General features: G+C 39.7%; 9 protein-coding genes and 1 long non-coding RNA gene across 34 annotated transcripts; 5 read left to right on the forward strand and 5 right to left on the reverse strand.

Annotated features, from left to right (window-relative positions):
• The first annotated feature begins 1182 nt into the window (after positions 1–1182).
• Positions 1183–8493, forward strand: PIGZ (phosphatidylinositol glycan anchor biosynthesis class Z). The gene is given in 3 exon segments (XM_004321610.4): positions 1183–1220; positions 1222–1391; positions 3640–8493. Coding segments are annotated over 3 exon segments (1776 nt in total). The 3' UTR covers positions 5208–8493.
• Positions 8494–9075: 582 nt separating this feature from the next.
• On the reverse strand, positions 9076–9909 carry NCBP2AS2 (NCBP2 antisense 2 (head to head)). The gene has a single exon (XM_033855661.2). It carries the CDS (start codon positions 9823–9825, stop codon positions 9526–9528), a length of 300 nt encoding a protein of 99 aa, XP_033711552.1. The 5' UTR covers positions 9826–9909; the 3' UTR covers positions 9076–9525.
• A 66-nt stretch (positions 9910–9975) lies between these two features.
• On the forward strand, positions 9976–42734 carry NCBP2 (nuclear cap binding protein subunit 2). 7 transcript variants are annotated; one of them, XR_012331477.1, is made up of 6 exons: positions 9976–10133; positions 12056–12237; positions 15189–15327; positions 15935–16009; positions 33613–33726; positions 33860–34583. XR_012331477.1 is itself a non-coding variant. In XM_073804070.1 (5 exons), the coding sequence occupies exons 1-4, from the start codon at positions 10056–10058 to the stop codon at positions 16004–16006; spliced, it is 471 nt and encodes a 156-aa protein (XP_073660171.1). In that variant the 5' UTR covers positions 9976–10055; the 3' UTR covers positions 16007–16009; positions 39984–42734. The 7 variants fall into 7 exon arrangements, 6 of the variants coding, with proteins under 6 accessions (XP_073660171.1, XP_033711551.1, XP_073660170.1 ...); XM_073804070.1 differs by lacking the exons at positions 33613–33726; positions 33860–34583 and adding an exon at positions 39984–42734; XM_033855660.2 differs by lacking the exons at positions 33613–33726; positions 33860–34583 and adding an exon at positions 39984–42734 and having other exon boundaries at positions 15935–16002.
• SENP5 (SUMO specific peptidase 5) lies at positions 16894–59353 on the reverse strand. 13 transcript variants are annotated; one of them, XM_019922719.2, is made up of 10 exons: positions 59200–59352; positions 47190–48730; positions 38191–38296; positions 37882–38002; positions 37569–37616; positions 35569–35646; positions 26448–26585; positions 23719–23802; positions 22197–22247; positions 16894–21330 (listed from the first exon to the last, which is right to left on the reverse strand). In XM_019922719.2, the coding sequence occupies exons 2-10, from the start codon at positions 48697–48699 to the stop codon at positions 21220–21222; spliced, it is 2247 nt and encodes a 748-aa protein (XP_019778278.1). In that variant the 5' UTR covers positions 48700–48730; positions 59200–59352; the 3' UTR covers positions 16894–21219. The 13 variants fall into 13 exon arrangements, with proteins under 13 accessions (XP_019778278.1, XP_019778277.1, XP_019778281.2 ...); XM_019922718.3 differs by having other exon boundaries at positions 37882–38020; XM_019922722.3 differs by having other exon boundaries at positions 16894–21420; positions 37882–38020.
• LOC109547863 (short transmembrane mitochondrial protein 1-like) lies at positions 42871–45713 on the forward strand. The gene has a single exon (XM_019922732.3). The coding sequence runs from the start codon at positions 45588–45590 to the stop codon at positions 45711–45713; it is 126 nt and encodes a 41-aa protein (XP_019778291.1). The 5' UTR covers positions 42871–45587.
• Positions 59354–79400: 20047 nt separating the features above from the next.
• Positions 79401–159902, reverse strand: PAK2 (p21 (RAC1) activated kinase 2). 4 transcript variants are annotated; one of them, XR_002173827.3, is made up of 16 exons: positions 159634–159902; positions 120232–120439; positions 103760–103860; positions 103270–103417; positions 101669–101700; positions 100402–100506; positions 99208–99340; positions 94157–94220; positions 92503–92551; positions 91909–92021; positions 90476–90593; positions 88578–88677; positions 86043–86239; positions 83717–83854; positions 82085–83262; positions 79401–81241 (listed from the first exon to the last, which is right to left on the reverse strand). XR_002173827.3 is itself a non-coding variant. In XM_033855662.2 (16 exons), the coding sequence occupies exons 3-16, from the start codon at positions 120416–120418 to the stop codon at positions 83176–83178; spliced, it is 1572 nt and encodes a 523-aa protein (XP_033711553.1). In that variant the 5' UTR covers positions 120419–120439; positions 121829–121874; positions 159634–159902; the 3' UTR covers positions 79401–83175. The 4 variants fall into 4 exon arrangements, 3 of the variants coding, with proteins under 3 accessions (XP_033711553.1, XP_019778380.1, XP_073660173.1); XM_033855662.2 differs by adding an exon at positions 121829–121874 and having other exon boundaries at positions 79401–83262; XM_019922821.3 differs by having other exon boundaries at positions 79401–83262.
• A 4634-nt stretch (positions 159903–164536) lies between these two features.
• PIGX (phosphatidylinositol glycan anchor biosynthesis class X) lies at positions 164537–190910 on the reverse strand. Its single transcript, XM_019922179.2, has 7 exons — positions 190716–190910; positions 190468–190660; positions 187513–187576; positions 179320–179461; positions 169963–170176; positions 167962–168062; positions 164537–165043 (listed from the first exon to the last, which is right to left on the reverse strand). The coding sequence occupies exons 1-7, from the start codon at positions 190908–190910 to the stop codon at positions 164900–164902; spliced, it is 1053 nt and encodes a 350-aa protein (XP_019777738.1). The 3' UTR covers positions 164537–164899.
• Positions 190532–196920, forward strand: CEP19 (centrosomal protein 19). Of its 3 annotated transcripts, none has more exons than XM_019923130.3 (3): positions 190532–191179; positions 195627–195826; positions 196449–196920. In XM_019923130.3, exons 2-3 carry the CDS (start codon positions 195697–195699, stop codon positions 196808–196810), a joined length of 492 nt encoding a protein of 163 aa, XP_019778689.1. In that variant the 5' UTR covers positions 190532–191179; positions 195627–195696; the 3' UTR covers positions 196811–196920. The 3 variants fall into 3 exon arrangements, with proteins under 3 accessions (XP_019778689.1, XP_019778688.1, XP_019778690.1); XM_019923129.3 differs by having other exon boundaries at positions 190532–190979; XM_019923131.3 differs by having other exon boundaries at positions 190532–190979; positions 195630–195826.
• A 31961-nt stretch (positions 196921–228881) lies between these two features.
• LOC109547938 (uncharacterized) lies at positions 228882–239708 on the forward strand. Its single transcript, XR_002173945.3, has 3 exons — positions 228882–229042; positions 233162–236946; positions 237154–239708. It is a non-coding gene; the product is annotated as an uncharacterized lncRNA (long non-coding RNA).
• On the reverse strand, positions 230477–254473 carry NRROS (negative regulator of reactive oxygen species). 2 transcript variants are annotated; one of them, XM_019923273.3, is made up of 3 exons: positions 253864–254273; positions 236798–236918; positions 230477–232702 (listed from the first exon to the last, which is right to left on the reverse strand). In XM_019923273.3, the coding sequence occupies exons 1-3, from the start codon at positions 253869–253871 to the stop codon at positions 230732–230734; spliced, it is 2100 nt and encodes a 699-aa protein (XP_019778832.1). In that variant the 5' UTR covers positions 253872–254273; the 3' UTR covers positions 230477–230731. The 2 variants fall into 2 exon arrangements, with proteins under 2 accessions (XP_019778832.1, XP_073660175.1); XM_073804074.1 differs by lacking the exons at positions 236798–236918; positions 253864–254273 and adding an exon at positions 254346–254473.
• Between the last annotated feature and the right edge of the window lie 31948 nt (positions 254474–286421).

Genomic DNA, 286421 nt, shown 5'->3' on the forward strand with positions numbered 1-286421 from the left:
TCCTCTGTTACGACTTGATGTCATACCTGAGAACAATAGCTGTTTATGGTCAAGCTTTAAAATATCAAAGTCAGGAAGTCAGGGAACCATATGTATTTCTGGAGGAGTAACAAACACGTTGTCAGACTTGTTTTTCTATGCACCCGTGATAATTTACTGGTGTTGATAAAAAGGTCCATCATGCCGTGGACTCAGATTCCCACTGATCTTTGAGTCAAGGGAGTGAGAACCTCCACCAAGAGGAGTCTGTTTGGGCTGCTTTTACAAGATACCACAGACTGGGTGGCTTTTAAACAACATAACTTTATTTCTCACAGTTCTGGAGGCCGGAAGTCTGAGATCAGGGTGCCAGCATAATGAAGGCCTTCTTCCTGGTTCATAGCCAGCAACTTCTCGCTGTGTCCTCACATGGTGAGGACGGTTGTGTCTCTTTTATAAACGGGTTGTGTCTCTTTTATAAGGACACTAATCCCATTCACGAGGGCTCCACCCTCATGACCTAAGCAGCTCCCAAAGGCCCCACCTCCTGATACCATTAGAATTTCAGAATTAGAATTTCAACATATAAATTTGGGGAGGGGGTGGGCACAAACATTCAAACCACAGCAGTGTTTCCGTCACCTTCCAAAAGGTAGGATCCAGGATGTGTGAAAGTTGGAGGGAGTGACTGAAGACCATGGGGTCGAATGTAGTTCGTTTTTGCAAAGAAATGGATGGAATCCATTGAGGTTCCTAAGTTTTCAGAAGTGTAAGAGCCAGGCTGCCATGCTTGCTTGTGAATAGGAGCTGGTGAATAGGATGGGGCTGTGAGACCCAGATTTGGAAGGTACCCTACTCCTACCTGCAAATGTCATATTTAGACACTTAGCAAAATGTCATATTAGGAAAAATATTTAGCAAATGCCATATATAGACACTTAGCAAATATGGTTAGCAAGTAACCAGGTTACTCAACAGAGGCCTCAGTTTCCCCATCTGTAAAACGGAGATAATACGACCCACTGCCCCAGACTGTGGAAAGGATTAACTGAGATATGGATGTAAAGTTCCTGGCATTTAGCAGGTACTTAGTAAATAGCAGCTATTATTACTAACATTTTTATTGTGTGTAGACCCATATTGAGTTTGTTCAGGCAACTGAACATATAATTTATAATAACCAACAAATGTTATGCTCCTCAGATGCAGGTCTGTGGAACCAGAATAGCATCTGTAGCAGCTGAAGTCATCCTAGGCTCTTGGCCCTGTGTCCTGGCAGCAATTTGATATGAAGATGGCAGCCAGGGTGCTGTGGGGCAGCCTCAGCCTGCTCCGCCTGGTGTGGTGTCTTCTTCCGCAGACAGGCTACGTGCACCCAGATGAGTTCTTCCAGTCTCCTGAGGTCATGGCAGGTAAAGCTCCCCATGTGTGGTTACAATAAGCTGCAGCAAAGTCTGGTCAAGGAGCTGATTGGCTATTTAGTGCGGAGGGAGAAAAATGTCTGTGCAGATGAGCAGTAAATCCACAAGCCTCTTTGGCATAATAATTTGGGAGTGGGAACTTCGCATCTCCTTCCTGAGTGGTGACATTGACCTTCTAAATGATACCGATGAAATGCCAGCCTCTTTGACATCTTCCTGCTTATAACAACAGTACGGGTCATTCAGAACAAAAGCTATTTTGGGCTTCTCAGTGGAAGGATTTTAGAGTTGGGCTTCCCCAGTGATTGGGGAAACTTACACAGGGCTGTAACATAAAATAATAACGAAACTTTTCTTCTGTAGGTTCATGTGATGGCTGAGGGAACCCAGACCTAGAATGCTCACTTTTTAGAACTTAACTTCTAGGTGGTATAGGACACATCATGAAGATGGTTGCTGGAAACCTTGAGGCCTTTCAGATGCTGTGGTCACAAGGCTTCCTCCTCATGGTTCAAGATGGCTGCTTGTGCTCCAGGCATCAGGTCTGACACCAAGTCTTTCCCGCCACCAGAGGAGAGATAGGCATGCCTACTTTCTTTAAGGGCGTATATATATATATATATATTTTTTTTTGCAGTACGCGGGCCTCTCACTGTTGTGGCCTCTCCCGTTGTGGAGCCCAGGCTCCGGACGCGCAGGCTCAGTGGCCATGGCTCACGGGCCCAGCCGCTCCGCGGCATGTGGGATCTTCCCGGACCGGGGCACGAACCCGCGTCCCCTGCATCGGCAGGCGGACTCTCAACCACTGCGCCACCAGGGAAGCCCTAAGGGCATATTTTGAAAGTCACATACTTTTTGCCCATTCCATCCCATTGGTCAGAATGTATCATGTGACCACACGTACCTGCAAATGGAAGCTAAAAAATATAGTGTTTATATCTGACCAAATGCCCAGCTAAAGAGACTAAGGATGAAGGAAGGAATGGATATTGATTGGGGAGATATCAGCTATCTCTGCCACAGGGCTCAACAGGTGGATTTGTTTTTAAAGTTGAAAGGTCCAGTTTATTTTTCCACAACCCCCCCCCCCCCCGTTTTTTTATAACCTGAGCCAGTAAAAAGCAGCCAGATTGATCTGATCCGAGGTTTTCTGTTTCCCTTTCACCTTCTGACAGAGAGGAAAAAACTGCCAAAAGGCCGGAAGAATAAGGAGAAGCAAAGAGCCTTAGACAACCAGCAGTGTTATCAAATAAATGTGAGATGTTGTAGAGCTTGGAGCTAAGATGCAGAAATTAAGAGTTCATTTTCCTCACCCCCACCCCTTAGAGCTCTGGGACAGTGGGGCACAGAGTCACAGACTAGCCCCAGGCAGCAAGTAATTTTAATTACATGAGTATATTCTTAATTTTAAACATTAAGAATCATAGACAAAACCAGTCGCTTTTGACCATAACCACAGTTGCTTATTCCCTTCCCCCATTCTCACACTGGCTGTCCTGGCTAACAGTCATAATCACGGAGATGCGTTTTTGACTCTGACTTTGGAGACTTTAGAACTCAAGGAGAGGAATGGGGCCTCCCCCTGCTCCTCCTCATACATCCTGTCCAGGACACACTGTTACCTCACTTCCCAGGTGTGAGCTGTGTAACGAACCATCACAGACCTAGCAGCTTAAAACCAGCAGCTCACAGTTCTGTAAATGAGAAGAAGTGCAGCCTGGGCTCTCTGGTCAGGGTATCATAGTATGGGCTGGGCTGAGTTCTTGTGTGGAAGCTCTGGGAGAAAATCTGCTTCCAAGACGATTCTTGCTGTTGAACACATTTAGTTCATTGAGGCTATGGAACTAAAGCCCCATTTCCTTGCTCGCTGTAAGCCACGGGCTGCTCTCAGCTCCCAGAGGCCACCCACATGCCTTGCCAACTGCCCCTTCCACCTTTCAACCAGCAAATCCTTCTCACCTCTGATGTCCTCTTCTGCCACCAGCTGGAGAAAAGTCTCTGATTTATACGGCTCATGTGATTTTTGTCACACACATCTGGGTGATCTCTGTATCTTAGGGTCAGCTGACCCCTGTGACATAACCTAATCACAGGAGTGAACTCTGTCATCTTCCCAGTCCCAGGGATTATGTCCGGCATGTACACCAGGGGGCTGGAAAATCTTGGGGGCCATCCTAGGATTTTGTCCGTAATATCCTCTGCTCTGGGACCTGGCTCACCTCTCCTTCTCTCTCTGCAGAGGACGTCCTGGGCATAAAGGCCGCGCGGCCCTGGGAGTTTCACCCCAGCAGCCCCTGCCGTACAGTGGTCTTCCCACTGCTGACCTCTGGCTCCGCCTTCTGGCTGCTCAGGCTCTGGGAAGAGTGGGGGCCGTGGCCTGGCCCGGTGAGCGGCTATGCGCTGCTTGTCGGGCCCCGCCTCCTCCTCGCTTCCCTCTCCTTTGCCCTGGACTTGGCCGTGTACCACCTGGCCCCACGCTGGGGGGCGGAGCGCTGGAACGCCCTGGTCCTGCTGTCTGGTTCCTACGTCACCTTGGTCTTCTACACAAGGACCTTCTCCAATGCCATTGAGGGGCTGCTCTTTGCGTGGCTGCTGGTACTGGTATCCCCCCGTGTAGCTGGGAGCTGCACTCCCAAGAAGCCTGCTCCAGGCCCGCCGTGGCACAGTTGGCTTCTTGGGGGTGTCATGGCTGCTGGCTTCTTCAACCGGCCCACCTTTCTGGCCTTTGCTCTGGTCCCCCTCTTCCTCTGGGGTACTTATGGAGCCACAAACCCCAGCTTCAAGTCGCTGACCAAGGAAGCCCTGGTGCTGCTCCCAGGGGCGACCCTCACAGCAGTGGGGTTTGTGGCTGTGGACAGCTGCTATTTCTCCAGTCCATGTAGACCCAGTACCCTTGTCCTTACACCTGCCAACTTCTTGTACTACAACCTGGATCCCGTAAACCTGGCGAGGCATGGCACACACATGCGGCTCACTCACCTGGCAGTCAATGGCTTCCTGCTTTTTGGGGTGCTGCATGCCCACGCCCTGCAGGCCGCGTGGCAACAGCTGCGAGCCTGCCTCCAGGCCTTCACACAGATGGGCTTCCCAAGGGCACTGGCTGCCCGGAGCCTGCAGTCCAGCCCCAGGTCTCACCTCCTGCTCCTCTACTTCATGCCCCTGGCCCTGCTGTCTGCCTTTAGCCACCAGGAGGCTCGGTTCCTAATCCCCCTCCTGGTCCCCCTCGTCCTGCTTTGTAGTCTACAGACCCAACTGGCACCCTGCAAGGGCACCCTGGTCCTCTTCAATGCCCTGGGTGCCCTCTTCTTCGGCTGCCTGCACCAGGGGGGCCTAGTGCCTGGCCTGGGGCACCTGGAGCAGGTGGTTCGTGCTCCTGTGCTCCCACAGGTACCCACCCACTACACACTCCTATTCACCCACACCTACATGCCCCCCCGGCACCTCCTGCACCTCCCGGGCCTCGGCTCGCCCGTGGAGGTGGTGGACATGGGCGGGGCTGAGGACCAGCTCCTGTGCCAAGCCCTCAGCAACCTCACCAGACGACCAGCCTGCCATGTGGCTGGTGGGCCGTGGCTCTGCCGCCTTTTTGTGGTGACCCCTGGCACCACCAGGTCTGCCATGAAGAAGTGCAGCTTCCCCCTCAAGAGTGAGACACTCATTTTTCCCCACGTGACTCTGGAGGACCCACCGGCCCTGTCCTCCCTGCTGAGTGGGGCTTGGAGGTACCATCTCAGCCTTCACATCCTGGAGCTGGGGGAGAAGCCTGACAATATGACAGAAAAGCCCCTGCCCAAGACTCAGCCATAGGTGAAGGTGCTGCTCCACCTTCTAGGTAGAGAGCTGGGCTGGGACAGAGCCCTGACTCTCTTCCTTCCCTTTCCCTTCCAGAATCCCCACCTCTCCTGTGCACAGCTTTTGACTGCTCCACCTTCTGGGTAAACTGACACCCATCTTCCCTCAAAAACCAAAGATCTGACCAGTCACAGTCCTGATGCCAAGTTCCCCAAAGAACCTGGTGAAATCAATGACGCAAAATGCCTGTTCCTGCCCTATTCCTTCCAGCCACTGTGATGTTTTTTAAACATATAAATAGCACCTGATTGTGAAAGGAGACAACAATCTCCTAATGACTTTCCTGAATGACTCGCCCCAAACCTTCCAGGATGCCTTACCTCTTGCTGTCATGACAACCCTTTGGCTTCCTAGATACCTGGAAGGAGGCAGTGTAGTGATGTAGAAAGAGCAGGTAGCTCATATTCAGAGGAGTTAGTTCTCGTCCCTGGTCTGCTACACACTGGCTATGTAATCTTAAGAGAGCCCCTTCCCCTCACCCAGCCTCAGTTTTCCAGTCTGTACAATGGATCAGAAGGTCTCTGAGGTGTCTGCCAGCTAACACTGTGTCATTCCTGGGTCTGCAGCACATGTTCCCTGGCCAGACAGGCATGTCTCTCCCAAAGCTCTGTAAGCATAGAAGTGGGTGTGGCATATTTAATGGCACTTCAGGGCCTACCTACCGTCTCAGTGCTTGGTTATTACCAAAAAAAGTAGTTCTGGAACTTTTCTGCCCACCCACTCTCTTACTCCTGTCCCTGAGAGAGGTGATGGAACGTTTCTGCATCTCACCCTTGAGGGATCAAGCCCAGATGTTCTCCCTTCTCAGTTGGCCCCAGTGGGAATGGAGATACAAGGCTCAGTCAGTATCTGGTGGCACTTGAGCACAAAACCTTAAATGTGGTCTGGTCACTCTCCAAGCTCAAAGCTTCTGTCTGGATCCCCTTCACAGGATGGAGAGCAGACCCCGGGCCAAACCCACACCTGCCGCCCTGGTGAAAGCCATCAGCCCGGGGCGTGTTGCTCCTCACAACACAGGGCGCCCCCGCCCGGTCCGCTGGCAATATGAGGGGCTGTGGCACTAAGCTTGTCCTCGTTCTCCCTCCTCACGCCCCTGCCATCTCGTGAGAACAAGAAGCACCCAGGCCACTGAGAGCAGTATGCTGGAGGAGCACAGAGCAGGCGGCCAAACCTATACAACCGAGCAAACCTGAACGCTTTTCTAGTCCCGCCTTCTGCTGGCTAAAGCCTCGGGTCATCTTAAAGCTCCACCCACCGCAGGCAAGCTGCTCTGTGGCTGCTGCTGGGTCCTAGTGCCACACTTTGCTCAGGACTCCAACCCCAAGGGAGAGGAAAGTCAGTGCCATGCTAGTAAATGTTTAGCAACCCGTTCTCTAAGGGCAAACTAGCCCCCATTTGTAGTGTTTTCTGACTTGTGTAAATACTCTTACCGTGGCTGATTTCAATCTACTAAAATGATGTTACTCAACTTGGGAGGAGATGCTAAGGATCTCTCTCCTGAGCTGGCTGTTCAGCTGGCTGTTCGGATATTTCCCTATTTAAAACTCTACAGTACCTGTTCATGACAGTTCACTGTTGTTTTGGTTGGTTTGTTACGAACTTCAGATTGGTCTTCCTACCTGTACTGCTTAGCATCATCTCTGGCACCCGACAGCACTTATTTACTTTGCAGCCAAAGATGGCTTTTCTGCCCAACAGATAAAACCAAATGCCACCTTGAGACACCCCAGATTCAAAGGTCCCAAATTCCTCTGGGCTTCTCGGGACTTCTCTTCTCTTCCCCAGTTGGGTTCACAACCTCAGAATTCCCTGGAGGAGCTGTTGGTGTAGCAGTCCGTGTAGCCTGTAGTGATATGACCTGTAACAAATTTGTCTGTAAAGTGTTGCTATCTAGATTTGTGTGGCACCAAGGGGTGATTTGGAATTGTCCTGCAGGATAGTGGAGTGAGTTACTTCCCTGCTTCACTTTCTGACAAAGCTCAGAAGAGCCTGAAAGGTATGTTGGGAGATTGTTGTCACTGGGGATGGTGGGAAGAATTTGGTCTGCTTCTTTAGTAATAGGGTACCTGGTGGGATGACAAGCCACTGACTACGAACACTGGAGGCTTCTCCAACAAAGCGGGGAGGCATCCAAATCTCCTCTAGCTGGAGCAGAAAGGACCCAGTTCTCTCTCTCTGCTCTCAGGCTCCTTTTACAAAAACGGAGGGAAATTAGTTCCTTCACACTTCTTCCGCAAAAAATAAACTGCCTTCATTTCTTGCTTTCCTTCCTTTCTTACCAAGTGGCCAGCTTGTCCAGAAGCTTCATTGCTTCCTGCACTTCCTTTTTGTCTCTGCTAGTCTAGAAAAAGACCCAACTGTGAGTGTGCTTGTTTATGTGGAGGGTAAGGGATTGGGCTGGGGACGGCTAACATTCTGCTCCTCTGATATTCAGATCCAGAGACCAAGGAGTGGGATTGAAACCAATGAGGCAAACAAGGCAGTAGAATGAACAAGCTCCTCTGGCTCCTCACTGCCAAGGTCAAAGGAGAGTCCAGTGAGTTGCCTCTGGTCTGGGAGAGGGAGGACAGGAGGGTAGGATGCCAAATTAGAACTCTGTCATTAGGAGAGTGGGACACTGGCCTCAGAGAGGATTAAATAGAAGCCCCTCTGATGGGAAGACTGGAGGACGGAATGTCAAATCAGAACTTTGACCATTAGGAAAGTGGAGGACAGGCTGCTTTTGCTTCTCCACCCTATCCAGTGACTATCAGAATGCCAGAGTACAAACTGGTCACCAGCCTAAAAGCTTCTTGGGCTTCGAGCTTTCTAGATTGCAAGATGAACTGTGTAGCCTGATTAGAGACAATCAATGCATACAATGGATTTCCTAATCGTGGGTTTGTTAGCTGGAGCATAGCCTTTAGAGTGCATCCCAGACCCTCTAAAATAGGGACAAGGAATCCAGGTAGCTTGTTCCATGGTAGGCAGTTGTCCTAACACCCAGTGATGATAGTGGTTGGTGGCAGGGAAGGGAGGCTTTGAAGGTCAGGGTAAATGTGATTAGGGACGTGGGCCCTGGAGTCAAACACCTGTATTCACATTCCACTCTGTAAGGCCTTGGGCAACTTAAGTAGCCTTATACTTCCTCATATGAAAGTTGTCTTAAGGAGTGAGATAACCCACACAGAGTGCAGTTAGCAAGTGCCCAGTACAGAGTAAGTACTCAGTATGTGCTAACTACTATTACCATAGGCCTACAAGTCCCCAGGAATCCTAAATCCACCTTGCCAGAGAAGTAGGGAGCTCACACTGAAACCATGGGTAATGAGTCAATCCATTTCACCTGCCTTCACTAATCAAGGTCATTTTAAGACTCACAAGGCCTCCAAGCAGCACAAAGCCTAAACAATAAGATGTTTGATGGAGTTGTTTTCCAGGAATTTGCAGTTGGCTGTGTCTAGTTCAAGCTCTGGGCATGCTCCTGACCTTTTGACATCAGAGGGCCGAAAACTCCACCGGCAGAGGCAGGTGGTGCTAAAGCCTCCATTTTTCAAGCTGCAGATGCATGTGGCTTAGTTACACCTGTGCAGAACTACAATTATCACACCTTTCTCCAATCACCTTTCCCCACGCTCCCCACGTCTCAGGCCGCCCTGCTTCTTTATTCTTTATCCCCAAAATACCCGAAGCCCCTTGCCTTGGGGAAGACGGATCTGAGACTAGTTCTCCTCCTCCTTTAGCTGCCTTAAGCGTTAACCCTCTCTTTGCTGCAAACCTCTGCATCTCAGCGTTTGGCTTTCTACGCATGGGGCAAAAGAACCTTGTCCAGTAACAATACCCATTTCTCAGCTCACACATTTAATCAGAGGATGTTGGCAACTGCAGGATTGTCTTTTCATCCAGGATCTCCCCTGGAAGTAGTGTCCTGCTATATCAGTGCACAGGCAGCAGCATCCATCACTAGTTTTAGTCCCATTTCAGAGGGCAGACCCTCTTTCCGGTTGTACTTTGGTCCATGGCGCTCTGCCCGCGCGGTGTATCAGGTACCAGTCTTTACTTCTGTCAGGCTTCGGGGGCTTTCCTCATACGCTGTGTCCCGACCGATCACAGGGCTCCCTTCACCAGGGGTGTCGGTATGGCCTGGGCTCTCTGATGAGCGGGACCTCTGTAGGCGGACCATCTGAGTCCGGATTCCAAGCCATGCGTAGTGTCCGGGATGACTTCATAGCGCCGAGGCCGGTGTCGAGCCCGGAAGGGAAAGCAGGCGACCTCGACTCGGCCCGGCCTGGGTTTAGGGGTTTGCTCCCGGGCCCTTCTGGCTACCTGGTGGTGGCCGCGGGCGTTCCCGGAGGCTGCGGCGTAGCTCCTGAATGAAGGTGTCTCTGAAGCGGGCAGCGCGGCAGCCCAGGGAGCCCGCGGTCCCTGCCGCGAGGGCTCGCAGGCGCCGGGCCGCGTCCTGCCCGTGTACCTGGGCCTGCAGCAGTACGAAGGCGGTGAGCTGTGCCGCACGCCGGATGGGCCGCGACTCAGAGAGACGCTCCACCAGCTGCGGGCTGTGCAACAGGGCGGCCAGCAGCCGCCGTAGAATCATCCTCGGAGCGTCCCGGAATCCAGAGCACGCCGCTCTCACTTCTGATCGGCGACGCCTGACTACGGACCACGTCTGCGCCGGCGCCGCCGGATGACGACACTGCCGCGCTGGGATTGGAGCACGGGATTAAGACTTTTCACAGCGGCCTCCGAGCGTTTCCGGTTCCGCTACCGCCGGGGCGGCTTCGTTTTTCTCGCAGTGGCGGCGTCCTCGACCGAAATCTGTGCGTTATGTCGGGTGGCCTCCTGAAGGCGCTGCGCAGCGACTCCTACGTCGAGCTGAGCCAGTACCGGGACCAGCACTTCCGGGTGAGGCAAGCGGGGCAGCGAGAAGGGGAGGCCCCGGGCCAGAAGGCTGAGAATTGGTTTGCTCTTGTCTCATTGTGTCGTCTCCCATTCCCTGGTATCCCGAAACGCGAAGGGAAGCCTCGGTGCCTGCTGTGGAATGGATTCTGAAAGGGCGTTTGGATATCACTGAATCCTCTTCTCTCGTAGGCAGGGAATTTGAGGCTCGCTCTCACATTCCCTAGCAGCCGCTGCCTGATCCCCGGGGCAGTGCAGACGGGCGGCAGTAGTACTGGCGTCTCAGGTTTTCCCGAACGGTGCGGCGGGAAGGTGACTTTATGATGAGGGAAAGCGGTGTCTTTTTGACACGTGGAGCATGTGGAGGCGCCATCCTGACCCAGATACCGGGGCTTTTAATTATTTTTAAATTTTCAGTTACATCAGCCAAACTGCGCTTTGGCGTTTCGCGTCCTCTCCTTGGGCTAGTTAAACGGCCCTCCACAAGTTGTACGTGGTGAGTGGCAGACACAGTTGAGCCCTGCCTCCACTTTTAGGGAGCCCTTGGAGTGTAGAGGGGGGACCAGCATGTTAAGTGTCTGGATGTCAAGATCGGAGAACTGCTGGGTTTCAGAAGAGGGAAATTTTCGTTTGGCCCACGTCACAGCAGATTCTGTGGAAAAGGGGGAGGCTACAGCTATTAAAGGTGGGTTCTTCAGTATCAGCAAAGGCGGGGATGGGGTGGAGGTGACTGACACTCATTAACTAGTGGTTGTTTAGTAAATTTGTATTGAGTGCTGTTGCTGAAGCCTTCTGCTAAACCTTAGAGAGGGAAGACAGTTTCCACACCCTAAGACTTCATAATCCTCTAGGGATTATGGGATTGTAAATGGAAGGACTATAAATGTACAGATTTACAATGGAGGTAAGTGATCATAATCTAGGCAGAAATGATGAGTGGAAAGGGAGGGGCTGTGAGGATTCAGAAAATTCCCTGTGACGGGGAAAGGAGGGGTCACATACAGAAGAAGGTAGGTGTGGAGAATGTTTAAAATGCATTAGTAGGGTAGGGAAATGGAAATTTGAGGTCAAATTGAGAAGGATCTTAGATTTTCACGCAGTCAACTGTTTTTAAATGCTTACTGTATGCCAGGCATGATTTTTCATTCTATCACTTTTACAGGTCTCATTACTTTAGAAAGTTCCACATCATAACCATCCTGAATTTCAAGCATCCTGCAAGATTAAAACAGTGAAAGGATTCAACTTTTGCTGTTGTTTATCTCTGCAGTCTAAAGCCTATAGCTTCATTTAGATAGTAGTAAGATACTGTCTTGTAGAATTTCTACAGTGTTTCCTGAATGGGATCCACATTATTATCGTACCTTAAATAAGTACTTATACCAGTTGTCCTAAACTGTAGGCTGTTTGGTGGGACATGACTTGTATGTGTGAGAAAAGAAGGAAAAAGGAAAATGCTTCTTGACCATAATTTTAACAAATCAGTAACAGCAGTGATAAAGTGAATCTACTTTATTTAATGTCTCATTCCAGAGTCCTGGAAAACCTATTTTTAATGTATCGTTAAAATGACTCTTGTCCTGTGAACTTTTAAGGAAGTATGGGATTGGGGATAAGACTGGGTTTGGATTCCAGCTACAACTACTGATTATATGTGTGACCCTGGACAAGCTACTTAACTGTCTTCCCTCAGGTAGAATGAGGATAATAAATTAGGACCTACTTCATTCAACTCTGAGAATTAAATGAGACTTCCATACATGGAGATCTGACTTGCAGTCCCTTGATTCTCCCTAGAGGCAGACATATTACCTGTTTCTTGTGTGTGGTATCCATGTATATTCATGCTTTTAAAAAATATAACTTGGAGCATACGCTTCACATTGTTTTGTGCCTTTCTTTTTTCACTTTGCTCTTGGAAATTCTAGGGTGACAATGAAGAACAGGAAAAATTGCTGAAGAAAAGCTGTACATTGTATGTTGGAAATCTTTCCTTTTATACAACTGAAGAACAAATCTATGAACTCTTCAGCAAAAGTGGTGACATAAAGAAAATCATCATGGGCCTGGATAAAATGAAGAAAACAGCATGTGGGTTCTGCTTTGTGGAGTATCCTTCCTGTATGTTTGATGTAGCTGTTGGCCAGAGGTGGGGCCCAGAGTGGCTGGTACCCTATTTTACAAGATGAGTGAGGATATTCGTTGATTAGCATCCCTACACTTATCTCTGCCTCTCCTTCCTTCTGTCCAGTGTGCCTATACTCTTACACTGGGAAAGCTATTAACATTAACATTCTTTCTGAAATCCATTTTTTCATAGTTGATTAAGAAAAATAATCTTTGAAAATGTATATGCTTATGGTGTTTCAAAATGTCCAGAGCATAGTGAAAATGAAAGCCCTATACCATTCTAAGTCCAGAGACAATCAGTTACGAGTCTCGTGGGTCTTTCCAGAAGTAATCCTATGTATGTGTGGTAGCGTACTGCATGCACTCATTTTTTTTTCACCTATCTTAGAAATTGCTTCATGTTAGCATATGTAGATCTACCTCTTTTTAAAACAACTGTATAGTATTTCATTATGTAGATGTATATAGCTTGATTTTATAGGTCAAAACCAAAGCTATATTTACTTGTGACCATGTATTCTCTCCCTGGAAACTCCAAATATTGGACCTTCTGGATTTATCCTTTGATGTTTTGTTTTTTAACTAATATTTTTCGGTCATTTTGTTTGAGAAATTTTCCAGACCTGATCTACTGTGTCTTGAATTTTCTTTTCTGTGCCCTGAATTGTTTCTTTTGGTTGTATTTATGCCGTAAAATTTCCTTCAGTTTCTGGTGATCCCTGGATTTCTGATCATAATTAGGGGAAAAAAGACTATGTGGATCTAGGCGGAACTACTTTTTAAAATAATTAATTAATTAATTAATTTGGCTGCGCCGGGTCTTAGTTGCAGCACACGATTCGTTGCTGCTCTAGTTCCCTGACCAGGGATCAAACCCGGGCCCCTTGCGCTCGGAGCGCAGAGTCTTAACCACTATACCATTAGGGAAGTCCCCAGGCAGAACTTCTTAAGTTGCTGCCTTGCCTTTGGGACATGTGGGTTTCTCAAATGCTAGAACGAAAAGGGATTTTATTTGGCTTGCTAATGTTAAAGACAATGCCCTAGTTCCTCCAGACAGTTCAGATCCCTATCATTTTACTTTTATTTGCCTGGGATTAAATGCCTTTCTGTTAACAGGTCTTTTCCCCACATAGACACCTTTAATTAAACCCTATATTCAGCCTCACTTGTTATTCAACTTGGAATTAAGAGCCTCCTGGGGGCTTTCCTGGTGGCGCAGTGGTTGAGAGTCCGCCTGCCAATGCAGGGGTTCGTGCCCTGGTCCGGGAGGATGCCACATGCCGCGGAGTGGCTAGGCCCGTGAGCCATGGCCGCTGAGCCTGCTCGTCCGGAGCCTGTGCTCCGCAATGGGAGAGGCAACAACAGTGAGAGGCCCGGGTACCAAAAAAAATACCAAAAAAAAAAAAAGCCTCCTGGGCTTGCTGTCTCCTTTAAGCCCTTTCAAGGGTATTTCGCACTGTGACTTTGTTTCATCCACTAGTACTCTTCACCTTCTGTTGAATCTCTAGTCTGCTTATGGTCTCTTCTCCTCTTTGTATACGTGTTTCTTTTCTGTTTTAATGGGGGCCTTGAGAAGTAAAGAAGAGAAAACGTGCTCTATCAGCTTGAACCAGAAGCCCCACTTTTTTTAAAATATGTATATTTATTTATTTATTTATTTTTTGGCTGCGTTGGGTCTTCATTGCTGTGCCCGGGCTTTCTCTAGTTGCAGCAAGCAGGGGCTACTCTTCGTTGCGGTGCGCGGGCTTCTCATTGCGGTGGCTTCTCCCGTTGCGGAGCACGGGCTCTCGGCGCATGGGATTCAGTAGTTGTGGCTCGTGGGCTCTAGGGTGCAGGCTCAGTAGTTGTGGCGCATGGGCTTAGTTACTCTGCAGCATGTGGGATCTTCTTGGACCAGGGATTGAACCCGTGTCCCCTGCATTGGCAGGCGGATTCTTAACCACTGCGCCACCAGGGAAGTCCCAGAAGCCCCACTTTTGATTTCGGTATCTGATTTCTGGATTCTGCAAGCTTTTCCCACTCTTCCTTCAGATACGAGGGACGAGTGCCTAGGTTTTACTTTTTGCCTCTGGTGGCAATACTGTAAAATAGTTCACGGGGGACAGAAAAGGCAAAGAAAATACTAGATAATAACCAGTCTCTAAGAACTGGAGTGTTTTTGCATCTGCCTTGAAGGTCAGAGATCAACAATCATGATGGCAAATACCTGAAAGGCTACCGTTCATTGTTAGTGTTTTTTTCCTCAGTTTGCCCTTTAGCATTCATTTCATTCAACAAAAAATTATTGAATGCCCACTGTGTGCTAGGCATTGTGTAGATGCTGACACTGGAATTTCAGTGTTTCCCTACCTGTGTAATTAAAGACAAGGGGAAAAAGTCCAGATCAGTATTTCCTAAACCCAGCTAATGATCGTAAGTATTACTTACAGAGATTTTTTTTTTTTAATAGCACCCCAAAGACAGATTTAGTAGATCTGATTTGGAACTACTAATGTGAGTGATATTTTGAGTGTTTCCTTCTAATGAAATGCAATGGCAATTCATATGTACCGTGACCTCTTTGTAAGGTTCTTGAATATACAGCTTCATATTCAGGGAACCCAAAGATGCTGTTTTCTTGGATAACAGTTCATGGTTAAAACCTGCACTGAACATATTTTATATTTTGCAAACCAAAATATGGAGACAGTGGAACCAGATACTTAACAGGATTATCAAAAAAATCATCAGTGTAGCCACGGATAAGTGTCATTTTTGACTGCTTCTGGACCAATCTCAAACAGGCCTGTGCAAGACAAATTATTGTCTTTGAACTCCATCTGGTTGGATTAGTTTTTGTACTTTTTCTTAACTCAGCTTCATTTAGATGTTGCTTCCTCTGTTTACAAAAATATCTGGAGAAATGCTAATTCCTTAATAATTATAATTAAGATACTATTTAAGAGCAGATGCAGAAAATGCCATGCGGTACATAAATGGAACTCGTCTGGATGACCGGATCATTCGCACAGACTGGGACGCAGGCTTTAAGGAGGGCAGGCAGTATGGCCGTGGGCGTTCTGGGGGCCAGGTATGCAGAAAGGTTCTCTGGGTTCAGCCTTTGCCTGGGATTCCAGTCCTAAATGACAAGTGTTTTGTCAATTTGTATTTGCTCTTTTGAAAATAACTTTGTGCTTATAACCTTGGCTTGAAGTGAATCTGAAAACCACCCATTGGGGTTGGTAAATTATTTTTATACTTGATCTTAGCCAAAAGGCTGAGAAGTGATGATAAATTATTTTTAAAAACCATTAAGTAGTATATTATCTACATCACAAGCAACCATTAATTGGACTTCTGCTAGGGGCTAAATGTTCTCCACCTGCCAAGAGTGTTGAACAAAAACAAAATGCAGTAAAATGACTTTTACATTGTTATTTTAAAATAGTTTATTCTTTGCAACGTGCTATCTTTGAATGCTGAGTATGAACCTGGTGTTTGGTAAAACACCATTAGGTAGTCTTAAATAATTTTGCAGGGCAGTTGAGCTATATTATCAGTTGCTTAAAATTATGTTCTGTTCTGCTTGAAATGTTCACATCATGACACCTGAAAAGGCGTAGTTATTTGACACATTTTAGGAAGCATGTTTGTTACACTCATCTTCTCTATACTGTAACATGTTCTTTTCAATTAAGGTGCGAGATGAGTATCGTCAGGACTACGATGCTGGGAGAGGAGGTTATGGAAAACTGGCCCAAAACCAGTGAGTGGTGAGAGCCCCGTCATGAAAAACTCACTCCTTTGGCCTGTTGAATTTGATGTGCATTCCCAAGGTCTGCGAACCTGCCTATTTTTACCAAGCTTTATTTAATATGTCTCTACTGAGCTGGAAGGCTCTTCATGGTTTTCCACTTAAAAACTTATTAAAGGACAGAATCCAAAAGAATGCCTTTAATTCTATAGTCTTAACATCTTGGTTGTGTGTCAGATTACCAGAATGATTTCTGTTACCAGGTCAAAAATTGTGTTCCTTAGCAACAGACTTCATGTGTTATGTTGCTCTATCAGCCAAAACACACTTCTTTTAGGAAGAATGGAAAAAAAATTTTTAAGTGTTTACCATGTTTGCATCTAAGTAGGTTTATGGTCTACCGTGGGGCCTGGAATTACTATTTTTATAATTTTAAGTTTGCATGAGATAAAGTTTAATAAGTGGAGTTTTGCTGTGTAATGTAGCTTTACTCTAAATTAGGAATAGATTTTGATAACTGAATTTTTTTCTATGTTGAATTTTAACCTCTAAAGGCAAACTTAGAGTCAAGGGAACTTCCTAAATAGTTGGGTAAGCCTTAGACAGTCGCAGGGAACACCACTTCTTATGTGCTTTTTGTATCAGGAAATTAGGTCAGGACTTGAAGGGTATTTACTAAACACATTTTTCAAAATATGTTTTCGCTAACGCTAAAAAAACCAAGGGTCTGTATTAGAGGGAACCTCAACTACTCTAAGGGCAAGGGGGGGACGCTGTCAGTAGGAAATGGGGAGGAAATATCAGGAGATGTGAGTTAAACCAGTGCCTTGACATGATGAAGGTTGTTAGAGCCAGCAGATCTATATTTTTCATTTTCAAACTGATCTTGGGAATTGAGTGGGGTTGTTTGTTTTGTTTTTTAAAAAAAGAGCTTAAAGATCAAGAGAATACTTAACAAAATCAGAAATGCTTCCCTCGGGAAATGTTTTGGCTCATTCTCATACTGAAGTCTGTCTTGTTTTTTCCCTAGCTAACTGTGCTGAGTTTCAGAGCCTGGGTAGTGAGCTGGTGGTCTCTACAGAGAAGGCAGTCTGGAGGATTTATTTTGCATTTGTAAGGCAAGAGAGAATTTCTCTAATATTATGTGAACTATTGCTCATTTTAAACTGGTAGTCTAGTATTTTCCCTGATGTAAGTGATATTTTTTCATCTAGCAACAAAGTATCTCCTAATCTCCAGTAGTTTGTGAAGTTGGGGCTGAAGTATCTCAGTTGAACATCTTTCATGTTACAGTAAGTGTATGTTTTCTCAAATTTAAACTGGCTATTTGAACTTTAAAAGAAAGATATCTCTAAATTAGTTGTATTTAGGAAAACATTTGCAAATATCTAATTTAATGAGGACAAACAATTCATTATTAATTAAAATCTTTTTTACACTGTAGTTAGAATTAATGTATTTTATATTTTGCAGTAAAACGTAACTCAGATTTCTGTAGGCATTAAAACCACAGTGGTTCCTATTTGAATTGTCTTCTGTAACAGATTTCAATAAAATTGGACCAACTTATTGTCTGTTTCCTCACCGATAATGACATTGAAGCGGTCTTTACTCTGGAATACATTTTTGGGGGGAAATCTATGAATAGTATGCAGACTTTGCATGTCCATTTTTAATTTGACAGTTACTAATATTGCTGGTCACTAGCCACATGTAGCTAATTAACTAAATTAAAACAGTTCCTCAGTCAGTCACATTAGCTACATTTCAGATGCTCAATAGCCACCCGTGGTTAATGGCTGTTGTAGATAATGGAATTTGTAGGATGCCAATACAGAACATTTCCATCATTGCAAAAAATGCTACTAATGGACAGTGTGGGCTGCTTAGAGCCCACACTGGTCACTGTTAATAGATGAGCCTTGTCGTGACTGGTATGTCACTGGGAAAAATTACCAAACAACAGTACATTTTATCCAACACAAGAGAACACACATTTATAAAGGCATTTAGTTTATTTTTCAAAAAAATATTTTTGCTAGAAGGTTTGAGTGATTTTTACATGATCACAATCTTTAAATAATTTTTTTTCTAACCAAAAGGTACCATTTAAGTGGACAGCTTGTCTAGATTTGCTTTTGTTAACACCCAAATACAATTAGCACTTCTGATGGCATTCCCTAGGTCTTCTTAATTATCTACAGGCCAGGAGGCAGAGCCTAGCACAAAACAAAGTATGTGCTTTACACCTGCTGATTAGTTCAGTTGCATAACAATTAAGCAGAGCAGGTAATCAGGATATCTAATTCACACTATTAACACACTGGTTCTCGCCTGAAGAGTCTGATTCACCCAGAGCTCCCAATTATTCCTTCTAACCCAGGGAAGTAGTATACCACAACTGCAAAGAAAAGGGGCAGCTCAACTTAGGCTAGTGCTGGCTGTGTCCCAGTTAGGTCTGTTATTTTGTTCCAACTATGAATTCAAGGTGACCAATGTTAATCATATTCAATGATAAGTAGAAAACAAACTGCAAAGCCAAAACAAATGATTTGGGGATTACTGGCAGCAACTGCTGCTTCTCCCTTCCTTAAGTGCATCCCTTCCTTAAGAGAAGGTTGGTTCTCTATGATTCTTGAGTAGAACTTAACTAAAAGTTGAACTAAATCTACATTCATTGCTATAGATTTAACAAAAGGATAAAAGCAACTACAGACTGGTAAATTTGCTGATGGAGAGGACTGAGCAGCTTGTTGAAGGCACATCATAAGCAGCTTTTAGTTTGATAAGGCCTGCCCTCAACCCCAAAAGCATAAGGTCTGCCCACCCTGAGGGCACCCAAACAACTCAGTGCCAAGCTAGTGAGAGTAAAACAATGCCTGTCTCTTCTACCAACAGCCCAGACTGTATTTCCAAAATTTCTGTTGCAAGGAAGCCATTATTGCAAACATCAGGATAAAGGCCATTCTAAACTTAGGGCTTGGGCTAAATAGAGGTTTGCACCTAATCTCAAGATGGGGGGAAGCAACTATGTGTGCTGAAGCAAGTTTCGTGAACAACAGAGAAACATTTTAACCAGACTTAAAATATTTGACATTTAAGCTAAAGCATGCTGGACGATGTACCTCAAGGTGCCCTACTAAACTGGACGTGAAAGGCACCCTGGACTTGGGACAGCTCACCTTAGATTCTCTCTGCCTCCCTGTTAAGAGCATGACCATTTCTCAGAGTGGAGGAAATGGCAACTGAAACTTTGGGCATTAAGATTTTGGCCAGAACACAATTCTGTCTCTTCTGTATGCCTCGTTCTGTCAGAGAGTGAGATACGAGATACGGAGCTCTAAAGTATAAGACATTTTAAATCAATAGTCTAGTTACCCATTACAAAAAAAAAAAAAAGGCAAATGTCTCACATACAGGTTTGAAAAATCTCATGTTTGTATAATTATGCCTGAAAACCTCAAGAAGACACCCAACCCATTTTGTCACCTTTCCTAATGCTGATACAACCCTACCTGTAGCAGCACAAAGTGCCTCTAATAGCAGTCTTTTTAATGACTTGAAGCACAATAAGAAATACTGACCTGGTTTTATATTATACTAAGGAGTTTGAGTGACTAGGAAAGTGCTGGGGCTGTTTACAATATAAACATTGGTGTTGGTGCTTGGAATGTCTGGGGATGGGAACCCTGCATGTAAACATGTTCTGACTCCACCCTCAACTGCTGGCAGTCAGCCCTACCTTATGGCCAAGTTAAACTGCACATTTTAGCTTTTTATTTTCAACACCTCACACCTAACGAGGCATAAACCAAAGCATCTTCTGCCATTTACTTGGTATTTTTCTGTACAAGCTTCTGAATTTCTTGTATACACGTTTGTTGTTTTTCCTCCCCCAGTTCAGAAAAGATGTAGTTTAACATGCATCTTTCCCTATTTCCTTTCCTTTCCAATATCACAAAACTTTGTTAGATTAAAGATGCAAGATCCATTACTTTAATCCTAATGCAGCCAAGGGTAATAAATCAGGACAGGGCCACTTCTGCCTTCCCCCAGAAGATGAGGTTCATGGAAGCAAAAAAAAGGACTCCTGTGCTAGAGTCTCAGGGTTGGTCAAGCAGAGGCAGATGAGCCCTGCATGCTGTTGAGATCACTAAAGAAATAAGAGGGAAAAAACTCATAACATTTGGTGTACTCCCCCAGTTTCATGTCTCCCTTAATACCTTTCCTGTTCTCTCCTCTCCACCCACGTGCAAAATACCTGAAGTCAGTCTTCGGTTTTGAATGTTTATATTTTAAATACCCTTGAAATAGAAAGGTATTTGGCAAATCTGAATTTCTTCCATATGGGAAACAATTGCTGTAGAAAGGCTGAATTCTCATTTGTTTGACCACTAGTTTTGACAGATACTAATTTTTTAATGGGTCAAAACCAGAAAAATCCAGGGAATCAGTGTTCCAGCAAAAGCCTTTGTAAGTTAAAGCATTTATTATAAATGCTTCTTAAAACCAAGATTGAAATCTCTCATGTGTGAAGATAAGTGGACCCTCAAGGTCGCTGTCTTTTTCTCATACCTTAATCAACTCTTCCCAAAGCAGGCACTGTGCTTACAAGTGTGCCTCCATAAATAGAACATACCAGTCAGTTTATGGCCACTTCCTTTTCACCCTTCAAAAGGAATGTGACTCACTTGGAGAGGGAAGTCAGTGTAAGGTGCTGCTGGTAAAAATAAAACAGGACTGGCTTTGTCTGAAACCCCTTCTAGCTACCCTTTATGCCCCAGGGAACATCTACTATTCTCAGAGTTACGTTGTATCAAAAACATCCTGCATTTTTATAGGTTCTGGAATTAAAATTTAAACCTGTATTCAGTTCACATCTAACTAAGTTTCAAAAGCTGCACCAAATCTACTAGGCTTTTTTTTTTTTTTAATACTCTGCACTGCATGCTCTGTCTATATGCATGCGTTTGGATAATAAATATTAAATATGGGGGGACACACACACACAGAATCCATAAAATTAAAAATGAAACCAAACTGAACATTAAAAAATAGTACATAGTAACTAGGGAAATGAGTAAGGGCAGAAAATAAATTTGAGGTAACAACAGTGGCCCAACACCACTGATCTGAAATATCTGTAAAAATTCAAATAAGTGTTTGGAGATTCAAGTAACAAACCATCTGCTCCAACTTGGTCAGACTTCCCAGAGTCCCTGCTGAGTTTCAGTCCATGAGCCGGCACTCACACAGCTCCTTGTAAATCCTCTTCCGCACTCGGGGCATGTCTTCTTGGGAAAACTGGAAAGGCTGCTCTAAGGCGAGGCACTTGCAGTACTGCAAAGGTCCCAGAAACACTTAAGTGGCACGTGGAGTTATGTACCAGCCTAATGTATTTTACTAGATGCAGACCTAATAGGATAGGGTCTAAGGCAAATGATAAAGTTTGTTTAAACTCGTAAAAATGTTTTAAAACGTTTACCTCCAAATTATAGTCAATTTTCCAGGCAAGTATATGTCTTGGGATTCTCCCTCCCTCCCCACTCAATACTGTGAAAAGCCATACCGATGAAGGGGCTCCAGTTCTTCTAAAGGTGAAATCTGCTGAGAATGCAGCCAGACCTAACATGGCCTTTAAGTGAGAACTTGAATTTGTTTACAAACGTGAGTCTCATGAGTGAGCCCATCTTCCAAGATCTTCGGATATCTCTAAATTCATGGATTATGTACTATAATTTCCTTCATAAATGTATAACAACTTTTTCAATAGCCCTTTGAGACCTAAGATCTACAGCATGAGAAAGCACAGTGTTTAAATGTGGCCCTTATTTAAAATCTAATTAGGTTTTACTCTGTGGTTAAAGACCACCTACCAATGGTTAGAAAAATATAGTTAATACTACCAATGCCAAGGGTCTATGAAACAGACAAATTCACATCAGTCTCCAATGTGGCTTACCAATAGCCTCTGATAAGACATGGATGATACCAATTATTCATCTTCAGCCTTAGAAGGTGATTCTTCCTAATGATAATATATGAAAATGCAGAACTACTGCTTCCCAACAACAAAGGAGGGTTGGGAGGAAAAGTGTTCTGTTATCTGTACCTAGTACCTGTATACATCAGAGGGATCCCACTTCTCCCTAAACCCAATAAATTTAATTTATAAATTGTAAATACTGAAAAAACTATTTCTTTACCTGGAGCACAAATACTCCACAGTCACTGTCATTTTTCTGTTGTGGAATACACTACGGGGAAAAACAAAACGATCATTAAAACCAAGTATTCCTCTTCAGATAAGAAAAGCTGTTTTTATGGAAAAATGAGCGAGACAGGAAACTTGTCTGTATCCAAGACAGCTGGTGTGTACCTCTGGTATTCAAAGTGTTTGAGTTTATGGAGGCATCTGGCCATGAAAAGAGCTATCAATCAACCACAACTTAGAACATTTTGCCTAAATATGAGAAGTGGGAAATCAAATAAAATCCTATTTTAAAACTTCCATTTGGATAATTAGTTTTGCTATCAATTCACTGACAATGGAATCAAAATGGAATTGTGGATCAGAGGACGCAGTGCATGGCCTGGACTCTGAATACGTAGTAACAATGCTGCTTGGTAGTCTTCCCTTTTCATCTCGTATTTCACAACTCTGTCCTATTCTTTTAAAGACATGGTAAAGGTAAGCAGTATGTTTTCCAAAGAACTGGTTACTGTACTCTGCCTAAAGTGTTGGAATATGAAAGATCCTGATTAAATTTAGAATACCTGCATATACTACTGGGTAAATTCAGAATATTCACAAGTTCAGTTCTGGTTTGAACTAATATACTAGGTTATTTAAAATACAAAACATAAGTTTAGAAGTTAGCATATAGTACAGTTCAAGGATAAACAAATAAGCCTTGTCCCTTTGGGTTTGGGTTAAAGGTTTATTTCAAGACCCTGCCTTTTTAACAGTGTCTTTGATCCGGATAGACCTGAGTTCAAAGACTTCACTCTGTCAATAGTTTTGATGGCCTTTGGGGAAGCTCACACCTAGGATTCAGCTTTCTCATCTACAATAAAGAGCTTCTTATCCCTAAATGACCTGCCTACCTCACAGACTGTAAGGATCAAATGAGATCATACATAGAAAAACACTATGAAAACAAAGCAGTGCCCATAAAACAGAAGACACTGATATTTGTGACAGGGTTAAAAGGCTAGGCCTGCTCACTCTGCCCCGCATACAGCTTTTATGTCTATGGCCAAACACAGTGCTGCTTCTAGACTGTTCAGACTGAAGCACTCAGGCCACTTGTCTTCCCCAAATGCCTGGAAAGCAGCCCAGTACACTTGCTCCCTTAGTGAATGCAAATAGTCATGTCAGTATTTCTCTGGGTCTACATGAGTCATCTGGAAATAAGAGCCATGAGGCAAGAGGCAGGTGCCACCAAAAAAATTTTTTTTTCCTTTTTTTCAACAGAGCAACTGTATCAGCAGCAGCTGCCCCCAGGATGAAATGACTGAATTTATTTGCCCCAGCAGGCAGTGGGAAATTGGGCAGCCAGGTGATGAATACTGAACTGAGGTTTACTCTGAGCTGCCTCCCTGCAGCCTCTAGGCTCTCTATTGGTATCTTCATGATCAGTCTTCATGTGCTTTTAAAGACACCCACCCCTTAGACAATTCCAGCCCCTTGACATGCCTGGGTTTTCATTTTTATCACTTACTTACCTTGGTAACAGCAGTCTGCCAACCCTGAAGAAATTCAGGTCTATTTTTTTCTCTGGCTTCAGTCAGCAAATACTTTCTTATATTCTGGTTAAAAAGAAACCACAACACAGATGCTGTGTTCCATCAGTTGGTGAAAAATGGAACCTGCCCGCAGCAGACAGAAGCAAAGGAGGAGGCTGTGGCCCCACCACTGGGCAGAGTATGCATTAAAGAGTTTAAAGCTGGAACTTGATTTCAGACCTTTTTCAATTTATAGAGTGAAGGACTCAGACCTTCTGTACTGTATGCACTTAGACTGTGGACACTGGTATATGCTTTAATTAGATCTTTTTATGAGATGGTCAGCCTTTTCCAGGAGTAAGTCAACTTGCTGAATTTGAAACTTAAATAAATACTGGCAAAACAAAAAGAAAGCCTTAATTACTGCCAATGCCCAACAAAGGGAAGGAACCCATGGCAGAAATCATTAATAAATGAAATTTAAACATTCTAGCCTTAGATATACTCCATGTTTTTGAGGGCTGCAGGTAAAAGTATCATTCAGCTTCTAGAAAGTGATACTTAAAACCCATCCTGGATACTAAATACAGTCAAGTCCACTGCTGAATTCTCTACCAAGATGAAGCCTACTGAAGTTCCTAATTTTCCCTTATGCCCTCCACCTCTTTGTGTATCTTTCTCTGCCTATCTTTTCTAAGGGTGAAGTCAGAGGTTACATGAATTAAATTAACCCCCTGAAGGTGGAGCAGAAGTATGTATGTACATGTAGAAATACAAATATGTGTCTGTATATACATACATACATACATACACGTATCTGCATATTCGTATTTTCTTTCCATATATAGTATCATTCTGCAACTTGCTTTTCCAAACTCAGTATGTCTTGGAGATCTTTCCACGTTAGGACACAAAGATCTACTATATTCTTTTTAACTGCTATGGTCAGTTTAATGTTGTGAATATACTACAGTGTATGTATGTATTTAGCTATTCTGTTAGTAGAGCTAAATTTAGGTTGTTTTGACTTTTCACTATTATCAGTAATGCTGCAATGAACATCCTGGTGTATGCCCCATTCTTGTGTGCATATGCAAGTATTTTTATGTAGTATATACCAAGAAACAGAACTGGTACGTAATATGATATGTGTCTTTTTAATTTATAAGGCACTTAGAATTGCAATTGTTCCCCAAGGGGCTGTATCAATTTATACACTCCACCAGAAATTGAGAGTGCCTGTTTCTTACACCCACTTTAGTAACATCAAACTTTTCCTAACATAATAGGCAAAAAATGGAACCCTGAGGTAGTTTTAATTTGCATTTCCCATATTTCTGGTGAGGCTGAGCATCTCTCCATGTGTTTAATGGCTATTTGCATTTTTCCTAAAAATCATTTATTTTATCCTTTGTCCCTTTCTATTAGATCCTTCTTTTTCTTATTCATTTGTAGTTCTTTTTATATTCTGGATAGTGACTATTATCTATGTCACAAACATTTTCTCCAAATCTATCCCTTTTAACTTTATGACAGACAGAAGTTTTAAATGATGACATGGTCAAATTTATCAATCTGTTCCTTTAGGTCTTTTGCTTTTTTTGGTTCTGTATAAGACCTTCTACACTCTTTGTGTTTTATATTTAGGTCATTATTCCATCTGGAATTTGTTCTTATAAATAGTATGAAACAGAACCTGTATTTTACTTTTCCAAATAGAGAGCTAATTTTCCCAATGGCATATATCGAATAGCCTGTCCGTCCCCAACTTTATTATATACTAAGTTCCCACATACACATGAGCTAGTTCTAGATTCTCTATGCTGTTCCACCAATCCACTTGTCTATTCCTAAACCAATATAATTAAAATAGCTTTAATTTTCAAAACTTTGTGATATGGTTTGACATCTAGTAGACCAAATATTCCTTTGTTCAGTTTTGATCTACTTCAAAACTATTTTAGCTGTTCATGCACATGAATTTTGCAATATGAATTCTAGGATGAGCTTATCAGGTTTCATTCAAAATCCTCCTGGGAAACTGATTAGGACAGAAATTAGTTTATATTAGTTTAGGGAGAATTAATCTCCTTCCGATACTGAGTGTGCCTGTCTTCCCATCTATTCAGATTTCCTTTAAATACTTTAGAGTCTTCATCTCAAAGAATGTCCCCATTTTTTGTTAGAGTATATTCCTGGGTAATTCATGTCTTTGCTACTTTTGAAAATGGAATCTTTCTGTTTTCATTTACATTTTCTAACTGTGCGGGATAATCAGGAAACAAACTGATTTTTCTTGCTTTGTATCCCACCATCTTATTGAACTCTTATTAACTGAACTCTAATATTTTGCCAGCTGATTCTCTTGGCTATAATACACTCTACAGAAGTTATTTTGAAGATACAAGCCAATTTTAGCTCTAAGAGAAACCAAGGAAAATGATTTCTATCCACATTCAAAATGTAGTTTTAAGGGAAAGACAGAAAAAAATCTGATGAAATCCAAAACAGGTCATGTATCTCAGAGAGGGATCCAGATCGTGGACAGCTACCTCTTCCCACCTGGAGATTCCTCTTGTCCTTTTCTCTGCCAACATTTTTGACATGACATGACAGAAAATGATCATCTGTGGTACTGACTTCTGTTGTTCTATCCTAGAGCTGAGATACCATCTGGTCAATCACAAAATAAATGGGGAAAAAAAGCGGGGGGCAGTATATTAACTTACCTCTACACAAAACTTAAAATGAATGCCTTGGGAATCATAAAATGAAATAATTCGATTAGAGAGTGTCACAGTAATGAGAGACCAGTGGACTTCCAGGTGAATAGGAATCAACAGAAGACTCTTTTTAAACAAATCCACCTGATCAAGAAAAGAAAAAGAAATGTAGCCATCACCACAGGCTTTCCAAACCAACAACAAACAGCAGCTTCCATTTACTGACCTTTGACCTGTCCAAGGTCATAAAACTAGGAAGTGGTGAAGCCAGAATCTGAACCCAGATCTTAGTCTAAAGCCCATGTTTGTAACTAGTAAGCTAAAACACACAACAAGAAAATTGAAGATAACAGAAAGCACTGTTTTCCATTTAACCTGCTAAACCTGTGTTTATTAACTACCTAAAATGACTTAGCCCCTTATTTTTAAGCCTAACTTATTTTCTTATATACATATTTGACCTAGAATCAATTCTTATTTAGGAAGGAATTGTGGTATTAGAAAACAACATAGCCTTGCAATATGATCACAGGCTCTGAAGTTAAGTCTGGTCAAGTTCAAATTGTAGCTCTGCCACTTATTGGCCAGATGACTTTGGCAATTTTCATAGCTTCTCTGTGCCTTGATTTCCTCAATTATAAAATACAGATAACAATAGTACCCACCTTATGAAGTTGTTGAGAGTGACAATAAATGTAAAATGCACAAAAGTGTGCTTAGCAAATTATATGTAGCCAATAAATCTTAGCTGTTATTATCACTACCTCAAATCTCTCAGATGTCGAAATTGAGAAAAAGAGCCTTGATAATTCTTCATGTCCTTTACATCCTCACTCACCCTTCATATCGTAATACATATCACTTAAAAATCTAGAAACATTCACTGTACCACTCAAAATCCCAGTTGTGGACTGGATGATAAAGTAGTAGGTACTCAATAAACATTTGTAAAAGAGTGAATGGATTTTTCTCAGGCATTTTTTGTATTTTAGTGATTCCCTGGGTTAAAACAATTACAGGACTATTTTCTTCTTTAATTACTTATTTTATTTTATTTTTGGCTGCGTTGGGTCTTCGTTGCGGTGCACATGCTTCTCATTGCCATGGCTTTTCTTGTTGCGGAGCACAGGCTCTAGGCACAAGGGCTTCAGTAGTTGTAGCATGAGGGCTCAGTAGTTGTGGCTCACAGGCTCTAGAGCACAGGCTCAGTAGTTGTGGCGCATGGGCTTAGTTGCTCTGCGGCATGTGAGACCTTCCTGGATCATGGATCGAACCCGTGTCCCCTGCACTGGCAGGTGGGTTCTCAACCACTGCGCCACCAGGGAAGTCCCTATAGGGCTACTTTAAACTAGATTCTTAGAAACTATTTCTCAAGCGTTCTTTGCTTTCTGATATTCAGATAATGTCCTGTTCTAGAAGAATCTTCTACCAGTCTACATGACCTTGTAACAAACCACTTCTGCTTTTCAGTTTCTGTATCCATAAACCTGAGAGGTGAGGTGGACAGGAAATACTAAATAGGACATACAATTGGTCCTTTCCAGCTCAAAAATTCTGAGTATCTAAAACAAGAAATCGTATTTAAAATACAGCATTAAATGAGACCAAATTTACATTTTTCTCAAAAAGAAACTTTTTTCTTAATTATAAATCAATTTTAAAATAAAAATTGCGAAATACAGATAAAAGATATATTTCAGTTTGTCTGTCCAGATCTTTTTCTTCTTTTTAATATATTAATGTTCACACACGCGCACACACAACCTTATTACATATATGTAATTAAGAATGATGTGTGTGGAGTGACTAAGATAGAAAAATAGAGGATGTGATGATGAAGAGTCTGGTTGTTAACAGGCTTTCTTGGATTGAGAGATAATGTCTAAACAAGACTGAGTTTGGAGCACATTTCTTCAACATGTGTAGGTTAAAGATTTCACTTGTCAGGTGGAGTGTGTATTGAGACTATGTATTGAGACTTGTGTATGAACAAGAAGGTAGGCACAAAGCCCTCTAGTTATCAGAGGATTTAGCTTCAGGAGAAATGGGGGGTTATCTACTCTAGATGGCAAAGAGCTGGGAGAGGCTCATGGGCTTGGCATGCTAATAAGGTAGAATTAGAAGATGAACTTTCAAAACGCATTGTTTACAAAAATCTTTCTCACTGAACTATGCCCTCTCTGTAGGTATTAAAAAAGTTGGTTTCTCATTTGCATAATAAAGTGGAGAGCTAGTAGTGGGAACTTATCTAATTCAAAGTTGGTACTTAAATTTCTAAGAAAAAAATATCTGAAACAGTAACAAGTTGTATATTGCCAAAAACTACAGGAAAAAATGAAATATAATGCCTTGATTTGGAGATGAAAAGAGCTTCAAATATATAAAGTACTTTAAAATTGTAGAAAATATAGTTCAAAATGATGAAATAAATGCTAAAATAAGAATATGCTACAGCAGGAGGGACAAAAAAAAAAAAAAAAAAGAATGATGTGTGTGGTCAATTGTATTACTGATCTCAATTACTTGGTGTCCTCCCTGTAAGGATTATACAGAACTACCTATTACCATGTGGCTTCACTGCCCCTTCCAGCGGGAAAAATGTAGTCATATGATTCACTGTAAAGAGAAATGAATTTATCTCATGACCAAGCTGAAACTTCAAGAGCCATCATGTGGCCCTGAGACTGACATGTCTGAAGATTAGGTGCTGCTCCTTCAGTTTGGGTCCCATTAAAGGAATAAAGATGAGAAAAGACAGGATCATCTCCTTAGATATAGGGAAAAGCATCTGATAAAACTCAACATCCATCTATGATTAAAAGCTCTCAGCAAACTAAGAATAGGAGGGAATTTCCTTAACCTGGTAAAGAGCGTCTACAAAAAACCTACAACTGACATCATAAACAGTAGTGAAAAACTGAATGCTTTCCTCCTAAGATTAGGAACAAGGCAAAGGTGTCCTCTCTCATTACTTTTATTCAACAACGTACTAGAAGTCCTAGCCAGTTCAATAAAGCAAGAAAAAGATGGCATACGATTTGGAAAGGAAAAAATAAAACAGTCATTACTTACAGACATGACTTTCTATGAAATTCTCACAGAATCTACAAAAAAGCTCCTAAAACCAGTGAGTCTGACAAGTCACAGGATACAAGGTAAATTTACAGAAATCAATTGTATTCCTATATACTAACTGCAAACAATTGGAAGATAACGTTTTAAAAATTCTGTTTTTAGCAGTTTCATCAATATGAAACACTTAGGGATACATTAAAAAAAATAAGAGCTCACATGCCACAATTAAGGAGCCCAGCGGCTGCAACTAAGGAGCCTGCAAGTTGCAACTAAGGAGCACATGTGCTGCAACTAAAGGAGCTGGTGAGCCACAACTAAGGATCCCGCCTGCTGCAACTAAGACCCAGCGCAACCACGTAAATAAATAAATAAATACATGCAAGACTGTACACTAAGATTTATAAAATACTGCTGAGAAAAATTAAAGACTCAAATAAATGGAAAATATACCATGTCATGGGCTAGAAGACTTAATACCGTTAAGATGTCCATTCTACCCAAATGAACATACAGATTAAACACAATCCCAATCATAATCCAGCAAGTTTTTTAAAAGTAGAGATTGACAAAATGATTCTAAAATTTATATGAAAATGCAAAAGGACCTAGAATTGCCAAAGCAATCTGGAAAAAGAAGGCTAAAGCTGGACACTTACACTGATTTTAAGACAAACTGTGAAGATAAAGTGATCAAGACAGTGTGGTATTAGCATAAAAACAAAGAGATCGATGCAAGAAAACATAAAGTCCAGAAACAGACCCATACATATGTTGTCCACTGACTTTCTACAAAGATGCCAAAGCAATTAAAGTGGGAAAGAGAAGCCTTTTCAGGAAATGCCAATGGAGGGAAAAAAAAAAAAAGAAACTTGACCCCTACTTTGTATCTTACACAAAAACTGAGATGTACCAGAGATGTAAATGTAAAACCTAAAACTATAAAGCTGTTAGAAGAAAACATATGAGGCAAGTATTTTTTAGACTGGATACAGAAAGCAGAACTATAAAAGAAAAAAGTATGGTAAATTAGATTGCATCAAAATAAAAACCTCCATTCATCAAAACACATGTTTAGGGACTTCCCTGGCGGTCCAGTGGTTAAGACTCCACACTCCCAATGCAAGGGGCACTGGTTCAATCCCTGGTCAGGGAACTAAGATCCCAAATGCCTCACGGTGTGGCCAAAAAAAAAAAAAAAAACAAAACACTTGTTTAAGAAATAAGTATAAAAGCCACAGACTGAGAGAAAGCAGTAAAAAAGTATAGATCTGACAAAGGACTTACAACCAGAACTCAATAATAAGCACTTCTTTACTAAAAAACTTTTCATTTTTTAAAAAAATTAATTTATCTATTTTTGGCTGTGTTGGGTCTTCATTGCTGCACGCGGGCTTTCTCTAGTTGCGGCGAGCAGGGGCTACTCTTCATTGCAGTGTGCGGGCTTCTCACTGCAGTGGCTTCTCTTGTTGAGTAGCACGGGTTCTAGGCACGCAGGCTTCAGTAACTGCAGCATGTGGGCTCAGTAGTTGTGGCTTGCGGGCTCTAGAGCGCAAGCTCCGTAGTTGTGGCACATGGGCATAGCTGCCCCGCAGCATGTGGGATCTTCCTGGACCAGGGATCGAACCTGTGTCCCCTGCATTGGCAGGTGGATTCTTAATCACTGCGCCACCAGGGAAGTCCCAAAACTTTTCATTCTTATCATTCACCCATTTTTCTATTGAGTTGGTGAGGTCTTTTTCTTATTGATATGTAGAAGCACTTTATATATTTAAAAAATTAGTTCTGTGATTTGAATTGCAAATATTTTTTCCCAGTTTACTGTTTGTCCTTTTAGGTAATTAATTCTTTTTTTTTTTTTTTTTTTAATGTCATCTGAGCTTTAAGTTGTACACAGAATGGACTTTGCTACTCTGAGATTATTTTTTTAAAGTTCTGCTATGGATTTCCTTTGTACTTCCACTATTTCACTGTCTTGTTGCATTCAAATCTTTGGTCGTTCTGTAATTTATCTTAATGTAGTCTAATTTAGTGAGTACTTAATTCTTCTTTCATTTTTTCTTTAATAATAATGCATTTATGGCCATTATTTTTTCCTCAAAACAGCTTTCATTATGTTCCATAGTGGTTGGTAAGATGTGTTCCCCTTTCTATCTTTTTCTAGACAGTTTGTATATAATTTCATTTTTTATTTTCTTTTAGACCCAGGGGTCATATCAAGGGTTTATATCTAGTGCAATTTTTTAATTACGTTTTTTTAGTCATCTTTTAATATTTATTTTTAATTTAACTGAACTGTGATTAAGGAATAGTGTAATAATTTTCTTTGTGGCCAAGTACATGGTCAATTTTTTACAAATGTTCCTTAGATATAGGAATAAATGTATATTCTCTTTTTGAGGGGTATAAAGATCTAGTATATATCTATTAAACCAAAAGCACTGGTTGTATTATTTTTTATTTATGATCTTATTTTTTATCTACTAGATTTGTCCAACTATGAAAGAGGTCTCCCATTATCACTATTTACCAAGGTCTCCTAGCTTTTGTAATCATTGTTATATCTCCTATGTACTGAAGTTTTATCATACAGTGTACTTTTCACCTTAAATTCTACCTCATCTGCTGTTAATACTGCTATTCCTCCTTTTTGCTTGCCACTCCTTTCTTTTGGTTTGCATTTGCCTAGTACCTCTTTACCTGTCACTTTACTTTCAAGCTTTCTTTTTCATATTATTTTATGTTTACTCCTTATACACAGCATATAGCTGGATTTTCTGATTTAACCCAATCTGAGAGGGTCCAGAGGATGGAACAATTTAATTTATTCTATTTAATGAAATGACTCACATATTTATACTTTACTTTATTCCTTCATTCTCATGTTGTTTATTATTCAGGAATTCTTCCATGAGTATATATTTTTCCATGCTATTTACAAGGCATACCTTGTTTTACTGTACTTTGCAGATATTGCATTTTTTATAAATTAAAGGTTTATGGCAACCCTGCATAGATAGTCTATTGGCACCACTTTTCCAACAACATTTGTTTACTTCATGTCTCTGTGTCACATTTTGGTAATTCTTGCAATATTTCAAATTGTTTTATTATTATTTTATTTGTTATGGTTATCTGTGATCAATGATCTTTGATATTACTGCTACAACTCACTGAAGGCTAAGGGGATGGTTAGCATTTTTTTAGCAAAAAAGTATTTTTAATTAAGGTATGCACATTATTTTTTTAGACATAATGCTATTGCAAACATAAGGGACTACAATATAGTGTAAACATAACTTTTATACGCACTGGGAAACCAAAAAATCCAGTGACTCACTTTATTGCAATACTCACTTTATTGTGGTGGTCTGGAACCAAACCTACAATATCTCCAAGGTATACCTGTCTAACCTTTCTCTAATCCATACTACATATGATCATCTTTCCTCAGCTATGTAACTTTTCCTGGTTAAGTGGCATCCTATTATATGTATGTACAGTTTTAATTTGACCAATCCCCTACTAATTAGTTGTCCTCAATTTTTCTAATATAAACACCACCACAGCCCATCCAGTGGCACAAGCCACATACTCAGAAGTCATCTTTCACACTTCCTTCTCCTTCATTCCCATAACCTACTCATCACCAAGTTCTGTTATTTTACTCCCTAGGTCACACTCATATTTGTGTACATCTTCCATCTCTACCATTCTAATTTAAAGTATCATCAATCTGCAGTGGCCTCCTGTTCTACCCACATCAACTTTGCTCCCACACTTGTCCATCTTCTTCAGTGCCACTAGAGTAGACTACAAATTGGATGTCGTCACCTACAACCCTTCAACAGATTCTTACGCATTTAGGATAAAATTCAAAACACAGACCTCAAGACCCTGATCTCTGCATCAGATCCACTTTATGTCACTCTCTTCTTTGCTCTGCATTCCAGCTACACTAGTCTTCTCCCATGCTTCTACCATCACAATATAAAAATGATGACCACTTAATGTGTGTTTATCATGTGCTTAGTGGTTTACATGCATTATCTCATTTAATCCTCACAAGATAAATAAAACTGATATTCCTATTTTATAGATGATGAAACTAAAGATTAAAGGAATTAAGTAATTCACCCAAGGTCTTACAACCAGTTAAGTGGCTGAACCAGGATCTGAACCCCAAAAATCTTATATGTTCCAGTATAATGTTGTAAGTCATAATTCTAGTTATTACTTTAAAATGTATATCTCAGAAATAACTAAATTTCCTTGTCAATTGCATTATTATGAACTTTCATAAGATCTTTAACCATGGTCATTTTTAACTCTTCTGTCATTTACAGACAGTTCTGGGTGTACTCTGATGCTTTTGCAAATATGCTCCTATAAAAGGGTTTCTTTCATCTTCAAGGAATTCATGGAAAAGACTCTGACAAGTACAGGTTTCTGGTCACTGACTATACTGCTGAACTGAATGGATAAGCATTTTCAGAACTCTAATGGAAAACTGATGAACTCATAAAACTGCTAACAAAAGATCAAGATAAAAAAAAATTAATTACATGGGACTGAGTGAACTGATGAGGATGATTATAATTTTTGTGACTTTGTTTGAATACAAAAAAAAAGTCCCGGGCTTCCCTGGTGGCGCAGTGGTTGAGAGTCCACCTGCCGATGCAGGAGACATGGGTTCGTGCCCCGGTTTGGGAAGATCCCACATGCCGCGGAGCGGCTGGGCCCATGAGCCATGGCCGCTGAGCCTGCGTGTCCGGAGCCTGTGCTCCGCAACGGGAGAGGCCACAGCAGTGAGAGGCCCGCGTACCGCAAAAAAAAAAAAAAAAAAAAGTCCCAAAGGACTCAGGGGCAAAAAATATACAAATCAATTTTCACTGCAAAGTAAAGGAGCTGTTACAGTGGAGGATTACTGGACTGAATGTCAATATTATGACATAGTATGAGTGTGTTTCGTGTTTGGTAATTGCAATCATTGTTGCTTTTGTTGTGGTCATCCATTTACAATGCTTGGTGTCTATTTATCTCTTGTAAAAATAAAATACAGTGTGTGTGTGTGTGTGTGTGTGTGAAAAAAAAAAAAAAAGGATCTGAACCCAGGTCTGAATCCTGAGTTCATTATATCTATTTCCTCAGATGTGCACTCTTCAACCAAATATAGTTTATCTTGCCACTACTGATGATGCCTTGAACATATTACCTATATAGCAATGTTCAATCAGGTGTTTGTACTTTGCAAAAAATTATTTCCACCCACAACTACGTAAGACAAGACTTACTCCTAACTTCTCTAGCCCATCCAGTATAAAAAGTGAAAAGTTGCAGTATCTCTAGACCTATGACTGTGAATTTTGAACTTGTTGGTAATTTCAAAATATCAAAAATAGTATATAAATAGGCTTTTAAAATAATGTTTCTGACAGTCAATGAATACTGAGAGAAATTAAGGTTGGAAAGTACCTTAGGGATTGCTCTAATTTATCATTTTGTTTTATAAATAAGCAATCTGAAGCCCAAATTAAGTGTCTTATCTAAGTTGTACAGCAAGCTAATAGCAATGTCAGAACCATGAACTTCCAATCCAGTGCTTTCTGTTATAGCAGATTCCAATGAACTGGATAGACTCAAGAATTTTACTAGTGTCTTGTCTTTCAAGCAAAAAGATTCCTTTGCGATGACCTAGGGGGTGGGATACGGAGGGTAGGAGGGAGGCTCAAGAGGGAGGGGATATGGGGATATATGTATGCATATGGCTGATTCACTTTGTTGTACAACAGAAACTAACACAGTATTGTGAAGCAATTATACTCCAATAAAGATCTATAAAAATAAATAAAATTAAAAACTAAACATAATCAAATGATGATGATAAAAAATAAAAAGCATTCAAAAGAAACAATAAAAAACTTACACTGAAAAGCCTGTTTCTAATTAACATCATAATTGGCAGTAAAGTTATCCTTCCACTCAAAGTGGCTTATCATCTGCATTTCAAATTTAGAATAAAAAAGAAATTAAAAAAAAGAAATAAAGAGAATACCTTTTTAGTCCATCTTTTTACTCCATTATATCCTTTGGTTACCAGCTGTCTATGAAAAAAGCTGTTGAAGAAGTGAACCTAGAAAGACATCAAATACAAGCACTCAGGTTATATTAAGCTGTGCCAAGACTTAACTTCACAAGAAAATGGAAATTTTAAAATCCCTGAATGTAAGATGGACCAAAAAATGAGGAAAAGTTTCTTCTTAAAAATAATGACCAAAACATACATTAACCAGTTCAAAGTAGACTGTTTCAAATTTTCATTAGGATGACCTCACAGATGTGGTTGGTCTATAGTCAGAACTGGAATGGGGCAGTAAATAAATTACCTGAATCCAATCAAGTAAAGAAGCAACCTGATAAATCTCATCAAATCAGGTGATAAAGTTGAAACAGGCTATGAAAGAATCAGGTAACAATTACTTTGAACTCAAGGGATGTGGAGTACAAAACTAACCCCATCTGAAGGATGTGGATTTGGAGACTCCTATAGTCATAACAACTATAAAAAGGCTTTAGCATGATCATTTCTAGCACTGAAAAAATTACCCTAGTCGTATGTAGCATCATGTCCTGCATCCTTGGCTTTTTCAAAATTCTGGCTTATAAACGAGTATGAGCTCACCTGAGACGGTAAACATACTACAGTCTTAAAGTGTTCACTCTAACTTTGACTCACTTGAGATGATAAAACTGTTCCCTTAGTGCTGAGGTTCTCAGGGTGTGGTCATCAGACCAGCAGTATCAGCATCACCTGGGAACTTGTTAAAAGGGAAATTCTCAGGCCCCACTCCAGTCCTACTAAAACAGAAACTATGAGGGCAGGGCTCAGCAATCTGGTTTCTGAGGATTCTGATGCACATTTGTTTTGAGAATCACACAGTTTAAGATATTAATAAAAAAGGCTTGTAGTAGCTATCTCTAGACAGTAATCCTCAAACTTTGAGTCCTTCAGAATCTGCAGGGCTTGTTAAAACACAGACTGCTGAGCTCCACCTCCAGTTTCTGATTTAGTAGGTGTCGGTTGGATCCAAAACTCTGCATTCCTAGTAAATTCCCAGGTGATGCTGATGCTGCTGGTTTGGGGACTATACTTTGAGAACCACGGCCTTGGTTAAGTGTCCTTTTCATCCAATGAAGGTTTAGAATTAAATGTAGTGGTAATGAAGGGAAATTATACTCTTGAAATTAATACTTTTATGTTAAAAATCATCTGGTGTTTAAATCTAAACATACAGGTGTATGTTTAGATTTCTGATGATTAAGAGAATTTGACAAAATAGAGAATCTGACAGATTAGCTTCATGATACCAATTTAAAATGTATAACAGATTTTTGATTTTAAGTGGAAAGTTATGACATTTTGTCTTTATTAATAAAGTGTTGGAATCTGAGATTCATTATATTTACCTGTTTAAATTATTAGATTTATAAAAGTTTATAAAGTACTTGGAAAGGTTTTGCTTGAAATTAAAGCCTCCCCATCAGGCAATGTGAGTACTCAGAAAGAAAATTTAATATATTAAATTTTAAAAAACAGTAACTAAGCTCTTGAGGGAATTTTAGAGTTTAAGGGGGGTTAGTTTGTATTTAAACTGAGTATCAAAGATTAATCCAAGAAAAAGTGAAGATGAATACTACTTTACTACATTTTTAAAGGGAGTAATACATTAAGTTAAAGTTTTTTAAAGTTAAATTTAAAAATTCAAAGCAAATAGTCCTTCTTGTGCATCTACCCACTAAAGAAAAAAAAAAAGCCTCTTCAAGATATCAAAAACACACCCATTCTGAAATAAATAAGCAGGAAAATACTGGCATCATGACTTTCTTATGCTGAAATGATTTTATAGACCTTATGCGCAATCCTAGCACATATCAAGACAAAAATCTCCTTTTAAAAATCTAAGAAATATCCAATAATTACATAAAGTTAAAAAAAAAAGCTTCTTCCTTTAATACACAAGGATTCTTTCTCCTAAAGAGAAAGTTTTCACTTACTTTGTCTGGGACTGCATCCATTATCAGCTCACCGTACATATTAATGACCTATAAAAAGTCAACATAAAACCAGCTTACTAATAACCCTATGCAATTCAGAACATCCACTCAGAATGAATAACATATTGCTACTGCTAAAAGTAATCAAACCTTTCCAATACTGTACTGCGTTAGTGAATGAGTCACTTCAGTAAGGAATAAAGAATCCTTGATTCCAAAAGATAATTGTGAGGCCAACCTAGAGGTTATTAATTACATTTTATTGTCCAACATCCTCTGCAACTTCCATGCTGAGAATATACAATACACTAACCTGGTCATTCAGCCAATTCTGACCATCCAGGGTTGCCAGATCATCCATATCCAGCATGTGCTTATTGTAGAAGATGCGGAAGTTGCATTTTTGATGTCTGGCCCGATAGTTTGTTATCTCCCTATTGATAAAAGGTTTTCTGAAACAGAAATATTTTTAAAGAAAAAGTAAAAAAAAAAAAAAAAAAACACGAAACAAAAGTTCAACTCAGTTTATTGCTAAGTATCCTTTTTTTTTTAAATCAAGAGAAAAGTCATATAAGCCAACAATTTTCTTTTCAATGGCTTAACTTAAGCATCATTGACAAACCTATTAGAAAAGTCTTCATTAAAGACATCTTTTAATCTTCCAAGGACATCTTTTTCACTGAGTGGGACCAAACTGCCATACTTCTTCATAACCTCATCTAGGAATCCTTAAATAAAGGAAGAAAGAAAATTTAAGATGGAAAAGGCATTTTCAGCAAAGTCACCGTCCCATTACGTAACTTACACACAACACTTAACATACATTTAACCTACATTACTAAATGCATTATAAAAAGAAATCTTTTAAAAGTTATACTTTGTAAAAAAAAATTAAATGGATCAGGCCCTCACCATTCCAATCTAGAGAGAAATGCTCTAAGCCATCATTTCACATTGGATTTTTAAGCTACTGATGCATTGTTAGAAAATGGATAGCTGAAACTAAAGACTGACATTTTTCAGTATCTTAACCTTGGAGAAGAATCCTATCTCCCAAAGGTAAAACCTAAAGGGTTTAATCACCTAGTTAATGTGTCTATCACATTTAGTAACTGAAGAAATTATCTTTTTTAAAATCACAATTAGAATTGTTGAGATCACTGTCATTGTATTTATTATTTGATAAAGGTGTGAAATTTCACATCTCATAACAAGGGACATATACTAAGGCATTTTTAATATACAATTTGATAGTTATTTTAATACTCATGATACTGCATAACCCTATGAGGTGAGCTAAACCCTTTGAAGTGAGCTTAACTGGGTAACAGCTGGTGAGGCATGTTTTAAAAGAGGAAACAGAATTAAAGAATGACTTCTTGACCAGGATACAGGCTAGTCTTTACGTCAACTTAAGTAATAGGTATATGCATTTTAATGGTTTCCAAGAGGATCCAATGAAGAAATATACCTAAAAATACGCTAGGAAATAAAACCAGGCCATTATTTCTAAGTAACTACAAAGAAGCTGAGGGAAGGCTTAGAGGCTCACAGAAGTGGAGATATGACTTAGGCTATCCACTGAGTGGGGAGTGGGGAGAACAACAGTCTGGCTAACCATCAGTCTGACAGTTAAGTCCACCGAGTTAAGATGGAAAAAATGAGGACTGTTAGCCACTTATTTTACCCAGCCCCCTTTCTAACTTCAAGAATGGCCTCTGCTAAGTATCTATATAAAATGGACAGAAATGATCACAACACAGTAACTGTCCTGGAAATGGAGTGTTTTGTATGGGGGAGGAGCAGACAAATGTGTGAAAAACCTATTTTCCTCCTGTTAGTCTCCCACCAGAGTAGCTCCCAACTTGAAAGGCTTAAGAGTACAGTAAGCAGGAAAGAGTTGCTTGCTTATGTCTGCTCCTGGTCTAGGCTTTAGGCATCCAGAAGACAAAGGGAGTCTCATGTTCCAGTTTAGTCAGAGTAGGAGATGATGACTTGGGGCTTCTACACTAGGAATCCATTCGGCCTATGTTTGCCGATAGTGTTTACTATATCATATCTTACAGTTGTCTAAGCATAGTCTTGTGTCTACATGGGAGAATGGACCCAAACAGAAGATAAGGATTCCCAACATTTGAGAAACTGAATTTAAGGAACAAATTTTATACAAAAATATTGCCCCTAATAACAAAAAATTAAACTTTAGGCCCAGCAACCTTAATTGAGACTCTTCAAATAAGAAAGCAATCTCTTCTACCAATCGAATATGGACCCAATTCCAAATTTGTAACAAGAGGTGTCCTTGTTATGTTAACAATGTTATTTCTGAACGGCAGTGTTTGGGGGATTTTAAGTTATTATGTTTAAGTTGTTATGTTTTTTTCCTCTTATCTGTATTTTTGTTTTCACTTTCAGATGATAAACATGGATTGGTAATGCAGTAGAAAAGCCCTACCTGGATCTTCAAGGACAACCCTAATGACAATGTCTCACTGATGCACACACCATTATCTCACTAGGACCAGAAGTAAACAACAGTTAAAACGCGCTCATACTGAAGCCGGCGTGCCTAGAGCCTGTGCTCCACAACAAGAGAAGCCACTGCAATGAGAAGACTGCGCACTGCAACAGAGTAGCCCCTGCTCTCCTCAACTAGAGAAAACCCGTGCACATCAACGAAGACCCAATGCAGCCAAAAATAAATACATAATTTAAAAAAAAAAAGCACTCATAAGCCAAGCACTAGCATACCTCGTTTCATCCTTATAACTATCCTATGTGTTAGACAGTATCCCTACTTTAAAAATGGAGACAGGCGGCTTAAGGAGGTTAAATAACTTCCCCAAGGACCCTTAACTAGCATATGGCAGAAATCAGGTTCTGACTGTAGGTTATGTGACAACAGAAACTGAGCCGTTAACGTCTATGCTGTGCCACCTCCAATGCAGGAAATATCTATTATCTCTTCTCTACAAAACAACTTAGTTCTTCATTTTACCTTTCCCTTCTAATACCCATGGGCCAAGAGTAACCCAAAAAACAGACTTCTTAAAATGAGAGTTACAGAATTCCCTGGAGGTCCAATAGTTAGGATTCCACGCTTCCACTGCAGGGGGCAGTGGTTCTATCCCTGGTTGGGGAACTAGATCCCACTTGCTGCAGGGCTCAGCCAAAAAATTAAAATAAAATGAGAGTTAAATTCACTATTTATCCACTTGTTTTCACCAAACCAATGAACCAACAAGGAAAATGCATTTGGAATATACAATTTCTTTTATTCCAGAAGTACTAAAATTTTAGTATGACCTAGAAGCAAAGGATAAAATATTAGGAAAAAACAAAACCATGAAAAATTGGAGTTCAAATTATATTCCATCTTGTAAGTACAAAAGGTAATAATGTGAAAAACAAAAACTGAGGTGTTTTTTAGAAGTTAAATTACTCATCATGTTAAACCAACTGTGTTAGACAGCTTTTTCTTGCAACAACTGATATGGGTCACTTGGATCACATCCCACCCTGAAAGTGGAAGGGGTTCATTGTGTTGTGCACATATGAAATGCAACCACTTGGTTCTCCAACAAGATACAATACACATGTCAGAAAGGTCCCATCAAAAATAAGAAAGGCACAAAATATCTAAGAATAAACTTAAGGAATGTGCTTAAGTTTATTAAACTTATTAAACAAGTGAAAAGCACTACCAAATTCTAGTAAGGGACACAGATCAATAAATGGAGTAATTCTTTGGTTTTTAGACAGGAAAACTCCATATTAAAATGAATGCAATTTCCCCTAAATTAGTCTATTAATGTAATGCAATACCAATCAAAAGCCACTGTTTGTTCATTGGTTTAATTGAAAAACCAAATCCAAATTCATCTTGGGACAAAAATGTGAGAAATTCTTAGAAATTTTTGAAAAAGATTAAGGAGGAGAGGTGAATAGGGGCAAAAGAGAAGAGGAGAAGGAGGGCCTAATCCCATCAAATTATAAAACCAAATAACAGTGATTGAAGCAGAATAGTGCTATCACAGAAACAGAGAAACCAACCAGATAGGAATCAGAATGGCAGGCAGCATCTCATAATCATGGGGAAAAGATGAATTAATCAATAAATAGTATTAGAACTACCAAGTAAATCTTTTGTTCACAGTTGAAATTCATTTTGGTGTAAAGAATGTAGGAATCCGGGCTTCCCTGGTGGCGCAGTGGTTGAGAGTCCGCCTGCTGACGCAAGGGACACAGGTTCGTGCCCTGGTCCAGGAAGATCCCATATGCCACAGAGCGCCTGGGCCCATGAGCCATGGCCACTGAGCCTGCGCGTCCGGAGCCTGTGCTCCGCAACGGGGAAGCCACAACAGTGAGAGGCCCGCGTACCGCAAAAAAAAAAAAAAAAAATGTAGGAAGCCATCTTTAGTTTTTTCCAAACACCTACATGTAAAAATAACACATTAATAGTCTAGAAAATAGGGCTGAATATTTTTACAAACTTGAAATGGGAACAAGCTTTAAGTATTTATGCTAGTATCAATACATGACCATAAACATTTTAAAATAAAGTGGCAGCCACCCCATAATTCCTTTAGAACTTTTATGCCCTAATGAACATGTATGTCTTAAACATGTAAGTAGCAAACTATACTCACTCTTCTGGAAGCTGCTTTTTTATATTCAATACATGGATTTTTTTTCCCTAAGTCAATTCAAAACAATCTAGTGGTCCATTAAATTGATCTGGCATATTTTAACCAATTCCGTGCTGATGGCCATTTGTTAATTTTTAGCTCTCTAAATAATGTTACAATTAAAACCCTCAATATATCCTTGTTCTAGTGTTTCCTTAGAACACACTTGCTAAAATTCAAATTTCTGAGGGAACTCCCTGGCGGTCCAGTGGTTAGGATTCCATGCTTTCACTGCCAAGGGCAAGAGTTCGATCCCTAGTCAGGGAACTATGACCCTGCAAGCCAAAAATTAAAAACTAAAAACATTTTCAAATTTCTGGGTCAAAGGACATTAAAACTTGCAGATTTTCACTTATGAATTTGGTTATCTATATTTACGAGATTTTAATGCTTATGGAGTCAAATTGGTATACTTTTATTGCTTCTGAGTTTCCTATCATGCTTTAAAATGTCTTATCAATATAAGATTATAAAAATGGTCTTGTGTTTTTTTTTTAACAGCTTAAGCTATGATTCACATACCATAATTCATCCTCTTAAAAGTCTACAATTCAGTGGGTTTTTATATATTCAGAGTTGTACAACCATTACCATTACATAATTCCAGAACATCTGCATCACTCCACAAAAAAACTTTGTATGTATTAGCAATTACTCCTTATTCCCCCCCTCCCCAACCCCTGGCAACCATTAATCTACTTTTTATCTCTATGTATTTGCCTACTCTGAACATTTCAAAACGACAGAATCATATGGTATGTAGCCTTTTGTGTCTGACTTCTTTCACTTAGCATGTTTTCAAGGTTCACCCAAACTGAAATATATCATTCCTTTTTATGGCAGAATAATATTCCATTGTATAGATATACCAAAATTTTATTCATCTATTCATCAGTTGATGGATATTTAAGTTTTTTCCACTTTTTGGCTACTATGAATAATGATGCTATGAATATTTGTGTACAAGTTTTTGTTTATCTGTATTTGTTTCTAATTAGTTAACTTTTCAATCCACCTGGAACATACTGTGATACAGGAATCTATTTCTTTTCCTTCCAAAACAGCTAATCTGAGTACAGAATCCTAGACTTTCCTACCCTCCCTGAAATTTTTTAAAGTTGTCTTGTACAAACATAACACTACTGTTGTTGCAAAGTATTCAACTTGGTTTTTAAGAGAGTAACTTTCTGAACAAATACTGCATCAGTTTATGCAATATTTGATAAAAATATGAAACACAAAAGTAAATTTTGATAAGTACCATGGGCTCTTATTAAATATATAAATACAAAATGAGCATAATGTGCAGTTATATTAGAGAAGAGCCAGCATTCAGGACACCACAGAATATTGGCTAACACTACAAAGTCAATTAAGGGAGCATATACCATGCTGATTGTCCTATACTGATTCCTATTCTGATTGCTCTATTAATCCTGATTACTTGAGTTTAGTTCAATTTGTCTCTTCCATCGTGTTGGCTTTCTCCAGATGTTTGGTGATAGATTACAGGCTCATCTCTACTCGAATAACTTGCGGGTGGAGGGAAGGCTGTGATGGGCAGTAGCTTTTGCTCTGCCTTGAACTATTTTCAATGTGAGGATGCTAAGAACCCCCAAAACAGTTCTTCTGGAAAGGGTTGTTCTTCATTCTTGCCAGGCATTATAAGTAATGGGACAGGAGTAGAGGGGAATGTCCTGCCTCTCCACACCAATCTCCTATTCTTAGAATTTCAGTGCTATATGTCAATTATATCTCAATAAAATTGGGGTGGGGGGAGAAATTTCAGCTTGATAGCAGATATCCTCCTTGCTGATATATGGCACAGGCAGGGAGAGATGCTTTTGTGGAGATTTTCCAACTACTCGGTCTTTTACCATGGGTCTCCCCTTTCCTCTCCACCTCCACCATCTCCAGAAATGGTACACCCTCAGTGTTGCACCATTTTCCTGCACTAATCTTCCTTCTGTCACTGGGGCTCCCCTCTGGATCTCCCCTCTACTTTATGCCTTGTTAGTTTCTCAGTTTTTGATCTACCAAAACTCTCTTTGTTTTTGAGTATACAGATACATATGTTTTAAATATATTTTTCATAATTTCTATGGGTTTGGTAGGAGGAAGAAGAGATTCCATGGGCTTACTTCATCCTCGTAAATCTACTATTGGTTTCTGACAGATATTCTTTACTAAGTGAAGGAAGTTTTCTTTATTCCTAGCTTTCAAAGAGATTTAAACACAAAGGAAGCTAAGCTTTATTATCAGGCTTTCAGTACTTGCTGAGATACCATGACTTTTCTCTTTTAGCCTATTAAAATAACTACATTACAGATCACTAAATGTGAATTCTGTAAAAAATTCTTGTCTTCACGTTATGCTACAGTTTTACTATAGGACACAGTCAATTTATCAACTTTTTTGGAAGTGCTACATATATATTTGTAAGTTAATTGGTATTTGTGGGTAAATGCTAACTTTTTCAGATTTATGAATCATGGTTCTGCTAACCTCATAGTAGGGAAATTTGTCTTCATTCTAGGACAGCATAAACAACAGAATTTTTTTTGAAAGATTTTCTAGGACTCTGTACTTTGTCATTTTGTGAGGAAAAGTTTTTCATACATACTTAATGGTTGAAAAAGCAAAGTGTTCAGAATTGTTTAAACCACCAAGAAGTAACTCTCCTAACTCCCCAGAAAAAGCCATTTATAACAATTTGATATATCTGTCCAGATATATCCTATACAAATGCATGTGTACACATATATACATGTACTCGTTATGTGCACATGTGTCTTTTAACAAAATGGCCTCCTTCTGTTTTGCAACTTGCTTTTTTCACTTTTCGAATTTATTCTTTAATAGCTTCATAGTATACTGCCTGGATATGCTGTAATTTATAGGTCCATAAAAACACTTGCTTTGGTTGTCCTCAGTGTTTTACTACCAAGACAATACTATAAGTAATGTCCCTGTACAAATATATTTGTACTCTTTTATATCTTGGCTAAATTGCAAGAAGGGGAATGGGTCAAAGACTGATACTGCCATATTATCTTCCATAAGTGTTTATACCAAATGACTTCATGGGGTAGATTTTGACAAGATGACTTTAAAGCACTATGTAAAAACTTGAAGCCATAATGTAAAGACAAATAAATTTTACTATGTAAGAATTGAAATTCTCTGTTAAGCAAAAATGTCATACACAAAGTCAGGGTACTGAGGGCTTTTACCAAAATTTAATTTAACATCTTTAAAACTAGGCCAGGGGAGGCAGGCTCGGACGGCCCAAGGAGCTGCAGCCGCCCTTCGAGCCCTCCTTGCCGACACTATGCTCCAGTTCCTGCTTGGATTTACTCTTGGCAATGTGGTGGGAATGTATCTGGCTCAGAACTACGACATACTTGAAGAAATTAAAAAGGACGTGGACGCCAAGAAGAAACCCCCTAGTTCATGAGGCCGACTCTAGCACTGCCTCCTGGATAAACTGATTCTACTGTTCTTGAGGGCTTCCTTTACCATCTGAACCAAAAGCTTTTGTTTTCATCTCCAGCCTCAGCAATTTTCTTCTTTGCTAGACCCTGCATTGCCTTACACCACAAATGGGGCCACAAGTTAAGAACAACCCTTACTTTTCCAACATCCTCACTTCTTCCCTTCCTCCTTCCAGCCACTTGGGAGGTCCTGAGAATGGAATTATGGTGCTAGATTAGTAAACATGACCTTTAACTAGTAGTTTCTCCCTTATTCTTTGGGATTTCTACTACCGTTTTTTTTCCGAAAGAAAAAATGATGAGTTTTGTATAGCTGATGAGATATAAATAATGCTGATTTCACAGTCTAGCAATTATACTGGGTGTTTAAACCTTTGGTACTAAATTATGTTGTTTCAAAATAGTAACTAAAATGAAAATCTAGAAGCCAGTTTCTGGTGAATTATCCACTAATTTTATATTGTTGTCAGGAAGCTCCATAGTTGCTAATTTAACCAATAAATCAATTTGCTATTCATTAACCAAGAAACTCTGTTCTGAGAACTCTATCAGGAACTCGGGAATTTAAAAGTATTTAAAGTAATGGCCTTTGTCCTCAGTAGAATTCATAGTCTCGTATGCATGTTTTTCTTAATGGTGCATTTGATCTCGCTCTATTCTCTCATAAGAATCATACTTATTTTATTATAGGCACATTTTACATTACATGGCAGATAAATGAGAAGCTGTCTATAAAGGAAATTTTATGCCTTTTTACATTTAAAAAAATGTATTTACATTATAACTTTATAGTGGTTCTCATTAAAAAAAAAACTATAATGATGCTAAGGACCTTGAGGGTAGGAATCAGTGTATCCTGTTTGTTGCCACATTCTTAGAGCCAACAATGGTACATAGGAGCTTCTCATATATTAAATAAAATATAAACAATCCAATAGAGAAAAAGGCAAAGTAAAATTATATACAAACAAAAAATGGCAAAGACAGAAAAAGATGTTCAAACTTTAAATTTAAAAAGGCAAATTAAAACAAAGAACTCTCTTGTGATCTATGAGACTAGCAAACTTTAGCAAATGCAAACGGGTTCAACTTTTTAGAGGGCAATTTAACAATTCTCTTAAAATTTTAAGTGTGATTATCCTTCCACCATCATTTCTACTACTAAGAATTTAACTTACAAAAACAACCATAGAAGTATAAAGAAGTAATTCCACTGCACCATTGTTTATAGAGGGAAACAACTAAAAGCAACACAAGTGTCCGTCAATCAAAAACTTACTAAACTATGGAACATCTATATAATACAGCAATATAAAAGAATGTCTAAATGCTTAAAGGGAAATCCATGTGGGGAAGGACCAAATAGGACTCTCCTAGAAAGGATAATGGACAGCAGGTGTGGGCCAGAGATTGAGGGAGAATAAAGGAAGAGTGCATACCAGAAAGGCAGATTGACAGCTGTTCATCATCCACTGGAGAGGCTTTTTGACTGTTCTTCCCACCTCCCACTTGATTTTCTAGTTTGAGTCCACTGCACGTCAGAGGAGCCTCCAGTGGACTTTTACAGTAAGGGTGGTCCAGCAACTTAGAACTAAGAATGTTCTGCTTGAAAGATCCATCCTCATCCATCTGGCATGAACTCTCATTCTGAACAGTCTCTTCGGACACAGGCCCATCTACACTACTCACAGATTGATCTGCCCCAGACACTGACAGTTTTACTCTGTCATCATTGACAGTACTTGTCCGATTTTCCTGACCCAGAGCCATAACTTCTCCCTCGGTTTCCGAGATAAACATGTTATTAGAATGATGTTCTGGTAAGGGGATGTCATGAATCAGCTCTGTACACTCCCACTTAGGAGAGGAACAGGGTGACTGGTCCCAGATGTATGTGGCACTGCCATTCTGTTGGTCAGGGAATGCTTCATCTAAACTAAGTTCCTTGCCCAAGAGAGGGCTTCCTTTAGTGTGGCCATCAGGCACATGAGAGTTCTCTCCCTTCACCACAGCATTGCTGTCCATATCTGGAAGGTATGGTTGATGCCGACAAGAAGGGTCTTTAGGTTCTGGGGAAGGGAATAAGCTGCAACTGCCACCCTCACTGTTCTCCCTAAGGGTCTCTTGATGGTCCCCAGTGACCTGCACCCAGCTTCGCTGGGCTTTTTTTAGCTTGCAAACTTTGCTTTTTGTTCTGAAGTGCTGGGATCTGAGAATCCTGTACCGAAATCTAATCATGGATAATTTCTCATACATCATATGAGGAGATACTTTTATTCTTCTATGTTGATTAAGTTGGAACTTTCTTGGAATCAGGGGTCCCCCATTCCTGTGGTGCTCCAGCCCTCGGCAGCAGCCATAACAAAAGCGCTTTCTCTTATGGTTGCTCAAGGTGACCACAATTGTGCCACTCTCACCTGGACTCTGGCTCTCCCCATTGAACTTCATAGGAGGATCAGAAGCTTGTGGCTCCGTCCTAGGTCTGTGACCACTGGCCTGACTTAAAACACTATTTGCTGGTATGTCAGTGGCTGCCTTCAAGAGACTTTTCTCTCCAGAGTATTCATGATCAGAGTTCTTTGCTGATGATAGCAACTTCTCTGCTTGGAGTTTCAAGAAGGTCCTTGAGGAGGAAATGAAGTGTTTAGTGTCCTTTCCTTTCACTTTAGAGGACAAAGTACTAAGATTCTGAACAGCCACATTGGACTTTGCCTTAGCAAAAAGGGGTTCATCCTGGATCCACGTTTTCTGGAATTGAAGGGCCTTCTTTCTGCACTGGAAATGCCTTAAATGCCTGCTCCAAGTAACTGGCCTTCCCAACTTGGCTTTCAGAATGCACAACTGTTGGTGAAAGTAGAACTTCTTAAAGCCTCCAAACCCAGTATTCCATTTCTCAGAAAAAGCTAAGTGGATTCCTTTCCTCCACAGAATTTTCCTCTGTTTTTTCATTTTTCTGATGCATAATGAGATCTGAATGCAGCTGTAAAGAAGAGAAAGAAAATTTACATTTCTACCCTAAAAATAAGGTCATAAAGATACATTCACTGGCTTCCCTGGTGGCGCAGTGGTTGAGAGTCCGCCTGCCAATGCAGGGGACACGGGTTCGTGCCCCGGTCCGAGAGGATCCCACATGCCACGGAGTGGCTGGGCCCGTGAGCCATGGCCGCTGAGCCTGCGCGTCCCGAGCCTGTGCTCTGTAACGGGAGAGGCCACAACAGTGAGAGGCCCACGTACCGCAAAAAAAAAAAAAAAAAAAAAAAAAAAAGATATATTCACAGCAATATACATTAGAAAATTGAAAAAAGCATATGAAGTTCAATTTATACTATCAGACATAATGAAATCCTACCTGATCAAGGTTTTCCCCACAATGAAAATGAGGGATAAGGGAAGACATGAGTGCTCCAACATGACCCCATTTTGCTGTACCTGCCTCTGATAGAAACAAGTTTCAAGAATCATTTCCCAATATTCAGCCAGTTTCTGATGAAGCAGAAAGGGCAGGGAGTCAGGAGAGAATTTCTAAGTGTTGACCTTGTTTCTCATTAGCTAAGTGACTTTAAGCAAGTCACCCAAATTCTGTGTTCTCATTTGTAAAATGAAGGATAGAGAAGGGAGAGGGGACCAGACACCATTTAAGACTGAGTTCACATCAAAACAATTTGTTCCATACAACAAATTTTCTTTTAAAGATTTTTTTTGATGTAGACCATATTTAAAGTCTTTATTGAATTTGTTACAATATTGCTTCTGTTTCATGTTTTGGTTTTTTGGCCACAAGGCATGTGGGATCTCAGCTTCCTGACCAGGGATAGAACCCACACCCCCTGCATTGGAAGGTGAAGTCTTAACCACTGGACTGCCAGGGAAGTCCCATACAACAAATTTCAGAAAGGAAAGGCAGGGACTTTTATTCTGTACAGTCATCCACAGGCGGACAGTCAATATATGCACGCAATATCAGTACCTCAAGAGGAAGACCGACCAGCCTCCTCTTTGTCAGTCAGTCAAAGACTTTCTGAGTGACTATGAGGAGACAGGACTCTATCAGGTGCTCTCAACCAGTTATGGTTCTGGCTCTCAAGTAAGTATAAGAAAAAAGAACCAATACAAGTGTGTGTGTGTGTGTGTGTGTGTGTGTGTGTGTGAACTTTAGGAACACACTTACAGGAAAGGGTAGATGAAAATGATAGTCAAAACCAAACATGGTTTGGGACTTCCCTGGTTGTCCAGTGGTTAAGACTGCACTCCCAATGCAGTGGGACCGGGTTCGTTCCCTGGTAAGGGAACTAGATCCCACATGCTGCAACTAAGAGCCCGCATGCCGCAACTGGAGATCCCGCATGCCGCAACGAAGATCCTGCGTGCTGCAACTAAGACCCAGCACAGCCAAATAAATAAATATTAAAAACAAACAAACATGATTTCCCCTCAGACTTAATAAGATCTAACATTACTGAAGGCTCTTTAGCCTAGAAAGAAAGGCACCAGCCACTGCAGGTGGAACAGAAGAATCAAAAACCAATATCCTAATTTCAGCCTACTAATAACTTACTAGGAAAAGCTGTATTACCTTTCTGTGCATCAGTTTTCTCTGGGGGCGGGGCAGAGGGGAGAAGAGGACTGAACACATGTTTACTTCTGCTTCCTTTCCAAATCCCATTAAGATGACAGAAATGCAGTTTTTAAAAAGGCAAAACCTCTCAGGGACAATGACAACAAAAAAGGAGACGAGCAATAAAACTGCTGAAAGAAGAAAGCAGATGAATGAGTGATAACAGACTTAGCCAGCCAAAAGAGCTGAAATCTAAGCCAGCAGTAGGGGAAGCCAAGCAGCAAGTTACAGGACCTCAGAAAGGCTCAGGAACCAAGAGCAACAATACCTATGAAGGTCAGGGAATGGAGGACAGCTGAAAAAGGAAGGACTGGTTGAAAGTCTGAATAAGAAGCAATTAGACTCTAAGATCCCTTCTCCTACCACGGCAGATGATCAAAGTTTCACTTACTCAAGGGAATGAACTAGAACAGTCAGGCACATCATGTACAACTGAGGGCAGGGGTACAAACAGGAGGATAAATCAGTTTACATAGGGAATTTCTCCCCAACCTCTTTCCTCACTCAGCTCCCAGAAAAGTTTATACCCCAAAGGAGGAGATCAGTTCTGGGGGTGGGCAGGGGGTTGGGTAGGGATAGATCATTCAAAAAGACCAACAGATACTGATATTTGGGGATGCCACAACTACACAGGCCCAAACAATTACCCCAAAGTTTAAGAAGCAATGAAACCCCCAAATCCCTCCCCAACTCCGCATAGCAGGTAACTGTCCCTCCCCAACCCAAGATTAGAAGTTTCTCCTTCAGAAAGGAAGTTCTGCAGACAAGGGGATCCCAGGAACAGTTTGAAGATGGAATTATATATTGAATATAAGACCCCACAACACTTTCCCACTCATCTCCCAAAACGCTGGCAGTCTGTCTTTCCCGTCCAAGCAGGAGATTGGAAGATTCTTCTTCAGAGAAACTGATTATTCCACAAGAAAATATATAAGTACAGGTATGCCCCCACAGAATGGCCCAGCATGGCCCACAGTGCACCCCACAAGTGACAAGTCCCACCACAAGCTCAGAACCTCCAACCAACTTCTTAGTGGTCAAAAGACAGCATAACTAAGAATCACCACACTTCCAGGGATAAAAAGTAGACAAAAACAAACAGATAAAAGCAAAAGCATATTTAGAGAAGTCAACTTAAAAAACCTGAGAAGGGGAGAGAAGGGAAGTTATTGTTTAATGTGAAGAGCTTCAGTTTAGGAAAATTAAAATAGGTCTCAGGATGGATGGTGGTGATGGTTGCACAGCAATATGAATGTATTTAATGCCACTGAACTGTATACCTAAAAATGATTTAAATGGTAAATTTTATGTTATGTATATTTTACAATTTTTTTTTAAAAAGAGAGAAGAAAAAAAACCCCAACGCTATCCTCAAAGAAGAAAACATTACATCCACTGGGGAAAAAAAGAATGGGATTTTTTTTTTAAAGGAACAGTTAAAAAAATAAAGGAGCTTAGGACACTTAAAATAGCAAAAATGAAAAACTCAATAGAAAGTAAAGGGCTAATATTACTAATATTTAATATCTTAAATTGAGGGATAAAGGAAAAGGCTGATGGAAAAATGGGAAAAAGACATAATGAAACAATTCACAAATAAATATTTTTAAATGGCCCTTAAACATAAGTAAAGATGTTCAACTTCATGCATTAAAAAATTGTCAAGGGGGTTTGGGAGATAGGCAAAATGGGTGAAAGGAGTCAAAGGTACAAACCTCCATAAATAAACATATAAACAAGTCATTCATGACAATGTACTGTACAGCATGGTGACTATAGTTAATAATACTGTATTGCATATTTGAAAGCCGCTAAAAGTAAAGCCCTCATCGCAAGAAAAAAAATTTGGGGGGTGGGGAGCTAAGTATGGTGATGGATTTAACTAGACTTATTGTAATTATTTTGCAATGTATACAAATGTTAAACCATTATGTTGTACACCTGAAACCAATATATGTCAATTATACCTCAAAAAAATTTGGCAAAAGTTATAGCAACATGTTTTGTTGGTGGGAGAAAAAAGACTTTCATACTTTGCTGGTTGGGAATACAAACTGATAAAATCATTTTGGAGGGGAATTTGGTAATATCTAACAAAACCATACAAGTATTCACCTTTTAATCCAACAACTCCACTTTTAGGAATTTACCCTGAAGATACATCTCCAATAATAATGAAAATACATAGTACATGGTTATTCACTGCAACACTGTCTGTAATTGCAAAATACTGGAAACAACCTAAATGCCCATACATAGGGCAGTGGTTGCATAAACTATGGTTCATCTGCACAATGAATGAAGCTGTAACAGAATAAGGATAAGGTCTATGAACTAACATGGAGTAATTTCCGGTTTAAATGAAAAAAGCAGAGTTCAAATGAGTATCAATGGTAAACCACTGCAATAGTTTAGCCAATGTACAGTTAGGGAGAACAGTCCACACAAGATCACCCTCACTTCTGACAACAACTGAAAGTTCAGGGAGTTTCCAAAACCACCCTCAGGTCTGATACTTTGTCAGAAGGACGCACAGAACTCACTAAAAACTGTTAATAGTTATGGCTTATTACAGCTGAAGAATGTGGATTAAAATCATCCAAGTGAAGAACTATATAGTGCAGAGTCCAGGGGAAGTAACAAATGAGGCGCTTCCATTTGTCCTCTCCCCATGGAGTAGAGACAGCATTACTTTCCCAGCACCAATGTGTGACAAAGTGTGACAAGAACTGCCAGCCAGTGAAGCTCACCTAAGCCTTGATGTCCAGAGTTTTTATGGGGGTTCATAGGCATAACTGATTGCCCACACGACTGAGCTCAGTCTTCAACCCCTCTGGAGATCGACTGATATCAAAGTCATTACCCTAAATCACACTGTTGGTTTTTCTGGCATGGCCAATCCCCATCCTATATCATATTGTTAGATTATCAGTGACCCAAGGCCCACAGGCAAATAAAGACACTCCAATCAGACATAACATTCCAAGGGTTTAGAGATTACCTCCTTAAAGCCAAGGATAAAGGCTTTCTTTTTGTGCAAGGTTAATTCTTTTCTATATTATATATAGCCACCTTTCATAAAAGAAAAAATAAGAAAATATACATGTATCTGCCCTTCTGTGCCTCCCAAATAAATTAATTAATAATATAAAAATCAGGGCTTCCCTGGTGGCGCAGTGGTTAAGAATCCACCTGCCAACGCAGGGGACACGGGTTCAAGCCCTGGTCTGGGAAGATCCCACATGCCGCGGGGCAACTAAGCCCGCGAGCCACAACTACTGAGCCCGCGTGCCACAACTACTGAAGCCCACACGCCTAGAGCCCGGGCTCTGCAACAAGAGAAGCCACTGCAATAAGAAGCCTGCGCACCGCAACAAAGAGTAGCCCCTGCTCGCTGCAACTAGAAAAAGCCCGCATGCAGCAACAAAGACCCAATGCAGCCAAAAATAAATTAATTAATTTAAAAAAAAAGAAAGTTAAATGTCAAGCTTGCAAGAAGGAAAGCAATCCAATTTATACAACAGTGCCTCAAAACAGGTCAGGAATTGGCAGCAGGAAGTTCTGTAAGTGGGGTGTGAACATGGTGCTAAAAACAAGAGGATAAATCAAATCATTTAGATACCCTTCTACTCGCCACAAAAACCAGCCAACTGCCCCTCCCTGATCCTTGCAGAAGCCTGGAGTGTTACTTTCTAGACTAAAACAGCACTGGCCAACAGGAGTTCTGCAATGATAGAAATATTCTGTATCTGCCCTGCCCCATATGATAGTCTCTGGAAACATGTGGTTACTGACCACTTGAAATGTGTGTAGTGCAACTGAGGAACGAAATATTTAATTTTATTTAATTTTAATCATTTAAATTTAAGTTGCTACATTTGGCTAGTGGCTACCACATTGGATAACGCAGCTCTAAAGGAAAAACAAAGGATTCCTGGACTGGAAAACATCTGGTCCAGTTGAGAATGAGGGTACCATACTGAAAATAGTTGAGTTAAATGAACATGAGTGTTTACATACTGAATGCTAAGACCTCTACCATTTCCCCCAGTTTAGCTACGAGACAGTTGACAACCCAGCTTATAAGCTCCAAGCAGGAGATCTGAAGATTCTTCTTTGGGAAATCTACCTAACCAAAGAAAAAAGACAAAGATAATACTGTTGAAGGTTCTCCAATAAGAGTCCAGCCAGAGTACCCTAAAATCAACATATCCCAAGCATGAACTCAGAGTACATGTAATTAAAATTAAAAGCAACCTCCACATGGGGTCCCTTAACATTTCTGCTCCTGTATTCTCGGCCATACTGTTATGTGTTCACCAAATACCAACATTCCTTCAAAGATAAAATAGGGAATTCCTTGGTGGTCCAGTGGTTGGGACTCCACGCTTTCACTGCTGAGGACCAAGGTTCAATCCCTGGTCGGGGAACTAAGATCCCATAAGCCATGGGGTGTGGTCAAGTCATAATAATAATAAAATAAAGAGCAAAGCAAATATGGTTTTTAAGAAAAAAGATAAAACACACACACAAGGGAAACAGAAGTGAGCTTTCAACTCTTATTAGATACTCACTGACCCTAGGACAGCCTGAAGTCTGAACAATTCTTGAGGGGTTCAATATTTATATGAGTAAAATTTTGCAGTGCAACCACTGTACAGATTAACTGAAGCATCACTATGAAAAAGTTCTTTCTCCTGTAGGTAATAAGAAGTAATGAGAATAGCTGCTGTGTAGTGAATAAACAGGGGAGAGGTTATCCGCCCCCCCCAAAAAATGAGACAGAATGAATGGTTTTTAGTAGGAAACAAGATTAAAAACAAAACAAAGGGCTTCCCTGGTGGTGCAGTGGTTGAGAGTCCGCCTGCGATGCAGGGGACACGGGTTCGTGCCCTGGTCCGGGAGGATCCCACATGCCGTGGAGCGGCTGGGCCCGTGAGCCGTGGCCACTGAGCCTGCGCGTCCGGTGCCTGTGCTCCACAACGGGAGAGGCCACAACAGTGAGAGGCCCGCGTACCGCAAAACAAAACAAAACAAAACAAAAATAAAATGTATTGCCCATTGGCATCAGAGGACATGAATGAACCATAAAAAGGTCCAGATTGAGAACTGGAGACTTGTACATTTATGGTACCTACTGGTGATAGGTACATTCAGCTAACACACATAAAGCAGATTAAGTTAAATATCCAATTTTGGTCTCAAGTCCTTACAGACAGAGAAGACTGCCTCAAGGACCAGCAAGTGACTTCTAAACTCCACTTCTCACGGGGTCTTCAAGTTGTCACTACCCTCCCCCGCCTTTATTTCTGTTAAATCCATAATATCAGTTTACATTAAAATTGTGAACCCTGGGTTCCCATTTATCCTTTCTCAATACCTCTACTTGAAAAGTGTATTCTGTCAGAATCTGAAATTCACCAATTTTTAGGCTTCAGAATTAAGGTATTTCAGACACAAAATTAAAAAATTTAGAGGGACTTCTCTGGTGGTCCAGTGGTTAAGACTCCACGCTTCCAATGCAGGGGGCTCAGGTTCAATCCCTGGTCAGGGAACTATGATCCCACATGCCACACGGCTTGGCCAAAAAAAAAAAAAAAAAAAAAAAAATTAGAGACTCAGTGACTTGGTTTTTCATCTTAAACACATACCATATGTCTCTCTAGATTCTGAATTTATAGATTACCTCTCTGTTAACATGGCTTTGTTAATCAGTGAATTCAGAATGCCCTTGTGTCATCTGGTTGTAGGAAGTTAACATGCTATAAACAGGGTCATTTTTAAAAAGAAAATAATTCAGCATCTTCCTTTAGAGGATTTGTGATGTACGGTCCATTTCTGGCTCTACTAACACAGGCTTTTCATCGTTTCAGTGATTCTTATTCAAAGAATAATTTGCTAATGAATGTATCTCCCCAAAAGAGAATGTTCAACTCTGCCTGATCTATTACCTTAAGAATGCTGAAAATATTAACCACCCCCCTAAAAAAATCACGACATTTTCACTGTAATGGGCAAGAAAAATACATATGAGGCACTGTTACTTCCTTATCAGTTCATCCTTTCTAGATATCTATCAAATTCTTTAAATCAGTGGCACGGTACAATTAACCAAAAAAGAAAAAGGGACTAAAAATTCAAGGACAAGCTTAAGGCAATACCAAGAGCCTCTGGTTAAATCAGGTGTTTATAAGGCAATTAGAGAAGTTATAGGGCTTCTCTAACAGTTCTCAAATTGAGTTCCATAGGAAGCTGGCTAGTGACACAAAATAAGAGGTCATGCATACCAGCATTGTGGGGGATGGTGGTGGAGAGAAACCTGTGGACAGTACAGTGAGTTTATGACAAGCCAGAACAAAAGTGAAAATATTCTTTAACTGGAATTCTTCCATGGTTTATGAAGGCTTGGCATAAAAGTCTACTAAGAAACTGATTTATAAAATGATATGGTCTTTATATAATTCTGCCAACAACAAAAAAACCTGAGCAACATTTAGTAAAAAATTTTACTGTAAAATCTAATACTTTCATTAAAGAGCATTAAGGAGTCTAATTGCATAGGGAACTATGAAAACAGAATTACATAGAGCTACTGACAAATGACTTTTTTCCCCTTCTGTGCTCTCAGAGATACAAAACCTGAAATAGTACTATTGATTCAAGTAAGGTTATTTGTTAAGGAAAGGAAGAAAAAGAGAAAGAAATTTAAAAAGCATAGGCAACAGGGTTTCCCTGGTGGCTCAGTGGTTAAGAATCCGCCTGCCAATGCAGAGAACATGGGTTCAAGCCCTGGTCCGGGAAGATCCCACATGCCATGGAGCAACTAAGCCCATGTGCCACAACTACTGAGCCTGTGCTCTAGAGCCCGCGAGCCACAACTACTGAGCCCAGGCACCACAACTACTGAAGCCCACGTGCCTAGAGCCCATGCTCCGCAACAAGAGAAGCCACCACAATAAGAAGCCCACGCACCGCAACGAAGACCCACTCGCTGCAACTAAAGCCCGCGCACAGCAACGAAGATGCAACGCGGTCAAAAAAATAAATACAATAAATAAATTAAAAAAAAAAAAAGCATAGGCAACAAACTAATTGACACTTCACCTCTCTGAGCCTGTTTATAAACTAAAATCTGCGTTTTCAAATGGTGAATATCACCTGAAAAGCTTTTTAAAAATCGCAAATACCCAGGTCCCATTTCAGATCTATTAAGGTAGTGTCTGGGCATCTGGGGTTTTGTTTTAATTCCCCAACTGATTCTGATGTCCCTGCAGGTTTTGGAACCACTGGATTAGATGACCCTCAAGGTCCCTTCCGTATCCATGACTTAAAATTCCAAGTTGACAATTCTGTGTCAAAGGAACTGAAGATTGCACTTCATCATGCTTCACTGAGCATCATCACACTCCAATGAGGGAAGGCAAGTACCCTTAATTTGTCTGACCAAGCAACCGTAAGAACAGGTGCTACTCACTCAAGTCACTGATTGCATCTCCCTTCTCCCCTCCCCAAACACTTCTCTTAGGGTCTACTTAAACTTCAGAGCAGGGAATGGTCTTCTCTCACCAATACAGAGAAAGGTATCTCCTCATATTAACTTAGAACTGTAATGTTCAGCCACTCAAAGGATTCAAGTCCTTATATTTATTCTCTGAACATTTTCAATTAACATGAAATGCTTTAGAAGCAGAGGGAGGAGTCCTCAGAAACGTGCAAAGAATTCCTTCTAAAGAGGGCCAAGGTGTGAATGAAGCCCCTCCCAGCTTTTCTCCTAGAAAGGGCCCACTAGACATACTGAGCAAGAAGCAAAACTGATTTAGGTCATCCCTCATACACCAATAATGTGTAATCAATAAGCATGAGACCTCTGGGTGACTAGGAGCAACTGATTTCTTTCTAATGCTGCCCGACCCAAAGCAGAGACTGCAGTTAGCTTTTAACCACAAGATCCTAGTATCTCTTCTGGCACCCTTCTCCATACCAAGCGTAGTTATTCTGGGTAAAAGACATAATTAAGAACCTACCATTAAGCGTCCTGGGTATTCTTAAACCGACTTTAACCTGATTCCCAAAATATTTCATGATTAACGTTCTGCTTTCTTCATTTCATTTAATTCTCCCAACTAATTTATATAGGTATAAGAGAGTTCCACTTCATATGGGTTAAAAATGTCTACACAAGATTAAAGCCACCAGCAAGTGGCAGGCCAGGATTTCAATTCTGCTTTTCGAACTCCAGCTTTTCGAACTCCAAGTCCAAAACCCTTATCTCCGACATCCTCTCCGCACCCCTCCTCCCCCAAAAGAGTGGTCATACACTGTAACGGGGGTTGATACTGCCTAGCATAAACAGAAGGGAAAAACAGGCTTCCCACCGCCCCAATGTTCAATTGTGCCATACCCGTTCACTAGAACAGGGTCCCAGGAGTGTGAGGATGGAACCAAAGGCAGGAAGGAAGCAGAATTGTCCGAACAAATAAAACCCAAGACGGCAGGAGCTGGAGGACCTCTACCAGCAGCTCTTCCGCTCAAAGATTCCCCCGGCTTCAGGAAGAGCGGCCGGGGGCGCTAGCCCTCTCCGCTTCTGCGTCGTACAGCTCGGACTGGCGAGAAAAAGGGGACACTGGTCCCTCGGGACGAGCTCCTTCCCCGCCCCCAGAAAGGCACAACAGCGCCCGGGGAGAAATCCGCTGCCTCTGGTTCGGCGGTGGGGGAAGAGCAGCGCTCGAGGCCTCCAGGCCAGGGTGCTGAGCTGGCGCGCACTGGCGCGAGAATGGCCAGCCAGCCTGGTCCGTCAGTCATTCGCCGTATTTGACACCCGGGCTCCCGCTTACCTACGTCCCTCGCTGCCGGCACCTGCCCCGCCGTGGGTCCAGATACTGCGGCAGTTCGGACTGCGGCCCCGCCTTCGCCAGCTTTAGGGGAAAGCCCGTCAGCCAGCAGACGTCCGGCCTGCTTACAACGGCCACAGCCGCCGAGCTTCCTCTGGAGCCACTGCCGAGAAGCCGGCGCTCACTTACAACGTCACCTTCTTCGGTGCCCTTCCGCCTCAGCCCCGCCCGCGCCGCGTGCAGGGGACGGGGGAGGGAAGCAAGGGCTCGGCGCTGGGGGCGTGGCCCCGCCTTCCCTCCACTTCCGGCGGCGAACGCTCCCCCGCCCGCCCGGGACGTCTTTCTGACGATCCGCGCCCCCGGCGTCAGGACTCCGCTTTTGGTCGCGGACTCGGCTCTTTCCTCGTGGCGCGTGAGGATTGTAGAAACTGCGATCTGAACATTGCAGAACGGGTTTGAGACTTCTTTACAGCCTGCTCTCGAGTTTTTAACCCCCATAGGGCTAAGGCAAACCGTAGCTACTATACGGCGTCTCCCTCCACTAATCCTTTTTCCCTTTGGTCAAAAGCGAAGGACCACATTCCTGCTCTGGCTGCACTTTGAGGCCTGGCCCAAGCTTTTCTTCTCTGGTTTTTCCATGGTGATCTTTCCCCTTGGCATTGCGATGTGCCTCTATATCTCTGACCCGCCTCTCCTCAACTGAGAACACTTCCCCAGGAGGGCAAGAACCTGGTCTTATTCACCATTGTAGCCCCAGCCAGCACCAAATAGTGACTGGACTACAAGTGCTTAGTAAGTCTGTGCAATAAATCTATTATTCTTTTTCTGAACAAAGAGGAAAGTGACTTCAGTCTGTTATATTAAAGCACGATTCTTTCAACAAGCATTTTTTTTTTAATGTGAACATGAAGTAATATTTCTCTTGCAAGCCCTCAGTCTAATTGTGGGGAGACATACATAATTTTAATACGATATCCTGATAGGTGGAAAATATAATAATACCAGATTTATTGTGGAAGATGAATTCAATTTTGGCCGTATTCGATTTTTGGAATAGAGTGGAGATGTATACTATGGAATACCAAGGGTAGGGTGCTGGGAGCCTTGTGCCCCAGGCACAAGCAATAAGGGTGTGCATTGACTGTAAAGAAGGTTAAAAAAATAATAAAAGCGACTACAGTGTGGTTTGCTTTTAATCATCACACGTGTCAGCAAATTCTAACCAATGCCAGTGATAAAGTAGTCCTTTACAAACAAAAGCTTTTCTTGGTCTTCCTTATAAACAACTTCTGTAGTTATTGAGTTTTAATAGTATATATGTAAGCTCAGCTTGGCACATTTCCTCAGTTTAAAAGTAAATCTTTTTGAGATTTCCACTTCCAGCCAAGATGGAATAAGAAATCAGATTTTACCCTTCCAACTGTAACAACTAAAAAACCAGACAAGAAATATGCAACATTTATTTATTTTTTAATAGCTGTTTATTTATTTATTTGGATGCACTGGGTCTTAGTTGCGGCATGCAAGATCTTCATTGGCAGCATGTAGGATCTTTTAGTTGGAGCATGCAGAATCTTAGTTGTAGTATGCGGGATCTTTAGTTGCGGCATGTGAACTCTTAGTTGTGGCATGTGGGATCTAGTTCCCTGACCAGAGATCGAACCCGGGCCCCCTGTATTGGGAGCGCGGAGTCTTAGCCACTGGACCACTAGGGAAGTCCCTGAAACAACATTTAAAAAACATTTGACATAAGGCAAAAAAGAATGGTGATCCCTGAGAGATGGACAATAAATGGGGTGAGCCCCCCCCAAATGCACCAGTTTACTGCCTGGCAAGAGTCTCCAGGACAGTCACAGGTAGGGGAAACCAAGAGGAGCCTGGTGGTCTCCTTGTGTTGAGGGGAAGACGCCAAAGCAGCTAGAGTTCAGAGGAAAGAGTCCCCAGTGTAGAGACAGCTGCACAAAGAGAAAGTTCTAGCTGCTTTTTAATATTTTCTCTTTGTTGTTGATTTTCAGCCATTTGACTATTTTGTTCCCTACTGTGGTTTTCCTTTTATTTATCTGGCCTGGGTTTCCCTGAGCTTCTCTAATTTGTGGGTTGACATCTTTCATCAGTTTGGGGAAATTCTCAGCCATTGTCTCTTCGACTATTGTTTTTGCTCCATTCTCTTATCTCTGTTCCTCTGGGAGTCCAATTACATATGTAAGATTATTTGACCTTGTTCACCATATGTTTCATACTTTGTATCATCTTTTTTTTGTCTCTTGACATTTCAGTTTGAATGTTTTCTATGGACCTGTTTTTGAGTTTACTAATTCTCTCTTCTATAATCTCCAGTCTGTTATCAAATCTGCACAGTGTTCTTAATTTTTTTTTTTTTTTTTTTTTTTTTTTGTGGTACGCGGGCCTCTCACTGTTGTGGCCTCTCCCGTTGCGGAGCACAGGCTCCAGACACACAGGCTCAGCAGCCATGGCTCACGGACCCAGCCGCTCCGCGGCATGTGGGATCTTCCTGGACCGGGGCACGAACCGGTGTCCCCCGCATCGGCAGGCGGACTCTCAACCACTGCGCCACCAGGGAAGCCCTGTTCTTAATTTTTAATATTGTATTTTCAATTTTAGAATTTGATTTGTTTTTATAATTTTTAAAATAGATTCGTTATCCATTGAAAGTCTCCATCTTTTCATCCATTTTGTTCATCTTTTCCTCTGTTTTATCTTATTCATCAGTTTTTTGTTTTTGTTTTTCATTCTTTGTCTGCTAACTTCAACATTGTAATCATCTGTTGGTCCAGTTCAATGGTTCATTTTTCTCTTGTGATTATTATGTTTTCCTGCCTCTTCACAGACTTGGTAATGTTTTCTTCTGTGCCAGACAGTGTGTATAAAAGAACTGTAGAGTGAGCCACCACATGATATCATCTCCCAGTGAGAGTTCTCCCTTCCCTCCATTAGGTTGATAGAGTGAGGGTCTGATAATCACAATCTAATTAGGGATCGAGCTGGGTCTTGGCAAGGTTTCCTTCTTACTTAGACTCATTCCACTTCTGGTTCATCCATGTTCCTCCGGGGTATATCTCCTCAGACCTGAAATACTACAGTACTATTCAGTTCAGTTCTTTAGAGACATTGAGCTTAGCTTTTTCACCTCCAGCTATTCAGCTTCAAAATATGAGAAATGTTTCGAGGGAGAGAGTAGCCATGTGTTTGAGGAGGCCATGTCCCTCTAATGGGGCATGGTTTCCTAAACACCATGACTTTTAAAAAGTTTTGGCCCAGGTCCGCAGCCTCCCAAGGAGGTCTCGAACACAGCAAATGCCCCACGCAGAAAATCAGCCATGCACTGAGGCTCTTCCGGTTTTCAAACTTCCCCAATAGTCCCACATGACCACCAAAAGTTCCTCTGGGTTTTCTTTGCCCCAGTAGACAACCTCTGCCTAGGTTAAGACTGATCCTCAGCCTGTAACTAGAACCAGCAAATGTTTCCACAAAAGAAAACAGCCACTGATTATCAATTCACCTCAGAAGGGCCCTCCCCTCTCTGGAATTTTAGTTTACGTAAAATAAGGTAAAAAGTCTTAGTCATTTCACAGTCCTCTAATATATTTTAAAATATGATGTTTTTAACTTATTCTGCATTTTTTAAGGTTGTTGTAGCAGGCACATTGTCCTGCTGCAACCTACTACATCCTATTTGGAAGCAAAAGTGACTTGTAAAACTCAGTTCTATCATGTCCACAATGCCCAGCTGTATAAATGATACCTCCTGTTTATAACTGTAATTCTGACATTTCTTTAGACTTAGATATTTATATAGATCCATTGCTCAGTGAAGAACCTTTTTTCCATACTTTATTCGGTTATCATTTGGTTGCCCTAAGTTTGTCCTCTAGAAGATTTTTTTTAAGATTTATTTATTATTTATTTTTGGCTGTGTTGTGTCTTCGTTGTGGCACACAGGATCTTCACTGAGGCATGTGGGATCTTTCGTTGCAGCACGCAGGCTCTCCGTTGTAGTGTGTGGGCTTCTTTCTAGTTGTGGCCTGCGGGTTTTCTCTTCTCTAGTTGTGGTGCACAGGCTCCAGAGCGCATGGGCTATGTAGTTTGTGGCAAGCGGGCTCTAGTTGAGGCGCATGAGCTCAGTAGTTGTGGCACACAGGCTTAGTTGCACCGTGGCATGTGGGATCTTAGTTCCCTGACCAGGGATTTAATGCGCGTCCCCTGCATTGGAAGGTGGATTCTTTACCACTGGACCACCAGGGAAGTCCCTAGAAGGTATTTTTTTTTAATTTATTTATTTTGGCTGCACCGGGTCTTTGTTGCAGCATGTGGGATCTTCGTTGCAGCACGTGGGATCTTCATTGCAGCATGCATACTCTTAGTTGTGGCATGCATGTGGGATCTAGTTCCCTGACCAGGATTCAACCCCAGACCCCCTGCATTGGGAGCATGGAGTCTTACCCACTGGACCACCAGGGAAGTTCCTCTAGAATATTTTTAAAGACGTAAATAGCTATTAATTGAGCTCTTACCATGCACTAAACATTTTATGGGCATCACAAAATTTAACTTTCACAACAAAACTCCAAGTGAGAAGAGGCTTCTAGAATTTGATGAAGTTTCTTGACTGGCAGAATGGTTAGCAGCCAATAAGGAGATGTGGCTCTCTAGGGACCAGTTCCCCCAAAGAACTGGGAATAGCAAATGGATGGGTATTGGCTGCATGGCTCATACAAACAAAAACTATCCAAAGGTGCTAGATTAGTACACAAGCCACTTCATGGCTCCTAGGAAGTGCCTCTTTATACCAAAATTCAGGGGACTATATATTTCAGATTTTGAACCAATGTTTCTCTGGGTTAAATGGAATTGTTTCATAATTTTAATTTTCTTTAAACATGCACAATTGAAACTATCCATAAAGAAATTTCCAATCCAAAAATTTAAATCTTTCAATAAAATCTTTACATTTTCTAGACATTTCTCCAAAGAAGACATACAGATGGCCAACAGGCACATGAAAAGATGGTCATCATCGCTAATTATTAGGGAAATGCAAATCAAAACAATGAGGTATCACCTCACATCAGGCAGAATGGCCATCATTAAAAAGTCTACAAATAATAAATGTTGGAGAAGCTGTGGAGAAAAGAGAACCCTTCTATGCTGTTGATGGAAATATAAGTTGGTGCAGCCACTGTGGAGAACAGTATGGAGGTCCCTCAAAAAGCTAAAAACAGAGTTACCATATGATCCAGCAATCCCACTCCTGGGCATATATCCAGACAAAACTATAATTCGAAAAGATACATGCACCCCAATGTTCATAGCAGCACTATTCACAATAGCCAAGACATGGAAACAAACTAAATGTCCATCAACAGATGAATGGATAAAGAAGATGTGATAAATATATACAATGGAACACTACTCAGCCATAAATAAGAATGAAATAATGCTATTTGCAGCAACATGGATGGACCTAGAGATTATCATACTAAGTGAAGTAAGTCAGAAAGAGAAAGACAAATATCATATGATATTACTTATGTGTGGAATCTAAAATAGAAATGAACGTATCTACAAAACAGAAACAGACTCACAGAGAACAGACTTATGGTTGCCAAGGGGGTGGGTGGGGGAGTAAAGGATTTGGAACTTGGTATTAGCAAATGCAAACTACTATATATAGGATGGATAAACAACAAGGTCCTATTGTATAAAACAGGGAACTATATTCAATATCCTGTGATAAACCATAACGGAAAAGAATATGAAAAAGTATATATGTATAACTGAATCGCTTTGCTGTACAGCAGAAATTAACACATTGTAAATCCACTTTACTTCAATAAAATTTTAAAAAATCTTCACATTTTCTTTATAAACTTCATATGCTTTTTTGGTATTAGTACTAGGTACTCTATATTTTTTATCTCTTATAAATGGTAGACTTTTAAGATTATATTTTCTAGTTGTTGCTAGTGTTTAGCAATAGAATTGACTTCTGCACATTGGTTTTGTATCCAGCAAACTTGCTAAATTTCTTATTAATTCTAATAATTCATCATGTATTCTTTTGGGTTCCCAGCATTCTCAACCTTATCTGCCAATGACAGGGTTGTTTTTAATCTTACTTTCCAGTTCTTACATCTTTTCTTTATCTTAGTACACTAACTAGGGTCTTCAACTTCAAATTTAAATCGAAGTGGTGAATATGGGTATCCTTCCCTTATTCTGATTCTCAAAAGAATGCTTTCAGTGCTTCACCACTGAGTTGATATCTTTTTTTTTTTTTTTTTTTGGCCACGTCGCACAGCATGTGGGATCTTAATTCCCTGACCAGGGATCGAACCTGGCCCCCCTTCAGTGGAAGTGTGGGGTCTTTTTTTTCTTTTTCTTGATTTAAAAAATTTTTTATACAGCAGGTTCTTATTAGTCATCCATTTTATACACATCAGTGTATACATGTCAATCCCAATCTCCCAATTCACCCCCCCACCCCACACCCCCGAGCTTGCCCCCCTTGGTGTCCATACATTTGTTCTCTACATCTGTGTCTCAAATACTGCCCTGAAAACCGGTTCATCTGTACCATTTTTCTAGGTTCCACATATATGCGTTAGTATACGATACTTGTTTTTCTCTTTCTGACTTACTTCACTCTGTATGACAGTCTCTAGATCCATCCACGTCTCAACAAATGACCCAATTTCATTCCTTTTTATGGCTGAGTAATATTCCATTGTATATATGTACCACATCTTCTTTATCCATTCATCTGTGAATGGGCATTTAGGTTGCTTCCAACCTGGCTATTGTGAATACTGCTGCAATGAACATTGGGGTGCATGTGTCTTTTTGACTTACGGTTTTCTCTGGGTATATGCCCAATAGTGGGATTGCTGGGTCATATGGTAATTCTATTTTTAGTTTTTTAAGGAACCTCCATACTGTTCTCCATAGTGGCTGTATCAGTTTACATTCCCACCAACAGTGCAAGAGGGTTCCCTTTTCTCCACACCCTCTCCAGCATTTGTTGTCTGTAGATTTTCTGATGATGCCCATTCTAACTGGTGTGAGGTGATACCTCATTGTAGTTTTGATTTGCATTCCTCTAATAATTAGTGACATTGAGCATCTTTTCATGTGCTTCTTGGCCATCTGTATGTCTTCTTTGGAGAAAGGTCTATTTAGGTCTTCTGCCCATTTTTGGACTGCGTTGTTTTTTTAATATTGAGATGCACGAGCTGTTTATATATTTTGGAGATTGATCCTTTGTCCATTGATTCGTTTGCAAATATTTTCTCCCATTCTGAGGGTTGTCTTTTCGTCTTGTTTGTGGTTTCCTTTACTGTGCAAAAGATTTTAAGTTTCATTAGGTCTCATTTGTTTATTTTTATTTCCATTACTCTAGGAGGTGGATCAAAAAAGATCTTGCTGTGATTTATATCAAAGAGTGTTCTTCCTATGTTTTCCTCTCAGAGTTTTATAGTGTCCAGTCTTACATTTAGGTCTCTAGTCCATTTTGAGTTTATTTTTGAGTATGGTGTTAGGGAGTGTTCTAATTTCATTCTTTTACATACAGCTGTCCAGTTCTCCCAGCACCACTTATTGAAGAGACTGTCTTTTCTCCATTTATATCCTTGCCTCCTTTGTCATAGATTAGTTGACTATAGGTGCGTGGGTTTATCTCTGGGCTTTCTATCTTGTTCCATTGATCTATATTTCTGTTTTTGTGCCAGTGCCATATTGTCTTGATTACTGTAGCTTTGTAGTATAGTCTGAAGTCAGGGAGTCTGATTCCTCCAGCTCTGTTTTTTTCCCTCAAGACTGCTTTGGCTATTCAGGGGCTTTTGTGTCTCCATACAAATTAAAAAATATTTTGTACTAGTTCTGTAAAAAATGCCATTGGTAATTTGATAGGGATTGCATTGAATCTGTAGATTGCTTTGGGTAGTATAGTCATTTTCACAATATTGATTCTTCCAATCCAAGAACATGGTATATCTCTCCATCTGTTGCTATCATCTTTAATTTCTTTCATCAGTGTCTTATAGTTTTCTGCATACAGATCTTTTGTCTCCCTAGGTAGGTTTATTCCTAGGTATTTTATTCTTTTTGTTGCAATGGTAAATGGCAGTGTTTCCTTAATTTCCCTTTCAGATTTTTCATCATTAGTGTATAGGAATGCAAGAGATTTCTGTGCATTAATTTTGTATCCTGCAACTTTACCACATTCATTGATTAGCTCTAGTAGTTTTCTGGTAGCATCTTTAGGATCTACTACGCATACTATCATGTCATCTGCAAACAGTGACAGTTTAACTTCTTGTTTTCCAGTCTGGATACCTTTTATTTCTTTTTCTTCTCTGACTGCTGTAGCTAGGACTTCCAAAACTATGCTGAATAATAGTGGTGAGAGTGGACATCCTTGTCTTGTTCCTTATCTTAGAGGAAATGCTTTCAGTTTTTCACCGAGAATGATGTTTGCTGTGGGTTTGTCGTATATGGCCTTTATTATGTTGAAGTAGGTTCCCTCTAAGCCCAATTTCTGGAGAGTTTTATCATAAATGGGTGTTGAATTTTGTGAAAAGCTTTTTCTGCATCTATTGAGATGATCATATAATTTTTATTCTTCAATTTGTTAATATGGTGTATCACATGGATTGATTTGCATATACTGAAGAATCCTTGCATCCCTGGGATAAATCCCACTTGATCATGGTGTGTGATCCTTTTAATGTGCTGTTGGATTCTGTTTGCTAGTATTTTGTCGAGAATTTTTGCACCTATATTCATCAGTGATATTGGTCTGTAAATTTCTTTTTTTGTAGTATCTTTGTCTGGTTTTGGTATCAGGGTGATGGTGGCCTCATAGAATGAGTTTGGAAGTGTTCCTTCCTCTGCAATTTTTTGGAAGAGTTTGAGAAGGATGGGTGTTACCTCTTCTCTAAATGTTTGGCAGAATTCACCTGTGAAGCCATCTGGTCCTGGACTTTTGTTTGTTGGTAAGATTTTTAGTCACAGTTTCAATTTCATTACTTGTGATTGGTCTGTTCATATTTTCTATTTCTTCCTGGTTGAGTCTTGGAAGGTTACACCTTTCTAAGAATTTGTCCATTTCTTCCAGGTTGTCCACTTTATTGGCATAGGATTGCTTGTAGTAGTCTCTTAGGATGCTTTGTATTTCTGCAGTGTCTGTTGTAAGTTCTCCTTTTTCATTTCTAATTTTATTGAGTCCTCTTCCTCTTTTTCTTGATGAGTCTGGCTAATGGCTTATCAATTTTGTTTATCTTCTCAAAGAACCAGCTTTTAGTTTCATTGATCTATGCTATTGTTTTCTTTGTTTCTATTTCATTTATTTCTGCTCTGGACTTTATGATTTCTTTCCTTCTGCTAAATTTGGGTTTTGTTTGTTCTTCTTTATCTAGTTCCTTTAGGTGTAAGGTTAGATTAGATTGTTTATTTGGGATGTTTGTTGTTTCCTAAGGTAGGACTGTATTGCTATAAACTTCCCTCTTAGAACTGCTTTTGCTGCATCCCATAGGTTTTGGATCATCGTGTTTTCATTGTCATTTGTCTCTAGGTATTTTCTGATTTCCTCTTTGATTTCTTCAGTGACCTCTTGGTTATTTAGTAACGTATTGTTTAGCCTCCATGTGTTGGTGTTTTCATGTTTTTTCCCCTGTAATTGATTTCTAATCTCACAGCATGTCAGAAAAGATACTTGATATGATTTCAATTTTCTTAAATTTACTGAGCTTGATATGTGACCCACGATGTGATCTATCCTGGAGAATGTTCCATGTGCACTTGAGAAGAAAGTGTAATCTGCTGTTTTTGGTTGGAATGTCCTATAAATATCAATTAAATCTATCTGGTCTATTGTATCATTTAAAGCTTGTGTTTCCTTATTAATTTTCTGTCTGGATGATGTGTCCATTGGTGTGAGGTGTTAAAAGTCCCCCACTATGATTGTGTCACTGTCAGTTTCCTCTTTTATAGCTGTTAGCAGTTGCCTTATATATTGAGGTGCTCCTATGTTGGGTGCATATATAATTGTTATATCTTCTTCTTGGATTGATCCCTTGATCATTATGTACTGTCCTTCCTTGTCTCTTGTAACATTCTTTATTTTAAAGTCTATTTTATCTGATATGAGTATTGCTACTCCAGCTTTCTTTTGATTTCCATTTGCATGGAATATCTTTTTCCATGCCGTCACTTTCAGTCTGTATATGTTCCTAGGTCTGAAGTGGGTATCTTGTACACAGCATATATATGGGTCTTGTTTTTGTATCCATTCAGCAAGCCTGTGTCTTTTGGTTGGAGCATTTAATCCATTCACATTTAAGGTAATTATCGATATGTATGTTCCTATGACCATTTTCTTAATTGTTTTGGGTTTGTTTTTGTAGGTCCTTTTCTTCTCTTGTGTTTCCCACTTAGAGAAGTTCCTTTAGCATTTGTTGTAGAGGTGGTTTGGTGGTGCTGAATTCTCTTAGCTTTTGCTTGTCTGTAGAGCTTTTGATTTCTTCTTCAAATCTGAATGAGATCCTTTCCAGGTAGAGTAATCTTGGTTGTAGGTTCTTCCCTTTCATCACTTTATCATGCCACTCCCTTCTGGCTTGTAGAGTTTCTGCTGAGAAATCAGCTGTTAACCTTATGGGAGTTCCCTTGTATGTTATTTGTCGTTTTTCCCTTGCTGCGTTCAATAATTTTTGTCTTTAATTTTTGCCAATTTGATTACTATGTGTCTCGTCGTGTTTCTCCTTGGGTTTATCCTGTATGGGACTCTCTGTGCCTCCTGGACTTGGGTGGCTATTTCCTTTCCCATGTTAGGGAAGTTTTCAACTATAATCTCTTCAAATATTTTCTCTGATCCTCTCTCTCTCTTCTCCTTCTGGACCCCTATATAATGCGAATGTTGTTGCATTTAATGTTGTCCCAGAGGTCTCTTAGGCTGTCTTCATTTCTTTTCATTCTTTGTTCTTTATTCTGTTCCACAACAGTGAATGCCACTATTCTGTCTTCCAGGTCACTTATCTATTCTTCTGCCTCAGTTATTCTGCTATTGATTCCTTCTAGTGTATTTTTCATTTCACTTATTGTATTGTTCATCTCTGTTTGTTCTTTAATTCTTCTAGATCTTTGTTAAACGTTTCTTGCATCTTCTCGATCTTTACCTCCATTCTTTTTCTTAGGTCCTGGACCATCTTCACTATCATTATTCTGAATTCTTTTTCTGGAAGGTTGCCTATGTCCACTTCATTTAGTTGTTTTCTGGGATTTTATCTTGTTCCTTCATCTGGTTCATAGCCCTCTGCCTTTTCATCTTGTGTATCTTTCTTTGAATGTTGAAGTGTGGGGTCTTTATCACTGGACCACCAGGGAAGTCCCTATGATTTCTTGCTGCAGGTTTTTTGTACATACACTTCATCAGCTTAAAGAAGTACAGTCCTACTTTGCTAAAATATATTGTTTTAAAAATTGAGTTGATATTGAATTTTACTAAATTCTTTTTCACCTTTTGAGATGCTCATTTAATATACTAATATGGTAAATTAAATTGATTTAAAATTCTACTAACTGTGCATAACTCTACGATGTACTACCTTTTTTATACATTGCCATATTTGGTTTTTCATTAATAAGCCTGCCCTGTAATTTTCCCTTTCACATGTTGTTTTGGTATCACACTTTATGCTATCCTCATAACAGGATTTGGGGAGTGTTTTCTACATACTGGAATAGTTTGTGCAGGATTGGAATTATTTTTCCTTGAATATTTATAGAACTTGCTGGTAAAACTGCCTGAGTCTTTGCTCTAAATTTCATCCAGGGAACAGGTAATAACTAGCCTCATAAAATGGATTATAAGAGAGGGAAACAAAAATACATGTTCTTTGCACACTTCAGGAACTGCCTGGTCTACATTACTGTCACTGTCTAGATGTAATACATAGAAAAAAGTCTGAAAAGACAGAAATGGGTAAGATTTCCTTCAGGAAAGGGACTTGGAGCGGAGTTGAGTAAACCTGAATTGCTGTTAGTTACGAAATGAGAATGTATTCCTGTTTTACTTATGTAGTTAAACATTTTTTAAAGAATAAAAATGATTACAGGAGTTGGGCTTTCTGGAGCACCGGGAAGTTGGGGGAGATGCCTCGCCTAGTTTTCTCCCCACAAGAACGTGGCTTTGCTGATACTGAGTTTGACTAAAGAACCAAGAGAGTCCGGGCTTCTAAACAGTCAGATTGTTACATCTATATTCTTCCAGAGTAGTGTTGTAAACCTGAGTATCACACCGCAGTGGCAAGAATCATGTTTTTTTCGTGTTCCGCAGGATCGATCTTTCAGACTGTCAGTGGCAGCAACGCCCTCTAGAGGCAAGGCAAAGCCATGAAAGACCATTTACACTGGGCAAGTGGGTCATCTCTGCTCCTGCCCTGGGTAGCTGCCTTACCTCAGCTAAGCTAAATCAATCACTCCATCAAGAATTCATAGCAGCTACTTGTAGTCTCTTCCCACTGATGGATTACTAAATGTGTAACACTCCAACAATATTGAAATTGCATTTATGTTTTCATAAGCTATGTAAACAATTACATTCCTTCAAAATCAGCTATCTATACAGCTGAGGTGAAGCCTATGGAGCTGAGTTGTTTCCAGTTAACTCTCGAGGAGTTGATGGGTAATGGAAAGGCTGAAATTCTAGCTGGGTCATTACTGAGTAAATTATTCAGCCTCTCTGACCCTTTTTCTTCTATGTAAAAATGAGCTATGTAGTATCAAAGGAGACAACAGATGTGAAAGGGGATGCCAGAGACTGAATGTTTGTCTCCCCCAAAATTCATAGGTTGAGACTTAACCCTCAATGTGATGGTATGAAGAGGTGGGGCCTTTGGGAGATGATAAGGTCATGAGGGTGCCCTTATAAGAGACCCCCAAGGAGTTCCTTTGCCTCTTCCACCATATAAGGACATAGTGAGAAGCAAAGCTATGAACTAGGAAGAGGGACCTCACCAGATACCAGATCTGCTGGCACCTTGATCTCAGACTGAGAAATGTTTCCAGAACTGTGAGAAATGTTTCTGTTGTTTATAAGCCACTCAGTGTATGATATTCTGTTACAGCAGCATGAACAGACTAAGGGGAAGAGCTATAAAAAATTGAAACTGTGCAGTTTTCACATGCAAGCTATGGTGGCCACTGCTGTATACCACATCCATTCCCCCTTCTTTACTAACAAGTCTGATTTTGTCTGGGGAGGCAATGTGCCCAGCTTTTAAAAACACTCTTCCCCAGATCTCTTGCAGCTAGGAGAAGCCAAATGAGAGTTATGGTCAATGAGACAGAAACTAAGGGTTTCTGGGAACATGTTCTTTACTGGATACATGCACTGCTCCTTCCTGCTTTCCTTGTTGTCTTTTTTTTTTTTTTTTTTTTTTGCGATACGCGGGCCTCTCACTGCTGTGGCCTCTCCCGTGCGGAGCACAGGCTCGGGACGCGCAGGCTCAGCGGCCATGGTTCACGGGCCCAGCCGCTCCGCAGCATGTGGGATCTTCCCAGACCGGGGCACAAACCTGCGTCCCCTGCATTGGCAGGCGGACTCTCAACCACTGCGCCACCAGGGAAGCCCCTCCTCATTGTCTTTTGCCCACCTTTCTTCTTGCCTGACGTGAGACTGGAGGTGGAGCAGCCATTGTGCATCTGTGTGGCAACAGGCATAAGGATATAGGCCTACGTGTGAAGAATGGTGGACTGAAAATACGAACAAAGCCCAAGTTCTTGGTGGCATCGCTGGACTCTATGACAACCCAAACTACCAGTGGACTTTTTCGGTGTGACTTAAATTCCTGCTTGTTCAGTCACTCTTGGGTACCTGTTACTTACAGTCAAACTTATTAATAATAGATATATAAACCAATTCCAAAGTATATTTTTCTTTTTATTTTTTAATCTCTTTCAGGAAAATGATTATCCAAACTATAATAGAGTGTCTCATATTGCAAGTTATGCAATACTGTAAAATGAAATATGTAATTTCATAGTATGTTACCAAACAATGATGTATTGGGGCTGTCTTCATATATTTGCAATATAATTTCCTTAAGATATATTATGCATACATTTTTTGAAAGATGAGGTGGGGGAAAGGGCAAATAGCTCTGTGTAGCATTCTCAGTTCATTAGCCCCCCTATCTGCTACTGCATTGTCATAAAAGGCTGTCCAATGAATATGGTTAAAAAAAGTGATAGGTGGGGACTCTCCTGGCAGTTCAGTGGTTAAGGCTCCGCACTTCCAATGCAGGGAGTGCTCAGGTTCAATCCCTGGTCAGGGAACTAAGATTCTGCATGGCACACGGCGTGGCCAAAAAAAAAAAAAAAAAAAAAAAAGTGATAGATCACACTCATCGAGTGCTAAGTATGTTTTAGGCACATTCCAAGCATTTTATGTGAAATTAACTCATCTGACCCTAAAAAAAAAAATCCCTATAATGTAGGCACTTTTATTATCACCCAAAACAAACAGAAAACCACCAATTCACAGCAACAATTTTCAGTGCATAGTGTACTAGAGTAATACTGTTACTAACTAAAAGCATAACTGGTTCTCCCATTGGCAGCAAAATTTAAAATTATACACTCCAATTTTATTTCTATTTAGAAGAAACTCCTAAGCACAAATAACTATATGATGAAACCAAGTTACAAAAAAAAAAGCTTTAATAAAGCTCTGCTTTACAATGCTTAGTGATGAAGAAATGTGCAGCGAGAAATACTCAAGTACTTAGACTTCTTGTGTCAAGACCATGGTCACCTGTGCACAGTCATTAAAATAAATACTGAAACAGGACACACCGTGGCACACAGTGGAGAGTATCAGCAGTAAAACATGCATAGATGAAAGGAAGTGGAAAAGTATTTGCTTGGCTGACAATGCAAGTTATATGAAAGTGGCTGATCCATGTATTGAACAGCCTATGGCCTAAACTTATTTTTCAGTGAATCCTTGGTCTTAGAACATACTCCAAAAGATCTACAGATGAACAAAAGAAAAGGCAAAACATTTAAATACTTCTTGTATCACCAAGAAGAGTGTGATCAAAATAGTGGCAATGTCTGTAGTAAAACGTCAAATGGTTTTTTTTTTTTTTTTTAGTTTATTGAAAAACAAAGCTCTTCAACAAAGTTACTAGAAGCAAAACTTATAGTATCCTGAAGTGTAAGGAATACTGAATGTGATTAAGAGGTCTCCTAGCTTCAACCACAGAACTCTTTAAATATTTTAAAGACAATATATTAAAGTAATCAGAATCAGATTGTACTGTTAGACATTCCTTAATCTTATGGCCCAGATCAAATAGTTTTTGAAAATGGTGCATTTCTGTTTTTAAATATAGAAGTCAAGTTAAAGTAATTCATTAAGAAATAGAGAAAAACATTTTTTGGCAGTGCATTCATGGCAATACTGTATATACCTACAGATCTAAAAATGAAAGACAAGAATGTATGTGGCACTGTTACTCCATTTTGATTGCTTAAAAAGAAAAAGGGCAGCACAACTAGGATGAATGTTTTCATCTGCTACAGAACACAAACTGGTATCTGTGGATAAAAAGTAATGAGTATACCAGAAGTTATATATCCACATTAGTGTTGTTCATTTCAAAATAATCAACCTTATGGCTGTCATTATATACTGAACATATTTTGTTTTCTAGAAAGGCAATATTTTTAGTCTTTTCCCCTAAACAAAAACTAAGATGCCTAGGTTAAAAAGTTATAATCAGGACTACACAGGCTATAAAAATCTCTTTATACTCATCAACTCTTAGTTTCTGACCAAGAATCTATGACTGGTTTTTAAGGCTGGGCTGGCTTTCCTCCATCACTCTGCACATTCTTAGGTAAGCCTTTCTCCTTTGGGTGCCCACATTAATATGCTCAAAGAACACACGTTTTAAGACTACTCAAATAATGTACAGTACAAATTACGTTCTGAAGAGATTTTTAAGAATTTGCTCTTTTTGTATCCTTACCACTCTTCCTTCCCGATTGCTAAGTTTACCAAGAGCTACTTGTATATTTTATATTCAGTGGTGAAAACAGAACCCTACTGATTAAAAGCTTACCAAATCCATACCTGCATCACATTCTGGACCTTAGCCCCAAATAAATATCTGGTCACAGCACTTTTAAAAAGCTAGGAATAAAAGTCCTCTATTTTGCATAAAGGAAGACTGATAACGAGTAGAATCTTAGAAATTCTCAAATACACCAGTGAGCACGCTAGTTAACAGTCAAGGGAAGTCACTTTTTTGTTTTCTTGCTTTATTTATTTATTTATTTGGATGCACTGGGTCTTAGTTGCGGGCATGCGGAATCTTAGTTGCAGCATGCTTGTGCGATCTAGTTTCCTGAGCAGGGATCGAACCCAGGCCCCCTGCATTGGGAGCACAGTGTTAACCACTGGACAACCAGGGAAGTCCCTAGGGAAGTCATCTTTTTGATGTTTTGAGAATCTCTTGGAAATTCAGTGATTTGGAGATGTTTGTAGGGACAGTTTCAAAGACATGTTGACAGTAGATGCAATATGATAATGAGAAAAACAGCAAGTATGGTCTCCTCTTTCCACAAGTTTACCTGAGGAAAGTCAAAGGAAACTGTTTTAAAAGGAAGATAGGTGAGCATGCTTGTTTTGCTGAGGGTTGGAAAGAACAGAGGCATAGGTAAAAGGAGAGTTAGGATCAGTCAAAGTGGCCTGGAGACCTGGGAGGTGGTGGAATACTGAGAACGGGTCCCCGCTGAGTCTGGCCACTGAGAGGAAGAACATCTTTCACTGAGACCAAAAGGAAGAAGGCAAAGTCAAAAACCCAGAGTAGGGGAGAAGAAAGTGTTGAGATGGTGGGATAAAGGGGTTGGAAGTCATGAGATAGTTTGGAAAAAATGAGAAAGGAAAAAAAAGACCTAGGAGCGAAATGAATGAGCAGTGGGCCCCGCTGAGAACTGAGAAAAACCAATGTGAAACGTTTAGTGCAGTTGCAGACAGTGTTATACTTTAAAAAAGAACCCAGAAAAAATAAACAAACCTGGAGATAACTAAAAAACTCTTTTAAAAAAATGACCTATTATGGCTTGAATGTCTGTGTCTGCCCCCGATTCATATATCGAAGCCCTACCCCTCACTGTATTAGAATCTGGAGATGGGGTCTTTGGGAGGTAACTAAAGTTAGATGAGGTCATGAGGGTGGGATCTTTTGATGGGATTAGTGTCCTTGTAAGAAGAGACTCCAGAGAGATTGCTCTTTCCAAGTGTACATATACAGAAGAGGGTCCAGTGAGCACACAGCTAGATGGTGACCACCCACAAGCCAAAAGGCCTCAGAATGAAACCTACTTTGCCGGCATCTTGATCTTGGACTTTTAAGACTCTGCAGCTGTGAGAAATAAATTTCTGTTGTTGAAACCACTCAGTGTACGGTATTTTGTTATGGCAACTTGAGCTAAGGAAAAACTTCAATACACCAGGGAAGATATTGAATTTATGAAATAAGAACAGAAGGCTGTAAAAAGATCAGAAAAACGAGAATGATCTTAAAAACGTGAGGGAGTTCCCTGGTGGTCCAGTGGTTAGGACTTGGCACTTTCACTGCCGTGGCCCCGGGTTCAATCCCTGGTTGGGTAACTAAGATCCCACAAGCTGCACGGCGAGGCCAAAAAAAAATAATAATAATAATAATAAGTAAATAAGTAAAACAACAAAAAAAGTGATAGTTGATATATGTTCAAAAAAGGGTCAGAGATAAAATCAAGGAAATTCTCCCAGAAAGTTAAAAACAAAAGGCAAAGAGATGGAAAGCAGGGAAGATAAGAAAAACAGGAGATTAATGCTGGAATTCCAGAAAGAAATAACAGGGAAAAAAAGTGGCAATTATTAAAGAAATAATACAAGAATTTACCAGAACTGAAGGAAATTAGTCTGTTATCATGAAGGCCTGCCGAAAGCTAAACATATAGACCCTCTCCAAGGCATTTCATGGTAAATTTTCAGAACAGAAGCTCCAGAGAGGCAGAAAAATGGGTTACATATAAAGATGTTATCAGAAATGGCAGGTTTTTAAGATAATGAAGCAGGGACTTCAAAATTCTCAAGGAAGATTATTTCCAGTCTAAAATCCTGTACTATCAATTAAATGTGAGACATTTTCAGACATGCAAGCTCTTAAAAATCTTAACCTATATGCACCCTTCCTCAGGACACTAATGAAAGATGTACTTCTCCAGGACACTAATGAAAGATGTACTTCTCCAAAATGAGGAATAAACCAACAAGCAAAAGGAAACAAAGGATCTAAAGTCAGGAGAAAAGTGAAACTGAGTTTCAGATGCCTGAGGGCAGAAGGCCTGTAGAGAAAGAGCCCAAACTGGAGCCCTAATCAAGTTCCCGGAAAGAAAAAGGAACTGTCCTTATCCAAGACATTTAATTCTACAGAAAATTGTCTTCAGAGGGCTTTTGCGGTGAGTTTGGAAAAACTTAGCGATAGGAACATAGAAACTTTCAAAGGAAACAAAAAGACAAAATTAACAATAAGAAAAGCAAAGAGTTGCACAAGAAATGACATGTGATAATAAATTACTCAACTCAAGTGAACAACAGTCCTACATAGTCATAAGGTAAAAACTGACTGCTAATCAAATAAAACTTTGCCACCTTTCTTAATTGGGAGACTAGAGGGAGTAGAAATGGGAAAATGGGATGGTATAATAGTAACTAAATCCTCAACTGTCATAACAGTAAGTTTCCAGAAAAAGAAAAATACAGAAATGTCAAGAAATACCTGTAGGACTTCGCTGGTGGCGCAGTGGTTAAGAATCCGCCTGCCAATGCAGGGGACACAGGTTTGAGCCCCGGTCCGGGAAGATCCCACATGCTGTGTGTGCCACAACTACTGAGCCTGTGTGCTGCAACTACTGAAGCCTGCACGCCTAGAGCCCGTGCTCCGCAACAAGAGAAGCCACCGCAATGAGAAGCCCACGTACTGCAACAAAGAGTAGCCTCCACTCGCCACAACTAGAGAAAGCCCGTGTTGCAACAACTAACACCAAACACAGCCAAAATAAATAAAATTAATTAAAAATAAAAAAAGTAAAAAAAAAAAAAAGAAATACCTGTATAAGTATATAATATAGAAATCTGAAAACTAATGCATGCTAAAACCAGCTCAAAGTTAAAAGCAGATGCCTCTGTGGAGGACTCTGCAGTGAGAAAGTCTGCAGCTGGGGACTGGCACTATTTATAATGACTCCTTTAAGATTATCTGACTTTTTAATCTGTGCATATTATTTTATTAAAAACCTAAAATAAAGGTCAAAAAAGACCTTTCCCTTCATTGTTCTACTCTTCCTCCTCTTCAAAAGATAAAAACTTGTTAAATGATTTGAATAAAAAATAATTCCCTAATTTAAAAAAAGTCACAAATGTCAAAGTAGTAGTAAAGCATGTGTTAAGCTCCTACAAATAGTGCTTTTCAATAAAATCAATCATCTAGGCATTTTTGAACTTTTCTTAGGCAAATGTTTTGGGCATTTGCTATAGTTTAAGAAATACAAATGTCAGAATAGCAAAAAGCAGTTTTATAGTGTAACAAATATATTTTATGCAGTCATTGCCTACACTCCCCACTCCAGGCTAAAAAATGTATAATTTTGTTTTTTCATAGTGAACTCTCTATAATGCACCCGTTCTCCATGTCAGCATATCCAACATTCAAATTAAATGCGTATAATGAAGTGAAGCCTTAATGTATGGCACTTTTAAAGATTTCTTGGTGCATTTAACACAAAAAATTCTAGTAAGATTCTTATTACTTCACCTAGGTAAGCATTAGAATTTCAGGCCAAATTACTGAAGGTATTTCAACAGATCAGAAGTGCTTCCCTGGGTCTGATAGCCAGAACATTTTGAACAAATTTATTCTGAAACTGATTTAGAAGAGCGAAGGCTCACGCTTATTACTCATTAATTTTTGAAAACCTTTCTAATTTGGAGCTCTGTAATACATTCATGGTGCCATGACACGTTTAAAAAATATTCATCCTTAAAAATACTAGAACATTCTTTGAAAACCTATTACACTTATTCTTTTAAGCTATTCTGATCTAAAGAAAGAATTAAAGTTTAGGAAAAGGGAAAATGAACATTTAAAAAAGTTTATTTCTAGCCCTGAAAGAACAAAATTATTGAACAAGGTCATCAAATACAGCAGTTAATGTCAATGTAACAATTAAATAATTGAATGGGATTAAATTAAAAATAAAAGTCAATATAAAATTTGAAGACAAAACAGAAAAGACAAGTTACTTTCACTTAGTTCCATTTCTATCTAACAAAAAAAAACCAAAACAAACAAACAAAAAACACACAAGACATTCCTACCAAAGATGTTTGACAGAATTATCATACATTTCTTTCTCTCTCATTTGGCAACATTCTAGAATGGTGAATGAGAAAGACTTCAGTTCTCTCAAGGCCAGGCCAGTGCTTGGTTCTCCTTTGTAATTCCCACAATATCTACCACAGTGTCTTTGTCAAAGTGGTCAATAAATGTGTTAGTGAGAAATAAAATCTGTGTGTGTGTGTGTGTGTGTGTATTTTTTCCCCTTCTTACACATACTCATACACACACTGTGGAAAAACTGATTTTAGTTGTTTATTGTGGGAGCAGTTGAGACAAGGAAGACAATCTGCTTTTTATATTACTATAATTTCACTAAAAAAAACCCCAAAAGAATCTTAATCTGGATTTTAGCTATATTCCATAATGATTTTTTGACATTTCACTGGATATGCATCTCAGTATATTTTAAAACTTTTAGATTAAAAAACTGATGCAAATTTAAGCACCCATTTTTTTTTTTCTAACTATAGCTACTGCCTGATCAGATCTAAAATTATTCTGGCTAGAATACAGTATACATAAACAAACATGTATTTATGTGAGCCCTACAAAGAAATCCTCATAGGTAGTTTTAAATTGCTTATTAAAGGCACAGGTCATTTAGGACTGGTGGTAACTAGATACACTTTAAGCAGCTTAATATTTATATGTTGAGGAGAAGAGAATTTGTACTGTGTGCCAGGCACTCAACACATGAAAACAGAGTTGTGTTAGCCTTAGTTTCTTATGCTAGCACAATCACTCTACTTGTTTACTATTCTATGTAGGATGAAATATTCAATATTTTCATGGTTTCTCAGTTTTAACTGTCCCTTTCAAAGCAGCAAAAGGAACAAGAGGAGAAGGAAACTTTTAGACTGCCAGAGAGTCTGAAATATAATAAATACTACAGTAATATTGTCTTAATAACAAAAGAGGACTACTAAGGTAATTTTTAGATTTAAATGGGAATTTTCATTCTAAAGTAATGACAAAAAGGTAAATACAAAAGGCAGTTATTAAAAAAAAACCATGAATCTTGATTCAGATATAATTTTTCTTGCAACAACATGTGAACATTTTAATTTAAAATTAATAAATCACAATTCTGTATTGCTTTTAAGATTAAGATTATTCAAAAATTGACACATTTCAGAATTAACCAAAGTACATTTCTATTACCAGTTAGTTTATCCAAGTAAGTAAAGAATAAACCACAGCGTAGCTCCCTTAACCTAGGAGTCAGGTTTTAATGACAAAGTCCGTTGCCAGCAATGGACATGCAGGTAACCATCAAGGAAGTTGTAAATACAAACCCCAAACTGCTTCTATAAACTGAAAAGACCTTTGTTGAGTCACAGGCATAAAAATGGGGCATTGGCACTGCATTCAGTGAATATGGCCTTTATGACTTACGCATGGAAGTGCCTTCTAGAGTGGTCATGAGGATCACAGTCTTACACCATCTAGTTGGTTTTCTATTTCATTGGTAGCATCTTCTTTATCATAATCCATCCAGACAACTGTTTACAAAGAATGTTCAAATCTGGAACTCAACAGACGCTGTAGCTTTCCACCAGAAATAAACCAGCTTATTTCTGTAAAGTAATTTAGTAATAGCTGTAGAAGGCCAATATAATCCAGAGAAAAAGGAAATCAAGAATCAAATTGAAAACAGAGACTATTAAGTGCTCTAGATACAAGTTTCACTAATTATCTTACTTATTTTTGTGAAAACCTTCCTGTATTACCAATTTAAAAAAAAAAAACCCCACCAGCCATTTCTATCCTTATACCTGTATCTTAACAGAGATATGATGGGAATGATAGGAAATAAAACTCATATTAAGTTCTCCTAATGTACTCCAAAACATCAAAATTATTTTTATTCATGATTTGTACTATTGCAGGATGGCAAGTAGGTGTGAAGTCAATTAGGAGCGAATGGTGGGAACAAAAAGCCAGAACCAAAGCACGTATTTTTCTCTTTCATGTGGCTCTTGGCATGTCAGAAGGGACAATACTGCCTCCAAAAGCCAAACAATTAAAATGATGAGAGAAGAAGAAGGGAGGAGGGGAAGGGAGAAGAGAGGGCACTCTAATAATTAATGTTACAGGTCACAGACCTTTTTTAAATCTTTAAAATAAAAAATGTATTGCTATCAACAAGCACATTTCATTACTCTTTCTTTCTCCAGTTTTTTACATGAATATTATTTACTTATTTGAAAAAAATCTAAAGTAACTCAACATCTCAAATGACCCATGAATTTACCAAGAAGTACTTTGTCACTTAAGTTCTCACAGACAGTAAAAATGTTGGTAATGGGCTGGGAACAATGTTTATAACAAATCTCTACAGTTTACTGGTCAGAAGCTGCATCTCTAAGTAACTGACATTTCTCTTTCATGAATATAATCTTATCTATTTTAGAGCTCACCAAGGTTCAAGCCTCTCACTTTGTCTCTGCTAGCTCCAAATACTTTTTACCTTTAAATGGAAAAAAAAAGGTTAACTTTTAAATTCTGAAAATTCAATGGTTATTATATTATTTACCATGGGAAGGGGGGGAGGAGTAGGGTGAGAAAGGGTTAATTAAAAAACGAACTAGCTAAAATTACAACATATACAGAAACTTATTTCCAAAATGAAGGGAAAAAAAGAGGGAAGGGGAAACTAGCGGCACAAACCAAAGTCCTGAAGCCAAATCTGAAGAGGACATAGAAAGAAAAACAAAGTGTAAGAAAGTAGAGTCAATGGGATTCTTTTTCTGTTTCAATGATTTAGTTATAAATATAGATTATTAGTCTTCTCTCTATACATGTTAACAAATGCCAAACAACTCACTATTATGAAACTTTTAAAACTGATTCTTTCACATTTGTTTAAAAAGGTAAAAATCACATTCTTTTCTTCCCTTCCTTCAGTTCAAACTCTGAACTGAAATATTACATGTAACAATAGCTGGTTCTAACTTCTATACAAAGTTAAACGATATTGAACTCCTTTGCCAATATAAGGAGCTACATAATTTCTATCACACTTGCCTCCAATTTAGGCATAAGAAACATTTCTCAAAGCAACTCAAAAGGAGCAAGTCAAGGAAAAGAAAGTTATGGAGAGAAAAGAAGACTAGCAGATAAAACACATACTCTGAAAAACCCAAATCTGCCATTCAAGTACTGAAAATACCTCAAAAGGGACAATGAATGGGATCTATTATAATGAAGTCAGCAAAATAAAATGCAAATCTCAAGCATGATAAATGGCCCTGATGGGCTTTCTGCTGAAAGATGTAAGGCTAGTGATTCAGTCCACAATTCCTTTTGGACCCTAAAGAAGGGATTCAATAAGAAAGTTGTCATTCAGTTCTGCAATTTTTTCTTGGTTGTCTTCAGGAAATAGTAGCTTGTTTTTTTCCTCCTTGTTATGTAGACCATTTCTTTAAACCCCAAAAGAATAATAATTTTCATATATTAAAAGACTTCTTTTAGAAAATGGAGAAAAGAATATGAGGCCACGGCAATGATGTTAACGGTTACTCTTCATTGCTTCTTTAGCTGCCATGATCAGTGGTGTCAAGCTGGATAATGGTTTGGCCAGTTTCAGGAAGGGATGCTGTCAGAAAGAGTGGGGGAAAATAAATGTAAATGTCACCAGTTTAGAAGCCAAATATTTCAATTAAGCCCCTAAGACTACTTTATGGATCATAATTTATTTAACAAACACATATTTCAGTACTTCTATAAAATCAACATAATCACTACATCACTTTTATGGTTGAAAGTGTAGTCTTTTTAGTTTTTCTCATATTATAAAATCTCAGTTAAATGACCCAGATACCCATGCCTGCAATGAACTGGTGTGAGAACTGGTAATATGAAAAACTTATACATTTATCCCAGTATTATGGGTATTTTATTCTCAGCAGATAAAATCCTGAACTGCAGCAGCTGCCATGCTGCTGGTAATGAATGAATAGTGAAATGTAATTATGAACTCTATGTAAACTTTCTGCCGGTTACTCAAAAAAGTCAACTTTTTCCCAAAATAGAATTATTTCCAAATTCACCTGTAACAGTTCTCTGGCTGAACCCCTTTTCTCCACATCCATCTCCAAACATCGATTTAAGAAATCCCGAAATATGGGGGAAAGTTTCTCTGGGTTTTGAAGTTCTGGAGTTCCATTAGTCGCTATCAGGTACAAGGCCTAAGAATAGAAGAACAACTCTGACATACTTAAGATAGCTCAACAAAGTTAGAGAGTACTTTAAACTTTATGGATCTCTTACGTATTTAAAGACAATTGTCATACACACTAAAGTGTGGTTATTATTTCTACCCATTTCGATTAGATATTTTTCACTTTATTTTTAGATGTTACATTTCCCTGACTTCTTTTTCAAAATTATCTTCACCTTTTTCTTTTTTTGGATTATAAATACATACTGATAAATAAAACTACCACTATAATAAAATGGTATAAAGAAAAATGACCACAATCCCACCATCCACATATAGTATCCCATTTATCTTTCTTAAGATTTTTTTTCCAAGTCATACCACATTTCAAAACAATGGGATTTGTTGAAACTGCTTTAAGAAATTTTAAATTAGCTATATCTATATAGCTATAGATGAACAGGTGGAACACATAGGATTTTTAAGGCAATGAAGATACTCTTTAAGATACTTTTATAATGGACACGTTATTCAGTATACATTTGTCCAAACCCACGACATATGACATCAAGAGTGAACCCTAATGTAAACTATAGACTCTGGATGATACTGATGTGTCAGTGTAGGTTCAATGATGGTAAGAAATGTACCCTCTGTGAGGGATGGTGATAATGGGGGAGGTTATGCATGTGTAGGGGGAGAGGGCATATGGGAAATCTCTGTACTTTTCTCTCAATATTGCTGTGAACATGAAACTGCTCTAAAAAAACAAAGTCTTAAAAAAAAAAAAAGAAACAAAACTAGCTATATCCCACCCTCATCATCACTATCAATAATAACAGATTAGATCTACAAAATTATTTTAATGGCTGAATTGAATAGTGTCTTATTATATGGGTGCTTCATAATTTAGTCAATCCCCTTTGGAAAATCCTTGTATTCTTTATGTAATTCTCTGACCATTTTCTTTGAATTCCTAGAAATGGAATTAAAAAAAAAAAAACGCTCAATAGGCTTTTTAAAAGAAGTTTTATATGTACAGAAAATTGAGCAGATAGTACAGAGCTCCCATATACCACCCCTACACACACACACACACACACACACACACACACAGAATTCCCCCATTATTAAAATCGTACATTAGTACGGTACACTTTGTTACAAGTGATGAACCAATACTGACACACTTTCACTAAACAGAAGTCTGTAGTTTACACTGGGGTTCACTCTTTGTATTGCACAGTTCTATGGGTTTTGACACACGTACATTGTCATGCAACTACCATTATAGTATCACACAGAATACTTTCACTGCCCTAAAAATTCCCTGTGTTCCACCTATTGGTTATTATGCATAATGCTGCCATGAACATTTGTGTACAAGTTCTTGGGTGGATGAATGCTTTTAATTCTCTTTGTTATTTACCTAGCAGTGGAACTGCCAAGTCACATGGTAACTCAAAGTTAATTTTTACAGGAACTGTCAAACTGTTTTCCAAAGTGCTGTACCATTTTACATTTCCACTAGCAGTGTATGAGGGTTCCAATTTCTTCACATTCTCACCAACACTTATCATTGTCTGCCTTTTCGATTACAGTCATTCTAGTAAGGGTGAAGTGATCTTGTTGAGGCTTTGATTTGCATTTCCTTATTAACTACTGATATTGAGTCATACATGATAATTTAAAAGAAGTAAAAGATAAAAGAGAAAGAAAGAAAGATGGAACTCTCCACCTCAGCTGCTGGAATATGTACATAACTGTTTAAAATCTACTGACTTCATCTGTTTCTCAGAACCCTCACTCTTTTGTTTGAATATGGGCTTTAACATTGCCATCTACACAGGCTTCTCATAGATGTGATCCTGCTTTCCTCTTTGTACCTGGGGGTACAGAGGCCAAGGTTCAAAGTCAACAACCTGAAGGATATATCTAGAGCCCCTTAATTCTGCAGAAAAGTGACCAAATTCTTACTTATGTGCAAATTTAGAAACCACACAGCTTACCAAAAATTTACAAACTCTTTACCTAACACATTCAACTCAATAAGCCAGAAGCAAATCATTTTTAGACGTAGAGTGAGGGCAGAGACTAGGTTTTATCAACTTCGTATCCTAAATTCTTGGCCAGTGCCTGGCAAAAGCAAGGTCTAAATAAATGATTTAAAGAAAATTATTTTTCTTAAAATAAGGCTGATGCTTAATTGGTCTTACCCTCAAAGGATTTTCATTGAGATATGGAGGCTCTCCTTCTACCATCTCAATAGCCATAATACCCAGAGACCAGATGTCAACCTTAGGGCCATAAGCTTTCCGTGTAACCACCTCTGGTGCCATCCAGTATGGCGTTCCAACCATAGTACTTCGCTTGCTCTGCTCAGGGGTGATCTGGGCACAGAAACCAAAGTCAGCTATAAAACAAAACAAAACACCTTGAGTTAATGGTGTCCGTGGGTTGTTTAAGAGTTTACTTAATATGATTTAACTAACTACATTTGAGTATTCAGCCTCTTAATTTTTAAGAAAGTATTAATAAAGAAAACCAGAATGGGCTTACAAATATTTTGATGATGTTATATACTCTCACTTTTTAACTTTTACTTCCCACAAGTAGAGGGTAAATTATCAGGAAGCCTTTTTTTTTTTTTTGGCGGTACGTGGGCCTCTCACTGTTGTGGCCTCTCCCGTTGCGGAGCACAGGCTCCGGACGTGCAGGCTCAGCCGCCATGGCTCACGGGCCTAGCCGCTCCGCGGCATGTGGGATCCTCCTGGACCGGGGCACGAACCCGTGTCCCCTGCATCGGCGGGCGGACTCTCAACCACTGCGCCACCAGGGAAGCCCTATCAGGAAGCCTTTTATTCTAAATAATTCTATCCTAAAAATTTTAATAAAGTTGAAAAAGGTCTAAAAGAAAAAGTCACCAAAGCTGGACACCAAAACTATGTCCACTGTGAATCAGGCAAAGGTCAGGAAGTGGAAATTACTTTTGAAGAAAATAAACAGAAGCTAGAATTAATAATAATAAGCATCCGACTCAGCAGAGAGCCTAGGAAAAGAACATGTTTAACTGCAACTGTACCTACAAGGTCTTCACCAGCATTACTCTATTCCAAGCACCTCATTTTATAACTGAAGAGCAGAATGCCTAATTTAGTACCCAGTATTAATTTAGTGGAAAAGTCAAGATGAGAATCCAGAATTTTTTCCTTCCTTCTACTGTTACACCCATTCTACTCCATATGTAAACACTGTTAACATTTAGGTTTGTAAGCTTTAGACTCTTCGTTATGCATTTCCAAATGTACAAATAATACCCGTGAACTGACTGATTTATTTTACCTAGTTAGGATATTTTGTAAACTGCTTTTTAAAACCTAATTTTTTAGATATCTTTCCATATTAGTACATTAACCCACCTCACTATTTTAACTACACAACTTCACGGAACATAAAAATACCATAATGTATTTAACCATTTCTGTACTACGAGACATTTAAGATATTGTTGGACTTTCTTTACAAGGTTGCAGAGAACATTTTTGTACTTATTGCTGTGTGTATGTTCAGTAATTCTATAGGAGAGAATCCTAAAAGAGCAATTGTTAGGTCAAATCATAACATTTACAGCTAAAATGAGTGCTTATAACTGTTCCAAGTATAATACCTCATAAGAATTAACATACCTCAGGATAACTTTATGAGACAGGCATATTTACTACTGTTATGATTTCCATTTTACAAATGGAGAAACTGAGGCATACATATTTTTAGATAACTTATCCAAGATCATTCATCTAGTAAGTGGTAGAGCCATGGTAACATATTAACCAAAAAAGTCAAATTTAGTTACCTGTGTATCCACCAAAAGTGTATGAGAATGTCAATTTCTAGTTTTCCCACTAAAATTACAATTATTAACTATATATTCTGACTATCTGACAGAACCTGGGTCCCCTTTTCTTGTGGTTGAATAACCTTTGGAGTATCTATCTTAAAAAAAGAGATGTTGAAAAAGGAGCCAAACTCTCTAGGCAAACAGAAGAAAAAGTTTTTGGTCTCCTGATGTAAGAAATGCCTTGAATTTTGCATAGTTGGAGAAACCTCAGTAGAAGGTCTTCTTGAATCCTCCAGAGGACATGGTTGGAACTGAGATTATAGCCAGCAGAGGAAAGGAGTTTTTGGGTTTTTTTTCCATGACTCTACCATGTCTGATACAGAAGTTAATTAGGGAAAGAGGTTTACACATGGTTTTTTTCAGACCTTGTCATCTCTGACATAACGGTCATACAGTCCTCCCCCAATTAGGCCACCATCTACCAAATCCAGAGAAAGATGAACAGCATAATGACAAAAACCTACCCCAACAGGTAGCAGAGATAAATCCAAGTTTATGTTTGGAAGACAGCACCAACATTATAATAGTCCCAGACACTGTTCCTCAATGCTTTACATTTTTACTACTCAGAAGAATTCTCTGAGATAGGTACTGTTATTTTCCTTATCATACAAATGAGAAAATGGACACAAAAAGAGATTACGTAACTCATCCAAAATTATTCAGCAAGTAGTAGCAGATCCGCTATTTAAACTCAAGCTGTCCAGCTGACAGTCCATATCTTTTTACTACTATTCTCCCCCACTGCATGTATTGTCATAAAAATGTTAATAGCAGAAGAGGGTTTTTACTTAAACAAAAGGCAGAAAATTATAAGTAACATATAAATGTTATTTATTCACTTGTTACTCACTAAGTTTAACAGATCCTTCCATGCCCAAAAGCACATTGTCACTTTTGATGTCTCTGTGGATCACTTGATTAGCATGTAAAAACTCCAATGCCTGTAAACACTGAACAGGAGAAAAACACCTATCAATGAAACAGTCCCTGAAAAGTCTAAGGGAAGTTCACATACACCATTTATGACCTGAGCACCACCTCTAGTAACCAGCAGAAGATACTCTAATAATATTATGAAGAAAAAAATCCTGTCACATGCAGTTGTGAAAATAAGACACCTAAAATAATTAGATCCCCCTCTTCCCACTCTCTGCTCTTATCCAGAGACAATTATTATATAATGTCTTATCTAGGCCTATTTCTGCCACAGATTATTTAATACCATAGAATATCACTTAGTGTTCAATGTTCTCATTTATGAAATGGTGGGTGGGTCTACATGATTTCTAGGCCTGCTCAGGTTTAAATGCCTAAAGGTATGCAGCACTTGGTAAATATGCACAAGGCTTTTTAGAAATCATTTCAACAGTAAAGGATAAACTTATCATTTCCATTTGAATCTGAAATATGCCAAAGTCTAATCAATGTAAGCCACTGCGGGTCTGGTTCTCTCCAGCTGTTCAATGCTATGTAAAATGTTTTCTTCATTTCTTCTATGGTAGGTTTTACATAAAGCTATACCCACACCCTAGACACCAGTGATGATCCTGGACACCACTTCCGTCTTATGCCATATTTCAGAAAGCACTGAGTCCAAAGAGCAGAAGAACTACTCTTACTTCCTTAAAAACAAGAATGAAATTCAATTTAAAAAATCTGCTTGCTATGTTTTTTTAATGTAAACTGAGTATAAATTGTAACTTGGAAAAAGTTGTTTTTATTTCTTACCCCCACTAAAGTAGAACAACAAATAAAGTCTGTACATCATTAATAACAAAAATCTCACTCAAAATAATCTACTATTCAAAGAAAAAAACCAGATTAACTGTGTATTACTGCAATACATTTACCAAGCATTTAAGCAGATTCCTGGAAAGAACAAATCCCCAGAAAAATACTTGTGTAAACAAATAGAGACAAATGTTATCACAATTAGAGGAACTACTAAAATAATTTTATATTGATTATGAAAAAAATTATTAGAAAAACAAGTTAAGTATAAATAGATAAATCCTTAAGTTTTTATCAGCTTTTAAGTGATCAAACATTCTTTGTTAAGGGATATATTATTGTTTCCCTCCTGAAAGAGTCAAGAGGGCTCCCCTTAGGTGAAGCATAATTACATTAGAATTAAAAGTTTCAAAGAATAGTTTTTAAAAAACACCTAATAAAAGCTGAAAAAGGAAAAACATCACATATACTGTTCTTACATGAACAAAGTTTATAATTTACTTATAATTCACTGTAAAAATGCTGAAAGCCAAATCACAGGAAACATAATAGTCATAAGAACTTTTACAATTTTGTCCTTTGTGACAATGATTCCTAGGGTACTCGAAGAAAGTACTGTTGCAATTTTAATGACAATAAGCAAATCATTAACCTAAGTCTCATCTGTAGGAAAAGATTACATGGAAGAAAGAAAGGCTCATTTTTGGCTTAGATCTAGGCAATGTGGCAGAATTCTACTAGCCTAAGCAAACAGTATGTCTCAAATTCATTAATGAATATCATCTCATTGGTCACCTTTAAAGAGATCGATAAGGCCACAAGTAAACATTAATTAATACTTAGGGTGAAGATGTGTACCACTTTGTCCTTGTTTCCACTGTTGAGCGGTGTATTTTTAATGGCACTCCCTCTCACCCTTCAAAGTATCCTGCTTGGATAATAACTAAAAATTTGCTTCTTTTCACATCCTGTTAACCACATTGTTACTGTAACTTTTCAAAAAGGGAGCAAACTCACCTCTCTGCATACAGCAGCAATCTGTGCTTCATCCATGCAGGTCTCTGTTACAACATCAGTAAGTGATCCCCCAGCAAGGTACTCCATTACCACAAACAATTCGTCTCCCACCAGGTAACTAAAAAAAAGAACATACAAAATGCATTCACACTTTCACTTTTTCTAAACACGTGGCACTCTATATTGAAGAATTCAAATGTTAGGAATCCTAATTAAAAAAACTAGAAAGCTGGTAGCTTTGATAGCTGGGAAGAAAACTGAAAAGTTGCTATGGAACAGCACAAAAAAAAAAATACCTGAGGGTCATTATGATTTTCCCAAATCACTTTAAAATTTTGCCTGCAATTCTAATTTGAGTGTGTACATAGATTATTCCAATTCAAATAACCTTGTATGGCAGGAATGATTTGTCCTTTTTTACAGACGAAGAGATGGAGGCTTGGAAAGGCTAAGTAACTCATCCAAGGTCACACAGCCAGTAAGTGCCAGAACAAAACCTGAAGCCAAGCACAACTGATTCCAAAGCTTATGACTTATTTTAACCACCATGCTTTACTGACTTGAAATACTATTTTAAAAAGCAGAGAAATGTACCTGGAAAGTTTCTTTCTATGAACATGGCCCCAGAGCTAGCCCTAAAGTCTAAAAATGTGTTTTCTTTTAACCCATTCAAAACAAATTTAAATATGGAAATTAAAAAAAAATCACCTATGATTCCCTATCTCCAATATAATCACTACTATAATTTTCATTTATTTTTCTACAATTCTTCTTTCATTCACATATATGTAACTGCTTTAAAAAAAAAAACAGATGTAAGGTAATTCCCTGGCGGTCCAATGGTTAGGACTCTGAGCTCTCACTGCCTAGGGCTCGGGTTCAAGCCCTGGTTGGGGAACTAAAATCCCATATGCCACATGGTGCGGCCAAAAATAAAAAAAATTTAAAAATTAAAAAAATAAAAAATGTAAGATACATAATTTTCTCTTCTACTTTTTGTTCTCCTATTTAACATCAATTCCTAAATTAAGTGAGGTTTTGATAAACATGCTATTTGCCCATGAAAGACAAAATTTGAAATCAAAATTGACTTGAAAGTTTAAAAACTGTGTGGCTGGTCACCTCTGTCAGTCAAGACATGAATCACAGCCAACGTTTCCTTAATGTTTCTGCTTCTGATCATTTGTAATTCATATGAGCACCAGCAGCAATGTCCTTCATTTAACTGCCTTCTCTCACTTGCCAAGTGACAGCTATGTAGAAAAAGGACCTTCTAAACTGTAATATGCTATTTTTACCTCTCCTCCTCCTTCAAGTTTATTTTTCAGTGTTGACACTCAACCTTAGTCTAACTAAACTGGCTAGCCCCCAAAACCATGAGACTTAAAATTTCAACATTTTTCTCCCAATGTTTAAGAAATATTTATATTTACCTGTCTAAGAAGTTAACTATGTTGGGATTCTTTAATTCTTTCATCACCAGAATCTCATTAATGATCAATTCCTTCTTTGGCTGTTTCTGTAAATTAATCTGCTTAATAGCAACCTATGATGGAAACAGGAAAAAAAAAGTCAGAACAAGTTTCCTAATACTCTTAGAAAATTACAAACACAGATCAGTTAATAATCTAATTTACTACATACATACTATACGATGAGATTATAATTTACTCATAGGCAGTACTTTAACTTCCACACTGCCTATGCACAATTCTTTGTAATACACAGAGCTTAAATATTTTTAGATTTCTCTTGAAATCTAAATGCAAGGTCAGCCCAGTGCCAGGAATTAATCCTCTTTTCATCCCAAGCTGGGAAAATAATTTTTAAAATATTTATTTATGAAACCAAACACATAATTACTTCTTTTTTCCCCTCAATAAGGAAAGTGCTATAAAATTACCTAGAGTAATTCTTTCAACATATTCAACTGCAAGAAATTCCTTACTGATTATTCACAGGCAGATCTAGTTTCTTCCCATATTAAAAGCTAATGGTAACACCCAGAAGTATGAAAAAGTAGCTACCTCTTGTCCCAATGCCACATCAGTAGCAGTGAAAACTGTGCCAGAAGCCCTAGGGAAAAGAAGACATAACCAGATTTAAGGTTTCAAAATCATTCTCATTTATAACATCCAAAGACTTTATACACAGAACAACTAAAAAGAGGTTAAAGAACGTTTAAGACTAAACATCTTTAAAAGAAGTAAAAGCAAAAACAAAGGGGGAAAAAATAAGAAAAAGAGGCAATTCTTGTGGCCAAAACTTATGTTAGAAATTTGTCATAAATTTCAGATCTACAAAAATACAGAAAAAAGATAAAGAAAAGAAAGAAAAAAGTCACATATACTCATGGATCCACTGCCCTGTTTAAGAAACAAAGAACTACAAATAAATTTGAAGGTTCTTATGTGCCCTTTCCAAAGGCATCCTACCTCCTCCCTAAAGTAATCTATATTGGGTATTTATTCTGTATTTGATGTGCATCATTTACATGTATTTCTCTATACTTTATACTCTATACTTTCTATAGCGGTCTGCACCGCTATAGAAAATGTTTCAAATAATTTTTTTTTTTTTTTTGTGGCACGCGGGCCTCTCACCGTTGTGGCCTCTCCCGTTGCGGAGCACAGGCTCTGGACGCGCAGGCTCAGCCACTCCGCAGCATGTGGGATGTTCCCAGACCAGGGCACGAACCCGTGTCCCCTGCATTGGCAAGCGGACTCTCAACCACTGCACCACCAGGGAAGCCCCAATTTTTTAACTTCATATAAATGATTTCATTTTATGTATTTTCCTATAATTTGCTTTTTTAATTCAACACTGGATTGGGGATGGTCATCCATATGGATAGGTGTTATCCTTGTTCAGTTGTAATTATTACATATATTATCCAGTATACTATTTACAATTTATCCATTCTCAGGCAGAAGAATATTAACATGATTTTCAATTTCTTGTTATTAAAACCAGTGCCGCAAGTGAATTTGGTTTTTAAAAAGAAATTCATAAGGAAGTTTTCAAAAAGACTCAAGCTCACTTTCTAAACTGACAGAACACTTTCCAGAGATTAATAACATTAAAAATTCAAGATGTTCATTTGCTCCCAAGCAACAGAAAAAAAGATTTCAGTTAGCATAGTTTAAAAATACAAATTATTGGGAATTCCCTGGAGGTGCAGTGGTTAGGACTCCACGTTTCCACTGCAGGAGGCCTGGGTTCAGTCTCTGCTCAGGGAACTAAGATCCCATGAGCCATGTGGCACAGCCAAAAAATAATAATAATAATTTTTTAAAAAATACAAATGATTGAACACAATCAGAAGATCAGTAGAATTAAATATCCATACTTAATGATGTGATTAAAATGCAGGTTTTTAAAACTATAATCCTGTAGTAAATTTTCTTACTGTCTTTTAAATATTTGCCAGGCAATTTTCCCACCCACCTAATTTCTTATCACCAACGCAAAATAACACTTAAGAAGAAACAATGCACAATCGCTGCTAAGTAGTACAGTATTTTAATAGCATCTAGAAATAAACGCATTACTTATTTACACAAATCCAAGGATACTACTCATAGAATACCAGAAGTGCTCAATGTCAGCAGGCAAAAGAGATATCATACTGGGCACCCAGGAAATAATGAATATTCTGGTAATACAGTCACAAATACTTACCCTTGCCCAATTTTTTCATATCTTGTGTATTTTTTCTTAGGGTCACCTATGCTTACAATAGTTCCTATTTTAAACAAAAACAACAAAAAGTTGGAAACTCAGTCAAGCATTTAAAAATTGTAAACTAATTCTGATAACATTATTTCTTTTAATAACCTCCACTGATTTTAGAAGTTTTCAAACATAACACTAAGTTTCAAAAATAATGTATGTTTCAAACACTAAAGAAACAATTAACAAAAATAAAAAAAGTATCAGAAGCAAGAAGACACATTATTTCCACTAGGTTAGACCTCCTAACTAATGTCTTGATTATCCCACCTTCTCAAAATGACCACGTTTTAGAATGACCAACAGTACTAGTTTTCTTGAGACTAAGGGGGTTTTAGGATGTGGCATGTTCAGTCTTAAAACTGGTAAATTCCCGGGGAAAGGAAAAGTTGGTCATCCTACTTATCATACTCCACTGAAATGTACTAAACTAATGATAAGTTATAAAACTACTTACTATGAGAAAAAATATAAATATTTATATATATATAAAATACCCAAATGAAAAACCCTAAATGGCTTTTCTGACTCTTCTCATATATCTTGTATCTTTCAATATATTTAGGAAATCACTTATTACTATAAACATTACTCTAATGTGAACTAATCATACATCTGTTTTAGGAAAGTTCACTATGTCACAACTAAGAAACAGGTTTTATTTTACTTTATTTAACTTTTAATTTTACATTGGAGTATAGCTGATTAACAATGTTGTGATAGTTTCAGGTGCACAGCAAAGGGACTCAGCCATACATATACATGTACCCATTCTCCTCCCCCAAACTCCCCTTCCATCCAGGCTGCCACGTAACATTGGGCAGAGTTCCCTGTGCTATACAGTAGGTCTTTGTTGGTTATAGTTTTTTTTTTTTTTAATTAAAAAAAATTTTTTTAATTTTTGGTTGTGTTGGGTCTTCGTTGCTACACGAGGGCTTTCTCTAGTTGCGGTGAGCGGGGGCTACTCTTTGTTGCGGTGCACAGACTTCTCATTGCTGTGGCTTCTCTTGTTGTGGAGCACGGGCTCTAGGAGTGCAGGCTTCAGTAGTTGTGGCACGCAGGCTCAGTAGTTGTGGCACATGGGCTTAGTTGTTCCGTGGCATGTGGGATCTTCCCGGACAACTGATCGAATCCATGTCCCCTGAATTGGCAGGTGGATTCTAAACCACTGTACTACCAGGGAAGTCCCTGGTTATCCATTTTAAATATAGCAGTGTCTACATGACAATTCCAAACTCCCTAACTATCCCTTCCCCCATTCTTCCCCCCTGGTAACCGTAAGTTCATTCTCTAAGTCTGTGAGTCTGTTTCTGTTTTGTAAATAAGTTCATTTGTATCATTTCTTTTTAGATTGCCCACATAAGGGATATCATACGATATTTCTCTTTCTCTGACTTACTTCACTCAATATAACAATCTCTAGGTCCATCCGTGGTGCTGCAAATGGCATTATTTCATTCTTTTTAATGGCTGAGTAATATTCCACTGTATGTACATACCACATCTTCTTTATCCATTCCTCTGTCGATGGACATTTAGGTTGCTTCCATGTCTTAGCTATCATAAACAGTGTTCCAATGAACACTGGGGTGAATGCACCCTTTCGGACCATGTTTTTCTCCAGGTATATGCCCAGGAGTGGGACTGTAGTGTCATGTGGTAGCTCTACTTCCAGGTTTTTAAGGAACTTCTATACTGTTCTCCATAGTGTTGTTCCAATTCACATTCTCACCAACAGTGTAGGAGGGTTCCCATCTCTCCGCACCCTCTCCAGCATTTATTGTTTGTGGATTTTTTGATGAAAGCCATTTTTGACTGGTGTGAGGTGATATCTCATTGTAGTTTTGACTTGCATTTCTCTAATAATTAGTGATGTTGAACATCTTTTCATGTGTCTCTCGGCCACCTGTGTCTTCTTGGAGAAATACCTATTTAGGTCTTCTGCCCATTTTTTGATTGGGTTGTTTGTTCTGATATTAAGCCTCACGAACTGTTTGTAAATTTTGGAGACTAATCCCTTGTTAGTCACATCATTTGCAAATATTTTCTCCCAATCTGTGGGTTGTCTTTTCGTTTTGTTTATGGTTTCCTTTGCTGGGCAAAAGCTTTTGAGTTTAATTAGGTCCCATTTGTTTATTTTTGTTTTTATTTCCATTATTCTGGGAGACAGATCGAAAAAGATATTGTTGCAATTTATGTCAGAGAGTGTTCTGCTTATGTTTTCCTCTAGGAATTTTAGAGTGTCCAGTCTCACATTTAGGTCTTTAATCCATTTTTGAGCTTATTTTTGTATATGGTGCTAAAGAATGATCTAATTTCATTTTTTTACATGTAGCTGTCCAGTTTTCCTGCAACCATTTAAGAGACTGTCTTTCCACCATTGTGTAGTCTTGCCTCCTTTGTTGTAGATTAATTGATCACAGGTGCATGGGTTTATTTCTGGGCTTTCTATCCTGTTCCACTGATCTATATTTCTATTTGTGTGCCAGTACCATACTGTTTTGATGACTGTAGCTTTGTAGTATAGTCTGAAGTCAGGGAGCCTGATTCCTCCAGTTCCGTTTTTCCTTCTCCAGATTGCCTTGGCTATTTGGGGTCTTTTGTGTCTCCATACAAATTTTATGATTTTCTTGTTCTAGTTCTGTGAAAAATGCCATTGGTAATTTGATAGGGATTGCAATGAATCTGTAGATTGCCTTGGGTAGTATAGTCATTTTGACAATATTGATTCTTCCAATCCACGAACATGGTGTATCTTTCCATCTGTTTGTCTTCTTTGATTTCTTTCATCAGCGTTGTATAGTTTTCGGAGTACAGGTCTTTTGTCTCCTTAGGTAGGTTTACTCCTAGGTATTTTATTCTTTTGATGCAATGGTAAATGGGATTGTTTCTTGAATTTCTCTTTCTGATCTTTCGTTGTCAGTGTATAGAAATGCAACAGATTTCTGTGTATTAATTTTGTAACCTGTAACTTTACCAAATTCATTGATTAGCTCTAGTAGTTTTCTGGTAGCATCTTTAGGATCTACTATGCATACTATCATGTCATCTGCAAACAGTGACAGTTTAACTTCTTGTTTTCCAGTCTGGATACCTTTTATTTCTTTTTCTTCTCTGACTGCTGTAGCTAGGACTTCCAAAACTACGCTGAATAATAGTGGTGAGAGTGGACATCCTTGTCTTGTTCCTGATCTTAGAGGAAATGCTTTCAGCTTTTCACCATTGAGTGTGATATTAGCTCTAGGTTTGTAGTATATGCCCTTTATTATGTTGAGCTATGTTCCCTCTATGCCCACTTTCTGGAGAGTTTTTTATCATATATGTGTGCCGAATTTTGTCAAAAGCTTTTTCTGCATCTGTTGAGATGATCATATGGTTTTTATTCTTCAATTTGTGGGTGTGGTGTATCACACTGCTTGATTTGTGGATACTGAAAAATCCTTGCAACCCTGGGATAAATACCAATTGATCATGGTGTATGATACTTTTACAGTATTATTGGATCTGGACTGCTAGTATTTTGTTGATTATTTTTGCATCAGTGATATGCTCATCAGTGATACTGGCTGTAATTTTCTTCTTTTGTGGTATCTTTCTCTGGTTTTGGTGTCAGGGTGATGGTGGCCTCACAGAATGAGTTTAAGAGTTTTCCTTCCTCTGCAATTTTTTGGAACAGTTTCAGAAGGACAGGAGTTAGCTCTTCTGTAAATGTCTGATGGAATTCGCCTGTGAAGCCATCAGGTCTTGGACTTTTGTTTGTTGGGAGTTTTTAAATCACAGTTTCAATTTCAGTGCTTGTGATTGGTCTGTTCATATTTTCTATTTCTTCCTGGTTTAGTCTTGGAAGGTTGTATTTTTCTAAGAATTTGTCCATTTCTTCCAGGTTGTCCATTTTATTGGCATATAGTTGCTTGTAGTAGTCTCTTATGATCCTTTGTATTTCTGTGGTGTCCATTGTAACTTCCCCTTTTTCTTTTCTAATTTTATTGATTTGAGTCCAGTCCCTTTTTTTCTTGATGAGTCTGGCTAAAGTTTATCAATTTTGTGTATTTTTTCAAAGAACCAGCTTTTAGTTTTATTGATCTTTGCTACTGTCTTCTTTGTCTCTATTTCATTTATTTCTGCTCTGATCTTTATGATTTCTTTCCTTCTACTAACTTTAGGTTTTGTTTGTTCTTCTTTCTCTAGTTGCTTTAGGTGTAAGGTTAGGTTGTTTGTTTGAGATTTTTCTTGAGAAACAGATTTTAAAATTAGGATATCGTACATAAAACTCTAACTTATATTCATATTAACAGTAAGTCAAAACATGAGAAAACCACACTAAATTTTCACTTAAACTTTCACTAGGTAAAAAGAGAGAGGGGCATATCAAAGAAATTCACAGATATAATCCAGTTTTACATAGGTACCCAACCTCAAGCCTACTGCCAATATATAATATTTTTCCTTGATCCCTCTAGGTCAGTATCCTTTATAACTAAAGTTGCTATAGACTTGTAGTGAGATGTTATTGCTACCCTCTCTGGCACTGTGTGTATTATTTCCAGTGCTTGATCCAGGCCAATGATAGCTGATGGATGAAAAAGAAGAAGAGAAAAAAATATATTTTATGCTTACACATATTATCTATATAGGCCATTTTGTTTAGTTATTTAGGGGCATATTTTATTCTACAGGTGTGCATAAATATATACAAACTTCCTTTGATAAAGTTTCCAACTAGGACCCATAGATTTGGCCCTTTGAGAAGAAGTATTGCTCCCCAAGGTACTGACTATTTTGCAAAGATGCTGCTCACTAGCCAGCACATAATAATAAGAAAGCAAAGAACAGTATTATTTTGGCTTTACTACATTAATTGAAGCTGTTGTTCCTAGAAGAAAACAATTTATTTTTTATGTCTTAAGCCAACATATAAGACATAAATCAAGATCCACCTGGGCCAAATGTTTCAGGGGCTGTTAACAATTTAAGAATAATGTAAAATGTAGTTAACATACTTAATTTCTCCATAATCTCTTCATCTGTCATTTTGGCCTTCTTTTTCTGTTTGTCTGAAGTCTTGGCACCACTATCAACATTAGAATCACCAACTGGTGCAGGAATAGGATCAATTACAGACCGTGTATAAATCTGCAGAGAAACAGTTAATTACCGAGACTTGAGGAAAAATATTTTTAGGTATTCTTACTGGCACACTGTTCAGTTCTTTGATTTTTGACAAAAACTAAGTTGTCCTCAGTGTTCTAAAGAATGAGAATAGTATTTTCAGACTTGTCTTATGAAAGACTGGTAACTAAGATGCAATGTGAAACATTTTTCTTTGGCACGTCATGTATATATTTTAAAAGTCTGTCTAGCAAAACAGCAGGTCTGTGAATGAAATTTAAGTGTAACCAGATTGAAAATAATATGCCAGAAATGAAGCAAAAAGAAGTACAAGTTAAAAGTCATATTTTTTCTACAAGAGAGAAATAAGGAGCAAAGAAACCCTGATGTTGAAATAACTATTATTAATTTCCACAAAATTTTTTTATACAAATATAATATCTACCATTTCATTTCAAACAGCCAGTTCTAAGTGGTAAAGAAAATAGAGCTCTCTATCATTAGATGAGGATCCATTGGCAGTCCTTGGAGCCTTACCCACCTATTGTGCCAACACTTCATCATGCTCCCTGGACTTCATTTGTATTAGTACAGGGAGAGGGACAGGACTCTTTCTGTCTCTGTCTAAGGTTTTTATTATTAAAATTCTCCCATATCTGTTAGAAACTTCACTCTCGGCAGCCTCTTGAATGATACCAAGGCTTTAAGAGAAATGTTAAATGGGAGTTAAATACGTACTTTGGATAAAAGGTAAGATCCAAGTTTTAGATACAGTACTTTTCTGCACTGAGATAAACAGAAAGAGGCAGAGAAACAGATGAGTTCTCTGGAACAGATGGTGTAATACAGAAAGAAAACAAAATGAGAAAAGTATTTTAACTTTTAAAGAATCCATTCGGTTTTAATTTTCAAAAAACTAGTTTTTTGATGAGTGGTGTTTAGGTAAAGATCTCCTAGTCAAATATCCGATAGTAAAACATTTTAAGCCTGAGGACTTTTAAAAAATTAATCACTGGAAGTTAAATACAGACTGCTTTTTAAAACACACAGACACACACAACCCAATTCACTAATCAGAAACTCACTGATTTTGTATGATCTGGTCGTGGGGCAATAACAGGAGGAGGAGTCTCTTCATCATCATCGTCTTCTTCTGTTACTACTGCTGTTTCCGAACCCTTGGTATTCAGCTGCATTTATCACAGGAGCAAAGTGAGGAAGACAAGTCAAATATGACTATCTCTCTTTTTCACCATACTTGAAAAAATATTTAATAGCTCATTTCAAAGCAATAAAACCTCACTGGTTCTAATCTAATCATTTAAAAAGTAAAGGTAGGGGCTTCCCTGGTAGCGCAGTGGTTTAGAGTCCACCTGCCGATGCAGGGGACACGGGTTCGTGCCCCGGTCCGGGAAGATCCCACATGCCGCAGAGCGGCTAGGACTGTGAGCCATGGTCGCTGAGCCTGCACGTCTGGAGCCTGTGCTCCGCAATGGGAGAGGCCACAACAGTGAGAGGCCCACATACCACAAAAAAAAAAAAAAAAAGTAAAGGTAATTCTATATGTTACAGAAAAGTTTATGAAACAAATGTATACAGTAAATACCAAGTATTCTTAAGAGGGAATTCATACCTTTTATAGAGAATTTTATACCGTTTTAACAAGCCCAAAAAGTAAACAATTTGTTAAGACCAAAAACAAAAATCCTCTGGACTTTGTATAAGTCAGAGATTTCTGGCTATTTAAAACAGCTAGATTCACCAGAAGTTGTGACTAACAAAGCAAAAGAGGAAGGCATTATCCTTTATACAGAGCTTATTATATGCTAGGTGTATGCTAAGTAGGTACTTTACATGTTATTACATATAGTCTTCAAATAACTCCCGGAGACTGTGTCCTCCTAATTGAGGAATTGAAAATAAAATAGCTACTGTTTGCAAGAGGTATTTGTGCTTACATGATAACTTAGATAAAGTTTCAGACAACTCTGAAGATTCTGACAGGCTTCTATTGTTCAGTATATTTCCATAGTCTATATTCAGTAGGATGATGCCAGAGGAAAATGCTGGCAAGTTCTTTGTGTTCATGTTTATATATGGAAACATTATCAAATGTAGCTAAACTGCTCTAAAGATCATAAGCTTTAGTTACTTTAAGCATCATCTGAGGAAATTCTATTTGCTTAATATGGCTTCCTCAAATAATCAAGTGGCTAGCTAAAAACATGTATCAATATTAAGTAGCTATTTCTGGAGGCTGTAATTTATTTCAGAAAGTAAAATAAAAACTGAGACTTGTTTGGGGTAACTTAAATTAGAACAAGAGCTATAAGAAATAACATATTAACTTACTGCTGGTGTTCCAGACGGGAAGCCATCTTTCTCTGAATACAAAACAGAAAATAATGCTAAGTTAACAATTCAAAAAATAAAACAATTTTATACAATAAAAGGAAAAAAAGATAAAGCAGAGCAAGTAAAAAGTTCTTAGACTGATTTCATTTTAAGTTGAATTAAGTCTTGAGAAAAACAATATCAGTATTCAAACAAGAATTTACACATTATAAACCTCAAATTTAATGGAACTCCGTAAATTTGCTAAAAATCATTGAATTGTATACTTCAAGTGGGTGATTTTTGCAGCATGAAATTATACCTTAATAAAAAAATTTTATTTGAAACTATACCTGCATTTCTTAAAATAAGACAGAAGTCTATTCATAATGATATTTTTCTCCAGCAAACTGCCTATCAAGGAACTTAAAGAAACCAACAGTAACTCTGCAAAGGAAAATTACTGACATAAATTTTGATCAGTATGAAAGCAAATCCCTGAAGACAAAACACAGTTCATAAAGACTAAATACCACAATATTCATTCTGGAGTTTAGAAGAGCAAGTTTTGTTTTACCTTTTAAAATGACCAGACACACACACACATGAATATACCATCTCTGTTCAAACACTGATTAAAAAAAAGATTATTCATTTACACAGACTTAGAAGTTGACAAGAAAGTTGGGGACAAATCTGACCTTTTGCTAATGTTGTACTAGACTATGTAAAAAAGGTCAAGATTTACCAAGTGGGCTCTATTTCTTCCTTCAACACAGCCCTTATTTCTACGAGAATGCAATCAAATAAGTACAATTAATTAAAACTAAATGTATGATTTTTAGCTCAATCATATTGTTTTTTACAACTACATGTATGACTTGAGAGGACAGAGAAACATATTAAATAATAACCTGTGATGTAATTAGCAAAATCTACACTGAGGTAAACAGGACAAATGATTCTGTTTCTTTAACAAATAAACTGCAATAAAAGGAGAGCACGAGAGCAATCAACGTGAGGGAGGGGAAGCCTAAATAATAAGAGATGCAAGAGATACCACAATCAACTGTAATGTATGGGTTTTATTCTAATCCTTATTTGAACAAATAAACTTAAAAAACCCCACTATTCTCCAATTCTTACCTGATGATATTCCAATTCTGAGAAAAAATACTTTTAGTTCTAACGCTCATTTTATGTTTATATATGTGATGAGTTTCAATTTTTGAGCAAACATTTTTTACTTCAAAGTCTGTGCGTTTATATATAGTAAAACAACCTGTCCCACTGACAATAAATATATTTCTAGTACAAACATGCCTATAACTCAGCCTCTTTCCCTTCTATTGCTGAACTCATTCAAAAACAGTAAAGAGAAAAAAACAAACAAAAGGCCCAAACACCCACTTTTGGCAAAACTAAGAGATTAATATAATCCCCAGACTCCAAATTATACATAAGAACTGCCACAATGAGTTTACAAAAGGCAGGATGTATGCAGGGAAAAAAGTAGCTTAGCTTTTTAATTTTTCCAGAAGCAATCTTTTTATCCAGAAGTGCTCCACAACTCTACAATCCCATTTAAGTCAGCCTTTTACCATGGTCTGATGTCTTACCAGGAGGAGTAAAGCTCAGATATTTCTGCTTCACTGTGTTGGAGTCATAGAACTTTAAGACATCCAGCACAGCCTGAGGATTCTTCTTTTGCTCTAGTTTGGTGATATTGGAGGTCTGTAATAATCGAGCCCACTGTTCTGGCATGCCCTAACAAAAAGATATTCAGAAATTAGTTGTTTTGAATTGCTCTAATTAGATCAATTTCCAGAGGAAAGTTAGAAAATATATAAAACAAATCAATCTACATAATTGTAGGTATGACTAAATTCTAAAAAATGTCTGGTTTTCTAAATCTATTTTGCAAATTATAATCAATAGGCTCAGCTCCCTAGGAAAAGAACACATCTAAACACAAACACTTTTGTAAGAAGAGAAAAGCACTAAGAATTCACAGTTAACGTGTGGATGGAAAAGTTAATTTCAAATTTAATACTGAAAGGAAAGGTTTGAGTACTGCTTTATAAATGAGTCTCAACTTGGTAAACTTACAGTGAATTCTCCAGTAACAGCATCAAAGCCAACATGGATGGTGTGCTCAAAATCCGATGGAGGAGAAATTTCTGGCCTTTCCTTCTCTTTCTTCTTACTTCCTAGAGGGCATTAAAAAAAGAGCCTCTTTAAACAAGATTAATAAAGGTACTTATAATCATGTTTATAGTTTTCCCAAAACAGACTAGGAATAAAATTATTCTAAAAAAGAAATTTTCCCTAAAAACATTGGCTGATAGGAAATTGATAAATCAAGTACAGAAACCTATTCTGTCATCAAGGGCCAGGGTTGGGGGAGGGGGGAGGAGGGGGAGGGTGTCAACCTGTGTTCTGCTTAAAGAGGCGCACAGACTGACCCAGCACCAGGCCTGAATAAAAGCCCTCAGGGCAGAAGAGAGAGCCCCTTAGATTATCAGTTCTCTCATAAATAAAGAACTACACCTCAGATGCCGAACAATCTGGAAAACAAAGTCTATCAAGTCCTATTTCCAGTGAGCTATACTCATCTAGAAAGAGCAATTTACATTACTATGACTATGGATAATATACACCATATAAACAGTTTACAAGGACCACATCACCTTTCTTGTGCAGCAACTCTTAACTCTTCCTTTTTATTGACATTAATAACTGTTACATTTTAAGATTTCCCAGTTCTTCTGTGGTTCTGCCAATTATTTTTACAACATTGCTGCCACACACCTATCAATAATATTCTCTGTAAATTCAAACACATCAGTTCCTTTTTTTCCCCCACCTAGACACCTTGCTCTCAGATCCTCTTGCTCTAATCTGCAGTGGTTTATCATGCGGAGGCTTCTGGCACAGCTATTGGTCCTAGGTCATTCCTTCACTTTTATGCTGTGCTAGAATCTATTTTCTGTATCCTGTGTTCTCCTCTTCTGGTATACACCTTTGTTTTAATTTATAGTTCTTGACTAACTATATATGATAGTTCTTGACTAACTATATATGTATTTAGGTTGAAAATACCATCCCCCTTTGAATTTCTTCTAATTTCTTCTATTTAGAAGGCCAAAGCCATTTTCTCATTCTGAACCACTGTTGAAAATCAGCTGAGCATATATATATGCACAGGTCTATTTCTGGATGTTCAACTCTCTTGCAATAATCTCTTTATCTTATGCCAATAGTGTAAGACTGCCTGGATTACTGTAGTTTTATAATAAGCATTGAAACTACACAGTATAAGCCTTGTGACCTTTTCTTTCTTTTTTTTTTAATTTATTTTTTAAAAGGAATTCACATGTTTTTCTTGTTTTATACATATATTTTTTATTTTTATTTTTTAAAATTTATTTTCTTTATTTTTTTCAGCTGCATCGGGTCTTAGTTGCAGCATGCGGGATCTTTCGATGCGGTGTGCGGGCTTCTCCCCAGCTGTGGCACTCGGGCTTCTCTCTAGTTGTGGTGTGCGGGTTTTTTCTCTCTAGTTGTGGCGTGCAGGCTCCAGGGCATGCGGGCTCCAGAGTGCGTGGGCTCTGTAGTTTGCAGCACGTGGGCTCTCTGGTTGAGGTGCACGAGCTCAGCAGTTGTGGTGCACAGGCTTAGTTGCCCTGTGGCATGTGGGATCTTAGTTCCCCAACCAGGGATCAAACCCACGTCCCTGCGTCGGAAGGCAGATTCTTTACCACTGGACCACCAGGGAAGTCCCCGACCTTTTCTTTTTTAAAAAATTGTTTGGCTGTATTCTAGGTCTTTTGCATTTCCATGTGAATTTTAGAATAATCTTGATAATTTTCAAAAAAAATCCTGCTGGGGTTTTGATTTAGACTGCACTGAATCGATAGATCATTTTAGGGAGAACTGATTTATTAGCAATATTGTGCCTTCTAATCCATGAAAATAGTGACTCTCTCCACTTATTTAGGTCTTCTTTCATTTCTCTCAGCAATGTTTTATAAGTTATCATTGTACAGATCTGTTACTGCTTTTGTCTGATTTCTGCCACAGTATTTCAAAAGGTCTGATGCTACTGCAAATGGTACATATAGCTTTTTAAATTTCAATTGTTCATTGATGGCATAGAGAAACACAATTGATTCTTAAATACTGATCTTATATCCTGAAACCTTACTATTAATATTAAGCCTTACTTTTTCTTCCAGTAGCATTTTGTAGCTATCACAGAATTTCCTATAAAATTTCGGGCTTCCCTGGTGGCGCAGTGGTTGAGAGTCCGCCTGCCGATGCAGGGGACACAGTTCATGTCCCGGTCCAGGAAGATCCCACATGCCGTGGAGCGGCTGGGCCCGTGAGCCATGGCCGCTGAGCCTGCGTATCCGGAGCCTGTGCTCTGCAACGGGAGAGGCCACAACAGTGAGAGGCCCGCGTACCACAAAAAAAAAAAAAAAAAAAAAAAAAAAATTTCAATTATGTTGCTGGTGAATAAAGACAGCTTTACTTCTTCCTTCCCACTCTGGATTCCTTTCATTTATTTTTCTTGCCTTGTTGCACTGGCTAGAACCTCTAGCACACTGTTGAATAAAAGTGGTGAAAGGGAAATCTTTGTACTTTTCCTAATCTAAGTAGCAAAAGCCATTTTTTCTCCACCAAGTTTGATACCAGAGGTAAGTTTTTCAAAGAAGTTAAAGGTATTTCCTTCTATTTCAAATTTGCTGAATGCTTTGATCAGAAATGAATATTGGATTTCATCAAATGCTTTTTCTACATCTATTGAGATGAATGTGTGGTTCACCTTTTAAATTTTGTTAATATAGTAAATTACACTGATTGATTTCCGAATGTTACACCAACCCTGCATTACTGAAATGAAATCCACTTGGTCATGATGTATTACTCTTTTTGTATACTGTTGGGTTGTAATTACTAAAATCTTGCTAAGATTTTGCATCTATGTTAATGAAGGATATTGGTGTGTAGCTTTCTTCTCTTGTAATGTCTTTGGTTGGGGTATGAGTAATGCTGGTCTCATAAAATGATTTCGGAAGTATTCCTTCCTATTCAATTTTCTAGAAGTTTGTGTAGAATTGGTAATGTTTCTACCTCAAATGCTTGGTAAAATTCACCAATGGAGCCATCTGAGTCTTTGTGGGAAGGCTAGTAACTATAAACTAAATTTTCCTAAGAAATATAGGGTTTTCAGGTTACGTTTTTTTTTTTTTTGAGTGAGTTTTGAAAAACTTGTGTCTTTCAAGAAATTTTTTCACTTTAATGTGTTGAATTTATCTGTATATTTGTTCATAATACTACCTTCTTTTTAATATCTGTAAAATGTATAGAGATACCATCTCTGTCATTCTAAATATTGATAATTTGTGTCTTTTCTGCCTCCCGACTACCCTGTCAGTCTTGCTAAAGGTTCACCTATTTTATTGATATTTTCAACGAATTCACTTTTTATTTCATTGATTTTTCTGTATTTTTTTTTTATTTCACTGATTTCTTTTCATCTACTTACTCTGGATCTCACCTGTTCTTCCCTTCTAGTTTATTAAAATGGCTTAGCTGAAATCACTGATTTGAAATCTTTCTTTTCTAATATGGATGTTTTAAATACTATAAATGTCCTCTAAGTACTGCTTTAGCAGCATCATGCAGATATAGATGTCTTGAATTTTCATTTTCATTCAGTTTAATGTATTTCCTAAATATTCTTTTAATTTCTTCATTTATTTGGAAGTGCTTTTATTTACTTTCCAAATATTTCCAGGGATCTTTCTGCTACTGATTTCTAACTTAATTACACTGTGGTCACAGAATATACTTTGTGATTTGAATCTTCCTAAATTTATAAAGACTTTAAAAAATGGCCACAGAATACATCTTTGTAGATGTTCCACGTTCACTTAAAAAGAATGGAATATTCTATAAAGGTCAATTGGTCAAGTTGGCTGATAGTTTTAGCAATTTTCTGTCTACTTGTTCTACCAATTATTGTGAAAGTGTACTGGAATTTCCAACTATAACTGTACTTGTCTATTTCTTCTTGAACTCTGTTTTTTGTTTCATGTATTTTGAAGCTCTGCTATTAAGTGCATAAATGTTTAGCTCTATTACACCATATTGATGAATAGACCCTATTATCATTATAAAATGAATTATTCCTTATCCCTTAACTAGAGGACTATTTCTTGCTCTAAAATCTACTTTGTCTGATACTAACAAAGCCCATCCAGCTTTTTTTCATTGTTAGCATACTTTATTTTTTTTTTAAAAGCACCAGTGCTCTCTTTTTTTTTTTTTTTGAAGCTGCTCACAGTCTTTAAAAAAATTATTTATTTATTTGGTTGCACCGGGTCTTAGTTGCGGCTTGCCGGCTCCTTAGATGCGGCATGTGGCCTCCTTAGTTGTGGCATGTGAACTCTTAGTTGCAGCATGCATGTGGGATCTAGTTCCCTGACCAGGGATCAAACCCTGGCCCCCTGCATTGGGAGTGTGGAGTCTTATCCACTGCACCACCAGGGAAGTCCCATTGTTAGCATACTTTAAAAAAAATTTTTTTTTTTTTTTTTTTTTACGGTACACGGGCCTCTCACTGCTATGGCCTCTCCCGTTGCGGGGCACAGGCTCTGGACGTGCAGGCTCAGCGGCCATGGCTCACGGGCCCAACCGCTCCGCGGCATGTGGGATCCTCCTGGATGGGGGCACGATCCTGCGTCCCCTGCATCGGCAGGTGGACTCTCAACCACTGCGCCACCAGGGAAGTCCTAAAAAAATTATTTTATTTTAACCTATTTTGTGGCTTTATATTTTTAAAGTGGGTTTCTTATAGGTTGCATATAAATTTAGGTCTGCTTTAGCAATCTGTTAATCTCTGTCTTTTAAACAGGGTGTCTAGATCAGTAACATTTAATGGGATTGCTATAGTTAGGTTTAAACCCACCATTCTTTCATTTGTTTTATAATCATCTCTATCTATCCTTTGTTCCCACTTCCTATTTTTCTTCTTTTGGATTAACTACGTATTTTTTTTATAATTACCTTTTTCCCCCTTCTATATGTGTCTTTTCTTTCTGACAGCGTTGTTTTTTAAACAGACTTTTTTAGAGCAGTTTTAGGTTCACAGAAAATTGAGCCTATGGACTTCCCTGATGGCGCAATGGTTAAGAATCCACCTGCCAATGCAGGGGACATGGGTTCGATCCCTGGTATGGGGAGATCCCACATGCTGCAGAGCAACTAAACCTGTGCGCCACAACTACTGACCCTGGGCTCTAGAGCCCACAAGCCACAACTACTGAGCCTGCATGCTGCAACTACTGAATACTGAAGCTCGTGGGCCTAGAGCCCATGCTCCACAAGAGAAGCCACCGCAATGAGAAGCCCGCACACCACAACGAGTAGCTCTTGCTCGCCACAAATACAGAAAGCCCGTGCACAGCAGCAAAGACCCAACACAGACAAAAATAAATAAAATAAAATAAAATAAAACTATTAAAAAAAAAGAAAATTGAGCCTAAGGTCTGGATGCTTTTAAGATTTTTCTATCACTGGTTTTAAACAATGATTATGTGCTTTTGTGCAGTTTTCATCATGTTTCCTGTGCTCAGAATCTACTGAACTTCTTGAATCTGTGGGTTTATAGTGTCCATTAAATTTTGGGGGAAAAAATCAGCCATTGTTTAAAGTTTTCTTTTTAAGTTTTTTTTAAAATAATTTTTATTGGAGTATAGCTGATTTACAATGTTATGTTAGTTTCAGGTGTACAGCAAAGTGAATCAGTTATACATATACATGTATCCACTCTTTTTTAGATTCTTTTCCCATATAGGTCATTACAGAGTACTGAGTAGAGTTCCCTGTGCTATACAGTAGGTCCTTATTGTAAGTATTGTTTTCTAAATGTCTCTCCTTCCCTCCTTTAGAGACTTCAGTTATACTTACATTAGTCTGCATGAAGTTGTCCCATGGTTGTTCACTTTTTCAGTCTTTTTTCTCCAAGTTTTATTTTGATGGTTTCTATTGCCATGGTCTTCAAATTCACTAATCTTTTAAATCTGCAATGTCTAGTCTACTGTTAGTTTTGTCCAGTGTATTTTCCAACTCTAGAATTTTGATTTGTTCTTTTTTCTCTCTTCCTTTGCTTTTCCTTAATATGCTGAATCCTTCCTTTGGGTTCTTCAACATATAGGATACAGTTATTTAAATATTTTAATGTACATGCCTACTAATTCTATCACCTGTGTTATTCTGGTATTGATTCCAATTGATGGATTTTACTTATTTACTCATATTTATTTACAAATATTGACTGGATTTTACTCATTTACTCATATTTATTTACAAATATTGATTGGATACCAAGCTGACATTTTTTCCTTGTTAGGTGCAGATATTTTTGCATTCCTATAAATATTTGTGAACTTTGTTCTGGGACATAGATAGGTGATTCTTAGCTGTCTACTCATATAGGAGAGAAACAAATTTAGAAACAGTTGATCCTTTTAGGTATTATTTTTAAAGTTTTGTTAGGCAGGGCTAGAGCAGCATTTTATCTAGGGCTAATTCTGTCCTGCTACTGAGGCAAAACTTCTATCCAATATTTTGTACTCTGAATAGCGGGAACAGGAAATATTCTGGGCCCTGTGTGAGCTTTAAAGGCTGTTCCCTTTTATAATTTCTAGTGGTTTTTTCCCTCCAGTTTTGGGTAGTTTCCTCACATGCATGTGCTACTGAAGACTCAAAGGGAACCCTCTGCAGATCTCTTTTTCTCTCTCTCCGTTCAGCTGTTTACTCTCTGATACTCTGACTACAAACTAGCAGCCTTGGTACCCCCAAATTCCCAGTTCTGTTTTTCAACTTTTTGAGACCACTTAATTGTCCCTAACTCTTCAGGCAATAAGCTGCATCAATTATAGGACTCAACTCATTTGTTTCCCATCTCTTTGGGATCACTTTCCTTTACTATTTGATGTCCAATGTCTTGAAAACTGTTGTTTTGTACATTTTTTCCCAGTGTTTTAGTTTTTTTAGATGGGGAGATAAATCTGGTCCCTGTTACTCCATCTTGAGTGGAAGTATAACAGGTTTTGCCGTCTTATCTGTGGTATAATGAAACTTCAGGATGATGTGATTTGATATGGTCTTCATTCTTTCACTGTGTTGAGCACTCAGTGAGCTGCCTCCACCCAGAAATCATATTCTTCGGATCTGGAAATTTTTTTCTATTATTTAATTATTTTCTTTGTCATTATTAGTTAGATAAGTCCATCCTGGTCTGATCTTATAACTGTTACCTTTTCTCTCATATTTTCCATCTTTGTACTTTCAACAATCTGGGAAAATTTTCTTGACTATCTTCCAATGCTTTGCCTATTGATATCTTTTGTTTGTGTTGATAATCTTAACTGTTGATATTCCAATAATTATTTCTCATTGTTCTCTGATCATTTTTTCTCTGAGAATACTTTTCCTGTTTCATGGATGCACTTTATCTTCTCTCTTTGAAGATTATATAGTTTATGTGTGTGTATATGCTGGGGTTTTTTCCCTCCCTGTTTCTTCTACATTCACATTTTGCCCCCTGTTGTTTTGGACTCTCTTATGTTAAGGGTTTTACTCAAATGTCTGGTGATGCTTTGCTGTCTACTCGTACAGAAAAGTATTAAAAAGTTAACTGGGAGATAAGTCAGGCTTTTCATTAAAGGTAAGGATGGTATGGAGTATCTGAAATATTTCTCCCCAGGACATTCTGTTTATCCAGAAAAAAAATCATTCATTCTCTTGTCTGAGGGCTTTGACTCAAGGTACAAGTGCTCTAAAAGCAGGGCAGAAGAAAGAAGTTCAGTATGTTAACTTTCCTGAATCTGCCTTTTTCATTTTGGTTCTATACCTTTTTCTGACTCCTCTACAAGAATAAGGAGACTCTCAGACTTAATTCTCCTCAAATAAATATAAATATCTTTTTGTTCTTTTGTTCTCCCAGAGCATGGAGTTATATTTGCATGCCTACGGGATAAAGGAGGGGCCCTGAGGGCCTTCAACACATCCTATATAGATATTCGACTAATTCCCCCTTTTCAGCCTATGTATTACACACAACCACACACACACACAAAATTGTGTACCTCTAAATCCTGAGCCTCTGAGGTTTTTACAAGGGAAACTGGTCACTTCTCATAAACATTCCCCTCTGCAAACACTTAGGATATGTCTTCCTCTGTTCTGCTTAGTCAGTTACCATTCTCCACCACTTCACTCTTCCAAATATGTATTGAAATCTCTTGTATACTACTGTCTCCTCTCCCATTCTCTTTGTCCTTGTGATAGAAAAAATAATTCTTTTTTTACTGTTATTTTAGTTGTGTCTGGGGAGGGAGAGTAAATAGAGGCATGTTTAACCATTAGATTCTCCTAATAGGCTATGGTAGGAGGGCAGCACACATTGGTCGTGGAAAGGAGCAGAGGGAAATGCAACTGTTAAGCCTAATATAAGCTTTGCTACCTTTACTGAAATGCACATTTACATCTCTCATAAACAATCTTTCATATTCCATTAGACCGTGAATAACCTGAAGTCACGCGTTCTACTTTCTCTATTATGTCCCTTGACTTCTAACTTGGTATCCTGCATATAGGAGGAAATATTTATTAACCAACTATAAACTAATAGTTGACGACTCTTTATACAGCTCTGAACTGCTGACAGAAAAACATACAATTTCATGCACTATATAAAAGTATTTGTTTCTTCTTTTTATAAAATCTGCTCAGTATCCACTTCTGATATGTACATAGTTGGGAAAGATGCCATTTTCTTTCTTTCTTTTTTTTTTTTTTTTTTTGCGGTACGCAGGCCTCTCACTGTTGTGGCCTCTCCCGTTGTGGAGCACAGGCTCCGGACGCGCAGGCTCAGCAGCCATGGCTCCCGGGCCCAGCCGCTCCGCGGCATGTGGGATCTTCCCAGACCGGGGCACGAACCCATGTCCCCTGCATCGGCAGGCGGACTCTCAACCACTGCGCCACCAGGGAAGCCCGCCATTTTCTTATATGACCCTGATTACAGATGACTGGTCCAAGGTAGGCATCTAATTCAAGCCATGTCAGCCACAGTTGCCCACACACTCCCGGACAGTTTGATTGGTTCAGGGGTGAATACATAAACTAAGCCAGACTTAGGACCCTTAGAATCAGTCTCTCACCAGTGAATGTAAGAAATAAAGCCCAGGAACTGTTGAGGGCTGTATTTCCCAACACACAGAGAAAAAAAATCAGTCTGATATAGGAAAGAAATATGACCAGATACACAGAAAGCAGAAAAACTAGACATATAGCAGGAGAATTCCCGGTTCCTGTTGTATCTAAGGCCAAGCCATATTTTTCAACTTGGGAATTTTGAAAAATTTACAGATATTTAATAGAAAGTTTCATATATGTTAGGAGTATAGAATAAAGAGTTAAAGAAAAGAAGTGAAAATGATTAAGCAGAACTTGAAGCACAATACCCTAAAAATCTGTTTAATTTCACTTGTTTTTATATAACACACATACACACAAATACTCCTTGCATTTTAGTAGCCCTAGTAGGAGGGGAAAGGGATATTAAAAACAGTATCTAAAACAAAAAGATACTGAGACATGTCTCAAATCAAACAATGTGCTGGAAGGATATTGCTATGTAAACAGAATCACTGCTTTGTAACTCTGGAATCCAAGAGCTATATGGACAAACAACAACAAAAAAACCCCACAATCATCTACCTACAGGATGTCCACCCAGCAACTGGATCACCTGATGGGAAGTAATGGAACAGGGAAAGAAACTTCTTTTAATAAAAATGCACAATTTTTTAGTGGGCTGGGGGAAAAAAGGATTCTTAGCATCATTTTTCAACTTCATGAGACAACAAAACAAGCAGTCAGGCAGCAACCTTCAGCTAAGAGGTGGGTACCCTGAGTGATGTGCTGCACAAAAGGTACTTGAAAGAATCCTAAATATGCCACTACCATATCCTTAAAAGCCACCACTACTTAGGCTACATTTGAGCTAGAGTCTAAGGCTAAAAAAGCCCCCATTTCTTTAAAAGGAAGACTTTTCTGTTCAACAGAATCAGTGATTACTGATTACTTTGTTCTTTTGATCCAAAACAGCTTCAAACTGGTGACCTAAACTTGTTGCATCACACAGAAGGGTATTCTCTAGGAAATAGTGGAGTATGGACTACTATTATTAATCTTAGAACTAGATTTTTAGACCAGAAAGAATATTTACAGTTCTAAGTCATCTTCATAACCAACTAGAGGTGAAGGTACATATAGGTTGAATAATTAGATACAAAAATTGCTTTAGTTTATAAATACACACCATTCAACACTAGCTAACTGAAAAGAGCTTTTAAAAATAAGCCAAGACAATGGCTCACGGACATTTTCGTTATCAAAACTACTATACTTGTTAAGCCCATTTCTCACCTGGACTACTGCAAAATCCTCCTAACTAGTTTCCGACTTCAGTCTTAGATCTCCAACAAAACCTATTTTCTAGACAGCTACTAGTCTCGCCTCTTTAAGACAGAAATGTGACCAGGTCTTCCCACTGTTTAAAATCCTGTAATGGTTCCCCAGGAAACAGGATAAAATCTGAGTTCTGTAGCATGGAATACAAGGGCCCTTTGTGAACTACTCCCTGCCTACCTCTTTAGCCTCTTCTGCTACCTGTAGTTTCCTACATACATCATGCTATTATTCTCTCTTCTTCTCCGCTTTCACACCACACTTGACCATACTCAGCTCCACGAATGTGCTATGATCCGCCCCCTGTACCTGGGCCACTGAAACTCTTTTCTAGGCACAGAACATAGTTTTTAACTGTCAAAATCCTCCTATTTTCACTTACTCATCCTTCAGTCTTCAGCTCTAATATCCCTTCTTTAGGAAGCCTTCCCAGATATTAAGGACATCTTACTCTATCCCTATTATCACTTTTCACAGTTTGTAATTATATGTTGCAGTCTTTTACTAGTGCATGAGGGCAGGGATATCATCTGCCTTGCTGATCATGGAATCTCTGATGACTCAGAGTGCAAAAGATACATAATTAGCAAGGATATTAAAAAGATTTATTCAGGCAAGTTGTTATAAAAGGTACAATTTCTTTCTAATTTTCTTAATTTTTACAGTGACATGAAAACCAATAATGAATAACTGAAGATAACTCTAGAGTCTTTTTTTTAAATGAAAATATTAGCTGTCTGTTTAGTAATAAGGACAGCAATAAGGGATGTAAATTTGAGAACAAAATTAATATCTCTAGATGAGGCTTTACATTAGAGTTGGCAAAGATCTTAGGGTCACTGTAATTTTTTAAAATAAAAATACAATTTTTCCCCTTTTATCCTTCTGTTTAAAGGTGATAGACCAAGCACATATTGTGGCTCTCCCCTTCTACACCAAACCTCTTTATTCACCGTGGAACAAAATCTGTGAGGAATGCCCAAAGATGAAAAGCAATTAGGATAAAACTAGAGAGAGAAACAGCAGCTCAGGATGTAGAAAGGAGAAAGAAATTGCAGATGGATTTCTGTATTCATACAAGCATGAACGTGCATACACATTCACATTCCTAACCCTGATTCCTAACCCTCAAGGTTCAGGCCCTGTCAGAGGTGTTAGCTCCCAGAAAGGAACTGTAAGTGTGGGAGGTTGGGTTGGAAAGGGAGAAGAGCCCCAGGAATAGGAGGAATCAAAGAGCACCCCACCCTCCAAACATCTTTTTCTCTCTCAGTCTAAGTGAAAATTATGCACTCCTAAATATCTCCCTCCAAGTAGACGACACAGAGACTCTGCAGATGTTCTGCTCTCAATTACAAAGCTGAATGCAATTCTCCCCAACTTGCCCTACAAATTCAAGGCAATTCTAATCAAAGCTTCAACAGGTTTTTTAAAAAAGTACATGATAAGCAAAGTCCAAAATTTATACAAAAGAGCAAAGGGTCAAAAGATCCTGAAGAACCACATGGTACCAGATTTGCTCTATCAGTATTAAGAATTATAAGCTATAACAATTAAGGCAGTCTGGTATTAGTGTGGGTACAGAGAAATGAGCCAATGCAATAAAACAGAAAACACAGAAACAGATTCTGGCATACATGGAAACCTGACAGATAATGGCTAATACTGTAGGTTAGTGGAGAAATGATAAAAGTTTCAATAAATGGTCTGGGACACTGGCTTAAAAAAAAAAAGTGAAAATGAATTTCTCTTTACAAATACACAAAAACCAAATCCAGATAGTTCAAAGGTTTAAATTGTAAAAGTCAAATTATAAAACTTTTAGAAAAACCTAAGAAAATATCACCTCTAGTTTGGCAAAAATTTCTTAAAACACAAAAAGCTCAAACTTTACATAAAGGAAAGGAACTGATCAATTCAACTACACCAAAATTAATAACTTCTATTCATCAAAAGATACCACTGAAAGGGTGAAAAGGCATACTGCAACCTGGAAATCTATATTTAATAACACATAGCTGACAAAGGATTAGTATATAGACTATAAGGAATGTTTAAGGAAAAAGAACTCAACAGAAAACTGGACTAAAAAACAGGTATGTCACAGAAAACACAAATGAATAGTAAATTAATATATGGAAAGACACTCAATTTCCCAAGTCATCAGGGAAATCCAAATTAAAACCACAATGAGATACCATTTCACACCTCCCAAACTGGCAAAAATTAAAATCCCATAATACAAGAATTGGCAAGGATGTTCAGCAATAGAACATTTGTGTTCTGTGGGTGAGAATGAACATTAAAAAAAAAAGAACTTTAGAAAGTAATTTGATAAACCTAGTCAAGTCAAACATGGGAATACCTTGTAACTCCAGCAATTTTACGACTAAGTACATACCTGAGAGCAACCTTTTAATCTTTGGCCAGGACCCACATCAATACATTTTACATCCTGACACACACACAAGTGAAACAAAAGTTTCATGAAACTTTTGCAATAACTCTATTTATACTGTGTGCAATAACTCTATACTCCATTTCATTTAGTGTCATCCACTATATAGATTTCATAACTCACTATTGCAGTAGTTCTTAATATTAGATGCACATTAGAATCCCCTGAGGTATTAAAAAAATTAAAAGCAAAACCAAAACTGATGCCCAGGTAAGCTCCTGAAGACTGATTCAATTGGCCTGCGATGGAGCTTGGACACAGATTTATTTAATTAAGCTTCCCAAGAGATTCTAATAAGCAATTAGAATCAAAACGACCTGATGTCTGAAAAGCACTGCCCTAGAAAAATATTTCCACATGTCCACCGAGAGATATGTTCAAAATTACCCATAGCAGCGTTGTTCATGAAAATAATCCAAAGGTCTATAGATAGGAGACCAGGTAAATAAACTGCCATCTATTTATACAGTGTACAGCAATGAAAATGTACTACAGCTTCATATATCAACATTAGCGGTAAAAAAGAACTACAGCTATATATATCAACATAAATCTCAAAAACATGAGGTTGAGTGAAAATATACATCCTGAAAATATGCATATACTGTAGTATGATTCCATTTATAAAATGTTCCCAAATAGGCAAACCCAAACCATATATTATTTGGGGATATTATGTCATAAGATTATAATAAAAAGCAAGAAATAAAAAATTGTTGGGGGAGGAGAAGGAGGAAGAGGAGGGGTAGGATGGGGTGTGGCCGATGGGGACTTCAGGGCATACTGGTAAAATTCTATGTTGGGTGGTGGGTACAAGGGTGTTGATTAAAATATATACATTACGTATATTATACTCTTTTGTGGATGATGTCACCACAAAACTAAAAACTTAAAGCAAAATTCTATTTATGTAAAGTTCTAAAACAGGCTGAACTGATCAAAGGTGAAAAATCAGACAGAAGTTTCCCAAAGGTGGGGAAGGAGTAGACTGTTTGGGACACAATGTGAAAGAGTCTTCCAGGGAGATGGATGTGGTGCATATGTGATAGGGGGATAATGATTATGGCTTACACAGGTCTGTCCATTTGTCAAAACCATAGTTAATTTTCATGCATTTCAATATATGTAATTTTAACCAAAAAAGTAAGTGGAGAAAGAATGGTAATTGTTGAAGCTGGATTACAAGGTTCATTAGACTATTACACTTTGTATAGTTTGACATTTTCTATTTTTTAGAGAAAGAAAAAAAGGAATTGGATAAGAAAGGCAAAGCTTTTTTTTTTAAAGAGCTTGTAAAGTTTTAAGATTAGCACTAAAAAGTTATTAAATCTTGAATATAATAAGCACAAGAAAACAAAAGACTTCAGAAATCACCAAAAAAATTTAATGGATGTTAATTACAGACCTCAAAAGCTGATAAACCTGAAGGCAATCAGAGCCTTCCCTAGGACCCCCAGGTACCCTCACCCTCCCTTTGTTAGCGGGGGACCTTGAATTAGTTACCACTGGTAAGTATTAATATTTCTAGGAGAAAAGAAAAGAAAGGGGAGTTAATGAAGGAGGGTAAAACTGGAAGATTCTCAGTATGATCAGAGAGACAGGCATGCTCTGCTACATTTATGTAAATGCGTGTTCAATTTGCTCACAAACCCCACCACCCTACCATTTACCCAAAGTGCGGGACTGTCCACACTTCTCCTTCAGTTAGTGCTCTTCTCTTCCCCTTTCCAAGGCTGTCCCCAAGTATATGCTCTTATCCTATCTTGAGCATTCTCCTACCCCAGTTTTGCATTCTGCTCTCCAATAGGCAAGTAGTATCAACCCTTTCATCAACTTCTTCTGGTACTAACCACCATAAATTTTTTTCTAACCTCCGCAATTATAAATACTGTGTTTACACTGCCATTTTTAGGTTTTCTTACTTTAAATACACTGATTTACAACTACGGAAGATTACAATTTAGTGCTCTCCAACACATCCACTTTTTCTGCCTTCTTCCCACGCATACTTTTTGGTTCACTTCCTAATTTCCCCCTTTATCTTTTATTTAATCCAGTCTAAGTAGATACACTTTTCATTCTCAAACATGTCAGATACACATGCTACCACTTCTGTTAAATAAACTTAAAAAATATATTTTCATGAGGCTTTTCAGTTACAACCTCATATGAAATCTTAAAAATAAGAGGAAAATTAGAAATAAGAGATATACACTAAAATGAACAGTTTTTCAACTGCTCAATGATTATATCCTGCTGGCATATCTAAATTCTCTAAGACTTGATTCTCTATTAATATTAACTATATTACCTCATTCAAATTTTCATTGATTATGTATTTTCAACTCTCAAATTAAATGTGTATTTATTATTATATACAAAGCACTGTTTTCTTCCACTAGGGTTTACCTCTCCATGTAAACTTAGACATATATAAGTGGAAAAATATCTTTACCTCTACTTATATCTATTACTAGCTGTCAGAGCCATACTGTCATGTTTAATATAATAAAACAAACTAATCCCTAACTTTTATTCTAAAATCCATTACAGTCCATAATCCCTTATCCAATTCTAAAATCCATAAAGCTCTGAAAACCAAAAGTTCTTTCTTTAGGTTTGGCACCAAAACAAATTTAGTGAATTCAACTTACGTGAGACTATTTATAGTCTTTATTCTACTTTGTGTGACTAGACCAGTGGTTCTTAACTGGAGGCAATTTTGCCCCACAGGGGAATCTGGCAATGTCTGGAGACATTTTCAGTTGTCACAACTGGGTAGGAGGTGCTACTTACTAACATCTAGCAGGTAAAAGCTAGAAATGATGCTTAACATCCTACAGTGCACAAGACAGATCCCTGCAACAAGGCATTATTTGGCCCCCAAACGTCTATCTTACTGAGGATGAGAAACACTGGACTAGACTCTTGTTTATGGAAGATCCATTTATGTGTTGACTACTGAGTGTTGCCTCAGATGAATCTGAGGGTATTACAGAATACATGACAAAAAGACAGCATTACTACTACTCAAAAGTCAGAAAAACTCTTAATTCCAAGCCACAGTTGGCTCCTGAGATTTCAGACAGGAGACTGTAGACTTTATATTTCCATTCTTCTAATGGCAAGTCTTTCTCAAATATCACAAATCTCATTAATGTTAGGAAGCCATGAACTGTGGCCCAAGCCTTAGAAAATGAAGGAGGGGAGTACAGAAATTCACTGGACGTAACAAATAGAATGAGCAACAGCTTTTGTTTTATTCTTTTCCATTACAGTTTAAAATAAACTAGCCTTCCTATTTTTTTCTTTTTTTGGCTGCACCGCGCGGCTTGCAGGATCTTAGATACCGCCAGGGATTGAATCCGCACCCTCAGCAGTGAAAGCACAGAGTCCTAACCACTGGACCACAGGGAATTTCCAAACTAGCCTTTCTAATAGTGCCTATATACCACCATCATTGTATGTTTACTGTTCTCACCATAAAAGATATCAGCTTATTATACTTTAATTAAAAAGATATCAAAACCAGTAACATAAAATAATAACTGTGACTCTTGAAATCACAGTAGCTATTTACCTTTCTCTGTGCTTGAGAATATAGAGATGATTTTATTCCTGGGCTTTTTTTCCTCTGGAACAGAGGGCAAAGGTTTTAAACTGTGATTGGCTGACAAAGGGTCTTTGCCTCCAGTGCTAAAAATGGTACTGCTCATTCGCACAGGGGGTGCTGGAGGCTTGTCTTCCAGTTCTCCGTTATCAGACATGATTCAGAATTATGATATGGCCTGAAACAGAAAGGCAAAAACATACAGTTAACAACAAGGTAAAAAATAGTATGGACAGGCACAAAACAGTATTAATTACCTCCCCAACTTCAAATTAGAAAATGTTACCCATTTAAAGCTGTAAAACTTAAGAGATGAAATTAGTTGCAATATAGGCAATCTCCCCTAACACAGTTGGTAAATGGCTAGCTGAGGGAACCTTTGAAAAGTCATATCCCATTAAGAGGACTATGACAATTTGAGGGAAGCAAGATGACACTAACATATCAGAGTATATCACCTATTCAACTGGTTCTAAGAGTAAATGTTCCAATGAACAGACAACATAGAGTCTTAAAAAAATAATAATTTGAAGAGGAAGACTATGTCCTGACCAGCCAATAATAGGATATATGTCTCTGATAGGTCTACTTCTAGAGCAGAGATAGGATGCTTGCTACTAAAAATATCAACCAATAGCCTCCAAACTGATTCCATGCTTGCTAGCTTTGTCATTACAACTTAACCTCAATATAAACTTTCGTAAAGGATAGGAACGTGCCACTGATACAATATTTGGTTTCTCTGAAAATCTGACCATCTAACTACATATGTTAGTCCCTTCAAGTCTGGGAACACTGACAAAAGTAAATCCAGAGTTTGGCCGAATCCCAAGGTTCTGTCATCCTGTGATGCCCTGTCCAGGCCATCAAGTTACCCTCCTTATCCACATGGCTAATTCAGCAGAAATGTCAATCTTGTTTACATATATGTATACACATCTATTTTATGTCTTTAAAACAAAGTAGATTACACACATTTAAAATCAGCAGTGAAGGAGAGGGGATGCCTAACTTATAGATTAGCTCTGATACAAAAATATATATGTTAGGAAATAATACCTCACTAAACAAGATTTTGATTGATAATTAGATCCTGATTTGATTTTAACATTATTTAATACATGTAAGTGAACAAAATTTTGTATATGTACAATGAAAAGAATGCAACTGTTTTTAGATAAAATTAATAATAATTTAAAAGATTTTTATTTAGTCTGAATGCTAGTACCTGAAGAACAGTAGGTATAATTTGAAAAAAACTGAGGGATGAAGAATTATACCTAATTCCACGCCAAATCTTACAGCTTTTGTTTCCCTTGATAGAGGTATGTCAAAGCACTACTGTATAATTTATATGTCATATGACAGTTATTTTTCAGCCTACAGGAGGAAGAATGAAAGAAGGTAAAGGGAAAAATAAACATTTCTGGAGGTAACGAGCTGGAGAAGAGAGAAAGAAAAGATCTATAACTGTGTATGAGAAAGACTGCCTGAAGTGAAATTAAACTACTGGTGCTCAAAGGAAGAAATGGGGGTGGGATCTAAGAAGGTGTTGTGAACAACATACAGTCAGATGATTCTTCCAAACCAGCTGGTCACATCATGTGGATTACCTGATGAATTGATAAAATCAAGACAGATATTTAGCTTTTATGTGACCAAACATTAAGGCAAAACAGATTAACCCTGGAGTAGCTTTTATCTTTTTTTAAATTTATTTATTTATTTTTTTGCTCACTTTTATCTTAATCACCAGTTACAATATAGAAACTACACGTTTAGATTTTGATTACACTGTGAATTGCTCCTATTTAAAAATCAGGGTAACAAAATTCCAAAATACATTTGCATGCATTTATAGAAGGAAATGCACCAAAACATTAACAGTGGTTATCTGTGATTAATAAGTAATTTTTAAACTTGATTATAATCAGCATAGCTGTAGTTAAAAAAAGATCAATATAAAACAGGGCACAATAATTATTTAGTGTAAACTGACTATAAATTCTATCCTTAAGGCTGGCTCATAAATGGAACATAACTAGAAATTGGCAATGCACCTTCAGCTGCATGTTGTCCAGTACTGTGTTGTGGAATCAGATTGCTTTGGCTGGAATTCTAGTTCCATCATTTACTTAAGTGTGTGACCTCAGGACTAAACTGTGCCTCAGAGTTTCTTAGAGAAATGGCTGGTTCTAGGCCTGGACAGGGAAAATACAAGATGAGTCTATAGTGTCTTATAGTGTCAGAAGATAAGGAAGTACTTATAAAGGATGAGAGCATGTCAAAAGGACACAGGAAAGAGTTCCCAAAAGCCAATAATGGAATGATTTGAGCAATAAAATTAATAAAGTAGTATATAATCCAAAGTATAAAATAAATACACATAGTTCATATCGATACAAAAAAATTGAATAAATAAAATGGGGCGGGGGGACAAATCTTCCTTACAAAAGAATTCCAAATAATATATATGTAGATACATTCCCTTCTAGGAGTTGGAACTTAACTTCCCTCCCCATTTGATTGTAGGCTAGACTTCGTGACTCATTTCCAAAGAAAAGAGTATGGAAAGGGAAAAATAACACCACAATGGAAGAATCTGGCATTAACCAAGTGATCAAGGTTAACATCACTAGTGATAAGTCACAATGACATCATTAATCTCCTGACGTAATGTGTTGAGGAGCACAGTCCACCTCTGTGGTATTCTTCCCCAAACCCATATCTAGTCATGGGGGGAAAAATGAGATAAACCCAAAATGAGGGACATCTTACAAAATTCCTGACCAAAACTTCTCAACACCGTCAAGGACATGAAAAACAAAGACAGATTGAGAAATAATTATAGAACAGAGGAGGCTAAGGAGACATGACAATGTGGTATCCTGGAATTGAAAAAAAGACATTAGTGGAAAAACAGGTGAAATCCAAATAAAATCTAGAATTTAGTTAATAATAATGTACTAGTGTTGGCGTCTTTGCTTTGAGATACATTTTATGGTTTATGTAATGTTAATATTAGGGGAAGATGGGTGATAGTTATACAGGAAATCTACTATCTTTGTAACTTCTCTGTAAGTCTAAAATTATTCAAAAATAAGAACTCTAGGGGCTTCCCTGGTGGCGCAGTGGTTGAGAGTCCGCCTGCCGATGCAGGGGACACGGGTTCGTGCCCCGGTCCAGGAAGATCCCACATGCCGTGGAGCGGCTGGGCCCGTGAGCCATAGCCGCTGAGCCTGTGAGTCCGGAGCCTGTGCTCCGCAATGGGAGAGGCCACAACAGTGAGAGGCCCGCGTACCGCAAAAAAAAAAAAAAAAAAAGAACTCTATTAAAAAAGGAATAAATTCCTCAAAAAGTTAAATATAGAGTAACCTACCATATGACCTAGCAACTTCATTTCCAGTATATGCCTAAGACAGTTGAAAACACATGTCCGCACAAAAACTTGCATATGCATGTTCACAGCAGCATTATTCGTGATAGCCGAAAGAGGAAAACAACCAAAATATCAACGGATGGACAAAATGTGTCATATCTATACAATGGAATACTGTTTGGCCACAAAAAGGAGTCAAGTATGGATACATGCTACAACATGAAATAAACCTTGAAAACATAAAGTGAAAAAAGCCTGACACAAAAAGACCACAAATTATAAGATTCCATTTACATGAAATGTCTAGAACAGGCAAATCCACAGAGACAGAGAGTAGATGAGTGGTTGCTAGACAGTGAGGGGAATGGGACGTGACTTTGGGGGAATGAAAATATTCTGGTATTAGACATTGGTAACAGTTGCACAACCTTGTGAATATATTAAAACCACTGAACTGTACACTTTAAAATGGTAAATTTCAGCTATGTGAATTACATCTCAATTTAAAATAGGAATTAATAATATTTACCTCATAAAGATTAAATGAGTTAATAACTGAAGGCTGCTACTGTTACTATCATGATATTATTATTTATAAGATTCTATGCTAGAAGTTGGAGAAAGAAAAGAAGACTTAATTCTTCTCCAAGAGTTCATAATCTACTGGGAAAGACCAGCACATACATATTTAAGTTAGGTTATGCCCCTTATCAACATTTGTTCTCAACACATGCATATTAAAAGCCACTTTGTTTCTTCAAAGCAGCAGTTCTCAAAACATTTTGGCCTCAAGACCACTTCACACTCTTAAAAATTACGGAGCATCTCAACTTTTGTTTATGTGTGTTCTATCTATATTCATAAGAAATTAAAATGAGCTACTTAAAGTATTTACTTCATTAAACCCATTACATTACAATGTTATTCATAAATAACATTTTTATGAAAAATAAAATTTTCCAAAACAGAATATAGTGACAAGAGTGGCATTAGTTTACTTTTCTGCAAATCTTTTAAATGTCTGGCTTAGTAGAAGACAGCTGGGTTCTCATATCTGCTTCTGCATTCAATTTATTGTGTTATGTTTTGGTTGAAGTATATGAAGAAAATCTGGTCTTACACAGATATGTAGCTGGAAAAGGGAGTATTTTAATAGCTTTCAGATAATTGTGGATATTCTTCTTTGATACTACAGCAAACTCAACCTTCATAAGGTTAGCTATGGACTCTGAAACCACAGCAATAAATTTTTTGTACTCTGTTACATTAAAGCCATTGAATTCTCTTGCACTTTGAATGGATCTTTTACCCATGAATGAATTTTGTAATGTCATGAATTGATTATCTGGAAAGTATTGGCTCACTCAATTATTAAGATATTCCAATGTTGACACTTCCTTATACAATAAAAATAAAATCACATTCATTAATATCACCACTGATCTCATCAGAAAAGTCCAGGTATTGGGAACCTGTCAAACTCAAGAAAGTGAATACAAGTTTTCTAAAACTCTAATTTTCATTTGAAAATTTAAATTTTATCAATTAACAACAAATTCTGTCACTTCATTCATTTTCGAGAAAATGTCTGCCAAATACCTAAGTCTGAACAACCAGAGTTGTTCAGTGGGCCAGTCGTTCTTTCAAATAAAAATGGTGTTCTAGGAAATGGGGCCTTTTTTTTTTTTTTTTAACATCTTTATTGGGGTATAATTGCTTTACAATGGTGTGTTAGTCTCTGCTTTATAACAAAGTGAATCAGTCATACATAAACATATGTTCCCATATGTCTTCCCTGTTGCGTCTCCCTCCCGGAAATGGGGCCTTTTTAAGCTCAATCATATAAGTGGTTTTCTGTAAGACAACCATTTCATACTTCATAAGTACCTTATGAGTACTTCCCATTTTGCTATACAAAATACTTTAAAAGTAAACTCAAAAGTAGAGATATAATAAGATTAGTAATTTCATTGTTTCAAGTACATTCTTAAGTTAAACTGGCTTTTAAAAAAAAACTACAAGCACATAGCTATTGCCTTGAATGAGTTGTATTAAAGTACAGTCAGTTTTACCCACCACTGCTTTTGCATCATCAATGCAAATGTCAACACAGTGTAAAAAGGCAAAGAATACCTTAGTATTATTATGAAAAATAGGTTTTGACTCACAGACCCCAAGGGTACCACAGACCACTCTTCGAGAACTGCTGCTTTAGAGTTTACCCCAGCTCCATACTTCACCCTCATAGTCCCAATTCTTTCTGATGTGCTACTAGGCAGCAGAAGACCCATATTTATTTCCTCCTATACTCTACAGAACACATTTTTGACATAAAAGGTAATCAATGGCTAGATTTCCAAACTGGGGCACAAAAACCTAATCAAATCTTGAAAATGGTTCAAAATCTATACATATGTCATAATAATTACTACAGTGTTTTTTGTAACAAAGCCCAGAAAGATGTCAGCCAGAGAGACTGTCATTTATATGAAAAATACCACCACCAAATTCTAAAGCAAACAACACTAACAAGGCAACTTTCAGAACACAGCCTTTCCTTATACTCTGGTTATTCAAAAAATTTTCTTTACTGCTTTATTTTAATATACTGTGCAGTAATTTTTAAAGTTTTCTGCACAAATTCAGTCCAATAAAACTAAAGAGGAGCTAATACGTTATTTGTTTCAGAACTTTCTTCTTTATCTACATTATAAAGTTAAACCAGCTAAGTCTCAAGGAAATCCCAATTAACACGACGTACCCTATTAGGCAACACATGTCTAAACAAAATCTAAATTTTATAGGTCACAGATGTCCCTAATGAAATTACTCAAAATGACAAATATGACGGCAATAATTCTAAGTAATATGCCTCATAAGTGATTAGATGGTAGTAAATAAAAGCATGACCCTTGATAAAACATTGATGACTCTGCCACTAGCTAAGCTGAGGACTTGATCCCTTCATCTCATGATTTCTCTAATGAATCTGTCTTCAGCTGCTATTCAGAGGAAGAGGTTAGAAGAAGCCCTAACTAGCTTCCCAAAGAGTTTCTATACATTCAGCTTTTGTTTAGAGAAAGAAGTTAAAATTGGTTGACTAAAAATAACACGTGATAACACTGGCTATACGTTCCTCAGCAGCTACTGCCATTTAGGGCCATTTACTACCAAATCAATCTGATCTCACATGAGTGCACATAAATACTATACTTCATGTTCCCCAATATACCAAAGACTTTCCTGGCCTAAATCATCTTTGGGTATACATTTCTCCATTCTTAAATTTTCTTTATCCTTTTCTCTACCCAACCAAATGCTCAGTAAAAATTATTTCCTATGTAAGGTCATGCCTGTCTGTCCCTGTTCAAAAAGACCCCTCACATCCTCTGAATGCAAGTTACACAGGAATATAAATCCAGAGAGTACTGAAGTTGGAATGGAATTCATTTGGTCCATCTTCCTTATTTTGTGAAGAATCTGACTCACCAAAATGTAAGCAGTTTGCCTGAAGTCACACAAATCTAATTATTAACAGAACTAAGACCAGAATCCAAGTTTACTAACAACCCTTCATCTCATATTTTTCTAATTATATTAACATATCAGACCATTCTTTGGCAATGAATTACAACTGTGCATCATTAATTATTATTTTAAGTGTGTTCCTGCCCAAGACTTCAAGCAATTCAAAAGCAGGGATTATACAGTCTCTTCAATAAGTGGTGCTGGGAAAACTGGACAGCTACATGTAAAAGAATGAAATTAGAACATTCTCAAACACAATACACAAAAATACACTCAAAATGGATTAAGACCTAAATGTAAGACCAGGTACTATAGAACTCTTAGAGGAAAACATAGGCAGAACACTCTTTCACATAAATTGCAGTAGTATCTTTTGGATCCACCTCCTAGAGTAATGAAAATAAAAGCAAAAATAAACAAATGGGACCTAATTAAATTTAAAAGCTTTTGCACAGCAAAGGAAACCATAAACAAAACACAAAGACAACCTACAGATGGGAGAAAATATTTGCAAATGATGCAACTGACAAGGGTTTCATCTCCTAAATGTATAAACAGCCCATGCAGCTCAATATCTAAAAAAACAAACAACCCAATCAAAAAATGGGCAGAGGAATTCCCTGGCAGTCCTGTGGTTAGGACTCTGCACTTCCAGTGCAGGGGGCACAGGTTTGATCCCTGGTTGGGGAACTAAGATCCTGCAAGCCGCATGGCACTGCCAAAAGAAAAAGAAAAAAAAAAAAAAAAGGCAGATCTAAATAGACAGTTCTCCAAAGAAGATGTACAGATGATCAAGAGGCACATGAAAAGATGCTCAAGGGACTTCCCTGGTGGTCCAGTGGCTAAGACTCCAAGCTCCGAATGCAGGGGGCCCGGGTTCTATCCCAGTTTGGGGAACTAGATCCCACATGCCTCAACTAAAGATCCCACAAGTGGCAACGAAGATCCCATGTGCCTCAAATAAGACCCAATGCAGTCAAATAAATAAATAAATATTAAAAAAGAAAAAAAGATGCTCAACATGGCTAATTATTAGAAAAATGCAAATCAAAATTACAATGAAGTATCACCTCACACCAGTCAGAATGGCCATGATCAAAAAGCCTACAAGCAATAAGTGCTGGAGACGGTGTGGAGAAAAGGGAATCCTCATACTCTTGTTAGTGGGAATGTAAATGGTACAGCCAGTATGGAGAACAGTATGGAGGTCCCTTAAACAATTAAAAATAGAACTACCATATGATCCAGCAATCCCACTCCTGGGCATATATCTGAAGAAAACCATGGTTCAAAAGGATACATATACCCCAATGTTCACTGCAGCACTGTTTACTGTAGCCAAGAAAGGGAAGCAACCGGGCTTCCCTGGTGGCGCAGTGGTTGAGAGTCCGCCTGCTGATGCAGGGGACGTGGGTTCGTGCCCCGGTCCGGGAAGATCCCACATGCTGCGGAGCGGCTGGGCCCGTGAGCCATGGCCGCTGGGCCTACACGTCCAGAGCCTGTGCTCCACAACTGGAGAGGCCACAACAGTGAGAGGCCCGCGTACCTCAAAAAAAAAAAAAAAAAAAAAAAAAAAAAAAAAGAAAGGGAAGCAACCTAAATGTCCATCAACAGATGAATAAAGAAAATGTGGTATATGTATACAATGGACTATTACTCAGCCATTGAAGGGAATGAAATAATGCCCTTTGCAGCAACATGGGTGGACTTGGAGATTATCATTACTAAGTGAAGTAAGTCAGACAAAGAAAGACAAATATCATATGATATCACTTATATTTGAATCTAAAAAATAATACAAATGAACTTTTTTACAAAACAGAAACAGACTCACAGAAATAGAAAACAAACTTATGGTTACCAATGGGGAAAGGTGAGGAAGAGTGATAAATTAAGAGTTTAGGATTAACATATACACACTATATAAAAATAGATAATGAACAAAGATCTAATGTATAGCACAGGGAACTTTACTCAATAGTCTGTAATAACTCATATGGTTAAAGAATCTGAAAAAGAATGGATATATGTATACATATAACTGTATCACTTTGCTATATACCTGAAATTAACACAACACTGTAAATCAACTATACTCCAATATAAAATAAAATTTTTTTTAAAAAGCAGGGATTATACTACTACTGCTGCTGCTACTACTACTATTACACCATATTACTATTTCCTTTAACACAAATCCTTCCATGTATCAGACAATAATGTGTACTGACTTACAGTAGTACACTCTGTACTGTTTTTCCTCAACTTTCTTGTATCAAACAGCATTTCACTAGACAACAAATAAACTACCCTATATTAACAAAAATATCTTTGGAAAGATTTATACTTTTCCCCTAATAGCCAATTCATAGCCTTAGTCTTCAACTTTTCCATAAGGCAGTGTATTTTTTTCTTTATTGCTTCTACTGACAGTGTCAAATGGCTAAGAAGCACCAAGTGAAGATGTGATAAGGTTCTCTACATCTTATATTTTAGCAGAAACAACAAAGAATATAAAAACAATTCATTATAAAATACTGATTTACCAATGTTTTGCTCCACCATTACACAAAAATGTTTTATAAAAAAGGGCAAAATGATAAGGAATGCCTCTCTCCAAATCCTTTCACTTTTTGCTACTTTTCAGTGAAAAACAAGTAGGCGAAACAAAAAGCATGCCCAAAACACACTGTACTCTTCTAACAGGACCATTGTTTAATTGTGACACAACTCAAAAACAAACAATTCCTCAATTGTCTACTGAAGAAGATGAGGGGAAGCTAAATACACAACAGAAATGAAAAAAGGAGTGGTGTCTGGAACCAGTCAGTCCAACTAGGAAAAATTACTAAATTTATTATAATTCACTCATATCATCTATGGTACTCCAAGTACAAACCACATACTACTGAAAAACATGATTTTAAAAGCACAATTTTGCTTTATATTTTTTACTTACATTTTATATAAATACCAAACAAACCTTAATTTTTTAGTACCTTATGAATATAGTAATACAACACTATAAGACATCAAACAATCTCTCAATAAGCTCTAAGATTCCCAACATCACTGACCCTGAGTCTCTCCAAAAAAGCCTCAAATGCCTTTGAGAGCAAAAGCATTAATGAAAATATCCCAAATCACCCTAAGTGGATGGACAACACACACTATGAAAGGGAATTCACAAATCAGTAAGAAAGGAGTGTTTTCATTTGGTGGCAATGGCCGTAACATCAGGTCTATCAGTAGCAAAGCCTATCAGTAGCAAAGTCTATCAACAGCAAAGTAGAAAACAACTGGGGTACTGGTAAAGAATAAAGGAAAATAAAAAGAAACTTTGCTTCAAACTCAAATAAATAAAGGATTGGATAACGTAACAAATCTTTAAATATGCATGGATAAGCTAGTTAAGATGAAAGGGATGTTTCCATATGGTGCAAAGCAAAGTGAAATCAGGAACAAGAGAGTAAGCAATTTACTAATCCAGGTATTCTCAAGGGACTTCTGACTAAAGTTCTACTATGATGGCTGCCACAGGGGACAGGTGATAAAACCCAGAGTCTGCCAAAATTGGAGTCCCTCCCACAGAAGGCTAGCTATAATCTATATAAGAGTAAATCAGGAATAAATCCCTTTGCACAGAAGGGAATGAGAAAACCTTAAGCATTTTGAGCCCAGTAATAACAACAGAAGTGCAGGCAATGGGGAATCCCTGAGAAATCCTAACAACAAAATGCACGCTTGTGGTCTGAATTCATGCCACCCATGAGGTCCCCCCACATCCCAAACAGGTTTAATTGAATGTGGCCGTGTTGGTAGCACTCCCTAGTGAATGACAGAATCAAATATAAAGCCTCCTTGGGAGAAAACAACTTCAACACAGGTCTCAAAAAATACCCAAAGATCAAATTCTAACGAAAAGGAGCAGCTCATGGGGAAAATTCAAAAAACAAACAACACACTGTGACTGAGAACTAACCAAAACAGACTGGTGAAACAGATGTGAAATAATCTGACACAGAACATGTACAAGAAGCTCAAATATAAAAGCAGAAAAAAAGCAAATGTGAAAAACAACCATATAGAACTTTCAGTAAGAAAAAACGTAATACCTGAAAATTAAAAATTGACATTTGAAGTAAAGAGCAGCATGGACTCAGTAGAAGAGAGAGTTAGTGAACTGGAAGATATATACGAAGAAAGTACCCAGAATGCAGCACAAAAGACAAAGAGATAGAAAATATAAAAGAAAAGTAAAATGAGTAGGCTAGATGATCTAAGATACATCTATTTGGAGTTCCAGAAGGAGATGACAGAATGAATGAGGGACTCACTCACCAGATAAATTCGGGCTGAGAAATTTCTAAGGCCGATGAAGGACACAAATCTGTAAGTTGAAGAAACCTAATGAATCAAAAGCAGGATAAAATGCAATCTATGCACATCAAAGTGAAGACAAAACATAGTGAAATTAAGATAAATTCTTAGTATCAGTCAAAGGAGAAAAAAGAATAAACCTCACAGAAGTGGCAGTTGGACTGTCAGCTTACTTTTTGATAATAGCAATGAAAGCAGCAAGATATTGGAATATCCTCAATGTATTGAGAGAAAAAGCGGCCAACACAAATTGCAGATTTAATAAAACTATCTTTCAAGAATACGGTTAAAATAAATACATTTTGAGAGAAAGAAAATTCCCAAAAGATTGGAATCACTATATACTTTTAACCAAAATCAATTAAGTTGGAAATCAATAACAAAAAGGTAACTAGGAAAAAACTCCATGAGTTTGTAAATATAAAACACCTCTTAAAAACTTATGGTTAAAAAAAAAAGATATCATAATGGAAATGAGAAAATACTTAGAATTGAATGAGAATGAAAAACTATGTATCAAAACTTGCAGGATTAGGATAAACAAAATGTGGTGTATATATACTGCAGAGTATTATTTACCTTTAAAAAGAGATGAAATTTGATACATGCTCTAACAAGGATGAACTATGAAAACATTAAGTAAAATAAGCCAAACAAAAGGACAAATACTGTATAATTTCACGTATATGAGGTATCCAGAGTGGTCAAATTCAACAGAGACATAAAGTAGAATAGAGGTCACCAGGGCCTGGGGTGGGGGGTTTGTGAAATAGGGAGTTATTGTTTAATTGGTAGAGTTTGTATTCGGGATGATGAAAAAGTGTTGGAAATGGATAATGGTAGGAGTTGCTCAACACCGTGAGTGTACTTAATGCCAATGAACTACACACCTAAGAGAATGGTAAATTTTATGTTATGTATATTTTACCGCACACACAAAACAACCTTGCAAGATGTGATTAAAGCACTTAATGACACCTACAGTTCTGAATTTTTACTTTAAAAAAGAACCAAAAATTAATGACTTAAGCATCCAACCTAAGAAGCAAAACAAAAAAAACCAAAAATAGCAAAATAAACCCAAAGAAAGCAGGAAGAAAAATAATAATTTAAGATAAAAGCAGAAACTGCTGAATGTAAGGCTATCATACAATAAAGAAGATCAATAAAGCTAAAAAGTTGAGTCTTAGACAAAACTAATGATACCTCTGGCAAAATTAACCAAGGAACAAAGAAATCACAAATAAACACTAACAGGAATGAAAAGGGGTTCTATCAGTAGTGAGCAGAGGTCACTAACACCAATATTCTGCAATGTGCCAACAAGTCTTCACAACTCTTGAACGTTCCACCATGCTCTGATTTATAATTAAAAAGACATATATATATATATAAAATTACCCGAACCTAGAGCACAGTTCTATTTTATACATAAAAGATACTTTTTACACAGTTTTAACACACACTGAATTTTCCAGGTATGTAACCACTATGAAATCAAGAAGCGCTTACACTTTGTTTTGCTCAGTTTTACCAAGAAGTTTATTCATCATTTGGAATATCATGTCACTGAAAGCAATGCACTCATGCTTGTTGAATCATCAAAGCAGTACACCTGCATGAGATTGCACTGTGACTGAACCTATGAGTATTAGATACAGGCCTATGATCACTTCATACTTTTGAAGTTGCTGTGATCAAGTATTTACAAATGGAAATATTATTTTATTAAAGTTTTCCTGTTAGTTCTATTTTTTCCATTATATATTAATTTTCCTCCCAAAATTGATTTAGGGAAGTAGAATAAGGCATTATATTGATTTTTCCCTGAAAAAAGGATAAAGTAAATAATCTGTGACTTTTAATTTCATAGGAGAGCAGTAAAACATAGTGTCTAAAAAGAACAGACCCATGGCAGGGGGCGGGTGTTTCCCTGGTGGCCCAGTGGTTAGGATTCTGGGCTTCACTGCCGTGGCCTGGGTTCACCCCCTGGTTGGGGAACTAAGATCCTGCAAGCTGTGTAGCGGAAAAAAAAAAAAGTACAGACCCAGACACCCCATTGCTAGCAACCTATCCCAAAGACACACCAACAAAAATACAATACAAATAAACATATACACTAGACTGTTATTGTTGTATTATCTATAACAGCAAAAGACAGGAAGCATCTCAAATGGCCAAAAATAGGGGACTGCTTGAATTAACTATGGTATATCACACACTAAAGTATTATGAAGCTGTAAAAATGAAGGAGGAAACCACTGTATACATTGCCATGGAGTAATCTCAGGATATACTACTGATGAAAATGCAAGATGAGGGAAAAATGTATGTCTGGTATGCTACCACTTACCTAAGGGGAGAAAAAAAGGTGTATCAATACAAAAACACACACACACACACGGTTATTATTACTATTTTTAATGGAAGGATAAACCATAATTTTTTTTATGGTTGCTTTGGGGGGAGGGAAGAATAAAATGGAAGGGACTGAGTTAAAAGTTAGACTTCTCTGAACATATCTTGTTTTGTACATTTGTAAATTAACAATTTATTACCCTTTATTCCTTTTCCTGCAGCATTTTGCTAAACAAGAAGAAACAAGTGTCATTAATTGCAAATAATAAGACTGTCTACAAAATGCAAACAAAACTATGATGAATTATTAGGATAAACACAAATTTAGCAAAGTTGCAGGATAAAGAGGAATACACAAAATTCAACTGCATTTGTGCACACTAAACAGAAAATGAAATGGGGGGAGGGGGAAGATACCACTTATAATACCATTAAAAAGTCTGAAGTTCCTAGGACAGAAATTTCCAAACCTGCTTAGTTCATGGTGCCCATACTATTCTCAGTAATCATTTCATAGCACCTCTAAGCCAAAAGACATTCCTAACAGTTTCATTTAGTATTTAGTAGTTAGGTCCAAACAACTTCATTAGTATTTATCATTCACTCATCCTAAAAACGTAGTAACTACTGGAAAAAGCAATTGAATTAAAAAAAAAAAACACTTTTCTTTCTTTCTCTTTCAGGTACATTAGGTAAGCATGCACAACCTCTGAAACCTCGGACCCCAAACACCCTCATTTCCTGTTCCACATTGATTTTCATACTTCTAATCTCAGCAACCATTTCACAAAGATAGACTTTACCAAATGTATCACAATCTAATGTTGAAACGTGGAACTTCCTAGAGCTAGAAGTTCACATTGTGTCCAATGGACATCCATCCATTCCCTGGTGGCGCAGTGGTTAAGAATCTACCTGCCAGTGCAGGGGACACAGGTTTGATCCCTGGTCCAGGAAGATCCCACTTGCCACGGAGCAACTAAGCCCGTGCGCCACAACTACTGAGCCTGCACTCTAGAGCCCATGAGCCACAACTACTGAGTCCGCATGCCACAACTAGTGAAGTCTGCATGCCTAGAGTCCGTGCACCACAAGAGAAGCCACCGCCATGAGAAGACCGCGCATGGCAACGAACAGTGGCCCCCACTTGCTGCAACTAGAGAAAGGCCATGGCAAGAAGACCCAACACAGCCAAATAAATAAAGTTCAAAAATAAATAAATAAATAAACATCCCATGGTGCCTTTAAGCTCAGTGGGGGTACTCCAGGACACCATGGCACAGTTTGGGAACTGTGGACCTAGAATCTTTATAGAGAGGAAAAATGAACTGAAAGACATTAAGACCTAAATAAACGGTGAGATACTAATGGTCACTAATTTAAAAACTCAATAATGTACAAATGCCACATTTCCTCAAACTAATCTATAGATTCAAAGCAATCCTAATCAAAGATCCTTGTGAAAAATTGGACAGTTAATTCTAAAATCTATATGGAAGAGCAAGAGCATAGCAAAGATATTCCTGAAGAATAATGTAGAAATACTGTGAAATGAAAAGTCTTTATTAAAAAAAAACTGGATCCTATACCAGATACCATGCCACTTATGCAACTTTTCCAATCTTTTTATTTCGCTTTACCTGTCTTTTCAAGCTACTATCCCAACAACCAGCTCTATACTGGGTGTGACCAACTTTTTCATTCAGGCACAACATGACAACACCCCTCTTCATTCTGAGCTGCACAATGCCATGGGATAGTGTGGCACCCACACACATGCAACCTGGTAGTGCAGGGGAGTTAACTGTGGAGTGAACCTATAACGAATGGTGATGAAACAGATAGATCCCATCTCCTTAGATCATTTTTCTCATCCTGTTGGATGATCCCGTGAATGACTTTATAGTGTATAGTGTTGGATGATCCCGTGAATGGTGATGAAACAGATAGATCCCATCTCCTTAGATCATTTTTCTCATCCTGTTGGATGATCCCGTGAATGACTTTATAGTGTAACTTCCTGGGGGACAATACACTGGGATTGAGCAATCAGTTGCACTGCCATTCTGGCTACCACTTCACTCCCCTTTTCCTACACTGGGGAAATACTTTCTAATAATGTAAAGATATGTAAGCCTTCAGCCTCAAGCTCTGTTTTCTGGGGAATCCAGGTGAAGAAAGATTCCTACCTTGCATCATACCAAAACAATTTTAGATGAATTAAAAATTTAATGTGAAAGGCAAAATTCTAACTTTTAGAAGATTATATACGAGAATATCTGTATACAGAAGAATATCTTTATACAACACACGACTCTAAAGGAAAAGATTGATAAATATGACTACATGGTACACCACAGAATAAAAAGACAAGCCACAAACCAGGGTGTAACTGCAACAAAAGTAACTGACAAAAACTGTATCAACAATAAATAAAGAATTCCTACAAAGAAATATGCAAAAGGCAAACAATCCAGTAAAAAAATGAGCAAATGACAAGAACAGGCATTTCATAGAAGACAACAAACAGTGAATAAACACATGAGAACAAGCCCAGTCTCATATGGAAATGTAAATTAAGGCCATTTGTAGATACCATCTAACACCTAGATTGGCAAAAATTAAGATACTTGACTGAAAACAAGGATGCAGAGCAAAGACAATTCTCATACACTGCTAGCAGGAGTATAAACCAGTAAAACGACTTCAGAAACAACTTGGTATTAGCTTATACAGTTGACTGACTGTACATTGTGCAACTCAGCAATTTTACTCCTGGATATAAATCCAAGAAACTCTTGCACATGTACAAATTATAAGAATATTCATAATAGCACTGTCATAACAGCAAAAGACTAAAAACAACCCTGTATTAGCCTGGGCTAGGCTATGCACTGGTAACAAACATATCCCCAAATCTCAATTGTTTAACACAACAAAAATTTCTAATGAACACTAAGCTTGAGGAAGTTTGTTCTTCTTAAGGTGATTTACGGATCTAGGTTGCTGCCATCTTAAAGTTCCACTCCCTCAGCAAGCCACCACCAAAATGAAAGACTGAGGGTGCATATGGGCTCATAACTGTCTCAGTCCACGAGTGACATGCCTCACTTCCCCACTCATGGTTCAACAGAACCCAGCACATGCAATGCAATGCAATCGATAAATACCTGTTGAACAAATGCATGAGTACAGAGGGGTAAGAAATTATTTCTACCATTTCAAAATGATCTGTGAAAGAGCGTGACTGTGACTTGATAAATGACATAGGACAGATAGTTTCCATACATAAAAAGTGGGTGAATGATACTCCAGGTACTATCTATAGGTCACAAACGGCAAGCAGGCTTTACCTCACAGAGCTACTCTGAATGACCCAGAGCGGCTGGCTGTCATGTCATCCGTATGCTGTGACAGGAAGAATTCTGAGGCTGCATTCCACTTATGGGAGGATATGAAATAAAATAATCCAGTGAAGACAGGGAGACAAAAACCCCTCTCTTTGATTAAAAAAAAAATGGCTTTTAAAAGGAGAGGCAAGTTTTTAAAGAAAGAATATTCTTAAGCAGTATCAAACTGCATACAGGGCTTCCCTGGTGGCACAGTGGTTGAGAGTCCGCCTGCCGATGCAGGGGACATGGGTTCGTGTCCCGGTCCGGGAAGATCCCATATGCAGCGGAGCAGCTGGGCCCGTGAGCCACGGCCGCTGAGCCTGCGCGTCCGGAGCCTGTGCTCCGCAACGGGAGAGGCCACAACAATGAGAGGCCCGCGTACCGCAAAAAAAAAACAAAAACAAAACCAAAAACTGCATACAGAGATTTTTTTAAAAAAAGGGAACACTTAAAAGTTTCCCTTTACCCCTACCTCCCTCTCCCTTAATCCCAACTTGACTAAACTGCTAATGACAGCAATTATGCCTTATTAGCTTTTATACTCCCAGCACATAGTACAGAGCTTGGCACATAGTATGTGCTCAACAAATGCTTACTACAACGAGCTGAGAGTAGTTGAATAAGTTATAGAAACAGATGTCGCCAAGGGATATGCATTTTAAAAAATGCCTTAAAAGAAGAAATGGATCTTGACCCAATTTTAGTAATCACATCAGTGATTGTAAAAAATTCAGTGATGTAAAAAATTCTTCAAAAAGTATCAAGTTAAGACAGTTTGAGAAAATGAAGTGCTAGAATGTAGACAGACCAACCCTGAATGGAAATTTTTTTCAATGAAATTTATATATTTTATTTTAAAATAAATCATCTCTATTAACCCATTTTTCTGATTTTGATGGTTACCTAGGAGCTCATGTTTGTTTCTTCGCATCGATATACTCTTTAATACACTTGTTCTAGTTCATTAATCTAGCTGTATGAGAAGTTTTGTGGAGAAACAAAATGGAAGCCGGGATTACAGGGAAGCTTTGTTACCATTTCCTAGGGAACCAGGGAGCAGTAGCTTGGGTGGTCCAGAAGTGAGAACAGATTTTTCGGAGAGCTCCTTGAAAGATGAACAAGTATTTGCCAGGTAGAGAAAAAAGAGTTCATTTATTTTACCCTCTAGGCTCCTATGGGATTTTTTTAAGTTGCACACTTTGGTCTACAAATTAAAGGATAATCCTCAGACTGAGGTCAGCATCCTGTCTAAAATTATGCCTTGCTAGGCTCTGCTAAGTTCTGCTGCTTCTTGCTTTCACCTGAATGGGAATTTGCTCTTAAAGTCATCTTCAAATTATTTATCTTTAAAACTTTTTTCCTTATGAACACACCATTCTGTAAGCTGTGCTATCCAACACGGGTAGGCCATACTAAGCCACATATGGCTATTTAAATGAATTTAAATAAAATAAAATTGTTTCTTCGTCACACTAGCCATATTGGATAGCACAGATATAGAACATTTCCATCACTGCAACAAGTTCAAATTGGACAGTTCTAAACTGTTCATATACGGTCAGAGGATGAGTGCTTACTGTATCTAAAAGGCATAAAAACTAAACTTACACTAAAGTTTTAATGTTTTCCTAATTTTATCAAAACCAGGAATGCAAACAATTCACCTTTGTACCAACTTGGTTAAAAGGCAACAAGTCAACAGGAACTAGTCTGAATTTAGCAGTATAGGATATTTCTCTGAAAACACGCCTAACATTATATGTCCTAATCATTCATGAGCCAGTTATTGGTTAATACACAAGAACTTTGTTTCATTCTCTACAATTACTGTCTAACTTTTAAAAAATAAATGCCAATAAACACTGATATGGTATTATAAAGTCTTTCTCTTTCAGAATGGATATACTATGTATAACTGAATCACTTTGCTGTACACCCAAAACTAACACAACATTGTGAATCAACTATACTCCAATATAAAATAGAAATTAAATTAAAAAAAAATAAAGTCTTCCTCTTTCATGAGAATCCTGCAGCCTTTGCTATCTGGGGGAATTAATCCCCATATCTCAAAAAGGGCAAGATTCAGTTTTCAATTTGTTTTCTCAGATTAAGTCTGCTAGAATCCTATTCCTAAGAGGAGGATTCATATGGAAATCTTTGAGCAAAGAGGAGACAAGCACAATGGACTTCTACTGTACAACATTCCATCAGTGTGATTACAACAGAAAATACCTTCCTAATGGTCACTTAAAGAGCACGAAAGTGATGTCTAGTAATTATCTATGTGACAAACTTGTCTCTTTCACAAACGTGAAGTTACATAAATAAATCTCATTAACGCCAAAGATAGAAAGTTCCTCAAAATGCTAGTTTATATAATTTAGCATTATTATATTTCAAAGCCAACTTTTTTTCCTGTAAACGAAGATACAAAAGCAGCAGCAAGCGCCATCATGAAAAGCTTTTCCTCCCTACTATACCCACTATCTAGCCAGATTCTGTCAAACAATTAACAATGGTGCTCTTCATGGGTAATAGAACTGACTGCTTTTCCCTTCTTTATCTAGAGACTATAGACAAAAATACTTGTCTAATTTTTATAAAATGAACATGTACTATTTTTCTAATGAGGAAAAACAGTAAGTCATTTTCTTTTTTTTTAATTTATTTATTTATTTTTGGTTGCATTGGGTCTTTGTTGCTGTGCGTGGGCTTTCTCTAGTTGCAGCAAGCGGGGACTACTTAACTCTTCGTTGCACTGCGCAGGCTTCTCATTGCGGTGGCTTCTCTTGTTGCAGAGCACAGGCTCTAAGCGCGTGGGCTTCAATGGTTGTGGCGCTCGGGCCTTGTTGCTCCGTGGCATATGGGATCTTCCTGGACCAGGGCTCAAACCCATGTCCCCTGCATTGGCAGGTGGGTTCTTAACCACTGTGCCACCAGGGAAGCCCTAAGTCATTTTCAATTAAAAAAAAAAACCCTACTCATGTTACAAGGGCTCTTTCAAATAGTACTTCTTCCTTAACTGTCATAACCTGATAGGATCTCTGAGCTCCTGCAGCACTATTACCATTACCGTGCTGACTTCTGATTTAGTGTCTTTCAATTCCAAATTCATCCTTTTTGTCTACTGTGAAAACAGATCTGGGATCTTCAAGTATTTTTCTCTGGCCAGTTGGCATGATGCTAAACTTAATCAGTAGAGGGCACAGGAGAGACATTGTAGTAGAAAAGTTTTGTTTTGCTTCCTGGTTCTGGAGCCCTTGCTCACAGGCTCCTCTAGCACCAGGCTTCTATAGGGCAAGGTGGCCAGCAGCATACCCAGCAACTTCCTCACACTTTCTTCTTGGGAGGTTTCGTAGTGGAGTTAACACCTCCCTGTGAACAACTTTACGAGCACCCTAGGGAGCAGATGTCCAGCACCACATCAACTTCTCTGTCATTCAGTCACCCACAGCCATGCTCTGTCCAACAAGGTCTGGACCTTCCCCTTCTCGGGGAAGAAGGACTCTTCCCTAGGTGCTGAGATATGAGCCCTAGGGGTAGTAGTCGCTCCTTATTTCTGTTATTCCTATGTTCTTTGGAGTTCTATATACTTTTTACTACTAGCTAATCCTTCACTATTCCATTCTCCTGCTATAGTCAATAATTCTTTCCATGTTCAAATTATTGTGTGGTCTCTCTCGTGATTGGACCCAGAGTGATACAGTCCTATCTATTAATTTGACACTTACACACTTCCTTGAACTTCAGTCAACCAACTTCTAACTTTTCTTCTTTCTACAAGATTATAAACTCCTGGCTGCCAAGGAACACTTTTCATACTTCTCTGTATCAATCTGACACTGTGTAACATAATGCTCTTTAACACAGAAGCACCAACAAATGTTTAAAATCACACTTCAAATGATTCATAAATACTCTATTACACCTTCATTAGTTTAAGGCCACTAGAAACATGTTCTAATAACCCACTTTTTTTCCCCAGAATTTTCACCACCAAAAGCATAAGTAATTTGAATACTATAAGAATGTATTCCTCAGTATTCCTAGACTATAAGGTTTCAAAGTCAGAACAGCCTGTGGACTTAGACCTTCTAGACCTTGTAAGATAGGAGATAATGAATGCTCATGCTCACAGACTGTTCATGGCTACAGAGTCAAAAAGGGGCTGAGCATGACTAATGCTTATTTTTGTATAAATGTGAACAATGAGGTAAAAAATTATGTTCAGAATAAGGATATAACAGCCAAGTGACTATTTATTTACAAACAAATAAGTATATTGGGATTTCAGGGTGACATGGTTGGAAGTATAAGAGGCTTTACGGTAAGCTTCTACTCTGTGCTTCTGAACACCTAGCAGTAACCCCTTCAACAAGAACAATATCATCAACACTGAGGGTCCTATGAGAAAAACTGGGAGGACAGAAGGCTACCCTCACTGGCCCCAAAGCCAATTTGCCTTGTTATCTTTTGCTAAAAATGCACCCTCTAGCTTATCCCAATAAAATATAACCAGCTTATATGAAATCTGTATGCAGTGCTCATTTTCATCAAGCCTCAAAACCAGCCCTCTGTGGGATTAATTCAATAGCAAATTAGAATTGGTAGCCATATCTGGAAGTGAGAAAATACAAGAATCAAGCAACTGCCTTGAGTTCAAACATGGAAAAAGGTGAACTACTTTTCAAATGCCTTTTAGTAACTTAAAGCAGTACCTCTGGAAGAGTGTTATGTGGACTGGCTATCTATTACCCGTACTGAATGAAATACAAAAATTGAGAATAAGTGTTTAGAAACTTTCAGAGCAATTTGACAGAGTGATTTGCCATTGACTCTAACAACGATTGGGGCTTGTATTTTTGCCTGATTTTTCTTTCATTTCCATTTTATGGTATTGTACAAAAGTTATTAGCCCATTACAGAAAATTTCTAAGAAGCATTCATCTAAAATACTCAATTCTGAACATAAAATGCTTTCCCAAAGGAGATGAAGTTAAACAAATGGCCAATAAGCACGTGAAAAGATACTCAACTTCATCAGTGATCAGAGAAATGCAAAGCAAAACCACAATGAGATACCATCTCACACCCATTAGGATGGCTATAATCAAAAGACAGAAAATAGCAAGTATTAGTGAGGATGTAGAGAAACTGGAATCCTCATATACTGCTGGCAGGATTGCAAAACGATGCAGTTGCTCTGTAAAACAGTCTGGCAGCTTCTCAAAAGCTTAAACATGGAGTTACTATATGACTCAGCAATTCCACTCCTATGTATATAAATGAAATGGAATATTATTCAGCCATATAAAGGAACGAAGTACTCATACATGCTACAATATGGATGAACCTTGAAAACCTTGTGCTAAATGAAACCAATCATAAAAGACTACATATTGTATGAATCTGCTTATATGTCCAGAATAGACAAACTTATAGACAGAAAATAGATCTGTGAAAATAGATCTTGCCTGGGGCAAGGGGGTGCAATTCGGGGTAAAATGAGTGACTGTTACTGGGTGTAAGATTTCCCCTTGCAGTAATGTAAATATTCTGGTATTAGACAGTGGTGATGGTTGTACAACCTTGTGAATACGACAGAAACAACAACAAAAACCCACTTAATTGTACATCTTTGGAAGGGTGGATTTTATCATATACAAATTATATCTCATGTTTTTAAATTTAAGGGAAAAGAAAGAAACCACGGTGGGGCAGATGTAGTGGAGAAAGCAACGGGGACTGATGGAAACAGGCAGAGGCAAAGATGGAAGGTCTGCCTCTGTTGAGGAAGATAGGAAAAATGTGGAAGTAAAAAGGTTTGTTTTCCCATTTTTAAGAAATTAGCATTCTTGGAGGAAAACAATTTTTGAAAATCATTTGCTTCAGGATTTCACAATACTATCGAAATAACCTAATTCTCAAAACTATCTATGCTTCCCAAGACAGCTTCCTCAACTTCTAAGTTGCTGTAGCCTAATAATTGTTATTTACTGTCCCCAAATCCACTCTCGGTCTCTCCCAGTCTATTCTTTACAGCACAGGGAGCCACTTTAAAATACATAAAACTTTATCATTTCAGTCCCCTTCTTAAAGCCTTTAAGTAGGATACTTAAGATGAAGCCCAGTAGTGCATGCATGATCAGGCCCCTCATTTTCCAGACTCATCTCTCTGTAGACCTTCCCTCAACAGGCTTTAAGTTTTGTCTATTCTTTCAGTTTCTCTAATAGCCATCTCAGGCCTTCACACACGACCTTTCCGGAAAACTTTCTGTTCAGCAACCAATCATCCAGTTTCCCTGGAACTGGGGGAGTTATACTGGGACACAAGATTTTCAGTGCTAAACCCAGGAAAGCCCGGGGCAAACTGGGATTGAATGGGTCACCCTACTTTCTGTTCACCACCCCTACCTGTCAAACACCTACTTCAAGTATTATTGGCCTAAAGGTCACTTTCTCAGGAAACCTTCTCTAATACCTCCTCACTCCCATCCCAGGCACATTATTTTATTGTCTTAACATTCATCACACTGGATTTGCTTTTAAAAGTCTGTCTACCCTAACTACGTTATAAACTCCACAAGCATGGATCCAGGGAGCATTCTGTTGACCATTACATCATTAATACCTAACACTGTGTCTAGTTCATGTGTCTCAGAGATGAGTATTGTTGAATGAATAAATCAATCAATGAAAGGTGTATCTGTGATGGCATCGGAGCCAAGTAAAGTTTGTTTCCTTTTTTTTTTTAGATGTTGGGGGTAGGAGTTAATTAATTAATTAATTTATTTTTGCTGTGTTGGGTCTTCATTTCTGTGCGAGGGCTTTCTCTAGTTGTGGTAAGCGGGGGCCACTCTTCATCGCTGTGCGCGGGCCTCTCACTATCGTGGCCTCTCTTGTTGCGGAGCACAGGCTCCAGACGCGCAGACTCAGTAGTTGTGGCTCACGGGCCTAGTTGCTCCATGGCATGTGGGATCCTCCCACACCAGGGCTCGAACCCGTGTCCCCTGCATTAGCAGGCAGATTCTCAACCACTGCGCCACCAGGGAAGCCCTGTTTCCTTTTTTAGGCTAGGGTAGACCCAGGAAATTTTGAAGATATTTTCACTATTCTATCTTCTTTAAGATCACTATTCTAGAAAGCTAAGATAATTAAATGCTCCATTTATCTCGATCCTCACAACTGATAAAACTCATCCAAGCACCTCACCTTAACTACTGTATATTCAAAATAAGACCAGCAGGACATTAGTCTAAATTCTCACTACTCAATCCCTATTACAAGCATTTCTCCATTTACAACAGATCATACTCCTACCCAGGAGATGGGATTCTAGGCAACAGGAACAATAAGAATGATCTAGTTCATAAGACAAAAGGGCACATAGGAGCAAGTAGGGGGAAATAAGACTGTTAAGTGGGACCAGAAAGTTGCAGGTGCTGGGCAATGGGGAACACCTGGAAGTTCGAGAGGTTTGGTTTTAAGTGTCTTTTATTCTCATAATAAAAGTAGTACAAGGTCATTACAAAGAAACCCAAACCAGAATAAAATTTAAAGAAAAACAGAATATCCATATTACACTTCCCAGAAAGAACTGGTTTTTACATTTCACACTAGAAGCAGGAAAACAACATGGTTGAAGAATGAAAAAATTCTTAGTATGTCCTTCCTAAGTCACTGAAATATTTATTTTGTGAATACAATGTGTCAGATGTTAGAGATCAAAGATAACTGAGATGTAGTCTCAGTTTTGAGCTCACCATCAGTGGGAAAAGAGTAACAAATGACTACTCCGAAATGAGATAAGAGCTGACAGGGATGAGTGGAATGCAGTGGAAAAGAGGACCCAGAGCTCCTATGCATATTAAAGTAATTAGGCAAAGAAATCAGAACTGGCCTTTGAAGGATGAGAAAGAACTTGCCAAGCAAAAAGAGAGGAAGGTCTCGGTAAACAGAGGAAGCAGTGTGTTAAAGAAACTTTGTAATCGAAATGTGATCCTCCTTTTATTCTTCTTCCCCTTGGCCTTCACCCAATCACTACACTAAAAAAGTGAAACTATGACTAACCATGAAAGAAGTAAAGGGGTGAGACTCAGAAAATGCTTCAAAAGTGCCTACAAGGTAGTGAATGGTGAAGCAAGGAACAACAAATTAAAAAGTTAAAAATGAAGTAAGAAGAAATGTGTTCAACAGTGAAGTCTAGCTTTCCTCAAGTTTGGTCGCAAAACCCAAATGGTGATTCAAAATGAAAAAAGAGGAGAGGGGCAACAAACACAGATCTTCCTTAAGATGGGGCTACATAACCATACGTATGTTGAAAATACCGTTAAGTCGAAAATGCATTTAATACACCTAAACCTATCAAGGAACATCACAGCCCAGCCTACCTTAAACATGCTCAAAACACATTAGCTGACAGTTGAGCAAAATCATCTAACACAAGGCCTATTTTATAACAAAGAGTTGAATATCTCTTGTAGTTTATTGAATGCTGTACTTAAATTAAAGTGAACGAGAGAATGGTAGTATGGGTATAGAACGGTTGTTAAGTGTATCACAAGTGTATACCCTTGTGATTGCATGGCTGACTGGGAGCTACAGCTTGCTGCCTCTGCCCAGCACCACCAGAGTACTGAACCTTGTATAGAATATGGCCTAGAAAAAGATCAAAATTCAAAGTATGGTTTCTACTGAATGCATACCACTTCTGCACCATAGTAAAGTCAAAAAATAGTAAGTAGGGGGACTGTATGTATATAAAAAGTGTTCAACTAGACATCAAAAAGATGCAAATTGTAACAAGATGCCATTTTTCTACAAAGTGAAAACTTATCAATCTAAGACCTTATACTGAAAAATGAAGGTCAACTGCAGACTGATTATTTGATTACTTAGGTGGTTATCTAAGTTAAACAAAAACTGAAACCAGTTTATTGTAGTAAAAAATAGTATCGTATCAGAAGTCACCATGGAGTCTATCCCACACTTCCAGGAAGACAATTTATATAAAATCTTTGAAGGCTTTTCATTAGCTATAAGGTCACACAATCTCAACTAAGAAAAGATTCATGACCCATCTATGCTCTGTTTCATAAAAGAAAGTTTGACCATTTGCCTAAAAGAAGGCAATACTTCTATTTGGAGACCCGAAGTCTGCCTCAAAGAAACAAGCTGGTCAATCATCCTTGCTAAGCCATTTCTTGCTATATAGAAGTGGGTTCTGTGACAGCTGGAGCTCCTTATCATCTCTTCTGATCTTTCTACATACATTTAGGAGACTGCCATGCAAGTTCCAGAAAACAAGTATCTTTCTATGTGCCTGTGTGTATGTAAGGTTCAAGTGGAGCTGTAAATGGGCAGAAAAACCTGGATTGGTACATGGCTTCCTGGGAGGTGTAGTCACACAAGCAAAGTGCTGTGTTGTGGGTACTTGGTTAGAATCAGGAAGAGCCCTAATAGTAGCACATGCTAGAAACCAGAGTACCATAAGATCCCACCATGCTTGGGGCCTCTCTGGTGGCGCAGTGGTTGAGAGTCCGCCTGCCGAGGCAGGGGACACGGGTTCGTGCCCCAGTCTGGGAGGATCCCACATGCCGCGGAGCGGCTGGGCCCGTGAGCCATGGCCACTGAGCCTGCGCGTCCGGAGCCTGTGCACCACAGCGGGAGAGGCCACAGCAGTGAGAGGCCCGCTTACCGCAAAGATCCCACCATCCTAGCCCAGAACTACCCTATAAGATGAATGCCAATTTATCACTGGAACTCAGGCTAGGTGCTGTGTGTGTTTATCCTTTAGCAATACACCTAAGAAGAGGTTTCAACCAGAATCCCAGTCAACTGTAGAGGCAAGGACAATCAATCCCACAAATGTTTCTGACAAATGCATACCAGGTAACAGATAACTGTTACCATTCAAGGATGAATAAGCAGGAAAAAATCCAACATTGACCCCAACAAAAAATAATGCAGCACAAGAAAGAGACAAAATTACCTTTCACAGAAGCAGAATCTAACTTAGAAGGTGAATTAAAATTACTTCAGGACAGGGACTTCCCTGGTGGCTCAGTGGTTAAGAATCCGCCTGCCAATGCAGGAGACACGGGTTCGAGCCCTGGTCAGGGAAGATTCCACATGCCGTGGAGCAACTAAGCCCGTGCACCACAACCACTAAGCACTCTAGAGCCCACGAGCCACAACTACTGAGTCCCTGTGCCACAACTACTGAAACCCGCCTGCCTAGAACCCATGCTCCACAACAAGGGAAACCACCACAATGAGAAGCCCGCGCACTGCAACAAAGAGTAGCTCCACTCACCGCAACTAGAGAAAGCCTGCATGTAGCAAGGAAGACCCAACACAGCCAAAAATAAATAATAAATAAATTTTTAAAAAAATGACTTCAAGACACAGAATTAAGTTCCAAACACTGTTTGGTAAAATCCATGAAACAGGCATATATGAAGAGAAAAGACCAAGATGAAATGAGAGTAATTTAAGAAGAAAATGGAGTGGAGTAAATTTTTAAAGGATGTAAAGAAACTAAAATTTCCATAGCAGAAATAAACCCTACATTGGAGGTAATAAAGGAAAATCAAATGAGTGCTAAAGACAAACATTCGAGAAGCTCACACAAAGACAGAAATGATAAGCCAACCTAATTACTATAAGTGTTTTCAAGGAAGAAAAAAGAACTAAAAATAACCAAAAATATTTCTGGAAATGAAAAAAAAGTATGAAGACCGTAAGGAGTTAATGTATCAGGCAACATTAATAAACACGTACAAGACACAATCAGTCAAAATATCTCAATAAAAAGAAAAAGGAAGATTCCTAGCACCATCAGATATAGGAAGCTCTGAAACAAAATTAATGCGAGACCACATGGCATGAAAGTTTCTGTGGACATTAGTGACCTAATAATTATTAAATGTGCCTTCCAGTTACTCCTATATTAAATGAAAATTTATGTTAGCTGACATACATGATGACTCAATTTAAATGTAAGATTGAGAAACTAACAATGAACATTAAAGTGAGGGCTGGTTAAGAGAATAAGCCAGTCTTCAGTTATGGGGAGTCAAAGTATAATTTTCTTTTTCAGACTGACAAATCAGAAATTGTTATTTTTTTAAATTTTAGATTTACAGTTGAATTCACTTCAAGTATAGATTAGTTGGCTTTAAGACATTGACAGACAACAGGATAAACACACACACTATGGAATATTATTCAGCCTCAAAAAGGAATTAAGTACTCATAAATGCTATAACATGGATGAACCTTGAAAACATGCTACATGAAATAAGCCAGACACAAAAGGACAAACATTGTATGATTCCACTTACATGAATCATCTAGAAACGGCAAAATCATAAGAGAAAGTAGATTAGAGACAGTCACCAGGTGTGGGTAGGGAGGAACAGGGAGTCAGTGTTTAATGAGTGTAGATTCTGTTAGGGAAGATGAAAAATTCTGGAGATGGATGGTGATGATGGTTGCACAACAATGTAAGTGTACTTAATGCCAAAGAACTGTATACAGTTGACCCTGAACAGCTTGGGGGCTGGGGCGCAACCCTCCACACAGTCAAAAATCTGAGTATAACTTATAGTCTGGCTCTCCATATACATGGTTCCTCCAAATCCAAAGTTCCTCTGTATCTGCAGTTCTGCATCCTAGGATTCAACCATCCTTGGATAGTGCAGTACTATAGTATTTACTACTGAAAAAAATCCACGTATAAGTGGACCTGCACAGTTCAAACTCGTGTTGTTCAAGGGTTAACTTTACTTTAAAATGGTTAAGATGGTAACTTTACATTATATATATTTTACAAAAATGTAGAAGCAGTAGCAATGAATCATTAAAAAACAGAAAGCATTAAATAACAGAAACACACCCAACAATTAACTATCACAATACACATAAATGTTTTAAGTATTCACTTTGGATTAAAACAAAAATAAACTATATGTAATTTAAAAGAGATACAACTAAAAATGGCATGGAAAGACAAGGTTGGATAATAATTTATTGAACAAAGAATAACAGGACAGATGGAAATTTAAGATAAGTAAAATACGAGACTTAGAAAGATTAAATATGACAATTATTTTTATTGATTAGGTGTAATACAGATCTTTAGCAGTATAGAACTTAAACATGCATCAATAATATTACACCAAAAACATGATAAAAATCATTAGGATAGAGAGAACATGAAGACAAGCCACAGAGTGGAAGAAAATATTTGCAAAAGAAGTATCTAATGTAAAGATGCTCAGTCTCATACTTCATTAGGGAATTGCAAATTAAAACAGTGAGATAGCACTACACACCTATTAGAATGGCTAAAATCCAAAGCACTAACATCAAATGCTCATGAGGATTTGAGCAACAGGAACTCTCATTCACTGTTGGTAGGAAAGCAAAATGGTTCAGCCACTTTGAAAGACAGTTTTAGCAGATTTTTAACAAAACTAAATATATTCTTACCATACAATCCAGCAATCATATTCCATGCTATTTACTCATATCAGCTGAAAACTTATGTCCATGAAAAACCCAAACTTGGATGTTTATAGCAGCTTTATTCATAACTGCCAAATGTGGAAGCAACCAAGAAGTCCTTTAGTGGGTAAATGGGTAAACAAACTGTGGTATATCCCAACAATGGAGTATTATTCAGCATAAAAAAGCAATGAGCTATTAAGCCATGAAAAGATATGAAGGAAACTCAAATGCACACTGCTAAGTGAAAGAAGCTGAAAAGGTTACATATTGTATAATTCCAACAATATGACATTCTGCAGAAGGCGAGACTATGGAGACAGTTAAAGCTTCAGTGGTTATCAGGGATTAGCAAGAAGGGAGGGGTAAATAAGTGGAGCACAGAGAATTTTGGGAGTGAAGAAACTATTCTGTATGATACTGTAATGGTGAATACATGTCATTATCCACCATTCGTCCATACCCATACAATGTGTAACATCAAGAGTGAACCCTAATATAAACTATGAACTTTGATGGGTAATGATGTATCAACACTGGTTCATCAATCATAACAAACATACCAAACATTGCAGAATGTTGATGATGGGGGAAGCTGAGGAAGGAGGGAGATCAAGGTATATGGGAACTCTCTGTACTTTTGGCTCAACTTTTCTGTGAACCTAAAATTGTATAAAGTCTATTAATTAAAAAAAAAAGTCATTAGAAATAAAAAAGGACACTCTTTACTTAACAAACACATACTGCATACATACTTGTTCTAAGTTCTGAACAGAATAATAGCAAAGAGATAAGTGAATGAAAGAATAATTTCAGGGCTTCCCTGGTGGCGCAGTGGTTGAGAGTCTGCCTGCCAATGCAGGGGACACAGGTTCATGCCCCGGTCCGGGAAGATTCCACATGCCGCGGAGTGGCTAGGTCCATGAGCCATGGCCGCTGAGCCTGCGCGTAAAGAGCCTGTGCTCTGCAACGGGAGAGGCCACAACACTGAGAGGCCCGCATACCGCAAAAAAATAAATAAATAAAATAATAATAATTTCAGGTGGAAGTGCTATAAAGAAAAACACAGAGGGGAAAGAAGTTAGATACTGAGCAGGAGCAGGTGGAGGCTATTTTAGACAGCTGATCAAGTAAGGCCTCTTTAAAACAGTGACATATGAAAGGAACACAGTATTCGGGGGAAGGAACAAAAATGTAAAGGCCCCAATGTAAGCACAAGCTTTTCAGAAACAATGCTAACTCTTAGTCTTTGACAGATTAAGATTAAAAACTTAATAAAGGATGTCTTATAATTAATAAAAACTATTAAGGAATAATAAGATAATTTGAATAAAGTTTAACTGACAGATATATGTGTGTATATAAAACTGTATGTGCAAACAGAAAATGTTCTTAAGTTTTCAAAGAACATTTAGCAAATTGGATTATGCTTTAAGTCACAAAAAAACTCTGAATAAACTTAAAAGATATTTTAAAAGAACATAGTCACTGACAATGAAAGAAAATACAGTGAATAGAACTATACCAAACAGTTCCTGAGTCAAAGAGGTAATCAAACTAGAACTAGCAACTATTTGGAAAGCAATGAATATAAGAATATCATTCACAGACATTTTAGAGTGCAGCCAAAGCTGTACTCAGAGGCAAATTAAGAGCATTAAAAATGTTTTCATTTAAGAAAAAAAAGAGAGAACTAAGAATTTACTAAGTTAGAAAAAGTACAGTAAGTCCCCTACATATGAACCTCCAAGTTGTGAACTTTCAAAGATGTGAACATGTGTTCACAGGTCCAACCACGTTAAGTTAATTCACATGTCTGGCATACACTGTCACATGCAGGCATCCTCTACAAGTGGTTGTGCTTTTGTGTACTTTACTGTACAGTACTGTAGAGTACAGTAGCACAGTATCTTTATTTCAAGCCCAGGATGTCCAGAAGCAAGTGTAGAAGCAAGCGTAAAAGCAGCAGTGATGTAGCTGGTAGTGAACGTCAGGCATGAGTGAAACTGCAGCTTGCCCTCCATCTCCTATTGCTGACGATCCTTCAGCTCTACCATCTCCCACCTCCTCTCCTTCCTTCAGTCAGTAACTCTTCTTGCCTGTTCACTCAATGCTAGCCCAGGTATACCAGCCGTTGCACTGTACTACCATACTTTTCAAGGTACTGTACTGTAAGATTAAAAATATTTTCTTTATTTTTTGCATTTCTTTTTTATGTATTATTTGTGTGAAAAGTATTATAAACCTATTACAGTACAGTACCATATAGCCGATTGTGTTAATTGGGTACCTAGGCTAACTTCGTTGGACTTAGGAACAAACTGGATTTACGAATGTGCTCTCGGAATGGAATGCGTTTGTATGTAGGGGACTTACTGTATAACCAAAAAAAAAAAAAAAAAAACAGAAAAACCAGAGCAAAATAAAAAGTAGAAATTAGAAAATCAGAGAGCAGAATAAATCTCAAAGCTTCTTATTAAAAACCACTAAGTAGATAAACACTTGGCAAATCAAATTAAGAAAAATAATGAAATCACTAATAAAAGGTGGAGATGAACACCACAGATTTTAATTATAAAAAATATTACATATACCCATATAATAATAAATTTGAAAATCTTAAAAAATATAATCTGGGGAAATACAAATTTCTCAAAACTGACTCATGAGTAAGTAAGGATTTCTCCAGACTACAGAAGGAACTACAGAAGTTACCATATGGACTGTGTATTCTTATTAAAGTTCTATGAGACTCTCTTCTATTCTTTCAATAAATTCTGTACACTTGACTAACAAGAGTGGGGTTTTGATTCCTCGTGATATATGCCTTAGGATATATAACCTTTGCGAATGTTATTAGCAAATTTATTTATATACTTTTATCAGTAGTTAAAAGAAAAATCTTATCATCACCTAAATAAGTTACAAAAACATTTGATAAAATTCGGAAGACACTCCTCTTTTTTACAAGAACAGAATAAATAATAAAAAATTTCTCTCTAAAACCAACAGCAGCATTCATCCTTAAATCGTAAAAATACCAGAGACATTCCAAGACAATTATCACCTCTCTTATATAACTGTGTCTTGGAGATTCTGATCAACGTAATAAAGAGCTAAAATACTAATAAATTTTATAACTGTTGGAAAGGAAGCAAAGGTTACTATTATTTTCAGGTAAGACAATGAACCTGAAAAACAAAAGTAAATAAAATTTTACTGAAGTCCAGCAAGATAATAAAAATAACCGTGACCACAAAAATCTAGTTATTTCTAGAGGTACAAACTATTGGGCGTAAGATAGGCTCGAGGATATATTATACAACACGAAAAATACAGCCAATGCTTTATAACTGTAAATGGAAAGTAACTTTAAAAACTGTACAAAAAAAATTTTTTAAGAAACAAGTGAACTTACTACTAAAAAAATCCTAGATACTTCTGTATACTTATCAGAAATAACGAAACTAAATCAAATTCACAAAAACAAAATTATAATTTAAACAGGAAATGCAAATTAAACTGTATTTTTATTTGCCTAGCAATAAGCAAATTTAACAATTTCATTAAGAATGATGGCTGTTTCAATGAGGATAGCAACAAAATGAGACTCACAATGCTAGTGATGGTAATTTAACACTTGTAAATGCTTATACCCTTTCATTCAGTAATTCCACTTCTAAGAAAATATTCTAAAGTAATACTCAGGGATGAATAAAAAGATATTCATCATAGCATTATTTATATAAAATATTAGAAATAAGTTATACATTCTCCAATAGGAGAATAATGAAACTAAGGCATAGGTGTGCAATGGAATGTTAGGCAAACATGAAAAAATCATTTTTAAATAGAATTTTTAAGGAGAAAGAGGGAAACTTACAAGATTTGAGGGTAAGTTAAAAAAAAGCAAGATAGCAAATTATATAGAATATGATTCCAATTTTAGAAGAGTAAACTATGTACACACACAAATATAAAGAAACATCAAAATATTAACAGCAGTTATCCACAGGTAATGAATTAAGGGTTTTTTTTAAACTTTATTCTTTATCAAACATCTGGTTATATTTTTACCATTATATCTGCCAATGTAACTTTCTATTCTTTAATAATCTGTTCTTTAGAGCACCTGAAATTGTGTTTAAAAGTTTTACTCCAGGGGCTTCCCTGGTGGCACAGTGGTTGAGGGTCCGCCTGCCGATGCAGGGAACACAGGTTCATGCCCCGGTCCGGGAAGATTCCACATGCCGCGGAGCAGCTGGGCCCGTGAGCCATGGCCGCTGAGCCTGCGCGTCCGGAGCCTGTGCTCCGCAACGGGAGAGACCACAACAGTGAGAGGCCCACGTACCACAAAAAAAAAAAAAAGTTTTACTCCAACTTTTGTTGTTCATGTGTTTATTATATAACATTATTGCTTCATAAGCCTATAAACTACTAATTTCAAATTAAAAGGAATAGGATTTTTTTTTTTCTGGCTGCACCACGTGGCATCCAGGATCTTAGTTCCGCGACCAGGGATCAAACCCATGCCTCCTGCAGTGGAAGCACAGAGTCCTAACCACTGGACCACCAGGGAATTCCCAGAATAGGAATTATTTTTTTAAAAGCTGAGATTGGGCTTCCCTGGTGGCGCAGTGGTTGAGAATCTGCCTGCTAATGTAGGGGACACGGGTTCGAGTCCTGGTCTGGGAGGATCCCACATACCGCGGAGCAACTAGGCCCGTGAGCCACAACTACTGAGCCTGCACGTCTGGAGCCTGTGCTCCGCAACAAGAGAGGCCGTGATAGTGAGAGGCCCGTGCACTGCGATGAAGAGTGGCCCCCACTTGCCACAACTAGAGAAAGCCCTCGCACAGAAACGAAGACCCAACACAGCAAAAATAAATAAATAAAATTAATAAACTCCTACCCCCAACATCTTCTTTAAAAAAAAAAAGAAAGCTGAGATTAAAATACACCTTGTTCTTATGAAATAAATACACCTTGTTCTTATGAAATAAATGCAAGATTAAAATAAAACCTTGTATTTTTCCAGAATCTATTAAACATTTACATGAAAAAATATTACCTACAAGGTAATAGCTTGATCAGAAAGATGTTAGAAAGAACTCAGTAATGCAGGTTAAAAGGGCCCTGTATGCATACATGTGTATGTGCATCACTTTTAACCAACGCTACTGAGTTCTTTGCACCTCCCTTTTGATTAATTTCAATTGACAACAATTGAGAAATAACTCTCATTTCCAGATGAATAACTCATTCTCTCAGCACACTGCAAATAAAGATTATGGACATGTTAAGAAAACATATAAAAGCAATAAGAATATCTAAGTCATACTGGAAATCAGGAAAGAGTCCCAAAGAAAGCTATACTCAAAAGCTGAAATTTGAAGGATGAGGATGAATTTGGTAGATGACAAGAAACAGGGGCCAAAGGGGGCATTTTTCCCCCCTTTTTGGATGTGATGCTTACAATAAAATGATTAAAATATTCCTTTCTGAATCCCTATAATGTGACTAAATTTTACACCAACCTCAAACTCCTGAAATATTGTTACACCTGTATTTTATTTCAGTAGCCAAACTCTTATCCCACCAAGCACCCCCCCAAAAAAACATCTGGAAGTATTAAGATTCAAATACAAGTTATTAAAGTACCAGAAGGAAATATAGAAGACTGTTTTTTGATAAAGATAAAATGTAAAAGAGCGTCTTAAACAGAAGGCAAAGTATTAACATCTACTATGTGTAGAGCTTCTACAATTCAATTAGTATAGTCTTTTAGAAAGGCAATTTGCCATCTATCAAAACTTAAAATGCACACTTAAGAATGCTTTTAATGGAGATACTTGTATACATGTGCATGTGCACAAAGGTATAAGGAAATTCATTAGAGCTCCAGTTTTGTTTTTTGGGTTTTTTTTGGTACACGGGCCTCTCTCACTGCCGCGGCCTCTCCCGTTGCGGAGCACAGGCTCCGGACGCGCAGGCTCAGCGGCCACGGCTCACGGGCCCAGCCGCTCCGCGGCATGTGGGATCTTCCCGGACCGGGGCACGAACCCGTGTTCCCTGCATCGGCAGGCGGACCCTCAACCAGAGGCCCAAAGCTCCAGTTTTAGTTGCCCAAAAGTGGAAATAACAAATAACCATGAATAATTAAGTAAAGTAAAACCATACAATGGAATATCTCATGACTATTAAAAACATGAGGTTTGGCTTCCCTGGTGGCGCAGTGGTTGAGGGTCCGCCTACCGATGCAGGGAACACGGGTTCGTGCCCCGGTCCGGGAAGATCCCACATGCCGCGGAGCGGCTGGGCCCGTGAGCCGTGGCCGCTGAGCCTGCGCGTCCGGAGCCTGTGCTCCGCAACGGGAGAGGCCGCGGCAGTGAGAGAGGCCCGTGTACCGCAAAAAACAAAAAAAACAAAAAAACATGAGGTTTAACTACAAGTACTGAGATGGAAACGAATTCATAATGATTAGATTCTTTTAATTAAAAAAGAAAATCAAGGTAAAACTACATACACACTGTGCTTATTTCTAATTGCATAAAGAAAACAAAATTGTTTACAGTGGGTACCTGTAAGGAATGGGACTATAAAGTAAGGAAAGTAATTTTCACTTTCTACTCTAAATAATTGACTTGCTTGAACCTTCTGTAATAAGCATGTACTGACTATCTTTGGAATTTAATTTAAAAATAAGGAAAAAAGGCACTATTCTCATCTGTTATGATGGTTATCTCTGGGGGCTAAGTGATTTTTGTCCCATTTCTTAATAGCTTTCACCACTTTCTAAATTTTCTACGAGAAGTATGCCTATTTTAAAATCTGAGAAACATGTATTCAAAAAACCTGTATCTTATTTCAGTGATGGAATTATTTTTTTTCCTGAAAAGTAATTTTTAACAGTTATGGTCTCAGAAACTTGGCCCTGAGATTCCAACCACTTTCAGAAAGCAGTCTTAAATCTACATTTGGAAGTATAATATTTGCTGTAGAAGCAATTAAATATAAAACCTATTTCAGAATGGAATATTAACTCTTAATATTATTAGCATTAATATTAATAACATTTATTAATCACTTAAACACTTCATTTGCTAAGTACTTTTCCCTGCATTATCTCATCTGCTCTAAATAGCCCTATAAAATGTGTATTATATTATTATTAATCCTCATTTTACAAATGAAAAAAACAAGCCTGAAAAGAATGTGTATCTTGCCCAGGGTGAAATGGAAGAGCCAGCATTCAAACCCAGGTCTCCAGCTCCTCACCACTTGTGATACATGGAATGACAAGTACTACTGTACCTCAAAGATAAGAGGCTAGACCTCTGAAATCCAGCATGAATGTTCAGACTGACTACTCTTATTCAGGTTAGTGATCCTAAAACGAAGAAGTAGTGAAACTCAATTCTGGTCACAGAAGAAAATAATCAGTATTTCTTCAAGGCAACAGGGGCTATTTTTTTCCATCTCTTTCTGCTTCTACCAAGGTACAAAAAGGATACCAGGGACAATTCGCAAGTAACTTAACACCCTCTCTGATTAGTCTGGAATTACCCCTCTAACTAACTGGAAGGGCTTTTGAAAACAAATGGATCAGAACCCCAAAGCCTTAAAGACTTGAAAAAGGTGCAGTTTCACACTTTAATCATAAGTAGAAAATTCAGAAAGCCAAAACAAATGTTATACTCAAATATTAGAATAATCAATATTGACAGATTAAACATAGGAAGAATTTAACAATACCTACCTATTTATTTCATCCCTAGCTATTTGAACAAGATCTCTCTCTTCTAAAAAGAAAAACTGAAAGTTTATCTTTAGCTACCTGAACAAGTTCTAAGTTTTCTCTTTAAAAAAGTACAATTGAAAAGATACACCACTGTCAACCATGTCTACTTGGAAATCGCCCTTTCATAAAGATCAGAGAATCATAGGAACCCCTATTCATTTGTTTAGTAGATAGACTCCAACCACAAACTTACTTTATGAATTTGGGTTTTCAAGGCTAGTATTTAATGTCACAAAGTCCAGAAGAATAACTCTCTCTTTGAATAACTGTAAACCAGAATCGAGGTCCTAAGAGAAGCAGAATACCCAGAACTCGTCCTCAGTAAAACTGTCTGTTTGTAGAAAGAACTGGCAGAGAAGCTGACATCAACAGACCTAGTTTCACACTCCAACATTTCTAGACCCTAACCCCTTAGGCCAAGAAGACCTCTCACTGAATTAAGGACAACTGACACTACCTAAATGACAGTATTGAAGTGAAAACACAGAATTCACTGAATTTAGGTCAACCTCTTTCACCAAAACGTGAAAGTGGGTTTAAGACCTCCATACATTACAGGTCAGAAACATTTTAAGGTTCATTTTTCATAATGTAAATCACTGTTTCTGGTTAATTAATTACTAGAAAGATTTAAAAGCTAAGGATGAAAGAGTTAACTTAAATCAACACCCTTAATAGGATAACATGAACAAAGCTTTTCATTTATATATATATATTTTTTCATACATATATACAAAATATATATAAGTGATTATGAGTGTGTTTTACAAATGCCACAGAGCTCCTAGCAAAGTTGACAAGTTCTAACCTGCTTTAAAAATTACCGTTCACTGCCTTCATCCCAATCTAACTTTATTTAATGTTACTGTTTTGAATAAACCTACAAAAACAAAACCCCCAGAGCAAATTCTTCTACATTTCAATATCCTGCCTACTTACAAGAGCGGAAGAGTCAAACAGAGCAGGGGAAAAAACGTGACGTGCACAACCTTGATCCAAAACACTGCTCGTCGTAGTCTAATTTTAGGCCTAACCATTTTGATTGTCTTTTTACAGAGGTTTAAAAAGAAAACAAAGCACTATAGATCACTTGTAAAATAAAACTGAGATAATTATACCAATGGGAGTTAGCATTATTTATCAAGGAGAAAGAAATCACGCTCGCACTGCCCAGAGAATTCCCATTAAAGATAAGATACAAGGACTGGCAGTACAACTCCACAACGTCTGACGACAATGGCAATTACTTTCTACTCTTCAGTTCTTGGATGACTCTATCTTTAAAGAATTAGTCAGAAGGTTGAGTCCACTGAGGAATATTCGGCAACATATTGTGTATGTTGTTTGAAAGAAAGCCAAACATGGGGAAAGCCAACCTTCACCTAAGTTACCTAAAGAAGCAAATATTCACCTCCTGGCTGAAGATCAAACAGGAATCACGAGAAGATCCGAAAGTTCTTTTCTTAAGCGGAGGCCCTCAAACCCTCGGAAAACTATTCGTTTCTACTAACGCGGAATATGGAAAGATCACAGATTGTAGTTTAGAAAACAGTAAAGGGACCCTAGACAGTATGCCTAAGCAAAGAAACTGGGATGACCAAAGAGACAGCAAAGAGGGGCTAGGATTCTGTAAGAGACGAAAAATCGAGGAATAAAACCCGCAACGTTTTGTACAACACAAAAGTAAATGAAGAAAAGGAGGGTGGAAACGCGATGGAAGGGAGATCAACAGAGGGCAGACTGTGGCGCGACAGGGTTCAGGGCAGGGCCGGGTCCAGGAAGAGTTAGACCTCACCAACCCAGCAAGCTTCCCATTTCAGACTACAGTCAGGGAAGAAAACAGCCGCAGGGCGCAGACAATGAGCCACCGCCCCAAGAGTTGCGGCTCCAGGCACGCAGGTGGCGGCTTCCCAGCCCCGCGCGGGGCAGGTTAGCTGCCCCGGGCCGCTCGCGCCGGCCAGGCCGCGGAGAAAGAAGGAAGGAGAGCGACGGCCCGCGTCCCGGCCTGTCTGCACACTTACCCCAGGCGAGGAAAGATCCCCGCCCCAGCGAGGAGCCTCCGGCCGAGCTCCCGGCGGGCTCAGGAGCCGCCCCGAGCAAGCGCGCGACACGGGGCGGGGAGGGGAGGGAAAGGGAAGCGGGGCGGGAAGAGGAACCGCGCTGGAGCGCAGCTGCTGTTGTTGCTAGGCCGTGCGGCAGCCGAGCCCCGCGGGCACCGGGAAGGGAGTGCAGGGAGCCTTCGGCAATGGCGACGGCCCAGGCCAGAGGGGAAGCGGAACAACCGCCGCCGCTGCGCGTGGCCACAACCCTGGGGGAGGGCTACGGCGCGGAGCGGGGAGGGGTGGGGCCGAAGCCAGAAGCTCCACGGGGTGGAGACGGGCACCGCCTCCCAGTGGGCGGGTTCACGCGGGGCCTGCTGGGAGTTGTAGTTTGGAGATGTGTACTACTTATCTCCGCCACCCCCCACCCCCCCGCCTTTTTTGGGTATTCTTCATATTGAGAGACACCGCCACTTCCTCATGTAATTCAGCATTGCCTCCAGTCAGGTCTGTGGCCAACCAAAGATGCTGAAAGACGATTCCTGTTATATGAACCTGCTCTAGGATACGTGTTCCTGGGAATTCATCCTCTATCCATTTTGCTTTTTACCTACAGCTCTTAATATACTTTGGTGCTAAATTAAGCCCCACCTCCTTGCAAATTAAGGCCTCTATGTTTTATCCATGGAGGAGTTCATTAATGTATTCACTATTTCTACAAGTATTTCAGTGTCTAACATGTACCAGACACTGCTGGGTATCAGGGATACAAGGGTGAATACAAGTCACTTTATCTTTGTGGAACTTACAAATATGAAAACACAATAATTAAAATAGTGATATCTGGTATGAGGGAAAAACTAGGATGATTACTTTGGATAAGGTGGCCAGGGAAGGCATCTTTAATGAGGTGACATTTAAGCTGAGAACAGAAAGAGAGAGCCATGAGAAGCTCCCAGACAGAAGGAGGAAGAAAAGAACTTGCTAAGGTCAGTTAAGAAGGCCTGTGTAACTGCAGTTTAGTGCAAGAAGAGTTGCATAGTGGGAGAAAACAAGATTCAGGTCAGGAAGGATCTTAAATGACAGGTAAGGATGTTGGACTTTATTCCAAGAAGTTATTAAAGAGTTGTAAGTAAGGAAGTGATGTTACCTGGTTTACACTTTAAGATCACTAGAGGGCTTCCCTGGTGGCACAGTGGTTAAGAATCTGCCTGCCAATGCAAGGGACACAGGTTTGAGCCCTGGTCAGGGAAGATCCCACATGCCGTGGAGCAACTAAGCTCGTGCTCCACAACTACTGAGCCTGTGGTCTAGAGCCCACAAGCCACAACTACTGAGCCCACATGCCACAGCTACTGAAGCCTGCAAGCCTAGAGCCTGTGCTCTGCAACAAGAGAAGCCACGACAATGAAAAGCCCGCGCACTGCAACGAAGAGTAGCCCCCACTCACCGCAACTAGAGAAAGCCCACGCACAGCAACAAAGACCCAACACAGGTAAAAATAAATAAATAAATATATTAAAAAAATAAAAAAAATCTCTAGATTGCTACATGGAGAATGGAGTACTGAGATGCAAGAATAGAAGGGAATGAACTAGGGAGGCATTAATCATGACTGATGCTAGAGCAATAGCTGTGGAAGTGGAGATAGGTAGTAGCCAGATTGTTCTTATTGATAGATGTAGAGCGAAAAACTCAATTGATATGGAGAGTACGAGAGAAGGGATTCAAGGAGCAATATGGCACAGTATTAGATAACTTGAAAAACAGTCCCACTATTAAACACACAAAATGCTGGATAAAATAGAACATCCTTTCAAAGGCATAACTAAGCTTTCAAGGAAGAAAGAGGAATACATCTGATAGTCTTCCAAACTCCACATTCAACCCAAAGGGGGGAGCAAGAAACCAGAGTGGTAACCAGGTCAGTGAAGCCTATTGTGTTATGTTGAAAGAACCTACTTATCTCAGAAAAATCTATGGTTTTACTGGCTGCACAGGAGACAAGAGACCAAAGACAAGGCCTTGGGCCTGTAGAAGGTGTTGGGATTATAATCCTGCACAAGGCTGGAAAACTCAAAGGGCTATTCCCTCTAAGAATAGACTGGAAAAAAAAAAATCCCCTGGACCAACCCAGGGCGATATGCAGATACTTGTAAGTTTTAGCCTGGACTTTGGCATCGAGGGGATAAAAACTTTCCCTTTAGAATTCGTAACCACAAACTTTCCCTCACATGGGTTTGAAAGTTCAAATTTATAGTACCTACACTGCCCAGGAAACTTGAAGTCAAGAAAATGTCCCAGGCTGGTAATGCTTGGAGGCCTGGAAGAAACAAACACAAATCTTCACTGTACAGGTTCACTCTCAACACAGGACTGAAAGGATTTCCAAAAACAGGCTATAGAAAGTTAAACATGAACACCCAAAATATAATACATCTGAGAAAATAAGCCAGGAGTGAATCAACAGAAACCATAAACAGAATAATGAAGCCCATGAACTTTAGATACTGGAATTATTGATTACAGAATATAGAATAAGTTTATTATAATGATTAAGCAGAGTAAGACAGGATACTATTTTTAAACAAGAAACAAGATACTATTTTTAAAAAATGACCAAGCAGCTTTGAGAAGGAGCCAAGTAGAACTTGTAGAAATAAAGAATATAATAATTGAAACCAAAGCCAATGTTTGGGTTAAATAGATTACACACAGTTGAGGAGAAAATTAATAAACTGGACGACAGATCTAAAGAAATTACTGACAGCAGCCCAAAGACAGAGGAAATATGAAAGAAAGACTGAGAGACATGAGGATAGATTATGAAGGTATACCATTTGCCTAATAAGAAGTTCAGGAGAGTGAAAAGAGAAAACAAAAGAGGCAGTATATGATGAGATAATGGCTAAGAATTTTCCAGAATTGATTAAAGACAACCTTCAGATTCAGGAAGCAAGTGAATCCCAAACAGGATAAGTAAAGGAAATCTTCTCAAACACATCAAAGTGAAACTGCAGAATACCAAAGATAAAGAAACCAGAAAAAAAAGACACCCCCTACAAAGAAACTATTAAATTTAGCATAGATTTCTCAACTGCAACAATGTGTGCCATCTGACAATGGAAAAATATTTTCAAACTACCAAGAGAAAATAACTAAACTTAGAAGTATATATCTTGCTAAATTATCAGTAAAAAGAGTGAGGGTGAAATAAAGATATCATCAGGCAAGAAACAGAGATGTTACCAACCACAGAGACCTACTAAAGGAACATCTTAAAAAGATATACTTCAGGAGGAAGGTAATCCCGGAAGTAAGGTCTGAGGTGCAAGAAATCAGATAGGCAGTTAAACCTACCATCCTATCACTGACTAGGACAATTCTCTATATTATTTCATTCTCTCACAGCCTACCAAACCCTATATTCAACTACCTAGATCTCCATGAGATCTAGCTAAATAATCTAAGTTCCTAGTAGAGTGGCTGAGATACACACACACACACACACACACACACACACACACACACACACACCAATCTCTACCCCACCACCACCCTTAGTTGAATGTCTGTTATTTTCATCCAAAGAACATTACATGATACTTTTAAGAAAAATAAACCATAGAAGTGGAACAAATACTGGAATACAATGACCAGGAGAACAATACCCATTTTCTTGGCTATAAACAAAAAAGACCATACACAGAATTACAAAACTGATTTAAAAAATAAAGTGCTTATTCATTTCTTAAGTATCCAAAGAAGATAATACAAAGAGTTCAAAACCAGAAATGCTCTGTTATGTTAAAAGTGATGTCATCTGCAAGCATTTATCAGGCAAGAAAAGTCATATCAAAGTATCTTCACTCACATTCACATTTTTATTACATTTCTGAATACCTGTATAAATGAGAAAAATGGCTGAATCATGTTCCAAGCCACAATCTCAAATATTAACTTAAAAACATTTAAATACTGAGGAACTTGGCTTCGATGTGCAAAAGAAAATACACACACACACACACACACACACACACACACACACACACTTAAGAGGTTAAATATAGTACCGTGTTCCCCCACCTGACTAACCATATTCCAAAATGTTGTTGATGTTACTGAATTTTTACTGACATATAATTCTATTTCAAGCCACTATATTAATCCCACTGTGAAAAAAAAATGCCTGGAAAACATGGAATTCTGTCTTATAAGAAAATACTAAACAGCTATGAAGCAAGACTGGGTTGAAATTTTCATCATTTTAAAGATCTCTAATTTAATTTCTGCTTTATGGCATTGGGTTGCCTTTCTCAATACATAAGTTCTCAAACACATCTTAAAAAAGAACTGTTATTAGTAGGTCAAGCTATACGTGGCAAATTATAAAAGATTTATTCCAGAAAAACACCAGAATGTTTTAGGAAATTAACCAGTGATAGCATATATAAAGTACATCATATCCCATTATGCCACAGAAAACAAACAATGCCAACATACCCCAGTTTTTTGGCTTCTGTTTCGGAACATGCTTGCCCTTCTATTTTTTAATTAGCTTATGGCATTTACTTTATTTTCTAATTTTTACAAAGAAAAACAGTAAATCAAGACCTTTTGTTTTTTAAAAAATCACCCAAAGATTCAAAAAAGTTTTGTAACTGTACAACTTAATAAAATATACTTTAATCTTAATTTCATCAAGCCCTTTGCCAATTCATATATTCAAAAGCAGTATTATAAAATAGAAAAGGAGAATGGAAATGCTTTAAGGAAAAATCAATTTTGATATTAATAATTTCTTAGCTGTCCTAGTTTAATGATTTTCTTTGAAACACTAGATAAATTAATATTCTCATAAAATTAATATTCAAATAAACTCTGATTCATCCAAATTAATTTTATTCATAACAATTTTCTCAATTTTTAGCGATAATTTGTCTCTAATACATAAAGTACTCATTTATAACACAAATGAAGATAAAGTCCCTTCTCACAAGATAAATATTAATTTAACAGAATTAAGTTTCCTCTATTGGCACTTGATGCTTGAGGATTATGAGAGGTCGACACAACAGAGCACTGAATTTTGAAATTAGCTGAGAATCATCCAGAATTTCCTCTAGTAAACATAATATTAGCCATAAATGAAGATGAAAGAAAAAAGTAATGACAATTCTAGAACACTTCTAGTCACAAATGAATAGGTCTTATTTAGGTTTATGGAAAGCGTTTAACTACATAAAACTCATAGGGAAAAACGGCCATATTTGAAAACAGCCACAAGGATTAAAGTAGAACACAAGATGGTAATAAACAGAGTCACAGAACATACTAAAGAGGTATGTATGGTCAGTCCCACTGGAACCTGTAGATTCGCAGTCTTATATACCTAGGGAGAGAGATGGATAGAGAAGTTAAAGACATTTAAGATTAATGTCCTAAGGTGAAACCACTGCTTCTTTGATTTTTAATTTTAACTTTTTCTTTTTTCTTTTAAATATCTTTCAGCCATTGCTATACTACATATAACATTATTATTTGAATGATTCTTTTAAATTCAACATTTCAGTTAATTTAACAGAACTCAAGACTCAATTCCCATAATAATTCTTAAATTCTCATTAGCTTTGACTTTTTCTGCTTTTTACATAGAGTTGAGTATATTGTTAAAAAATACTAGCTATATCCTAATGTCACCTCTGTAATCAATAAAAACATTTACTTCCTCTTACTATGTTTCATATTAGAATACAGAATAATCTAGAAGTTAAAGCCCTAAAGGAAAAACATTAAAACAACAATAAAACTAAAGGATCCATTCTTTCCTGTTTTGCTGTTTCTCTCCTCAAACAGCTTTTAAAAGTTTGTTAGGACTTCCCTGGTGGCTCAGTGATTAAGAATCCACCTGCCAATGCATAGGACACGGGTTCTATCCCTGGTGCGGGAAGATCCCACGTGTCGCGGAGCAACTAAGCCCGTGTGCCACAACTACAGAGCCTGCACTCTAGAGCCCGCACACCACGACTACTGAACCCATGCACCGCAACTACTGAAGTCCACGTGCTCTAGGGCCCATGTGCTGCAACTACCGAGCCCGCATGCTGCAACTACTGAAGCCCTCACATCTAGAGCCTTGCTCCACAACAAAAGAAGACACTGCAATGAGAAGCCTGTGCACCGCAACGAAGAGTAGTCCCTGCTCGCCGCAACTAGAGAAAGCCCACGTGCAGCAACGAAGACCCAATGCAGCCAAAAAAAATTTTTTTACGTTTGTTATTCACAAATTACACAATTGAATGTGTCCTTTACTGTTTTTAAAACATCCAAGTAGTTGCAATACTGACTAGCAATACAAAAGTTCTCCTATGTTCAACTTGGTTTCTATTTTCTATTTGGTTTTGAAGATAAAGGGGTTCAATTAGAAACTCTGGTAAGTTTTATGGTTTAAAAATAGGTTTGGGGCTTCCCTGCTGGCGCAGTGGTTGAGAGTCCGCCTGCCGATGCAGGGGACGCAGGTTCGTGCCCCGGTCCGGGAAGATCCCACATTGCCGCGGAGCGGCTGGGTCCGTGAGCCATGGCCGCTGAGCCTGCGCGTCCGGAGCCTGTTGCTCCGCAATGGGAGAGGCCACAACAGTGAGAGGCCCGCGTACCGCAAAAAAAAAAAAAAAAAAAAAAAAAAAGTTTTAAAAAACATTAAAATTTAGGTAACTTGGGAATTCTTTTATTTTTGGTTTCTTTTTATAAATGCATGGATTACACTTTCACATGCAAAAAAAAAGTTACCAACACAGTCTGTAGCGAAGTGCCATCTAAAAGCATCTTACAAATAATGGCATTTTCAAACAAGCCTTAGTACAGTTCACCATCTTAGTAATGGTCACCTATTTTTCTGGTATATATAAACAAGAAATGTAACAAAGAAAAAAGTCAAAGTACTTAATTATGACCTCCTATTTCAAGTTACATGGTCTTAAAGAGAACTGAATTCAAAATGTTTTAATAGAGTGATTTTTTATTGTGTAGCCATGCACACCACCTATTTTTTAAACCAATACATCATAAATAGTATAAATACTAATCATACTCTTCATTCACATAAGAAAATCAAATGTAATTCTCCAGATGTACTTTAGAGTTTGAAAAAAATCCAGGTACTCTATGGCAATAGAAATCTCAAAAGCAAATTTATGTTGCATAACATATTAGCACAATCATACATCTTTCCAACTGTCTGTTCAAAGAAGGTTCTCCAATACAAAATAATAGGCTTTGCAGTAGGGCTTCACTGTCAGTAGTGGTTTTCTGAGTTAGCTGGTAAACATACTTCTAAGCAACTACAAGGAAAACACTTCAAATCCAAATATCCACACATATGAACAAATCTGCTTTATGTTTATCTGATTGACAGTTATGTTGTCTGCTAGTTTAAATTTTTAAATTTTTTTTATTTTTGTTGCAAACTCATTTGACTCTTTGTAAAAATAAATTGTAAAAATAATGACACAGACTGTGGCATTCAACCAAAGAAAACAGGCCTTAAAGAGAATTAGGAACAAAGAAATTCAGATACTACAAGCATCAGTTAAAAGGCAGCTCTTAAAAGAGTAACAAAAGAACAGAAAAAAAGAGGGAAAGAAAAGAGATATGTTGTACAAAGACTTACCACTCTGAAGAGAGGAAAGTAGACTATGTTAGCTCAAGAGGGTAAGTAGAAAACTACAGACTCCTTAGACAAAGCCAGTGTTAATGAAGTACTAATACTTACCTAATTTAATAACTGAAAACAAGTTGGGAGGCTAAAACACCAAAAATGGCCTGAAACAGCCTAGATTTAGATTTCTAATAACAATATAACTGTCTAGAAACTTAACCACAGTTGAAATGATACAACTTTAGAGTTTTACTTTCCTTTTTTCACTTGTTCTGTGTAATATAATAAAGTCAACTAATTCATTTTGTTGCTCAAAAATTAATAAAAAGTTCTAAATAAAGTGAAGTTTTATTGATTAAAATCAGATGGACACACCACTGTTTTTCTTTACCATTCCACACTTTTAAAAAGCCCATCAGCTATACTTAAGCTCTGGATCAATGAGGCATTGGGACTAACTCTAAATCCCCATCCCCCAAATTAAATGATTCTATGACTGTTGCTATTAGTAACAAAGAAACAACATTAAAAACAAACAAAAAACAGCTTTCTATGATAGAATATAAAATGTTAATCCCTTAAACGTGGCAGAAACATTATAGAAAGAGTTTTATATGAGGCCGCATGACCTAAAACAACATAAAATATTAACTTACTGATTTATATTTCATATTGTTCCATTGGCAGTTATCCTTACTGTTCAAAGCACAAGGAGCTGTCACTTCTGACTGAGCCCAGCATTTCAAAATTGGAAACTCTGAGAAAAAGTGGTAGAACATCGTATCAGAAAACTGATCTGGACTAGAGGCTAGGCCAGTCTTTCATGTTGGGATATGAGTATTCAAATATTTTAATACACAGTGTACATGATTTGGACCCAACTATCATGTGCTGTTCTATTTTAATAGCCTGTTCTAAGTGGATGGCTAGGAAATTATAAAATTACAAAGACTGCATAGAAGTTGAGCATGACTTCTTAACAAATCCCACTACACCAGGGGCCATTATTTTTAACTTAAACTTTTTTTGAAGTATAACATATCTCAGAAGAATAAACAGATCCTAAACCTACAACTTGATAAATTTCCGTAGAGAAAACACACTCATGTAAAGAACACTCAGACCAAAAAAATGAACAATTCCAGAACCCCAGCTGCTCTCTTGGGAGGGAGCACTTTTCCAAAGTTTATTTAGGGTAGGTAAAATGTACCATGAAAAGAAACAGAAAACTAGGTTGGATAAACAAAGCTAACATAGTTGAATACTTTTTAAGTTTTCTCATCATGAAATATATGATGACAGCAAATGTATGATGAAAAACTTTCTATCTGCCAATCTTTAGTAACAGTGCTACTGATTTCTGTTTGGAGACACGAAGAACCAAAATCTGAAAGGGGCTTCTTAAAGTCTTGATTGTAGGAAGACTGAAAATGATGAGAGCATAGTTTTTAAATTTACTAAAATCCACACATAGGGACTTCCCTGGTGGTGCAGTGGTTAAGAATCCACCTGCCAAAGCAGGGGACACGGGTTCGAGCCCTGGCCCAGGAAGATCCCACATGCCGCGGAGCAACTAAGCCCACGCACCACAACTACTGAGCCTGAGCTCTAGAGCCCGTGAGCCACAACTACTGAAGCCCTCGTGCCTAGAGCCCGTGCTCTGCAACAAAGAGAAGCCACCGCAATGAGAAGCTCACGCACTGCAATGAAGAGTAGCCCCTGCTCGCCACAACTAGAGAAAGCCCGCATGCAGCAACAAAGACCCAACACAGCCACAAAAAAAAAATCCACACATAAAAACAGAAAAAACAATCACACACAAAACCAATAACTCATAGACAACTTTTACAACAAAACTAGGTGATAAAGTATCCCCCTTAAACACCAAAATACATGTGAGTGGACACAAAGCACTAACAGCTACAAATCCTGCAGTATCAGTATGAAGAAACAGAAAGCAGCAAAGGAGTAATAAGGACCAATGGCTGAATAAAGAAACAACCAGACATTATATGCCCACTCATAAAAGATCACATCACCACCTATAGTCTGGCCAAAAGAATCAAACCTGAATCTCATCACACCTCTCAAGCCAGCTGCCAGTTTCCAAGTAATAAAGAAGTCAGATGAACTAATGAGTATAATCACCCAAACCCCAACAGTGATAGGGTCTCAAATGATCCCAGTTCTTCAACAGATAAATTTTTTTTTAAAGGAGATAGAGGGGAAATCTGTAAATTAAGAGACTTAATGGAAATAACATTTTTTTAAAATGGCAAGGCTAAGCTACAGTGTCTAAGAATGCCCACTTGAGTGATAAAAGTATAAAAAAACATAAGGAAGTGATTAAAAGTCAGGAGAGTGTGTTACTCTTACAGGAAAGGAGATTGGGACAGGACACCCGGGGCTGCTGCTCGGGCAGCTGGCAAAGTTCTGTTTCTTGACCTGGGTGGTAGTTACCTGGGTATCTGCCTTCTAATAAGTCACTAAACTATATATTTGTGAAGTTTTTCTATATCTGTGCTTTATTTTACAATCAAAAAGTTTAAAAGAAAGAAAAAAGAAACATGATTTTGTTATCACCGTCCTTGACTTCAGACTTACCATTATACCTTTAATTTTATTTTCAACTCTCCAAAAAGACTTGCAATCCTTACCTTGGTCACAATACATCAATAAATCTGGGTTATTGAGCACAATAAAGGTTTCTCCATCTTTACTATGTGGCCGATGATAGCGATAATGCACAGGCAAAAAAGCTTGGAAACAGTCAATGCACTGTGAATCCTGTCTGGCATAAATGAGAACTTCAGACTCCTTGGACAAATAGTTGGGAGCCTCTATATTAAAATTTTCTGAAACCATCACTGCCTGTCAAAAAGAAAACAAATATTAGTCCAGAAGAAATGAATGAGGAAGATTAAAAAATAAATAAAACCAGAAGATTGTTATATAGATGAGCAAAAATGTCAAAACACCCCCCTTATAAACAATTTCCATTCCCCTTCCATCCCCAACTTTAAGTAGAAAACACAAGATATGATGTGTGTTTAATAACATTTACTAAAAGTAAACTGAGGAAATTATACTCTGGGGTGTGAAATTTCCCCATAATAAAAATTTCTATGTAATTTCCTTATCAACCTTTGTTTAGGTAACTACACAGGTACCAAGAAAAGAAATTTCATGAATAAATATAGCATTATTCAATAAGTATGAAAACTATGACAAAAACAGTTAACCCAGTATTGGGTTAAAATGATTGGTGTCATTCTGCTAATTTCCTGTTCTTCACAGAAGTAAGATGGTAGTGAGTAAGATAGAGCACTGTGGTCAGGAAGTCTAAGCAAAGGTCAGCACTCTTTCCATACTGGGCATAAAAAGTTAATGGAAAAAATGGTAAATGATTCTTTTAAAAAATAATATGGTAAAAAACATTTTAAAATAAGTATTCTACACCAAAAGTAAAACTGCACATGTGGCAGAAATTAGCCCTAACTTACAAACGTATCCATATACACTTACATACATATTTATGTATGAAACCACACATATATACATATGCACACACATACACATGTATATCAACATTGTATACATAATCTGTGTTCGTGTGTGTGTGTATGCATACACACATGCAAGTTTTCTCTAGATTCTTTATGGAAAGAGAAAAAAATAGCATTAACTTCTACCCACCACAGCGAGCATTCTAATTCTTCTATTTGACAGTGATACCAAGTGCTATATTTTCACATGTTGTTTCTTCTCTGTTCATCACAGGAGTAACAGAACTTATTGGTAAAGGTCAAGGAATTATATAATCTTGAGCCATAAGGAACCTAGAGGTAATCAAGTTAAACCACTGTTCCAATGAGAGTATTTATCAAGTATCCAGCCAGTATTTTAATGCTTTCAATGACTGGAAGGGAGTTCATTACTTTGAGTCATCTCACTTTATGTACTGTTAAAATTATTCCTTTTTTATTAGTAGAAACTTGATGCTCTGACCCATAATAATTCACCAATTGTCGATGCTTACAATATCTGCAATAAATATGTCCTCTGTTTTACTAAGGGTCCCTTATACATCAGAAGGCAACCACACTGCCCCCACTAAGTTTTCTCCTCCCCAAAGAAATATGCAGTTTTCTTGGTTTCTCATGACATGGTGTCTAAACCATGCATCGTATCAGTTGCCTTTCAAAATACCCAGAGGAAATAGTAGCAACACTACCTTCTTTAGCAAAAATTGCATTAGCTTTTTTTTTTTTCAGTTTCTAGGTGTAAAAATTGCATTCGCTTTTTAGCAGCCTCATTTCAGTGTGACACATATCTATATACTATCTATTTTTTTTAATTAATAGATTTCATTTTTTAGAGCAGTTTTAGGTTTACAGAAAAACTGAGCAGAAAATAACAGCATTCCCACATACTCCCCACAGCTCCCACACACACTCAGAGTTTTTTCTATTATTAACAACAGTTTGGTACATTTGTTACAACTGATGAACATTATTATTAACTAAAGTCCATAGTTTAAGTTAGGGTTCACTCTTTACATTGTATATTCTATGGATTTTTCACAAATGTAAAGTGACACGTATTCATCATTACAGTATCATACAGAATAGTTTCACAGACCCTGTGCTCTGCCTATTCATCCCTATATTTTTCATTTGAACTTTTTGCACAAAACTTTAAATAACTCCCATCCTATTTTATCGAGTAATTGATGTTTTACTAATTAAATGCAGGGCTTTATATCTCTCTCTATTAAATTTATCTTTCTGGCTACAGTCCATTTTTTCTAGGCTATTGAGATTTAATTGAAATCCCAATCTGTCAACCAGCATTAATGTAACATTTATGAACTTGATAACTGTGTCTTTTGTATTTTTATCTAAGGATAAAAATGTTGACCAGGAGGATCGTAAGAGCAAACCCCTAAGGAATTTTACTAGAGACCTCCTGCTAGAAATTTATTAATAAACTCTCTTTGGGTACAACTAGTTACAAATCAAAATAACACATAAGCCCAAATGTTCTATCTTGTCAACACAGATGACAAGATAATAAAGATAACTTTCTTTGAGTACTTAGGTATTTCACCAAGTGGTTTATATATGTTATCTCCTTTAATTTTCACAAGAATCCTATCAGGTAGGAACTCTTAGCCCCATTATATAAATGAGCAAACAAAGTATCAGGGTGGATAAACAATATACTGTAGCTAGTAAGTAAAGGAGACAAGATTCAAAGCCAGGTCAAACTGACTCTCCTATTCAATTAGGTTAAATAATATAAAATAGCCCATGTTTATCTAGTTGAAAATTAAGTGTAATAAGTAGAACTAACATAAAGTATATTCCTGATTGTGCTATTTAGAATTTATGATGGTACTATGATCTTCAGCTTCTCTAATTATTGAGCTGTTTTGTTTATTTTTGTTTGTTTATTGCTTATTTTTCCATAGAAATAAAAATATGGTCACTTGCCAAAAATTGAGAATATTTTTAATATGAATTTAAGCTGGGATATAATGAAAATGAGGCAAATTGCTACACGGCCTTCTGGTAGGGCCAGAACAACAGGTAGGGCCCTGTTGGTCAAAGGATTATTTGGTGACGGTTCAAAAAATTTTATTCTGGGTATCTGAATCTCAAAAATCAGCCTTATAGGGGTTTTCTTTTGCACGTAATGAAAATATCTGGAACTAGATAGTGGTGATGGTTGCACAACTTTATGAATATACTAAAAACTACTAAATTACACATTTCCAAAGGGTGAATTTTATGTCATGTGAATTATGTCTCAAAATTTTAAATGGGGATAATTTCTTTTTAATGAACCTCAACAGAGACCCAAATCCATTTTAAACCAAGATCAACTAAGAACCAGCAGAAGCTAGTCCACAAGCAACAGTCTGAGGTCCTGGAGCCGACTCAGGAGTTTAGGCTATGAATTTCTTGACACCTAGCTACAATAGGGAAGAGGGGGAAATGTACAAATAGGTATACCAATTGAGAGGTGATCAAAATCTCAGGAGAGTTACAGGTATGTGTATCACTTTAGATTCAAAATAATAGAGAAATATTTTTGAAAATCATAACCTGACAATCAAAAGTGATCTAGACAATAGCTAGATGCTGGTACATCTCCCAAACACGTGCCAAACCATCAGTGCAACCCCAAAAAGTCCAGTGACTCTACACTGATCCACAAAAGTCAGAATTCATTATTCCACTTTCACCATGATAAAACAATAGCAATAGAATGTTATCAAGAAATTGAAATTATGTATCAAAAATTAATCCTAGAGCAACATGCACTGGTTAACAGACATGGACCTATACTTTTTCATGACAACACTCAACTACACGTGTCATAAACCACCAGAGCAAAGTTAAATGAATTAAGCTATAAAACTTTTGTACCATATCTGTAACATTCAACAGATCTTTCTCTCACAGGCTAGAGCTCTTTCAAAACAACCCCAAACATTCCCCAATTAAGACACAGTAATTGGTATCTTTGAATAACTTGTACAATCTAAAAATGTAAAACTTTATAAAAATGAAATGTACAATACTTTTCTGACACAGGGATGTTAATTCTAACAGTACTTATTTTTTTTATAATCAGTCTGGCTAAGGGTCTATCAATTTTATCCCTCTTAAAGAACAAGTTTTTGGTTTCACTGGCTTTCCCTATTGTGTTTCTGTTTTCTAGTACATTAATTTCTGCTATGATCTTCACTATTTATATTCTTCTACTTTGGTTTCATGTGCTCTTCTTTTCATAGATTAAGGAGGCTTAGCTGAAAACACTGACTGAGACCTCTCTTCTTTCTAAAATAGGCATTTTAGTGCTACAAATTTCCCTCTAAACACAGCTTTAGCAGTACCCCACTAGTTCTGATATTTTGTATTTTCATTTCCATTCAGCTCAAAATTCTTTATTTCCCTTTTGATTTCTCATTTGACCATGGATTTCTTAGAAGTATGCTAATTAGTTCCCAAATGTTTGAGGGTTTTCTAGAGATCTTTCTCTTCTTTATTTATAACTGAATTCCTCTGTAGTCAGAGAATATTCTTGGCACATCTTGAATTCTTCTAAATTTATTGAGGCTTGTTTTATGGCCTAGAGTGATCTATCTTGGTAAATATTCCATGTACACCTAAAAAAAGAACATGTATTCTATTGTTGTCAGGTGGAGTGTTCCATGAATGCTAATTAGGTCAAGTTGGTTGATAGTTTTGTTCAAATCTTCCATATCCTTATCAATTTTCTGTCTACTTATTATGTCAATTATTGAGAGAAGGGTACCGATATCTCCAACTATAACTGTGGATTCATCTATTTCACCTTACAGTTCTACCAGTTTTTCTTTGTGCATTTTGAATCTCTGTTATTAGTGGCATAAATGTTTAGGATTATTATTTCCTTCTGATTAGTTGATCCCTTCAACAAAATGACCCTCCTTAGCACTGGTGATAGTCTTAGCTCTGAAATCCCTTTGCCTAATATTAATATAGCCACTTCAGCTTTCTTTTGATCAGTGTGAGCATGTTCTATCTTTTGTTTTAAAATTTAAAGTTCATTTCTTGTATGCAACATACAGTTGGGTCTTGCTTTCTTATCCAATCTGAAAATCTCTGACTTTCAATGGAGATATTTAGACATTTACACTTAATACGCTTATTGATATGGTTAAGTTTAATTCATCTTGTTCTCTATACCTTACGTCTATTTTTTGTTCCCTTTATCTTCTTTCTCTGCCTTCTTTCCGGGTAACTGAATGTTTTTCATAGTTCCATTTAATCTGCTTTGCTGGCATATTAACTACAACTCTATTTTGTCATTTTTGTGGTTACTTTAGGGTTTACAGTAAACATCTTTAATGTAGCAGAGTCTACCTTCAAGTGATATTAAACTGCCTTATATTTAGTATAACAACCTTACAAAAGTGTATTTCATTTTTCACTTCCCAGCTTTTGTGATAGTGCTGTCATTCATTTCACTCTTAGACATGGTTAAGAATGGCTACACTACATTGTTATTATTTTTTGTCAATTATCTTGGAAAAATTTAAATAATAAGAGAAAAAAGTCATATTTACCCAGTAGTTATATTTCAAGTGCTAGTCTTTCCTTGATGTACATATAGATTTCATTGGGTATCATTTTCCTTCTGCCTGAAGGACCTCTTCTAACATTTCTTGTATTGGAGGTCTGATGGTAATGAATTCTTTCAGCCTGTACGTCTGAAAAAGTCTTTATTTCACCTTCACCTTGAAAGGTATTTTCACTGGCTACAGAATTCTAAATTCACAGGTTTTTTTCAATACTTTAAAGATGATGCTACTCCATATTCTTGTTTGCATTATTTTTGACAAGAAATCTGCTATTATTCTTATCTTTGGTCCTCTGTATTTTACATGTGGTTTTTTCATCTTGGTGCTTTTAAGATTTTCTCATTATCATTGTTTTAAACAATTTGATTATCATGTACCTTGGTGTAGTTTCCTTCATATTTCTTGTACTTGAGCATTGTAGATATGTGGGTTTATAGTTTTCATCAAATTTGAAAATTTCTCAGCCATTATTTCTTTCTTTCTGTCTGCGTTGGGTCTTACTTGCGACACACCAGATCTTCACTGTGGCATGTAGGATCTTTCATTATGGCACGCAGGCTCTTCATTGCAGCATGCAGGCTTCTCTCTAGTTGCGGTACATGGGTTCCAGAGTGCATGGGCTCTTTAGTTGTGGCATGCAGGCTCTAGAGAGCGTGGGCTCTATAGTTTGTGGCACACGGGCTCTCTAGTTGAGGCATGCGGGCTCACCAGTTATGGTGCACAGGCTTAGTTGTCCCGTGGCATGTGGGATCTTAGTTCCCGAATCAGGGATTGAACCCGCATCCTCTGCATCGGAAGGAGGATTCTTAACCACTGGGCCACCAGGGAAGTCCCTCAGCCATTACTTCTCCAAATATTTTTTCCATCTCCATCTCTTTCCTCTCTCCTTTCGGACTCCCATTACACCTCCCCCCAAGCTTTACTGAGATATAATTGACATACAACATTGTGTAGGTTTAAGGTGTACAACATGAAGATCTGATATATGTATATATTACAAAATGATTACCATAATAAGATTAGTTAACACATCCATCACCTCACATAATTACCTTTATGTGTGTGTGTGTGTGTGTGTGTGAGGTGAGTACTTTTAAAGTATACTCTCTTAGCAAGTTTCAAGTATACAATACAGTATCGTTAACTATAGTTACCATGCTGTACATTAGATTTTCAGAACTTACTCATCTTATAACTGGAAGTCTGTACTCTTTGACTACATTCATCCATTTTCCCCACATTCTCACCCCTGGCAACCAACAACCTACTCTCTGTTTCTGAGTTCAGTTTTTCTTAGATTCCACATATAAGTGAGATCATACAATATTTGTCTTTCTCTGACTTATTTTACCTAGCATAATGCCCTCACAGTTCATGTGTTCTGTTGCAAATGGCAGGATTTTCTTTTTTATGGCTGAATAACATTCCACTGTGTGTGTGTGTGTATACATATTTATGTGTATATACACATATATATACACACATACACACACATGTATATACACATTTATATATAGCTCTCATTTTCATATCTATATCTCTCTCTCACACTTCTTTGTCTGTTTATCCATTGATGGATGCCTAGGTTGTTTCCATACCCTGGCTATTGTAAACAGTGCTGCAATGAATGCAGGGGTGCAGACGTCTCTTGGAAGCAGCCCAGTTACACTTACTGTGGGGGCCACTTGAAGTTGTCCCACAACTCACTAATGCTCTACTCACTTTTTACATTTCTTTTTTTATCTCTTTTATATTTTTGGTAGTTTCTATTGCTATGATTTCAAGTTCATTAATCTTTTCTTCTGCATTGATCTGCCATTAATTTCATCCAGAATATTTTCCATCTCACATTTTGTAGTCTTAATCTTTAAAAGGTCAACTGTCCTTTCATATATCTTCCATTTCTCTACTTACCTTTTTGAACATATGGAACGCAGTTATAATAACTATTTTCTTGGCCTGTCTGTTAATTCTAATATCTGGGTCAGTTCTGCATCAGTTTTGACTGATTCATTGATCTCCTCATTACAGGTCATATTTTCCCGCATCCTTGCAAACTTTTTATCAGAGTCAAGACATTTTGATCTTTTTGGGTGCTAGATATTCCTGCATTCCTATAAATATTCTTGAGCTTTGTTTTGAATGCAGTAAATTTACTTGCAACAGTTTGATTTTTGGAAGGTCTTGGTTTTGAAATTTGTTAAGCAGGACTGAAGCAATGTGCAGTCTAGGGCTTAGTATTCCCCACTACTGAGAAAAAGTTCTTCTGTTTAATCTATCCAATGCCCAGTGAATTACGAGGATTTTCCTAGTCTGGTTGGTGGGAACAGGCACTACAACTGAGCCAGTGTGCGACACTGTTACCTCTAATTTTTTCATATGGTTCTTTTCCCAGCATCAAGCAGTTTCCTCACATGCATGCACTAATTAATACTCAACTACGTGCTTGAGGGGAACCTCTAAGGATCTCTGCAGTTTGTCTCTTTGCAGTTCTCTCCTCTCTGGTACACTGTCTAGTGAATTCTAGTGACTTTGGTCTTTCCCAAATCTTACCTTTATCTCCTCAACTCAAGAAGCCCACCAGGCTCTGCTTGGGTTTACCCTCCCTGTACTACAGCCTGAAAACTCTCATGCAAAAAGCTAGGACAACTGAAGGGCTAACCTTATTTATTTCCCATCTCTAAGATATCACTGCCTTCACTGCCTGATATGCAATTATTTTTTCCATTATTTCATATATTTTGTCTATTTCTTGGTTGTTTCAAGTGGGAAAGTAAATCTGGTCCCTGTTCTCCAACTTGGCCAAGGCAGAAGCCCTAACACATTTTGATTGAGTGAAACTTACGATTCCAAAAACACTGTATTTCCAGAGCACAGGAAGAAATGGTGACTGGGGGTTAAAAAATAGGTGGAAGCTTATCATGTATGCATTTTTACACCCCCTGAATTTTGAATCATGAGAATGTAATTACCTACTCAAAAACAAACTTAAGTAAATAAAACAGGTGAAGAAATTGGCCTAAACCACAATTAGAAATGAACCGTCATCATAAATGACTCTAAGCGTATCCATTTTGTCTTTTAGAAATTCATATATAGATTATAATCCTATGAATTAAGACAGTGTTCCCCAAAAATTCTTAACAGGAATCACTTGAATCATTAACAGATTTTGGGGTCCAATATGAACTGCTGAATTAAACGTTCCCAGGCAGACAATAACCTGCACAGGTGATTCTTATCAAAGTTAGCGAAACTCTTAACTAAGGAGTAAGATTTATTTCCCAAAAGAACGACAACTTTGCAATCAGACAATCCTGGATTCATTTTCTTGGCTTTTCCAATTGCCTATGTGATCCTGGATAAGTTATTTGGCCTCTCTGTGCCTGTTTCCTTAACTATAGAATGCAATCTTTCCAAGGTTGTTATAAGATTAATCTATGTAAAGGGTGTGGGACATACTCTTTCTTATAATGCTTAATTTTACCTTGCTTCCTTTAAAAAAAAAAAAGAAGATATTTGTCATACAGATATCCAATAAATATTTGTTTTGTTTCCTCCCATACCCAAATTATACAGGTGTTGGGGTATATGTCAATTTAACAAAGTTGTTGTTGAAGCAGTTATTTATTAACTATTAATCTTCTCAAACAGAAGCTTTAACAACATCAGTTTAGTTGGCTTACTACTGACAAGTATGACAGGTATCACTCACTTTATAAAGAATACTCCCGTCCTATCTTTAAAAGGTTACTTTATACACTTTAAAAAAATCAATACAAAAGTACTACAGTGTTGTCTTACCTATTTTGCCTTAATCCAAATTATAGCATCCCTACAATAATTTCTCTCTCAAAAAAAATCCCTCTAACACTTGTACCTCTGTTATGTTTCTCTCTCGTAATGAAGCCAACTCATACGGATCCACAAAAAGTCCTGTCGGGATGTACTGTTTAATTAAGAGTCGGCAGGTCTGTAAGTCCTCAATGCTCTCTCCAAATTTCACTTTTATTAACAGGTCTCTGTAAGACAAGTATGTTTAAAGTAAATATCTTCATTCATTTTTTAAATGAGCTAGTATAACGTTATATTCAAGTTAGTAGAAATACTATACTTCAAATTAGTTTTTCAAAACAAGATTATATCAAGTCAAATGAAATATTTATATCACATCAGAACCACTCATTAGATCTTTCATAAATTCATGTCATAAGCCATAATATAGTATTAGTGTGAAAACAGACAAAGATCAATGGAAAGGGATGGAGTCCAGAAACAGACACACACTTTTTAAAATAAAGGTGCCAATATAATTTGATGGGGATAAGATTGTCTTTTCAGCAAATGGTACTGAAACAACTGTGTATTTATATAGAAAAAACTGAATCTTGACCTCTACCTCATACCATCCTACAAATATTAATTTGAAATAGATTATAAACCTAAATGGATAATTGTCCTGGCATTCTGTCTGGAGGCCCATTCTGGACCAAGTGCAGGGAAGAAGATCCAAAGCACAGTGGTTTTGCTTAAGTGAGAAAACAGAGACAGAAGATAAGGTAGGCTTAAGTAGCTAGAAGTCACAGTGCTATGTTCCAGAAAGGAAGGAACTTCGTAGAAAGAGTTCTAGAAGTCAGAAATGGAGTCCCCTTGAGTTTTTGTTGACTACTAAAATAAGCGTGAGTAAGATGTAACTCCACAAGACTAGACAAAGAATTACAAGGGAAGTGAAAGATGAGAAATTCTGAAATTTCGCAGAGGGTGGGGAGACACTGCATTCCAACCAACCAAAGCTTAGAGACCAAAGGGCTCAGCAGAGATTTCCACAGAGATAGAAATAGAATGGTGGTTGCCTGGGGCAGGGGGAAGGGAAGAATGGGGAGTTATTGTTAAGAGGCACAGAGTTTCAGTTTTGCAACATGAAGAGATTTATGGATGGATAGTAGTGATGGTAACACAACAATGTGTACACTGAAGTGTACAATTAAAAACAGTTAAGATGGCAAATTTTATGTTACGGACATTTTACCACAATTAAAATAAATAATAATGTAAAAAATATATGACTGGCTGTTCAGAGCAAAAGTAACAATAATATATGGTAGTGTTTATGACATAAGCAAAACATGTAAAGTTAATAAACATATAGCAAGAATAGCATAAAGGGGAGGAGAAAGAAGTGAACTATTCTGATATAAGATTCATACATTATTCATGGTATACAATAATGTTATTTGAAGGTAGACTATGATAAGTTAAAATTGTAAACCCTAAAGCAATTTTTTAAAAAGAGAGAGGTATAGTTAATAAGCCAAAAATGGAGATAAAATGGAATGATTAAAAAATATTCCATTTATTCAAAATAAGGCAGAAAAAATAAAAAAGATTAGATGGGACAAATAGAAAAAAACACAGAAAAAAAGTAGCAAGATGGATAGATTTAAACCAAACCAACCAAATCTATATTTATATTAAAAGTAAATAGTCTAATCACTCCAATTAGAATGTAGAGATTGACAGACTGGATAAAATATCAACATTTAACTATATGCTGTCTACAAGAAACGTTAAGTATAAACACAGATAAAAGTAGAAGGATGGGAAAATGTATGCAAATGTAATAACAATAACTATGGAGTGGCTATATTAATACTTAAAAAGTGGACTTCAGGGGCTTCCCTGGTGGCGCAGTGATTGAGAGTCCGCCTGCCGATGCGGGGGGCGCGGGTTCGAGCCCCGGTCTGGGAGGATCCTGCATGCCGCAGAGCGGCTGGGCCCGTGAACCGTGGCCGCTGGGCCTGCGCGTCCGGAGCCTGTGCTCCTCGGCGGGAGAGGCCACGGCAGTGAGAGGCCCGCGTACCACGAAAAAAAAAAAAAGTGGACTTCAGGACAAGGAATATTGTCAGGGATAAAGAAGGACATTACACAAAAATAAAAGGGTCAATCATCAAGAAAATATGACAATCCTAAATGTACTTTATGCACCTAAAAACAGAGCTTCAAAGTATTTATGTATTTTACTTCTTAGCAAAAACTGGTTGAACTACAAGGATAAAAAGACAAATCCACAATTAGAGAAAAAGATTTTGACGCCCTTCTCTCCGTAATGGATAGAACAAGTAGAGAGAAAATCAGTAAGGATACAGAAGGCATGGACAACCTTCAATTTAGTTGATCTAATTAACATTTACAGATCACACTCAGTGCATAAGAAAAACTATACGCTGGGCAATAAGTCTAGAAGTTTAAAAGAACTGAAATCATGCAGAATATGGTCTCTAACCACATGGAATTAAATTGGAAATCAACAGGAGGAGGAGACACCGCCTCCACCAAAGCCACAGCTTCAGCTTCTCTCTTGTCCTTCGGGCTATGCCTGGGATCTGCTGCCAGGTAGCTTCAGCCCCACAGCCCTGCATGTGTGGTCTCAGGTTCCTTTAGTTCCAGAAAGAGAAAAATTGACACTTCGCATCCTGGAAACTGATCTAAGAGACTGAAATTAGGGACTTCTTTCAAATTTAAACATGGCTAATCAAGGAGCAACAAGACCCACCGGGCCAAACACTGGAAATAAAATACAGTACACTAGTACAAACTAGTACTTCTGGGAGAGCCTGCTGTTGGCATGTCAAACCTGGTGCTTCGTATTGTGAAGGACCACTTTCATGAATTTCAAGAGAGTACCACCTGGGCTGTTTTTTGTTTTGTTTTGTTGTTTTTTTTGCGGTACGCGGACCTCTCACTGTTGTGGCCTCTCTCGTTGCGAAGCACAGGCTCTGGACGCGCAGCCTCAGCGGCCATGGCTCACAGGCTCAGCCGCTCTGCGGCATGTGGGATCTTCCCGGACCAGGGCACGAACCTGTGTCCCCTGCATCAGCAGGCGGACTCTCAACCACTGCACCACCAGGGAAGCCCCAAGAATTCTAATTTTGATGGAGTATAGTTTATCAGACTTTTTCTTTTGTGGTTCATGGTTTTTGTGTCCTGTGTAAGAAATCCTTGTCTATTCCAGGATCATGAAAATTTTCTTTTAGAAGTGTTATATGGAGTATGATCCATTTTGAATTAATTTTTTTATATACTGTTAGGTAGGGGTTGAGGTTAATTTTCCATATGGATATCCAGTTGATCCAGCATTATTTGGTGAAAGGACTATTCTTTCCTCATCAAATTACCTTGACACATTTGTTGAAAATTAATTACCTTATATGTGAGGATCTATTTGTATACTGTATTCAAACTATGGCCCATAGGCCAAATCCTGCTCATTTTGTACACCCTTGAGCTAAAAATGATTTTTACACTTTTAAAGGTTGTTTTAAAAAAAGGCAAAGAAAAATATTCAACAGAAGCCTTATATGACTCACAAAGCCTAAATAATTTTACTGTTAGGACCTTTACAGAAAATGTTTGCCAACCCCTGATCTGTATGTTCTGTAATGTACTATTTTGATAATAGTTGTAGCTTGATGCTACATCTTCAAGTCAGGAAGTCTGAGTCCTTCACCTTTTTTTTTGCAAGTTGTTTTGGTTATTCTAGACCCTTTGCATTTTCATATAACTTTTGAAATCAACTTGTAGATTTCTTCAAAAAAGCTTCATAAAATTTTGGTTGGGATTCTGTTGAAACTCTAGATCAATTTGTACAGAACTGATATGTTAATATTAATGAATGTTCCAATGCATGAATATAGTATTTCCATTTATTTAGCTCTTATCAGTTTATCTTTTTTTTTTTTTTTTTTTTTTTGCGGTACGCGGGCCTCTCACTGTTGTGGCCTCTCCCGTTGCGGAGCACAGGCTCATTTTTAGCTCAAGGGTGTACAAAATGAGCAGGATTTGGCCTACGGGCCATAGTTTGAATACAGTATACAAATAGATCCTCACATATAAGGTAATTAATTTTCAACAAATGTGTCAAGGTAATTTGATGAGGAAAGAATAGTCCTTTCACCAAATAATGCTGGATCAACTGGATATCCATATGGAAAATTAACCTCAACCCCTACCTAACAGTATATAAAAAAATTAATTCAAAATGGATCATACTCCATATAACACTTCTAAAAGAAAATTTCCATGATCCTGGAATAGACAAGGATTTCTTACACAGGACACAAAAACCATGAACCACAAAAGAAAAAGTTTGATAAACTATACTCCATCAAAATTAGAATTCTTGGGGCTTCCCTGGTGGCGCAGTGGTTGAGAGTCCGCCTGCCGATGCAGGGGACACAGGTTCGTGCCCTGGTCCGGGAAGATCCCACATGCCGCGGAGCGGCTGGGCCCATGAGCCATGGCCACTGAGCCTGCGCGTCCGGAGCCTGTGCTCCACAACAGGAAAGGCCTCAACAGTGAGAGGCCCGTGTACCGCAAAAAAAAAAAAATTAGAATTCTTAAAACTTGATAATAAAATAACAAACAACCCAGTTTAAAAATGGACAAAAGACTAAGACACTTCACAAGTCAGAAAGAGAAAGACAAATACAATATGATATCACTTACATGTGGAATCTAAAATATGACATAAATGAACCTACCTACAAAACAGAAACAGACTCACAGACATAGAGAACAGATTTGTAGTTGCCAAGGGGAAGGGATGGACTGGGAGTTTGGAGTTAGCAGATGCAAACTATTACATATAGAATAGATAAACAACAAGGTCCTACTGTATAGCACAGGGAACTATATTCAATATCCTCAGATAAACATAATGGAAAAGAACATAAAAAAGAATGTATACGTATGTATAACTGAATCACTTTCCTGTACAGCAGAAATTAACACAACACTGCAAATCAGCTATACTTCAATTAAAAAAAAAAGACTAAAACACTTCACAAAGGAAGATATACTAGTGGACAATAAGCACACAAAAAGATGCTCAATATCATTACTCATCAGGGAAATACAAATTAAAATTACAATGAGATACCACTACACATGCACCAGAAAGTCTAAAATTAAAAAGACTGGCCATATCAAGTGCTGGCAAGGACGTTGCTGGCAAGTTCTGTTTCATAATGTATGAAACAGAACTCTCATACGTTACTGATGAGAATGTAAAACAGCATAACCACTTTGGAAAACAGTTTGGCAGTTTCTTAAAAAGTTCAACATTTATCTATCATATATCCAGCAATTCTGTTTATTGATATTTACCCAAAATTAATGAAAACATGTCCACGCCAAGACTTGTACACAACTGCTCATTATAGCTTTATTTACCATAGCCCCAAACTAGGAACAACTCCGATGCCATAGATATGTGAATGAATAAACAAATTTCAGTACTCTGCAACAAAAAGAACAAATTACTACCATACAGAACATCGTTAAATCTCATTGACATAATGCTGAGTGAAAGAAGCCAGATATCAAAAAGTACATACTGTATGATTTCATTTATATAAAATTCCATAAAATCTATCTAGTAACAGAAGTAGATCAGTGATTGTCTGAGTGTGGCTATGGGTGAGGGAGAATAACTGCAAGTAGCACATGAGTATTTTTGGAGATGATGAAAATGTTCTATATTTTGACTGGTTACATGGTTACATGGGTGTATATAGTTGTCAAACTCAATGAAGTTTATTAAAAAAAACCACTATGGGGGCTTTCCTGGTGGTGCAGTGGTTAAGAATCCACCTGCCAATGCAGAGGACACGGGTTCAATCCCTGGTGGGGGAAGATCCCACATGCCGCAGAGCAACTAAGCCCGTGTGCCACAACTACCAAGCCTGCACTCTACAGCCCGCGAGCCACAACTACTGAGCCCGTGTGCCACAACTACTGAAGCCCACGCGCCTAGGGCCTGTGCTTCGCAACAAGAGAAGCCACTGCAATGAGAAGCTGGCACACTGCCAACGAAGAGTAGCCCCTGCTCGCCACAACTAAAGAAATTAACCCGCGTGCAGCAACGAAGACCCAATGCAGTCAAAAATAAATTAATTAATTTTAAAAAAACACTATGAAATAGTACTATTATAATTCCTATTTTACCTGTAAGAAAACAAAGCACTAGGATAAAATACCCATGTTACTCTCTTCATAGAAAAATTATCATCTCCAACTTAAAAAGTATGGGGAAACGTTTTCAGGCTTTGTGTATGATATTAGTTTCTGGTTCTCAGATAATCAATAAATTTATATGAACTCATTGCTCTAGGAACACAGCAGAAATTCCAAGAATTAAATATCAAGAGCAGCTATCTCTATAGATACTTTTTGCTTTTATTCTTTAAAGTAGTCTGAGGTAATTTTACATATAGCAGTTTATTTTCCTAATAATTTGCATTCACTGAAAGAATTCTGAATAGTTTCTATGGCATTGTTATATTCTATTTTTGCCCCAAAATATCATTTCTAGTGATGCAAAAGCTAATCACAGAATATAAAAATCAATTAAATCCAAAAGTTGTGTATATACATGTGAGTAAACAAAAATATTTTCCCTCTTTCAAGAAAAGAAAGAGGGAAAGGAAAGCAAAGCACAGAGAGACTAAGTAACTCAGCCAAGAGCTAAGATTCAAACTCCAATAGTTATACCCTAGAGCCCAAATTGTTAGCCACTATTTCATTCTGCCTCTATATCAAGAGCAGCTATCTATCTACCTATCTATATATATATATATATTGCTTTAATTCTTCTAAATATATTCTAAAGTAGACTATATCTATTATCTCTTTTCTTCTGGATACTATATATGTATTTGTGAACATGTAATATCTTATCATCAGAAAAAACACATATATTTAAAAAGACAGAGACTCTTCAGGACCTCCCTCCAAGATGAATTCAACCAATTAACCAAAACATGTCGGATGTATTTGTTAATCTTTCTGAAGTTATTCACCTGTGTTACCTTTCAGTTCACATTCTTCATCTTGTTCTCAAATATAACACATAAATTTCATCAAAAGACTTACAGAAAATCAGATACACTATAGCTGTAGCATTCCTCTGATCCACCTGTCCAGTAACTCTATAAAAGAAATAAGCTTGTAATAAAGCTTATTCATGCAAGTCCGCAGAAACCAACAGTTTCTATTCTGTGTTCACAAACCATCGTTTTAGTAATCTGGCCTAGAATTTTGCCCAGAATCTACAATAACTAACTTCCAGATCATCCAAAGATGACAAACAGAAGTTCAGCAATGGTTTAAGCAAGTTCTCCTACTGCAATGAGATATAATTCATCAGAGAGGGGAGACTCTAAACTCATTTATATTCATTAAGGCCCTTTTGTGTAACTAATTCCCTTACATTTTCTGCACTTCAGTTTCCTACTACCAATAACCACTTGGCCCTTTTCAGAGTGGGATTAATTCTTCTTGACCAAGAAGACAGAAATAAGAGGGGCTAACAAATTCTACTTTCTATGATATGTTAATATTTCTTCATCTACCCTCTCAAGACTATACCTGCTCTAAACATAACTAAAAAAGCCTTTTTAAAAAATGACTGTCGGCATTTTCTGAAGGTCTCAAATAACGCTGAGATTTCTAGTTTCTGAAGCTATTCTTATGGGTTCTGTCACTCTTCACTGTTGGTTTTATATCCTGCTTTTTATCCTCAGTACTTAGAGTTGGACAGCTACTTCTGTTGTCACGATAGTCTCTTCAGTTACTTCTTTCTTCCTTATTGGAATCAGTTATCTCCCATTCCTCTTGGAAATACGTTCCAATTATGTTAAAGAGAGAAGCTAACCTAACCTCTACACAATTATTTAAATTCCCTGAGCCCTAGTCCCTCATCTGAAATACAAGAAAGGTATCATCTATCTTACAACCGTTGTGAAGATTAAACGGAATACTGTATATATAGCTTCTAGCTATATAAATATATAATAGATATGTGTAGTAAATAATAAATGTTTGTTTTCTCCTTCTCTTCTCCACTGTTATTTTAATCATTATTTCAAACTATGAATCACATTATCTGTCACTTATAACTTTAAGAAGGCAAGTAATTTTTTTTCAGTATATCCATTTTTCAACTATTGATTTTTTGCTTTAAATTACATTGAAACAGTATTTTGATGTAAGTGTAAGTCAATGGGCAACTTACCTGTGGAAACCATCTTTCAAAACTTCTTGCCTCAAAATAATTTCAGAACAAGTGGCCCTTATGCCTATAAGCATGAAAAGATTTTTTTAAACAAAATAAGCACTCAATGAAAGAATATTTAAATAATCAGAAAATAATAGTTTGAATAGGCTTTAATTGCCTGGAAAATCTAACCAACCTAAAAACAAAACAAAAACTTTTAAAACTTAAGCAATTTGAGCTACATATAAATCTATTTCTAGTATAGCATAGGGGTTAAAAGTCTTGACTTTGGAGTTAGATTGGCTAGTTTCAAACCCCAGTCTGTCTATTAACAGCTGTGTGACTTTGGGCAATATAGTTTCTCTCTCTACTAGTTGTCATGAGAATTTAATATATGTAGAAGCACTTAGAACAGGGTCAACCATATAGCAAGCACTCTATGTAAGTGTTCGCTATTTATATTACTTTATTCAGGCGATCCCAGGATACCAAAAACAACAGAATGGCCAAAAAGCCAGGAAACCTCAATTTTAATCCTAGCTAACTGAAACTGAGTATCACATACAAACTGGCAACTTCTATATTCTACCATCCACACATAGAAAAAACTCAGAGGATGGTACACTATGCCTTATGGAGACACTGAAAGAGTTTAAAGAAACAACAAAAACTGGAGGCTTTTGAAAGGTTCAAAGGGCCCCTTTATAAACTTAGAATAACCAGAAATCTCACTATACTGACTCCATGCAGAATTCAGACATTAAAACTGTTACTCAGTGTCAGTTTCATAAAGTTAAAAATTCAGCTACTAATGACCACCAACTCTGCCCAGGCACTTTGCTATGGAATTTTACTCCATTTTCAAAAGCTAGAAGTGTGTGGGAAGAATATTAAAACAAACATACAGAAAAACCATACACTACTGTATGTTACTAAGTCCATTAGATGTATTCCTGAGAAGATCCAAAAAAAAAAAAAAAAACATGACAGGGAGATGGAAACATTTGGAATATACTAGGGAAGGAAAGAAAAAAGTATGAAAGACAACATTTATTAAATAATACCTATATGACAGATTCTCTACTTGGGGCTTTCACATGTATTTTAACTTTCACAGTCTAGCTAAACAGGCAGGCAATATTATTGCCTTTTGTACACAGGAGGAAACTCTGACTTATAAACAGTTACTGTTTAGGCCACACAACTAGGTAAGTAACTGATTAGAAGCAAGATCTGCCCAACTTTTAAAGCCTAAGGCATTTCCACTCTCCTAGCTATTTAAAGAAATCCTTAATTGCTTTGGAGAAGCACATATCATCTTTTCCCAAGCAACTTACAGAATATCTCTTGCATAAATCAAGATATTTCTTCAATGTTTAACTTTAATAGAGGTGGGGGTAAGGGTTTATATCTGCCTATAAATTAATTAGAAAAAAAGGTCAGATTAATAGGCTTAAAGTCTATCAGGGAATAGTAAATAGAGAATAGTAAATTTCATTCATCTTGGGATAGTAGAAAAGCTAATTTACAAACAGTATTGCAAATACTAGATTATTTATGATTTTTAAGGCAAAGGTACCATTTTCTTTCTTTTTTTTTGTAATATTTATTTGTTTAGCTGTGTCGGGTCTTAGTTATGGCACACGGGACCTTCGTTGCGGCATGCAGGAACTCGCCTCGCGTCGCGTGGGCTTCTCTCTAGTTGTGGTGCGCGGGCTCAGTAGTTGCAGCATGGGGGATTAGTTGCCCCGGGGCATGTGGGATCTTAGTTCCCTAACCAGGGATCCAACCCAAGTCCCCTGCATTGGAAGGTGGATTCTTAACCACCGGACCACCAGGGAAGTCCTCTAAGTACCATTTTCAAAGTGAATTTGTTGCATCTGAATGCACCTTCAAGATTTTTCCTCTTAAATATTACCTTAGTTGGTTATTGCGGCCTGAACTGGCTCTGGAAATTGACCCCTTTTTAATCACAAAATGCCAGTCCTGGAAGTCTTCAGATACAAGTCCGGTTGTTTAAAAATTCTTTTTGGCCTAGTAATCCTTTCTTCAAATAAATTTGGGAACTTAATATGTAAACACAAAAGCAGAACTGCACTGACTGACAGATACTAGTCTAACATCCTCGTTTTAAAGACAGAGAAACTCACCTGATTTGTACTGACTTTCCTTTCCCTATCAAACGTTGTCACTTTATTGTAATTACTACTGCACTGTATACATCTCCCCCTACTGCAATGCAAGCTCCACGAGGGCTGGATCCACAGCGCCTAGCACAGCACTTCTGCCCACGGACTCGGGCCCAAAGAAGTGAATCAACTCGCTTGCCCAGCCCTGAGTCATAAAGAAACCCTAGCCCAATCTAGTCCATTATCAAAAATGTTTGTAAAACGAAACTAGTCTTCCTCCCCTTTCCACGTCCCCCGAGGACAACACACACTATGTACTCTAGATTGGGGTTCTCACACCTCATAGGGCACTTAGACTTTGCTGGCCCCGTAGTGGTCAGAAGCTTCACGCATTCCAAGAGCGTCCCAAGACGCTTCACGTCTGTACTTTACAATTTTTTTTTTTTTTTTTTTTTTTTTTTTTGCGGTTTGCGGGCCTCTCACTGTTGTGGCTTCTGCCGTTGGGGAGCACAGGCTCCGGACGCGCAAGCCCAGCGGCCATGGCTCACGGGCCCAGCCGCTCTGCGGCATGTGGGATCCTCCCAGACCGGGGCACGAACAAAGTCCGCCTCTCCAGAGAACCAGGAGCAGCCACAAAGCAATGAAGATGGGGGGCGGGGCGGGGGTAGTAGCAGGAAGCTTGCGGCCTTTGTTTTTAACCTCCTGCAGCTCACCCTACAGCTCTAGGGTCGCGAGAAGTACCTTTGTTAAGCGCGGAAGGGAGAGTACGGGGGACCCTGGAGTGCTCCCCACCCTCTCGGCCCTAAACCCCGCCCTCACCCCGAAGCCCCGCCCTTGCCCTTACCAGCGTCGGTGGGGGTGGTGTTGAAGGCTATGGCTGGCGAGCAGGTGAGTCCAGCCACCTCCCAGAGGAGTAGCCAGGCCACCGCCCGGACGGCCACGGCCGGGGTAGCCAGGACGCCGGGGAACGCGCGCCCCAGAAGAGCGCGCGGGGACAAACTGCGGTCGGAGGAACCTGCACACGCCTCACACCGCTCCTAGAGCGCGCTGTCACGGAGTTAGAGACCGGGACAGAAGACTCAATGCGCGCACGCCAGCGGTCCAGCCATTACCCTGCTCCCCGCATCCCCGGCCCCCGAAAGTTCCGGCGTCAAGGAGGCCGCGGTCCCGCCCCCTCGTCGCCCCGCCCCTCACAGTCCCGGTCGGGGGCGGAGCGAGGAGCGGCGGAAGCGCCGTGACGTGTGCCAGCGCAGTTGCTCTAGGGACCGCTCCGCGGGACCCCAGCATGACTCTGAGCTTCGCGCGGTGTCCTGGGGACAGCCTAACCCAGCTTCCGGCGTCCACCTCCACTTCCAGGTATTTGCCGATGTGGGCCTCCTGCCGGGGTATTCACCCCACGGTGCGGAGCTGTGGCTGTCGCCTCTTTCTGCAGCGCTAGGCTGCGCCTGGCCTCAAAGTCGAGTGCTCCTAGGTGCCCTACGGTTAGTGGAAACACCCCCTCACGGAGATTTTAGACGTTGACCTGCAGAAGATGCATTTTATGTACTTCTCTATGGGTAAGAAAGTCAGTCTTGCACTAGTGGGGGCGTGGATAGGGAGAGGATCGTCTACCTGATGGCAAAATCCGTACACTTTAGGTGCTGTGGGGATGCTTGGCAAGATTATGCAGGTCACTGATCCTTGAGGAGAAAAGTATTAATGTCTAGGGAGAAGTGCTGGGTAAATGTGTCGTCTGTCTTCATGAATTGAATATGTAAGCAGAGCTGGAGAGTATCCAATGCAGATTGGAACAGAGCGGAGGGCTCTAGGATGGATGTCTTAAAGAGGAAAGATGTCAGAAGATACTACCTAAAACTGAAGATAGCAGTATAAGCATACTGTTAAGAAATATGAAGATAAATTTTGGAAGAAACATTTAAAAGAAACTCGTTACCTATGGAGAGGGGAAGGGGAGAGGACAACAGTTTTTTGTTATAAACCTCATAGAATTATGTTACAATTTAAACAGCATACAAACATTAATAAAAATAAAAGTTTAGTTTTAAAAAGAAAGAAAAGAGTGTAGTCAAACTACATTATTGAGCATCACTTGCATATATCATTTATTAATACAGCCATTTGCTTGAGTGTATGGAATTTGTATTGTGCTCAGTAGGATCTTCTAGAAAGTTTACTAACAACAAATTTTAGTGAGGTGAACTGGGAGTAGTATTTGTTTTTTAAAAAAAAAAAAAGAGGTGGAGTGGGATCATGGCATCAGATCAGAGGCAGAGCACAGTAATTTGATAACAGTTTTTTATATATTGGGTTGGCCAAAAAGTTCCCTTGGTTTTTAAGTAAAAATAAAAGACACATTTTTCAAAAAAATATTTATTTATTTCGGCTGCACCAGGTCTTCATTGAGGCACGTAGGCGCTCTTAGTTGCTGCATGCGGACTCCTAGTTACGGCATGCATGCAGGATCTAGTTCCCCAACCGGGGAACAAACCCAGGCCTCCTGCATCAGGAGCGCAGAGTCTTACCCACTGGACCATAAGGGAAATCCCACATTTTTCATTTTTCATTTCTACCAAGAACTTTATTGAACAATGTATTCACCATTTTGTTCCACCACTTTCTGCCATTTTTCAGGCAACTCAATAATTCCATCTTCCCAAAACTTTTTATCCTTTTGAGCAAAGAACTGTTCTAGGTGCCTTTTACAGTCTTCCAGAGATTGAAATTTTTTCCATTAAGAGAATTTTGTAAAGACCAAAATAAATGGAAATCCGAAGGTGCAATGTCTAGTGAATATATTGGATGAATCAGAACTTCCCAGCCAAGCTGTAACAGTTTTTGGTCATCAAAGAAACATGCAGTCTTGTGTTATCCTGCTGGAAGATTATGCATTTTCTATTGACTAATTCCGGATGCTTTTTGTCGAGTGCTGCTTTGAGTTGGTCTAATTGGGAGCAGTACTTGTTGGAATTAATCGTTTGGTTTTGCAGAAGGAGCTCATAATAGAGGATTCCCTTCCAATCCCACCATATACACAACATCACCTTCTTTGGATGAAGATCAGCCTTTGGTGTAGTTGGTGGTGGTTCATTTCGCTTGCCCCACCATCTCTTCTGTTCCACATTATTGTACAGTATCCACTTTTCATCGCCCGTCACAATTTGTTTTAAAAACGGAACGTTTTCATTACGTTTAAGTAGAGAATCGCATTCGGAAATACGGTAAAGAAGGTTTTTTTCTCTTAACTTACGTGGAACCCAAACATCAAAGCGATGAACATAACCAAGCTGGTGCAAATGATTTTCAATGCTTGATTTGGATATTTTGAGTATGTTGGCTATCTCCCACATGGTATAATGTTGATTGTTCTCAATTAATGTCTCGATTTGATGGCTATCAACTTCAACTTGTGTACCCGACCGTGGAGCATCATCCAGCGAGGAATCTCCAGCACGAAACTTGGCAAACCAGTTTTGACACGTTCAATCAGTCATAGCACCTTCTCCATACAATGCACAAATCTTTTTTTGCGTTTCAGTTGTGTTTTTACCTTTCTTGAAATAATAAAGCGTAATATGCCGAAAATGTTGTTTTTCCCCCTATTTTCTATATTAAAACGGCTACACAAAAAATTCACCAATTTTAATGTACACTGATATGACAGCTGTCACAATACAGTCTAACAAAACTGTTTCAAATGAAGTTAAAGACAACTAAGCGCTACTAGAGCCAGCTTATGGAACGAACAAACTTTTTAGCCAACACAGTATGATCCATTTCCTAAGAGTAAAAATTCTCACATCCAATAGGAAGGGGTGAATAATATAGATTATGGTATATGCATAGGACAAAACATTTGCAGTCATAAAAATTTGCATTTTAGAAAGACATTTAATGGCAAAATTACATAGGTTGTTAAATTTAAAAGGCAGGACTTAAAAAAGAATGAAATAATGCCATTTGCAGCTACATGATGAACCTAGAGAGTATCATACTATGTGAAGTCAGAAAGAGAAAGACAAATACCATATGATATCACTTATATGTGGAATCTAAAATATGACACAAATGAACTTATCTACAAAACAGAAACAGAGTCACAGACATAGAGAATGGACTTGTGGTTGCCACGGAGGAGGGGGCATAGGAGAGGGATGGATTGGGAGTTTGGGATCAGCAGATGTAAACTATCATATATAGAATGGATAAACAAGGTCCTACTGTATGCACAGGGAACTATATTCAGTATCCTGTGATAAACCATAATGGAAAAGCATATGAAAAAGAATATATGTATTTATATTTATTACTGAATCACTTTGCTGTGTAGCAGAAATTAACACAACATTGTAAGTCAACTATACGTCCGTAAAATAAAATTTTGTAAAAATTTAAAAGGTAGGAAATAGTATGTATGATATAAAAACATACTATAGCTAAAAAACAAACCAAAAAACAAAAAGAAACCAAACACAAACAAACAAAAAACTACGCCTAGAAAGACTGGAAGGAATCAGGGATGATTATTTTGTATGTCTCTTCCTCCCCCTTCCCCACTCCCATCCCAGTTTTCTACAATGAACATGTATTAAGTAACCATGTTCCTAGTGATTCTCTAACAGAACTGAATTTATGAAGATATCATCCTTATGCTGCTTTACCTCCAGGTTCTTTGACATTTGCAAATCTTTCTGAGAATATCATAATCACATCTAAAGCAGTCCCTATAATTAAGTATATTTTGGCATTGAGAGCAGGGAAGGGAAGAGGGAATGGAAAGTATTAACCTTTAAAATGGTTGTTTCACCAAAAAAAAAAAAAAAATGGTTGTTTCAAATACTGTATGCTAACACACATATATGGAATCTTAATAAACGGTACTGATGAACCTGGTGGCAGGGCAGGAATAAAGACGCAGACGTAGAGAACAGACTTGAGGGCACAGCAGGGGAAGGGGAAGCTGGGATGAAGTGAGAGAGTAGCACTGACCTGTGTACACTACCAAATGTAAAATGGATGGCTAGTGGGAAGCTGCTGCATAGCACAGGGAGATCAGCTCGACACTGATGACCTAGAGGGGTGGAATAGGGAGGGTGGGAGGGAGACGCAAGAGGGAGGGGATATGGGGATATATGTATACATATAGCTGATTCACTTTGTGGTACAGCAGAAACTAATACATTGTAAAACAATTATACTTCAATAAAGATTAAAAAATAATAAATAAATAAAATGTTTCTTGTAACTGAAAAAAACATCATGTAGTGAGACAAATAAGTTGAAATAAAAGCCATGTAAGCTTTATTGCCTCAAATATGTGGAGGCTGATTATTGCCTTGTTTGATCAGACTTCTAAACTGTGAACACTTCGAGGATGTACAGGGGCTGTGTCTTCTATTAACACATTGAATTAAACAATGGAATACCTACTACAGTCCAGGTATTGTGCTGGGGATATTGTGGTGAACAGTGGATATGTTCCCTGCCCTCATGGAGCATATAGAATAGAAGGAAAAGAAAAGTGATAAAGTAAGTAGTTACAAAAAACTCAATGAGTAGAATGATTGGGGAAGTACAAAGGAGAGAGGTCTGGTCTAGTGAACCCCTCAGGACATAATGAGTAAGATTAAAAACCTCTTAGTACCTTGACATAGAGGGTGCTTGTACATACTTGTTTAATTGGTAAACAAAAAAGATCCTGTAAGTTGATTCTTGGGCTGACTCAGAGGTTCATATACAATCTTTGGTTAAGAGTACAGTACACGAAGAGATCCAAACTGAACTGCATTTCTAGGTTCATGTGTGAACAAATCTACACCCCTCAATGAACCAGGGACTCTATAGACTAAAGATAACCTGGGGCCAAACTGAACTTCCAGGTAGCTCTTGAAATACTGAGCTTGAGCTGACTATGCATCTCCAGAACTGGAGTAGATTCAGATCTGCTGGGGAGGAAAAGTAGAGGAGAATGTGATTTATCCAACACTTAATTTTTTTCCCCTTTAGCAGGAAGTCATTATGCGACTAACACATTTTCATCAGATTTCCTCTGATTTACCGTGAAGTGTATGTGAGAATGATGTGCACTGCCAAGAAATGTGGAATTAGGTTCCAGCCTCCGGCTGTTATCTTAATCTATGAGAATGAAATGATGGGGAAAAGTCGCCAGCGCATCATGCCTGTCCGAAACTTTTCAAAGTATTCAGGTATCTTATGTTTTATCTTGCCTCCTATCTTAAATATTCACTGAGTCAGTTTATAAGAACGATTTGAGTCTCATGTAATGGAATGACATGGCCTTCAGAGTTAGACCGACCAAGGTTCAAGTCGTGACTGTCAGGGTAGGTATGAAATCTTGGCTAAATTACTTAATCTTGGTGAGCATCAGTTTCCTAATCTGTAAAAGGAAATTGATAATCCCACCCTTTGAGATCTGCAGTGTGGGTTAAATGAGATAGCATTATTCAGTAATATTAATTCCCTTCTCTCCCTCCAAATGTGTTTTTTAGTTGTAATCTTGATATTTTCTTGGTACCAGTACTAATATCTAAAGCTGTAAAACTACTTTTTCTTCTCAGATGTTTTCTCCAGTTGAAAGTATTTAACATCTCCTCAAAGTGATTTTAAGTTACAGAAATAAAAAATATATCCCTCCTTCCCCCATCACACTCAAAGCTGTATATAAAGAAATAGTTCTGTAAAATAGTTCATTCCTAAAAGCCAGTTAGCTACTTGACTATAATGACAGGTAATGGTTTCAGTAACTTGTGGTACCTGAATAGTCTGTGGTGTTGCGTGTGGTATAATAGTTTTGTTTTTCCCTCCTAGATTGCAGCAGAGCTGCTGAACAATTAAAGAATAATCCACGACACAAGGGTTACCTGGAACAGGTATCCCTGAAGCAACTGGAGAAGTTATTCAGTTTTTTACGAGGTTACTTGTGGGGGCAGAGTTTGGCAGAAACAATGGAACAAATTCAGCGGGAAACAACCATTGATCCTGAGGAAGACCTGAACAAACTAGATGACAAGGAACTTGCCAAAAGGAAGAGCATCATGGATGAACTTTTTGAGAAAAATCAGAAGAAGAAGGATGATCCAAATTTTGTTTATGACATTGAAGTGGAGTTCCCACAGGATGAACAACTACAGTCCTGTGGCTGGGACACAGAGTCAGCTGACGAGTCCTGATAACCAAAAACTAAAAAAAAAAATTATTGGGTAGCAGAAAATCCATGTTTATACAAGACCATAGATTGGTTGTAGAAAAATCTGTAAAGAACACTATGCATATTGGGTCACGTTTGGATTGATCATGTTACTTTTCAAAACCAAGATACGTAGAGCATCTACTATGTAGGTGCATATGGAATATAGGGAAAACAGAATATAGGAATCTGCCTTTAAGGAGCTTACAGTCTAATGGGAAGATAAGTCAAAAGCTTATGAAAAACTAGTTTAATGGTATTAGGAAGCATTAGATCCAAATGCTTGATAAAGGCTAGAGAGGATCAGAACCTAGATTACGGTAGGGTAGAATAGTCAGGGAGGACTTTGTCCATCAGTGGCAAGATGGTACTTTGCCTGGCCCTTGAAATGGTAGTATTTGGATAGAAGCTTATATAGGATTCCAGATTAAACTGGGAGGAAAAAAAGGGGGATGTTGCAGGGGATTGGTAAAGAGAGAGGAATTAGAACGTTTTATTTGAGGAACAGTAAGCAAATTATAGTTTGATAAGATCAGAGGGCATATGTGGTTGCCAGGGGATTATTCTTTTTTTTTTTTAATTTAATTTATTTATTTATTTTTGGCTGTGTTGGGTCTTCGTTTCTGTGCGAGGGCTTTCTCTGCTTGTGGCAAGCGGGGGCCACTCTTCATCGCGGTGCGCAGGCCTCTTACTGTCGCGGCCTCTCTTGTTGCGGAGCACAGGCTCCAGACGCGCAGGCTCAGTAGTTGTGGCTCACGGGCCTAGTTGCTCCACGGCATGTGGGATCTTCCCAGACCAGGGCTCGAACCCGTGTCCCCTGAATTAGCAGGCAGATTCTCAACCACTGCGCCACCAGGGAAGCCCCACGGGATTATTCTTTATGCATTGTTTTTATATCTATTTAACTCTGGAGTAGAAGAGTACCCCTGCAGAATGCCCTGCAGCTTCAAGTGGATGTAATCTGATGGATAGCAGGGGAATTCTGCCCCATCCCCCTGCCCCAGTATCAGGAAATATGTCCTAAAGACATTCTGAAACCCTGAACCTCTTCCCATAAATAAGAGGTTTGTTTGTAAAATGGGAAATCTACCCATAATAAATGAACATATGTACAGCCAGTTTAGGCCTATTCATGAGTTTGTATCTCCAAAGAGAAGATCTTTGTTGAACAAGGTTATATATGTACAGATATATCTTTCTTCATATTAGAATATTTAATTGGTAGAAATCCTGTTTTCTGCAAGGAAATTAATACCCATTAAATAAAGCTATAAAAGTTACTCATTCTTTCCACCTGTCCATCCCTACTGTCCTTACCATTAAAAGCCTCATTAAAGAGGTCATTCTTGGGCTTCCCTGGTGGTGCAGTGGTTGAGAGTCCGCCTGCCGATGCAGGGGACACGGGTCCGTGCTCCGGTCCGGGAAGAACCCACATGCCGTGGAGCGGCTGGGCCCGTGAGCCATGGCCGCTGAGCCTGTGCGTCCGGAGCCTGTGCTCCGCAACGGGAGAGGCCACAGCAGTGAGAAGCCCGCGAACCGCAAAAAAAAAACAAAACAAACAAAAAAAAACACTGCAATGAGGTATCACCTCACACCAGTCAGAATGGCCGTCATCAAAAAGTCTACAAATAGGGACTTCCCTGGTGGTACAGTGGTTAGGAATCCGCCTGCCAATGCAGGAGATACGGGTTCGAGCCCTGGTCCGGAAGATCCCACATACTGCAGAGCAACTAAGCCTGTGCGCCACAACTACTGAGCCTGTGCTCTAGAGCCCGCAAGCCACAACTACTGAGCCCATGCGCCACAACTACTGAAGCCCGTGTGCCTAGAGCCCGTGCTCCCCAACAAGAGAAGCCACTGCAACGAGAAGCCCCCACATCGCAATGAAGAGTAGACCCCACTCGCCGCAACTAGAGAAAGCCTGCGCGCAGCAACGGAGACCCAACACAGCCAAAATTAAATTAATTAATTAATTTTTTAAAAAGTCTACAAATAATAAAGGCTGGAGAGGGTGTGGAGCAAAGGGAACCCTCCTACACTGCTGGTGGGAATATAAATTGGTGCAGCCACTATGGAGAACAGTATGGCGATTCCTTAAAAAAACTGAAAATAGAATTACCATATGACCCAGCAATCCCACTACTGGGTATATACCCAGAGAAAACCATAATTCAAGAAGACACATGCACCCCAATGCTCATTGCAGCACTATTTACAATAGACAGGACATGGAAGCAACCTAAATGTCCATCACAGAGGAATGGATAAAGAAGATGTGGTACATGTTTACCATAGAGTATTAACCATAAAAAAGAACGAAATATTGCCATTTGCAGCAACATGGATGGACCTAGAGATTGTCATACTGAGTGAAGTAAGTCAGACAGAGAAAGACAAACATTGTATGATACCACTTATATGTGGAATCCTAAAAAATAGTACAAATGAACTTATCTACAAAACAGAAATAGAGTCACAGATGTAGAAAACAAGCTTATGATGGTTACCAGGGGGGAAAGCAGGGTGGCTGGGGAGGGATAAATTGTGAGGTTGGGATTGACATATACACACTACTATATATAAAATAGATAACTAATAAGGACCTACTGTATAGCACAGGGAACTCTACTCAGTACTCTGTAATGACCTATATGGGACAAGAATATAAAAAACAGTGGATATATATATATATGTATAACTGATTCACTTTGCTGTACACCTAAAACTAACACATAACTGTAAATCAACTATAATCCAATAAAATTTTATAAAAAAATAAAGGAATGGGAAGAATAAGAGAGAAGACTGATGATAGTCCAGTTATGATGTCAGGGGCAGGTTCATGATTTCAGTCTTCTTTTTTTTTGTTTTAATTAATTAATTATTTTTTGGCTGTGTTGGGTCTTTGTTGCTGCACGCGGGCTTTCTCTAGTTGTGGCGAGCTGTGGAGGCTACTCTTCATTGCAGTGTGCAGGCTTCTCATTGCAGTGGCTTCTCTTGTCATGGAGCATGGGCTCTACGCACGCAGGTTTCAGTAGTTGCAGCACATGGGCTCAGTAGTTGTGGCACACGGGCTTAGTTGTTCTGTGGCATGTGGGATCTTCCCGGACCAGGGCTTGAACCCATGTCCCCTGCATTGGTAGGCAGATTCTTAACCACTGCGCCACCAGGGAAGTCCAGTCTTCTTCTTAATGAGCCAGGCAGAGCCATGATATTATAGTGAGACTGAGGAGAAGCCAGGGTAAGAGTGAGTAGTTAAGGTGAAAATGAAGGGCGAGCATGTCGATGAAAAAAATTAATCCATAGCCCATCTAAGAAAGAAATGGAAAACTTTGTTCGAATGAAACTGAGTATTATAACCCGGGAGGCAGTCTCTCAGAGAGCTCTGAGAACTGTTCGAAAGAGGTAAGGCGATTTTGTGCAACCAAGCACACATCTCAGTAGAAGGTTGCTACTAGCCATGGGGAATAGACAGCTTTTCTAAGTATGGGAAGATGCAAGAATCCGGGTTTATAAAAAATTTCTCCTGAAAATATCTATCTGAGGGCCAGTTCTGTCAGTTTTCCTAGAGCACAGAGTGCCTCATCCTGATCTTTCGCCCTGAATTCATTTCAGGGTGTATTGTAGGTCAGTGACTGCAGCAGTTAAGGACGTGATTCTTGAATTCAATGGTGGGCAACGTTTTCTTTCTTTCTTTCTTTCTTTTTCTTTCTTTCTTTCTTTCTTTCTTTCTTTCTTTCTTTCTTTTTCTTTCTTTCTTCCTTCCTTCCTTCCTTCCTTCCTTTCTTCTTTCTTTCTTTCTTTCTTTTTTTTATTTTGGCTGCACTGGGTCTTCCTGGCAGCATGCAGGTTCTCTAGTTGCAGCACGCAGAGAGTGGGCTCAGTAGTTGCAGGGCGAAGGCTTAGTTGCAGTATGTGGGATCTTATTTCCCCGACCAGGGATCGAAACCAGACCCTCTGCATTGGGAGCGTGGAGTCCTAACCAGTGGACCACCAGGGAGGTCTCAACATTCTTTGTTTATCGATCACTTCCCTTTCGGTCTTAATTTCGACCAAGGTTTGGGAGGCATTTGGTGACCACTTTGTTCCAGAGCACCAGGAATGCTCATTCCCAGGTCAGCAAGGATTTCATTGATAGGCCACTCAGTGCTATTGCTGGACTAGGCCCTGTTAACAGCAGCCAAAAGTCTGTGGATTGCCTGTCTTACTAGTCTGTTATGGTCTAGGAAATGGCTCCCTCTCGTTGCTTCTTCCCGTATCTAGAGTTACACTATTACAATCATTGGTCTTATAGGACTATATATTTGGTCAATCATTTCAGGTCACTTAGGCATCATTAATTTTACCTGAGGCTCAGTCACATATTTGGTAATGCAAGAAATAATAATCTTGTAAAATAGGCAGAATATAAGAATACAGCTAGTAACATTAATAAGGTCATAAGTATTTAAGCTAAGGACCTCCATGAAGTGTGGCCCAGTATCTCCCCAGGTTGTCTGATCAGTCTGTTCTGCACCAATCACTGTCTTTTTTTTTTAATATTTATTTATTTATATTTATTGAAGTATGGTTGATTTATAATGTGTTAATTTCAGGTTTACAGCAAAGTGATTCAGTTACAAACACACATACACACACATATATATATATTCTTTTGTAGATTCTTTTCACATATAGGCTATTACAAAATATTGAGTATAGGTCCCTGACCAATCACTATGTTTTTTTAAATTAATTAATTAATTTTATTTTTGGCTGCGTTGGGTCTTTGTTGCTGCTCTCAGGCTTTCTCTCGTTGCGGCGAGCAAGGGCTACTCCGTTGTGGTGCACGGGCTTCTCATTGCGGTGGGTGGCGTCTCCTGTTGTGGAGCATGGGCTCTAGGTGCGCAGGTTTCAGTAGTTGTGGCATGCAGGCTCCGTAGTTGTGGCTCACAGGCTCTAGAGCACAGGCTCAGTAGTTGTGATACACAGGTTTAGTTGCTCCGTGGCATGTGGGATCTTCCTGAACCAGGGCTCGAACCCATGTCCCCTGCATTGGCAGGCGGATTCTTAACCTCTGCACCACCAGGGAAGTCCCTGAAAATTTTTATGTTTTTCTTGTCTTCCCTTAAAATGTGATTTTTTATTTCATTAAGAAAAAGGAGAGGACTTCCCTGGTAGTCCAGCAGTAAAGAATCCACCTTCCAATGCAGGGGACGTGGGTTTGAGCCCTGGTTGGGGAACTAAAATCCCACATGCCACGGAAGAACTAAGCCCACACATGGCAACTAGTGAGCCTGCGCGCCTCAACTAGGGAGGCTGTGTGCCACAAACTACAGAGCCCATGTGCTCTGGAGCCTGCAGGCCACAACTAGAGAGAAGTCTGTAGGCCACAACTAGAGAGAAGTCTGTGCACCACAACAAAGAGCCTGAGTGCCACAGTGAGAGATCCCGCCTGCCAAAATGAAGATCCCACATGCCGCAACTAAGACCCGACACAGCCAAAAATAGAAAGAAAGAAAGAAAGAAAGAAGGAAAGAAGGAAAGAAAGAAAGAAAGAAAGGAGGAGCTTTGTTCAGATGGAAGGGTGAGGTTGGATGTGTTCAACATAGATGGAGAAAGTAGACTGTGGGGAGTCAAATGAAAACCTACAACCCAGGGGTCACAAACTGAAAAGGATCTCCCCTATCCTCACCTTCTCTCTTCTAGAAACGAACTAACAAAAGAACTTCCCCTGGCCAAGTTTACAAGAGTGTTAACAGCTGAATGAACAATCAACCTTCAAGCTCAAAATTTTTAGCTTTTATGGCTATAAAATCCTCTCAGTGGTTCACCATTTCACGCTGTAGCAGATACTGTTATATAGCAGATTACCTACTCAACATCCTTTCACTTCCTTCACTGCCTGCAGCGGCCCAATACTGTTTGTTCAGGTATAACCCCTCCCACATAAGTCTCAGATCTAGAGGCAAAGACCGTTTGGTCTCAATAAATCCCAGTAGTTCCATTTCATTGCCTATGATTGGTTTAGAGATGGGCATGTTACCCAGTTCTAGCCAATGAGATGTGAAGGGGGATCTACAAGGACCTGTGAAATAGGTGTTCACTATTTTTTGGAGAAAAGGAGTCTCCTCTATTTCTCTGGACATGGTTGTATCTGAATGTGACACCTGGAAATACTGCAGTCATTTTGTGGCCAGTCTGAGGATGACGCTGATCATTAATGAGGGCAGAACAAAGAGAATCACAGAAAGATGGAGCCAGAGCCCTGGAATACTGCACCTGGAGCCTGCCCTACCTTTGGATATTATGTTACATGAAATAAATTTCCCCATTTTTAAGCCAATTTAAGTGGATGTTTTTCTCTTTTTTGCATCCAAAAAACTCCTGTTAACAAAGGAACAAACCTCTTCCATTGGCCTCTTTCATTTCTGGACCCAGTATGGACAATGTGTGTTTTAAGGATAGACCCAGAGACCTCTGGGAAGAGATTGATACAGTGGACAGAGCAAAGCACAAGAGAGTGAGGAAGGCTAGGCAACTGGCAAGGGCAGTACAAAGCCGTGGACCTTGGACTCTAAGGCTGTGTGGAGTCCTGTGGAGCCAGGAGGAACTGAGTCAAATGGGAGGGGCTGAGCAATGAAAAGTACTAGAAAGGGTGGCATCAGAGGGCAGGTCTGGCAAGTTGTGACAGGTGAGCTTGGGAGAAAACAATAAAGCAATTGGGATAGAGAACGGATATTCTGAGTTAAGAGATCTCAGAAGTTTAGTAAGTCCTAGTGGTGATGAGATCCAGCATCTGAATTTGACAGACCAAGACTGATAGAGAGGGAAATCCATAAAATCAAAAAAGTTAGGGAGCCTTGTGAAATTAAGGAGTCTGGAGGAGCAGTAGCCCAGATGCTGAAAGATCCTGGGAATACTGATCGATGAAGGGCAAATGGAAGAAGAAACTCAGCCAGTTCCTAAAGTCATTTGGGTAGGTATGAAATGCTTACTATGGTTTTGGGCAACTGCATCAATAATATGAAGAAGAAAATGTAAAAAGATGGAATTCATATTACATGTTTAGGAAGAGGGAGAGAAAAGGTACAGAGGAGAAAATGATAAAAGATTAGAGGGTTGTTTTTTTTTTTAAGTCAGAAAAAAGTTCCTATATGTGTTCCACCAGAAGCAAAAAACAAACAAACAAAATTGGCAGTACCTGTTCAAGACAGGATTTTCTTTAAACTGAATGAATGATCCTTGCTCTTAACCTAGGTATGGACACCCTAATGCATGATTATGGATCCAGGAACTTTCAGTTTCTGGTAAGAACTCTTAGGTTAGCAAATTCCATTAAGGTTGCCATCTTGACCTTGTTAATAGTAGCATTACATAGTTGGGACAGCAAAATTACCATGTGCCTCTACACTTAAAAGGAAATCTTAACCAGAGCCAAGCAACTGTCATCACTATCATTAAATACTTGTTGATTCCACTGTTCCTCTTCCCTGTTATTAGATACTGGGTACTACATAATTTTCATGTTTTGGGTCTGATGGATTCTCCACCAACAAGAAACTTAGAGGTATCCATTATGTCTGATAATGAACCATAATAAAATGGATAAATTAAAATCCTAATGTAATCCTCAAAGTGCATTTTAGCCAAAACCTTTAAACTCTTCTCTCACTTTCCCTCTTTCCCTCCACTCTACGCCAAACACTTTCACCCTGAAATCAGAGTTATCAACTAGTAACAAAAGAAGTTTTGTGAGATTTATGTTTTCTCTCTCATTATCCACTGTTCAACATTTGAAAAATACTAACATGGTCCAAAACAGGGAAAAGACTAACAGGAGAAATACATATAAACTTTATATTAATATATATATGAAAAAAACTTGTGTTATGAAAAATTATCCCAAACTTAAAATAAGGCAAAACATGAGGGCCACATGTCTTTTCAATATTATACTATAGCATTGTGTAGAAGCTTTTCCAAAGATTGCTTAATTTTCTAGGACAATGTATCTGTGTTTGACTTTGAGGTTTACTATTTGATTGGAACCCAGACACTGTTAACATGAAATTTTCTGTCCAGTAAAGGAGATAACCTATAGGTTTACTTGCCTATAGGACATTAACCACTTTTGTATCTAACCTAGCAGTCTTATTCTAACATTCCTTTGTGAAAACGTATAAACACTTAGTCCTTCAAAATACTTTTGGAACCAGCTTTACCATCTTATTGGTCCCCTTCATCAATGAGTTAATGAATCTTCATCAATGAGTTAATGAATTAACTTCATTAATGAATTAACTTCATCAATGAGTTAATGAATTAGCATATGTTCATTTTATATTGGTTATGAGAATTACGTTTTTAAAATTTTGAAAATTATGCTTTGACACCTGATAGCCCTTATGATAAAAGGATTAACATCTTTTTAGACTTTGGAAGCATGCTTTTGATATAATGTGCTGATATTTTTTTAACTTTCAAATATGACATTTCCACCTATGAGAGGAGCTAGGAACAGGAGGCAGGAAAGAGCTGAAAGCTTGAGGCAAAAGACAAAGAGGCCAAGTTGAGAAGTTAGACAAATAAAGGACAATTGCCATATGAGGGCTCACACCTCTTAGGGTCCCCGCAGGCCCAAGCAAGCAAGCGGTGTCACCATCTTTCTGACACCACCTCTGAGCAGGCCCACCCTAGCACTGCCAAGCTGCCCATTGGGACCCCAGAATGAGAGGGCTGGAGACAGCAACCTGGTTGGAAAGTTTGGGGGTAAGTAGGAGCAGTAGCTAGGGGAATTGTCTTGAATATGCATAGCAAACACATTGTGTATTTTATAGGCCCTCCCAGGCCACACCTTGGTTCTGCCATTACCCAAAGCCATGGTTTGGTCTTAGGGAACTGGGATGTCCAACTACTGATGCTAAAATTAAAATTAACTCCCCCACTACCATCAGAGGGCAGTACGTTTTAAAAAATTTATCAAAAAGTAGCTTTGACCTGGCCCTGGAAGGATGTTAGTAGTGTTTTCTTAAAATTTAAACAATGTGCCTACATCTATATCCAGAGTGAGTTCGGAGTGAGTCTTGCTCAGCCTTGTCTGTTGTTTTTAAATACTCTTTTTAAAATGCTAAGTTTTCTGTGTCATACTTAGATTCATTCATTTTAAACACTTAATATGTGCCGAGCACTATTCTAGGTAATAGGGATACAGAGGAGAATAAGGCAGAGAGGACCCTGCTTTTACGGAGCTCACATTTCAGTGGGGAGAAATAAGTAAATAAGAAAAGTATCATGTGATCATAAACGCTGTGAAGATAAATTAAAGTACGGTAATATGGGGAAAATCCTTCACTTAATCATCGCTTCCTCCTGCAGCATCTAAAAAGACAAGGAAAAAAATTCTATCAGCCTGATAAAGCCACAGATGCAAATTCCAAGACCATGTAACTAAAACACCTGTAAGAGCAAGTCATATTTTATGGCGTTATATGCTCAATAAGCTTTACTTTTAAAATCCAACTTCATCTTTTCCTAGCTGTTTCCAATTTTCATCCACTCCTATGCCTGACTTCATTTTCTTCAAAAGGCTAATGAGATGTCACTCTAAGAAGAAGGACACAGGAGTTAGTTTTTCTTGTTTCCACCCTTTGGAAATAAGCCTGTTAGTCACAGCTGAACCCAAACCTTCCTTTAAGACTACGGGGTGGAGCTTACGTAACTTGCATGTGTGAGTGCATGCGTAGAAGCAGCTGCATGCCCAGTAGTCACTGAGGCTGGTAACTGAGGAAGATCTTCATCTTCCTCCCTTCCCCTTAGTTTCCTCCTCTATAAAATGCAATATTAGGGCTTCCCTGGTGGCGCAGTGGTTGAGAGTCCGCCTGCCGATGCAGGGGACATGGGTTCGTGCCCCGGTCCGGGAAGATCCCACAGGCCGTGGAGCGGCTGGGCGCGTGAGCCATGGCCACTGAGCCTGCGTGTCCGGAGCCTGTGCTCCGCAACAGGAGAGGCCACAGCAATGAGAGGCCCGCGTACCGCAAAAAAAAAAAAAAAAAAAAAGCAATATTAGTATCTGTTTTCACTGGGCCAGTGTAAAGATGAAAGATTAAATAAGAGTGTACTCAATAAGTGGAAGTTTAAAAAAGTGTTTCTCGCCTCCACCTCCCCCCTAAGCTCCAGATATACGTTAGCAGTCTTCCAGATGTACGAAAGTAACACTAAAATTCAAGGCAACTAAGGCTGGGAAGTAATAGCCATTGAAAAACAGAATCAAGATTTTAAAATATTTTTCATGACTGGACTAAAACCAACAGGATGAAATTTTATGGAGCTAAAAGTAACGTCCAGCTCTTACATTAAGAAATGTCAACTGCAGGAGCACAGGATGGGAAAGAATTCACTTAAAAGCAATTAATGTGAAACAGAGGAGGTTTTGTAGACAGCAGATTCAGTATGAACAGACTGGAGAGTGGCTGCCAAGGAAGCTAATGTAATCCCACAATGCACTAATTGAGGCTTAATGTCCAGATCAAGGGGAGGAATGGCCCCGATGCACAGCGCCCTGGCCAGATCCTGTCTGGAGCCAAATTCTCCTTCAGGAGCCTTATCTTAAAGGGGACATGGACCAACTGGAGTATGTTCCGCAGGGAGTGACCACGTCACACGAGAATCTATTGGAAGACGTGATGAGGCTTTTGCCTGGAAAAGAGAAGATGGTCTTTATGAACATTTATTTAAAGACCTTTCATGTGGAAGAATGTAGCAGTACTTCCGGAGGGAAAAATTAGGCACAGTGGTTGGAAGTTTAGGGAGCAGTTCTTAGTAAAAGGAAGAAGTCTCTGAGGATGAAAGCTTCCAGCAGTAGGAAGGATGACTTTGTGCAGTAGTGATCTGGCTGTCCCTGAAAGCAATCTCTCAAGGCTCTGGATGGGAGGTCAACCAGATCAGTCTTTTTCAAACCGCTCTCTACGGAGTGTCATCCCAGGGAGCCGGGGTAGGGGAGGGGTGGGGAATGGTAATTGTTCCCGAGTGATAGGAAGGAAGGAGACCAAGGACGTGGGAACTGGACCCCCAACTTAACCACAGCAGCTCAGTCCTTATGTTTCTAAGTTTAACCCATTTCAGAGTTCCACCTGAGATATTTCTTAAAGCTCTGCTTATAAAATCAACTTTTGCAAACCATTGGAGATGATGGCTTTATCACCAACTCAGGTGGTGACCCCACACCCCCTCTCTTAGGACTACGACTGTCAGAGAGCAGTCTAGAGCAGGGACTAGATAAATCCTAGCTTTGCCTGAGCTCAATCACTTCTGGAGCTTTCTAAATCATCCCTCCCGCCTCCACTCCCTTAAGAAAAAAAAAGCAGTCTCAGTCTTTTGGTTAGTAGCTCTTGAGAAGGTCTGACAATTTGCTGGATAATTAACATTAACCTTTAAGCCTTCATCACACGCCCTTTTCCCAAAAGCCTTCCTCCTGTCGTGTCTCCTCCATCAGTCTCCACATCTGGCACGGAGAAGAGAAATCCTGGGGCCAAGTTTCAGGCAGAACTTTAGCCCCAGACGGCGGTAATTCTCCTGTCCCTGCAGGCCCTCCAGGAAATACGTGACGGGCACAGGCCCTTGGAGGGGAGCTTATCCCTTCCTACTAGGTGGAGTTTCCCTCCCACCCCAGGCTTGAGTTCTCCCCTCCCTACTCAGAACCTCCTCGTTACCACTATTTATAACAAGGCTTCCCAAACCAGGCTTCTCTTTACAGTTGTCATAAAAATTTGAGCAGCTTTTAAAAGTATAGACTCAGTCACTCCTCAGATGCGAATCAGAATCTCTCAGGGTGGGATCTAGGAATCTGTATTTGTAACAGACTGGCTTCCCCAAGGCACATCAGTTGGGAACCACTGGTCTCAACCATCACGTTGGCAAAGAGTCCATCTCACTCTGTAGGACTGCTGTCTTATTTATGCATCCCATCTTGAAGGGCAGGACCATGTGTCACTTGGATTTGTTCCTCCACTTCCTACCACCAGATCCACATTGCAGCAGCTGACAATGGGTGAAGCATGAGCAGCGCCTGGAGTCCCTTTAGCTGCTCTACTTCTCCCGAGATTTTCAGTTGCAAAAGTCTCTTCTTTGCTATCACTGGTTCGCAAACTTCCCAATGAATCAGACTCACCTGGAGGGCCTGTTAAAACAGATTGATGGGCCCCACCCTTAGAGTTTCTGACTTAGTAGGTCTGCAGAAGGGTCTAAGAATTTGCATTTCTAACAAATTCCCCAGACTGCATTTTGAGGAATACTGCACTAGACTCTTGCTTTCCTTCTTTCTTGTCGTGGGTATACATGCTTCTAATCTACACTTCCCTTTCGTACATATTAACTCCAGTATATCCCATAGTGTCTCTCTGCTTATAGGCCTCTCCTCTTATAACTACATTATTTCTATGCGATTCAGGTATACGATGGGCTTCTATCTCAAACCTCCCCACAATCCCTGGTTCTGTGGCCCAGGGGTTCACCCTTACAAGGTGTTCTGCACTTAGAAGCATTCTTGCTGAAGAAATTCAGAAAAGGGAAGTACTATTATAGGCCGGAGCAATTGGGAAAGCTTCAGAAAAAAGGGGTCAGATTTCAGTTCATCCTCAAAGGGAGAGGAAAGAGCATTTATGACAGAGAAGCATATCGCCAGTGACCCCTGAAAGCAGGAGCGTATATTGGAATGACACGGAGGAAACAGACTCACCCTGGAACACGCCTCTCTTCCATGAGGTGGTATATGTCATGGGAAGGCATCCTGTCTGTTTCCACATCTATTACAACTTACCAACCACACTGGAGGCAAAGTGACGTTGATTTTGTTGTTTCAGGTTATTAGCTGTTCAGGAGCCCCAGGGGCAGCAGTGCTGCGTGGGCCAAGCAGCCTGGGCATCACCGTCAAGAGAATGAGCTTGTTTGCTCCTAAGGCCCAGGATAGCTAATTCCACTTCTTCTTTCTGTGGAAAAAGCCCCCCACCCTTAGGGGTGTGGCAAGAGCTGACCTGAGGAAGAAGCTTTGCTCAATAGGAAATGAGCTATGATTGTGAAATGAGGAAGCCCTGCTAAGGTTCAGCTTGATGGTTTTGAATTACAAAAAGAAAAGAATGAGTGAAAAGGGAACATAATAGTGGACAATTGGAAAAAGCCCAAATATCCATCAATAAGACATGGGTTAAGTGCATTGTGCTGTGGGCATATTGGGAAGCCCATAGGGACAAAGAGGTAGACTAGGGACCTGGAAATACCTCCTAGCTGCACTGTTGAGAGAAACCAGTTGCCAAATAACGAGTAAATTATATTCCCATGATTTTTTAAAAAATCAGTTAAAAACTCTTGAAGGATCATCACAAGTTAACTTTAATCATGGCCTGTGGAGAGGGGAGTGAAGTTTAAGTGAGAGGGGAGGAACTTAAGTGAGATTTTTTAGTTTTTAAAAATAAATTTCTAAATGGTTTCAATTTTTACATGTAATTTTTTATTTTTATTTTTTGGCCACGCCACCCACGGGATCTTAGTTTCCTGACCCGGGCCCTGGGCAGTGAAAGCGTCAAGTCCCAACCCCTGGACCACTAGGGAACTCTCATATTCTACATGTTTTAGACCTATTATTAACTTATTTAATCCGCCCAATAAGCCTATTTTATAGATAAGGAAACTGAGGCACAGAGCACTTAAATAGCCCACCCAAGGACATGCAGGTAATACATGGGAGAGCCAGGATTTGAGCTGAGGTCACCTGGCTCCAGAATTTGTGCACTAAACCACCTCACTATTATGTCTCTCAGTGGACCATGTTGGGCCATTGGATGTTAACCATAAATGTAATATGATCCCAGTTAATAAACAAACCATATGTATAGAAAAAAATGGAATTCAAGTCTCTAAAGCTATCCTTTTAAAACACTGATCCAAATATTCACTGTGAATTCCAGCTCAGATGGGATAATTCAGGCACGAATTAAGTGATTTCAGAGCTCAAGGAAAGCCTCGCTTCTCTCCCCTACTCCAAACTGTTGGTTAACATTTCTTAAACAAGGATTAAATGTTTTTACTACCCTATTTGGTTTAACATGCAAATATCTCTGGGCAAGGTATAACTATCTTGGATTTAATTGTCCAAATCTCTGCTTTAATACTATTAAGGTGTAAGTAGCAACTATACACAAAGATTAGGTTGTGATAGGGAAAGGGAAAAAACAGGCAGGAAGGAGACAGCTTGAGAGCACCACAGAGTTCTTATGTGGAAGGCTGGAGGAGGCAGGTTATCATAAACTAGCTATTGATGACACTGCTTTACATGATACAAGCCTTACCTTTTATAAGCATTTGCCCATGTATTTTACACATTCGGTCCTTCCTAGGGCTAGGGAAGATAGATATACCCATTTTACAGAAAAGGAAATCAAGTTTTCAGGACATTGTGGCTTGGTTAATTACCAAGTTGGAGCTGGAACCCAAAACTCATAATTCTCCTTTCAGGACTCTTGAATCACACCTAAATACCTCAGCTACATCACTGCCTTGCTCAGGGATAGGCTGGAGCCAGCAGATGAAAGTGAAAAAGTGTAGCAGACAAAAGATCCACGTGTTAAGGGTAGCAATGGGGTCCTGGCCAAGACCCACTGAGGGATGTCCAGGTGGGAAGACAGAGCAGGAGCCCTGGTCAACTAAGAAGCAACATGAGGGTGCCAGGTCACAAGGTGGGGGAAAGGCCTGGGGACTGGCACCACGTCAGCTGTGGAGCAGGGCAAGGGTTGACTTCGGCATCCATCTGCCAGGACTTTGCTCCCACTCCATCCCCATTTCTAGATCTTCCTCCAACTCCTTTCACTTCTTCTGTTGCTTCCCTTTCCCACTCCAACTCCAAACTCATATTTGACAGTATTGAAAAATGGGGAAATTCATGATATTTTTTAAAAAGAAAATTATTCTATCGATGGAGTTGGAGTAGTATTCCTATTCATTTGGGTTCCAATTACAAGTCCTACTAATTATTTGAGCTTCTTTCCATTTTATCAGCTAATTAGGATGGGTGAAGCTCTATAAATCAGTTGCTTCACTTCTTAATTAAATCCAATTAATCTATTTACTGCTGCATTCAATCTTGAATTCTTTTCATATTCTCTCTACCTGCTAGTACTACAAGTTTTAATGCTTAAATGATCTCCAGCAGGATTTTGTGTAACTCCCACAGCTTTGAGTCTGTGGTCACATCTCCTAAAAAGGCCATTCTAAGGACATAAAGACATGGATATGCTCCCTAAATCCTTGTGATCTGGAGGAGAAGGAAAAATACAAATGAAAATAAATATACTACAATTCCTCCCGGGTAATTGGATGACTCCTGAAACTTCCTGCAGTGTGTGTACTACTGATAGTAGGAGGAGGGGAAAGGCACTGAGAACGTAAGAAAATTAGCAATTAAAAAGCTATTGTGAGAGTCGCCCCCGCTCGCCGCAACTGGAGAAAGCCCTCACACAGAAACGAAGACCCAACACAGCCAAAAATAAATAAATTAATTAATTAAAAAAAGAAGCTATTGTGCATTACAAGGAAGGCATCTCATGATTTTTGTTTTACAGTTTCCACCTTTAATTTTTGCCCTTACTACGGCCCACAGAGTTCTAAAAATAGCCACCAGGGGGCAGGAGTGTGCCAATGTCAGGCGTTTGAAACCGCTGGGTTTGGGTTTCCTTGCAGAGAATTTCCTTAGGAAGGAATTACTGTTCCTACTACACAGGTTAAGGAGCTAAGGGAGAGAGAAGTAAAAAGTAGGCAACTCAGCATCATGTGCGTGGCAGAGGTAGGATTTGAACACTGGTTTTGGTAATCCATCCAGCTTTTTTTTAAAAATAAAATTTATTTATTTATTTTTGGCTGCGTTGGGTCTTCGTTGCTGCGCGCAGGCTTTCTCTAGTTGCGGTGAGTGGGGGCTACTCCTTGTTGTGGTGTGCGGGCTTCTCATTGCAGTGGCTTCTCTTGTTGCGGAGCACGGGCTCTAGGCATGCAGGCTTCAGTAGTTGTGGCTCCTGGGATCAGTAGTTGTGGCTCGTGGGCTCTAGAGCGCAGGCTCAGTAGTTGTGGTGCACAGGCTTAGTTGCTCTGTGGCATGTGGGATCTTCCCAGACCAGGGCTCGAATCTCTGTCCCCTGCATTGGTAGGCGGATTCTTAACCGCTGTGCTACCAGGGAAGCCCCCAGCAGGCTCTTTTAGTGCTCACCTGAGTTTGTGGCTTTGATTTCCACATTGTTTTTCCAAAGGTTTACAACCCCCTTTTATTAAAGGCAATAAATTAAGAAAAGCTTAAACAATGTTACTGTAACTGCTTCTTTTTTCCTATTTTCTCTCACTTATTCCTAATTTTTGTCATTCACAATTCTTCTTTCATCCCTGGACCTAATGTCAAAGAGAGAGCCTCGTTCCCTTCCACCAACCTTGACTTTTATGTCCCTCAGTTAAGAAATCAGTTCTGTGACAGCTTCTGTCCTGTTGTCTATAATTTACTTTGACGGCTTCAGCAGAACCACAGCGATATAAACATGTGTGAAGTACACTGGATTTACAAGCCTGAGACAGCAGGAGTGTTTTCTCCAGAGGTGGTGAGCAAAGCTTGTCATGAAATACCTCCCACATTCCTGGTCCAGTTCACACCAGAGGCTTTGTTAACTAGCAAAATGGATGTTAGACATGTTTCCCTTGGTGACATTAGTAGTGACCCAAGAGGTGTGGATTCCCTGGAAATATTGAAGAGCACCCCTGCCATTGCATGGTCAGAGTCACAGGCTGGTGGCCCAAACCCTGTAGAATGGTGTTCTGGGCTTGTCTCCTAAATGGTCCTGTAATCCAGCCACTGACTCAGAAGAGTCTTGGCCCTTTGAGTTTGACAAGATGGCAGTTGAATCCTCACAGGAGACTCACGTTTTATTTGTTTCAAGTGAGATGGAGTTCTTAAAACAACACCCACCCAACAAGCCCACCTTGTTCTGTGGGCTTCATCAAGTCCACAGAACAAGTTTTAAGACGGGTTTCTAAGCCTGCCTGATAATAACCATTATGTGTGTGTGGCCAAATTTGGGCTGAGACTTGCTTTCATTGTAGCGGCAACACTGTGGGTTGGGAGACCTATGGACCTCATGTGTTATCTACCAGATAGACCCTCATAATTATAAACAGCCCAGTTGCCTTGGGTTGGTTCACTATGTTTTGCTTACACCTTGCTTTGGAGAAAATCCCCTCAGGAAATATATCTGCATCTCTTTCCTTCTTGCATGAGGGAAAAGTACAGGGAGGAAGGATTGTCACCTACGTCCCTTCTCCACACATTCACCACTCACTGGAGGAAATAGCTTTCCTTCCTTTCTGTTATTCAGAGGCCTGTTTCCCACAGCTCCTTTTTTTTTTTTTTTTTTAACTTTCTCACAGGCAATAGCATGTGTGTTAATAAGCCCCTTGGCAAGTTTTCCTAAGCAGGGTTGTAACACTGGCAATTCACTTTTTGAAAAAACGTTTATCTCAAATGTTTAAAGCAACAATCTCCATTGAAATACAAGATAATATTGAAAAGAAAATAAATGTATTTAATCATTATGGGGTGGCTATTTTTACACTTTTTTTCTTGGTAAGGAGATGTCTTTGGATTCTAATGGAGTCCTGAAGAGTCAACTCAGGAATTACGACACTGCCCCCTCAACATCTGTCTCCAAATTCACTTCTTTGCTCCAGACTTTCATTATCTATTGTCTACACTGTTATTATTGTCTAGATTGGTTACTATTTTTGTTCCATTGTTCTTTTATTTTATAGAAATGTAGCAAAGTGCATCAATTTAAAATGTACAGTTCAATGAATATTTACATATGTATACATCTCTGGTGCCCCAGAAGGCTCCCTATGCCCCTTCCTTGTCAATACCCAGCCCCCCAAAGGTTACAACTACTCTGACTTCTATTGATACTACCATAGAGTGTTTCCATCTTGTCTCGAACATAATTGAGTGAAAGAGTATGTACTCTTTGGCATCCAGCTTCTTTGCTTGACACAGGGCAGTGAGATTTATCCACTGTGGCATGTAACAGTAATTCACTCTTTTATATTGCTGTGTGGTATTCCATTATATGAATATATCACAATTTGGTTATCCATCCCTCTGAAGTTGTTGCTAGTGTTTGGCTATTATGAATAAAACTGCTAGAAACGTTCTTGCACTTGTCTTTTGGTGGACTCATTTTCCTTGGAGGTATACTATGAATGGGATTACTTGGCTGTAGGATAGGCATGCAATTAGCTTTAGCACACACTATCCTACAATTTCCCGAAGTTGCATAAATATACATTCCCACCAGCAATGGAGAGAGTTCAATTGTTTCATATATTCATTAATGACTGTTGTCAGTCTTTTAAATTTGAACCACTGTAGTGAATGGGTATTAGTAAATGATTGTAGATTTAACTGCATTTTGCTTATTTGAACATCTTTTTATGTGCTTATTTGTCCATTTGGATAACCTCTTTTGTGGAATTTTGCTTGTGTCTTTTGCCCATTTTTAAAAAATTAGGTTGTCTTTTTCTTACTTATTTTTAGAAATACTTTATATATTCTTATAATGGGGCTTTTGTTGACTATATACATTGTGAAAATCTTCTCCAGTACAAGGCTTGATTTTCATTCTCAATAACATCTTTGATAAGCACTCTTAATTTTAATCAATCTGAAGCATAATTTTTTTCTTTTGTGTATTGCTTTGTGTGTCCTGCCTAAAAAAATCTTGCTTACCCCAAAGTCATGAAGATATGCTCTTATTTTCTTACATAAATTCTATCGTTTCAGTTCTAATGCTCAGGTCTATAATCCATTTCAAATGAAATGTTGCTTATGGTGTCAAATAGAGGATCAAGGTTCTCCTTTTTCTTTTTCTGTAAGAATATCCAGTTGCTGTAGTCCCATTTGTTGACAAGACCATCCTTTCCCCATTGAATTTCAGTGGTGCCTTTGTTGTATATCAAGTGACTCTATATGTGTTGAGTTTATTTCTTAACTTTCTATTCTCTTCTGTGAATGTATTTCTTTGTCTTTATCCCCATACAATGCTGTCTTGTTAATTGTAGCTTTATATTAAGTCTTGAAATCTGGTAGTGTGACTCCTCCAACTTTGATCTTCTTGAATACACCTTGACTCTTCTAGGTCCTTTGCATTTCCATATACATTTTAGAATCTTCCCATCAATTTCTACAAAAAATCTTCCTGGGATTTTGATTGGGATTGAACTGAATCTATAGATCAATTTAGTGAGATTTGACTTCTTAGTAATATGAGCCTTCTAATCCATGAACATTGTATATTTTTCCATTGATACGTTTTCTTTAATTTCTCTTAATGTTTTGTAGTTTTCAGTGTAGGGCTTTTGCATATCTTTCATTATATTTATTCCTAAATATTTAGTGTTTTTAAGCTATTATAAATTATATTTTTAAGATTTTCATTTTCTAATTGATCATAAAACATGATCAGTTGTTTTTTGTATATTGATTTTCTATCCAATAACCTTACTTAATTCATTTTTGAATTCTAATAGTATATTTGCAGATTCTTTCAGATTTTCTATGTGTATTATCTTGTCATCGGTAAATAATGCCATTTTTATTTCTGATTTTTATGCCTTTTTCCCTTTGCTTTATAGTAATTGCTAGAACCTCTGGTACAATATTGAATTCTGGTGGTAACAGAACCACCAATCAGTCATGTTTCTGATGTTAGGGGGAAGTGCTCAGTAAGTGTGATGATACCTATAGGCTTTTTGGAGATAGATACCATTTATTAGATTAATAAGGGTTTCTCTCAATTATTGGTTTGCTTAGTGTTTTATCACTAGCTGTTTATAATTTTGTCAAATGCTTTTTCTACATATTGAGGTGATTCTCCTTTAACCTTTTTTTTGCGGGGGCGGGGAGGCCATGCCATGCAGCATGTGGGATCTTAGTTCTCAGACCAGGGATCAAATCTGTGCCTCTTGCATTAGGAGCTTGGAGTCTTAACCACTGGAACGCCAGGGAAGTCCCTCCTTTAATCTTTAATGCAAAATGTATACTGATTGATTTTAAAATGTTATACTATTCTTGCATTACTGAAACAAATCTGGCATTACTGATCAAGATGTGATATACTTTTTGGATATTGCTGGATTTGGTTTGCTAGTATTTTGGTTAGGATATTTATATCTAGGTTCATAAAAGATATTGTCTAATAATTTTCTTTTTTGTAATGTAATTTTTCTTTTTTGACATCAGGATTATCTTAGTATTGTAAATAGGTTGAAAGTATTCCCTTTTCCCCAACTCTTTGAAAGTATTTGAACAATATTGATATTGTTTCTTTCTTAAATATTTTGAGTAGCTCACTGGGGAAGCCATCTGGACATGAAATTTTCTTTGTGAGAAGTTTTTATTTTTAAATTAAATTTAATTAATTAATTTTTAATATATTTATTTATTTATTTTTGGCTGCGTTGGGTGTTCGTTGCTGCACACTGGCTTTCCCTAGTCGCGGTGAGCGGGGGCTACTCTTCATTGCTGTGTGGGGCTTCTCATTGCAGTGGCTTCTCTTGTTGCAGAGCACAGGCTCTAGAGCGCAGGCTCAGTAGTTGTGGCGCAAGGGCTTAGTTACTCTGTGGCATGTGGGATCTTCTCAGACCAGGGCTCAAACCCATGTCCCCTGCATTGGCAGGCAGATTCTTAACCACTATACCACCAGGGAAGTCCCTGTGATAAGGTTTTAATTACAGATTCAATTTATAGAACTATTCAGATTTTTTCTTTCTTCTTATATCAGTTTTACCTGTATTTTTCAAGGAATTTGCTAATTTCATCTAAATTGTTCAATTTATTGCACAAAGATAGTTATACCATCTTATTATCTTTTTAATGTTGTAGGGTCTGCAGCAATATTCTTATTTTCATTCCTGATATTGATAATTTGTGTTTTTTCCTCTTTATCAGTCTTGCTAGGAATTTTTTAAAATAAACTTTTTACTTTGGAATAATGTTAGATTTACAGAAAAGGTACAAAAATAGTACAGAACGTGCCCATACCCCTCTCACCCAATTTGTTTCCCCTTGTCAAAACTACGAAACCAACCTTGGTATGTTACTACTAGCCAAACTCCAGATTCATATGTTACTAGATTTTTTTCATTAATTTATGACCTTTGTTCCAGTATCTGTCCTAGGTTACTACATTGTGTTTAGTTATTAGTTTCTTAGTCTCTCCTTGTTTTTCATGACCTTCACGGTTTTGAGGAGTACTGGTCAAGTATTTTGTAGAAAGTTCCTCAAATTGGGTTTGTCTTACGTTTTTCTTATGATTAGACTGAGATTATGGGTTTGTGGAAAGAATTCCATGAGGCGATGTACCTATCTCATCACATCATATCAGGGGTGCGTAATATCCACATGACATCCCTGGTGATGTCAACTTTGATTGCCTGGTTAAAGTAATATCTGCCAGGTCTCTCCACTGTAAAGCTGCTATTTTCCCCTCTTCACACTCTATCCCTTGGAAGCCAGTCACTAAGTCCAGCCCACACCCAAAAGCAAGGGGGATGGGAGGAGCCTAAGCTTCACCTCCTAGAGGGAGGAGCGTCTACATGCATTATTTGGACCATTGTGTTGACAGAGGAACAGAAACTGCTCTCTCAGAAGCACATTAAATTAAGAAAACTGAAAACACAGAAAAGAACTTCTATTACACATGTGCCACACCCTTTTGGTAAGTGCCCAAATATAGCAAGGAGTACCTCAGGCCTATTTTTTTTTTTTTTTTTGCGGTACGCGGGCCTCTCACTGTTGTGGCCTCTCCCGTTGCGAAGCAACAGGCTCCGGACGTGCAGGCTCAGCGGCCATGGGTCACGGGCGCAGCTGCTCCTCGGCATGTGGGATCTTCCCGGACCAGGGCACGAACCCGTGTCCCCTGCATCGGCAGGCGGACTCTCAAAGGCTGTGCCACCAGGGAAGGGAAGCCCCTTCAGGCCTATTTTAATTAGAGTGGTTCAGTACTCAGCTCTCAAGTATACTGAGGAGAGTCAGGAACAGTGGAGGGTCTGAGAAATGGAAGTGAAGAAAAGTAACTACAAGTGAAACCAATGAGAAGAAAAATAGCTTTATCTGTATTTCCAGGGCTAAGTATTGCTTGGCACATGGCAGGGGCTCAATAAATATTTGCTGGATGAATGAGTGTCTTAGGGTTGTGTGCCCGTTCCCTCATTATAGAATACTAGAGGGCATGGAAAAAAAAAGTAAGGTATTTCTGTGCATTTGGGCTTGAAATAAACCCCAAGCAAATGAATGAATATTCTTAAAAGTTAACAAACCTGAAAGGTCTGCAATGTTGAAATCACAAGGAAGACACTGAGCTGTAATTCCGCGATTAGGATGTCAGATTTGAGGATGTAGGGGTAGGATGATGAAGATGGGGGTTTTTTAAGCTCCAGTTGACTGATACCAAGAAACCCGTGGGCAGTTCACCAGCAGAGCACCCCTTGTCATGCTCAGTAACTTCTAACCTTCCTCTTGCCCTGTCCTCCTCAGTTACTGTCAGTTGGTTTGTGGCAGAGGGGAATTCCAGCCCATTTTAGGGGCACTAAGCGGGAGGTTCCTGCCCTCTATCCCTTAGATGCATCCTGGAACCCTGATGAGAAGGGTAGATCTGAAACACACCAGTCTCAGAGGGCTACTGGATCAAGAATGGATATGTGTTGGCTAAGACCTTTGCAGACAACAAAAAAAGATCCGTGCATGTGTTCTCACAAATCTGGAAGCTCCCAGTTATACACAATAAGATAAAAGGGGGTAACGGAGGGTAAGCCTGCTCCATCATCATCTTTTGCCATCAGCAAACCAGGCACCTCCGGATTGCGCTGTTTCTTAACGAGGCTGACCGCCCATTCTTCAGAATTTTATTTTCAATTAATATTTTATTTATAAATATTTATAATACTTGCCTACTTCACACAGAGAGATGAACAGAAAGCTCCTGAGAATCATGGAATGTTAGATTTGTAAGTCACTGAAGAAATGATCTAGTTCGGCCTCCTTATTTTGTAAGTGGGGAAGGTGAAGTCCAGGAGGAAAACGCGTGCCTTAAGGGTCACGTCGAGTTAGAAGTCAAGTATAAGCTCACAGTTTAAGGCTCTTTGTTACTCCAGTGCTGCTCTTCTACCTTGGGTAACCTCAGAGTAGATTCTATACCCAGACCTAAGACTGTCCTACCTTCCTACCTAACAGAGCTCAGGAACTGACAGTGGAAAGACTTATCATCAAATAGTTGGTTAAAAAAATTTATCTATGTAGAAAAGAGCAGCTTGGGGTTGGGAAAATGCAGATGTCCCATGAAAGATAGAAACTGTTAGCCATTGAGAACTCAAAGGAGGAGGGCCATTCAACTAGCAACCCTCCCTCATTTGATACAAGCCTCCAAATGAAGCTTTACTCAGTTATCACAAAGGAGGTGCTGAGCATTGTCATCCAGCACCAGAAATTAAGGAGAATCTAGAATGTAATACTGAAACCCAGTAATATGAGAACCTAGTAGTTTCGGCTAGCAACTCAAACTTAAATTGTCCTCTGAAAATGAACAAACCTCACGGACATGAAAGTTCAGGTACCAGCTAAGTCTTAACAAACAAGCCATGCACCATCTTGGTTACCATGCAACAGGATCACAACTCCCTAAATGATTCAGTGATTAGAACTATGAACAAAATACAAAAATAAACAGTTCAACATTTTGCAACGGCACAGAGATTTACATTCATGAGGCAAAGAAATCAACACTGGAAAGCTAAGCCCCCCCAAAGAAGTAAAATTTGGTCATGAACTCACAAAAATACATCCAAGAAAAGCACCTGAAAATTAAAGAAAAGGGGAAGGGGGATGAGTGGGTGCCAACTGGGGAGAAAAAGATGAAATAAATCAGGAAGGGAAAAGATGATAAATTCAGTGATGACCCAACTAGAATTCAACGCCAGCCACCAGAGGCTGAGCTTCTCACATAATTAAAGAAGTATCAGCAATATTCTTCCTTTGAAGCCTGAGAAACAAATTGTACCTGTTTACAAGATCTTAAATGCCAAAAGGGGGAGAGTACTCAAGTTAACAGCTATCAAAAAGAAAAAACAAAATCCAGTTGTTAAAAGATTTCACCAATGATCTGAATAAACTAAAAAAAGTACAAGGAAAGATGTTCTGCCTCCTGCGGGAAGTGGGAGAGTTAAAATACCAAGAGAAAACTCAGTAGTCGTAGAAACCCTCCCCACCTCGAAAACCTCAGTAAAATTACCCGCAGCCAAAAGTAAATAAAGCACATTTTTAAAATATTTTGGGGCTTCCTTGGTGGCGCAGTGGTTAAGAATCTGCTTGCCGATTCAGGGGACACGGGTTGGAGCCCTGGTCCGGGAAGATCTCTCATGCCGCGGAGCAACTAAGCCCGTGCACCACAACTACTGAGCCTGTGCTCTAGAGCCCGCAAGCCACAACTACTGAGCCCATGCACCACAACTACAGAGCCTGTGCTCTATACCCGCAAGCCACACTACTGAGCCCGTGTGCTGCAACTACTGAAGCCCGCGCGCCTAGAGCCCATGCTCCGCAACAGGAGAAGCCACCGCAATGAGAAGCCCGTGCACCGCAACGAAGAGTAGCCCCCGCTCGCCACAACTAGAGAAAGCCCACGCGCAGCAACGAAGACCCAACGCAGCCAAAAATAAAATAAATTAATTTAAAAAAATTTTGTACTTTCATTCTCTTCAAAACATAGGACCATATTCCAGGGATTGACTTCATAGTACCAATTTCTTGTTTGTAAACACATTCTTTATGGCAACAGTTCTTTCACCTGGAAATGCAACTGTTTTTACAAATTCAAATATTTTATTCTTCCCCCCTTCTAATCTTTTTTTTCTGTAATTAATTTGCCCTATTGAAAATATTTCCACTGAACTATTTCATACTTTTGTACATTTTGAATTTTTACTGTTGTACTAAGCTTTTTTAATTCCTTTAATATTTATGAAATTGTGATATATCATACTTTTTTCCATTTTTGGACCCTCTTTTTTTCATGTGTAATTTCTTCATTCATTTATCCCCATACACATGCCAAATGGTATTAAAGTTCATGTGAAACTGGAACTTAAAGACCTATGTCTCTTTGTCTTATCGTCGGCAATTCGTTTCTCTAGATCCATTGAACGGATCCATTCTCTAGATCCTTTAAATAGATTGATTTTCAAAACTACAATGAGGTATCATCTCACACCAGTCAGAATGGCCACCATCAAAAAGTCTACAAATAATAAATGCTGGAGAGGTTGTGGACAAAATGGAACCCTCCTACACTGTAGGTGGGAATGTAAATTGGTACAGCCAGTATGGAGAACAGTACGGAGGTTCCTTAAAAAAGTGAAAATAGAGCTATCATATGATCCAGCAATCCCAATACTGGGCATATGTCCAGAAAAAAACATAATTCAAAAAGATACATGCACCCCAATATTCATTGCAGCACTATTTACAATAGCCAGGTCACGGAAGCAACCTAAATGTCCATCAACAGATGAATGGAAAAAGAAGATGTGGTACATATATACAATGAAATATCACTCAGCCATAAAAAAGAATGAAATAATGAGATTTGCAGCAACATGCATGGATTTAGAGATTATCATATTCAGTGAAGTAAGTCAGACAGAGAAAGACAAATATCATAGGATATCACTTATACGTGGAAACTAAAAAAATGATACAAATGAACTTATTTACAAAACAGAAACAGACTCACAGACTTAGAAAACAAACTTATGGTTACCAAAGGAGAAAAGTTGCAGGGGAGGGATAAATTAGAAGGTTGGGATTAACATATGCACACTACTATATATAAAATGGATAATCAGAAAGGACCTACTATATAGCACAGGGAACTCTACTCAGTACTCTGTAATAACCTGTATGGAAAAAGAATCTGAAAAAGAATAGATATATGTATATGTATAACTGAATCACTTTGCTGTACGCCTGAAACTAACACAACATTGTAAATCAACTATACTCCAATATAAAATAAAATTTTTTAAAAATAAAGAGATTGATTTTGCTCAACAATTTGTCGTGCCTCACTGTATTTTCATTTTCACCCAATCCACATAATATTAAATCTCTTTTCATCATGATCATTTAAACTATCAATTCCCAGGTTATATTTGTTCCGTTTTCCCATTCATAATGTATTTATTTATTTATCGTATTTATTCGGATGAATGCTTCAGCAAAATTTGTAGCCATTTTTGCAATTAATGACAGTTTTTATTTCAAAACTGAAAAAAGAAAAAAAAGCTTAATTCAATCTATGTCACAATGCTCCCCACTCCCCAGCAGATCCAGCTGACAGAGCCGAGCCGAGCACCTCCTTCTGCAAACCTACTGCACTGTAGGTTGGTACTTAACACATGCGTAAGGTCTTTTCTCTGGGATATGATACATATTGCAGAATATCTGATAGTCTTCCATAAATATCAGTCCAGAAGATAATTTAAATACTGTTGGAACTTCTGGTAAAGAAGAGTGAGGTAACAAAACATCACCTTTAGAAACACAGCTGGATGTAACAAAAAAAAGAACTGAGGGTGATGCTAGCAACAAAGATGTCTGTGCCTCTTTCCCTTTGTCTCCACCTACCAGGCAGTCCTTTAGGAAAACAGTAGGAAATGGAGTTGGGGATGCAAAACTCACGTTTCTTTCAAGGGGAAAGCATAGCATGTTTGAAAAGTTAGAAAACTGGAGGGAGTTTCCCTTTCTAATCGACTGTTACGATCAACGTGGAATTTTTGTTGTTGTTATCTCTCTTTCAAAGGAAGGATGTGCTGTGATGTGAAACACAGGCAACAGAGGGAGATAATATTGTTAAAGAAATCTAGTTCAAGAGAGTCAGGGTTGGCTTGAAAAGTTTAAGAGAATTTTCTTGCCGATTCTCAGAATCTTAGGAGAGGTGACAGATTGCAGCTTGACCACAGTCTTTCCCACAGATCTCCAAAAAATATTATCTATGAGGAGGGTGTGGGGAAGGTACACGGCCAAACCAAATTTCAAAGGGGATAAAATTGGCCTTTTGAAGAACAGAAGAAAAAAATTGGCCACTGAAAAGCAAGGCGAGGGCAGGCTATTTTATTAAGTGGTAAGTTATGTGGTGATATAAATAAGTATTTATGTTGATTATGGTGCTATAAATAGGTAAATAGGTAAATATGTGGCAACCTGTTGGCACCGCCTGTGTGCTTCACCCCAGGGGCCAGGATGTTATTTCAGCTAAATCTCATCAAGCATCTCATAGATAGCTAAGAGCGCATAGCAGCAAAATAAAACAGAATCTGATATTTAAATGATTCTTTCTAACACTGCAAAACTTTGGGGTAGAGCCCCACAAATAGAAGTATTTTAAGGGCATTAAGCAGGGGAGAAGTATATTTCTTTGGCAGTATCCCTCTATACGTATTACCTTATCCTTCCTTTTAAGGTCTCCAACCTTCTTATCTATTCTGTTGTTGCTCAAAAATGTCCTTTTTCTGGAGAGATACTATTTTCTGGATCCTGATTGATTTGAGAAGCAGCTGAGGATGTGCCCTTGCTGCAACATCTCAAGGAAAAGGTAAGCCGGGTTCCCTCGTGGAGGCTGGCGTCCCTGACCTACCCAGAGGAGCTTCCCACTCCCCCCTGCCCTTTTCCCTTTTTTCTTTATTTCTAACTTGCATTTTGCAGCACTGGTAAGACAACAGGAAGCCCTGGGCTTCCTCTCCAGGGCATTCAACTGAAGGGATGTACTCACCACATTGATAACAGTAGCCGGAAAAGAAAGAAAACACACCCACCCTCCAGAACGCATGACCCTCCCCCTCACTCTCCGTGTCCTCCCCGTGTGGCCCCCCTTCTCCTCGGAGCCTCACAGGCTCTATCAGGGTTGCACTATGGAGGCCACTCCAGTGTTCAAGCCAATTTTATCCACATTAAAATTTGGATTGGCCCTGTACCTTCCCCATGCCCACCTCTCTGACGACGTTTTTTGGAGCTCTGTGGGAAAGATTGTTGTCAAACTGCGTTCTGCTAATGCCACTTCTCCAAAGATTTTGAGACTTTGAAACTTCTTCTCTCAGTTTCAGAAACACGTGTGATACGGTTGTCTAAAGTTATTAAGCGTGAATCATTGTGACACGGACTCCACTGGTATCAGTATTGCTATGCATGTTCTTAAATGAAAAATGGTTTGTTGGTTGCCCTTTATAAGCCAAACACCCTTGAAATCAGCAGGGGAGGGGCAGATTATTTGTTACAAACTCAGTGTGTCCAGTGATAAGAGTTAAATATAACCGAAGTTTGGAATCTAGTTTCCATATTTTTCATATGAAGGGTTCTGGAGGTGGGGCGAGTACAAGACTGAGTGCCTGAGGAATGACCACAGGACCAAGAACAGCCAAAATGCTGCCGAGAATGGTTATTGCACTGGCATGACGATGGGACAAATTAAAACGAGAGCCGTGGCTAGCCTGTGTGTGAAAGATGCAAGCAGCTCTTGGGAGCAGTCACTGAAGACAGTTTTTAAGGACCACTGAGAAGTGTAATTTGAGAGAGACTCCATCTGGAATGTCGAGGCCCGTGCATTGCAGCCTTTCCTGGGGCTTAGCTGGCCCTGGTCTACTACTCCTGGTAACTAACGCTAAGACCAAGAACTGCCTGAGCTCTCAGATGTCCTAGAGTGAATGGGTCAGTGTCTTAAGAACTCCTAAGTCTCTGAGGGAGTACCATGTCCACTGATGTTTCACCTAACCTTTCTTCCCAGAGAAAATGCATCTATAAAAGTTGGGTTCTGCATTTGAAAAACTTGGTTATCCCAGAAATGGTCTCCTCCCTGGCAAAGATAGTTTCCTGGTCAGTCCCTTCCCCTACAATGAACCTTTAAAATCATGGTGAAAACTAGAATCCTTTTGCCTCAGCCTTTTGTCTTGATGGTTGAGTGGGAAGATGCTGCATGACTGACTGGAGGAGGAAGGAACTGAGTGAGATTCCTCTGTTGTAAATTACCTGCAGGCTGTCACCAAACCCTGCTGCTGCCTTCAGAACAGCCTCAGAAGGATGGGTGACCTTCAACTACTCTGGACTTCCTCACCTCTGCACCATATGAACCTTTGCACTTTTGCCATTTTACCAGCAAATGTGTGCTATTCAGTAACAACCAGCTGCCTACAGATTGCTCTAGACTGACAGTTTGTTAGACTTGATAGAGATGATCAAGTTGTTGAAGCTGCTGTCTCTTCTCCAGCCTAATGCTAAATGTCGTTATCACAGTTCTCTGTGACCATGGGCAAATCTGAACTGCTCTCAGCCTAGGGTTTTCCCAATTTAAGTGAAATATTCCACATAAAGCACTTAGCACAAAATAAAGGCTTGGTAATTGTTGATGAGGATGGAGTAGAAGACGCTGGTTAGTGGGGAGTATTTTTCTTTTTTTTTTTAATGTCTGAAACATTTATATTAACATATTTCCATACAAATAACCCAAAGAAAGTTTAGTATTAGTTGGTTTTTGGTTTGTTTGTTTGTTTTTTTATACTGCAGGTTATTAGTCATCAATCTTATACACATCAGTGTATACATGTCAATCCCAATCTCCCAATTCATCACACCACCACCCCCCAGCCCCCACCGCGGTTTTGCCCCCTTGGTGTCCATACGTTTGTTCTCTACATCTGTGTCTCAAATTCTGCCCTGCAAACCAGTTTCATCTGTACCATTTTTCTAGGTTCCACATACATGCGTTAATATATGATATTTGTTTTTCTCTTTCTGACTTACTTCACTCTGTATGACAGTCTCTAGATCCATCCACACCTCAACAAATGACCCAATTTCATTCCTTTTTATGGCTGAGTAATATTCCATTGTATATATGTGCCACATCTTCTTTATCCATTCATCTGTTGATGGGCATCTAGGTTGCTTCCATGACCTGGCTATTGTAAATAGTTCTGCAATGAACATTGGGGTGCATGTCTCTTTTTGAATTATGGTTTTCTCTGGGTATATGCCCAGTAGTGGGATTGCTGGATCATATGGTAATTCTATTTTTAGTTTTTTAAGGAACCTCCGTACTGTTCTCCATAGTGGCTGTATCAATTTACATTCCCACCAATCCTTTTCTTTTCTTTATAACACTTTTTCTCTACCTGTCGTGTTTCCTTTGGCCCCATGCCATCGCAACCACAACATTATTTTAGAGACGGTCCAAGGCTGGAATCTCCTTCCTCTCCAATTTGGGTTACATTTAAATATACTACTTGTAATATGATGAGGTGCCCATCCATAGGAATCAGAGGGACAACCATCTCTGGGCGATTTGCCTTTATACCTCCAGTTGCATTCGTAGCTGTCTGTGGCGACCGGATACAATTACCAGCATTTCTCTGGCTCAGTATTACTGAATAAACAACCAACTCACCCAGGGCTCCAGAAGGAACCAGTTAGGTGAATGTAAGAATTGCATTTAAACAAGGATAACTCTAGGAGGATTTATAAAGGGACTGTTTACAGAGGGGTGGGCAGAGAAAGGCAAACCACAAGGGATAATGCAATCACACAGGGCTGGTGATGCCAGAGTTGTTCCCCGTCCCTAGGCCCAGAAAGAAAGAACCCGTGAAGTAAGTGGTTCCTAGAAGCCCAAGGCAGAGGTGTGTGTGGAAAGGGCCACCTTGAGAGGCATGTGAGCTTTCGTTGTGAGTGCAGCTGGTTTGAGACAAATCCAGATGGAGGGGTCAGGAGAATGAAGACTCTGGCCTCACTTTCTTCCTTCTCTCCGATCTACCAAGGCTCCTTCTCAACTAAATACAATAGGAAGCCAGAGGGAGCCCACTGAGGTCAGCCTCCTGGAGCAGGATAGAGAAGGGTAGAGAATGGATCTAGAGAAGCAAATGGAAGAAATTTGGCACATCACATAGATAAAAGTGGGCCATGCATGGACCAGCAGTGCCCAAAGACGACCAGTGATATGAACCAAGGATTACAGTTGATCCAATTTCTCGCAACTAGGGTCCTTGAAAAAATCAATAACTTGATAACTTATTATCAATAATAACCTAATAACTTATTTTGGGCTTCTAGAAAAGCCTTAAGATTTTGTTTTGTGATGGGATTTTCAAAATCAACACTATTGTTACTTATGCTAACAGTCCAAACTCTGACATTATTTATCTTTGATTCTGAATATTCTCCTGTCTGAATACTCTGGCTTGTGGCATCCGGGGGTGGCCCCCACTTCCCACCCACTGAGGAAGAATCGCTTGGTGCTCTATCTGGCTGTATGGGAGAACTTAGGCAGACACCATGCTGGTCTCCCCAGGGAACTCTGGGGACAGGCTCTGTGGGTCCTCCCCCTCTGGCACCCGCAGAGTGGACATCAGAGTGTACTCTTCTCCTGCAGGTGGAGGTAGAGGTGGGAAAAGCAGAACAAAGGTACAGAATTTGCTGGAGAAACCACAGCTCAGGACTGGAGGCAGAAATCCCCCTGCTCTTACCTTTCTTCTTACTACACGGAAATAAACTTGGAAAACAGCCTTTGGACCCTAGTGATGAACTAGCAGACTAAGAAAAGCTTACAGCCTTCTGAAGTTCCTGCCACAGGCAGGGGTAGGGTTCTGTCCTAATGTCTTCTCAGTTTGCTCCATCCTGCAAGGCTGGCGCCTGAAAACAGGTACAATGGGTGGCGAGCTACATGGTATGACTGGAGGGGCTTCAAAAGGCCTGCCTGACCCCAAACTATCTCCCTTGCTGGCCTGAGGATCTGTCTGAAGTTTTCATCACTTGAGTCACTTTTTTATGCAAAGAATTTGCTTCAAGAAGTCCTCTGCTACAATGTACACGCTACTTAAAAGGGTGTGGTGCATATTTGTCTTTCTCTTTTGTCTTCTCAACATCTAACTTCCCTTCCTGTTTTGAGAACTTCACCCCTTATGAGTATTTATAGGAAGCAGAGCCCATTTTCTATTGCCAGGGCAGGGGCACAGGAGCTGAGGTCAACCAGCCGGGTCCACTTGCTCCAGACTGTGCATGTGGAGCTGATGACACAGGAGAGCAGAATCTGGGAGAGCACTTACTCGGCAGTAGGTGACAGCAGTGGCGGTGAGTCTTGTGCCAGGGGCCCTGTCCCGAGCTGTCAGTGGCAGCAGTGCAGACCGTGGTGTCCAGCAGTAGGGAGAGGCTGCAGTCCTGTTCCCACAATTATTGTTTATGGTGTGATTTGGGCTGAGGTTCCCACTGCTGTGTAGCATCTCCTGTTCCTGCCCATTTTTAGTCTTTTCCTCAGCCTTCCCAGAGAGTCTAGAGTTTCCCAGTATCCTTTTACTAAATCCCCATGCTGCTTAAATCACACAGAGTCATCCTTAGTTGCAAGAAGCTAAGAACACTGGCTGACACAGGGGGTGAAACATTAACTCAAGAGAAGCCTTCCACGTACCAGCCACAGATAGATTCATTTGTCTAATTAGCTAATTGTCACCTTGGGAAACAGCAGGACCCCGGGAAAGAGTTTTTGTTGATGGCAGAGGAGAGTCTGTTCTTACGGGCATTAGCTGATGGGCTTGCCCAGAAGGACGCTGGGCAGACGCTTCGAGGGACAGATATCCAAGGGACTAGGCTGGGGCAGTGCATGATGGAGAGAGATACGATGACAGGAAAGATGATGCCACAATAAGAGCAATAGCTAACACGGGCTGACATTAATGCTATTGACTGTGGAAGCTGGCTGAAAGGGCCTTGTTTACACTTGTAGAGCATTCCAGGGAAGTTACTGCTTTGCCAAAGTGACACCACTGATTTTATCACTTTATCCCCACACCACCCCTGCATTAGGCCCTTTATGGTTTAGTAAGCAGGGATAAAAAGGCAAGGACAGAGTAAATTCTCAACTACCAAAAGGGCTGTGTCTTTATGATCTTTTCCTCAGAGAGGAGCATAGAAATCGTTCACTGAGGGGAGGGAAGGAGAAAGGAAACTAGGAATGTAGTGAGTACAGATACTGAACATCTGCTAAGAAGTTGTTTGTGGGTTTTGTGGACAGTAGGGGCAGTTCACAAGTTAGTAGAATTCCCTCCTTTCTGCAGTCCTCTTTACTTTCCCTTAGAACAAGGACTGTGCCCAGCGTTCAGTGACTGCCTGAATAAACTCAGGGCCCTCGGTTATTGTTCTCTTAACTTTTCCATGGAAGGGTCAGGTTTGCCTGCTGGAGACTCCAGGCGGGAACCAGGGCCCCCAGAGAGGACTCTGCCGCAGGCCCACTCTGGCCGCAGCGGTGATGCAAGCCCAGGCAGGAGGCGAGAGGTCCCATCTCAGACTACCCAGCTTGGCTCTGAAAGACTTGTCCTTGGGGAACCCTCAGAACACTGGCTCTCGCCATCCATAGGATGTGCTCTTGGAGTGGTTTTTGCCGTAGGGTAGCACTGAACGATTTCCCTTTCTCACCTGTTCCATGGATGTCACGAAGGGAAGGGCACAAAAATAATCTAAGTGAAACGACCAAAAAGAAAAAAGTAAGGAAAGAAAAAAACACAAGCTGCATTTGATTTAAAAAATATTTATAAGACACATTTTTTATTTTCATAAGATGTCACTTAATAAATATTTTACCAGGATGACTGAGGATGCATCACAATGATAGAGGAAGAACTTGGGACAACTAAGGGATGGAAACATTTTAAACCTTAATTTAAACCTCAGTTCTTCAGATTGTCCTCTGCACCAGATCTTGAAACCTGGCAGAGAAAGTGTCCTTACGTGTACAGACCAAGTTTCTAATGTTGGCACGTAGCCAGGTCAGTATATGGAGGACCAGTGGCAGCGGTTCTTGATTACCTGAAGCAGAGGCTTCCTGAAAGTGAGGAAGATGACAGTGCAGGCCACCAGCAGGGTGAGGCAGCTGGGAAGAATGAGCACGAGGTACAGCAGGCCCATGTCTACCCGCTCCCACTTACAGACCTGAGGAACGCCTCCGGGCAGCTCCGTCAGGCGAATGATCCTGGAGGAGAGGTTGCAAGTGACCATGGCCAAGTCGGCGACAGTGTGCAGGCGCTGCAGGGCCCCCCAGTCCTCCACCCCACAGCAGTCATATGGATTCTGACTGAGGTAGATGGTCCGCAGACTCCCCATGAGCTGCTCAGACACAGCCCTCTGAGGAAGGGCCGTGAGCAAGTTTCTGCGAAGATCCAGGGTCTGCAGGGCCAGGCTGCCCCTGAACCTTGGGAAACTGGTCAAGGCATTTCCCGACAGATCCAAGTCCCTCAGATTCCCAAACCCAGAGAAGTCCAACTCCTTGAAGCCGGAACTGAGGCCCACGTTCCTGAGAGACAGGACCTGTAACGTGGGGGCAATGTCCCAGAGAGGGGCGATGCTCCCATTCAGAAGCCCCCAGTTACCAGACAGGTCTAAGTGGGTGAGGGCCATGCCCTGGAACGAGCAGTCTTGTAGTGCCCCCAGCCCACAGCCCTCCAGAGACAGGCTCCTCAAAGATGCCACATTTCTGAAGTCCACACAGCCGGGGGTGCCCCCGGGGTCTAAGTCCCCCGGCCGGGGACAAAGTGAGATCTGATTGTGGCTCATGTCGATTGTAGCGAGGTTACTGGCATCAGCAAAAAGGCCAGTGGGGACACCCAGGAGCTGGTTGGAGCTCAAGTTGAAGGACCGGAGGCTCCTCAGGCAGCCAGGGAGCCCCGGAGCCAAGTGCACCTCCGACAGCTGGTTCTGGCTCAGGTCCAGCTCGGTGAGCGCTCCTGGCAGCTCGTGCTCCCGGATGTGGAGCGTCATCAGGCAATTCTGGTTGAGGTTCAGGTGGGAGAGGGAAGGCATTTTCTTCAGGAAACCGTCTGGCAGATACTGGAACTGGTTCTGGCTCATATCCAGGAAGCGGAGATCAGAGAGGTCACTGGAAGAGAACTCTTCCCAGAGGTTGACAGTGCTGATGTTGGTCACGTTGCCGTCCATGAAGAGGAACTGGGCCACCATCTCCTGCGGGGACGAGGTGTTGTACAGGTCCCTGTAGAAGCCCATGTTGTTGTCCCGCAGCAGGAGGGTGTGCAACTTGCTGCACTGAGGCAGGAGGGGGAAAAACAGCAGCTGATTGTGAGAGAGGTCCAGCGTCTCTAGCTCAAAGGTGGCCTCTCCCCCCGATGCCAGGAACCACTCCAGGACGTTGTAGCTGACGTTGAGGGACCGCAGCTGGGTGAGGGCGAAGTCCACAATGCAAGGAAGGTTGTTATAGGCCAGGTTGAGGTGTCTCAGCTCAGGCAAGCCATCGAAAGCACCACCCTCAATCTCAAAGATGTAGTTCCTCTGCAAATCTAGCTCCCTGAGGCGGCCCAGGCCCTCAAAGACAGAGTCATCCAGCCTCATGATGGTGTTCCTGGCCAGGGACACGGACTCCAGCGAAGAGAGGTTCTGTAGCATGAGGGCCGCCATGTCTTCCGTCAGGGAGTTCCCTGACAAGTCCAGCCTGCGCAGACCCCGCAGGCCGTGGAGGGCAGCTGCCGTCTCCTTGTAGCTCTCGGAGAGTGAGTTGTCAGGCAGTGCCAGGCTGCACAGGCGAGCCTGCTCCTGGAAGGCGCCACGGCTGATGTGCTCCAGTTGGCAGCTGTGCAGACTGAGGCTCTCCAGGAGAGGGTAACGCTGCAGCGAGTGGTTCCATAGGGTCTTGAGAGGGTTGGCATCCAGCAGGAGTGTCTGGGAGGATGGCGGGAGATTGCTGGGCACTGAAGCAAGGTTCTGCCCTCGACAGTCAGCGACTCCATCCAGCTAGGTCCAAAAACACACGTCAGCAGGGCGGGGGCCTCTGAGGTGAGGGTTTGTGTAAAGAAACTTAGTTCACTCATCAGACTGTTCACTAAGGCTCCAGGCCTCACTCAACACACACAGCATATTAGAGAAGATCTGAGAACCTGTCCATCGGGTGCTGAGTGCTGACCATGGTATTGCAGTTTGGTGTTAACTACAGAGAGGAACTGAGGATCAGGTCTCTACTTGGGTTTGAATCCCACCTCTGCCATTTATTCCCTATGTGACCTTGAGCAAATAATTTAGTCTAAATCTGTTGTTTCCTCAGAAAAATGGAGACAAAGTTAGCACCTACTTCAGAGGATTGTAGTGAGATTAGGCAAGAGGCTGCACAGTGCCTGGCACACAGTGGACGCTATTAATGCAAATGGTCACTATTGCATTGTTATCGCTATGATCATAACACTGTGTGTTTAACAGGGACGCTGCCCAAGAACCAGCAGCACTGTGGCATCTTCATTTTACCTGAAGGAATTTTGCCTGGGAGGCTCCTCTGCGCTCTCCATTGATAAATATTACAGCTCAAGAGGACGTGAGAGTTCATCACCAGCCTGAATCATACGGAGAAGTAAAAGGGTCTCGAGAGGACAGGTGAAGAGCCAGTGACAGAGCTGGGACCGGAGCCCAGAGGTCTTATTGCCCAATCCAGTGCTTTTCCTGAACGCCATTCTACCGCGACTGTGTGGCAAAGCTGCCAGGACGGATGGGTCTGGTCTCACTGCAGGAATCACACAAGCCTCAGGATACTTTCCTTCAGCCCACTTTCTACGAGATTGGGAAAAGCAATCATCCACAGGGTATCCCTTCGGTGTCCAGGAAAAAAGTTTTAAGTGATGAGATGGAAGGGCAATGGCATTTCTTTCCACAGATTGGTCAGTACAACAAGTCAGTGATTGCCTAAAATTGTGGGCCCAGTCCCACGGGGCAAGCAGAGTAGTGGAACAGGGAAGAAAACTCCTGAGAGAGAGGAAGAAGCACAGCTTTGGAAAAGATGACAGACTCAAGTCTGAATCTTGGCTCTGACACTTATTAGCTTTGGTCTCTGGGCAAGGAATTAACCTCTTGGAACCCCAAGTTCTTTATCTGATTATTAAAATAAAACTTCTCGTAATTAAAAATTGATCCACTATAGAAATAATGAAAATTAAACTATTCAGTAACCTCAGCCTCTCCTTCAAAGAAACGTTGTTAACCTTTTGTTACATCTCCTCTGGACTCTTTTCCAAAGACATTCTCTAACTTAAAAAAATTTTTCTTTGCAATATGGGTAGACCTAGAGATTATCATACTAAGTGAAGTAAGCCAGACAGAGAAAGACAAATATCATATGATATCGCTTATATGTGGAATCTTTAAAAAAAAAAAAAAAGGATACAAATGAATTTATATACAAAACATAAATAGACCTGCAGACATAGAAAACGAACTTATTGTTACCATTAGGGAGGGATAAATCAGCAGTTTGGGATTAACATATACACACTACTGTATATAAAATAGATAACCAACAAGGACCTACTGTATAGCACAGGGAACTGTACTCAATATTTTGTAATAACCCGTACAGGAAAATAATCTGAAAAAGAATATATATATATATACACACACACACATATGAATCATTTTGCTGTATACCTGAAACTAACACAACATTGTAAATCAACTATACTTCAATTTTAAAAATAAAATAAAAACTAAAAAACATTTTAAAATGAGACTGTACTCTACAAACCATTCAGTAAGCAACTTCCTCCCCTCCCCCATTAATAATATGTGATAGATATATTGCCTTGGCAATAAAAGTAAATTTGATCACATTCTTTTAGGCAACTGTATATTAGTTCATTGCATGAATAGCACAGTGGCTAAGAGCCAGATCTCTACGATCAGCCCATCTTGATTCTGCTTTTTATCAAATGGGTGAGCTTGGGCTCGTACCTAACCAGTTGGGACCTTCATTACACCACCTGTAAAATGTGATTGTTTATGTAAAGCACTTAACATAGAACCTGTCACATAAATGCTTAATAAATGTTTGCTGGAACAATTATTAGCATGCTCTAATTAGTTAATCTCCTATCGTTGAGCATTTGAGTTATATCTAATTTCCAGATGAATGTTAGAATGAATTTTTCTAGTTCTTTCTACACCTCCCCTCCCCCCCAAAAAAGTCTTTGGAGTTTTGATTGGGGTTGCATTATAATCACAGAGTAATTTGGAGGAGAACAGACATCTTTACAAAATTGAATCTCCCCACACAGAAACAAGATGTATTTCTTTATTTGAGTAAGTGTTGGTCTTCCCCCCGTGAGGACTGGAGAGTGCTGTGGTTAGGGGCTTTCCTCAAGCTGTAAGACCCTGTTTCACCAGAGTTGCTGCAGTTGCTGGGGACATGTCTCTGCAATTCCTGCAGCCCCACTGACGTGTTGCAAAAAGTCCATGTGGCCATCAGAGCCCAAGAAAGCTTACCACATACACTTTGTGATAATGTTGCATGGCTAATGCAAGGAGGGGCTTTGGAGAGTAGCTGGACTTTCAAACTCTCAACCCTCAATTCAAAAGAGCACTGGAAAGCCACTCTTTGATCTCACTGGTAGCCGAGTCCCTACTCCTGCCCACCAGGCCGCAGAGGGTCAGGCAGGGAGTCTAGCCTGAACCCTGCAAGCTGTCAAAGAACTTGTGCCTTATTCCCTCCTCTTCTTATGCCTGGTAACTCCTGAATTAGCTACTGTGAAGTTAATCTTCCATTGTCTCTGTAAGGGAATAATGGACGTCTGTATGACAGAGACTAACAACATAATAACAGTAGGGCTTCCCTGGTGGTGCAGTGATTGAGAGTCCGCCTGCTGATGCAGGGGACGTGGGTTCGTGCCCCGGTCCAGGAAGATCCCACATGCCGCCGAGCAGCTGGGCCCGTGAGCCATGGCCGCTGAGCCTGCGCGTCCGGAGCCTGTGCTCCGCAACGGGACAGGCCACAACAGTGAGAGGCCCGCGTACCGCAAAAAAGAATAATAACAGTAGATAAAACACATAGCACTTACTACACACAAGGCACTGTTCTGAGTGCTTTACACACATTAACTCATTTAGTGGTCATTGCAGCCCAGTGTTATGGTATTATTGGTTGGTACTATTATTACCTACATATTTTACAGATGAGGAAACTGAAGCACAGATTGGCCCAATGTCACCAGCTAGTAAGTGGTGGGGCTGGGATTTAAACCTGGTCTGGCTCACAATCCCTACCCCCTACCGGAGTCGACTTCAGCGCAGTGGTTAGAGGTTACTAAAAGTGGTCAAGAACCACGACCAGCTGGGTTTTTAAGATTCATCAGCTTTAAGAACACATTTTTGAATGTTATTAACCCTGACATCCATTTTGTCTTCCCAGTGCCCAGTATATAACACGGCTCAAGGAATATTCATTAAATGTATGTTGCTCAACTTTTAATACCACTAAGTTATAGGCAAAGGAGAAAATTTCTAGAGAGTGCTCAGTTATTAGGAGCCAAGTCTGCTTCCACATATAGGCTGAAAGCCCTGGAGAGGGTGAACCGTGAAAGCTCAGGCATCTCTCCCCGGATTGCTGTAAGCCTGAGCGTGGTCAAGGACGTTGCTGTGCAGGGCAGCCTGGGCAGCGTGCTCTTCAGTACAGCTGGTTAAGCATTTGCCATGGGCTCACACACAGACTCTGAGTCAGGGCTTCTTCAACTTTAATATTTCCCCCCCACCAAGAGATTCTGATACCATTCGTGCAGCTCCATCATCCAGATTCTTAACAAGGTGTTCTTGTTCCAGGTGGCTGACCTTGGCCTGTCTCTGGGATCACCTGTCCTTAGCAGGTATGAGAAAGGTGGGGCAGGGCCTTTCCCAGGCATCATCTTTACCTTTGATTAAAGAGCAGCTTGCACATGGCATCGTGGTAAGTAGGTACAGAGTGATTCAGACTCATCCATTCCCTTCCCTCCTTGACTGACAATCCATCAGCTTTCCAAATGGACCCAACCTCGTCAGGACAGGAGCAACAGACAACTTGGAGTGCCCAGGAAAACTCACCAACTCACAGCCCCCTTGGGAAGTGGCCATGACATTTCCACTTGGATTCCTCCATTCCACTGTCAAGAAGTGAAAACCCAGGCAGAGCCAGAGGGGCAGTAACTCCATCTCAAGTGCAGCACTGTGGACAGAGGGCAAGGAAGAAGCGGGTAAGAGAAGGATATCCCAGAGGGATGCTATGCGCTCCCGGGAGAAAGAGCCAGTTCTCAGTATGTCCGCTGTTGGAGGCCCACGGCTACAGGGAGGTGGAAACCCACAGATTATTCAAATACCTCAACTTAGCCAACACATTTAACCTCTCACTCAACTGTCAACAAGAACTCATTTTCATTTTGCTTCTACCATTTGATGGGCAGGTGGCTGAACCTGAAACTCCCAAGAGTCCAGCAACAGAAGAGAGAAGCAAATCATTTGAGGAACTGGGTCTCAGTTCACCTAGAGTTTGCCATGTTTCATAGTTCTCTTGAAATGTTCCTCTCAAAGCTCAAATCTGCCATGCATCACCTGAGCTCAATAAATATCTGTTGAATGAATGAATAGTGAACTGGGATTGAAACATTAATTGTAGCCTCTGGTCTCATAGAGTTACTAATTGCTGTGTCAACATGAGGCTTTTAGAAAAGAGTAGACCTCACTGATTAACTCATTTGAATAGAGACCTTTGAAAAAAGGATTTTGATATTTTGCCTGCATGAGGGAAAATGCTGAGGGAAAAATGAAAAAGCAATCTTCAGATATAATAAGGGTTATTGATGAAGTGTGGTTACCGGCTCTCTTACCTGGCCGGTGAGCACACAACTGGAGTCATGAGAAGGCATAAAATTATACATAGACCAATAGAATTTTAGAACTAAGAGAAACCATAATGGAAATGTAATATACCCTCCACTGCCACATCTTTACAGGGCCAAAGATAAAAAGGCCACAGGTAGTAAGGGCTTATTCAAGGTTCCAGATCGACTTAGTGGCAGGGCTGGAAGTAGCCCCCAGAACCCCCACCCCCAAGCCAGGGTAATTTCTCTCCCAGTAGGCGCTGTTGAATTGACTACCCTCTTGTTGGGAGAGTTTATAGCCCAGTGGCATCCCCTCCTAGCTCTGCATTCCTCAGAATCAGAGGCAAGAGCCTGGTCCCAGCATTTTGCCTGCCCCGTCCTCTCCTTGACATCCCCCCAGGAAGGACCACAGGAAGGACCACAGGGTCTGCCCTTGAATTGTCTCCTGGGCCAGCAGTTCCAGTGCTAACATGGACTCCTCACCTATTCCGTGGGACCCACAGACATTTCTGCCTGACGCATCTAGTCATCTTGAGCCCCTTCCTCTTTCCCTTTCTTTGAATAAGTTTACACATCTCTAAGGCTAATTTTAACTTTCTGGTCAGATTTGAATACTCACCAGTGAAAGACTAACAGAAAAGCTAAGTGAATCCAGGTAAGTCAGCTTTAACTTTCACTTCAGGTCAGGCCAGCTTTCCTTACCACAGAGGGAACCTCCAATTCAGAATTCAGCCATATTTGCCAGACACTGGGAGTCCCCTTCCCAGGCTCTCCTTCTACTTCTGCACCTGTGCAGGAATTATTACCTCATGGCATGTACAGGGCACAGATGGCAAAAACAGGGCCATATGGGCTCCTGTCCTCAGTGAACTCCCAATACACACACACACACACACACACACACACACACACACACACACACACACGGTAGGATCACTGCCCACCTTGAGATAAGGTTGCCAGACTTAGCAAATTACAAGATGCTGTTGGAATGCCAGATAAACAAAAAACAACTTCTTAGTGTAAATATGTCCCATGCAATATTTGGGACATACTTATACTAAAAAAAATTCATTATTTGTCCAACATTCAAATTTCACTGGGTTTGAATTGAGGAGAGACAGAAAGATAGGAACCATGGACTTACTCCCTTCGTCCTTCATCTCCTCTGTCAGGCTTGGGATGGTACATGCTGCTGTGACACTGAGCCTTTTAGAACAGTCAACCCTGTATATTGATATTGAGTTTAGATGTGTTCAGGTCTAGAGTGCAGACTGGAATGCTCGATGGGTCTGGTGTCCATTATGCCCAGAGTGTAATTTTAATTTCTGGGTCAACAAGAAAAGTTTTGCAAATTTAAAGCATATTTTCTCCTAAACTCAGTCAACCAGCCCAGAAAAACTCTTGCTGTGCCCTCTGGGCACTCCGTCTCTCATGAGACAGCCTGAGAAAATTATGGGATTTGGAACCAGACAGACCAGGATTTGAATTCTGGCTCCAGTATTTGTTATTTGTCCTTGAGCAATTCACATAAATTCTCCGAGACTCAGATAATCCTGTTATAAAACAGAGATAATAATAACTACTCAGAATTTTTATGAGAATCAAATAGTATATACATAAGTGCTTCAACTATGAAGGTACTTAATAACAATTATTATTTATGAGTTCTTAACACCAGTGAGCTGGATGAGTGATTGTTACTCCTATGTGTAATCTCCAAGGTAATTGAACAGCCACAGAAAAAAGGGAAAAGAATGAATAATTTGGTGGAAGAATGAGTAAATCATTCTACCAACTAAATGTGTGAAAGTTACATGGGAAGGTTGGACTACAAATTCTGCGTTAATAAATTCCAGAAAAAACTTATTTGAATAGAAAAAAAAAAAAAAGGCTAATCCCAGTAAGAGATGACTGTGCTGGTTGAGAGCAGTTTGTCCTCAGAGCCATAGTTTACCCTGCCCCACCCAGCTCTGGTTTGCAGGGACTGATTTCTGAAGGCTCTGGGTGTCAGCTGGCCTCCGGCTGGTTTGGTCAATGGGGAGCACTACTGGGAGGTTAGAGAAGTCCTTGAGTTTCTTCTGGTGACTCCCAGGCTCTGGTAGTCCTCCCAGGATCCTCCCCTTACCTAGGGGAGGTGGCAGCTTCCCAAAGTTGCTAATCTCTGGATTAACTGTCTGTACTCCGGTTGGCTTCTCAGCCTCTTTCATCACGTGTAGCCAATTTCCTGCATTAAATTTCCTCTGTTTTAAATAATCTGTGTGTTCCTGTTTCCTGGTTGGAGCCTGACGGATACAATGATGTAAGTGAGAATGGGCTTGGAACAATACAAAACAAAAAGGTATGTAATGACTCTGAAAAGCAATAAGAGACTTTCAAAATAATAACCGTTTAGGTTGAGAAACACTCTTCCTGGGGTGTGTGGCTGCAGAAGCCTTCCTCAGAGCCACGGCATGGTGAGGAGTACAAGATAAACAGTTGGGATGCCAAGCCTCATTGGAAAATCCCATGAGCCCCCTCCTGTGTGCACAGGACTGCTTCCCTCCACCCACACTTACCCTCAGCTGGGCGAGGACCACTCAACAGTGTCTCCAGATGTATGAGAGCGTCTACGCTTGAGTGTGCTTTTTAAAAAGTAACCATCCCACTTTATTCCTATCTGTCTGATATCTTCTGAAAAATACATCCATTTTTTAAGCCAAATGTTTCTCATCTTAGATACATTTTTGGCGGAGAAAGGGAAGTGAATGAAGAACAATTATGATGGATAGCACACATGACAGTATGACATTAACAATTTAAATGGGGTCACCTGGAACCTCCCCTTGTTATAATTAAAAGGGCTTGGACCAAGGGTGCCTATTTCATGGGCTGTGAACCACTGTGGGAGCCACAGAGTAATACAAAAGAACAGCAAATCAACCCATTTTCCAAGTAGGGTCTGAAAAAGTACCAGGTTTCCTCCTGGTCTAGGTGACCACTGGGAAAATAACCCATAGAAGACCTGAGATCCTGACATGAGAAGCAGATGGCATTAACAGAATCTGCTTGTATTTGTTCTTCTTAAACCAGATAAAGAGGTTGAAGAGTTCTTTCCAAGTGTGGAAGCAGAAAATAGTAAGTCCCATTCTTTTTTTTTTGCAGTACGCCGGCCTCTCACTGTTGTGGCCTCTCCCGTTGCGGAGCACAGGCTCCGGACACGCAGGCTCAGGGGCCATGGCTCACGGGCCCAGCCGCTCCGTGGCATGTGGGATCCTCCCGGACCGGGGCACGAACCCGTGTCCCCTGCATCGGCAGGCAGACTCTCAACCACTGCGCCACCAGGGAAGCCCTGACAAACACACATGTACACTATTTTTTTTCACATGGATGTAGGTTTTCCTGTATTAATATTCCTTATTAATATTTTTTTAAAAATATTAATATCCCTTATTCTTTTAAGGGTTATTAATTCCAAATAGGTTTCTGTTGTCATGGAAGGTCTTTATCAGCGGATAGTAAAACACAACCATCAGGGAAGGGCTGATCTACAGGTATTTTTGTCCATAAAAAGGTATCCTCACACTCAACGTTTGGGAATACTAAGGAGTAACTCTGACCTGAGTTTTGGTTTTGCTTTGTTGGTATTTTCTGATTCATTTTCAGGAAAGGATGCTGGATTTCTAGTATTCGGGGGCACCCTGAACATCACCTCCTCACTCCCTCTCACCTCCCCACCTTCTCCAGCTGCTGCTACTACTACAGCAGCTGCCTCCAGAGCTGGGACTGCAAGCTCTTTGCTGATGCCACTATTAGCAAGTGCTAAGAGTGTTATCCATACATTAGCATGTAACTGAGAATTTTCTCTGCAAAATAATCAGATAAGCTTAAAAAGCTTTAAAGAAAGAGGTCTTGCAGGTGAAAGTGGGGAACTCTCAGTGTTAGAAACAAATATTTATAGACTGGTTGTGGGTGGGGCGGGGGGAGGGGATGAGGGGCAGAATCTCTAGAAGCAGTATGGAGTGTAAACGTGTGATGGTGACATCACTGAACACAAAAGGCACGGGTGCTAGGTAGAGGACTCCACAGAAAGGGAGTCCGCCTTTGTTTAAAAATAAAAGAGCAGATCCCACTTGGGACCCTGGGAGGAAGGGAAGGGCAGCTGGTCACAGACCACAGAAAACAGATAATAAAGAACAGAAACCCCAGTCTATGACCACTTCAAATAATTCCTGCTACCAAGAGGTATTTGAATGCCTCAGGCAAGCAGCCCTGGTCTCTGATTCTTAGCAAAAAAAAAAAAAAGAGTGATCTCAACTGTCACCAAATGGTTATACTTAGCATCTCCCATGATGAAACCACCTGCATCCTGAGTCTCCAGGTGTGGGGCCTTGGGAAACACAAAGTCCCATATTGGTAGTACCCTTGCCGAAAACTGTTTGCCCAGAACCAGTCATAACGAAAGATTCAGACTGTAAGATGTCCTACAAGACAACTGGCTTGGACTCCTCAAAATAAAGTCAGTCTTGATAAACAAAGAAAGGCAGGGGAGAGGTCTGATTACAAGTGACTAAGAAACATAATAACCAAATCCCATGCATGCACCTTGAGTTGATTTTGGATTTTAAAAAATCTCTAAAAGAAAAATTTGAGACAATTGGGGAAATTTACATGTGTACTAAGTGATGTCTTTTTAGGTGATATTATGTACAAATGATATTACCAGATTATTGCTAATTTTCTTAGGTATGATAATGATGTTGTGGTTATGCAGATAAATGCCTTATTGTTAGGAAATGCATGCTGAAGTATTTAGGGGTGAAATTTCAAGATGTTTACAATTTATGTAACCTTCTTTCAAATGGCTCAACAAAGATAGAGAGAGAGTGAGAAGGACAGAGAGAGGGAGAGAGAGAGAGAGAGAATTAAAGCTAATTATTACCAACAGAAAAATTTAGCACTGTACTTTCTTTTAACTTTCCTGTAAATTTGAAATTTTTCAAAATTAAAAAATAATGGGAAAAATAAAATAAATGTTGGAGTTCCTAAAGGGAGAGGGATTATGGTAATCTTTTATCCCCAAATTTCCAGGAATGTACATTTTTCAAACTTTCTTCTCAGAAAGGTACTCAGAAAACAGTTGTTAAATTTAAAATGCATTACACATAAACCTTTAAAATATCCTGAAAATTCTAACATTTTGACATTCAAACTAGAGCTTCCAGACAGCATCTCTCACACCTGAAAGGGGCACAGAAGTGTTAGATCACGTGGCCTGACTGTGGTTCAGGAAACACAGTTGATGTACTACTGTAATTTCCACTGTCCAGGTCAATTGCTCTGTCCACCAGACCCACAGTCCCTCTGGAGGGGCAGCCCTCAGGAGAAGCTTATGACCTCACCACTACCTGGACCTCCACCAAGCTGACAGAACCTTCAGGAAGCACCTGACCAGGGGAGGTCACTCCTTACTTGTGGCCATCACCCTATGAGTGATCTCAGCGCAGAGAGACAAGGGAGAGAATTAGGGAATTAGCAGTGGAAATTGGAGCCAAGAGGCACAGAGAGAGGAGGTGGAGTTGAATTTTTGAGGGATTTGCCACGAGGAAGCAAAAGCAGAAGCTAGACGACAAGAAAGGAATGAGATAGTCAACAGAGGGCAAAGATCAGAGAAGATGGACTAGGAAGAATGACGAGAGGGTGGACTGCGAAGGCTGGGAGAGAGGGTGGGGAGATGGGCTCAAGGCTGCCTCTCTGGTTCCTGGTGGTTCTTGGAAAATGGCTGGGCTCATTTCCAAGCTCCATGGTTTTTCATGATAGCACCTCACCACCATCACCACCCCCATAGGCTGGCCCAAAAGTTGCATCTTAGCAACAAAAAGAACCTAACTAAAACAGGACGTGCGCTCTTTGATAAGCTTGAACACAAAGACAAAACAGAACGTAATATTTCAAAGGAGCACATTCAAGCATTATGATACTACCTGAAAATTAGAAAGTAGCTGAAATCTGAATGCAAGAATGTATTTTTCAAAGTGCACCCTACAGGCAAGAATCACAAGGGATGGTAAAACTAAAGAGTGAAAATTTGTTGGGAAACAAGATATTAATATAGTCTTAAAGTATCTTATTAATATAAGTTACTTGTTAATTTTTTTTTTTTTTTTTTTTTTTTTTTTTTTGCGGTATGCGGGCCTCTCACTGTTGTGGCCTCTCCCGTTGCGGAGCACAGGCTCCGGACGCGCAGGCTCAGCGGCCATGGCTCACGGGCCCAGCGGCCCCGCGGCATGTGGGATCTTCCCGGACTGGGGCACAAACCCGTGTCCCCTGCATCGGCAGGTGGACTCTCAACCACTGCGCCACCAGGGAAGCCCTATCCTTGTTCTTATAAAATACACAGTGAATTATTTAGAGGTAAAGGGTGTGATGTCTGCAACATTACTAAAGTTCCAATTTCTCCTCATCCTCACCAACACTTGTCATTTTCTGTCGTTTTTATTATAGCCATCCTAGCAGGTGTGAAGTGCTATCTCTTTGTTGCTTTGATTTGCATTTCCCTGATGACTAGTAATGTTGCACATTTTTCATGTGTTTATTGGCCATTTCTATATCTTCTTTGGAGAAATGTACAAAATGTGTACTTTCGCATCCAAAGATTTTTAAATTTTGATTTTGGAATTACATGTAAAAGAAAATGCAGAATAGTTATAAAAGTAAAGAACCAGTTGTATTTTTGGTCAAACATTCCTATATTTTGCAAAGAATATTGACTCATTAAAAAAGAACTTGCAGGGCTTCCCTGGTGGCGCAGTGGTTGGGAGTCTGCCTGCCGGTGCAGGACACACAGGTTCATGCCCCGGTCTGGGAGGATCCTGCATGCCGCGGAGCGGCTGGTCCTGTGAGCCATGGCCGCTGGGCCTGCACGTCCGGAGCCTGTGCTCCGCAACGGGAGAGGCCTCAGCAGTGAGAGGCCCGCATACCGCAAAAAAAAAAAAGAACTTGCAAATTGAGGATTGGAACAAGAGAGCATTTAGAACTGAGATGTGTGAATTCAGACCTCGTAATTTGCTTCTCTGGCTTCCTTTCTTAATAATGAATTTGTTAACAGAAATAGACTCACATAGAAAATAAACGTATGGTTACCATAAGAGGAAAAGGGTGGGGGAGGGATACATTAGGAGTTTAGGATTAACAAACACACACTACTATATATAAAATAGATAGCCAACAAGGACCTACTGTGTAGCACAGGGAACTGTATTCAGTATCTTGTAATAACCTATAATGGAAAAGAACATGAAAAAGAATAGATAGATAGGTATGTGTATAACTGAACCACTTTGCTGTACACCTGAAACTAACACAACAGAGTTAATCAACTATACTTCAAGTTTTAAAAAATAGTGAATTTGTTAAAATATAGGCAATACAATGGCTTTTGAGTGCCCCCCGAAATTGTCTCATATCCTGCAGATAGGAGAGAGCAAATTGGCACACTTTTTCTGAAGGACAATTTAACACGATTTATCAAAGACCTTGAAAACATTATTTTTTACAATAATTCCACTTCTAGGGATTTATACTTAAGAATTACAGTGTAGGTAAAAATATTTTTACAGAAATATTCATTGCTGTATTCAGTGATAATACCAAATATTCAGTGATAAAAATAAAAAGGTGGAAATCATCTAAAAGTCCAACAATGAAAGGATTGGCTAAATACATTATGATACAGCTATACAATAGGTATAATGTGTAGCAATTAAAAATGCTTCAGTAGCAATATATTCAACACAGAAAGATGTCAGGAACCTGCTCACTAAACAGGCAGCTGCCACCCCAGGTGTGTTAAAGTACAGGCACGTGGACAGCCTCCCAGGGATGAGGATACCATAATGATGACAAAAACTATTTTTTGAACTTTGTTATAAAAGTTGTGTTAATACAGTAATAACCTTGCAACACAGGCATTATGATTCCCATTTTACTGGGGAGGATATTGAGGCCAAGAAGTTGGTGATGTACTCAAGATAAGAGCCAGGCTTTGAACCTGTTCCATGTGTCCCCTTACCCTGGGCTCTTCCTTTACCTTTGCAGCCACCTTTCCAGGGGCTGGGCTAAGAATATGCAACCCCAGATCTAAAACCCCGGACTCTGAAAAGTAAAAGTAGTGTGTATAATAAAACTTATTTTAGTTATTAGTCAGTGATATTTTTTCTTCCATTGACTCCAAACGTAATCCTTTTAAGCACACTCACAATCAACTCAATTCTAAGTAATTATAAGAAATTCTCTATTTCAGTGATATTTATTAGGCTCTGATTATGACGTATATTTTAATTTTTAACTAATAATAGATTGTTTCTATTCTTTAAAAGCTTATCTTAATATAGTAATTGAAGCTGATGGCTGGCAAATTAGAAAATACAAAGAAGCAAAAATACAGATGTGGACAAAGTAAATATCAGGTGCAATTCTCCCCACTGTTGAGATGCTGACATGTATGTACCCTTTCAAGTATTTTCTACACACATGCAGATGCATGCATATTTTTTTAACAAATATACTACACATTCTGTTTTGTATTTTCCCTATTGCACTATTGGGGCCCCTTTGCATTTGCTTCCAGGACTTGGATCCCCCTTTAAATCTGGACAAAGAAATGAGGAGTTGCATCATTTGAATTTGTTGGAATGCTCCTTGAATATGTGGTCCTAAGAATTTATGTGAGGAAGGACAGTTCTGTGGCACGTGACTCTTAGCAACTGCACTTTCATTCAAATTTTGTAACTGACCACCCTTTTGAGAAGAACTGCAGCATTCTGAAGGGACTATCCACCAGTATTTCGGAGGTGAGAACACTCAGGCCAGAGAAATGAAGTGACACGGACAAGGTGCCACAGAGAATGCAATGCCATGGTTTCCAAGCACCAGTTTAAAATCCAGATCTCTTTTTCCTACTCGGAGCCTAGCACATCTGGTCAGCCAGGCTCCACAAAGGCTCTTGTGAGAAAAGTCTTCGTCTGGGAAAGGTTGAGGCTCTGCCTCCACCTGGAGGGAGGCTGGAGGCCACAGCAGCTCTTCTTCCTTTGGGCTCTTCCTATAGCAAAGCCAGGCAGCCAGGGTGTGGAGCGCTGCCTGAGTGCTACCCTGCTGACTTTGTCTCCTCGGGGCTACAAATGAGTCAACCAGCTTCCCTGTGTGGTCAAGGTCAGCCCTTTAGAACCAACAGAAGTCAAGTCACTCTGTCCCGTTCCATAGACACAGGCTGCATCTGGCCACAGGTCTTAAAAGATGCAAATCTGCTCCCACGGGGGTGATAACACCTTGTTCTTATGCGGCTGGTGGTGTCTCCTTTGTATAGAGAGACATACATACTCTCTGTGGATAGGCACCCAACCAATAACGCATTCGTTTCAAACTTGTTGTTTCTGTTCAGTATATAGGTTTGTTCTCTCTGATCATTTCACTCCTGTGGTGGCTCTGGTTGACAATAACAGCTGCCTTGCTGACCTCACAGGGTTGTGTCAAGACTGAATTAGAGGGCTTCCCTGGTGGTGCTGTGGTTAAGAACCCGCCTGCCAATGCAGGGGACACGGGCTCGAGCCCTGGTCCGGGAAGATCCCACATGCCGCAGAGCAACTAAGCCCGCGTGCCACAACTTCGAGCTTGCGCTCTAGAGCTCGCGAGCCACAACTACTGAGCCCGTGTGCCTAGAGCCCCTGCTCTGCAACAAGAGAAGCCACCGCAATGAGAAGCCCACGCACCGCAATGAAGAGTAACCCTCACTCGCCACAACTAGAAAAAGCCCACGCACAGCAACAAAGACCCAATTCAGCCAAAAATAAAATAAATAAGAAAATGAATTAAAAAAAAAAGAATGAGAGAATGTGTGTGAAAAGGCTTTGTCAATAAGGAAATGTTGTGGATTACACTAGTAAGATAAGGTAGTGTCAGGCTAAAGGGAAGGCAGAGTTCCTCTGTGCAAACAGGGAGCTGGTGTTAACTAAGAGAGAGGAACTGCAGTACCTTCTCCCTTCCATGTGTGAGCCTTGGGATATTCAGAGGAGACAACACCCAGAGTCTGTGGGAGATTATGGATGGAAGGAGTTATAGGTGATAACCGAGATTTATTGCCCACACTGGAAATGTATCACTCCCACCCAACCAGCCGACCCTGGTTCCCTTGAGAAAGAGGGCAACTGAGGAATGAAATGATATAGATTCCTGATAACTGATCAGCTCAACTGGGATAGTACTCAAGCTCCCAGATTGTCTTCTAGGCTCTTAACTGTAGTATCTAATGTTTATTGAGTGCTCACCTTGGGATAAGTGCTAGGCCAGGTGCTCTACATATAATAATCCTCACAAAATCCTAGCAAGTAAATGTTATCATCCTCATCTCACACTTGGTAAATTGAGGCTCACAAAGGTTTGGGCCACATAGCTAGAGATGTTAGAGCTGCAATTCAAACTTAGTCTGTGAAGCCAGCAAAACTCAGTGTCAATTGCACAAGCCCCAGCCATCCTGGGATACTGGCTATCCCTGACTAAATCACACACTGTTTCCTCTGTGGGAAAGGTCCTTTTTCTGGTATTCTCCAACTGCTGAACTCTTATTCATCCTTCAAGGCCCAGGACATGTGTCACCTCCTCATCATATCCTCATAGTTCAGATGCACAATAATTCAATAATCCAAATAACATGCTACTATAGTGTAGTTATAATGCCTATGGAAGTCTTACATTTAAAAAAATATTTTATTTTTATGTTTATGGAAAGAATATGAGTGGTAATTGGGTATTAATAGTAATTTGACTTTTCCCCAATTTTTATTATGAAAATTTTTAACATACAGAAAAGTTGAAAAAATTTAACAGTGATCACTGGTATACCCACTACCTAGATTCTACTATTAATAGTTTACTATATTTGTTTTTAATCTCATATCTATCCATCTACCTATCCTTCTATCCATCTTTCAAGCCATCTTATTTTTTGATGCATTTCAAAACAGATTAGAGTCATACGTACACCTCCCCCTAAATACTTCAGAATGCATATCAACTGACTTTTAAAATCAATTAATTAATTTATTTATTTTTGGCTGCTTTGGGTCCTCGTTGCTGTGTGTTCTTTCTCTAGTTGTGGCGACTGGGGGCTACTCTTCGTTGAGGTGAGTGGGCTTCTCATTGCAGTGGCTTCTCTTGTTGCAGGGCATGGGCTCTAGGTGCACGGGCTTCCATAGTTGTGACACACGGGCTCAGTAGCTGTGGCTCGCGGGCTCTAGAGCGCAGGCTCAGTAGTTGTGGCGCACAGGCTTAGTTGCTCCACAGGATGTAGGATCTTCCCGGACCAGGGCTCAAACCCATGTCCCCTGCACTGGCAGGTGGATTCTTAACCACTGTGCCACCAGGGAAGCCCCTGCATATCAAGTGATTTAACCTTAAAAAAAAAAAGTTCCTACTTTTTCAATCTTCTGGGTCAATTTAATTAATTTAATCTTAATTTAATTGAGATTGCAAAGTCAGCTATTTTATTTGGGAAAAAAAAGTTTCTGTCTTGTAAGAAGAAAAAAAAAAGATTTGATAATCACTGCCTTAGTGTTCTCAGCCAGAATTAGCAGGAAAGCAGCTCATACTAAAGAGTGAATGATATCCTCTTTAATGAACTGCTCTTTAACAGGTATTTATATAGGTAATAATGAAAAATAATAAAACGTTCATGGTGTAGTTTCAGGACAGTAGGAGAGATCATTTTACGCTTTTAAAAATCCTCAAATTATACTAGCAAGGTGGGTTACCTGTTGTAAGGCCAATTCTTTTTCTCCCTCTAACACTTATTTATTTATTTTGCGGTATGGGGGCCTCTCACTGTTGTGGCCTCTCCCGTTGCAGAGCACAGGCTCCGGACACGCAGGCTCGGTGGCCATGGCTCACGGGCCCAGCCGCTCCGCGGCATGTGGGATCTTCCCAGACCAGGGCACGAACCCGTGTCCCCTGCATCGGTAGGCAGACTCTCAACCACTGCGCCACCAGGGAAGCCCTTCTCTAACACTTATTTGAGTTCACAGAGGAATGTGAGTAATGTGATATTTTTAACGCCCTCCCCCAAATAATGATTTTTAGGGAGTTGTTGGATAAAGCCAAAACAACTGGATTATAATTTAGTGTTACTGGTTAATAATAATAATAATAGCTCTTGAGGTTGCAAAGGCTTCTTATAGAAATTTGATCTCATGTAATACTTGCAACAGTTCTACATAGTAGGAATTATTACCTCCATTTATTATTGTGGTAAAATATACATACAATTTACCATTTTAACCCTTTTTGAGAGTACAATTCAGTAGAATTAAATACATTCACACTGTTGTGCAATCTCACCATTATCCTTCTCTAGAAGTTTTCCATCATCCCAAACTGAAATTCTTTCCCCTCAAACAATAATTTCCCATTCTTCCCTCCCCTCAGCCCCTGATAACCACTATTCTCTTTCTATACATTTGCCTATTCTAGGTACCACATATAAGTGGAATCATATAATATCTGTCCTTTCCTGCCTGGATTATTTCATTTAGGATAAGGGTTTCAAGGTCCCTCTATGTTACAGCATGCATCCGAAATTCATTCCTTTTTATGACTGAATAATATATAGCCCACATTTTGTTTCTCCATTCATCCATCAATGGACATTTGGGTTGTTTCTACCTTTTGGTCATTGTGAATAATACTGTTACGAACAGTTGTGCACAAATATCTATGTTAGAGTCCTTGCTTATTGTCCCCATTTTACAGATAAGAAATCCAAAATTCAAAAAGGCCAAAATGAATAACTTAAGTCTCATGGCTTATAGAAAGTGGAGCCAAAACCAGAGCTGAGTTCTGGCCCAGGTAGGAGGTGCTGGATGTGCACCTGTATGGGAGGAATATATGTTGGATGAATGTTCAGCTGGGTTGCACAGGTAAGTAGTTGTTGGTAAACAGGTATCCCATGAGCCCCACCCCAGCTGCCTGGCCCCTCTCTTGTAACTCCCAGTTCCCTCTCCCCCATGATCCAGTAACCAAGGAGGTAACATCTGACCCAGCAGGGGCCCCCAGGACCCTGCTTCTAAGGACAATGTCCATTCTGTTTGGTCAGTGCCCGTTCCATGTGGTGTTTGATATCCTGAAGAGCACCCCTGAGTGTTCAGAGGGCTATGGTCTTCTCTGGGGATGAGGTACCCTGTCAATGCCATGGGATGTACCTGTGACAGAGATGAGGGCCTTTGGAGGTTCTGTAAAAAGAGCTAGAAAGCCTAGAAAAAACTGGGGATTTAGAAGGAAATAAGAAGACAGTAACATTAGTGAAAATGGAAACTTCAGTTTAGGGACCCGAGGAAGGGTACAAGAACCTAGAAAAAGAAAAAGGCCATCAGGAGAGTCCCACGAGGAAGTCTCAGGGTGTCAGGCTGGGCAGTGATAGGGAGACCATTAACATGTCTGAGGGTGAAGGAGGTGGCCCAGGGCCAGGCATGGAAAGACCCACTTGCCACGGACCCTACAGGCTGAGGAAGAGAGCTCAGCCTTTCCCTTTGGTGGGACCACTGAGGGGAGACACTGGAAAGCCAGGAGAGACCTGAGGGATCATGGCTGGGCCTAATAAGGAGCAAAAGTAGAGACAATCAGGAGGGGCCAGTGTCCAGCCTGACATCTAAAATAGAATGATATGAAGTTATTGGGGAGTATGATGTGCACCCCAAGATGAGCCCCTGAGCAACATTGTGGGTGCTGGGTTGCCTCAGATACTTAGGTCCTGCTTAAGAGAGCCAGGGTGGAAAGACAGAGAGCCCCAAGTGCTACCTTGTGAAGAAAAATCCCCTCCCGATTCTTTTCTTTCTTGGAGGGGCCAACAGAAAGTTTCTTGGAGGGGCCAACAGAAAGTTTCTTGGGGCACACAGCACAGCACTTGAGCAAGGTGACCTTGTGGGCTGAGGTTGGAGGTGGGGAGTCCCTGTGTCCTCACAGCGTTTTGTGGCCACGTTTAGCACCAGCCCTGCTCCTCATGCCCACCTCGCTAGTGAGAACCACTACAGGGTTCTACTTCCTCTTTTATGCCCTTTCTTCAGCCTGAAATCACTCACGCATCAAAATGAGAAGACACGTGTGGTTTGGTCTCAGCCGCTGACTCCACGCCCTCTGGAAATCAGTTGGTTTTGCCTACCCACGTTCATTTCTCCTTCTGGTAACAGCTCCTCAATTCCCCTTTGAGGAGACCACCACTTCCTTTCTTTTCTCTCTTCCTTTTATTTTAAAAAATGTTTTACTTGTGGTAAAATACACTAACATAAAATTTACCACCTTAACCATTTTTAAGTGTAGAAATCATTAGTGTTAAGTATATTTACACTGTTGTGCGACCAACACCCTCCCTTTCTTCAAAAGTCTGTGTTCTTTCGGGTCTAGCCTCAACTCATGCTCCAAGAGGAGCCCTATGATCAAGGCTGGGCCCATCAGAGCCTCCTAATTCCTTAACCACAGTGATTGGTTTATAACAGGTACAGCACAGATGCCAAGCCCATGAGAATCAATCTAAACATTTTTGCTAGGACTATTAGAAAAGAGGCTTTCCTCTCCCTGCTTCAGATGCCAAACTGGTGGGAATTAAGCTGAGAGCTGCAGGCAGCCTTCTTTGTCAACAGCTTTAGGATCTGCCTGATAATGAAGCCTACACAAAGGAAAGCAAAGGTGAGGAATGGAGATAGATGGATGCCTGGCAATGTTTGAGCACCCAGATCCAGCCATGCCTGAAGCTATTCCCCATAGACTTTTTGGTCATTTGAAACAATAAATCCTCTTTTTTTTCCCCCCTGAAACCAAGCTCAGTTAGGTTTTCGTCATGTGAAACTAAACGACCCCTAAATTCAAGTTGACAGTTGCTTGTGACGCTTGATAAGATCAGTAGCCTTTTTCCCTCTCCTCACCTCTCTGAGCTTTCAGAGACCAGCATCTAACATAGCCCAGAACCCCCCACATATTGAACACATAACATTCGTTTGATGATGAGGTTGAGAAGAATAATTTTGGGGGAAATGAGAATAATAGAGAAAAATATTTGTCACTAATGTGCAGATACATCAGTGAGCATCCCTGACCATACATGCATGTCCTAGAAAGATAATGTTTTTCAGTCACGGGTGAAAGCCCACCCTCCCCTAATGTATGTGGTTACAGTGTGGATCTGAGCATGATGTGAGGTACACCTAGCGTTCCATCCAAGAATCTAGCTCACACTTTGTGATGTGGATGCACGCTACAGCCAGAACACAAATTACAATCAGTACCAGCATCACTCTTTCGAAAGAATCAAAAAGACTAGAGACAGACAGGTCAATGTATCCCTAACACAGGCCCCGGGGCAATTACCAGGAGCCTGCTCTCTGTTTGGGAGCCTCCTGTTCTTGGATGATGGGTTTAAGGACTCTGTGGGATCAGGTTCACATGGGTGTTCATGAAGTTCCCACGAGGGCGCCCATTAGATAAGATCACCATCTTTGTGAAAGAGGTTTTGATTTTTGTTGAACCTAAAGACGGGAGTTGAGGTTACCCCCCATCCCCGGGGCCCATGATTCTATAATCCCCTCTAGGAACTCTCAAACATACCCTATGTGGTATGTGAGGAAAACTCTCAAACATACCCTATGTGGTATGTGAGGAAAATAAATAAGTCTCAGGGCTATAAAACCCAGTAAACCATCAACCTCCACAGAAAGAGTCTGTGCAGCACAGCCGGTAGGTGATGGGGACACAGGAGACCTCAGAAGGCCAACTCTACAAACTCGAATGATTCTGCTGTCCAGACTCCTAATAGGCTGTTCCCGTCATGGAAGAAACCTCCCGTGGAGTCCCTTCACTCCCACCTGGAAGTGCGCCACCCTGGACCAGCCCTATCCAGGGGCTCCATTCCTAGGACCTTGCCTCAGCCTCCCGGAGTCCCTGCCACCGTTGGACACGTGGTCGCCTCCCCTCAGGGATGCGGTGAGCTGGCAGCCCATTCTGTGGGCGGCACACAGCCCGCTCGGTGGCTCCTTACTTCTGTCAGCTCCTGAGGGCAGGGGGATATATGCTGAATCCTCCAGAATCTAGCCCACATGGAGAAGCTGCGTGGGCTACAGAAGAACACTGTACAAGGGGATCGGAGGCCTGGACTCTAGTCAGGCTGTGGGTTCAAGTAACAGAACCTGGGGAATCTCCCAAGGACACACACTCTGTGGGGAAGGGGCTTTGTCTTCTTCACAGCTCTCGCCCCACCCAACACCTTGAACTCCAACTCGCCTGCACATGGAAGATATCCATAAATATGTTGTTGTTAATGAGTTGCAGGGTCTTCATCTATGAAATCGTGGTTCTCAGTCCACGTTGTTGGGCAGGAAAGGCAGGCTGAGTGTTCACAGAGCAGTCTCACTACATCCAGTCATCCAGCCCAGGGAGGGAGCATTACTGTTCCCGTTTCGCAGACAAAGAAACCGAGGCTCAGGAATTCCCCCCACAGAGTCAGGAATCAGACCCAGGTCTGACTCTGAAGCCCTCACTGTTTCCACTACACCACGCCACCTCTAAGTCTCCCAGAAGGAGGTATTTCCACCTCCACCCAGAGCTGTAGCCCCCAAACAGAACTGGTGGAGCTTGGATGCAGCAAGCCACAACTTCCCCGTCAGCCCCGAGCTGTGGGCCACGGACGCTGACCTCCTGCCTTCCCACTCTTCCGAGCCGCCCGCCTCTGGAGGGACCGCGGCTGCCCCTCAGGAAATACTCACGGCTCCCGCAGGCCCAGGCGGCTCCGCGGGGCGCATCCTCTCCCGGGGCTCTGGCCTCCTCCTCGACAGCAGCCGAACGCGGGGTTGAACTGCCTGCTCTCTCTGGGGCATCAGGTTATTTTAGCACTTGCGGAAGGAACTGACGGAAACTGAAGTCACATGGAGAACGAGCAGCTCAGCAACTCAGCACTCACAGAGAGCAGGCATCTTAGAACTGCAGCCGCGGGTGGGTGGCAGGGGGGATGGGAGAGGGCGGGAGGGAGGGCGGGAGGCAGTGGCCCCCTGACTACCTACTGGATTAGTCGCGAAAGAGGCCACATATTTTTATGGTCTCCCAGCAGTGCTAACCAAGGCTCCCCAGGGCTTCTGGCCTTCGAGATTTTGAGGGGGTAGGGAACTGGGGGCCCTGCCTACGAGCTCTGCTGACCCAGAAACTCCTCTTCAAGGTTATGTCCAAGGGTCAAGCTAGGGCAAACTTTGAGAATGGGTAGGATACACGTTTCCCAATTGGGAGAGAGTCATCCGCTCAGCTAGTCTTTACTTGACTCCAGCAAATCAAAAAAAGAAAAAGAAATGGAAATTGCTTTGTGGTGCCATGAACTGCTTGATCGTAGGCAGCATAGATGAATTTTTTTGTACCCGATGTGTACAAAATTCCCTGCTAGCTCTTGCCAAGAATGCAAAAGGTTAATTGAATTCATAGTAGCCGCCATCAAAGAGGTGTGCCAGGCACTACACTAAGCGCTTTCTATGCATTATCTCATAGCTCCTCTTCTCCAAAAACTTACCATCTAGGACTTCCCTGGTGGCGCAGTGGTTAAGAGTCAGCCTGCCAATGCAGAGGACACGGGTTCAAGCCCTGGTCGGGGAAGATCCTACATGCCTAGGAGCAACGAAGCTCAAGGGCCACAACCACTGAGCCTGCGTGCCACAACTACTGAAGCCCACATGCCTAGAGCCCGTGCTCCTCAACAAGAGAAGCCACCGCAATGAAAAGCCTGCACACGGCAACAAAGGGTAGACCCTGCTTGCTGCAATTAGAGAAAGCCCGGGCGCAGCAACGACAACTCAACCCAGCCAAAAATAAATAAATAAATAAATAAATTTAATTAAAAACATTAAAACAAACAAACAAAAAACTCAAAAGCTTACCATCTAGTGGAGAAGGCAAAATATTTACAGTGTCTGCTGCATTCGGAAAGAGTACTACAAACAAGCATACTCCGTGAGTCAGAGCTAGGATCTCCAGTTCTGCTCTTTCCCATCAGATCTGGAGAGTTGAAGCATCCTCGAGGGCTCGCTCGCATCTCTTGTAGCCTGTAGATTTGTGATTCTGTATTGCATTATTATCATTAGCGTGTTCATCCTAAGAGAACAGGAGCAAGTCCTTCCTGCCCCAAACATCCAGTAAATTGTCTCTGCTCCCTAAAATATTCGTTCGTAACGGTAATAATGATAACACCAATGGAAAAAAACTAAACAAAAGTCAAATTGTCACAAACCAAGGTTATCTTTTAGGCCTTTTCTTCTCATGGTATACACATTTTCTACATTCATGTCTTTTGTGTCTACTAATTTGTTGATTATTCCCAAACTGTAATTTCTAGCTCCAACATTCTCTCCCAAGAGAGAAGATCCAAACATATTTTTAACTGTCCACTGGTCAATGATAGAGCGGCCAGAACACAATGTGTCCTGAACTGAACTCATCCTTTGGCCTAGCTGGTCTCTCCCCGTATTTGGCTGTCACTATTTTTGGCATGCCTCCAGCCCTCCCAGACTCCACCTCTCATATTCCCTGCTGATTCTAACTCAGAAACGTTTCTTGAATCCGAACCTACTGTTAATCCCTGATGCCACTGCCCTGGATCTAGACCTCATCAACTCATGTCTGGATCATTTCAGTAGCCTCCTTAAACCGGGCTCCCTGCCTCCAAAGATTCCACCCAGCAGCCATGGGCAGCCTTCTAAACTATATATTGAGTCATCTCACTCCCTGCTACAGCCCTTTCATGGCTTGCCACTGCCTCTTACATGGATCAGCAGTTTAAAACCAGGTTCAGCAGGTTCAGGGTTCCTAAGGACTGTCTGGTGGGACTCCGGGCATTACATCCCCTCCTTATCCCAAGCAATTCCACTTGTAAATGTTTTATTTTATTATTATTATTATTTTAACATTTGTTTATTTATTTGGATGTGTCAGGTCTTAGTTGGGGCTCGCAGACTCTTTAGTTGTGGCATGCGAACTCTTAGTCACGGCATGCGAACTCTTAGTTGTGGCATGCATGTGGGACCTAGTTCCTGGACCAGGGATCGAACCCAGACCCCCTGCATTGGGAGCAGGAGTCTTAGCCACTGCACCACCAGGGAAGTCCCCACTTTTAAATGTCTTATACATTAAGGTTCTCCTACGGAATTTTTTTTTTAACATCTTTATTGGAGTATAATTGCTTTACAATGGTGTGTTAGTTTCTGCTGTATAACAAAGTGAGTCAGCTATACGTATACATATAACCCTATATCTCCCCTCTCTCGCATCTCCTTCCCACCTTCCCTATCCCACTCCTCTAGGTGGACACAAAACATCAAGCTGATCTCCCTGTGCTATATGGCTGCTTCCTACTAGCTATCGATTTTACATGTGGTAGTGTACATATGTCCATACCACTCTCTCACTTTGTCACAGCTTACCATTCCCCCTCCCCATATCCTCAAGTCCATTCTCTAGTAGGTCTGTGTCTTTATTCCTGTCTTATCCGTAGGTTCTTCATGACATTTTTTTTCTTAAATTCCATATATATGTGTTAGCATACGGTATTTGTCTTTCTCTTTCTGACTTACTTCACAATGTATGACAGACTCTAGGTCTATCCACCTCATTACAAATAGCTCAATTTCATTTCTTTTTATGGCTGAGTAATATTCCATTGTATATATGTACCACATCTTCTTTATCCATTTGTCTGTCGATGGGTACTTAGGTTGCTTCCATGACCTGGCTATTGGAAATAGTGCTGCAATGAACATTGGGGTGCATGTGTCTTTTTGAATTATGGTTTTCTCTGGGTATATGCCCAGCAGTGGGATTGCTGCGTCATATGGTAATTCTATTTTTAGTTTTTTAAGGACCCTCCATACTGTTCTCCATAGTGGCTGTATCAATTTACATTCCCACCAACAGTGCAAGAGGGTTCCCTTTTCTCCACACCCTCTCCAGCATTTATTGTTTCTAGATTTTTTGATGATGGCCATCCTGACCGGTGTGAGGTGATACCTCATTGTAGTTTTGATTTGCATCTCTCTAATGATTAGTGATGTTGAGCATCCTTTCATGTGTTTGTTGGCAATCTGTATATCTTCTTTGGAGAAATGTCTATTTAGGTCTTCTGCCCATTTTTTGATTGGGTTGTTTGGTTTTTTTTGATACTGAGCTGCATGAGCTGCCTGTATATTTTGGAGATTAATCCTTTGTCAGTTGCTTCGTTTGCAAATATTTTCTCCCATTCTGAGGGTTGTCTTTCGTCTTGTTTATGGTTTTCTTTCCTGTGCAAAAGCTTGTAAGTTTCATTAGATCCCATTTGTTTATTTTTGTTTCCATTACTCTAGGAGGTGGATCCAAAAATACCTTGCTGTGATTTATGTCAAAGAGTGTTCTTCCTGTGTTTTCCTCTAAGAGTTTTATAGTGTCCAGTCTTACATTTAGGTCTCTAATCCATTTTGAGTTTATTTTTGTGTATGGTGTTAGGGAGTGTTCTAATTTCATTCTTTTACATGTAGCTGTCCAGTTTTCCCAGCACCACTTATTGAAGAGGTTGGCTTTTCTCCATTGTATATTCTTGCCTCCTTTACCAAAGATAAGGTGACCATATGTGTGTGGGTTTATGTCTGGGCTTTCTATCCTTTTCCACTGATCTGTATTTCTGTTTTTGTGCCAGTACCATACTGTCTTGATTACGGTGGCTTTGTAGTATAGTTTGAAGTCAGGGAGTCTGATTCCTCCAGCTCCGTTTTTCTTTCTCAAGATTGCTTTGGCTATTTGGGGTCTTTTGTGTCTCCATACACATTTTAAGATTTTTTTGTTCTAGTTCCATAAAAAATGCCATTGGTAATTTGATAGGGATTGCAATGAATCTGTAGATTGCTTTGGGTAGTATAGTCATTTTCACAGTGTTGATTCTTCCAATCCAAGAACATGGTATATCTCTCCATCTGTTGGTATCATCTTTAATTTCTTTCATCAGTGTCTTATAGTTTTCTGCACACAGGTCTTTTGTCTCCCTAGATAGGTTTATTCCTAGGTATTTTATTCTTTTGTTGTAATGGTAAATGGGAGTGTCTCCTTAATTTCTCTTTCAGAGTTTTCATCATTAGTATATAGGAATGCAAGAGATTTCTGTGCATTAATTTTGTATCCTGCTACTTTACCAAATTCACTGATTAGCTCTAGTAGTTTTCTGGTAGCATCTTTAGGATTCTCTATGTATAGTATCATGTCATCTGCAAACAGTGACAGTTTTACTTCTTCTTTTCCGATTTGGATTCCTTTTATTTCTTTTTCTTCTCTGATTGCTATGGCTAAAACTTCCAAAACTATGCTGAATAACAGTGGTGAGAGTGGGCAGCCTTGTCTTGTTCATGATCTTAGTGGAAATGGTTTCAGTTTTTCACCATTGAGGATGATGTTGGCTGTCCGCTTGTCATATATGTCCTTTATTATGTTGAGGTAAGTTCCCTCTTTGCCTACTTTCTGGAGGGTTTTTATCATAAATGGGTGTTGAATTTTGTCAAAAGCTGTCTCTTCATCTATTGAGACGATCATATGGTTTTTCTCCTTCAATTTGTTAATATGGTTTATCACATTGATTGATTTGCATATATTGAAGAATCCTTTCATTCCTGGGATAAACCCCACTTGATCATGGTGTATGATCCTTTTAATGTGCTGTTGGATTCTGTTTGCTAATATTTTGCTGAGGATTTTTGCATCTATGTTCATCAGTGATATTGGCCTGTAGTTTTCTTTTGTTGTGACATCTTTGTCTGGTTTTGGTATCAGGGTGATGGTGGCCTCGTAGAATGAGTTTGGGAGTGTTCCTCCCTGTGCTATACTTTGGAAGAGTTTGAGAAGGACAGGTGTTATCTCTTCTCTAAATGTTTGATAGAAGTCGCCTGTGAAGCCATCTGGTCCTGGGCTTTTGTTTGTTGGAAGATTTGTAATCACAGTTTCAATTTCAGTGCTTGTGATTGGTCTGTTTATATTTTCTATTTCTTCCTGGTCCAGTCTCAGAAGGTTGTGCTTTTCTAAGAATTTGTCCATTTCTTCCAGGTTGTCCATTTTATTGGCATATAGTTGCTTGTAGTAGTCTCTCATGATCCTTTGTATTTCTGCAGTGTCAGTTGTTACTTCTTTTTATTTCTAATTCTATTGATTTGAGTCTTCTCCCTTCTTTTCTTGATGAGTCTGGCTAATGGTTTATCAATTTTGTTTATCTTCTCAAAGAACCAGCTTTTAGTTTTATTGATCTTTGCTATTGTTTCCTTCATTTCTTTTTCATTTATTTCTGATCTGATCTGATCTGATCTGATCTTTATGGTTTCTTTCCTTCTGCTAACTTTGGGAGGTTTTTTTTGTTCTTCTTTCTCTAATTGCTTTAGGTGTAAAGTTGGGTTGTCTATTTGAGATGTTTCTTGTTTCTTGAGGTAGGATTGTATTGTTATAAACTTCCCTCTTAGAACTGGTATGCTGCATCCCACAGGTTTTGGGTCATCGTGTTTTCATTGTCATTTGTTTCTAGGTATTTTTTGATTTCCTCTTTGATTTCTTCAGTGGTCTCTTGGTTATTTAGTAGTGTACTGTTTAGCATCCATGTGTTTGTATTTTTTACAGATTTTGTCCTGTAATTGATAACTAGTCTCATGCCTTTGTGGTTGGAAAAGATACTTGATGCAATTTCAGTTTTCCTAAATTTACCAAGGCTTGATTTGTGACCCAAGATATGATCTATCCTTAGAATTTCTTTTGAGAGAAGCAGCTGCTACCTCTCAAAAGAACTTAGAAAACCAATGATCCTGATGGTGTTAAAGACAAGTCAGTTTGTTCAGATAACACCACTGCTCTCCCTCTAGTTCAGCAGCAAGCTGGCTCAGCAGGGAGGACCTGTAAGACTTCCAGGTGAAACCAATGCTGATTTGCAGCTGGAAACAGAACGATTTACATGCCAGCAAGGCTGTAACCCTGACTGCACAGCTCAGGATTCTCCAACGTGGATGGGTGCTCTGGGCCACCTCCCAACCATGCTGTTACCTCCAGAACACAGCCCGTCATGCACCCAGCCCTGCCCTGGCCAAGCACATACCTCCATGGGATGGTGAAAGTCTGGGGGACCATGTACCTTTTTCTTTGAGCCTGCTCCACTTGCTGTGAGTTTGTACCCATTCCCTGCTCAACCACAACAAAGACAAGTTCAGTGTCTAGCAGCACACAGGTTCTTGAGGAGATCTGAGGTGAAAGCAAGGAGCTAGGCATTTCCCAGCTGGAGGAGAAAGTCCAGATGCCTCATTCAGCCCAATCTTGTCTCCAGCTTCTCTTCACTGTTACCTCCCATACTTCAACACATGTTCCACAGTGGGTTTCAACCCTAAACATAGAGCAAATGCTCCCCACTCTGTGCTCCCTCCATCAGAGGGTTCTCTTGCTTGGAACAACTTCCCAGATGCCCCCCCAACCCTCCCCATCTCAAAGGCACAGTTTGAGCTCCCCTCCTCTGTGAAGCCTCCATCTCTTCCTCTGAACACACGATTCCAAGTGTCTACAGTATCCACTGGCCTCATGATATCTCTTGTATTGTGGTCTAACTTAGGATTTCTGTCTTGTTTCCTGAACTACACTATAAGCTTCTTGAGAGAAGGGGTCATGGTTATTCCAAAAAGTATACTGCCCAAAGCACGGAAAGGAGTTCAGTAAATATTTGCTTAAAGAAGGAAAGAGGGAAGAGAAGGAAAGAAGAAAGGAAGGCAATACACCTACCTTGTCGATGATTCTCTAGGCACTGCCTTCTGACGGGTTTTTTTTCCCCTTTCTTTCTTAAACTAAGCTTTATAATAGTTTGTCACTGGTAGAACTTCTCAGTCTCCCAAAGAGATCAAAGGAACTCTGGCTTCTTCTCTCCCCTCCCACTGGTTTTTCAGATGATAACCAGATACTATTCAAGACTTGGGGGTGGAGAGACCTACAGCAGAGACTAGGAAGAGAGACACATCCGAGTCGGGGCAAAGTGTGCAAAGGACTCAGTGGGAGAAATGGGGACCAGCTTCCTTCCTGCAGATGGGTCTGCAGGAGAAGAGTACAATCCATTTTACCCAGCAATGGAGTTGCACGGTCTCCCTCTGAAACTGGCAGCTCACCCAGGCCCAAGATTTTGGTCACCTCACTCTCACACGTGGTGTTTCCCACTCTGCCTTGGGTTCTCCACTCCTGGCCACAGACAGCACAGCCCCTCCATCCTGGCCCTTCACCTTTGTGGCTGGGCCTGGCCAAGCAGTGAACTAGTGCCTCCCCCACTTCTCCTGGCCTCGGCACATGACAAGGAGGGGATTTCCTTTGGGGCCTTAACTGGAGATTATTCTCTTGCCCCATGTCAGCTGGCTGCTGGGGGAGAGTCTTCAGTAGTTTCATTTCCCTCATTTGGAATGTAGTTTTTAAGAACCAAAAACCAAAAACAGAAAGAGGAGAGGGCACCACCCACACTGGTACCACTCAAACCCTCGTGACGCCAGTCCTGGAAAAGCTTAGGGGTCAATGCAAAGACTGAGGGCAAGTGAGGCTAGCTTGGCTGAAGGTCCTTCCTGGCATGTTTAGTCCTCTTCTCTAACTATCTGAGTGAGGGGGCGGATCTCCAATCCTGAGGTCACTTCCTCTTGCTCCTTGTTGCCCAAGCAGGTGGGGACTTAAGCAGTTCACACAGCTCTCCCAGGATAATGAGTCCATGGCCTCCCTCAGCCACTAATTCCAGTGACTGATGTCTGGGGGACACTGCCTCTTCCTTTTCTGGAAACACTGACCATATCAACATTTGATAAAGATTTCACGTTGTACAAAGATAACAAAATGCTTACGGAAGTATAATGTCAGTGTCAGGGCACAGGCGGCAGTAGGACATCAAGGGAGAGGGGCACCCACAACTAACCATGGTTCAGTTCAGGGCAGAATGGAAGGAAATCATGGAAAAACAGGAATGAGGTGCTGGGAGAGTCATGGGAGGAAGAGAGCTCAACTGGTGGAGACTTCCAGGAAAGCTTTCGGGAAGAGGTGGCCTCTGAACTGGATCCTCATGCGACGGGACTGGGCATGAAGTCAGACTGAAGAAGAGATAAAGATGATGATGATTTAGAGGATGAGATAAAGCCAGGTCAAGGAGGAGACACTGTAGGAGTGATGATGGTATCTCTTTGCATCTTGCATCTTGTTCATGGTTCTGTCCAGTGCTGCCCAAGCGGCTTCATCATTTACAAGTCACAGTTCTGCCCTTCCCCTGGGGCAGTGAGTCCTGGCTGGCTGGGACTATAGTTTATTCACATTTGTATGTATCCCCAGCAATACCTAGTCTAGCATCTAGTATGTGCTCAGTGAAGGTTTCTTAAATGAATGAAGGTTAGAGCAGTCGGAGAGGTGGAGGACTTGGGAAAAGTCACTTGCTGGTCATCGAGAAATCGTTTTTCATGATTGACAAATCTAAATCCCATTCCTTACCATGGGCTCATGGCCTGCATGATCTGGTCTCCTCTCTGCTCTCTTGGATTTCATACCCTACCACTTTCCTCATCACTTCCTCCACTCAAAGCATGAAGTCATCCTTGCAGCCCATTTAAACCAAGCAGGCTTCTGTCTCAGGGCTGTTGCCATTTTCTCTTTCCTAGGTCCAGAATGCTCTCCTCCTCACCCAGATATCCACACAGTTCACTCCCTAACTTCCCTGAGGCCTCTGCTCAAATGTCACCTCCTCCAAGAGGCTTTCCCTGATCGCACCATCTAAAGTGGCACACACACACCCCCGTCACTTTTCCCTTACTTTACATTTTCTTCACAACATTTTTTTATTCATGTCACTGCCTGATATCTATTATATATTTACTTGCTAATTGTCTGCCACCCCAACTAGACTGTGTGCTCCTAAGGAAAAGAAATTTGTTTATTAGCTGTTGTATCCCAGTGGCTGTAACTGACACATACAGGGGCTTATAAATTTATGTGGACTACATGAATGAGTGAATGAATGATTTTTTTTAAAAAAAAACAGCTGCAGCAGAGTCATGGGGTCAGGAGCCAGGTTGCCACGTGTTGGTTAGTTAGTGACTGGGGGTATGAAAATAAACCCAGGGAGGGACAAATGCTCTTTCAAGAATTAACGTCATGATGTAAAATAGATAGCTAGTGGGAAGCAGCCGCATAGCTCAGGGAGATCAGCTCAGTGCTTTGTGACCACCTAGAGGGGTGGGATAGGGAGGGTGGGAGGGAGACGCAAGAGGGGAGGGGATATGGGGATATATGTATATGTATAGCTGATTCACTTTGTTATACAGCAGAAACTAACACACCATTGTAAAGCAATTATACTCCAATAAAGATGTTAAAAAAAAAAGAAAAAGAATTAACATCATGCGTAGAAAATAAACTTGTTACCAAAGGGGAAAGGTTGCAGGAGGGATAAATTAGGAGTTTGGGATCAACATATATGCACTGCTACATATAAAGTAGATAAACCACAAGAGCACAGGGAACCATATTCAATATCTTGTAATAATCTATAATGGAAAAGAATCGGAAAAGAATAGGTAGATATAATGTGGCAATTAAAAAATGATATAAATGAACTTATTTACAAAACAGAAACAGACTCACAGACATAGAAAACAAACTTATAGTTACCAAAGGGGATCCAGGTGTTGGGGGCAGGTGTGGAGAGAGATAAATTAGGAGTCTGAGATTCACATATACAAACTACTATATATAAAATAGGTGAACAACAAGGACCTAATGTATAGCACAGGGAACTATACTTGATATCTTGTAATAACCTATAATGGAAAAGAATCTGGAAAAGAAGATATATATAAAACTGAATCACTGTGCTGTACATCTGAGAATACCATGACATTGTAAATCAACTATATTTCAATAAAAATAAATTTAATTTAATTTAAAAAGAATTAAGGTCATGAAGGGAAGGATCAGTATGTGAACACCTTTTGTAAAATGAGATGTGCCATATAAATACATCTCTTTCCTTGGCAGAACAGGCCAGGGGGAGATAAGTGAAGATGGGATCAAGTCTCTAAGTGGGGGTTAGCCTTGGCACAGTGGCAAGCCCTCTGCACGTGGCAGATATCAAGGCAATGTGACAGGGAGAAGGAAAGACTGACCCGAAAGGACTGTTGATCATTTTTTTTTTTTTTTTTAGCTTTTCAATGAGAAGTTTATTAGAAGGGCACTTACAGGGGAGAGAGAAGGAGAGAGAGGACACAGTTCTTTAACAATATGGGTACATAAAATGTTCATTGCAGCTCTATTTACAATAACCAGGACATGGAAGCAACCTAAGTATCCATCAACAGATGAATGGATAAAGAAGATGTGGCACATATATACAATGGAATATTACTCAGCCATAAAAAGGAATGAAACTGAGTTATTTGTAGTGAGGTGGATGGACATAGAGACTGTCATACAGAGTGAAATAAGTCAGAAAGAGAAAAACAAATACCGTATGCTAACACATATATATGGAATCTAAAAAACAAAAAAGAAAGAAAGAAAAAATAATGATCAGAAGAACCTAGGGGCAAGATGGGAATAAAGATGCAGACCTACTAGAGAATGGACTTGAGGATACGGGGAGGGGGAAGGGTAAGCTGGGACAAAGTGAGATAGTGGCAAGGACATATGTACACTACCAAACGTAAAATAGATAGCTAGTGGGAAGCAGCCGCAGAGCACAGGGAGATCAGCTCGGTGCTTTGTGACCACCTAGAGGGGTGGGATAGGGAGGGTGGGAGGGAGGGAGATGCAAGAGGGAAGAGATATGGGGACATATGTATATGTATAACTGATTCACCTTGTTTTAAAGCAGAAACTAACACGCCATTGTAAAGCAATTAGACGCCAATAAAGATGTTAAAAACAACAACAACAACAATAGGGGTACAATGCTTATTAAACAGGTGCTCTGCCCTTAAGATAAAAGTTAGAAAAATCTAAAACACTATAAATACATACATGCTTTTTACAAAGGTATTAAAAGGTCAGGCTGGCTGAGAAGGGAAGGGAATCAACATCCTCCGCGTTCTTTTTCCCCACCCAAATGCACACCCAAACAGGAGTCCTGCCCAGAACAGCCTAGTTGCAACAGCAGCACTGAGGGTGAATGAAGGCTTCCTGGAGGAAGATGACTCCATCCCTCTGTACAGTTCTCACCCCTAGGAAGGGAGAGAGGCTTGGTTCAGAGGCCCCCGCGTAAGGGCCTGTATTCGACTCCAAGCTGCCTGTGATCACATGCTGCCACGTGGGGAGCCAGCCTGGGTCGGTGGTTCCGGGTGCTGAGCCCAAAAGCCACTAGACCCTCTACCAGTATTCGAAACTGGCTGTGCCCCATCTCCTCCCAGCCACTGTCCTTGGGAGGAGAGCCTTTTCCAACTTTCTTCAAAAAATTAAATAGTTATCTGTCTTGAATGGTTTTAAGAAATTATTACACAAATATAAAAACACCAGAATGCTCGAGCATACGTTACTTTAGCATAAAAAAAAAATTACAGGATCACCTGAGAGAATTTCTTAATCCAGTGTACACAACAGGCGAGTTTTTCCATGTGATAGCTGTGCTTCTGAAAGGTTGCCTGTTGAGCATCGTTAGATGTTGATCATCCTCATTTGCAAGGACCCACTTGTAAAACAGCGGGCAATGTGTGAGGGACCTGGTCTGCACTATTGCATAACAGCAGTGGGCAGTCCAGACCTGGTGGAGGAGAGAGGTATCTTGACACAAGACCTACAGTCATAACTACCTTCCACCCAGGCACGTACATTGTCCCTCAACAACTCCATTTAAGTAGGTACTAATGGCCTCAACTTACAGAAGAGAAAATTGGGCTCAGATTGATCACGTCCTGTGGGCCTTTTGCCCAAGGCCACATAGTGGAAGCTTGTTTTTAGTAACAGTTACTGGTTTTTTTAAAAAAAAGTTTCTGGGGCTTCCCTGGTGGCGCAGTGGTTGAGAGTCTGCCTGCCGATGCAGGGGACATGGGTTCATGTCCCGATCCGGGAAGATCCCACATGCCGTGGAGCGGCTGGGCCCATAAGCCATGGCCGCTGAGACTGCGCATCCGGAGCCTGCGCTCCGCAACGGGAGAGGCCACAACAGTGAGAGACCCGCGCACTGCAAAAAAATAAATAAATAAATAAATAAATAAATAAATAAAATAAAACGTTTCTGATTATAAAAGTATTACCTAGATGCTGGAAGCCTAAAAAGAAGAAAATCCGCCACAGAAACAACTCACTGTTAACATTATGGTGTATTGCAGGCCCAGCTTTTTTTTAATGCATGTGCTATATGCTTTTTAAAAAACAATGTTGAGATCAGATTCCACGTGCTCTTTTGTAAGTTTACATACATAATCTGTAACATTGGAATCCTACGTCCCTAAATGTCCATGGACATGATTTTGATTCGTTCTATGCTATTCTGCCACTTAGATGTGAATAGTTAATTAACCAGGTCTTTTTTTTTTTTTTTTTTTGTGGTATGCGGGCCTCTCACTGCTATGGCCTCTTCCGTTGCGGACCGCAGGCTCCGGACACACAGGCTCAGCAGCCATGGCTCACGGGCCCAGCCGCTCCACGGCATGTGGGATCTTCCCGGACCCGGGGCACGAACCCGTGTCCCCTGCATCAGCAGGCGGACTCTCAACCACTGCACCACCAGGGAAGCCCCAATCCAGGTCGATTTTGCATTACAGTACACGTCCAAAATTCCTTATCATAAAATGTTGGGACCAGAAGTGTTTCAAAAATCACAATTTTTCATGGTTACATGGTACATATACCATATATTACATAATTCCTCCAACAGGATCTAGAACTATACCCTAAGTCAACACATTAATATTTTGGCAACCAACATAAATATTCACATTAAATGGGGAAAAGATAAAGTGAACAAAATAGGCTTTTGTCAGTTCACAGGTTTTGCAACCAAATGAGTTTGTGTCAAACTCACCAAAAAAGCCTTTAGTTTTCAGAGTTTTTTGGGGTTCAGAATTGTGGACTTCAAATCAGGATTTGAAGCTGGCCGGTCCCACATCCTGGCCATGCTTCCCAACAGCTGTGGCATGCTAGAGTGGCCGCAGAATGAAAAGCATAACCGCAAGGCAAGGTTCTGGCTGCTCAGGAGGCAAAAGAAGCCAACAGGTGGCGGTGAGATTCCTGGCACAGAGAGGGGCTGCAGGCCTGGAGATCAGCTGTAGAAGCAGGGTCCTCAGGAGTGAGGGAGTGCCTGGGGGAGGAGGAGGTGTCAGTGACTGAGACCGGAGAGGCCTTGGCAGTAGGGCAGTAGGCCGTGGCAGTAGACCTTGCCACAAAGCAGAGGTCAAAAGCCCCTCAATTCATTCTGCATCACCTACCCCCAGAAGTTCTACACATCCAGGATAAGACCTCCAAAGTGTCCTTCTGGGCCTCCTGAGACCCTGGGAGGGAGGGGAAAAGGGTGGAAGGCTTGGAAGCGGCAGCTGTGGGAGAAGGAGCACAACCTTGTTGATTTCATAGAGGCCGAGGGCAGTGGGCCCGTTTCTCTTTCCTGTTCCCTGTCAAGTGTGGTTTGCTGTCAGGTGGTAGCAGACTCAGCCACAGTCAGGGAGGGAGGGGGGAGAGGCCCCTGGAGAGCGAGAGGCCCTGAATCTGGAAGGTTATTTGCTTGAGCTGCTTTCAGCGGGCGAGCAGAATGAATGGTGGGGACTGGGGTTCTGGGTGGTGCAAGGCACGCTGGGAAGTGTGGGTTTTAATTGGCAGTTGGGTAATTTAGCCACAAGCTGGGGGCAGGGCAGGGTCGACAGGTCAGGGGAGGCTGATAAGATGGAAACAGGGAGGAGTGATCTTTTTTTTTCCTCACACCATCAGACCAGAGGAAGATTGACCTATCAGACCAATTATTATCAGCCTGGCAATGAGATCAAGTCTGAATTTAGACCCTTCACCACTCTGAAGGAGACTCTTCCTATTTATTGCCTCCTGTCTTAACTACCAACATTGGTCACACCAGTGATGCAATTCCCATAGACGTCTGGCAAATTCCCTAGAACAGGAGTCTATTCTCCTCTGCCAGGTTATCATCACCACCTTATCGGGGATTTCACTAAAGACTCACCTCCTCAAAATCTGCCCCAATTAATCCTCCCCTATTAATGTACTACCTCTACTTAGGTAAAGTGCCACTAATTCTCCCAGAAATCAGATTCCTGATAACTAAATTACCCAAAACACAGCAGAAAGCTGTCTCAAAACCCAGGCACCTCATCCATGGGATAAGCTGATATTATCATAAATCATAAATATTTAGAGCCATGAGAACAAGGGGTGATAGCAGAGAGAGTAAGAAAAAAAGATGCACATAGGGCTTCCCTGGTGGCGCAGTGGTTGAGAGTCTGCCTGCCGATGCAGGGGACACGGGTTCGTGCCCCGGTCCGGGAAGATCCCACATGCCGCGGAGCGGCTAGGTCCGTGAGCCATGGCCACTGAGCCTGCGCGTCCGGAGCCTGTGCTCCGCAACAGGAGAGGCCACAACAGTGAGAGGCCCGCGTACCGCAAAAAAAAAAAAAAAAAAAAAAAAAGATGCACATAAGGACATGCTCTTATAACTGCTTTTTAGTGCTCTCTGATAGCATCACCTTGCCTTTTAATATAGAGCAGACAGCCCTGCATGGGTCTATAACCCATGAGAGCTCCTCTGTATCACAGTGAACCCCAGCCATTGATGCCCATAAGAAGGCTCTAAGTCATCAAGAACAGACTTATATAAAGAATTCTTACAGCTCAATAATAAAAAGACAATAATCCAATTTAAAAATAGGCAAAGGAGGGCTTCCCTGGTGGCGCAGTGGTTGAGAGTCCACCTGCCGATGCAGGGGACATGGGTTCGTGCCCCGGTCTGGGAAGATCCCACATGCCGAGGAGCAGCTGGCCCCGTGAGCTATGGTCGCTGAGCCTGCGCGTCCGGAGCCTGTGCTCCGCAATCGGAGAGGCCACAACAGTGAGAGGCCCGCGTACCGCAAAAAAAATAAAATAAAATAAAAAAAGAAAATAAATAAAAAATAATAATAATAAAATAAAATAAAAATAGGCAAAGGATATGAACATACATTTCTCCAGAAGATAAACAAATGCCCAATAAGCAAATGAGAAGATGCTCAACAGCTTTTGTCATCAGGGAAATGTAGCTCATAACCACAATCAGATACCACTTCACACCCACAAAGATGGCTAAAATAAAAAAGACAGATGACAAGTACTGGGGAAGTTGGAGAGAAATTGGCACCCTCACACACCACTGATAGGAATGTAAACTGGTGCAGAAACTTTGGAAAACAGCTTGGCAGTTCCTCATGGCGTTTCCATACAGATCAGCTATTTCATTCCTAGGTACCCACCACCCCACCCTGCAAATGCAAACATATGTCCACAAAAAAACCTCTAAACAAATGTTCATAGCAGCGGTATTCATGATAGCCAACAAGTGGGAATAATCAAATATCCATTGAGGGAATAAATGAATAAACAAAATGTGGTATGTCCATAGGATGGAATGCTACTCGGCCATAAAAAAGAATGAAGTACCAATTCTTGCCACAACACGAATGAACCTTGACAACATTATACTAAGTGAAAGAAGCCAATCACAAAACACCACATAATAGAACCAATTATATGGTTCTATTTATACGAAATGACCAGAATAGGCAAATCTGTAGAAATAGAAAGGTAAGGGTTACCTAGGTCTGGGGATTTGGGGAAAGTTGGGGAGAGAATGCTAATGGGTATGGAGTTTCCTTTTGAAGTGATGATAATGCCCTAAAATTGATTGTGGTGATGGTTGCACAACTCTGTTAATATGTTTTTAAAAAGACATTGAATCATACACTTAATATGTGTTTAGTATATGAGTTGTATCTCAACAAAGCTTTTATATAAAAAATAAAACTAGAAAAAAACCCCAGAATCTGTAGACTTAGATTCTTTTACAAGAATCTTGTATGATTTAAGAATTTTTTTAGAGAATTCCCTGGCAGTACCGTGGTTAGCCTCGGCGCTTTCGTTGCCGTGGCCCAGATTCAGTCCCTGATTGGGGAACTGAGATCCCGCAAGCTGTGCAGTGTGGCCAAAAAATAAAAAATAAAAAAAAATCAGAATTAAAAAAATTAATGCTTACATTGATACTGTCCAGTTATCTGGAAAATACATTTATGTAAAACATCTTGTTTCCTAACCACCGCACTCTAAAGCAGATGGGATATAGGAGCAACTATCAACATCTTAATGCTTGAAAAGATTATACTAAGTGACAGAGGGACATAAAATTTTGACCATACTCTCTTGAATTTGTGCAGAGTTTCTCTTTGTAGATGTTGAATGTTTCACATGTATATTTAGTTTTTCAAAGTAAAAAGATTTCAATGTTATTGAACTCTCCCTTTAACACCTGTTTAAATGTTTTTAAATGTTTTGAAGATTTTGAAGTTATAGTTTTGTTTTTTTTTTTTTTTTTGTGGTACGCGGGCCTCTCACTGTTGTGGCCTCTCCCACCGTGGAGCAGAGGCTCCGGACGCTCAGGCCCAGCGGCCATGGCTCACGGGCCCAGCCGCTCCGCAGCACATGGGATCCTCCTGGACCGGGGCCCAAACCCATGTCCCCCGCATCGGTAAGCGGACCCTCAACCACTGCGCCACCAGGGAAGCCCTAGATTTCTTATTTAAAATACAATCATCTAGGAATTCCCTGGTTGTCCAGTGGTTAGGACTCTGTGTTTCCACTGCCAGGGTCCAGGTTTAATCCCTGGTTGGGGAACTAAGATCCCACAAGCCACATGGTCAAAAAAAAGATCACGAATATATTAATTATATTACTGTTGTATGTTAAACAGTTATTATATTGTAAGTATAATATAAATATAAGTATATAAATACTAATACATTTATATAATTTAAATATACAAATTAATTGTATAATATTATATTTCAGAAAACTCTGGGCAGCTGGTATTCTTTGTTAAAGAGAAAGGGGTCCTCATCCTTTTGAGAGCAGAAATGGCTCCCTTCTTCTGTTTGGGGAAAAGAGGATTACGTACCTAGGACTTGGTTCTGTAATAGTCAATATTTGCTGGGCTGTTTTTGAGGGGTGCTTAGTTTCCAAACCCCCTTCCTGTTAGGGGAGCCTTTTCTTGCATGGTCTTGGTAGGAAACAGAGCCCTGTCCCTAGGAAATTAGAATACGATTGCACAATCCAGGCTCCACCATCTGTGCCAAGAACCATGGGTCTGGAGCAAGTGATGCAAAGAAGCTGGCTGCTCTAGAGGTGGCGGCAGCGGCTCCTGATGTCTGGAGCAGTAGTGGCAACAGTGCCAGGGACAGGGTTTTGCAGCCACAGTGATGAAGCCTTCCAACCAGGCTGTCCCCATGGCATGACCATGGCAGTGGTTACAGCTGCCCACCTCCCCCTGGTGTTGCCCGCTTGCTCATCTGGATCTCCAGCCACATTCACATCCACCTACAATCATTCCAAGAACTCCTTTCCTGCTCAAGTGAGCCAGAATCAGCTTCTGTTGCTTGCAGTCAAGAACCCCGACTCATTCTCCAAATGGGAAAAAGAAAATACAAAAAAACTCCTGAAGTTGAAAAAGGTGATGGGCAAAGGAGGAGAAGCAGGGGGATAAAGGAGGTATTGGGATTTGGAAAGGTAAATAAGCTTTTTCCCGGAATTAGCATAAAGCAGTGACAGCAACAAGCCTTATTAGAGTAAGACAGTACCTGCAACTGTGAGCAAAGCTGCTGGACTCCCAGGAAACCAGAATTGCAATTCAGTTGGCACAAGTCAGAAATTATAGTCCACTACCCTAGGAGGATTTCACTCAAGTGATAGAGTGACAGAATTATTTTCAGAGACAGTAGTTCTGATATTCTGAGATGATGTTTTTTGGTTGGTGTACTTTAGTATAAGTTAGACCCGGAAACACGTAAAAGAACAGGAGTTAAATGTTAGTCCAAAACTTGATAATAACATAGGAAGAACTGAAATATTTGAAGCAAGTCAAAACTACTAGTGAAAAAATTAATAAGCAATAAATTTTTCTAGGTGAAATAATGTCAGACCAAACATAAAAATAAGAATTGGTTTATGATTATGTGTGATAGAAATGCTTATAGTTTGGGTTATAATTACTACTTAAGCTATCCTGAAATTACAATTCTATATAACTTTAATAACAAATATTATAATTGGCATTATTAATAAGAAAGTAATACTTTCTAAGTACGTAGTGTTTTATAGATTAAATTTAGTAACACGGAATTTAAGGTAGTTTCAATGAAATGATACTTTTTCCATCTTAGGAGCCCTTCAATCATACGGATTGGCTGAATATAATTAAAGTTTGTAAAATAAACAGATTCGTATAGGCTTTGTTCCATGCTAGGCACAAACTGGATGATCATCAACAGAAATGAGCTGCTCAGTAGTTGTGTGGTCTCTCTGTGCCTCAGTTTCCCCATTCTATGAAGTAGCTACTTCGTAGAATTGTTCTGAAAGGACTAAATAAGTTAATACCGTAAGCTCTTAGAACAGGGTCTGAGTATATTAAGAACTCGGTAAGCGTTAGTTGTTTTTATTGTGATTATTGGTTTTTTTATTACTTGGGGTAAAGTCAGATGTATTCTCAATGGCTATGGAAAGGAAAGCAGGCTTGGGCAGCAATTTAGTTGACACAAGATGACTTAAAAAACCCAAAAGGCGAGGCATTCCCACAACTGACCTAAATTTAGAAAAAATAAAACAAAAATAAAAAAAACAGAACTGTTTAAAGGAGGATCCACAGGAAATAACCTTTCTGCTCGGAAACCCATCACCAACCTCAAGTGGCCCCCAGAGGTGTGCCACCCTTATCCTTCTGCCAGCCAAGTCTGTTATGAGTGCAAAGTGGTCCACAGGCGGGGGGAAACAAAGGTGGTTAAGAAAAGCCTCTCTGTGTGACTTGCGAGGGGAGAGGATGAAGACATCCTGGGAGGTAACCAAGGAACCCTGTTAGGTAACCCTAGGAAGGGCTTTAGTAAGGAAAACTCCACAACCAAGAGGGTGTCGCGTGGTAGGTCACAAGGATCAAAAGATGAGGGTGGAAGAAGAGGAGAGATGCAGGAAGCCTGCTGCGGTGTGAATTATCACAGCTCCTACAACCAGATGCAGGAAGTGGCGCACAGCCTCTCCACATCACAAAAACGGCATGGAGATGGGAAGATGCTGGTGGGAAGAGCACTTCCTCAGGCCGGCTGGAAGTCTACACAGCTCAAACCAGCCCGGGTGATAAGCTCTTTTAACCCAACACAGAACGTGGCCTCTGGAGTCTGACTCTGGCACCAGTGTCCATGCTCTACCACCTGCCAGGCGGGTGAACTTGAACAAGATATTACCTTCCCTGGGCCTCAGCTTCCTCATAGGAAAGATACCTTTCACACAGCAAGAGCTCAATAGACATTAGCTAGTATTATTGCTTGCTGACAATTTCATCTTCCAAAGAGTAGAGGAAGTAATAAGGGGAACTGCCACTCTAAACCTAAATTTGGCCAAAAGGAGGAATTGGTTGGCAGAGTGGAAGTGACAGGAACCTTGGGAGAGAGCAACTGTGTCTTCTTGAAGTTTGTGATAGTGAGAGAAATGGTAGGACAGAAATGGTTAGATGTGTTCCCCAGATTTTAACAATTAGAAGAAGATACCACGTCTTGAAACTTTAGAAAGATGCTCAAGAATCTGGTATCTTCTTAAGAACATCTTCCTTACCTGTGAAATTTCAAGTCAGTGAAAAAAGGGGAAGGGACTTAAAGAAATCATACAGTTTCATATAGATTTGTTTATTTGATTGTAAGAGAAAGTAAGCCTAAGATGGACATGGTGGAGCAGAGCCACTGATGAACCCAAGAAGGTGGAACAAATGCCTAACGTGCTTTTGAGAAGGTGAAAGCCTCACATGCATTGAGACCCTTAAAGGGCTTCATAAGTTATATTCAAAGCAAAAAAGGGATACACTATTTGTGGTCAATGTCATGTTGGTGGGTGACAAAGAGAAAGGAGAACTCAATTTGTATTTTGCTTCTGTTTTCTCTGTCACAGGGAATGTTCTTAGAACAGAAAAGCCCAGAGGAAAGTTAACCCGAGGTGGGAGGGAAAATTGCAAAAGACAACCCCAGTGTTTCTATATGAATTCCAAGAATCTGACAAGAGAAATTATTTTCCAGGGCTTCCCTGGTGGCGCAGTGGTTGAGAGTCCGCCTGCCGATGCAGGGGACACGGGTTCGTGCCCCGGTCCGGGAAGATCCCACATGCCGCGGAGCGGCTGGGCCCGTGAGCCATGACCGATGAGCCTGTGCGTAGGGAGCCTGTGCTCCGCGACGGGAGAGGCCGCAACAGTGAGAGGCCCGCGTACCGCAAAAAAAAAAAAAAAAAGAGAGAGAGAGAAATTATTTTCCAGACTGCGGGGAGACTTGCAGGTGAATTATCCTTGAGGCATTGTCTAAATGACAGACCTCTGGAGACAGACACATTACAATTTTCAAAACAGTGAGAAAATTCACTTCTACACATCACAAGCCATTGTATTTATTGCCAGTCCCAGGATCAAAATGGATTATTAATGAGATGGCTTATGGGCACCTCAAAGAGGCAGTCGTCACTAGGGGGCCAGAGAATATTTCCATCCCTGCCATTTTGTCCCCAAGGAGGTTTTCAATGCCAACATTTCAAATGAATGATACTAACATTGATGAATTTTCATCAGGAATGTGTTTTCTGGAACAAACACCATGAAATCAATTTAATTCCTTGATCATCTTTCTATGACACTCATTTGAAACATTTCCATTTTTCTCTTTATTCAACTGAAATGTTTTTCACTAGGATCAATTCTTTTTCATTTAGATTTTTAAATTTAGTTTTGTCTCATTTCTTGGTTTCTTTATCTGTATCAGATCTGTATCAAATTTTACTAAAGTTTCTGCCATGTTCAGTGACACTGTGATTGTCCCATCATCTCCCATCCATTTCCTTATTCCTGGTGAGTACCCCAGCTTTGGTCCGGTAGTCGTATATCCACTAGGCAACCCAGGGGATTTGAGGAAAGCTAACTCCACCCCCAGCTTAAAAAGGACCATGGCTCAAGCCAGGGCTCATCATCAAAATCCCAACTCCAGTGAACTGTTATTATTGCAGGGGTAGGATGTGACCTAATTCAGGCTAGTGAGGCTGGAAAATAACTTTCGGTGGGGTGTTCTGGGAAAGCAGTTCTCTTCTCTTCCATTGACTAGTGTGATATGAAGCTGTGAAGCTGGGAAGCACTGCAGCCATTTCATTGCCATGAGGGAAGCCTGGCTGAGGGCTAAGCCACCACATAGAGGAGGACAGGACCTATAGGTCTCCATGGAAACAACTGAAGCCCTGATCAAACTACATCTGAAAGAGCTATTTATGGACTTCACAGTTATACAAGCCATTAAATCTCCCCCACTCCCCCTTTTTAGCCAATTTAGTTGAAATTTCTGTTCCTTGCAACTGAAAATGCCTTAGCTGATACACCCACTGTGGATTTTCTCTTGTTTCTATCAAGTCCAGATTTTCTGACTCAAATTTTACAGGCCTTAATTTTATCTAGAAGATTTTTATTTTTTAATTTTTAGCTAAAACAAATTTTTAAATGTTTCGGTATAAGCGTTTTTTTCGGTTTTATTTTCTGTTGATTGTGTCTACCAGTGATATTCATTATGAATTAGATAAAAGATTAAAGATAGTTTATATTTATTTCTTGACTAATCCATGAGGTTACTGCAAACAATGAGTTAGTACAAAGGAGAGAGAGAGAGATTGCTGCAGGCATAATGTAAGAACCTAAATGTATGCTTTATTCAAAGGGGATTTGGATATGGTATTTGGTGTTGGGGTTAGAAGACTAAGTAGCTATTCAGAACTTCAGCACCCCCTAAGCCTGAGACCATGATTTTATGAAGGTTAAACTACACAGTGAAACATCTGGGGAAGGATTTGTTACTAGGTGGGCAGTACCACTGGTAGTTCTGGTTCAGGACTTCTGCTGGACAATGTCTTTGTGTGATTAGAAGAGATACACAGCCCACATGTAAAACAGAGGCGAGATTTCTGCCTCCACTCCTCCCCTCTGCTCAGTGTTCTTTTGCAGGGATCCAGCACAACTATATGGTGTGGTCCTCAGCTTGTCAGAGGCTTTGGTCCCTGGGCCACATGATTAGGAGCACCAGCTGAGGGATCCAAAGTCTCAGAGTCATCAGTCTGCTCCTCAAAGGGTTATACACTGAGGACAAAGCAATGACTGGCTGAGTAAGCTGGCTCAGGACTGTGTCGCCTCTAAAGAGCTGGGCAAAGATGAAGAGACCTAAGCATTGGTCTGACAGTCCTAAAAGTGAGTCCAGAGCTGCAGGATGAGATCAGCCAAGGAGAGAGTCTATGTTAGCAGCAACCAAGGAAGGCATGTGTCCACTGCTGCTCTGCCTGGAAGATGACTCCTATCATCCCAGGCCCCTTATCTGCATGTTTCTTATCAGTCTCTGCCCCAACTCAGTCCTCTATGCCCTCTGCATATAGATCAAAATGAAAACATTCCCTGCCTCTACAAGAGCTGGGAAGTGCCCTGGTAACCAGGATCCTTGCAAGAGTTGTGAAGCAAGGCAATGTCATTCTCTGTAACACCATGGGAACCCCAGATCGCTGGTGGGTCCACAAGGGAATCTTAATCTTCTTTATGCTACACACCCCTCTTATTGTCTGGAAAAGCCTGTGGACTCCTCAGAATCACGTGTGTCTGTGTGTGTGTGTTTAACATTTTTAAAAATTGAGGTATTGTTGACTTACAGTGTTGTGTTAGTTTCTGGAATACAGCAAAGTGATTCAGTTTTATATACACATATATATATATGTATATATACATACATTCTTTTCTATATTCTTTTCCATTGTGGTTTATCACAGGATGCTGAATATAGTTCCCTGTGCTAGACAGTAGGACCTTGTTGCTTATCCATCCTATATATAATAGTTTGCATCTGCCAACCCCAAACTCCCAATCCATCCCCCCCCCACCTCCCCTCCCCCTTGGCAATCACAGGTCTGTTCTCTACATCTGTGAGTCTATCTCTGTTTCACACGTAGGTCATTTGTGTAATATTTTAGCTCAGAATCATGTTTTTAAATGTAGGAAATAAAATAAATAGTGTTATAAAGGAAATAAATATATCGAAATAGAATCCTATTTACAGACCGCTTGGGTCCATGGACCCTAGTTTGGAATCCAAAAAAAAAAAAAGAGGTAATAATACTATTGAAGGTATTTGTTTTCAGAAGGGTTAACTGAAGTGGAAAATGGAAAGCTAATTTAAGTTTTATTTATGTTCAAATTTTATTTTATTGTTAAACATTAAGAATTTCCTGGTCAGCTCTATTTCAGCCAGCCCATTTCCATCTCTCATATGCCAATATTAACCTCAAAATTTAAGTTTCCCTTAGTGACTTAAAATTCCTTAATTTCTGTATTTAAGTTATTTTTGGAATTGATCTTTACTTTCAAATTATACCACCTCTTAGGGTAATGAACTTCACAAGTGTACAATCCTTCATTTGTACATTTGTACAAGTGTACAAGTAATACTTCATTTTATTTATTTAATATATCTCCAGGTCAGGATGTGCTCCCAATACTAATATCCTGTTCTGTAATCTAATGTGTAAGTTATTCATTTAAGGATTTTATGCCCAAGCATCAGGTTGTGATTTGTCCCCACGTGACTCTTCTAACTCTCACTCCTAGCCCCTTGATCACATTGGTTCCACTCCCTTAGACTTTTCCTACTTTGCTTGTATTTCTCTTGAGGCGTAGCAATCACAAACAAATGTAATTTTCCAAGTGTGAACATATTATGAGTATCAGACAGGATCCCAGAAGCGAAGACTTGGCACATGCAAATCAGGCAATTCGAGGAGGGTTTAATAGAAGGACTAGTACAAAGATGTGGTAGTACAGGAACCCAGGACTTGCCACAAAGGGCTGTTAACATCCCTAGGACTGAGGGGAGGCCACAATGATCAGAATCCAGAAGGCGAGAAGGTCCAAAAGTGACATGGAGAGGACATTTGACCTAGGGAAGCAGCCACCCTGAAGGAACCCTGATAGGAGGGAACCAGGGAAATAAATACCCCAACTGCTCTCTCCTCTCTGCCTCTAATCTCTTGTCAGGGCTCCCAGTTAGGGATCCAACCTAGAAGACAAAGGACACAGAAACGGTTGATGTAGTCAACACAGGTCCACTGCCCTGAGCATAGAGCAGGATGGATAAAGTGTGGAGGGTGGATCCAGAAAGTCAAGCGGAATGAATCCGGCACACTGTAGTTCTACACAAGGGTGGAATGAATCATTTTAACTGTTTTTTTTTCCTTTTATACTTTTCCAATATGTTGGGGCAACAGTAGCATCTCCGCACAATACGTTCTTAAAGAACCTTTAATGCCTCTCATTCTTTGTCTTGCAACTTGTCATACTATAAACAGAATTTACGTTATTGTTTCCTAAATATGTTACCAGCCACTTGCTTACACTGAAACCTAAACCTAACAGTCAATTTTCTTATCGATAACGTGGTTTCACACAATTTCCCTACAGAATTATTCCCATCAATTTGACTTTTTATTCTAAAAAAATTAGTATCAGTCTCACTCTTTGCCCATTATTTTTATACCCTCCTCCAGATAATTTACACAAGCATTTTAAAGTACAATCTGGAATAATTGGGATTCTTTTAATTATTAATGATAAAAACCTAACTCAAACTGGCTTAAGCAAAAAGGGGAATTTATTGATTCATATACTCAAAAAGTCTGATTTAAGGCAAACCTGAATCCAAGTGCTCAAATAATGCTTTCAAAAATCTGTCTCTCCAGGTCTCACCCCCATCTTCCTCCATGTGGCCACCCCATCAGGCAGAATCTTCCCAGGTGGCATCTAGAATGGCTACTGGCGGTTCCAGGCCAACATCCTACTAGTTTAGCAATCCCAGCAGAAAGAGGGCCTCTTTCAAAATAGCCCAGCAAAAGTCCCAGGACTGAGTCTCCTTGGTATGACCTGGGGTCAAGTGCTTCTCCCCTCACCATTCACTGTGGCTGGGTGATAGAACGTACTGATGTTTGTGGACTGGGTCATATGCTTACTTTTGAAGTTCCATCCAAACTATATGAATTAAATGTGGAGAAGGAGTGGCATCCTAAAGAAAACCAGTGCTTTTATCAGAAGCAGAGGGATGGAGCCTGGGCAGATGAGAAATAATGACCCTCCTCTTTACAAGTTTAATGTTGATTCCTTGGAAATACTGCAAGTTACACTTCACCCAGAGAAGTCCACTGATCTCCACCCCTTATTCCTGGTCCCTAAGCCAGCTTGCAACCTACCAGAAAACAGCACTCACATGATCCCAGGTATGTGTAATTGCTTTTAGAATGTAAAAAGGTTTTTGAATATGTAAATAGATTACATGTAACAAACACATGCATATTTCCCCATGGCAGAGCTTTGGTAGAATAAAATTCCCTCTTAACAGCCTGGTTGTCTTTTCCTGTAGTTGATTACGTTTCTTGAGTTTACTAAAGTAACCAGTAGACTTGTGGAGTTGAATCACAGTGTTGGTGAAATAGAAAGAGCCCCGGATAGAGAGGGATAAGACCCACATTTCAGATCCAGCTCTGTTGCTAACAATGGGCCCCAGTCTGTTCATTAGTGAAATGAGGTTGGGCGAGACCTCTAAGGTCTACTCTAGTCATTAAGAACTTAGAATTCTATTCTGAGATCTGAATCATCAGAGAAGCAGTGAGATAGGAATGCCACTTATTTAGGGAAGAGAAGTTAAGGTCCTCAGGCTGGAGTTATGGGCCAAAGATGAGAGGAAGAATTGTGGTTCAAGTTTTATAGATTTAAGTTTATGTGCATGAAAAGACACAGTCAACAGTACAAAAAGGAAAACCATTGAATGGTAGAACATATTTGCAAATCATGTATCTGATAAGGATACTATCCAAAATACACAAAGAACTCCTACAACTGTACAACAAAAAACCAAATAGCCCGACTTAAAAATGGGCAAAGGACTTGAATAGACATTCCTCCAAAGGAGACATACAATTGACCAAGAAGAATATGAAAAAAGTGCTCTACATCACTAATCATCAGGGAAATGCAAATCAAAACCATGTAACGTCTCACATCCATTAAGATGGCTTTATCAAAAAATAAACAGAAAACAAGTGTTGGCGAGGGTATGAAGATACTGAAACCCTTGTACTCTGTAGGTGGGAATGTAAAATGGTACAGTCATTATGGAAAACAGGCAGTTTGTCAAAAAATTAAAAATAGAATTACCTTATGATCCAGCAATACCACTCTGGATATACAGGAAAAATAATTGAAAGCACGGTCTCTAAGAGATATCTGTACACCTTTGTTCTTAACAGCATTATTCACAATAGCCAAAAGTGGTAGCATCCCAAGTGTCCATGGGGACAGCTGAATGGATAAGCAAAATGTGGTATAGACATACAATGGAATATTATTCAACCTTAAAAAGGAAGGAAATTCTGACACATGCTACAATATAGATGAACCCAGAAGACATTATGCTAAGTGAGATAAGCCAGCCACAGAAAGACAAATACTATATGATTTCACTTATATGAGGTATTTAAAGTAGTCAAACTCATAGAAACAGAAAGTAGAATGGTGGTTACCAGGGACTGAGGGGAGGGGAAAAAGTGGAGTTGTTTACCGGGTACTAAGTTTCATATTTGCATGATGAAAAAGTTCTGGTAATGGATGGTGGTGATGGCTGCACAAAAGTGTGAATATACATAACTACTGAACTGTACACTTTAAAATGGTTAAGATGGTAAATTTTATGTTATGTGTATTTTACTACAATTGAACCTTTTTTAAAAAGAAGTTTGAAGCTAGAAGGAACCTTAGAGATCTTCTAGTTCAAACCCTTTATTTTACAGATAGGAAAACTGAGGCGCCTTGAGTGTTAAATGATTTATACAAGAACAGAACAGAGATGGAACCTCCATCCATCCTGGCCCTGCCTTTTCTTTTTCTGATCAATTGCGACTTTAAAATACACATCATTTGACATTTGTATAGTGCTATAATACAGCAACCACACAGATTTCTTTCTGGTCACAAAATGGAGAAAACACAAGGAAGGGGTCAACACCTAATCCATGGGGTAATCTTAGCATCACCAATAGTAGGACAACCAGACATGTCTCCCGATGTGAGGCAACGTGAAGTCCCAACATCATTGAGGGTATATCCTTGCTAAAAATGTTTAACTTGAATATAATCAAGCCCTAAAATCTAACTTACCATTTATAGGAAATAAAGGGCATAGAAGAACCAGCTAGAAGAACACTACAACAAAGAAGCAGTCAGATAAATCCAGAAGATGGGATGCTCCCTTCCACTTCTCAGCTTGGATTGAGTATTAGACAATATCAGGAAATTATAATTAATTTTGTTGGGTATTATATTTTGATTTCAGCTCTGCAGGAAAGTATTTTTTGTGCTTTAAAAAATTTGGGGCTTCCCTGGTGGTGCAGTGGTTGAGAGACCGCCTGCCGATTCAGGGGACACGGGTTCGTGCCCCGGTCCGGGAAGATCCCACATGCCGCGGAGCGGCTGGGCCCGTGAGCCATGGCCGTTGAGCCTGCGCGTCCAGAGCCTGTTGCTCCGCAACGGGAGAGGCCACAACAGTGAGAGGCCTGCGTACCGCAAAAAAAAAAAAAAAAAAAAAAGATACAAATGAACTTATATACAAAACAGAAATAGACCCACAGACATAGAAAACAAACTTACGGTTAGCAAAGAGGAAAGTGGGGGGAAGGATAAATTAGACCTTTGGGATTAACATATACACAGTACTATATATAAAATAGATAACCAGCAAGGTCCTACCGTATAGCACAGAGAACTATACGCAATACTTTGTAATAACCAATAAGGGAAGAGAATCTGAAAAAGAATATGCATATGTGAAACTGAATCACTTTGCTGTACATCTAAAACTAACGCAACATTGTAAATCAACTTGACTTCAATCTTGAAAAATTATTTTAAAATAAAATAAAGATATTGTTCCACTGTTTTATTTTAGTTTATTGTTTATTTGGTTGCACCAGGTCTTAGTTGCTGCAGGCGGGCTCCTTAGTTGGGAGCAGTTGCAGTTGCAGCACGTGGGATCTAGTTTTCTGACCAGGGATGGAACCCGGGCCCCCTGCGTTGGAAGCGTGACGTCTTATCCACTGCGCCACCAGCGAAGTCCCTGTTCCATTGTTTTAAAAAGAGATATATACTGAAGTACTTAGGGGCAGAATGTCATGATGTCTTTAAATATACTTCTAAATATTTTAGCAAAAATTAATAAAGTGAGCTGGATGAGAAAACAAATTCTTCTAGAAGACACTGGACACAGAGTGGCGGGGGTGGGGGGGGGGTCAAAAGCAGTATGTCAAGGCCATACAAAACATCAGGGTAAACCACACAGGTCTCCTTGGCAAGGAAAGGGATGATCAATGGCATTGTCCTCAGCATTTCCTTCCCGCTTAGATTCTAATTCAGATGCCCTTAGGGTTTGTACGTTTCTGAGAAACTGATGCTTTTATTAGGACCTCTCCTGGGGGTGTCAGACTAAGGCATCTGAAGGGCTGTCCCATGGAGGAAGGAGAGAGGCCCAGGTGAGCAGGAGGGGATTGTTGGAGGAGGCAGATTTCATCTGGATAAAAGGCAAAAATGGAGCTGATTCCTTGGGGAAGCAGCAAAATTCCCATCTCTGGAAGCATCCAGCACAGGCTGGAAGACTTGGGAGTATTGGCCTTGATGATAACTACAGTCCCTTTCAGCCTCACATGCCAGGACCCAGGAAAAGGAGAGGAGGGGCTGGAGGTTGTGAGAACAGGACAGAGCTGTAGGGAAGGAGGCCAGGGCCAGGCACCGACTGGGCTGGGCCTGGAGCTAATTCTCTGGCTTCCCTCCCAGGACATTGCTTCTCAATGCTGCTTCCTGTCTCTCGCAATCTGGAGAAACCAATTTCCTTCAGTGGCTGATTTCATTTGATAAGAAAGGGAGGGGAGCCCAAGCCAAGCCAACACAGGGCGTTTCTTGAGCAGAAACAGGGAGCTCAGTCTTGACAGTTCCTACCCCCATCCTGGTTAGTCCCCAAAGGAGGGAGGATTAGGAGAGAAGCTGCAAGCCAAATTACTGCAATGTTTGTTTTGAACTTTGCAAATACTACATGTAAAACTGTCAAAGAACAGTGACCAGCATATTTCCTAGTTCTGGTGAGGATAGAACAATACAGTTCAGCCACACACACTGGACCCCAGGGCCACTCTGTGCTGGGCTTAGATGGGATACGAAAATGAACGCACGCTTTTCCTGCCCTCGAAGCGTTCAAAACCTTCAACTGCAGAAAAAGGCGAAAAATGAAATACAAATGACAGCTCACTGTAAAATATACTTGATTCTGAATTGCCAGGAGAGGATATGGAATCTCCCCAGAAACAGCTTAACAGACTATATACCACATTCTTTCTTATCTATCCGAGGTAGTTTAGATGCAGCCTTAGGTGAGAGACAGGGAAATGGCCTAAGACTAATGACCCTTTGGTGATCTTGTCCAGACCCAGAATTCTAGAGGTAGATCACCCTATTAGTCTCCCTTGGCCCAAGGGAAAGAAAGAAACCCCTCCTCTCACAGAGGGCTAGGAGCCAAGTCCCTAGAAATAGTCCCACTCTGTTCTATCCTGACTTGTCTCCCAATAGCCCTGGAACCCACGAGAATCCGGTTTGTCCCAATACCTGATTCTGTGCCCATGAAACAGAAGCCAAACTGCTCTTCAAAAAGAAGTAGTCATGGACTTCCCTGGTGGCGTAGTGGTTAAGAATCCACCTGCCAGTTCAGGGGACACAGGTTCGATCCCTGGTCCAGGAAGATCCCACCTGCCACGGAATAACTAAGCCTGTGCACCACAACTATTGAGCCTGTGCTCTAGAGCCCATGAGCCACAACTACTGAGCCCACGTGCCACAACTACTGAAGCCCGTGTGCCGACAGCCCATGCTCCGCAACAAGAGAAGGCACCACAATGAGAAGCCCGCACGCCACAATGAAGAGTAGCCCCTGCTCGCCACAACTAGAAAAAGCCCGTGCGCAGCAACGAAAACCCAACACAGCCAAAAGTAAATAAATTAAGTAAAAAAAAAAAAAAAGTTGTGACAAATGATAGTTTTGAAGCATTCTATTGTTTATAAAACCTTTTCATATCATTATCTTACTTCGCTATCTCCACTCTGTAAGGTGGTTATAGACAGTATTATCAATATCCATTTGCAGGAGAGTAAACTGAGGCTTGAAGGTAAGTGACTTGCCCCAAACCACACAGCAGTAAAGTCAAGCATATGGCTTGTGTCCTGGTCCCATGTGCTTTCTACTACACCACACCGCCTCTACTGTAATATGCCAGGCTGGCCACGCTGCGTAGGGCATTGTAACAGCAGATTTGGGGGAAAGCAGTGAGAAAGTACTAGGATCACATTCTTTTGGGATCTTTGAAAAACTATCTCCCACCACTGTGCTTTGATCTCCAACCCCACGTGTTCTGCCCCCAGGAATTCCTTCTCCACATGGCATGCAGGTGTAGACCAAGTTACAGGCCAGATTGCAGGGGTGGTGCCCATGTTCTCATCCTGTCCAGGCAGAGGATTCAGCAAGTGAGTGGGAACAGGACGATGTGCAAGAGATTGCCAGCTGCCTTTGATTAGAGGTGATTCGAGTCTCTAATCTAATCTAAAAATGATGCCTCTAGGGAGGCAAGGAGCTCAGGAAGCCAGCCAGCTTGCCCCTCCCTCACACTGCATCTCTTCTTCCCAGTGTGACCCAGTGTCAAGGAGGTGATTATTTGGATGGACCCACAACCATGGTGGTGGGAAACTGGAGGAAATGAAAGAATGGAAAAGGAAAGCTGGAGGAACTAGAACTTTCATGGGCAAAAGCAGAGGATAAAGAATTAGGAGAAAGGAAAAAACAAAAAACCCAGGTCCTCTAAAGTATTGACAGCATCCTCCTCCCTCCATAAGAGAAGACTCTGTCAGCTTTACAGAAAACAGTGTTTGTGGCTCAACCCACCGCAGGGTGTGGGTTTGGCTCTGAAGTGGGTCGAGGAACTAGTTAACTTTTTGCACTCAATGGGTTTCCTTCTGTGAGTTCCTCCCCACTGGGCACCCCACAACACCCCACCCTCCCCTGAGACTCTGAAGTGTGCCGCTGCTGCCCCCTGCTGGGAGAATGCTGCAGGACCCGGGGAGCCGGGTGCCTCTGAGGGTGGCCCCTTTCCGCACCCAGAGTGGAAGTGGGAACTCTAAGGAGCAGTCAACAAAACAGAGTATTTCACTACAGACTGACACTAAAATCAAGCCTTGCAGGAAATATCTGAAACATCTGGCTTAGAATCAGCATATAGACCTGTTAAAAGAGGTTAAAAAAAACTATGTAGATCATTGCTTTCATAAAAATTAAAATCAATACATGACATTTTATTTTTATTTTTTTAAAAGGAGGTCAAAAAAACAAAACAAAACAAAAAAAAAAAAACAAAAAAAAAAGGAGGTCAAGCAGAGCAAGGGGGAGAGTACTCACTTGAGACAGAAAGCTTTTGATGAG

Source organism: Tursiops truncatus, chromosome 4 (assembly GCF_011762595.2).
Source record: "Tursiops truncatus isolate mTurTru1 chromosome 4, mTurTru1.mat.Y, whole genome shotgun sequence".
Lineage (NCBI taxonomy): Eukaryota > Metazoa > Chordata > Mammalia > Artiodactyla > Delphinidae > Tursiops > Tursiops truncatus.

What these genes read in the sequence shown, in the direction of transcription:
- PIGX (XM_019922179.2), bottom strand. Translation starts at nt 190,910, where the DNA reads ATGCTGGGGTCCCGCGGAGCGGTCCCTAGAGCAACTGCGCTGGCACAC. An exon ending in TTGAAAGATGGTTTCCACAG is followed by an intron (nt 179,462 to 187,512) that starts GTAAGTTGCCCA and finishes CTTGTCTTACAG; the next exon opens with AGACCTGTTAATAAAAGTGA. An exon ending in GAGAGAGAAACATAACAGAG is followed by an intron (nt 170,177 to 179,319) that starts GTACAAGTGTTA and finishes TCTTTTTGACAG; the next exon opens with GCAGTGATGGTTTCAGAAAA.
- NCBP2 (XM_073804070.1), top strand. Translation starts at nt 10,056, where the DNA reads ATGTCGGGTGGCCTCCTGAAGGCGCTGCGCAGCGACTCCTACGTCGAG. An exon ending in TGTGGGTTCTGCTTTGTGGA is followed by an intron (nt 12,238 to 15,188) that starts GTATCCTTCCTG and finishes ATTATAATTAAG; the next exon opens with ATACTATTTAAGAGCAGATG. An exon ending in GTGGGCGTTCTGGGGGCCAG is followed by an intron (nt 15,328 to 15,934) that starts GTATGCAGAAAG and finishes TTTTCAATTAAG; the next exon opens with GTGCGAGATGAGTATCGTCA.
- NCBP2AS2 (XM_033855661.2), bottom strand. Translation starts at nt 9,825, where the DNA reads ATGATTCTACGGCGGCTGCTGGCCGCCCTGTTGCACAGCCCGCAGCTG.
- PAK2 (XM_019922821.3), bottom strand. Translation starts at nt 120,418, where the DNA reads ATGTCTGATAACGGAGAACTGGAAGACAAGCCTCCAGCACCCCCTGTG. An exon ending in ATTCTCAAGCACAGAGAAAG is followed by an intron (nt 103,861 to 120,231) that starts GTAAATAGCTAC and finishes AATGCCCTCTAG; the next exon opens with GAAGTAAGAAGAAAGAGAAG. An exon ending in TTGCTGCTGTATGCAGAGAG is followed by an intron (nt 88,678 to 90,475) that starts GTGAGTTTGCTC and finishes TCTCCTGTTCAG; the next exon opens with TGTTTACAGGCATTGGAGTT.
- LOC109547863 (XM_019922732.3), top strand. Translation starts at nt 45,588, where the DNA reads ATGCTCCAGTTCCTGCTTGGATTTACTCTTGGCAATGTGGTGGGAATG.
- SENP5 (XM_019922718.3), bottom strand. Translation starts at nt 48,699, where the DNA reads ATGAAAAAACAGAGGAAAATTCTGTGGAGGAAAGGAATCCACTTAGCT. An exon ending in GGCAGACTGCTGTTACCAAG is followed by an intron (nt 22,248 to 23,718) that starts GTAAGTAAGTGA and finishes TTTTCCCCGTAG; the next exon opens with TGTATTCCACAACAGAAAAA. An exon ending in GTGGAGTATTTGTGCTCCAG is followed by an intron (nt 21,331 to 22,196) that starts GTAAAGAAATAG and finishes GGACCTTTGCAG; the next exon opens with TACTGCAAGTGCCTCGCCTT.
- CEP19 (XM_019923130.3), top strand. Translation starts at nt 195,697, where the DNA reads ATGATGTGCACTGCCAAGAAATGTGGAATTAGGTTCCAGCCTCCGGCT. An exon ending in AAACTTTTCAAAGTATTCAG is followed by an intron (nt 195,827 to 196,448) that starts GTATCTTATGTT and finishes TTTCCCTCCTAG; the next exon opens with ATTGCAGCAGAGCTGCTGAA.
- NRROS (XM_019923273.3), bottom strand. An exon ending in CCCAAGGGGGCTGTGAGTTG is followed by an intron (nt 232,703 to 236,797) that starts GTGAGTTTTCCT and finishes TTTTGGACCTAG; the next exon opens with CTGGATGGAGTCGCTGACTG.